At 43.0% G+C, this 282,974-nt stretch overlaps 4 protein-coding genes across 4 annotated transcripts; 3 read left to right on the top strand and 1 right to left on the bottom strand.

The window, feature by feature from the left end:
• Nucleotides 1-23,546: 23,546 nt before the first annotated feature.
• opn4xa (opsin 4xa) lies at nucleotides 23,547-37,234 on the top strand (the record flags this gene model as incomplete). The annotated part of the gene is made up of 9 exons (XM_084572946.1): nucleotides 23,547-23,680; nucleotides 31,650-31,783; nucleotides 34,157-34,360; nucleotides 34,462-34,633; nucleotides 35,309-35,470; nucleotides 35,713-35,820; nucleotides 35,898-36,072; nucleotides 36,497-36,640; nucleotides 36,787-37,234. 9 exons carry the CDS (start codon nucleotides 23,547-23,549, stop codon nucleotides 37,213-37,215), a joined length of 1,662 nt encoding a protein of 553 aa, XP_084429072.1. The 3' UTR covers nucleotides 37,216-37,234.
• Nucleotides 37,235-41,862: 4,628 nt separating this feature from the next.
• Nucleotides 41,863-77,500, top strand: pdlim5b (PDZ and LIM domain 5b). Its single transcript, XM_084571653.1, has 13 exons — nucleotides 41,863-41,934; nucleotides 46,631-46,736; nucleotides 57,317-57,468; nucleotides 66,828-66,861; nucleotides 67,102-67,622; nucleotides 69,999-70,153; nucleotides 70,912-70,939; nucleotides 73,422-73,585; nucleotides 74,840-75,014; nucleotides 75,118-75,298; nucleotides 75,876-75,996; nucleotides 76,091-76,206; nucleotides 76,325-77,500. The coding sequence occupies exons 2-13, from the start codon at nucleotides 46,638-46,640 to the stop codon at nucleotides 76,412-76,414; spliced, it is 1,836 nt and encodes a 611-aa protein (XP_084427779.1). The 5' UTR covers nucleotides 41,863-41,934; nucleotides 46,631-46,637; the 3' UTR covers nucleotides 76,415-77,500.
• A 112-nt stretch (nucleotides 77,501-77,612) lies between these two features.
• Nucleotides 77,613-137,313, top strand: bmpr1bb (bone morphogenetic protein receptor, type IBb). Its single transcript, XM_084571654.1, has 13 exons — nucleotides 77,613-78,043; nucleotides 80,869-80,938; nucleotides 116,188-116,512; nucleotides 131,535-131,694; nucleotides 132,183-132,285; nucleotides 132,459-132,561; nucleotides 133,921-134,017; nucleotides 134,102-134,246; nucleotides 134,569-134,761; nucleotides 135,379-135,676; nucleotides 135,760-135,932; nucleotides 136,028-136,158; nucleotides 136,468-137,313. Exons 3-13 carry the CDS (start codon nucleotides 116,422-116,424, stop codon nucleotides 136,591-136,593), a joined length of 1,620 nt encoding a protein of 539 aa, XP_084427780.1. The 5' UTR covers nucleotides 77,613-78,043; nucleotides 80,869-80,938; nucleotides 116,188-116,421; the 3' UTR covers nucleotides 136,594-137,313.
• A 2-nt stretch (nucleotides 137,314-137,315) lies between these two features.
• Nucleotides 137,316-246,689, bottom strand: unc5cb (unc-5 netrin receptor Cb). The gene is made up of 17 exons (XM_084571652.1): nucleotides 245,872-246,689; nucleotides 188,777-189,007; nucleotides 182,407-182,550; nucleotides 177,096-177,199; nucleotides 164,677-164,857; nucleotides 162,084-162,251; nucleotides 161,625-161,789; nucleotides 156,551-156,607; nucleotides 153,570-153,761; nucleotides 149,955-150,317; nucleotides 147,288-147,375; nucleotides 146,960-147,131; nucleotides 143,035-143,268; nucleotides 142,237-142,386; nucleotides 141,967-142,131; nucleotides 141,057-141,235; nucleotides 137,316-139,342 (listed from the first exon to the last, which is right to left on the bottom strand). The coding sequence occupies exons 1-17, from the start codon at nucleotides 245,981-245,983 to the stop codon at nucleotides 139,183-139,185; spliced, it is 2,865 nt and encodes a 954-aa protein (XP_084427778.1). The 5' UTR covers nucleotides 245,984-246,689; the 3' UTR covers nucleotides 137,316-139,182.
• Nucleotides 246,690-282,974: the final 36,285 nt, after the last annotated feature.

The raw sequence follows: 282,974 nt of genomic DNA, 5'->3' as shown, positions 1-282,974 counted from the left end.
GTCCCCTGTGCCAAAAGAGAGCAGCTCCACTTACAACAAAACACTTGCTTTTCCAGGAAGCGTTCATGGTTCTAATTTAAGATGTGAAACGCTGCTCGAGACAGCTCTTCAATAAAAGCGTGGAAATCCTAGCAGTGACACGTCAAATCCTCTCTGACTTATCTGTTGCTCGGTGGTATTCACTCTCAGATTTGTTTGCTCATGATCTCGAACGTCTTGTCAATACACGTTTTCTTTCAGGCATATCTGAGAGCCCTGCCCATTCCTAAAGCATCTGCACGGTGCCGAGCCAAGTCCTCATTGTATGGATTCCTCCTCTCTGTCATGTTCTCACATGGCTTCATTGTGTTCCCTGACAGCAACTAATGATTCATTTGTCCTTGATGCAACCCTCCGAGTGCAAAACATTTGTTTTTGTTTGTAACTTCGTGTTGCCCCTGCACGGACTTGCACCTCATTTGCTAATTGTTTTTAGTGAGTGGCAGTAACTGGTAGTGTAAATTCACTGGTGCCATTCTCACCTTTAATGATTTGATGTTATCATCTTGTCATAAATGTGTCACTGAGCGTTCTCCAGCAAGGTGTGATCACAAATAACTTCAGCATAAACCGTTTCCCTGACAGCGCATGCCGGAAAAGCCTGAAGGGCTAACAGGAATAAGCAGAAAAAGAGAACGAATGAATGAATGGAGGAGGATCTAAAATAAACAAGCGCCAATGGATGTGAACTGTTATTGAGCAGATTCTTATAAAAGGCTGAGTCATCTGAATGCCAAGCCAGTGATGTCTTTGAGGTGATTTTAAGTTCACCAGGAGCGTTCAGGGAAACGTGCATCACGTTTATTCACCCATACCAATACATATTACATATCCGATTAGGAAACCCTAGATTTATTATACGCTTTGCTTTTTATTATTTATCTGTATCTGTCCACCACACCCTTAGAGCGTAGGTCATCGTTGTGCGTGCACCATATCCACCTGGACCTTGTAAAGGTAGCGGTCAGTCTGTTTTTAATAATATTTTTTGGACAATTTATGGGCAATTTCAGTAGTTTGACGAGCGACAGAAGACAGACGACAGGAAATGAGGAAGAGGGAGATGGGTAAAGTTCACAAGACGGTCACAAATGGCCTTCAGCCCGGTTGGCGCCAGCAAGGTGCCAATGTTTAACTAAAAGTCTAGTTCCAGCCTTAATTAGTTATAGTTGAGAAAAATCCATCTGAACATAGAGTTATGTTGCATATAATAATAATAATAATAATAATAATAGGTGGATTGGAAAACCTGGAAATCTGTTCAAAAAAATCGTCGAATAATCAGATAAACTGATGCGTCACTCCTGCGGCTTCGTACTTCTGAATCACTGCGACGATTAGTTTGGCGCAGTGAAACACGTTTGATTAATGGCCGCGGCAGATTTCACATATCTTTACACGTCACCGACGTCTCAGGCTAGTGTGGGACACAGCCTGCTCAGAGATACGACACAGAGGCCGTATTGTTTATTGATATCTGCAGCCGTGTCACCAAAGGAGTCCTCTGTGACCCTCTGTCTCATACGGGCAGGGTTGTGAAGATAATGGTCACCGAAAATAGAACCGTCTTAGAGAGCGTCTTTATGCACAAGCGTCTGGGGTGTCATGAAGTCGCCCTGAGCTGAATGCTTGAGTGACAATAATAAATATTAATTTGCTCGGAGGAGAAACGTGAGTAAGCTGAGGGAATCATCGCCACATGGGGTGTGAGGCAGAGACTCGTCACTCACGGTGGAAAAAAAATAAGCCTTCTTTCATTATTTTATTTGTGGGTGCAAATATTTGATGGGAGCAAGCACCTCGATTTTTTGATGTCAGGCCTCTCCAGAGCGCCGACAGGCCGTCCCACGGGAAACACCGCGCGTTTAAAAGAACACATGACAATACTCGCGCAAACAATCCAGATCACAGCATCTGGTTCAATTTAGCATTGAATTGTAAAAAATGAATCAGAAACAAATGCCACGTTGGAACATCATTGTTCTTTCTTTGCGGTTATTTAGGTATACAGCCTCTTCGCATTACATCCATTGATAATCTCTTGTTCTGTTTAAATCACCGCGTTTGATGATTTGACAAATGACCGGGGAACCTGTTCATGATTATGTTAATGTGTTTTCCGCCTCTCGTTTTTTTACGATTCATCATTTCTTCCATTGTGCCACAGAAGAGGGACATATGTACGTCTGGTCCTGATGACTTAATGTCTTCTTTGATGAGTTAACAATCGCGGCACACAATGCACCAGGGCGGCGCAGTAAACTTGACTCGATGAACAAATCAAATCGGCTAGAGAGAAAAAACAATAATTCATTTCGAGCAATATGTGATCCAAGTCCACTTAAGCGAATAAAAGTAGATTTTCTTTCAGCTATATAATATTAAATTTGTAGGAAAAATAATGTTTTGTGACGTGCTCATGGTCCATCAAATTAAATCTGATGATTATGAGGACACACAAGGCATCTTTTACTTTCAAATGTTAGGCTAATTATTACCATGTGAGCATATTTTTAATGGACCCTTTTTTCACAGCTTGTCACAACAGGAAGAGGACACGTGTGTTGATACTGGCTTGGTCCCGTTAAGTGTCTCGGTAAGTTCTGACAGTGAACGAGGATGCACGCAAGCAAGACAACCTTTAAAGCACTTGAAAAGCGCATGAAAAAGCTCTATTGTCGCAAAACAGCTGCACACACGGATCGGGCGTAACATTACGACCACCTTCCTAATATTGAGTTGGTCTCCAAAACAGTTGTAACTCATCAGAGAATGGTTCTGAGGGTGTCCTGTGGACAACAGGATGTTGTTAGTGGGGGCCTTCGGGTCCTATGGGTTGAGGGGAGGGGACTTTGTGGATCATCCCACAGATACTTGATCAGTTTGGGATCTAGTGAATGTGCCTGTGTCAGGCTGCATCTTGCTGGGAATGGCTGCTGCCATCAAGGAGTGTCATTGCTATGAGGTGGGGGTGCCTGGTCTGGTCTAGGTGGGTGGTACATGTCTAAGTAACATCCACATGAATGCCAGGTCCAAGTTTCCCAGCAGAACACTGTATTGTCACAAGATGGTCATAATTTTATTTACTTCTCCTGTTGTGGATGATCGGTGTACATTCATGACTACAGTGTGCTGAGTTTGTGAAAAAACGTTATTCCAGGAACGTGACTTTGGTTCATAAAAGCGCTGTGCTGTTTCCTTTGGAAATAAAACAGCAGGAACTCAGTGTGGTTATTGTAGCTACTGAGTAAAATTAGACCCAGAGCCACTTGAAACATGTCTGAAAAGGAGCAAAAAAGGCAAACCAGACGCGCTGTGTTGAATTGGTACATGTGTGTATATATGTGGTGGAAAAGAATACGTACGACAAAATGCATTGGGACACATGTAGTTTAGATTATGTCTATGTTGTCAGGGGAGGAATGAAACTAAAAACATTTCCTCAGTTATAGTTACAGTTTGATGTACTTGCTATTTACTTTTTCATTTTACACACTCTGTACTTTTACTTCAACACATTTGAGAAGGAAGCACTTATTCCTCTGAGTAAGACATACAAGCCCCGTGATGACCTTAGCAACCATGCTGCAACTGCTTAACAGAACATAAAGTGTAAAAAATTTGCTTGTTTTTGACCTTCTGCCACATGCTAATTTCTTCAGTATTACCAATAATCCACAAGAGCGAATCTTCTGCATAAGAAGTACTTTTACTTTGATTAAGAGAAAGAGTAAAGCCTGGTTTATACTCTCACATCGGGTCTATGCAGAAACTACACAGTAGCTACACCTGTATTTACACCACTAAACCACTAAAGATACTCAGCATCTAGTCAACAGTGTTTAGATTCTGTGTGTGCTTCAAACGGTGTGCATTTGGAACTAAGCGCCACATGTTGGAGATGGAGCTTTGGAAGAATAGATTTAGCTAATATCATGTTGTATTTTTATGTAACAGTTGGAATGTTGAATTTTCACATTATCGCTGGCATTGCCATCTACTTGTAGATTATGTGGTGCTGTAAAACGAGGCTTAAAGGGGAACTACCATTTTTTACAACCTGGACCTTATTTCTGGCATAAAATGATAATTTACTCACCCATATAACTTTGGTGTCATTTGGAGTCATTTGGACAATATTTAGATCAGCGTATATCCATATACTGGGAGTGAATGGGGCACCGAAACGCAGCCTCTAAATAACACATTATCTGCCGCGAAACGTGTTCATTTCACCAATATTTTGTTATGATACGCTAGTGCTATTCCCAGCTGAGTCCAGAGTTACCTGTTGTCATCATCCGAGTTTCGTGGCAGATAATGCGTTATTTAGAGGCTGTGTTTCGGTGCCCCAGTCACTCCCATTATATGGATATACATGGATCTAAATATCTTCCGAACAAAAGTTATATGGGTGAGTAAACGATCGTATTTTATGGCAGAAAGCTAAAAGATTTTAGATGGAAAGACGAAGCAAGTTTCTGATGGGCTATGCCCAGAGTTTCCTATTTAAACCTCAAGCTTCGCACCAGTCCCTTGGAACTGAAGAAGCTACTCAGATGAGTGGCGCAACATCGTCTCAAAACTCTACAAGTCCAGTTGCCTTTTTTAAACGCTTTTTGGATATACCACGACCTGGATGACTGATGACACTGGATCCAAAATGGTGCAGGTGAACCTACTGAAATATTTAGTGGTGGAGACTCACAAACCTACTGAACTTTATCACAGCAAAAGTACAAATAACGGTCTTGTGTTTTCCTTCCATTGTGTCCACACTATTCACAGTAGCGCAGACTACATGTCGCAGTGTGTTTGGCTTCAATGTTGATCAGGTCAGTGACTTCTCTTATGTATTCTGCGTGTAGCTGTGTGCAGAAGTGCCAGCTGTCTGTCAGAGTAAGCTCAGTTGTCAGCGGGCACTGAAATCACGGCTCACCCTTGGCACAAGAGGTTTGAGAGACAGAGAGCAGGTAGTCGGAGCAGATACTGAAGGATTCGCATAGCTTTCAGCTGATCCATTAGGACATGCTGCAATTCAGATACGGCCCCCCTGCCAAATGCCCGTCTATTGTGGCACTCACCCCGGGAGTATTTCCATCTGTTTCACTCATTGTTCAAACATTTTTTAGGGAGTATTTGTTGGCATCGGCCGTCGTGTGTGTGTGTGTGTGTGCAAGAATGTGTGCTGGCGTAAGTGTGTGTGTGTGTGTGTGTAAATGAGATCACTTGGTACTATCAAAGTGCAGGCAGGACTATGACACTGTTATAAATAGAAGGGAGGAAGTAAGGAAGGTTAAACCTCTCAGACACAGATACTAAATGAGAACAGGGGAGCCATTTAAAGACCCACATGTCCTTTAAGGCCTATTTGACTATGCAACATTTGCACTATGTATTTCTGTGGCATGCTCCAGCTATACATTGTGAATGATGAAATGAGTAATTCAGCTTTATATGTAACCATGTGATTGGAATTAAAGGTACAAACTCTTAGCTTCAATGCTACATGTAGATCTAGTCTAGTAATTGTCATAGCTGCTATAGCTGCACGGTAAAAGGTTTAATAGTGTTTGTGGGTTAATTATCACCCCATGAGTGTATAAGAGTCCATGAAAACAATGAGTTTATTGGGCCTTGATGCAAAAGAAATGAATTCAGGGTCCTTAAAATGCAGCAAAAAGCAGAGTATTGACGTATACGCGTTCACACCAATGGCACATTTCCTGACAGAAGGCTACAGATGGAATACATAGATGGACTCAGAGATTCGCTTCTTGGCTACTACCCAAACTATGAAATCTTCCAGGAGAGCTGTCAGCGTGACAAATGATGGACCGAAGAATGGAGTTCTTCAGGAAATGTATGCATGTGTATTCGGTATTGTACGGTGGGCCATATGTCCAAACATACGACCGACACTACGCCTATTTGGACAGCGAGGAGGGTGTCTCTACTTAGGCCGATGGGGTTGCTCAACCCTTTTTTATTTCGGCCCTTTGTCATCCTTCACTGCCTGTAATCCCGGCCGCTGATATTTACCTGGCATGACTTTGACCCCTGGCTTTCGGGCAGCTGTCAGTGGCGCCCCTCTTCGAAGAGAGGACATGTGGGATACTAGCACTCCTCTTCGAGGTGGCACAGTGTCAGACTCTGAGCTGGCTTTACGGTTTTTAGCATTCAAAGAGCGTCCGCCGGGGCCTCCTCTTACTATATTACTAAATAAACAGGGTAGGCTAAGTGCTGATCACAGCCACTGAGCAGAGACGAAAAGCTCCCCAGGGAAGGGACACTATTACGGTGCTTGTTGTCCACTTGTTTAAAGTATCTGTATCAGTTTACAGATATGAACTAGGCTATTTTGTTTATAACCTCAAGCCTTCCTGAAGGCTGTGCTAAAAGCGCAATGCAAGACGCTGACTTTCACAAGACCCAGGGATCCTACCTCAACGCAACAAGGTCACACTAATTGGAGAAGGAAGTGTCGAGGATGTCTTTGGGAAGGAGCGGCGGGGTTAAGAGAGTGATTGCAGCAGAGAGGGTCAGATCCTGTTTCTGCTCCGGTTCCCTGTTCTAATCCAGCCTGGTATGTGTTGAGATCAGACCAGGTCCCTTTCACTGCAGCCTTCCGGTGGCCATGCAGCGGGACCCGCTAAGTCTGTATTTCCTCTACTGGCGTGCATTGACCGCAGAAAGCACTAGGCGACAGTCTGGCACTGCGCCTGCCGTGGGAACCAGGTTTGCTGGAAGAAACCTAAAACGAAGTGACCCAACAGAAGCAGTCCCACCGTCCATTTCAGGTACTAACCCCTAAGAAACATGGCACTAGACAGCTGTGTGTTCCCCTTGATGTATTTATGTCAGCCGCTTACATAAATACACTGTCACACTCATACACATCAGCCTGTGTGTAAGTGTGCACGCTCAGAGTGACACACACACACATATCATGCTCCCTGTCAGTAATACCCCAAGGATATTATGTCTCTCTCAGCAGACTGGACAGTTGATCACAGCAGCATGACCACATGGTCACTTTGATGTAAATCACGTAGTGCAGTCACCTTGAAAACCGCTTGAATTATAAATATGAGGGAGGAATCTTGTAGATTTGTTGATGCACTCATTCACATGTGATGGATTTATTCATACACTGATCAGCCACAACATTATGATCACTGACAGGAGAAGTAAATAACATTGATCATCTTGTGACAGTTCAATGTTCTACTGGGAAATGTTTGGCCCTGGCATTCGTGTGGATGTTACTTAGATATGTACCACCCACCTAGACCAGACCAGAGCATCAATGATAATCCTTGATGGCAGCAGCCGTCCCCAGCAGGATGCACACACACACACACAAAAACAGTTAGGAACAACTAAAAAAAAAAAAAACGTAAAAAAACGGCCTCCAAATTCACTAGATCCCAAACTGATCAAGTATCTGTGGGATGATCCACAGAGGCCCCTCCCCTCAACCCATAGGACCCAAAGGTCCCCCACTAACAACATTCTCTTGCCAGACACCACAGGACACCCTCAGAAGGCCCATGTCCGGTCTCTGAGGAGTCACAACTGTTTGGGAGGCACAAGGGAGACCTACACAATATTAGGAAGGTGGTCATAATGTTATGCCTGATCTGTATATTTTTTCTTCGTTGTTCCTCAATGATAATTAATGGATTACAGCATTCCGATTATGTCTTAGTTTTTACTACATGGTTAAGGTCTTGTGCACACTGGTTTGAAGAGCACAAAACTAAACTAAAATCAGGTGTGAAACTGAAATAAAAATTAAATCTAGACTATACAAAAAATAAATAAATAAATAAAATAAAAAGTAAGTAATTATAAAAATAAAAAAATAACTATCTACTAGTTTTTGTAGTTGGTAGCTAGGTAGTTTGTCTACGGTGGGTAAATTGGCTTCATAAAGTTTTAAATCTTGCACATAGCGTATACATATACATATATAATAATATTAATAATGCTGAACCTAATAAAATCTAAACTAAAACTAAATATATTTTAACATTAAAATTGAAATGAACAAATCCAATCTGGAAACTTAAACTGAAACTAAGTTAAAAAAGAAACCAAAAGAAAAATACTAAACTTTATCAATTCTGGACCTTATTATAGATTACACAAATTCTCGATGAATGAAATTCTTTACACTTATTGAGTTATTGGAGTTTGAGCCACTTTTGAGTCTGAAATCAACTGCGGCTGTCACTGAGACTGGTCATTTTTTTCCTACATCATATTCTCCGAACCATCCTCATATCCAGGTTTAGAATGATATAATTACACAAAGCACATAATTAAAAAAAATCCAGTGAGTTTGGGATTCTTACATTTGCGGTCTGTAAACACGTTCCGAGTCACTATTCGACTCTAAAAGTTACAATCCCACATTGTCCCATAACTTACAGTAGACTAACACATTCTTATACCGCGAGCTGACAACTACACACACGTGCACACCTCCGCGATACAAGTCTCTCACACCGCAAGGGTTAGAAGTTCAGATTTTAACTGGGGCCACCCATGGTAAAATGTATAAACTCCAGTGCCAGGCGGTCCAAATCCATTAAGGACGCATGTGGACGAAAGGCAGGTGAACTTTTCCAGCCCCGACAAATACATGACTCGCGACGGCGCTGAGCAGGACGTGGCATTTCCCCGTGTGTCGTTCTCCGCTGCTATTAAATTACTGCTTTAACACTTTACAGACTCCGGCGTGAACGCATATTGTTCCTCAGACATGCCGCCACATTTACTCTGCTCGGTTATTCTTGTAATGAAAAGAAAAGGTGGGTCAAGAGTGGAAGCAACCTTGAACTTTGTTTCATGAATAGCCCATAACAAGTGGCTTACACTAACAGACAGAATGGAGCTTACGATGAGACAATTGGATATAACGCTATGATAATCTAATCAGTTCGCCTGGGAGTAGAGGTTATGGGAAAGTAGACACGCAGTCTTAATTTACGTCCAAGGTCGAAGAAATTAGTGATTGCTGCTCGTTTCATAGGTGGATCCTTGATTAAATCAGCTGTAAGGTAATATTATATTGCATGTTTTTATAATGGACAAACAAATCTCCTAGATAAAACTCCTTTAATACCTAGATTTAGAAAAGTCTTTTTAACGCACTTCAAACTAATCAGTATGTAGGATTTTGGCTGGATCAGTGCAGGTTTGCCCGGTCTTACACGGATTATTGGCAACACCGTCGATAGTGAGCAGCCCATAAAAAAAACAAACAAGATGCTGCGGGTAAACGTGCATGTTATCGCCATTATCAGAATACGGAGGTCAGGTTTTATTTGGCGGTCACTAAGCTCTCTCGCTCCAAGGCCAAGAATGAGACATACCCATGCGAAGCAGTGAGTCACGTCGGGCCGAAGGGAAACTCTTGTCCCTAGTTGTTTTGAGTCTTACGTGATAGTAGCTGAGGTAGCCGCAGACACATGCTTGGATTCACGGGTCAAGGTTCAGGTGTCAGATGGTGTCTGCTAATATATGGCCGTGGGCGTACTTTTGTCTGACAAAAAAAAAAAAAAAAAGAAAAATCATTAAGTTTATAAAAACGCAGAAGTGTCTAATTTTATAGCATTGTGAACGGTCTCTAACTGAGGGGACAGATAAGACATGGGTCTCCTTGGAGACTTGGCTTGTGTGACACACGACAACATATGAACTTTATCACGTCTGTAACAAGATAATCTGGCCCGGTATCGCGCGTCGCTCCCATTCCAAGACGCTTTATCAGTTTGAGCCAGAGTCTGAAAGCAGTACAGCTGTCTGTTTGACCTGTGACAGGCGATCTCGCTGCAGGTTAGGATGCTGACCCGGTTCGTGTTACTAACAATTGGCATGCGAGAGTTTGTGTGTAGAAATCGCGAGCAGCGCCCGGTGACACACGGAGACAGCTGAGAACACTATAGACGAACGACAGCTTCGTGAATGGATGTGTCGGAGAGATAAACATATGAAGACAGACAGCCAGACGTGAGACGTGAAACATTGAAACATACTCACAGTTCCCAAAGCAGGCTGTATTAGAAAGGTTTGCAGTCTTTTGTGGTGAGTTATAGGTCATCCTGAGGGTCAATTATCCGACTCTTAGTGAGGATCAACACACTCATGCATTCCTTTAGAGCTGTTTTTCTGCTCCTTTAAAAATACTGTTTTCACCAAGGGCGCGAGGGCGCAAAGGGCAACGCTTTGGAAAGAGACGACTATCGCATTTCCAATACATTTCTTCTGAGAACAGAAGAACTTTGGTACCTGTCACATGTGTAAAACAGAGAGGTGTCAAAACTGAAACGTGATCGGCGTCGCTGACAAAGGGGAAACTGCTGCGAGGGATCAGTTCAGAGGGAGAACGACGCCGGTCCCCGCAGCAGATGGGCGCTTTATCGTCGCGGCCGCAGGGGGAGAGAGCCCGAGAAGAGAGACGGGAGACCACAAAAAAGGCTGGAGACGCGGCTGGACTGTGACACATGTCCCCGCCGCGGAGGGGGATTTTACTCACCTGGCCTTTGGTGTGTCATCGTGTTACCAGTCCTGTCATGAGCCTCCACCCTGTCCGCCTGCGCCGCATTGTTCGGCATTGCATGCGGACGAGGGAATAAAAGGAAATAGATAATGAAGAAGAGCGTAGGCTAGGCAGTGGGAGTGAGACACATTTCGGCCTATTGTTGGTGCTGTATTTTTTATGAACAGGACTAAAGTGAGGGATAAAGCTGATCAAAGGGCTGTGTATGAATGCTCCGGTGAGGAGAGAGTGAATACAGTCAGGAGAAGAAGAATGCTGATGCAGAAGCTTACAAACAGCAATATCATACTTCACCGTGTAGCTCTTGAAAAGGCACGCCTGAGGACCGCTTGCTGAATACCGCACCTGGGGTGTGTTTTTAATATCGGCCGTCGTCTGTCACCATCTGCCCCGAAATCTCCCGCTTCTTTGACTCGTAGAACATTCTGTATCTTCAGCGATGGCCTTTGATAAGCGAACGAGGAAAAAAAAAAAAAAGAGACAGAAAACGAGAGAGAGGGAGAGAGAGTCTGTGTGATGATCTGAAGAGAAGAGAGGGCTTTAGTCATAACACACACCAGATGTGCCTAAGCCCAAAATAAGCAATAGCTAAGGCCAGTTTTACTGTGTTGAGTCCTATTTACACTGTGGAAAAGACAAGCCTTCACTCGCGCTGTTGAAAGTGTTCATCCCCGCCGAATTAAACAGATAAGACAATGGAGGTGAAACGCGAGACAGCTGATCAGATAAAAATGACACAGAGCTGCTTATGCTTCAACTCTGACCCTGACCCCGTTGTGACTGAGGTATTATATGAAGTATTACAATCTAAACAAACCATGTAACAAATGAAAGATATTAACACTTAGACACATGATCTATGTCCCGCAGACCTCCATGTCAAATACCCGTGTAATTGAGCCGATTTCCTAAAGAGGACCGCGCACACACACAGGTATTTGTAAGCATGTGCATGATAAAGTGGACCTTGAGGTTCTTTAGAGGGAGAGAGCTGTGTGCCAGCTTGCTTAAGGTGCTATGAGATCAAGAACAGTCTACCCCCAGGTGGTAAAGCTAAGCTTTCAGGGGTGAGGGGTCACAGACATCGGAGTGGTCACACACGTGTCAGAGCACTATTTACAACTGGAGAGGCCCACCTCAGACCACCTACAAGTGCTCCCCCGCTGCAATACTGTACATCTGCAGGAGGGTCCGTGCCTCGGGATCCACTAGGTGGCAGTAAATGCCCATAAACGGCATCTCTTTGTCATGACATCCAGGAATGTTGAGTGTATCTGTACGAACTCGGATCCTTTACTTTAAAATCAGAAATCCATCCGGGGCTACGCGGACATTGATATGCTTTCAAAATAAAACCATTAAAGCGGGTGCGGCTTCAAATTCATGAGTTGCCATGCATGTGTGTACATAACTATGCCATCAATTTGAAATAGGGTCCATGACCTTTGGGCTCCAGTTCAAGGTCGCAAAGCAGCTCAGGTCGGAGAGTGGCTAAGGGCGTTGGAATGCACGCTGGTTGTCTCGAGCAATGAGGCACACTTACTAAATTTATTATTCAAATATTTAAAATAGAACTAAACTCTACGTATGCAACATGAGAGCATCATCTCTCATTGCAGCGCCACAAATATCTGTCGATCCTCGATCTGTGACCCGTCAACATACACAATTACAGCGCTCCGAGTCCTCCAGTTCCAAGTTTGGTAAAAAGAAAAGCGCACACGCTACAAGCCGAATGCAAAGCGGATGACATGAACTTATTTACACTCACTTGCCATTTCATTAGGAACACGAATGAAATATATTGGTAGTGTTGTACCACTATGTGTTTGACAACCCCATAAGCCCACCAATGGTCATTGGCTAGGCTAAATAACACTTTTAAGTGTAATTCAATCCAATTTCCAACAGCACCACAATCCACATCCTCTAAAGCCTCAAAACTGTCAACTATCACCTTTCTGATACAGTTTCAACATAAAGTGAACATTATAACAGTCATTAAGATAATATTTAGGGCAGGAATACTATATTAGAATGAATTTATTATCACTAGTGTCCCTAACGACTTGGTACATATGGGTATGTGGCAAAAATGACATTTATCACTTCAAAATATACCATACCATTAAGTCAAAGTTAAATACAGTATGCTGTATATTTGTGATATTTATCATAATTAAAAATAACTTAATAACTTTAAAAAAGTGCTTGGTTTTCAGTAGAAAGACAGTCTGAGGAGCAGACCAAAGGCCATTATAAAATGCTGTTAATGTATTCATACATTCATAAAGTTGCCAGTAATTAGTCTATCGTCCACTTGCTTTTAAATATAAATGCGATCAACTACTGAATAATTACAAAATGAGCTGTGCAAGTGGTGTTTTGAAAATGCACAGAAATAAAATACAGGAGGCAATCTATACCTCCTAATACAGTAGCTCTTTTTCTCTCACAAGGATCTAAATGTCGCCCTCTGGTGGCTGCAAAACAAATGTCAGAAGAAACTTGTTTAACCTTAGATGAAATTTAAGATTGCTACTTAAAGCAGTGGATTTCCTTTACAGTGTATGTCATACCCACCAAAGAAAGGGCTTCCTCAATTTGGTGAAGTTGTGAGAAATCAAACTAAAATTCTACATGTTTTTATACACTGGGACAGAAAGGAGGTCATTGTTAGTTTGTCTGTCTGTGAAGTTGGACAAAGTAACAGGCAGATAGCCTCACTGTTGTTGCTGGGTACATGGATGAGGCTCTACTTACCCACAGTGTTTGTGGACTGACATAGTAAAGGGCAGCTTAAAGGGGAACTACTGTTTTTTTGCAACCTGGACCTTATTTCTGGCATAAAATACGGTCATTTACTCACCCATATAACTTTTGTGTAATTTGTATTCATTTGGGAGATAATTAGATCAGCGTATATCCATGTAGTGGGAGTGACTGGGGCACCGAAACGCAGCCTCTAAATAACGCATTATCTGCCGCGAAACCCGTTCATTTTACCAATATTTTGTAATGATACGCTAGTGCTATTCCTGTTGAGTCCGGAGTTAGCTGTTATCATTATCCGGGGTCTGTAGATTGACCTACATGGTTTGCCAACAACCTCAGAATCGGAAAAATATTCAGCCATGTTGCAAAAAAACTGGCAGTAGCAAATTACAGGTAAACAAGCCGACCGTCGCGGGTGTGCGCGGCGCTCAGAGATGACATCATCCAGGCCCCATATGATGACAACAGCTAACTCCGGACTCAACGGGGAATAGCACTATTGTACGATAACAAAATATTGGTGAAATAAACGAGTTTCGCGGCAGATAATGTGTTATTTAGAGGCTGAGTTTCGGTGCCCCATTCACTCCCACTACATGGATACACGCTGATCTAAATATCTCCCGAAGGAATACAAATTACACAGAAGATATATGGGTAAGTAAATTTTATTTTAGTTTATTTGGATCCTGACTCGTGCCACTCAGACATAAATTTGTTACAGAGAAAGTGCAGCAGGTCTGCGGGGACCTCGCTCTTGTTACAAACAAATCTGCGTGAAACAATGGCACGGCAATAGAGAACAGGAAGAGGAAGAGGAAGAGGACATGGAGCAAATACATCACTAAAGGGGAAACAGCGAGGTGTGCAAAAACGCTCACAAACTATGAAGGGATAAAGCATGACCTGCAGATGTGCGAGGTGAGGGAAGCTTAGCATTTTATGTCTTGATTCATTACCCGGACAACGTCTGATGTGCCGTCATCACCTCAGTTTCACCTCACATGTCCGCAGGGTTTGTTGACTTCAAGTCTTTTAGACGACAAATTTAACCCTGCCACTGGTTGATGCGGATATAGTTTTCAAAATATTTTTCTGCAAGATCTGTACACCTGCTAATATATTACAATTCAATGCAACCTCGAAAAGCCCCAACGGTTACTATGGAGCTCAGTGGAGTCCACAGTGTAACTATTGTTCTTTATATTGTATGAGACGATCATGTTTTCATGTCTGCACAATAAAGCCATGGTCAATTATACTCTCTTGTGCAGAAAAGAATAGATGTATGCTGTCAGTCATCGCTGTAATGAAGTGTCTTGCGCAGCTGTGTTATTAAAATATTTATAAAAGCCTTAGGGTATTCTCATGGGCTATACGATCGTCAATGTAAATGCCATTGAGTAATAGAACCAATAGCTATTATTCATTAATGTCTCGGCAAAGCTCTTGTCACAGCCTCTGACAGAGTTCACTATGTCACAGAGGTTAGCTTTATTCATAATCTCTCATTCCTGTGAGTTGCTAACCAAATCTGTAGTAATCCATACAGACAGGTCTGCAGAGGCCCTTAATATAAATGAGTAGTTGATCCGCCGTGCCATTAGATAATACTTTTCTCCTAATGACGGCCGTGGATTCGGAACAGGCCTCTAGCCATCCACTGTCTCACTGCTGCTGATGCTGAGAGTTAAGTAATAATAATGACAAAAAAAATAGATTAAATCATCAATTTAAGAACAGTGGAACAGACTTCATCAGTCTGTGAAGTCGACTAGTCATTCATTTACCATTAATCATGTGGTGAGACACTAATCTATTTTTAAGATGCATGTGCTTTGAGTTAACTTCCTACAGAAGGCCATATGGAGTAAGCAAATGAGGCAGAAAAAAAAATCCCACTTGAACAGATGAGGCCATGACAACAGTCAGGTGATTTGCAAGCGGTGCAGCTACACTTCAGATTCCTACCAAGCTTTCCATGTTCACGCATGTGTTAGAAGTAGGGATGTCTCGATTGGCATCTTGCCGATCCAGGGATTTTTTTTGTAGGTTTGCCATGAACCAAAACAGAGGGTTTTGTTCATGGCAGCCCATTCCTAAAGCTTGGAGCTTCTGGAGTCAAGGTACGAGCTACCCTCCTGACACTACATGTCAGCTACAGCTCTACCGAAACTTTACAACAGGTGTTTGGATTAAGCCCTATTTATTGTACTTAATGTGGTAGCAAACTGTGTTTATTTAAGATTGGATTGGGACTCGGATCGGTTGATACTCAATATTAAAGGATTGGGGACGGATCAGAGGGCAAACAAACTTTACAAGGACATCTCTATTTGCAAGTATTGCATTTGTTTAGTAAAGGTTAAAATCTATCTGATATCCTCCAGTGTGATGGTTTGGCTGTTTACACCAATAATTTGTGATGCAGAAGCGCCAGGATGGTTGCCAAACACTGCTCGCTGGAATTAATGACTGTGAAAAGCCAACCCTATAATATGGCCATTATTAACAGTTTATGTACCTTTGAGTGCTAATTTGAAGGGGACTCTAGGGCACACCATTAGGACAAGCAAACCAAGCAATTTTTTGGTGCCCCATAAAAAAATATAAATAAAAAAAGAGTACTGCAGATGGGTACTGTATGGTGTATTTTGCAACGACAACCATAACTCCCCTTAAACCTGAAAGCCACACAGTGCAATACACCACAACCCTCTTCTGTCTACCCTTTTCTATGGTTCAGACTTGGTGAATAGCACATATGACTAGGCTTCCGCAGAACTTAGGACTGCACCAGCGAGTAAAAGACGGGACACCATCATAAAGTCTTTATTGTTGCAGTAGCTCAACAAGACAAATCCCAAAATGGCTTTGCAAAATTTGACCAACATGTGAACTTTGCTACTGTGGAAAAATCAAATGAGCTGCACCCATTCCTCACATAAGCAGCTCCGATCACTGAACCACTGTGCCCATGCCTGCATACCAACGAGTAAAAACAGTCCTCAAAGAAGTCAGAAAAAGCAAGCCTAGCACTGCAGGACAGTTTGGAGTACACACAGTGGGACGTTTTCAAGGAGGTAGTGACACGTGACAGCTGTACTGACTTGGGGGAATAGACAGAGACATGAGTCATCATAAGCAAGTGCACAGAGTGCGTGAGCGTATACAGGGGTTGACTGGAGAAGTACACATGCTGTTAATGATCAAGGGTAGTGCCTTCACATTCGGTGTCTAAGCAGCAGACAGAGTGGCCAAAAACAGCCTGTCCTAGGGCACCGGGAAGGCAAAGAGGCTCAATAGTCACTTCAGCAACAAGGACACACTGCCCTTGTGACATGGCTTATGGAGACATCATCTGTATTTTGCTCAACTAAGTAGTGAGGCCCATCTGCCTGATGAGTGCCATCATTATAGCCATCCTCTACATGAACAACTTCTGTCCTGTAGCCCTATCAATTTCGATCCCTTAGAATTCACAAATCTTCCCAACCAGTCCACACTTCACCTCACTATGCATTGAACCTCATTAGATCGCAGCCTAGTGGAGAAGAAGGAGAAGGAGATCCAGAACATGATGGACACTGCAACTCTGCAAGCATAGCGTGATCAAGCGGTGCTGATCTGGATTTACTACTTTACTACTTGGGTCATTGAGTCAACCATGGAAATGACAGGCAGCATTAGCACAGAAGATTCAAAGTGGATATAATTCTGAAACTAACCAAACAGATTTTACAAGCTTTTGCGAGTATTGTTGACTGACGCCATCAGGCACAAAATGCTGTGAATACTCGACCAATAAGTAATGTTCAACTTAATGTTCAAGTAAAGTAGGCACTCGTGGTGGACCTTAAAAGGGTGCCTAGTTCATGGTTAAGTTCTTGCAATGGAAACACAGAGTTTAGACACTCCACTTCCTCACAAGGACAAGTGGCATTTTACATAGCCAGTGGACATTCGCGGGATTTCTGCCATCCTTGAGTGTGGGATTGTTATGGACATCTCGTCTTACTAGATTCCTCGGGCATTGCTTTGTTTAACTGTTAACCTAAAATAAAAACTATAATGCTGTCCAGTCGAGCTAGTACATGAGCAGTAAAAGATTTACCAAAGTGGACTGAACTTGGTTAAAATTTTACAACAAATCTGCATGGCCACTACGCAGAGGATCTTTGTCAGTAACAATAGCTCCAGAAATCAGTTGTAAATATAACGATATCATCCATAAAATCAACGTGCGAGGATTCTGAACAAAAATCAGGGTACAACATTTATGTGTTGGAAAAAGTGTGCTAGTGCAAAATGAAAAGAAAGATTCTTCCTAGATTTAATCCATTTCTGTATTTTGGCTTTGAACAGTGACAAAAAACAGGGCAACTGTCAGTGTATCAAAACAGCACTGCAGGGATTAGAAAACTGTACTGCTAGACACAACATGTTTATCTGTTTCGACTTTCCACCCAGATCGCCGCCTGTCTCTCAAACCTCAGGCAGACAAATACTCCAAGTCCAAGCTCTTTTATGAAACGTATTCTGCAGGATGCATTTGCCCATTTCACACCTCAAACGGAGTGACAGAGGTGACAGACCATTTTGACAGTAATTGGACAGTTGATTGTTGTGATGGGCTCACCCCAAGCAAAAGAAACCAACAAAGAGCAGTCTGAACAACTCACACTGGTATGTGCTGGTCTATGACTGAGAACCTTCACAGACATGCTGGTCTGTGGACCATATATCACCAGTATTCCTATTTTAATACCATCTGGGTTGATAACGTCTTACTGGTCCATACCACAGACTGTATGAAGATGGACGACAGAATTGCTCCTCAAAAGTGAAGCCAAAGCAAGTAGAGCTCCCCCTGGTGACTGGATGCAGTATAGGTCATAAGCTCCACCTCCTCCATGTTAGTGGATGGGACTTGGGTCGAACTAAAACGCTAAAATACATGTCAAATAATGAATTTTTCAAGGTAGAAGTGCGGTCCAATCATTAATATCACTCTCGGACCGTACTGGGCAGACTCTGGCTTCAAACTCACAAGGTGCCACCGCCCGTATCCCCTGGAAAATAGCGTCAGTTTGTCCAATGTAAGGAAGTGGGGACATATTGTCCATATTTATACAGTCTGTGATCCACACAGGGTTAGTGTGAGTGATTCTCACATCCTCCACTATTTAACCGCACCATCCTTCCCCCATACTATGGAGGCCAGACAAAAACTGTGAAAAGGGCTTACTATGGTCAGTTAGGACATGGCTAAGGACGCTTCAAGAACCTTCAGTGATTGTTTTCTTTCTCTCTACCAGACTGTATCGAACTAAAAAACTCAGAGTTGACCTTCTGTATATTTTCCTCTTGGAAATATTTCAGGTTTCATTCATTTCGTGACAAAGCATACAGCCTTGCTGAAAGCTCTCTTTGTCTGAGCTATATACAGATAACAGTTAAGCCTTGTACACATGATGCTAAATACCCTCCAAGTGAATCAGCTGGTCATCACAACTTCATCCTTTTGACCCCGCAAATCACTGAACAAAAGCAATAAAAATGGGAAACATGGAAAAACAAATCAACACAAATGTATGAAATAACCCACATACTACATCAGGATTTGTTACAGTGAAGCTAACTGGTTGGAAACTAGCACATATTGATAGGTCTCTTTCCCTTGGAAGTGCAGTGACCCAGAAGTGTAAGGGCTTATCCTCCTCCTGCTGCAAGGTATCCAGACTGAATCTTCACAAAGAATCATTGTAGAAAAGGGAAATATTAAGGGCAAAGGGATGTGCTGCAGCTGCCTGCTCACTTGTGCATGAGATGATAAACATTGGGAGGCTTTTATCTGAGTGCTTTTCTCGCGATTCTCCTCACACAAGGATGAGCAGCAAACAAGTATGATACTTTGTGAAAGGTTTTGGTGCTTCTCAAAACCACAAGACTTTCCGCAATTCTCAATGCGCCCTGTGGCATGCAGCAGCAGCAGCAGCAGCAGCAGCTGGGCTGTGTCACTTTCTCACCTCCCATGTAAACAGCTTTGCATCTAGTGTTGTCATACAGCCACTGGCAATAGTTATTAAACACACAGAAATCAATGAGAACAACAACACGGAATTTAATTAAGTGTGCAACATGCAACAGGTGTTAAAAAAATGTTTAGCTAATCAAGCCCATTCTCTTTCTACAAGTATATCAGAAGTGTACAGGAGTTTAGATTTTACAGTTGTTACTTGAAACGTCTTTAATGTGATCAGACAAGCCTCCCCACATAACAATAGCAAATGCACGTCCTCATGCGCACACCACACACTGGCTTGATCGATGCATTGTGCCGTAAGAGGACTGTGTGTGTGATGAGTAGCTAGCAGGGGGATGGGTCAGTGTGCTGCCGCCTGCTTTCTGTCTTTCTGTGCGCGCTCGTCTTCATTCAAGCACTGACAGCAGCGGCAGCCTACTATTCCTGCACTGTGTCAGAGCATTTGCATCTGACATCTGAGAGATTAGAGGTCTTCAACTGTATCCATTTAAACCGGGTGGCTTTTTCACCATTACATGCTGACCACCGTCTCTGATCCTCTTCCAGAGCTCATCAGCAAAGAGTTGACGTGAAAAGGAAAGGGGGTGTGCACTTTCTGGACAAGGTACAGTAATTCTTTGTGAATATAATAACTTTATTCATGTGCGACAAGTTAACTCCCTTCTGTATTTTTTTTTTTTCTGTTGCATGCAAGTAAATAAAGCATACAATGTTTTAGAGTAAATACATTGAGCAAATGTCATAAGAAAACTGTTTTGAACTATGTGTTTATATTAATAAGTGTATATTAGGTTGTTTTAGCTCAGCAATTGTATATATCTATATATATTTATTACAGCTTTCCTGTTATATCAGTTTAATAGTATAATTAATGGTATAACTTAAGGTGGTAAGAAATACTAAGGTCTTATTTGTCTTTATATCATAATTATACATATACTGTAAATAATTCTTAATTGGCTATTAATTTATATGACCTCAAGCTGAGCATGTGCAGTATACAGTATATTAGCTACTCTCAGAAGGGAGTTTGATCCCCTGATGCTGGAACCATGAATGTATATTTAATGATCATCAACTTTAGAGGGTAGGCTTAATTAAAAACTGATCGTCCTCACATATGATCTTTGGTCTGTGGGCAACAGAATTTATTTGACTTATCTCAAACTATGCTTTTTTTTAATGATTTGATTGTATCTTAATATCCACTTAACAGGACAAGAATTTAAACGATTTACTCTAAACAATGCGGCCAATGATCCATTTGCTTTCCATGAACTTCGCATTAGCAATTTCTGATTGAACACGCACAAGCACCTGTCTGAAACCTTCATGAGAGAAGGTATGAGGTACATTTCACCTTTAGCGTCAACCCCGTCGCATTGATCGGACGACGCATTTGACTCACGTGACTCTATCCTTCCGTATGAAAAAATGCTCTGAGGCCTATCTAAAGTGGGGAAGTAAGAGGTGATTGAGAGTTCCTATGACGCACACGGCTTCACTGAGCACAGCAAGAGCTCACTGTGTGAACCTGACATACCGCATGTCCACGTGTAGCGCGCACACTGAGCTGCGATATAGGTGTCTTTGCTGGTGTATTAACGTTTCTTAAGCCAAAATACAACATTTTGCTTAATCAAACACAAAGACATACATGCTAACATTTCTGTGCATGTGTTATGAGTCATGACCGGCAATGCCCTCATGGATTATGCAAACCGCCACCGCCATCAATCAACAGCAGATGAGAGTCTTAACATATTAGTAGTGAAATTCATGTTTAACAGCATTTCCATAAACTCGTGTAGCGGAGAGCAACTGTGTTGCAAGGGCACCTAACACATGCCAAGGAAGTGGGTTAATGTAGGATAAATGCAGTTAATATTGTGTGTGCACATTTTATTCCATCACATTAAAAAAGACCTCTTAGAATCACTTGCCGCATCGGAACAGCAAAGTCCATGTCGTCATTTGCATCATCAAACATTCCTCGACATATTCCACGTGATAAATATTCATTATCGACAGCACGGCAATCATGAGTCATTTCGGACAGATTGAAAGATATTATTGTACATCTCTTTACATCTTGCTTCCCAGGCTGACATTCTTTTTTTTCGTAAATCAAGCTTCATTATTATTGTTTACAACAAAATCTCCTCTGGCACTTGCTGGCTGTTCTAAAAATGATCTCTGAAAAACTGTCAGAGCACATCAGTTCAATAATACTGAGTGAGGACCTGCTCTCTAACCAGAATGACCGTAGCAGCTTCACAGCTCTTCAACTCTTATCGTGATTAATACTAACTGATGTCACAGTCTGCAAGCGTTAATAGTTGATTTAAAATGCCCTGACTGCCGTAATCCTTCTGATTCTATAAGCTATAACACATGTACTTCATCAACAAAAAAAAAAAAGAAAATGCTGAAAACTGTACACTCTCTCATAATCTGTCATGGGGAGCGTTTGAGGTGAACTGGAAAACTTTTGGGAGGCATTTTAGTCCAAAAAAGTGTAGCATGGATTTGAATTTGGAGAAAAGATGGAAGTATTATATAAATCAGACTTTATAAAGGAGTTACACTGCCCAGGAATTCTCTTGTCACTGAAGCATAGGTCGAAGACTTTACAGCTGAAAATGTTAAACAAGGTTAAAAAGTCCTGGTACTAGATGGCTGATTGGCAAAAGAAACAAATAAATAAATAATAAAATAAGATTGGATGGATTTTTTTATTGCCTTCTCTTTCATCTTTTATGTTTGAGGAGCACACATTCTCACTGCAAATATTTTTAGCACCACAATCAGTTGTTCACCTGGCTCCTGACAGCAGCTCTGTAAAGCTGTAAATTGCTTGGTCCTTAGGGGGGTCTGAGCTAAAAGCTGACTCTACCATGTAATGTGCTCACAAAGTCAGTGCTAATGTTCATCAGATGTTCAGCAGATATATTTAGGACTAAAAATAGACCTGAGGTTGACGAGCGTCTCTTCTTGATTAAGCAGCTATTTGGACTATTGTAATTTTGACTTGGCCACAATCCTGAACCTCATGGTGGTTCAGAGGGAATGTCAATATTCAACTGGAACTGCCAAAATCAAATCTAATTACACTCGACAGGCATTGATTAATTTATATATTAAAACATAAACTAGTATTTCTCTTAGCATTTACTGTTACATTTAATCGTAAAGGTATATAAATAAAGAAGCAGATTAAAAGAGAAACATCAGTTTTCGTATGTCACATTTTATAATTTTATTTTTATTTATAATATTATTTTGGTGCATTCATTAATTCATCATATTTTTTTTTTATTATTTCAATTTTAATTTATATATTTTTGGCAGTCTCGATTCTCCGTACTTCTCCGTATTCTGACAAGAACATCTCTTAGCATTTACTGTCACATTTAATTGTAAATGTATATAAAGAAGCAGATTAAAAGAGAAACATCAATTAACATATGTCACATTTTATAATTTTTATTTTTAATATTATTTTGGTGCATTCATTAATTTATCATATATATATTTTTTTAATATTTTAATTTATATATTTTTGGCAGTCTCGATCCTCCGTACTTCTCCGTATTCAGACAAGAAAGTTTCTACTCTCCAACCAACCAAACAGACATAGTGTTCAATAATGGAGGCAATACAATACTGGCAAGAACAGACTTGACCTTTCCTTAGAATTCACATGTACAACGCCCAATTTTGATAAACTTCAAGTTTCAAAAGATCTACTGAGAAGAAATGTGGGGTCAGGTCTAAATAGTGTTTATGTTTAAAATGTGAGCCCCGATCTACGATTTTTCCACAACCTGAGGAACTTAAGGAAATAAATTCACGTGATTTAAAAGACTCAACTAAATAATATGTTGACATGAAGAAATACGAACTATATGTGCAGTGTTGCAGACGCATGCCATGTGCTATCATGTCATCGTATATATTCTTTGCCTCCAGATACTTTAGTTGCTGATCATGTAAGTACTTTTACACAAGGAGAGGTTAGCAGGTCAGCGAGGCAGGGAAGAAGAATGACATATTACCGCTGTTCACAAAGGCTGACTCTCGAATGCTGACCTCTGTGTGGTTGTTTGCACAGAAATGGACGTGGACCGCGGATTCTACCGTCAAGTGGATGTCCAGGACCACGCTCACTACATCGTTGCCTTTTTTGTCTTCGTGATTGGAGCAGTGGGAGTAACTGGGAACGCATTAGTCATGTACGCCTTCTTCTGGTAAGTAATGGCAAAGAATGTGAATCTGAATTTGACGTCTATCTGAAGCTTTGTTAACCCCTTAACGCCTGAATTGATTTTTCAATTATATAAAGAAATTAATTATTTGTGTTTTTGCTTACCACTCCTACCGGTCCTACGAGAAACTAGTGCTTGCAAAAGGTTCCGAGGAATTTTTTGAATGTGCACAAACCGACATTGGAGTATTACATGCATTATTTCGGCTGCAGTCTGAGCGGAAACAGTGCGTTGCGAATTCGCGACACCAGGTGTGAAGGGGTTAAGGTGATTTTTTATTACAATCCGAAACTTATTTCATCTTATTGCTTGGTTTGATTACCGTAGCTTTTGATTATTATCTGAAGTCTGGATGTAGGCGGTTCCAGATGACTATTACCTATTATTAGGTAGTAGTTTAATGGCAGTTTAATGGCATTGTTTTAGCCTTTTTACAGTTTCAGCTGCCTTATTCTCATGTTTATCAGAGAAGAGGGGATATGAGTTCACAGTGACTACTCCTCAATGTGCATCAATCAATCAAAAAATATTAAAATAAAACATGTATTCTGTGAAATCAAATTTTGTTTTGTTCGGGGGGAGAGCTTATTTGAATTACCTCCTCATATTCTGGATCATCACGCATGCAGAGTATGTTTGTCCATGCTCAAAGTAAAACACATTTTATTCCCTTTCTTTCAAAATTGGCAGCACTGCTTTTTATGCTTTGTTGGCCGTCGTGACGTATTGCCTTTGTACACTTTTGAGATGTGCCTTCTTGATCCGTGAATTGCTTGTTTTTTCATTGATGCTGCTGTTTAAATTGCCTCGCTGTGGGTATAATTACACCACTTCAGCTGTTACCACTTCAGCCATAATTATTTTGTAATTGCTGCACATTTTAGATTTTATGCTTATTTTGACCATATCCCCTTCAACATGAATCACTCTTAGTAGGCCGAGTGTTTTTTTCTGAGACAGATGGGCAAATGTCAGTGAATTCCAGGAAGATTACATATATATATATATATATATATATATATATACTTTTTTTTTTTTTTTGCTACTACTGTAAATCATAATGAAGCACAGTGTGTGTCACTGAAAATTTAGCAGAGAAGATTTTAGTGGACTTTTCTTCACTAACTGGTTGAACACTAACACATTACTATGTTAGGTATGGATAAATATTTGCATTATACTCTTATTTTAATTTCTTGACTGAATAGATTTGGATCCAAACGAACATTTTATGAATGCATTATCAATAATATTACATGTAATGCTTATATTCAGTTAAAAATATTCAGTGCACCTTTGTATATTTGACACAGCAACATGCCTCAATCACATTTCTGCATGTGAACTGGTCCTGAGAACAGATTCTTGGAAGCCGGGAGCGAGCACACAGTTGGACTGTGAGAGCACAGTTTCCTAGTGTTTAGTGTTCTGCTAGAACAAAACAAGTCAATTCATAGAAGCTGTTGGAATGAGGACTGTTTTGTGAATCAGAACACACATGAAACAGCTCCTTTGGTGAAACATTACATTTATCAAAATAGCCCATCTGGAATATATCTATCTGCTTTAGTGAATAAAACAGTTACTAGCTTTACACTAAATGAATGGTGGTAAGTGTGGCTCTTTTGAGAGACTATTAAAAAGTCAAGCACTTCACGTGATTCAGTTTTGACCTAGTAAAGTGCAACGTTTCAAGTTGCAGATATTTAAAACACTGTTTACTCTTGCATGAGGAAGTGCCGATGCCACAAGCACATAAGGGTCTTGAGAGCTGCCTGCAGGCATTCAATACCAGGACACAGCTCAGTGATTTTCTAACATTACCGGATAAATCAATGCACAAATTCAATATTTTAGTCAGCTACCCCCTTATTTACATACAGTCAATGCTTTGCTGCCACCTAGTCCACATATAGAAGGTAAGGAGGCTTCAATAACAGTAGACTGAGTAATCCAATCAACTACTATGTGGCCCATTATAGAGTATATCCACTATATTGACATGACACCTTCACCACCTCATTAGTTTAAAGCCTAGGAGGAACCAAAGATCAGTTGGTGTTAATATCTGAGGAAGAGAGCTGCCTGGCTGTTGAATGACAATGTCTGACTTAGATCTGACATTGCTGGGAGCAACAATTGTCTGGGTGGTTGTGACCGCGAGCGTGTGCATGCACGTTCCAACACAGCTGATAAAACTCCTGGAGTTTGCAAAGTATTTAGGCACATGTATGAGAACTTGATTAATAATTGATTAATAACGGAATGGACAAAGGTCTATAAATAGACACTGATTGCAGTTCCCAAGTCAGAGAATTCATAAATTGTCTTGTTTCATCAATTTATAAGTTGTTAATATACTTGTTTTTTCCTTCTGGCAAGCAAATGTGATTTGGGCAAAATCCTCTGTACATTAAACACAGCTTTAGAATTAATAAACAACTCAGATGTTCATTTGATATTTTCCCCATCATTCAGTCCTTTAAACCATATGACAAAAACACATTTGACTCTCAAGTGAATGCTTCATACAGTATATTGTATACTAGTGAATACAGTATAGACACTATGGCTACTCCTGGGTATATAGTATACAGTATACATCTGAATGCAGACAAGAACCAAGCGTCAGATCGAACTATTGGCCTGACATGTTTTTTGCATTAAGGTCTGTGAATGTACAACTATACAAAGCTATCTCAAACGTGGCGCCACTCAATCTCTACTCCAGTCACACTTGTTTAGTACACGCAAATACACTCTACCTTGTCCGCCTGTGGAGCATTTGTGCTTTTTAATCTTTTTACAGTGAATGGCCAAAACAGGAGGACAATGCCCATAGGCCCCTCAAGATATTGGAGCTGATGTCAAGCAAATATATATATATATATATACACACACACACACACACACAATTACCAGTCCTAAAAGTAGGTGTGCAAGGCAAGGAAGCATTTAACATTGTTGCTGTCGATTCAGCGGGAATATTCATCCTGTGTCTGCCCATACATTTACGTGACAGTAAAAATAGAATGTAATAAATGTGAGAGTAAAATGCTCACTGACATATATTACAGTGACGCCTTACAGAGGAAAGACATCAAAGGCTGTTAGAGTTTTTAATATTTTGAAGCCTGCATTGCCTGCCATTATATGGGCTGCCAGTATCCAAGCTCATTACTGTTGAGTACCACTGGTTTTCATGAAAAGGCATTGGATGGCTAGTAATATATAACCTTATAAAATAATCTTCTTGTTAACTAATAGCTGCAGTGTAAGATAATTTCATAGGAAGAAAAAAGCTATAGTAAATGAAGTAATGATAATGTTAGTAATGTTGCCTTCCTAACAATGCATTATCAATTTTTATAAATGGATTTCTGACCTTTTGAGTTGACTTGCAGGCTCTTAACTGACCCGTATTCGGTACCACTTCTAACACTGCTGTCATCGCTGTCATTGTCTCTTTTCAATTGTTGACTAAAAGGTTTTGCTTGCCACAATGAGCCAACAGGGGAGTTGGAAAATCCATTGGCATTGAAGCAGTGCTTGTACTCCATTTGAACAGAACGGGATAATAGAACAGTGTTCAGTGAGCTTGCGATTCCCCTGCTAAGAGCTGCAAGGTCGCAGTTCTAATCAGTCTTTGATATGACCTTGATTTAAAAGAGCAACATCACAACTGTATTTTTAAAACTAACACGGATTTCAGAAGGATGACAGCGTTTCCGGTGATTCACTGCTCTGTGTTGGTGTCTGTTTGTATTATAGGATTATGGGCATTCAACATACAGGCTACATTTCCTATGTGTAGGTCTAAGGCTAATTGAAAGACTGAAAAAAGAAGCGGCACAAACAAGAGAGGCACATACAATGGCTACATATTAACATCTGGCTTTCACTTTGCTATGACACTCAGTTTCACCAATAAGTATGGAATTAGAACGCTGCCATAAATCGTGCGCGGCGCAATGAGACTCGCGCGAGCGGAAATCAAACATCCGCGCGCGCAATGAGACTCGCGCGAGCGCAAATCAAACATCCGCGCGCGCATTTTTGCCCCCCGAGCGCTTTTCCAAGCACTCGCGAGCTATTTTGTAGCTCGCGCGCGCGCAGAGTCCGCTCGCAAAACTTTCCCCTGCTCGCTCGCGAAACTCTCCTCTCCTCGCGCGGAAAACTGTCCCCTGCTCGCGCGCGAGTTATTTCTTTTAGTGGGCGTTTTTGTCAGTGAGGGGGACGGGCCTGGGGGCATGCCAATCACCATTGTATCCCCGAATATAATTGGTTGAGCGTATTGGCCAGTTGAACAGCAGGGTACGGCAACGCTACTAGGACAAACGGGACAAACCACACAGCCCCGAATGCCTGAATGACATGTATTGTGATTTGGTGTCTTGACTTGAAAGTTTGCAAAATGTCACACAGAGCAATGAACTTCAGTATGTTTGACTGAGTGCTGTCTTTCCTTCCCTCCATCGTCGACATTAATCTGATAAAATGCTGATCATTTTTTGTAACTTGGATTCTGTTGCACAACGACATTTTTTATTTTGGTAAAACTGTTTTGTTCATATTCTCGATTTAGACTACTTCTTTCTCCCTGAAAATTATAAACGTAATGTTAAAAAATCCTAAAAATAAATAAAAAAGATAGAAGGCCTGTAGTTTATATAGGCGTCAGCAACTCTCGATATGAGAGCAGTATATAGACGTATGGTCCAGATGCAGATGTGTGTCAAAATATAGTAGGCTATTTCTTATTAAAATCTTATTAAGGCAAAGATGCCCATGGACACTCTTTTTAAGAGACACAACCCTGCAAACATTTCGACGTCTAATAAACGCTGAAACAACGTCTAAACGTACACGTCGCCAGGAGGTCTAAAAGTAATGCTGAAAGGCAAATTGAAACGACGTCGCGTTGCAACCTCGACGTCTTTTTAACGGTCATAAACAACGTCCCGTTGTAACACAGATGTCTTCTAAGCGCGCATTATTCACCTTCTAAAAACGATCCAGTAAATATTCTGATATATATTTACAGCTGTATGTGTCGAGTTTTAGATGTTGTTTCTGCAGTGAAGTTAAAAAGAGGTTGACAAATGCAGGTAGAGAAGATGTTGACGTTGCGATCTGACGTCTTTTCAACCTGCATTTCAGCATTACTTTTAAAGCCCCTGGCTGCGTCTAGGTCTCGACGTCGTTTTAACGTTTGTTCAACGTCGAAATGTTATCTGTTCAAACTGACTGATTAACTGTAACAATTAGTGTTTACATATAGATAATACATTTAATGAATAATAAATGATATTAAAAATATTTTTTGCTATAAATAAACACATTTATATAAATACAATGTATTAACAGAACCTACCTTTGGGGGGAAATTATAAGTTTGACAACACAAAAGTGCAATTTCTTTAAAGTTTTATTACACAAACAATCAGAACACTTGAAAAACTAAAAACTAATCAGACCAACATGATTCTTACACATACAGCTCTGGAAAAAGTTAAGACACCACTTCAAAATGATCAGTTCCTCTGGTTTTACTATTCATAGCTATGTGTTTGAGTAAAATGAACAGTTTTGTTTCATTCTATAACCTACTGACAAAATTTCTCCCAAATTGGAAAAAAAAATATTATCATTTAGAACATGTATTTGCAGAAAATGGCAACAGGTCAAAATGACAAAACAATTCTGGTGTTTTCAGACGTTGTATAATGCAAAGAAAACAGGTTCATATTCATTTTAGAACACAACACTACTTTTCAAACTTAGGAGGAGTTTAGAAATCAACATTAGTGGAATAATCCCAATTTAATCGCAGCAGTGGTCTCTTTATTTTTAGCTGTATGTGCAATAAACATAAAAACACCCACACAGTTGAAAAACACTTTGTAGGCGATCACGATCTCCTCTGGACCCCTCTCCCTCCTATCAATGGCTCCTTCACCTGGAGTGGAGATCCTCACTCTGTCATGTGAAGCTGGAAAAACATTTGAAGTATATTACTTAACAATTCTTAAACACATCTTGGAAAATTATACACCGTTTTACCATCTAATTCACCTACGTACATACTACATACATCACATGAATGTTAAGTCATGAAACAGACATAAATTGCTTTTTGGTTATATTTACATAGGCCAAAAAGTCCCAGATAATGATAAAATAAAAACATTACATGATCTTAAACAGAAGAAACATTGTTGATTAACAAAGCAGACAATTAGGCATTGCATTGGGAGTCAAATTTTTATGTTCACAATCCACTGAATATTAACATTTTAACAGCTAATCAATAGATTAGGCTACTATTGTTTTTTTTGTTTGTTTGTTTTTTAATGAAGATAAATTAACATTTTCAAATTATCTTGGGGAAAAAAATGCATTTTCTGGACACCTCCATGTCAGCTCGTCTGTATAAGTGCTTCACTGATTTATGTCTGGATTTCTAAACTCCAATAGTCCAAAAATATCAGAATATTAGACAGAAAGCACACTGAAGAGCCCTGTTTCATGTTAGCCGAGTGAGCAGCTAGCTTGAAATCCACTCGACAGTTAAACACATAACGCACGGTCGGTCAATGACACTTTTTAAAACACAGAAAGTTGCATATGAACCTACAGTCTATGATATGAACACATATAAACCGTCTCTAATGTTTTATGTCAACGAACTTACCGAAAAAACTGTTCGGTACGTGCCGTACTTGCTTCTCTGCAGTCGTTCCGCTGCCAGGTTTGGAGTAGAAGGTCCCGCCCTTTCCGCCTCTGATTGGCTAGAAGGGCTCTCACCCGATTGGTTGTATAATTTAATTTTTTCTTCTAGTTGGTTTGTGGTCGAGGTGCAACCTAGACCTACATTTATTTTTTTCATCAAGTTGGTTTGTGGTCGAAGCGCGACCTAGACCTATTTTAAACTCGTTTCACGCTAGAGGTCGCCCCTTAGACCTACCGTCAAGGTTGATGAAATGTTTGCAGGGTACTGTCTTTGACGTTACCTGAATGGCGGTTCGGCAACCAGCTTTTTGGTGCATTACCGCCACCTTCTGTTCTGGAGTGTGAATAAGTGTGGTTTGTCCCGTTTGTCCTAGTAGCGTTGCCGTACCCTGCTGTTCAACTGGCCAATACGCTCAACCAATTATATTCGGGGATACAATGGTGATTGGCATGCCCCCAGGCCCGTCCCCCTCACTGACAAAAACGCCCACTAAAAGAAATAACTCGCGCGCGAGCAGGGGACAGTTTTCCGCGCGAGGAGAGGAGAGTTTCGCGAGCGAGCAGGGGAAAGTTTTGCGAGCGGACTCTGCGCGCGCGCGAGCTACAAAATAGCTCGCGAGTGCTTGGAAAAGCGCTCGGGGGGCAAAAATGCGCGCGCGGATGTTTGATTTGCGCTCGCGCGAGTCTCATTGCGCGCGCGGATGTTTGATTTGCGCTCGCGCGAGTCTCATTGCGCGCGCACGATTTATGGCAGCGTTCTAATTCCATAAATAAAAAGGTTCCAACTAAAGGACCAACAACAACAAACGTGAAGCGTAGCCTACACGTCCACACATTTCTATAATGTCACCAAGTGGCAGTGGGCAGCTACAGCCAGTAGACAATGCATCTGCAAAACTGTGTGTACCGCCAACGTAGTTAGTACAATACTGACAGCTTTATTGGACATATAGCCTATTGGATTGGCCATGGTATGAATCCCTGCCCTAAAGCTAAACACCAATCTGGGGCAAACAAAATCTTTCATAATAGATTTTTAACTTGACACAAAATGACTGTGCTTGTGTTTTTGGCATAGTCTGTACAGTAGATCTCTAGGAGTTTCTGTTACTTGATAATAAGATCTGTAAGCTGATTTTGTGTAATGTATGTTCATGATATTGTTTTGATTCATGCTGAGTACTTTTTTCTGAGATTTTTCAATTGTTGTTTGTTTCAGTAACAAGAAACTACGGACACCTCCCAACTTTTTCATCATGAACCTGGCAGTCAGTGACTTCCTCATGGCAATCACACAGTCACCCATCTTCTTCATTAATTCCCTTTACAAGGGTTGGATTTTTGGTGAAACAGGTATTTCGTTTTACACTGTATTGTATGCACTCTAATAAATGTGTTGAATACATTTTTATTAATACTAAAAATTTAAGGGTGGAGTAAGCCTAATAGAGCGGAGTTTTGATCAGATTTAGCAATGGTCCACTAGATGTCCCTCCTATGTGAGGAAAAAAAAACTGGTGTTCAAAGGCAGCCCTGTCTCTCTAAATAGGAAAAAAAAACAAACACAGAGAGCGGTCCAACACTATTCCTACCAACCAGCAGCAGGAGAATTGAGAGTAGCGATGTCTGGCCCAGAATGGCTTAGTCTACCTTTAATGCCAACCCAACATATACACTGCTCAAAAAAAAGAACAGTTTTTAATCTAGCATCAAGTCAGTTACACTTCTGGAATATCGATCTGGTCAGTTAAGTAGCAGAGTTGCAGGTTGTTATTCAGTTTCAGCTGCTTTGGTGTTAATGAGGTGCACTAGAGGGGCAACAATGAGACAGCCCCTATAACAGGAATGATTTTACAGGTGGAGGCCACTTTTTCCCCTCATCTTTTCTGTTTTTCACTAGTTTTTACATTTGGCTAGGGTCAGTGTCATTACGGGAAGGATGAGGTGATACCTGGACCCAACTGAGGTTCCACAGGCAGTCCAACTCTTCCAGGATGGCACATTACGTGCCATTGCCAGAGGGTTTGCTGCGTCTCCCAGCACGATCTCAAGAGCGCAAAGGAGATTCCAGGAGACAGGCAGTTACTCTAGGAGAGCTGGACAAGGCTGTAGAAGGTCTTCAACCCATCAGCACAGGAACAGGATGAGCACTGCCCAAAATGACCTCCAGCAAGCCACTGGTCTCAATGTCTCTGATTAAACAATGTCCTCTAGCGGGACCTGTGCTCACTGCCTGGCATTTGGAGTTCGATTGGCATTTGCAATTGAACACCAGAACTGGCAGGTCCGCCACTAGCGCCCTGTGTTTTACAGATGAGAGTAGATTCAAGCTGAGCACGTTAGAGATGTGGAAGAATCTGGAGAAGCCATGGAGAAAAATGATGCTGCCTGTAACATTGTTCAGTATGACCCGTTTGGTGATGTGTCAGTGATTGGCTGGGGAGGCATATCCATGCAAAGACACCTCTAAAGGTTAGACAACGGTACCCTGACGGCAATTAGGTACCGGATGAAATCTTTGGACCCATTGTTAGACCCTAGCCTGGCGTAGCCATACTCAATTCTAGTCAGAATGTGAGTCTGGTACCGCTCCATAGGGCTGTGATTATGGGGCGTGTTTCAACCGAACCAGGAAAGAAAATGCCTCTGCACTCAATTGGATAGACCTATAACCAATCAAAGCAACGGAGTGTGCGACGCATGTTGTGTCCCATCTTCTTAGCGACCATCAGAGCCAGCTTGTTTGACTGTCCGTTAAAGTTTGAAAAAAAAAAAAAAAAAAACATCGGAACCAGCAGATAAATTAAACTTTTGCCGAATCCCGTACGAAGGACGGCAAAAACATCTTTCCGATTAACAAATGCCTTGATCGCATTTATCTGTTCCTCTTTTAAAATTAATGCGCTGTCGATATCTTCTAGAACAGACTCGATGGCAGAATCTACACATCTCAGTTCTCCAGCGGCAGCCATCTTTGTTGTAAACAAATTCAACCCAAGCGCTCTTTGGTGACGTGGTTACGTTACTGTTGATCATCTGTCCATCATCGTATAAAGCCCGCCCTGAGAATCTGATTGGTCCGAACAGTTTCTGTTCAAGCATAATTGCACCTTAACGGAGCGACACCAGACCGAACTTCCAGACCAAAAAATGTTGTGGGCGGGACTAAGTTCGGCTGGCACCCAGGCTAGTTAGACCCTACGCTAGTGCATTGAGTCCTGGGTTCCTCCTGGTGCACGACAATGCCCAGCCTCATATAGCGAGAGTGTACAGACAGTTCATTGGAGGATGAAGGAATTGATACCATTGACTGGCCTCCACACTCTCCTGACCTAAATCCAATAGAACACCTCTGGGACATTATCTTTCGGTCCATCCGATGCCGGAGATACCCCAGGACACCCTCTGTCATGCATGCCCCGACATTGTGAGGCATGCATGCAAGCAGGTGAGCGCCATACAAACAACGGAGTACCATTTTTTTTTTCACTGCGATTTTCAGGGTGTTTTTGAATTCAGCCCTCTGTATGTTGACCATTTTCATTTCTATCAACCAATGTGGCCTCCTATTCCGATCTGATGCGTCTTAAAAGTGTTCCTTTAAGTTTTTTGAGCAGTGTATTAGGTGAGGAATTTTTGTGTCGTAGAAATTATGCAAGTTTAAAACTTGTTACTGCCGCTGATGTGTTTAGAAATATATTAATAAAATGCTTTCTTCCCCCACAGGCTGTAAAATATATGCCTTCTGTGGCGCTTTATTTGGAATAACCTCCATGATAAACCTTCTGGCCATCTCTATAGACCGCTACATTGTTATCACTAAGCCTCTGCAAGCCATACAGTGGACCTCCACGAGACGCACTTGCATCATTATCACTGTGGTGTGGCTCTATTCTCTAGCCTGGAGCCTTGCACCGCTTTTGGGATGGAGTAAGTATCTTAACTTTGCCAACTCATTCTTTTTAAGCAGCCATCAATAATCATTTTCAATCTTTTGTACAATGTTTTATTTGACGGTGTTTTCTGTAAAGGTTCATATATACCAGAGGGCCTGATGACCTCCTGCACATGGGACTATGTGACATCTACTCCTGCGAATAAAAGCTACACGTTGATGCTGTGCTGCTTTGTTTTCTTCATCCCTCTGGGCATTATATCCTACTGTTATCTGTGCATGTTCCTGGCAATTCGCGAAACAGGCAGGTAAATAAATGAACATTCAAGGGTGACCATAACACAAAATCATGCAATTATGCATGCAGACAATTTTATATAGTAGTGTGATATGTTGAAATAAATAATCTACGATACAGATCCATTTCCAAAATATCCATTTGTGAAATGCAAATCAAAAGAATACAATGTTTTTCAAATGATTTAAACCATATATTTAATGATATAAAATGATACAAATACAACATATCAGATGTTGAAACTGAGAAATTGTACTGATGATTATTTTGAATTTGATGCCAGAACCAAATTCACCCCTCAGCATATGACTGCAGCTGTTTCAGGGACAGCCTCCAAGATGGAATTAGACCCTTACAGTGGTCTGATATAGCAATGTTATTCTATAGGGTCAAACAATTTAGGTCAGGTAAGCTCTTCTGTTAATGTACTCTGAAGGACACAACGGAATTACCATAAAATTAACCCTTAGTATTGACATTGAGGTCAACTTAATCAGCTTTGGTGGCTGACTTAACATAATGCCAGAAGGCAGCATAACTGTAGTCTGTGTGAGGTTAGCTTTGACAGTTTGTTGCTTCATTTCTACGTCTTAAATACTATAAATACTGCTTTGACTTTGTTCCAAAGGTTTATAGTAAGAAATGAATACAGAAATTTCTTTATTCCTCCTCTCTGTCCCAACAGAGATGTGGAGAAGTTGGGGTCTCAGGTGAGGAAGTCAACCCTGATCCAGCAGCAGTCCATCAAGACAGAATGGAAGCTGGCCAAGATTGCCTTTGTGGTCATTATAGTGTTTGTGCTTTCCTGGTCGCCCTATGCATGTGTCACCCTCATCGCCTGGGCTGGGTAAATATACAGCATGATAAGCTGGGCTCTATAATCCAATAGTACTTTTCACACTCTGACAGCATCAATAGATTAACAGCCTCTTGATTTCATTTTCTAATCCATTTCTGTCATTAATCATGAATCATATTTCACCTCATATAGAATATCTGTACCTACAGTATAGCGTGATGAAATGCTATGCAGTAGGTGCTACCAGTAACATCGGAGGTACACTGAACTCTTGTCAACACATTCCTCAGATATGGAAGCGTCCTCAACCCTTATTCCAAAGCTGTCCCAGCTGTCATAGCCAAGGCTTCGGCCATCTACAACCCATTTATCTACGCCATCATTCACTCCAAATACAGGTCAGTAGCCATCCAATGAAAGGTTGAAAAAGGAATATAAACATTTTGCTGGAAGATCTATATTTTTTCTCCAACAGGGATACCCTAGCAGAAAAAGTCCCCTGTCTACATTTCCTAGCCCAGCCCCCCAGGAAGGACTGCATATCAGGGTCACATAGTGAGTCCTCCTTCAGGGACTCAATGCTGAGCAGGCAGTCATCGGTTTCCAAAACCAAATTTCACAGAGTTTCTTCCATGTCAACAACCGACACAGTGAGTTTGGCTGCTGCAAGCTTTGAGGGGTTCTTCACTGCTTTCTTATGCATTATTCAATGTAGATTTTTATACAGTGTGGATTGCATAGGAACTATTTAAATAAATGGACACTTTGTAGTCATGATTTATTTTTTAATGAAAATTAGAAATCGAAAAAGCCCTTGTGGAAGCCATTTGTAATTCAAATAGGAGAACTATTTAGCAATGACAGATGTAATTCTCCGCACCTGAATAAATACGCTCTGATTTGCCAAATGTGTCTGAAGCTTGGACACGGTAAATTAAAGTTTAGATAAACAGCAGTCTCAGTAGTTTTTAAACCAAAGGTTACGTGGATTCATGGTACAGCCATTTAGGTAATGTTCTTACCTTGAAATACAGGACATAAGTACTTATTCATTTGTGTATATATCCCTTGCAGCAGGTTTGGAGTGATGTGGAGCTGGATCCTGTTGGCCAGAGCCACGGTTTAAGGTCCAGCTATTCACTTGGAGCTCTAAAGGAAAAAGAATACCAGTTGCTGACTAAACAAATCAAGAAAAAGGGAAGCCAAAGCCAAGAACAGGTAAGGTAGGTGCTCACCGTCATTAGCTGCTTATTACAGATTCAAAAGGTTGCAAAGTTAACAGCTTGGAAGCCCTAATATGTCCTCTTTTTAAAAGGCTGATGTCATGTTGATTGTATTTATATTTTATTTGAATTCTGTTGTAGACTCCCATTCCAGAGCAAGGTTTACTGAATAGATATAATCACAACCTACTCCCTGAGTCCATTAACAGAGTAATGCCAGCAGCCCGGGAAAGGGGAAGGGAGGAGAATCTTGAAAGCTGGAATAACGAGAAGAAACAGGAAGATGAGGAAGAGAAAGAGCATGAGAAAAGTGAGGCACAGCAAAAACAGAAGGAAGACGACAAGAATGAGTCACAGATCCTCATCCACACAGATTCTATGGACAATGCTGTGTGTGTGAATTCCAGCATCAGACCCAGCTCAAAGGAAGGCCTACTTGACCACGGCTACTGTGAGGAAAAGCAAGGTACACAAAGCATTGAACTGTTGTTCGACTTTGAGTCCTTGGACTGTTCTACTCACCTTTTAGAGTCTGTGCAAAGATTTCTCTCGCCAACACCAGGGAGCTAAATACTGAATATGTTTACTTATCTATTGTATGTGGCTAGGTTTTACTGAGACAAGTTGTCTGACCAAGGAAGTCAAGTAATTTTTTTTTACACTGCTACTAAAACTTTTGTTTAAGCTGCTCAGCCATGCAGGAAATCAAAACCATTTTGTTTCTGCAGTCTTATACATAATTAATGACAAAGTATACAAACAGTCGTGAGACACAATTCTTCCATCCAGGCTAGCTGTTAGAACACAAAACGATGTTCATCTTGTTCTATTTAAGGGTCCTTTCAGTGCCATCGACAACTGTCACAATGAAAAGATGTATAAATGGGATCCAAAATTCTGAATGGAGAATCGAGTCACAAACATTACAGCCAAGAATCAACTGTATATCACAAACAATTAATTATTGAAACCAAACTGACTCATCATCAACTTCTTGTAAAGAGGCCAAATAGGACATTTTGGAACGTTTCTTATTTTATTTTTTTATTTTTTAGTGAGGACGCTAACATACATGTGTTTACTTTAAACTAAGGCTAGCTATTAACCTTGCTTAAAAACGAAAAATCCTGTCACTTCTGTATTTTATGTAAATGTCCCGTCAATAATGCACTATTAACATGTCACTTCTGTTTATAGTGAAAATTGCTTTATAATGTATTGATGACACAGTTTTTTTTTTTATTATTATAAAAAATAATATGCGCTGTAAGATTACTTCAGGCACTTTAGTACTTTTGTGTTAAGACAAGTCACGATTGGAAAGACCGTCTGTATACTTAATCCAAAGAACCATTCAAATGTAATGTCAAATAGACACTTCTGACCCAACTTGAATCTTCGCCAAATGGTTTTGTACAACCTAGGACTTCCATTCATTCGCTATTTTGGGATCTGTGTTTACATTTTTGACATAAAGCCTTTTGCTAATCAAACTGTGTGAACACAACACATTTCAGCAACCAAGCTTTGCAGTTCATAAAGACGCTCAACCCTTTATATTATCATCTGTCATGATACATATTACATACCATTATCAGAATGATCAATATTACATTTTAATGGTGCACGCTCTCAGGAACAAAACTGCCGCTAAAACAATCTCTGGCATTTTGCTTAATTTCCTTCTTTAAATATGTATGTGTGTATTTGTTATGGGAAATAAAGTTTTCAAACAGTTCTTAGCAATCTCACTGCAAATAATTCTGAATTATTTAATTTCAGAAGAACTGTTCTTTACTACACTGTTTTACATTTGCAAGTGGTGTCAGGAAGTACTGTGATCAACGGCCGACACATAATACATTGTGAAATACGGTGTCAGGCAAATTAAAAATGTAATGGAGTCTATGCATTTTATATGTGCATTATGGCACCTGCAATGTCAGCATGCTTTCCAGAGCAACCGTACTACGAGACATTATTCATCATGCATGAAAGCCTGCAGAACAAATATAGCATGTTGGTATAATTACGTGTAAATCCATTTAGGGGTGCAGATGGATATATTTCACGTTATGTCATTCTTTTTTTATCCCACAGACCACTTTTATTTTTCATATGGCCGTCAGCATTTCTGTATATTTTAGCAGCTAGAGGAGACAAAGATTGAGAGTGGTTAGAAAGAGATGGAAAAGACAAGACATTCAATAGATATCCCATGTTGTTTTTCAAACCAGGATACCACCTGAGACACCAACATGACTATAAGTCCATTAGTATTTGATGTATGATTTAATTACCAGTGTGCCGCTGTGCTAAAATATGCCTCTTACAACATCTAAAATAAGTTCTTCCTTTGAGTTCAAAGACACAAGAAAAAGCTCCTTTGTTGAATTGTCTTTGAACGTTAATTCTATGATGTCCATAGAGGCATGCTTAGCCAGTCATGTACAAATGATCTGAAGGTATGTAATGCAACCTTACATAAAGGGTTCGTACATACTTCACTGGTTCAATAGCATTGCACAGGGGGAGATTTTGCTGCTGGGCTTCCGATGAGTTTGTGACCATATATTGACATGGCACACATGTAGCTCACAGAAATTGACAGCTGACCTATGCAGCAGACAGCAAACATCTAATATCATGCAGCTACACTGGCAGCGAGCAGTTAAGGATTGTCTTCAGGACAGGTTGTGCCTTTTAGCGGCAATATAGGTCAGTTAATGCAAATACGATTCATCTCAGATAGACTGTAGTGTCATTTTGATCATGATAAACTCAAATATTTCCTTGGTTAACGGATGCTATCTGCTCAGATATCCAGATTATGCTAACATAGTATTCTAAAAAAAAAAACAAAAAAAAAAAAAACACTTTGTCCACCATTAGTGTTGTTGTGTGAACGGTGGCTTACTCTGGGTGGAGTTAATCATGGATTGTGGACCAAAGTTTTGTGAGGCTGCACAACCTGTACCCTACAGATCTCTAAGAGGGAGCTCGTATTTTTCATTTGTTTATTTATTTATTTTTTTAACCAAACTGCCTTGAGTTTACTTTATGACAACGTCGCTGACAAAAATAACTAAAGAAAGACAAGATGAGAGACAAACGTTTAGGTAGGAACCTGTCGAATTGCTGCCCTGAGGCTATGAACTGTGAAACGTGTACTTTCTTTTCTGACCACAAGAGGGCAGAACAACACTTTCCCACTTGAACCTGAATAACCACTGAAGCGTCAAAGCCATGTCACACTAACATGCAAAACTCTAATTACAGTAATAAAATTAAAATATGCAGCATTCAAAGTTACAGAAAGGTGAACAAACATAAAGGGAAAGACTGCGTGAAATCCAAAGGCCGCACTGTAAACTTCCGGAAACCCTCTTGACGGTTTAAAATACAGTACAGTAGGATGGCATGTCACATGTCCGACCTTAACACCGGAGGCATTTAGTGGAAAGCATGACGTCAACGTCGAGTGAAGCAAGGAGGGAAGCTGCTGCCCCGTCAGATGTTTAAACAGTTGTTTCATAACATCATGCGAAAGTATCGCCCTCATACATTCCAATCACCACTGACAATTTGCGACTTCACTTGAACGACTTTCCTTGACTCAGAAGTGCCAATGAGGACATTTCCAATGACCGATTTAGGCCTCAGTCTATTACAAGGCAGATGCCACATTTGTATGTTTCATTTCCATTATGATCCATTTAAGATATACAGCATATTAATGAAGATGTTTGAAAGAGACTTAATTAATGAAGGTTTTAATAGAGTCAATAGTATGTGATTCTGAAGGGTTCCAGAAAGACTTTCATTGGGGAACAAATACTTTTTTAAGATCTTTGGCACACAGTGGTACATTCACGCCGAGGTATATTCACCTGTTATATTAGTGACACAAAGAACTTGCATGGGAGTGTAGAAATGTAAAATGGCTTAACTTTATTTGAATACAGATTTGAAAAAAATAAATAAAATAATCCCAGAAGCATGACTCCTCACCCATATATATCAATATCGGCCAAGGCTATCAGTACTGATTTTGTTGTGACTCTATCACATTACGGCATTTGAGTTAATCTAATTTTCCCTACTTTTTTATTTCTGTCTATCAGAGATGTAAATGAACTAGTAAATAACTCAAGTACTCTGCTGAAGTACAAAGCTGTGGTACTCATACATTCCTTTCCAAGTATGTTAATTGTATACTACTTTCAAAATCACTATATTTCAGAAGGAAACACTGGTATTTAACGGTTACTTTACAGCAGGTTAGGACTTTAAACCCCTGTCATGATGTGATAATTTAAAGACAATGAATTCTGACGTAGTAAATCAAGCAACCTGACAATACAGAAGTTAACTTTAGGTCACTTTTAGTCAGATACAATATTTTAAGGCTGCGTGCACGTTGATGCATCAGTAATAATACGCCAATAAGTAGTGTAACATGGAACACTGATAGATTATGTTGATGTGTAATCAATATTTGCATATTTTAAATCCATTTTTATAAGACTTTTATGATTTAAAATTAAGGTTTGGGAGGTAAGACTCGTACTAGTGTCTGAGTATATTTAAATTATGTAGATACAATATGTTCATCCACTACTGCTATTTTATATTAATATAATATTATACGGCTGCCAACTTTGTCAAAATTGCAAAAGTAAACAATTATTTGTGGGGATGTCATGTTTAAATAAGAAGCTGTTAAGATTGATAACATTGAAGAAAATAAAATGGGCTTTTTGTCAGGTTTTTAAAAAGTAAAAAACAAACAAACAAAAAACCGTTAACCACTTCAGGTATGCTAGTTTATTAGCAACTAAGCTAATTGAACGTAAGCTAACTATTAGCATAGGGTCTATGAAGCTAACACTAGCTAGCAGTCACTGTGTTAAGTCTCCAATTTAATTTGAGATACTAAACAGTTAAGCTAAATATTTATGTTTTAACATTTTGAGCTTAAGCAATTTGCTAGCTCTGCTGTGTGTTTCAGTCTCAGCTACAACTCACCTGCAGCGTTGTAGCTCAGATGGGCAAGCCCATGCCTGCAGCAGCCGCTCTGCCCCCAGTGAACCTCTGCCTCCACCACCTCCACCCCCCACACACACACAGAGACGAAGCTGTAAACCCTCCTACCGGCGGCGGCATGGGTTGGCTTATATGCGGAAGTTTCAGTTCCGCTCACTTCAGTTCTTCAAAACTGAGAGCAGACGGACTAAAGTCACGCTTCCCTCCTCTCTCCAAACACCAAACCCGTCGTCTCAAGGCAAGGTGAGTAGCGCACAGTACATCCTAGAGCAAACATTTAACATATAAAAATATAAATATATACATATGTATAGGAAAAGACACCGCTCCTCTTTATTTTATTGGATCGCGTTCCTATAATAAAGTTGCATTTAAGGACATATCGAAAATATGCTTAAACTTTTTTTTTTTTTTTTTTTTTTAAGAATTTGTTATACCGGTTCTTAAACAGTTACTCGCTTGTGTTTTTACTTGTAAGCGGTTATAACTAAGCTAAAAGTAAATCTATAAAATGTAATTATACTGTCAGACATGTGTTTTATGTCACACCCACTACGACAGATCAGTCGCTGCTTCGTTACTACTGTTCTCTCTCTCTCTGTAATGAACACATGGACGAGGAAGTCCAAGGCTGTAGCCAGTACCGGTGACTACAAGCTAAAACGTTATGCCACAGTTTAACCTGTGGTATCTGCACTGAGTTCAATCATCTAGACGTATGTTCTCTGACAAAAAGAGCTGAAGTTAGGCTTTTAAATGTGTGTGGCTTTATATCAAACGAGAGTTGGAACAGCAAAGTATCATATAAAGTCTAGCTGGAACAAGTTGTCCTTTTGACAGATGGGACCATGAAGGTTACTTTTAACTTTTTTAATGAAGGTTTAATCAAGCAATCTTTGGTCTTTTATTTATCCAAAATGAACTTTATTTTAGTTTTAACACACTTTACGCAACACCCACTCTCCTTCTCTCTCTTCATGGACAGCACCCTAAGTACGGCACAGTGCACTGTAAACATGTTCTCAGCTCTGTGAGTCAACAGGTCTCGCAATAAACATCACCAGGCAACAGAGTCTCCCGAAGCGTTGTGAAAGAAGGAGGTGGACTTCTGAAAAGGGAAATCATCGTGCTATCATCTCGCAAAATCTGCCCAATAGAAGGAGATCACATGTCTTCGAGTAGCTTGACACATGCAAGGTCGCGGTGCATTCAATGCAGCTGACGTGTGTCTCATTCCTAATCTAGAAAGACTTTCCAATTTTTAGGGGGGGGGGGTGAAACCTAGCTATTGAGCAAACTATTATGTAACAAAGTATGATAAGATTAATCATTATCATGGCATTTGTTTTAGCCTGCTAACACCTGTATTATTGTGCCTGTATGTTAATCATTTGGAGTTTTATCTGTTTTAGATTCTGCCGTGTTGAACGCTTGTTGTGATTTAAGGTTTGTTAGGCCGCATAGGAGATTACAAACAGCAGAAATCCCCCATGTTCCCACTTATAGAAGGTCTAGTTCGCTGTTAATTCAGTGAAGTAACTCCACTATCAGACAGTTTGTCCAGTCTGCCCGATGTTCACGTTAAGCCTGTTACAATAACATCTACTACAGGAACATTTGAACGTCTGAGCAAGTTGTTTTTGGTGTGAAAGTGCTGAAATATGACTGCCCGTTACGATAAGAACTTGACAGATGCGACCCAAATGGAAAATAACCTCGATTCTGCGCTAACTGGCTCAGAGGAGTGCTAACGTGACCGTTGCCGATAAATCCTTAAGAAGCATAGCTCAGCTGTTCTCCTCTGTTTGAGAACACTGAGAGGTGTGTCTGCTCATGTCTATGCATGATATCATTGGGGATTGCAAAGCAAGCGGGGACATGAGATGAGCTTATAATGTTTGCTTTCTCCATATTAGGAAATGTTGCCGGCATGAGGGTGCTGGCATATTTTGAGTGGGTGAGATCCGCATTTCAACAGTTTTGCTATTTATGTGTACTCTTTGTGCCTTTAGTCAGATGTCCCCATTGATACTGAAACTTAATACGAAAGGAGTGCGTTTTCCCACAGAGCCGCTAAGTACGACGTGTTCCCCAAGGATTGTTTCTGAGACGGTGTGAACATGTAATCGGCGGTAGTTGTTTTGGCTGAAAGATATTTGCAGATTGTTGTGTTCTGTGACACTCCTGGAAAGTAGGCCCTTGTCAACATTGACAAATGAAAGGGTAAACAAAGCTTGCAACAGCGTGAAAGATGCGGTTCCTTATCTCGAGGACGCCAGTCGCTTTCATGCCCGTACCTTTAGAAAGGCATCTGAAAAAGAGTTTAGCTATAAATCGGTTTAACCACTGGTCATTATCAGTTCATACTTTTTCTAATATTAAACCTATTGGCTGACCTCAGCAGTAGGTCACCTTGAGCAGGGAAACCCCTGTCTTCAGTTGGTAGCTGTCTTTATATAGACTTCTGCACTTGTGCGGTTTGATCGTGTGTGCTACACATATGAGAAACTGATTGTGTTTGTTGAAAATAATAACCAAACCAAATAGTATTTATTTTAAAGTAAGATAGCATGAGCATACTTACTCTTTTACCATTAGTGAATTCCATGTGAATTTTACTCACAGCCGTGCTGTCCCATCCTCACGTACCTCAAGAAGGATAGCCGATCGTTTACCTGTCCTACATACTTACAGAGCCACGTGCTTTGTGCTTTCCAGGTGTCCCTATCACTTTCACACATGGCTTTAACGTCATCTCCCCCACCTCCACATTCCCTTTGTGGCTCCTTTTCTTTAAAGAGCTCGGTACCCTCCGGGCGTGATGGTGAGGTTTGCGCGTAGGCCCCCCGCTCAGATTCGTCCCGTACAGCTAACCAGGTGACGGGCTACAGCAGGTGGTGCTGTGCCCCTGAGGGTATTTGTCACGGCAGCATGACGTAAAACCTCAAAAAAAAAATGCCTCGGGGATGACAAAGCACAGTTATTCATGAAATACTCATCAGAACTTTTTTTTTCATGCCCGTTGCACAAATCCGTGACTGTTTTTTTTAAATTATTCGTCATGCCCTTTTCAGTGCAGGTGTCGAAATGTTTGAATGCTTTCAGTCACAGTGTTGCGTCCTTGGCAAAAGTGAATTCCCTTTCAACAAAGGCAGTAATAAAATATTATGTTAGCTGAGCAGCTTGTTAAAATCCTTCTTTTCCAGATCTTAAGTTGATTAAATCAGAACTTTAAGTCTTTCCTTTTTTTAAAAAAAAAAGAACTGACAACCACCAACAACCGATCCTGCTGAAAGTCACGTCCAGATTTACTTCCACATCTCCCCTTCCCCGTGTAATTTAAACATACGGTACGTGACAGAATATGCTTGCGGGTTAGCCTTTGATGTCATGTTTTCATGTCAACATCCACCCTTCCTGTCGGGTGGCGCAGAGGTGATATATTTCCACATGCTCTGTGGTCTTTCTTAGCTCGGCGCGCAGGGGCTGACAGGCGCAAAGATAGACTCCCTGCAGCTGAAAACAAACCAGAAAAATGCATTCTCCAAATGTGTTGCCGGGAAATCCTTCATTTGTCACTGTAATGCATTTTGTAATGCACTAAATAGTAACGCGTCACTGCACTTAACCTCAGTGTCTCTTCCAGTAAACAGCGTGCAGCTTCAATCTTTCAGGGGGAAAAGGAATGCATGACAACCAGGCCTTAAAGCAGTGAAACTTAATCGGGCATGAAAAATTTCAGTGCGCCACTTTCTCACCGCCCATTTAATTTCCATGCACATAATGAGAATACTGTGTATACGCCCACAAGGTAGTGCAGGTGGCGAGTCGCCGAGATGTTTAATGGCAGGAGAGACAATAAAGAAGCCCTGAGTTGGCAGTAAATTGAAGCCGAAACTCTGATGAGTCTCCGGCCATTCAGGGTGTGTCTTGTCTTTCCTTAGTTTCCCCTGCAGGCCCGGCAGCGCCGCATGTAGTGCTCGCTCTGTTTGGGATTAACCGGGGGCTTTTTAGCAAGATGGGGAATGCATGCAAGACATTTCATCTCTCAATTACCAGTTCTAAACCCCAGGAATGAGCTGCTCTGTCGACCATATCCATGTCTTACTGGAAAGTTAAATAACAAAACAAAATGGTCCAATCTTTAGAGGACTAATGATCCGTTTGCTTTGTGTTACCTAATTCTCAAAATGCTTTCTTTGCTTTACTTGTTTAGCCTGATGTGAAATGAAAATATACAGCTATGTGTCTGCATTAAGGAGTTTTGTTGTAGTTGTTTTTTTTTCATAAGAACACACTGTGCCTCTTTAGTGAAACAACACTGAAATGATTAGTCCAAAGTGCAGCTTCAGATTGCTGATCTGAGATGTTTTAAGGTAAACAAATCATTAGGAGTGATGCAGATATTTCCGACTTTTCCTCCTCCTTCCTTGTTTTTTTTTTTAAACTCCTGCCACTTATTTCAAGCCCCGTTTTCCGATTTGCTTGAGGATGTGCACCACCACCGTTTAATCCTTTCCGAGAAGCATTAATCTCTCGCTTCCTTGTGTGCTAGTGCTGCGTATTTATCCACCGGCGCTCCGGAAGACGTCCCGGGAACAACTGTCGCCTCCATTGTAAAGGGCATTACTTTATGCAGGAGCTGAGACTTGCTCCACAGCCGATACCAGAGAGCTAGCAGCTTCAGAAGAGGGCTATTAATAGACTGCAGTACTTTAATTTAAATAGCCTTATTGCGATAAAGCAGCAACTGGTTAGACGTTATTAATTCTTTACAGTTTCAGAAGATATAACTACTTTAATGGTTTATACAGTCGCAGCCTCCCTTTCTGTTCGATCTTTATGCGAGATATTTGTTCTGCCAGTGTGCCGTCTCTCCTCCTGTTGCATTCATGTGTGCTCACTCACAATAAAGTCATAAAATCTGTTCTGTTTCCAGGTGCATCATGAACAACAGCTACAGCGTCTCCCTGGCTGGTCCTGCCCCCTGGGGCTTCAGGCTGCAAGGAGGGAAAGACTTCTGTCTGCCCCTCACCGTCTCACGGGTGAGTGGAACACACACACACACACACACAAACACAGCGCTTACGTGCCCTTCACTTCACGACAGTCACCTCGGAGGAATGCTGTTCATGCTCATTATGCCATTTGCCCACTCGGTGATGAAAGTGTGCGCGCCGTCCTCCCCGTGTGTCATTGGTCGTTTGATTTAGACGCCTCCTCTAGCAATTCATGGCCCCGTCACTCAGCCCTCCAGCGGCCTTAACCAGGGGCGATTCTAGACCTAGAGCTTTGCTGGGGCACAGGCCCCCAACTCCCAATACATTAAAAAAAAAATAAAAAAAAAATAAATTAAATGTGTGCGCAATATGAAATAAATGGCTAGCCTACGGGTACAAGCTTCAAAATCATTATTGTCACTGCCATACTGTAGGCCAGGGATTCCCAAAGTGTGGTGCGCGCACCCCTGGGGGTGCGTGAACTGCCTCTAGGGGGTGCGCGAGATGAAAAATGCAATGGCGGAGAAGAAGTTATCTTCTTCTACGCACTAACAGAGCCAGCTGCGCTGCACTTGAAAATCGTCAGATGGATCCTCATTTTTATATCTGTTCCTGAGCCTATGCTCTTTGTTATTTATGTTGTGGGTCTTGTGTAACTTTATTACAATTTAGTTAAAATTACTGGCGTTCTAATTCTGAGCGGCTAACGGCCGGTGATGCTAAAAACAACTAGCGACATACATTAAACAGTAAAGTAAGTAAAGTTGTAACAATTAAATTCACATGGAAATAGCGACACAGGGGTGAAACCAAACGACAATGATGGGCAGTTTATCCGGAACTCACCTGTAAGACAGGTGGAAAGAAATAGCGCTCAGACACGTAGACGTCACGTCCCGAAGTTGTTTCTGAAGTGAGTGCGGGACCCCAATCACAGCCAAAGTCGCGTGAATAAATTACCATATTAAGTAGCCATGTGTTCATTGTGTATGGAGTGAATAAAGCAGCAATGAGTTGCCACATTAGGTACATACCGGTATGTGTAAATTCTGTAAATTATGCCATGTAGACATAAAACCCTAAAGTGATTTTTTTTTTACTAGTGAAATTTATACTGGGGCACTACAGACCAATACTGGGGCACGTGCCCCAGTGAAATCTGTCTGATGACGCCACTGGCCTTAACCCACCTCCTGTCAAGGCTATACTAAACCTATTGTCAAAATACCGTTACGTAACAGTGTTTTGACCACAACAATTTGCCCCTTGAATCTCCCTAATGGACCTCCAGGATATATTTGGAGGATGAAGCTGTTACTGGCGGTTAACAGCTCTTGTCATTTTTAGTGATTCAGCGCTAAGTGTTCTGGCCCTTCCCCTGGTATTTGTCCTGGTCTGAGGCATGAGAATATGGTCTGCAGCGGAAGCATCGGTCCCTGTCATGAGCGGCCCAACTGACTGAAACTCTAGAAACCCACAGTGGCTCTGTAAAAACTATTTGGGACTCTGGGCTACATAAATTCAGCACAGCGGGCTGATTCTAGTTCGTTCTTGACCTGAGATGTCTCCTGGTTTGAAGAAAAAAAAAAAAAAAGCGGCCCTGTTTATGAGTCCAGGGCCTCAGCATATACACACTCACTCTGTTTATGTACATAGAGTAAGATCATCCTCCGCAAAACACTGTGGTTGTTGCACAGATTAAAGAGGGCCACAAGTGCACCTCACTGTTTAGTGAGTAGTCTATTTCCAACGCAGGGTTTATGATGTGTCTCAATTATAACGGCAATTCTCATTGTCAAACAGGATTAAACGCACGCAGCTTGTCTTCCACCAGCGCCGTGTATAGTCTGTGCTTGGAGTCCGGCTTCTCAGTGGCGCTCTGTTCCCGCCGCTTCCTGTTATGAAAGTGTAATCTCAAAGTCACGACCAAGGTCAACGGGTCTGTTTATTTGTTGCTGGCAGGATCAGTAACAGAATCTTGGATGTCACGTGTAGCGAGAAAGAAGTGTCTTTTCTTGTGTGGAAATGTTGCCATCCGTGTGACTCCGGCTTGAAAAGGGCAGCATATCTTCCCAGACTATTTTTATGTCTTGCGTCTGTGATAACAGCGGCACGCAGAACATAGACTTCTATATAAGACAGATACAAGACATGGAAAAGCACAGACATCAAAATCTGCTATATACACCGATCAGCCATAATATTATGAGTAGGTCTACCTTGTGCCTCCAAAACGGTTCTGACTCATCAGAGAATGGACGTGGGCCTTCTGAGGGTGTCCTGTGGTGTCTGGCAACAGAATGTTGGTAGTGGGGGCCTTTGGGTCCTATGGATTGAGGGGAGGGGCCTTTGTTCCAGTGCATCCCACAGATACTTGATCAGTTTAGGATCTAGTGAATTTGGAGGCCAGGTCAACACCTTGTGCTGTTTTCCATGTTTTTTGAGTTTTTCCTAAACCGTGCCTGTGTCAGGCTGCATCCTATTGGGGATGGCCGCTGTTATTGCTATGGGGTGTGCGTGCCTGGTCTGGTCTAGGTGGGTGGTACATGTTTAGTAACATCCACACCAATGAATGCCAGGTCCAAAAGTTTCCCAGCAGAACATTGAATTGTCACAAGATGGTCCATGTTATTTACTTCACCTGTCAGTGGTCAAAATGTTATGCCTGATCGGTGTACATCATAATATACCATTCATCTTCTTATGTTTTTGAAACTATGTGCACTATATCCGCAGTGCATGACAATAAGTTAATAATTTGAATAGGTTAGTTGACCCCATTACTTTGCATCAATCTTATACTCGGGACAACATCTGTTCTTAACGGTTTGACTTCAACTTCCTGAGTGGATGCACATCCTGATCACAATTTGTCATGGCAGATTTACTATTAGACAGGAATTTGTGCTTTTTTTCATTACAGATAAAGTTGATATGTGCGTATAGTGCCGTATGCACCGTCCACAGCATAAAACTCCAAGGAACTTTGAACTGGTAGTTGGAGGTACGTGCCATTAGTGCAAAATAAAATGAGACACTGTTTGTTGAGGAAGATGTAAAAAAAAAAAAAAAAGCCTCAAACTAGAAACATTACAAGTGGATTTAAAGCAGTAGTCTCGGTGAGTCAGATTCTGTGGGCTGTCACGGTGGGTAGATACTCCCAGCTACACAGGCCATAAAAGTGTTTAATACCTCCCGTGTCCAACAGCAGTCCTGCATTGAGTCATTTGTGGTGCGGAGCATGCCGTAGTACTGCTGAGCCAGGCAACGAGACAACGGCGTTTCATTCCATCGCATAACGCCATTCCCGTGACATAGTCTTGTCCCAGCACATGACAAGGGAATGGCTCATATTTCTTGTTATTGTCGGGGCGCCAGGAATAAGCCTAACCCCCTTTGTCTGTTTATCTAGATCCCTGGGTCACACATGGCACAGGCAGTGTAGTGCATGCTGGGTGTGTGCTACAGGAAAACTAATACGTAGATTTGACTAAATGTGATGGATTATATAGTTAGATCTATCAGTACTTCATTGATTGCCGGATTTTTATTCAAAGGAAGGAGTTAGTTAATAGACGGTATATGTGGAAACATCTGCCAGCAGTTTAACCATTACTACAGTCCCTTCGTTAGATGAGTGACGAGAAAATTGCGTTGCCCTCAGGGCTATTTTAAGGTTCATTAGAAACCCACAACGTTAAATGGACCTACTTTGCAGCAAAGACCGTGCATCTGTTGATATCGCGTTAAAGCTGCTATTTATTTTTTGCGTAGATGGATGGGATTGCCATGGAATAATGATGTAATGACTTTACATATGCTTACCACATGTAACTGATCCGAGGCGCTGAATGTATAGCGGGATACTCGCAGGACGACCACGGCCTGTTATCCTGATGCCTTTTTAGGAATTTCTGTCCGGCTTTGGCTGTTACGTTAAATCAAAATATGAGGAGGGGTACATACCATGAGTGCGAGACGGTGTTGGGTGTCACGGCGTGAATAGAAATATTCCCGGGAACATGTGAAAGCCATCATAACCACAGCACCAATTAAATAAACACCACCCTGAAACAGTGTGAAAATGTCCTTGAATAATCTGTTTAATGGATGGTGACTGTGATAACAGCATATTTGTAAATTGTAGGTCTTTATGAGTTCAAATTTATGGGTTTAAGTTGTGTGTTGAAAATTAAACTTTTAGCAGTAGATCTGAATGTTAACAACCGGGACCACCCAATAATGCACGGAGGAGTTATGGAGGAAGTGCCCAATTATGTACATCATTTACGCGGGTGTTTCTGTTTCTGTCCTCCCCCCAGACTCTTTGCATCCATGTGTTTTTTCCAGCTCCTTTTAGGCATTTCTTGACATACAGAAAACCTCGCTTATTTTTCGTGCTAATATAGCATTAAAACGTGTAAAAACTCCGTCAACAAGAAGCTATAACTCTGCTATGTGCGCCCCTGTCTATCAGTGTTTGCTTACGGCGGGTCAGACGGGGGTCGGCCGGGTGAAATTTTCCCTTTTCTGCCTCCACTGACCCCTCACTTCCTGCTCTAGTCTCTTCTGTTGTTTCAGTGGCTTGCGAGTGAACATAAAACAAGCTTATTTTAGCCCTGTGTTTGCAGTTGGCTCGTTACCACCACATGTGTTCTTTTACAAGCATCATTATTACATTGCTTTTTTTATTTTTTTTAATACAGCGAAGCTCCTTTTGACTCTGAAAGAACAGGAATTTGATTGCGCGGGCAGCCCCATGACAACACGTGGGCTAAGTCTTTGTGAAGTTTTGTTGGGCCGAACCTCTCCTGAGCTTACAGAGAGAAACTGGGACAGCTGTTGCTCTTTTCTTTTTCTTTTTTTTAACAAGAATTGTGACTTTAATATGCATCTCCCTTTACTGTCCTCTTTGATCTAACTTTAAAACATATCCTTTACTCACCAGCTTTTCCTCTTCGTAGGCACTTTTCCCCCCCTGATCTTCTTTAAATCCACGACTTTAAAGGTTGCAGTTTAATTTCCTCTCTGCATTCTTTGCATGCTTCTAAAAAGAAATGCAGTCAAGTGGCATGGATAACCTCTAGTAACATTTAGCTTCTGAATAAATAAACTGAAAAAATGCAGTTCCACAGCTGAGAAACAAGCAATTCAGAGGAGGCACTTAACAGCTGGATGTTTTAATGGAGAATTAAGGCCAATCATTATCAAGGTATCGTTGAACGCCTCACAAACTCGTCATGCGTCATTTAGAACTTACTTGCTTCACTGGACATCTGAATGGGCTGCACAGTTTAACGCCAAATATCACTCCATCGCATGACAGCAATATTTCTCAAGTGCAAGTGATAGAATCTCTTTAGATCAAATCATCTTGTACATTTGTAAGTCATTTACATCAGCGCGCAGAGACAATTGTATCTTGTTAATCTCCACGGATAAAGGATATTTAGGCTGTCGGACATTAGGTAATAAGTTCTGGTTCAGCTCATGTCTTAAAAAAAAAACCTTCAAAACTCCCCCTGGCATTTCAGGAAACCACAGAGACAGATAGCTCATGGTCTGTGCTGTGTAGCTGCCAAACAGCTTGTATATTTTATCTCACTCTCGTATTAAAAACTAAAATGTAATAGAAACCAGTGAAATGTCTATTCAGTATCTCTTTACATCATGTATGCGTAGGTATATATACAATAACGTACACTACGCAAGGTATTTTTTCATTAATCTGTGAGTTGGTGTAGGCTCCTTGAGGATGTCTTCGTGTTACATATGGGTCTCGTAGAAACTGTTATCTGCAGTATGTGTTTGATCCCTGTATGATCTCCTCGGTGTCTGCTGTGTGTGCTGAGGGCATCTGCTTCCCGTCTCCCTAACGCTGTATGGCAGAGCTATAAAGAATAACTAAGCCGTCACTTGATTTGGATTCAGATCACTCACGCTTTTTTGGATGACATACGTTTAAGGGAAAACTTCACTTCTTATTCCGTTTTGATTTGCTCCACGTTATAAAACGACACGTGCCGCATGATCTGCAGTCATGGTTTGCAGCTTGGACTGCAACCCGCACAAGCATTTCGTGTTTAAGGCAATGTCTGCGCGCCTGTCCAGATTAAAGGTCTACTCTGTCTCATGCATACAAAATAAGTTTTTCAATGCCTCTATAAGTTGTGCCACGTACCATTTTGTCTCCTGTCATTAACGCGATATACAACAGAAAAGGCACTAAGTCAAACCTAACAATTATCCTGTCATTTAGCTGAACACAAATCCAAAAAGGCTTGGTCAGGAAAGCTGCATGAAACACGGACGGTGGTAGAAACCGGCACTGAAACCGGCACTGAAACTTGGCTCGAGACTCGCCGTGTCTAAAAGCCTTTTCATATCATCTGGCTTAGCAGCGTCACCCAGCCGGGTTTGTTTCTGACCTGACTGAAGAGCATTCAGTATTCAGCGCAGGGTTGGTACGGCTTTGTGTGTTTTTGTTTGTGTTGTCATGGCGATTTGACTGAGCGCTCCTTGTAGGTCTTGCCTGGCATCTCGTGTTTTCTGGCTGGCAGAGCGACGCATTAAAAGACTGGGGTCAAACCATGACAACCATTTGTCCACCCCTCTTCGAGTACCCTTAATTGGGGATGTTTGGCTTGGAAGAAAAGCGCACCTTCGCTATTTGGTCCCTTCCCGACTGCTGGACGCTGCTCCTCCATTAATGTGTACTTCTTGTCTTGCTTCCTCATTGCCGCTTGAACAGTTTGCGCAAGGTGTTGCAACTGTGTTGATGACTGTCCAAGAGATTCTTTAGATTTTCCTGAGCGGATTGATTGAACGCACGAGAATATTGTTTAACAAGCTTCACAATTGAGACATTTTGAGTCATCAATCATTTTTTCAGACACTCTGCTATTCATTGGATCAAAAAAGTGGTATCATAAAACTTACACTATTACCAGCAACTGGGAAGCTTGTGAGAAAGTTAGTCTAAGGCAGCTTCATAATTACACAGTAAGGCAAGCTTCTTCAGGCTGGTGATGGTATAATGTTAGGCCCAAGCCTTTTCCATATAAGGTCCTCCATCTAACTCCATACTACGCAGACATGACATGCATCTCTCAGACCTTCCAGCTCCCGCCGCAAGACGCTTCCTGTAACATGACTTCTCAGATGTGAAATGACCACAGCCCTCTTCCTTACTCCATAATTTCACAGAAGGCAGGAAGTTGCACACTGACAAACCCGGGAGATGATTACTAACCCCGTAATGCTGAAGTGTGAGCTTAAATATGTTACGCTACCGTGAATATGTCCGCTTATTTGGACGTGCGCGCGTTTGAAATAAGTCTTCTCCTTAAAATACTTGTACCACTGCAACTATAAATCAAAAGTTTAGCACCGCAGCGTTAATTTGTTAGTGCAGCTTTAGAGCTCATTTGGCAGCGGCCTGTTTCCAGCATTCGTGTGCCAAAAACTTAGCCATACCGGCTACTTAAAAAAAAAAAACTTGCTTTCTCTTCAAACAGAACCTTCATGTCTTGTTTTCACGGCTAATGAATCTTGTAAAAATCGCTCTCTTGTCTTTGTTCATTCACTGCCTCATTACAGTTACACTGATTATTGAGAAAGCATTTCAATCTGCCGCAGTCTTCAGAGTGAACCGCGTCTTTTGCGTTTTTGTTTTTTACTTTGATGCCTATATTTGGTTATGGCAACAGATTGATTGAAGACATATGGATGCGATAGTTAATTAAACTCCTAGGCTTCTGTTCAGTCTCTTGTGCTTTTTATAGTTTTCTAAGTGTGTCTTCACATACAGATAGACATTGAGACATTTTGGACCAAAACATTTTTATTTTCTAATTTTTTTTTGCTGTATAAGGATCCACCAAAACGTTGTGCAATACACTACATTTACTGGAGCACATGACTTACTACAAGTGTAGTACTAGCGTGGAACAACCAGTCATTATCAGAAACCCCACAGCAGTAAAATCACCAGTGTGGAGAGGACCACTGCAGCACAGCAGCCACACCATTATGTGGTTGGAATCCCATTCATGTAAACACAGTTGGAAAAGACACCTCTTTCATTTGGAAAGCCTTATTCTCTTCTGGTATATGAAGACAAAGCCATTTCTTTTTTTTTACTCCATAAATAACCCCCCTCGCCTCTTGGGTGACCTTCTCTCTTTGACATAGCAACGGTTTTAAAATAGTCACACATTTCGATTGCATAATATGATCTGGCTAATCGGATTTGGTAAAACACTCGGCTGAAATGTCCTGCTCTCTTGAGAGAGGGAGAGAGAGAGAGAGCTGGGGTAGCACAGCCAAAAGCTTCTGTCCGTTACTTATCTGCTCTCCGTCACGAGTGCCTCGGACCTCTCTTGATTTATATTTAAAAACCGCGCATGCCAGAGATTCCTGCTGTAACATCTATTTGTTTTGCGTCCACATGAGAAAGACGGCGTTTGAGTGAAAGAAGTTGGCGTTTCTGAAGTGCTCTTTGTCCACCGCAGACTAAAGCATTTAACATCGTTAACCGCACATAAAAACACAGATTTTGCTGAGAATGCTTGTAGGGCCGTCTGATATACCAAATGTTTGAAGAATCGCCATATATAGAGCTATGCATTGTCCTTTTCACATCCCTACAAGGAGAGAACTGCACATCTCCTTTTCACTCTCTCTCTCTCCCTCTCTCTCTCTCACTATCACACAAAAGGCATGTAGAGATGGAAAGACGTGCATGTTTAACAACCGTTCCGCGGCTTTTCTCCGCTATTGGAAGCCGCGTAGTGAGGAAGTGGCAGCAGATGCCAGGCAATCTCCGAGGACTGCTCACGCTCGCTTTATTGAGCTAATGAGTTGCTTTATTGAAAGTCAATGAGTCAGGGCAGACTCGGTAAATGCTGGCAGGTGTGTGTGACGCCGCGTCGTACATTGATTGAGCAAGTGAGTCAGTTGAAGCCATGTCCATGCCTGCATAGTGAGTACCCTGCCCTTTGTTAGTAATCCTTTGTGAGTGAGTGCTCTGCAGGCTTCTTAGGCATTGGCATGCATACGTCAGTGTCAGCAGCACATCCGACACTTGTAGTTGTAAATGACACAAGGAAAGCTCCAAAGAAAAATGTGTTAGTCATCGTTTCTCTCTCCCTTTCCCACTCTTTTCCCCTGCATTGTTGTAACAAGGGTTAACACAATGTTCAATAGTGCTTTTAGAGTTAATGCAGTCAACCAGAATACATTTTTTTATCAGCGTTACTGTTTTTATCTGTCTAGATGTTGTCTGGTTTTGTCTCAATAACTTCAATAAAGTATGTATAGTTAAGCTGGCACATTGTTGGTTCTGCATCGTCTAAATGGCATTTTTTTTCTGTCCAACACTCTCCACCCGTTGGACGTCAAGCCCTCTTTATTCACGTGTGCCGCCGCTCCCGACTTCTGTTCTTCCACCCTCTCGAGAAGAGATGACGTAAAGTTATGATCGTAACAAAGCCATCACGAGATAAAGAGTACACAGCGTCCCTTTCTTTTTTTTTTTTTGTTCCGACACGATTGCAGACAGCGTGGCTGTACAGGTTTTAAGAGGGCTAAGACTTTGGTGAGTGGTTGATGAGGTGTGCGGTGTGTGCAGCCGCCCCGCGTAAGTCTATGATGAGGCGCCACACCTGCTTGCGACTCATCCCAACGTCACGGGTCTGTTACGTTACTTCTTCTGTGTAAAAATGCAAGTCTCAGCAGGAAGGGAAGAGGTTGATGGTTGATGGTCTGATAAACCCTAGCCCTTTATAGCTATAGGGCTTTAATCTTAGAGGGCCGCGTTATCACGTTTGCAATCAAAACTATCAGGTAGTATAAGGTTCCTCCTTTAAAAAACAGGTGGCTTTTTAAATATTTCCTAAGGATGACCAAGTACAGGTCAAAGTACTCACATTAGAGTCACTGTAGCCGTAAAGTGGTTATCATAGAGCTGTTTTACTAATACGGGTACATAAGTACAATATCAAGATAGGAAGTAGTGCCAAATACATGGAGCTTCAAATGTAAAAACTTTCCCAGAGCTCGCAGTCTGAGCACCAGCACCTTTAAACACCACTGTAACAGACAGGCCTCAGGGCAAAGAAAAATTTCTCAATGTCCTCCACAGACCAGCCATGATTAAGATTCAACCCATGTGTTTTTAATTTGTGGTCAGTTGTCATTTGTTAGCGTGAGTCATCTTTGTAGGAATGTTTTTTTGAATTTTTTTTGAATTTTATGGGAAGATTGTTATGTTGGAGTCAGAGCAATGGATGTTGTTGATGTTGTGCGGGGAATGAGATACCCATCTCATCTGACAAGGGTTGCATAAGACAGGAAACGGAAAGGAGATCACAATGCATGGTGATTACAAGAAAGAAACCAACACAACATGCGCACACTGCATTTTTCTTATTGTATAGCATGGAGTACTGGAACGAAATAAACCATTGCATTTGAAATGTAAACCCATAACAAAAAAATAAGGCAGATTTAAATGCTTCTGCAGGCTTCCACGAAACACGGGTCAAGCAGTCCAACATGTCTGGTGCAAACACGTGCATAATGAGCGTTCTTGTCTCATTCAACTCTGTTTTTCCTCTTTGCAGCTGACCGATGGAGGGAAGGCAGTCAAAGCCAACATCAGTGTTGGAGACATCATTCTGTCTATTAACGGCGTTTCCACAGACAGCATGACTCACCTAGAGGCTCAGAACAAGATTAAGGCCTGCACAGGCAATCTCAGCCTCACTCTACAGAGGTAACATGCACATACAGCACACTTTAAACAACATAATCTAGGGAATGCAGTTAAATCCATGCATCGATCATCCTCTCATCCTCCTGGCTGCACTGTTGGAGTAAATTTTCATGTTTTTCTTTATAGTTAATGCAAAGGTGGTGTAAAAAAACTGAACCCGTTGTATTCTCTATTACATTTTTTCAACTTCTGTGTATTGAAACTAGTTTGAAGGAGGTGCACAGCCTGACATACTGCACAAATCACGTTTAAGCAGCGACAAGGATCTTAATTTTCATATTTGTTCCGTTTGGGTTATATTATTCAATTTGGATTTTCATAATTAGAAACAGATGATGCTAATTTGTAACGGTTCAATGTTTCTGACACAGCAGATGTCCCTGAAGTCTTTAAGGATGTTTTGAAAATGCTAAAAATACTTGATCAAGACTGTTGTTCCTTCCACAGTAGCACTGATTTACTTATCTTGTCATCTACATTACATTAAAAACAAATAAAACAGGCCACAGAGGCCGAATATCATATTTATAACAATACATGTTCTGTAAAGTCTCACACAGAGCAATGGTTTGTAGTTTATAGTCAAGGGGTCACACTTTAGACTTAAAGTAAACATGTTTCATTCTAATAAATAGACATGACAGTTTCCACAGATGAAATGAAGCGCTCTCTCCATTTTTGGTTATTACAGAGATGCACGCTGTTCCTAGCTGATGCAGTGTGCAGAACCAGAGCTGTAGAAGACATTCAGCTTTATATCTGACGTTGAGTTCATCGTTAACTCCCTGCTCCTTCCATTAGTTCAAGCGTATAATATTCTGAGGCTTGTTAGCTTATTAAACCCTAAGCGCAGCATTAGGGACCCTTTGAATGAAGGCTCTTAAAGCCCTCAGTTCTGAAATACACGCTTCAAAGGAAAGGAAACGCGGATGCAACTGCACATGTCATTATATGTGTTCACTTAAGATGGTTTCAGCAGGCGAGTGAAACAGCTTTTATAGCTCATGTACAAAAAAAAAAAGGGGCTAAGCGTACATGGTCACACTGAGTTGCTTTCGTGATATAAAGAAGTAGTTTATGCATTACTCTTCAGCACCTTATTTATATAATAAGAAAAATCGGAAAGGAGGTGGAGCATGAGAGGAGCATGAGTGGACAGATTACATCCAGGCAGGCAGTTAGCAACCTGTGAGGGCTCCCACCTGTCACTCAAAGCAGCCACACCTTGATTTACTCATTGATATAATTTAAATTGGTGAATTATATAATTCACTGCCGTACATTTTTGAGAAATTGGGAAATTAACCATGAAGACTTTTATTCTAGTACCAGACTGTAAACGCGTTTATTTCTTCTGTAAAGTTCGGCGTTTTTACGAGGAAGTCTCACGTTTGTAGCCAGCCTCAAGTGGCCATTTGAGGAACTGCAGTCTTTAGCACTCGAGCGTTGTCTTACTGTTTTTCACCTTGACACCATCGACGGGCAGCTTTAGTGTCAGACACGAAACAAATGGAAGCGAAGCACGCACACTTCCCAAGCTGTAAAACATGTTGACAGACAAAACTCAAAGCCTGGTTTGCTTGTCCTGTCATTCCGGCACCACATCAAAGCAGAAAAGGAGCCTCTGCGCTTTAATCGTGGGAAAACCATCTGAAAATAGCCCTGTCCCACAGCTGTATGCAATCTAGCGTGGGCAATGGATGCACAATGAAACATCAAACGCTCTGGTCTCAGAAAACATGTAAACTACAACTAAAATCAACAACTAAGCAATGGTGGTCTCCTTGTTACTAGTAATACGCAAGACCAGGTTTTAAAATGCGATATTTTGAGGAGCCCACCAGGGTGACTGGGTGACCCCTAAACTGAGGCCATCATCCTTATTGCAGTACCATGCAGCATGCACCCTTTGCTCCATGGTACCCACTCTCTCTCACCCCTTTAATTCATGTCACTCTCCACTATTAACTAATCAAATAAAGGCATAAAATACCGAAACATAAAAATTCAGAGGAAGCTGCATAAAAAATGATGTCAGCAGCTCATTCAAAAAGAGACATTTGATATCAGTCAAAAGGAACATGGCCAATTTGAAAATCGTGGTGAAAATCTGTCAAAAATTATAGCGTTAACTAGCAAATTTCTTAGATTTATATGCTATTTGGGTTCTGACACCGAAACCTCAGTATAAATAATGTCGTCCTGCAAGTACGAACCTGAAAGAATTCCCTCTGTCAAGCACAGAGTTTCTCCTTCCGTGCCCACGGATTTGATTTACGATTTTGGCATAATCATGTTACGAGAGCACTGAGAGTTGATTCATGTGACTGCAGTTTTCTCCCATTATGTCACTCTGTCATAGCTGACATTCTTCGAGCCGTTCCATAAAAAGAGGGTTGAACATTCAAACCGTCCTAGTGTAAAAATGTCTGACGTCTGACTGAGAAGAAACACAACCTACATTTTACCCACACGAACATAATGGAGAATATAGTTTATGTGAACAACACCATTCAAGGCTGAAAAAGGTATCATGTACAGTGTAATTGCACTTTTAACTATTGGACATGAGTGATAACTGATCGCACATTGATTTACTCACCTTTATTATGAATAAATAATGCTCAAACAGGAGCTTTATTATGAATAAAGATGAGCCAGTAGATATGGGATGTTATTGCCTTTGCTCCTAGGACTTATTACTACTACCTTTTTCTAAAGTGAGTGCTTAATTGAGGAAAAAAGGCTGTTTGAGTATGTTTCCCCATCTGTCTTTAATGAATACTAGGGAGCATTTAAATGATTTAAAGGACTTGGAGACCCCTACATTTGTCTGTAATGGCTTTTGTTGCGGTTCTTGTTTAATGCTCCTGAGTATCTGCAACTTTCACGTGGATTGTGTTGTGTCTTTATGAGCAACATTTGCATTTGTACTGTTGCCTTTCTTAGTCAGGACTTTCTTGCAAAAGAGATTTTAATCACAAACAGACTTTTATTGCTGATTAAACGACAGTTAAAACACTTAGATGTATGTTATTTTGGAAACTTTGCTCACTCAAAAGCGTCCAGTGGAAACCACTTACGCGTTGCGTACAATGCAGTGCAGTCTCTCTGTATATTGTGCAGCCAGAAAGGAAGTGCCAATACATTTAAGTTGTTTTTCCCCGTTGCTAGGTGAGGGCAAACATGTTTTCATCGGAGAGGAAATGGACTTTGGAAGTAACCTCTTTGTCCATGTCGCTCCTCTGTACAATAAATCAGAACAGATGATGAGTGTGAAGAGCCGTTTTGTGGCTTGTCACATAGAGAAAGAAACCAGGTCTTCCTTCCCAAGGTTGCACTTCCAGAATAAGACGTGGAAATGGTGTCTGTTTGCTCTTTGGCAGAATGTCATTATCAGAGAGAAAAACTAGAAGAAGTAGAATTGTGTTTGTGGAGAGATGACAGCAAGAAGTATGCAAACAATTATGTGTGGCTGTTTGTTTATGCGCTTTATATTTAGTGACGCTTTACAGTAGTTTTCAAAAGCAAAACAGACTGATTGTCCGTTTGTTGATGCGTCGTACGCTGCTCACATGCAATTTTCAGTAAATGTCAATACTGCGGAAATCTTGCTTCTGAACAGTCACCAGGCGGCTGTGGGAAACGGCCTCAAGAAAAAGTACCGTAAGCGATGTTTATTTATTGTCACTGAAATATGCGCCGTCGTGCAACGAGACGCCGCTCCCTAGAAGTTGCGGCTGAGTGCACCTGGTTAGAAGATAACATGGCAAACCGTATGATCTCGCAATATTTGGATTTCTTTGCACACGGATTCAGCTCCCACAGCACATGAGTGGCATTTTCCAATTGTGTGCATGTGTGTGTTTGTATTTTTTGTGCCCACGCTGTTTGCGTGGGAAGAGGATAGCGTGAAGCTTTGGTAGGCGGGACGTTACACTCCCAGCTCCTCACCTATTGGACTGTCCCAGCTAAATATGTATTTAGCTGGGACAGTCCAATCTGCAGACGTGTTCTTACATAGTCAGCAGCTCTTATTCTATGGTTATAACAAGGTGAACTAGAGGGCAGTCCCCCTTGACTCCTGGCTGCCTTGAGCCAGATGTGGTCTGGTGGTCGGAATAAAAGTAAAAAAAGGATGGGGGCTTATTACATTGTTTGGACCTACATTTCAGTGATCCAGTAACACGAGGACAGTATATACGCTTGTGGGCGCAGTGATTCAACCTCAAGGAAAACTTTCTCATACCTCAACTTTCTCCGTTTACTAATAAATTCAAATATGAATGTATTTTTCACTGTTTAAAGTTTTTATTCCACCATTTTTCTTGCCAAGACAAGCACGCACGGCCGCTGAGGAGCCGTACTATTCGGAGAGAGGCACATGAACGCCATTTATTATCATCTAATGTAATGCATGTGACTGATGCTGATATGGGCAAGTGCAGCGGGTCCCTACTTGACACGTGTAGGCTCACACCGGACATGAAGTATCCAGGCAACTGACTGCAGCAACAGGCCGTCTGGTAACATCCCGATAAGCGCTCGCCCTGGAAATAGCATGTTTCTGTCATTGTTAGCGCTGTCATCGCCGTAAATCGCTGTCCTCCCCTTTGAAACCTCCTGTTTTGAATTATTTCCAATTAAATGTCCTCGTGAGCTCTGCCCGCTCCCACAATTCCCTCTTCTGAGATGCTGATTCTTGGTAAAAAATGTGAGGCGGCGGCATAGAGGCAAGAGAGGGAACAGGAGAGGCATTGTGCCAGGCGCAAGCTGTGAGTTTTGCCACTGACCGGATAGGCTGGCTACATTGGAAAAAAATACAAAAACATAGAAGAAAATGCCGCTACTGGACTTTTTATTTTGCTTTCCTATGTCTTTTCTCCTATTTTTCTTTCTTGTCCGTGTTTTTTCATGCAGTTAAATCTGAGAAAACACACTGTGTTTGCCAGGTCTCCCACCGAGTTTGAACATTTATCACACAAGTTAAAATACAAGAAGGGCTGAGCTCGTTCGACACAATTTTGGAGTAATGTAACCTCTGCATGACATTAAAAGCACATGTGAATTGGACTCATGCAGCGGTGACTCCTAGAGAATTGAGCAAAAGGCGACGGCAGATGCTGAGAGACACAAATCATTAAAGGATGTTTCTATAGAACTTTTCCAAAATCTTCTGAGTCTGAGTGTGACCGGGTGCAGGGAAAAATTGAAGGATACACTTGCAGTATGCAAGGCGTTTTTTTCCTCTATGTTAAAAAATGGAAATGTGAGTCTGTAAGTTGGTAAAGCATGTGTCAGTGTTGAGAAAGCCGTGTCTGTTAGCCTCTCCATCATTCAGTCAGATGCCATATGCCAGACTGTTTCTCTTGGCCCTGAAAGAGACACGGGCAGGGTGGAAATGCGTCAGTCTGCGTTGCCCTCAGGCTCATGACTTCTCATTCTCTTACTCTGGACTGTGTGCGACACAAAGTGGGTACACAGAGAAGTCTGTGATGATGAAAACCACACTTTTTTTTATTTTTATTCTTGTGTCAAACAAATCTGATGTTTATTTAAATCTTGCACATATGCACCGTTTTTATTAGGTCTGTACATTTGATTCAGACATAAACCTTGGGGATATCTGCGTGTGTGATCTAATAAAACGACCAAAAACCAAATACACAAGGAATTTCGGTTAGACTTGGAGGCGTGATCTGAACAAGCTGCAACCTCCGGGGCTGAAAAATGAAGCAGAACTTAAAGGGGAAATACTGTTTTTTACAACCTGGACCTTATTTCTCGCATAAAATACGATTGTTTATTCACCCATATAACTTTTGTGTAATTTGTAGTTGTTGGGGAGATATTTAGATCTGCGTATATCCATATAGTGGGAGTGAATGGGGCACCGAAACGCAGCCTCTAAATAACGCATTATCTGCCACGAAACTCGTTCATTCCACCAATATTTTGTTATCGTACGCTAGTGCTATTCCCCGCTGAGTCCGGAGTTACCTGTTATCAGCATCCAGGGTCTGCTGACCTGGATGATGTCATCTCTGAGCGCCGCGCACACCTGCAATTTGCTGTAAACGATCTTATGTTATGCCAGAAATAAGGTCCAGGTTGTAAAAAACAGTAGTTGCCCTTTAAGGCTCATTTAAGGTACTGCGGCACATAGACGCTGTAACTTACACACATTGCCATTTATACTTGTGCGCTCTGGCTCACTCTGTAACAACGCCACCCACCCGTGTCTTTATTGCCATTCGGGTTAATTTTTGTATCTACTTCCTGCTTCACTTTCCACTTCCTGCTTCACTTTCAACAATGGCGACGGAAACTTTCGGCAAGTCATACAACTTGTATCTCCGAACTCCTCAGTTACCCTTTCCTCAATGTGTTCCATCTTTATTGATCCAAAACAATCAATTCGAAAATTGCAGCGATGGAGATGCAGCCGGAAATACTAAAGCAGAAACACCAATCACAGCCCTAGATGCCTAAAGTGCCTAAAACTGACGTTCCTCAAATGTCCAGTAGAGGCTGGACAAATAAGGTTTTGGTTTCCCCATTCAACTGCATCGAGGTGAACCTTTATATAACTCACCCGTTTCAATCATATCAAGGCTTAAAGTCGTGCAGAATTAAGGGCATAGCTGCTTTGAGTGAGATGTGGCTGTCATCACATGCCACTGGCCATCTGCCTAGATGTCATTTGCCCTGCCTCGGCTGCACTCACGCTCCACCTCGATTTTTGAATTAGCCAGGGGTCAGGCATTGCTAAAAGGGCAGCCAGAGCCACCACACTTAACTTGGAAACCACTCGTCAGTGTTGTTACGGAGGCTTTGTCCCAGTAGCTCTGAAAATAACTGTATCCCTGTGTCTTAATTAGTGACAGGATTCCTCTGTGTAATAATGAAACTCTCTTATTTATTTATTTTTTTGTCATTCCTGGTCCAAGAGCAACTAACGTAATATGAAAACTAAATGCAGAAGCTACTTGGATGAGCGGCAAAATGTCTCCAAGAAACTCTACAGGTCCTTTTGTTTTATATTTGTTCGGCTATACTATGACCTGGATGACTGAGAACATTCGCAGCCGTGTAAAAATCAAATCAAGTAACCACAGTGCAAAGTATAAATCAGACCGACATTACAACTAAATAAGAATAGATGACAAAATAAGACTAGATACAGTAATCGCGGTACAACGGAGTTCCAGTCAGGAGAGGGCCAGCTGATATTATGACAACGACACCTACACTTGGACACCCAATATTAAAATATGTCACCCGATCTCTTTATCGTCACAGTACAAAAGCTAGGCAGGGCGCATGACAGCAGAGGGGACCCGGCATAGCAGATGTTCCTGGACCACCCTATTGAGTGTTTGTTCAGTTTGCTCTGGGAAAAGACAGAGTGAATCCGCCCAGCTGCCCCTCTCTGGGACGCTGATAGCAGAAACACACTACCTCATTATAGACGGAGTTTTGTTTGTAGTGGACTGTGCTGTTTGACCTTTAGATCTTTCCCTGTTTTCCTTGGCGCTGCGTGGTGTTTCTCCATAGGCACGCACACAATAACACATTGGAGTAGCGCATTGGAAAATAGGCATACTGTATATTAACTGTGAAGTGGAAAACTGTAAATGCAAGCACAGGCACAGATGACATCAACATCTGGTCGGAGGGTGAGGCTCTTTAATAACCTGGTTCGGTTATTGCGCCTCAGCTCATTCGGAAAGGAAATGCGTGAGTTTGTTGACTGTTGTCCTTAAATGGCAGAGAAGGGCAGAGAAAGGAAAGGGAGCCAGGGGACATACCGGAGCTCCTGGACCGGAACAAGCCTTGCTGACTCATTGTCTGTTTTTTTGTTATTGTTCTATCTTGTTTTTATGAGGAATAAGGGACTCATTGTCTGCATGTTCAGGCCAAATATAGACACAATGAAAGCGTCAGCAGTTGAGTTTTAATGGTTCGCTAACTAGCACTGTATTTTAAGTAAGTTACCTGACTTGATTGGCAAAAAGGGTGACTGTGGAGCGCATTCATCCATAATAAAGCTTAAGAAACGGTGTTACGGTACACAGAAAGGGGGAATAAATGTTGAACGTCTCCAGAAAACCGACCAGCCTACTCCCCCCTTAAGAGGTTAAACTGTGACATCTGCTTCTGTCATAAGTGTAAATCAGACACATCCCACTCTTCAGCTCCTCTTTGCATGTGGACACATGCCTTATAGTTCATCCATACTCCCGGATTTACGTGTTTTTAGCACCTTAATCACAAATAGCATTTAAATATTGTTAACCATTCTCCCAAGAATAAAGTTTCTGCTCTCCTCATCTGTTTCCAGTTGTTTGGGTGGACAATAAAAGTCAGTTCTCCTAGCTCGGCTACACCTTGAAATAAGTCAGAAGTCAAAAATTGACATTAAAATGACTGTTTCAATCAAAGTTATGGTATTATCACGCAATCATACAGTTTTATTTTGAATATCATAATATGAGTCTTCAGGCTTAACCTTACATTAAAAAAAAATAAAGTGTTCTGACAATCAAACAAATGTGAATAGTCACTTAGATTCAATGTTAAAACACAAACTGTTCTAAATTGAATTTTGTACTAGGGAGAGGGCGTCTACATTTCTCTAATACACAAACTAGATCTGCCTTTGAAACCAGGAAAACTAGTGTTTGTCTCATAGACTGTATAAATATGGACCATGTGACGTTATTTTCCCGGGGATGCTTGCGGCGCCATCTTGCAACTTTGGAGCCAAAGTCTGCGCATTACAGTTCGAGAGTGGAGCCCACGATTATAATAAATACTACGCTCTGCTCTACCTCCACCAGTTGCAAGGAAATGTCTCTTTTTTTTTTTACAACTCTCATGCTCCCACTGGACTCGCTGTACGAGTGGTTAGCATAGCAACTGGTGGTCGCTATTATGTTACATCCTGTTTCTATAGAGTCAAATAACTAACTAAAACAAAACTTCTGAAAAAATTGACACTTGAACATGCATCAACATTATATTAACTACGTAAAATGACTGAAACCATCTTAGAAAAACATTTATTTGACGTGTAGTTTAGTGTTTTAGTTCGACCCATGTCCCATCCACTAACATGGAGGGGGTGGAGCTTATGACCTATACTGCAGCCAGACACCAGGGGGAGCTCTACTTGCTTTGGCTTCACTTTTAAAGAGTGGTTCTGTCCGTCCATCTTTATACAGTCTGTGGTTTGTCTGGAAGCTAACCCTTATTTGGACCATAAACTGAAGAAACTAACGTATTTGCAAAATATTAAACTCATTCAATAAAGATGTATGAGCAGTGATTTTATAATCCTCTTTCTGTCTTCACAGACCCTCTGCTGCCCCAAAAAATGGCGAGCCCAAGGTAAGAAGTGAATTATATAGGTTTATTTAAAGCATTCTGCCCTTCTGAGATTATGTTAAAACACAATTTGGCTTGGCATGCATACCTGAGCTGAGAATTGCATTCATAGCAGCAGTGTAAAACACAGTTCATTTTGATGTGATTGGCGTGTGTGAATGCCGTTTTTACATGCATGAGGTTTTTATTTTTCTTGTGTGAATTTGCAGTTTGTGCATGTTGTTTGTCTTCACCCTCATCCAGGACGAACCTCAAGAAATCATTAAGCCTGTCCCGATCACTCACCCCACCCCGAGCACCGCATACACCAAGCCACTGAGTCAGCCCACCCCTGCCTACAACAAGACAGCTCGGCCGTTTGGGGCAGGCGGCAGCGGGGTCACGGGTTCTTCCTCCCCGGGTGCTCCCAAAGTAGCGACCATTCCCTCCGAGTCGTCTGCTTTTACCCCGGCTGCCCCGTCTCAACCGCTGCAGCCTCCGTTTCCGCTTAAGTCGACCTCTCATTCCCCTAACTCATCTCCAGCCAGTTCAGTTCCAAAACCCAGCCTTGGTGCCTTCCCCACCTCTAGTTCTGCCTCTTCCTCCACATCTAAATCCTCCTCACCAGCCAGAGTGACTGCCCCCCCATCCAATCCTAATGTCCCGCACTCCTCCGTCTATAACACACCTATCAACCTATACTCCAATGCCAATGCTTGTGAGGTGGCTATGGGACAGAGGCGAGGTCTTTTGGAGGCACAAGGGCTGACGGAGCATGTCAACGGGTAAGTACCATTCATCAACCACAGTTTGTTTTTCCCTTACACGATCCCTTTCTCATAAAGGGGAGTATAAGGCTAATTCACCATCTTATGTGTGCTTTAGTGAGCAGGCCCAGAAGAAATTATAGTTCGCAGAGGCCACAGACCAGTGTTCATATTTGCTTTGCAGTCTACCTGAAAGAATGCGTCAAAGTAAATACAATTCTGATCTTCCCTCGCTACCGCATGCCCTATTTCACCTCAAAATATGTGTCCCATTTGAAAAGCTAACATGTTTTCACACAGCTGCGTACGAGGATAATCCGATTCAGGCTGTGCATCTTGTTTAAATCGCGCACATGGCAATTGGAAAGGGACCAGAATCTACACAACCCGCTCGCTGATACCACTCCCTGCCTATCTGTAATTGGCGGTGGTTGAACAAACCGTCTCGCTGTCTGCTCAAAAGGCTCTGCTGGTGTAGCGTTTGTTTCTAATTGGCCAAAATCCTGGCAGCTCCTGCTTTTGGAGACCGGCGACAGAGCACACAGTTTGGCTGGCCCGGGCTTCATCAGCAGGATTTTGATCCTCTGGTTGGGTTACAGCAGACTGAGCCAGGTTTAAGTGCTTTGCCACTCATTCTTTTTTTCTGTCACCTGGAAAATGGGTCACATAGATCTGTATTCGTTGGCTTCCAGTCACCCATTTGAGCTTTTTTGGACTCCTTAAAGCTTGGTCAACATCTTTTCGGCTTTTAACCTTGAAGAAATGTTAGGAAGTAAGAAGCAGACGGTAAAATTAAAGTAGAAAATTGTGTCCTATTCAAGTGCTGCATTTCCTTGCCATCCCCTCAGTCTTTCTTTTCCATGAAACTCTGGACTGTCAGCTCCTGGAGGTATTTGTTGCAGCATGTGTGTGTGTGTGTGTGTTTGTGTCCTGACCTGCATGCTTTCTTTTTGTGGTTCCCGTGGTTGTCTTTATGCACATTCTCTCAGAAGGGTGTTTTGGACAATACTGTTCTTGTTTTCTCCAACTCGTCTGTTTACGCTCCTTCTCGGCTTCAAATCTTTTTCCATATACTCTTTCTTTGCCCACAGGAGGAAGGAGAGACAGATACCAAGTTAGTGCAGTAGCTTTCTAACCACGTGGAATGTGATTATAGCCTTTACATCTGTCTGGTTTATGATTACCGAAGGCATGCTTGCACCTCTTTGAGCTAACCCCCGAATTCCTGCTCATCAACTTATAGTACTCGCTTGTGTCAAGGCCCAAGCCAGCTACGAGACCCTGTGAATAATCATTGTCTGGCTTGGGGAGAGGTGGGGGGGGGTCAGCTCACACTCTTCATTTTGTTGCCGGCATTAGGAGCACTAATACCGTGTTTACACCCAGTGCAGCCGGGCCTGTCAGCACGCTGGGCTTCTTAAGTCACCCAGCTCTGCATCTGCCTGGCTCCATCTGCTGCCAGTGTCAGTATGTTTATTCAAGGCCGGTCAAATCACTACCAGCATATTGTGCTTTGCCTAAAAATAGCCTTTGACGTGCGCTTTCTTTGATCGCACTTCGCCTCGTCTCACTTGACCCCCACGCATAAACACGAGTACACAGTGAAACAAATTGCACGCGCCCGGGTTTTCGACACTGAATCGACTCACAGTTTGGGACGGCACTTAGTCTCTGAACTTTGCATGTAAACACTCGGCGTAAATGTTATTGCGTTCACGAGTGCCATCAAATTATTTTTTTGGAAAAGACAAACCCTTTGAAATTAAAGCTCTATACTCCCATCTTGTGGTGAGATGAGGTCACTGTTACTTTAATCTCATACACCTTATGCTGGTGTTTTATTTCACCATTTTTAGTGTAGGCCATCTAATATTTCCTCACTTGCTTATTAATCAGTCCCCTTTAGACATTAATATAATGTTTCCCATATTTTATAATAACTGGGTGACTTTCCTTTGTAGTTTCCCTTATAAAAGTGAGCCACCAAGTACTCTTAAGTAAGTATAGTTATAAAGCAGTTCACCAACCTTTGTCATAATTTATACTTAGCACATCATGTGGCTTTACGCTTTGGCATTGTTTCTGTCTTTGTGCATTTTTCTTTTTCTCTCTACGGCCTCACCTGCAGAACTCCTCCTCCGGCTAGGCCTAGGAGGTAATTGTGAATTCTAGTCGCTGTTAGGCTGGGAGAAACACGTATCTACAAACTGCACCTTTTTATTGATTTTGGCTGAATGTGGAGCACTCATTGTGTGTCATGTGCACCGTGTGTATTTCTACCAGTGAGACTTGCAGGTGATCTGTTAACCTGAACAGTTAACTTAATAACTGCTCCGTGCACGGTCGTCACCTCCTCCGTGCACGTTTCAAACACGGCATAATCTCTTTGCGCAGGAAACCTTTCGTGGAGCCTGAGAATAACGTGTCCCCGCTCTTCGACGCCAGCAAGAAACGCCTGATAGAGGACACCGAGGACTGGCATCCGCGAACGGGAACATCCCAGTCCCGCTCCTTCCGCATCCTGGCCCAGCTCACTGGCACTGAGAAAGGTGTGTGCCGAGCCCAGTGTGTTCACATTGCACATTTATTCAATTTTAACACACAGGATTTAGGAGGTGTTGTAAAGTTTAGCTTGGTATTGCGGTCAGTTTCATTTCAGCTCTTTTAAATCACACTAGGTTAAACTAGTTGACAGATTTAGCCAAAAATCTTTCACAATTTATGGATTTTTTTAAAACCAATTTGTGTTATCCCTGTCTTTTATTATCATATTCAAAACTCAACTGCCTCTAGATGTGAGTGCTTCTGTAGTTTGTTTAAATAACAGGGAAAAAAAAGCTTTCATCACTGTATAATTGATTTTTTATAATACCGTTTTGACTGTACAGTAAGTGACATTTAATGGTTACATGAGCAGCCTGTGGTTTTGGGGCCTGCATCCATCCCTAAGCGCTTTCTAAGAGTGTGTGGATCTATTCAGATGTATAATGACATTTACAGTAACGCGCCTGAACGAAGCGGGATGAGAAATTTCTCTGTCCTCAGTCTGATGTTGCCAGACTGGTGTGAAATATGTGATGTGCTTTGAACGCTGGACGCATGCTCGGCCCCGTCTTGTGTTTCTGCAGCTGTGAACGATCGGGAGAACAATCCAGGAAGTCCTAGTTTGCAGGGATTACAGCTGCTCCGTCAGTTCTTGGATTGGTTTAGAGCAGAGATGCAGCTGCAGCCAGTAGCGGCATTGTATTTAACAGTTGGTCTGCACACATATTCTAACTTTTACTCTTTTTTTTGTTCACTGTTGCAGAGCAAAGTCCAGAGAACAGTGGAAAGAAGTAAGTGGTTGGCGGTTTTTTAATATAATCCAATTCGGTATGCGTCTGTGAGCGCTTCTTCTGCATCTGTCTTCATCTCCCTCACTGCCTGGATATGTGTCTTTTGAGTGCTTTTACAGGAAGTAATGTGTTTTATCAATCGCTCTGTTGTAGTAATTGCTCCATCACAGAGGTCTCGAATTCAGAATTGGCTCCCTCAAAAACACCGCCGTAAGCATATCTCAGAGTCTGCGATTTGGAGTTAAACCTCGATTTCCTGAGCTAGCGCCCCGACAGGATCGCGTTTAATTTAAGGCCCGATTTGTTTGGAGAAGCCGTATTTGAGAGCGTTCAGTGAAGGACGGCTGAGCAGACAAAGCCATAGGCTCGGCTCAGGCTGTGATTGCCACTGCAGTTCTCGGTTTAAAAGTCGATTTAATCTGCAGTAAACACAGTCTGCCCTCCGACCAATCAGTGTGTCACTCACTGGAAGCTGTGAGTAATTAGGTGGTATTGTGGGTAATAGCAGCCCTGCCAAGAGGGAAGTCTCACTCTCCTTCTGTTTGTGAGATTTTATTCAATTTCCTAAGGAGAAACAAATTTGGATTATGAATCAAAGTTTGCAAAGAAAGTGCATTTACTGAGATGTTTCATTTTTCCTTCATTTCCTCCTCTGCTTCCTTCCTTCTGTGTTGTCGTGTCCCTCTTCGCCTTCCGACTTCTAACCTTCCAACTTTTCCTTCCCCTCTTGTTTTCTTTAATCCTGTCTCACGGGTCAAATCAAGAGTGAACAAGCTGGACCCCGAGGTCATAGGACACAAGTACAACAAGCTGAGAGACTGGCACCATGACGTTTCAGCACGGGTGCTGAACGTGTAGCAGAAGAGGCTTCGTTTCATTTTCTCGTCGTGTTTTATTTCACTTTGACCTTTTGTTAAACTCACAAACGCCATCATTTGGCAAACCATATGAAAAGTTAAACCTTTCAGTTACAAAACGACCAGAGAACAAACCCTGCTGATGTTGAGTATGTAATTATATTTATAAATGAAATGCCTGCATGAGGGTAATAGTGTAAATGTGCACCTCTCTGCAGTAGCTTGTTCATGTCTGAGCCTCCACTTTCCTCTGTAATCTTATTCTTTGTCTTCCTCTACGTGTCTGTATCTTTTTCCTTATTTTTCTACACTAACCGAAGTAGCTGCATTTGTGACGACTTGACCTTAATAAACTATTTTCTTTATCGCCTTTGCCTATTTTCCAATCTTTTCTTCTGTCTTTTCTTCTTGTATGGTTGGGTATACGTATAATGTGAAATGATTAGTCTTCTGTCTGTGGTCTTCTGAGGTAATTGAGGTAATGGGACACGAATTACCAAAGCGAATCAGTTATTTGCACTAGTTTTCCATGCACTGTTCACCTATTCAGGGAATTATTGGTGTATTTCTTACTATTATGATGCTATTATTGAACATTACTGACCATTCAAACAGAACAAGATCTAATAAGAGGAATAAAACGTGCATCAAAAGCATAATAAAGCCACAACTCTGCTTTAGGATCAGGTTATTGGCTGATGGTTGCTAGGTGCTGGCTCTGAGAAATCCTTCGGACTCCCATAAAACATACAACTATCATATAAAATACATATTTTATACAAGCCATTTTGTCATTATCAAAAAGACACTTCTTCTGATGAGAGCGGTTCTTTTGAAAAGAATAAAGTAGATGTTTGACCTCAATGCATGTGTATGTGTGTACCTAGCCCAAATATGGTCACCTCTGTCTCCAAGAGGCTTCAAAACGGTAGTCCAGAAACCATCGACTGACATCAATGTGGCCATCTTTTATATATAGTCTTTAGCTGAAAGCTTGGTCCCATTAACATATATCATACTCTTAAATGCGGAGGGAATTACATATAATATTGAGAACCACATATGGTCCCAACTTTAAAGTATTTTACAAGACAAAGTCTAGAAAGACCCGTGCTTCTCATTTCCTCCTGAAATACCTTGTGGCTCTTTTAAATCTCGCAGTGCCACGGGAAAACACACCACCGCCACTTTAAAGTATCCCTGTGTCTCCTCTTTCAGGAGGATAGCGGCAATAACCACCTAATAAACCTACTAAAATTATAGGATTGGTTTTGTGCTGCTGGTGAATGTTGAAGATGTGGGAGCTGATTGGAGCGGGAGTGCAGCAGATGCTATGACAGCACCACCTGTAATTGTTGCCTGATGTCAGTAATCGCGAAGCCATCTGGACAGCGGGGAGCAGTGTATATCCTCATTCAGAAGTTTGCCATAATTGGCCCCCTTTTTCCATATGTCCCTAAAATCCTGCAGATTTTAGTGCCTGCGGTGGAAGAACCTGCAGTCAGGAATAGCGCAAGAGCATTTCCACCGTAGAGGGAGATCAGCTTACACCATTTAATGCGCAAACATGTGTTGTAGTGAGTTATGGTTATATGAAAGTGTGTGTGTGTGTGTGTGTTTTCTAGTGAAACGGTTGACATAGCCACTCCCGCTATGCACACGGTGCCTGCTGCGAAAACATATTCCAAATCTGCAGCAGCACCCAGGAACGGCAACGTTGGCGCCCCTTCTACATTTAAGAGCCCTGCAGCCCAGAACAAGGCCTCCTTCCCGCCTGGAGGTCCATCAGGTAGAGTAACATATACTGTTTTGGAAATCCTCACCCCTCTTGTTGCGTTCCCTGCCACTGAGATGGTTCTGCACAGTTAATGTGCATGGCTGCAGTCGCGGCGTTTAGCCTGCAGAGGGCTGCCCCGTTCTTCTAACCAACTCACCACCGCTGCACAGCCATAAGCTTTATGGCAGGTTTAATTCCTAACCCATTTAAGATTATGAGCTCTATAAAAACCCAAGGTATTCGGTTAATGAGCTCAGATTATTGGCTTTTTACCGAGATCCCCCTGAGCCAAATAGATTATGAAATTGGAGAATTATGTATTTAATTTTGTGCGAAAGCTGCTCTCTAGGTGCAGCAATCCCTGCCATGAGACCTCGAGCCGGTCGGGGGTAAATATTTGCTGAAATGCATCACTCGGCGGTCATTATTAGCAGTATGCCCTCGCACATGAGCAGACGCACTGTCAGCCTTTAAAGAAGCGGCCGCTTGAAAGAGCAGGAGAGGACACAGTTAGTTCTCTGTTGGCTGCTGTTTATCAGATTAACACATATTTGAGTTCAAGTAAACAAGCACGTATCTCATAGTGGACATGGGGAAGGGGGCTGAGTTTGTGGAATGCTACTCACAATCTTCAGATTTATTTGCTTAAAGTGACACTTACTCTTTCTCGCTCCCCAAATATGCTAGGATTGGTGATTTAAAACATAAACTACTGAAGCACAAGATGCTCCCGCAGCCTTTCTCTCATCGTCTGATCGTGTCCTCTCACGTTTAGTTCCTTTGCTCTCCCCTTTGGGGTGAAATTTAGAGAGCACTTGCCCCTTGACCCCCCCCCCCCCCAGTCTCCGATAATGGGGCTCTCTTTGAATAGTACCTCTGTTCTCATACCCTCAAATAACCCCTCCCTCTGCAGGTGGCGACCCCTATATTGGCACTGAAGAGAAGTAGGGAAAACGTGTCCATCCCCTCCAAATATTTTGAGACGAGAGGAGGGAGATAATATTTTTCCAGGTGTCTTGGAATTTGTTGTTTCCTTCAGTGGGGAAAAAAATAAACCCTTGTCCTCTCTAACCAAGATCTCCTGCCGCAAGCACGGAGGTTATCATATCATTCCCCGATCTCCTCTTTTGTAGTAATTCCATGAAATTACTAAATCACTGCCTCGATTGTTCAGTCATTTCCAGTTAGTGAGCGTTATCTAGTCCACCCTTGCGTGTCCAGCTATTTTCCCATTTGCAAAATGACTCATAATTTTGCTCTTTTTAGGTCTTCCTAAGGTGGGTCCCTCATTTGGCAAAGTGTCAAACCCTGCTACCAAAGGTCCTGACCGCCCCAACCCGCAGCCACATCCTCAGGACCTCAACTCTCTGGTGCAGCGGGCCGAGCACATCCCGGCGGGCACGCGCACCCCGATGTGCAACAAGTGCAACAATGTCATCAGGTACATTGGGGGGAAAAAACGAGAACTTACAACTATTAAACACAGACTCCTTTATGCGGAGCTTTATGTGACTTTCCTTGAATCCCTTGCCTGTTCCCACCAGGGGCCCGTTCCTCGTGGCCATGGGCATGTCGTGGCACCCCGAGGAATTCAACTGCGCTCACTGCCGCTCCTCCCTGGCAGAGGCGGGATTCGTAGAGGAGAAGGACCAGGTGTACTGCGTGCGCTGCTACGAGCAGTTCTTCGCTCCCAGCTGCGCCCGCTGCAACCAGAAGATTCTCGGGGTGGGTTACAAAGCTGGAAGCTTTTTGTTTTTCTGCCTTTTGTTTACGTACCGAAAACTCGTTCCTTACCAAGTAAAGGCACACAGCAGAGGTTGGATGTTTAAGCCAGTTCATATACAAGCAAGATGTTCAAACAAAAGCTGGAATGTAGATATAAAATAGATAATATCATTAATCTATTGTCATTATAGCATCATTTTCTGTACGTCAAAGCTTTACTAACTTTACCTACCGCTGTCATCTCTTCCAAACTTCCTAAAGTGTAAATGTATTCATGCTATCATTTGTTTATAACTGTTCTCTGAGTCACAGCAGAACAAATTAGGAATGCTTGTGACGGACCAGCAGCTGTCAACACTAAAGTATTGCTGTCACTGTGAAATGTAGATTATTACATTTAGCACATAGAGAGAGATCAAGATTGTTTATGACTCAAGCTACTAACCTATGAGGAATGGTTAAAATAAAACTACATGACCTCCAGAGACCCAGATTTTTAGTCTTTTTGTCTTATTTCTTCGAATTGTTTGAATAAAAGATGGATGAAAACCTGTTTTTTGTTCCATTTCCTCTATAGGAAGTCATGAACGCCCTGAAGCAGACCTGGCATGTGTCCTGTTTCGTCTGCTCAGCCTGCCAACAGCCAATCAGAGGCAACATGTTTCACATGGAGGACGGACAGCCATACTGTGAACAAGGTACTGTACAAGGAGGCCGCCAATGCTACATAAGATGTTGTAAAGAAAACCATTTCAAACGGACTGACGTTTTGTAAATGTGCCGCTCACTCAGACTACTACAGCATGTTTGGGACCAACTGCCACGGCTGCGACTTCCCCATCGAGGCCGGGGACAAGTTCCTGGAGGCTCTGGGCTTCACCTGGCATGACACCTGTTTTGTTTGCACGGTAGGTCCTGGAGGTATTTTCAGCCAGCAACACATGTTGGACCTAAAAATAGGCGCAGGCTACAAATATTAAGCGAGTAACAAAACAATGCTGCGTGCTTGTTTGGCTCTCCCCGCAGGTCTGCTCTGCTAGCCTGGAAGGTCAGGCGTTCTTCTCCAAAAAGGACAAGCCTTTGTGCAAGAAGCATGCCCACACTGTCAACATCTGACCTGACTCCGTGACTCCAGATAAGATCGGGAAATAGCGTCCATTTCCTGCGATTTATATTCCGAGCAGATGTTAAATATTTCCAGAGTGATCTGCTTTACTAGTTTGTATTTTCCGACAGAATAACATTCGGTCACAGATTCCACTGAAAGCTTTGTTTTAGCTGTAGCACTACGTTCATTTGCCAATTAGTTGTTTCACATAGTTTTATTAGCTGGATTTGCAGGCGGTGCGTTTCACGGCACTGTTAATCCCCTTTGCGAGTTAAATATCTGCGTAAGCGGATTTTTTTAAATCCGCTGGACTTTTTAAAGGTGCAAGAGGTGTTTTCGAGCTTTTGGTGGGCATTGTTGTGTTAACACAGAAAACTAGAGTTTACTTGCTATGATCTACTGAGTTCCTCTGGCGTCACATATTAGAGAGAAGCTGTGCCGTGTAACAATAAAAGAAAGTGCACGGTTTATAAATTAGGATTATTTAATTTAAAGGAGCAAAAAAATATTTATTTGTAAGCAGGGATCACTCAGTCAAAATGGGAAATACTGTAAGTATTACTTTTTTCATTTTTTTTTTTAAAAGATATTTAATCATTCCTAAAAAATAAATAAATAAATAAAAGCTCCACTTATTAATGTATATAGAAATGTGCAAATGATGCAGGCTTTGTTTTATTGTAAATGCATCCTGGTGTATTTTAAAAGGGCTCCAGACAGTACTGACCAGACAGATCAATTAGACGAGACGTTCTGTTGTTTATGTTCATTTTTTTTTAATGTCTATAGTTCGGGAGCGAAATGTTTAAAGATCAATATTACAGAAAATTGCTTTTTTCTTTTCCTTTTCTTGGAAATATTTGTCACTTTTAAGGACCTGAACCCTCCAGTTTAAGAAGTGTTTGTGCCATCAGAGCTGTTGTATTTTCTCTCACTGACTGGGATTATTATTTTTTGGTGGAACCTGCTCAAATAACATAAAACTGTTTTAATGTGTCCTTCTAGATTTTGAATTCTGCTGTCAGTCTTTTTTTCCCCATTTGTTTTGCACAGTCACTCTGTTTGCATTCAAATAAAATCTACCTTGAGTACCAGTAATCTCCAACTCCTTAATGAAGAGAAACCCTTTGTGTCTGCTGAACTTTTTATGAGTTTGTTGATGCACAGAAAGCACTGCCGTGATGCATCCTGTTGTTTCCACGTGCATTATAAATCTGTAGTTTTGACAGTAATTATTCAGTGAGGTTTAAAAAGGCAGACAGGGAGGCACCGGCGTGAGCTCAACCTGCATCAAGATGGAAAGACGAAAACAATTGGTTAGTTGTCACACATTGAAGCATGGCGGGTGATATATTGAGTGTGGAGTGAGTTATAATGCTGCTAGTAGTACAAAAAAGAAAAAGAAAAAATCTGCACTGATCTGAGTTGCACTGATGTGCACTTCTCCAAGACGTCGGAGGTGGGAGCTGTGCGCAGGACCAGCCTCTAATAATAACCCGTGGAAGCCCACACTTGGAAAACTCCACCACAAGACGGAGGGACACATATTAATTATATAAAAAAGAAGAGAGACCTCAAGAGTCTGCAAATCGAGACAAACTTCTTGGATCGTTGCTTTTGACGCGTAAAAGCGCACGGTAAGGATTCACGTTTGAGCTGAAGCGTAATACTCCCCGCGGTTGATGATCAGGCTTCCGTCACTGAAACCGAAGGGGTCCGTGATTTTTTTTTCTTTTTCTTGCTGCTGCTGCTGCTGTAGTTAATTAGATTTCGAGTGAAGTTGTTGTTGCTGAGTTTTGTGGCCGGCAGCGGCTGCGGACTCCTCCGGGCGATGTTGTCGGTGGAGCATGATGATGCTTATCGGTAATTGGTGTCTCGGTCGCCTCTCGGTACATCTTAAAAGTCTGATCTGAGGGAAAGTAGCCTCCTAGTTCTGTTTAGATTAATAATGATAGCATAAAAACAAAAAAAAAAAACAAGTTTTAATTAATCGGCAGTGATTTGATCACTGAGCTGCTTGAACTAATGAAACTCTGTTCAGGTATATTTTTGGGGATTGTGTTTAACTTTTTATAGAGTTATGTTTATAATGATTCAGTTTATTTTCATATATGAAAGATTTATTTCATGGATGACAAAACAAGCTCAAACCAGTGCCCACTGGAGCAATCACACCATCTTCCCCACTTGATACAATTACCTCACTCATCATGGAGTTTAAGGACCTCAAGCACAAGTTGTCTTGAGAGTTAAGTTATTAAGAGTCTAGGCCAGCTCTGTCTGCTCACAAAGATATGGATCTGTATATAACAAATGATATGATCGAAAGCTTCTAAATGGGTTTTTGTTGTGGTCGGCTTCTGCTGTGCTCATCTGTCAGTGAGCACTCAGATAATGCTCATCGCCGCAGAGGGGAATGTGCAACAGTGAGGTGCACCACCTGTCCTGACAGTGAGCTAAAGGTGCATTTGCCGTGCAGTGTAAAAATGTCAATATCTGACTGGTGCACGACAGCAGAACCTCTCTGTGCACCGCTGTTGATCACAGGGCATGACATGACATTACATGTGCTTCTCAGATCCCGGAGGTGGCAACCTGCTGCACCCCGGTCGTGTCTTGTGGTCTTGGAATGCAACAGCTCTCACACTCTCTCCAGGACACAGAGGCTCATTGAGGCACAGCTGAGCGAGTTTTTTTTTTTTTTTCTTTGGTAATATTAAACAGAGAGAACCATCAAACCGCCACCCACCACTCAGCTCTTGCCTTGGCCCTGCCGCCGGCAAGAGTAACGCCCGTCCTCAGGCTTACACGATGAGGATGGCATGTCAAGTGAGGGTGCCTGGCAAGGCAGCTACTTGTGGTCTACCGCAGACTCAGGCTTCAAGTGTTTCAGTGTGTTGGACTCTCTGGTGATGATGGCTAACTCACAGTGTGTGTGGGTTCTTCTTGTTAGGCCAAATTATGGTAGCGGCATGAAGTCAGCCCTGTCTGGTAAAATACCTGCAAGACTGAGCCCTCACAGAGCTCTGTCTGTAGTGGGATGTTTTCTAACACTAATCCAGAAAAGTTAGAATTTGATATGCGCTCGGCACTCAGTGTCTCGGCCAAGTGCATGTGCACTTGTGGACTGGTTAATGGATTTCTATCAATGGTTGATTGGAACCACCACAAATGGAAAAGTGAGAGTTGAAAAACAACTCATATTCCAAGAATCTAAACCTGATGAAATGCGGCTGCAGGAAAATCTGAATGAATTTTTTTGTACATTTGGTACCCTGCCCATGATCTTGGTAGATACCGGCCTTAAGTATGGATTTGTCCGCAGGGCTAAACTTAGCAGACTGAGACCCCTCACCCCTGTTTCCTCCCTTATAATTACAGGAAGCAAGTGCAGCCAATCCAGGCAGACAGATTTTGCTGCATATTAAGAAGCTCAATAGGAGCAGTATTTGAGGACTCCACAGGTAATGACCAAATATGCGCGAGTGTGGGAGAGGCTGGGAGCAGAAAGGCCCGAAAGACATCAGAGACCGCGGCTGGCTCGGCCTTGCGAAGTAACACCAAAGATTTGAGTTTATCACCTCACAGTCATGTAATACGAGCACAGTGGCTGCAGTGTGTCGAGACAGAGACTGTCAGAGATTCGGTCCCGCGCGGATTCTGCTCGATGTCTTTCCCAGCTGCTCGACATTATACCTTTAGTTTCTTCTCTTCCGTGTGCGCACACTGATAGACACGCATCTCATATCAAGCCTTTCCACAGGTATGTCTTTTCCATCTGTCATTCGCTCACTATTCCACCCCATATCATCACGTTGTGCTAAATCTCTCCGTCATAAAGTTTTTTTTTTTCTTTGAAAGAACAACACAGTTGCCGCCTGGGATGCCTGTCTGTGCTTGCATTTCATTCAAACCACCTTATCCAACTGGAGAATAGATACCCCCAAAAATTCTTCAAGTTTGACTGCTCCTCTGGTTCCCATCAACCTAGAAGTAAAGGCATAATGCAGCCGATCTTGTTCCACTCAGGAATAATAACCTCTTACCTGCTTCCCTGGCTCTTTGACAGTAAATGCTGCTTCAGCAAACAAACGAAAGCACAGATGCCCCCGCTCTCCGTTTCATCTATGAACGATGAGAGACAAATGCAGGCAACGGGAATTTCTTGCTGCTCTGCACTTTCTCTGGAAGGTCAGTCATCATTTGAGGGGGAAAAAGAAAAAAAAACCCGACATCCTGTTATTAGAGAAAGAGAGAGGCATAAAAAAAAGGAGAATTAGGTACAGGATGAGTGGAGGATGATTGAAGATCGAAGAGCAGAAGAGGATACTTGGTACTTTGCATGATTGGGTTAAAGTCAAAGTGGGGAAATGATCTGAGTTTGAAATTTAGTCTCAGTCCTTTCAGTTATAAATGGCAGACATATGAGCTCCTTCTAATAACTTTTTTTTTTTTCTTCCAGAGGAAGACAAGTGCTGGAGCTCTGGTCGGGTTCAGTGTCAGGATGCTTTCTGATGTCCCGCGTTCGGATGGTGAGTCAAACTTCCAGGCGCCCTCTACCAGTCCGAGTGAGAGCATTTCTTGAAAAGATATTTGTTTATTTGTGCCATATTGATAGACGTGGACTCCCAAATGTAATGTCGAGTGGTTTCACTTGATGCCCCGGGCCGATAATATTGTGAAGAAGCCGTAATCCTAAGCTAAAAGCTGCATCGATCAGCATAGACCCTGAGTGTTGATTCTCCTGCAGAAGAGGTAGTATTTGGCCCAGCTCACGAGACTGAAACGCCTGCAATTTGCCTCCAAAGTGGCATGCTAATTGACTTTCTGCTGAGCACGTTGATAGGCCATGTAAAATAAACCGCACGGGCTATAATAGAAGCCTGTTTTCTCCACTAAAGTTTCGGGCCAGACGCAGGGCTCCATCTGCTGACTGGAGTGCCGGAAATGAATAAGATCAACATCTGATAGAGTGTAGTAAATCTCAGAAAGTCTCAGAAGCTTTAATTTCACCTGAGTAAGTTGCTATAGCAGCAGGTCTTATGAATGTTTGTTTACAGTATGTATAAAAGGCCTATGCACCACTGTTTTTGTGATATGAAAAAAAGATCTTTTGTACATTTATTTAAAAAAATGACAACCTGTGCAATGATGCTAAAAAGCAAGTTAACTATACCATAGATTAGAAGTGTCTGCACGAGTGAACTAATACTTCCTCCTTTGATATTATTACGGCACCCAGTCTGTCTCTGTCTCTGGTTAAGAGTCAGTCAGCTTGGCTCTTCAGTTCCTCCCACAGGTTTTCACTAGGATTCAGGTGTGTGCGCCTGCCGGGTCAAAAACATCACCTCTCGCTCATTTGTCACGCTTAAAGAGGAAAGTTCTCCTCGTTTTCATCTTTCTAGCAGACGCCAGAAGGTTTCTTGGCGTAAAACTGACTAGGAGGTGTTCGTGATTTCCTCCACCTTTACTGAAGCCCCACGTCTGGCGGAAGAAAGGGAAAGCACGATGCTGTGACCATCGTGCTTCACGGTGCAGTTCTGACGAAGAATAAACAGATGGTTGCTACATGTGGGGAGCTACTAGTGCTATGGAAATGTTGTGGCCGGCCTCTTGTCAGACTCCCTGACCGGTTTTCTCTTTGTCTTCTAATCAGTTTTGGAGGGATGTGCCATTCTTATCGATAGATTTTTAATTTTTTTTTTGCTTTTAAGTAGCTTTCAAGGTTGTAATCTTTAAAATAAATGTACAAAAGTTGCACGAAAGACGTGATTTATCTTTCACGTCACAAAAAACTGCTTATTTAACAGAGGAATTTCGATTTTTTTTTATTCTCACTGTATTTATTTTAAAGATGAAGCCTAGGTTTTATCTTTTATGTATTTAACTACGTCCAACACGTTATTTATTTTTGATGTAATATTGATAACTCAACTTTGAGGGCAGGACAGCGGCGTGGTGAGACATTCAAACATTTCTCTGCATGGAAATATTGTTTCAGCCTTTACTTTCCCTTTATTGTTTTATTCCTTGGAAGCATTTTAAGCAGCAAACTGGCGGGCCGCATCATTTAATTAGCATTCCTTTTACGTTACGCATTAAACGTGTCACTACAAGACCCATCATATACAGCCAAATATGCTGACACAGCTCCAACGCTGGGCTTGCGCCTTGCATGCCGCACGGTTGGCGCGCTCCAACCGCGCAGGGCTGTGAAAAACTAGAGTCACTGCGCTCGGAGAGGACAATAGCAGACTACTGCATATGAGGGAGAGGCTCGCTCAGGCTCCTCCTGGTGACAGTGACCTGCTGGCCGAAAAGGTAAAGAGCATCGGGGGCCGAGCGCCGGTTTTAGTCGGAGAGTAACTCACACCGGTGAAGAATGCCAGGAATCTGCGTGTTAAAGTTCACACTGTATCACCATCTGTGGCTGCATCCTGGCAAATAAAAGACAGCTGTGTGTGTGTGTGTGTGTGTGTGTGTGTGTGTGTGTGTGTGTGTGTGTGTGTGTGCGCATGAACGAGTGAAATAAAAAGAAAATAAAAAAGAAAGAGAGAAAATGCAGGTTTGCAAATATTATTTCATTTATTTTGTGCATATATTTCGGGCGACCTGTCCAGGGTGTACCCCACCTCTCGCCCGATGACAGCTGGGACAGGCTCCAGCCTCCCTCCCGCGACCCTTCACAGGACAAGCGGTTACAGAAGATGAATGAGTGAATGAATATGTTTTAGGCTAAAATAAACTATGCCAGCGTGCACAGTTGCACACCGTCTCCCTCACTCACTCATATGCATCACCTGACAAGCAGGTCGCGGGCAGAATGTCAACCTATAATTGTGCTCAAACTTAGCGGTTTATTAGGAAAAGGTAGATCAGGAGGACCACCCACCATCGCAGTACGCGTCACTTGCCAAAAGGGAAAGTCCAATATTCAACAGTCTTCAGTTTTATTTTATTTCAGCCAAATACCCTGCTGTGACTCAGGGTTGATATAATATTGCCTCAAGTTTAGCGAAACATGTTTCATGGCTTTCTAGTCTGAGATTTCTGAGAAGCTCACAGTTCCTTATATGTGTATGAAAGAGTTCTCTGTTTCGCCTCCTTCAAAACACATCGCCGTGATCTCCCGTGACAGTTTGATCTTTCAACAGACCAATCTGAAAGGCTTTGTTCTGAACTCTCCAGCGTCCCTCTCTTCTGCTGCGGGACCTCATTCCCCGACCGTATCTGATTCTGCGATTGAGCCTCGCGCTCGTCCGCTAAATAGCAAGTGACGGCGAGTGCTACTCGGGCTGTGAGAGGGAGATGGAGAAACAGATGAAATCAATTTCTGCCTTGTTCGTGTTATTCCTGTTTCCCGGCCCTTGATGACAGATTGTGAAACTGGTTTCGTATGTGTCTGATTGTATTTTTTTATTTATTTTCCCCTCGTAGATTCAGGAGAGGGCAGAGGGCATTTGGAGTCGTACCTGTGAGGCAGTCTGTAGGGAAATGCGCTGACATCAGAGCTTTGTATTTTAAGCCCCTGCGATGGAGGAGGCCGCAGTGGCGGTACATAAAAAAGCTGGTTTTGCATAGATCGTATCGGGTGAGCCCGCCATCATAATACCGTTTTATCAGTCTGTTAATTAAAGGCACATCCTGGAGCAAGTCTGGCAGAAAGGAGTGCACCGTGCAGAGTATTAAAAACAGCACTACCTTGAACCACATAAACAGAACTTGCCGAGATACTGCGCGGCGCATTTGTCAGCTGCCTATTTGAGCGTATTTTCAGCTCCTCTTGTGATGTTTGGCTCACTGTTTCGTCTGGAAACACGCCGCGCGATCCCTGACAGGTCCTGGCATTGGTTGCAGGATTAGGGAGCCAGCCAAAGCAGGTGACAGGTGACAAACTCGTGTCAGCACTTCATGAAAAGGGACTACAACATTGGATTAACCCAACTTCTATCACAAACAACAGGTGAGTCATGTTACTGGATGTTGCATGTCAGTTCGCAGGAGTGGTTAACCCCTGTTTGGTGAATATGTCTGCTATATATCCCTGGTGGGTGGTTTCAGCTCGTGACAGCTGTTCGTCTCTGTTGAAACAGTTTGCCGCAAGTTGTTGTGATTTTCCAGACTTTCCCCTGGTGACATATTGAATTTTCTTTTTCCCAAACCAGTTTTCCAGCAGAGCAGAGAGAACTTGCCCTCTTTTGAGCTCTATTAAGTCTCTCATGATACTTTGCAAATATCTTAATGCTGACAGTTAAACCTCTTATTGCTGTAAACACTGCTTAGTGGCATTCAGCCTAATGTGACCCACCCTAGTAGCGGTGTTTGTATTTGTGATTAAGCTCTTGTTTTGCTTTGTTAGTGGCCCAGAGGACGGATGAAATCACTAAAAGAAAGGTTAGAGGCTGCCTTAAATAAATGAGCTCTGGCCATGTTCGGTCTGGCCCCAACGGACCATGTGGGAAACAAATCAACAGTCATGTTTTTCGTGGATTTGCATCAGTTTTTTTAAAACATTTTGATGAAAATCATCGTAATGATTTTAGCCGCACAGCCTTAAAAATAGGCGTGTGACATTACCGCTCAAACTGCTGCTGTGTGAAGTCTCGATGAAGACATTCCGAGTATCTTTTCTGCTTTTCAGATTAACTTCCAAACGGAAAAAAACGAGTTGGCCGCACCAATCATTCGTTCGTCCTTCATCTGTCCAGTCCGGCCTCTCTTCTTGTCTCTCCAAGAGAGAATTTTACGTGGAGGAGAGGCCGGATCAGATTACAGCGAAAAGAAAGAAAGAAAGAGAGAGAGTAGCTGCTTGGTAACCTGCTACACCCTGGATTGTTATTGCAGGTGTTCAAGAGCAGTTACAGCTGTTAATTTCCTCCGCATAGCCACACTTGGGCTGCGAGTCCCGTGCAGGATGTTGTGCATGTTGGTATGTCAGAAAGCACAGACCAAAATTTGCCAGATCAGAGGATAGTTTTCAGGGGGTGAAATATATCTTATTTTTACATGCATGTTTGAGGAAACACCTGCAGCCTTATTCTGCCGTGCATCTTTTCACAGAGCGACTGTATCTGGAAAATGTTTCTTTATCTGAGGCAATTTGAAAGCCAGTTTGAATGCGTGGGCACAGTTAAAGTGAGATCATGCATTGAAAACAGGGTCAAACTGATGCATTTTCCTGTGATAATTGTGCTGCATACTTTTGCCAGGAAGCTTTAAAGTAGTTCAACACAATAATATCGGATTTTTTTTTTTAAATATACACTGCCTTGCATAAAGTCCGTGCTGTAGCTGCGGGAAATTGGACTGCAGATAGATGGGCATATTGAGCTCTGTGGACGTATTTGCATTTTCATAACTTATTTAGTACTTGACAAGGACTAAAATAAGAGACAAAGGCTTGAGCATTCATCCATTTGATGGACTGAGTGCTCCTGCAGCTCCACCCGCCGCCTGTCAACACACATCAGTTGCACCATCATGCGTTGAAGCGGGTTGTCGAGCGTACGCTGTCATTCGTCTCAGGTTGAGGAAAAACGCTAAACGTGCAGCTCTTAGTTTTGAGTGACTGGCCTGCAGATAACTTAACGCCCGTGCTGAAGGATTCTAATGTTGAAATCTGCTTCGCGAGTCAAGTGCAGTTTTAAGCAGCCGTTTATCACAGGCACGTCTCTGTTTTAGAGTTCGTGCTCACTCCCTTAAGTTTTTACGAGGTGTGTGGGTTTGCGTGCCCGCATTTGTGGTGGCGAACAGGTGCTCGTTCTTTTCTCCACCTGTGCACTGGGGCCAGGAACAAAGCGACAGTAGTTCTCTTGTGCTTTTCCTTAGAGTTAAATTAATGACCGTGCACGTGTTGAGCACAAAACCTTTACTGGAAAGAAATCGGAAGATAAGTGACTTTTGTCTCCAGTGCCAACATCCTGTGGCTTTATTGGTGAACGTTGATTAAAAAGTGCGTGGTTCAAGCGCATACAGACACACGCACACGCACAAATTAAGAACAGTCAGTCTACTGCTTCTGTGCATAAAGAGGTCAAGGTGCTGGGTGTTCCCCCCGCCTTTTAAAACGCTTCTGTTTATTTTGCTTTCTCGAAAGTGCTGCAAATTAACCAGGGGTGGATAGTTCCATGGGAGCACAAGTGGGTAAGATGGAGAAGCGGGGAGCTGAGAGGGGAAAAACCTCAAATGTGAAAATGAGTGGAACTCCCAGGGTTTTCAAAACAGAACTCGAGATTTCATTACACATACCTGGACAACTGAGGGCATGGAAAAACCCCTCCCATACGTGCACTCTACAGCTGGGTTGGTCAGAGAAATAATAAGAATAATGTAAACTAAATAGAACAGAGACGACTCCCAGCCAACAGAGTCAGCACGTGTCGGCTTCAGAAGTATGCAGATCCCCGGTCATCAATCACAGGCGGGAGGGCCTCAGTCACGCTGACAGCTTCGGACAGAGAGGAGTGTTTTGGCTGCTCTTTGACGGCTTCTTGAGTCAGGTTTGATTGAGTCCCAACTGAACTACTGATGGGGGCATCACATCAAACAAACATCCACAGCAGAGTACAGCTAATGGTCTTCACTTGTCAATAAGACATGCAGGCAGCGTAGATCATCTCCCTTTTTGTTTTATTAGGTTTCAGTGTCGATACAAGCAGCGGATCATGAGTAGCATCTATGTGAGCGCATTGTGGGAATATTCTCACGGTGGCTTGACGGTCTACTAAGAGTAGAACTCTAAATTGATCTAAACCAAGCAAAACAGAGCAAAGGGAAACAGGCTGTCTTGAGGGGCCAAGCCGCCGGTTTAGTCCCTAAAATTGAACCTTCCCCAGGGTTCAGTCAGAAGGACAAAAGGGGATGGAGGGATGGGAGGAGGGGGTTGGGGGATCCACTAGCAAAGACAAAGCCCCCAGGGTTTCTACTCGGAGATCTAACTTTGTCTGTGTAAACATGTCTGGAATGACACACTCGCTGTGTGCGTGTGTGTGCGCGCATGTGTGTGTGTGTCAAGTGTACTACAGTAAATGTGAAGCATTCCAAACATATGTATTAGAGAAAGAGAGCAACCAAGATACGAGAATGTTGTTAGACTAATGGTATTCAGTCTGGTGGTCGTGTCTTCTCAAGAGGTTATTTAGGTATTTGAGGTGTTTTCCAGATTTTTTTCCGCCTCGTTTTCAACCATTTGTCGACATACCAAATATTTTTAGCCTTCTTTGACGTTTCAGTGATAGAAACAACTTTGATTCATTCAAAGGTAGCATGCATGACAATTTTATTGGCACCTGGAAAAGACAGCCAATGAAAAAATAACAACAAATTAATATTATCAGCACAATATAGACCCAAAAATGTAATTAAAAACCTAAATAGAAAGCAAAAGGTTCTAATAAAAACTACATCCAACTCTTACCATAATATTTGCCTCATGTTGCCTGTGTCTAGATAAAAAAATTGCACTTTTGGACACAGCACAACGGCTAGCTGGCACATGCTTCCTGTGCTTGCGTGAAAGGAAATAACACCTCCTACCAGCAGGTGGCAGTACTTGTCATTCAAAAGGTGAAATCGGAACAGTTACCGTTAGCTGGGAGGCTAGGAAGCTAGCAAATGATGCAAAGGCTTATTGCGTATTGGTTGCCTGACGCAACTATCGGCTTGGCGTGGCACTTTTAGGAAACCCGCTTACTGCTTGAATTATTAATATATAACTTAGCTACAAAACCAAAAATTTAGTTACACTGGTTAAAACATTGTGTCTCACATTAAGAGACTCTGTTAGTCTGACAGTTGCCTGGACAGAACCGGGCTAGCTTTTCCTACTGCTTCCTGTTGTAGTTAAACTAATCATCTCATGACTCCAGCTTCATACCTTCATACCAGCATCATTTAACCTGCTGAAGTATTTATTAAATCATGTCATAATTTAATTTATTGATGTGACTGGAAATGCAACCATGGCACGTCTCTAAAATCATAAATTAGACTTATGGAAAGACTTTGAACATACAGCTCCGGATCTCTTGTTTCACTTGATATGTTACTGCAGAAACCCAAGCAGGCTGTATTTCTCCAGTCTGCAGACACACGATTTTGCGCTGTGGACCGAGTACAAACGAAGTTCATCATCATCCCGATGTTCCCAATCCCCTGTGAGTTGGATGGATGGCTCACTGCGTCCAATCGTTTCTTCACCCACTGTCTGTCTATATTAGACACAGGGTGACGGGACAGCTGTTTCTGGGCCTTGTCTTGATCAATTTGTGCGTGCACTTGTGCGCCTTTGCAATAGATCTGGCAAGGCAAATTAATGTTATGTGGCTTGTTTAACTGAGCATGCTGTCTCCCTGACCCTGTCTCTGATTCTGACATTGGACCCTAAAAGGGGAATCACCACAGAGGAATTTGGCCGACTTTGATCCCAGGCCAGTCCAGTGAAGATAGGGGGTTCATGCATCGAGGAGGAAAGTATGAGGCACTCACTTAAGACTGGGCCGTGTGTGACACCATTGCACAAAACCTATGGTCTAGACAGTGGACTGTGATTGTGCTTTGTCCGTCAAGCAACTTTAAAATAGCCCCCAGTGGTGAATAGTCAATCAACTGCAAGGACACAGTTTCCTGCTGCGAAACACGGAAAACAAATTAACAGTTATGACTTCATCTTGAAGGCCAAGACCCACAGATGACTGTAATAAACAAACAGAAGCCATAATGAGACCGTAAATTGCTCACCAGGCCTGTTTACATTCTTTTGCGCAGAGCCGTCGGATAGAAGCTGCGCAGATCATAAGAAAGCCACAACTGCTGATTAGCATCCACCAAGCGGTGATAAACACGCTGCAGAAGGCCGTTCTGACATTTCGGTGACACTTTACCCAGTTCTCATTAAATCTGTCAGGAAGTGTCCTCGTTGCATCCTCGCCTCAGTGGTGAATGTTTAGAGAGAATGCAGGGTCACGTTTCATCGCTCATTTTAGGTTGTCTTGTCGGGATTGTTGTGCTTTGGCTCTTGTTATGCTTCACTGATGTTTCTTTCAGTGTCAGTATATAAGAGTGAGATGCCAGAGACTTGAATAAGTCAAACATCTGGATAGTCACTAGCTACAGCGCAGTTAATTGTGGCACTGCGAGTTAAAGTAGATATTGATGGGGTAACATGGAACTGGAACTTGGAACTAATAGTGGTATAAAGTCTTTATGCTTTAAGATTTCTGGGTGACTAGTGGTCTATCAGCCTCGAACAGCGCCTGGAATCCTCTATAACAGTCAAACTCAAGGCCGGTGGGCCTAATCCAGCCAATGGGACAATTGTATCTGGCCCACAAGATAATATTTTATATCTATCAGCATTGGCCCGCAGGTATTTTGCGTGTTTCCGTTTGGAATCAGGCAGGTACGTCAATCAGATCATCTCCCAACTTAATTGACAAACTCATCAGAGTCTCATGGTTGCCTCGGCAACTGTTCTGCTATTGGTAGGGTACGGCAACGTGGCACTCTATAGCAACATCAGTCCCTATGGTTGACCCATAAAAGCCCAAGCCACGGGTTAAATCAGTTAGCCTACTGTTCCATGGTAGCACACATGGCAAACATAAAACTTACTAAATTATGAATGATGAAACAACACCGCAGCTAAACACCAGTCGGTTAATATACATACTAACATACAGACACACTGAAAGTGTCTGTTAGCCTTAGCATGCTAGGTTAGCCCCGTGGTTAGCGCCGCTCTCCACCCTATAGTAACCACCATGTTAGCTCATGTTAGCTTGTTAGTCTCGTTTTATTCTGGCGCCAATTCAAAGTGTCGATAACAGCAAATACGTACAGCTTACAGATAACGTTAGGAAACCATACTGTGGACTGTTAATCTCACAATGTCTTATGAAAAATAGCGTCACATTAGCCCCAGTTCGCAAAAAAAGTCCGGGGGAAAAGTGTTTGGAACACAACCGCAAGTTTTACTCTAAGTTCTTTATTATGGCTTGGAAATTCGTATTTCTGTATGAATGATTTCTGATAATACATCTGAAAAGACAAATTGTGTCTCCTTTTAAATAACTATCCATTCTGGTTGGCCCGCGATTTGGAGTCGGTTCTTAATTTTGGCCCCCTCTCTGATTGAGTTTGACACCGCTGCTCTATAAGAACCTGTGGAGAGGGAGGAAACGGTCATCCATCACGGGCGGCATGTGATGACATTTTTGACCTTGTGTCCTCTCCCTCTCAACAGACACACAGTCGGTGCTTTGCCTCCGCTTGCCCTGTTTTCCTCATTTAGCGACATTTATCACTGGATTTCTTAGTAGAAAGCGAAACGTTTTAAAACAATTTTTTTGTTTTAAACTGTATTTAACTTTTCTACTTTGAGAAAATTGACAGTTGTACTAAATATACTGTATATGTTAGGGACATGCTACTATAAAAGATACTATTAAATAAGGATAAAGACTCTCCTTTTTTGTGAATGCAAACAATACAAATGTGATTATTGCTGTGTTTTAGAAAGTGTATGCAAATTTAAATATTTCTGCAATCATTTCTCCAAGGCTATTTTTTTGTTTTTGCATTGGCTCTGTTCAGACCTAAGTTATATATAAAAAATACGGTCATTGTGCCCTTGAGAGGAACAGTAAATCTCCAGTTCTCTGGAGCCTAGCAAAACTGTTTATCTCCCCTTAAAACAAGCAGTTTACAGCAACCAGTAATGTAATACAGAAACATAAAATATGTGCACTCCTGACAACGAGTATTTAACAGCCACAAATATTTAGTTCTTCAGGCTCTGCTGTTTAAAATTCGGTTTGAAATAACAAAAAAGTGGATACTACACAATAGGGCCAAGGCTCAAATGTAATATGAGTAGGTTTACGTCAATATTGACAGAACTGTGTGGAAGATATAACCCTTCAACACGTAGCGACCAAATTGCGAGGGTTCAAAAGTAACCGGACACTCGGCTACTTTCTTCAGCAGCTCTGTGTTGATTTAACCCTCTCGTGCTAAATAGCTCCAGAATTGACTGACAGTCAGCGTTTAATCTGAGGTGAAGTCAACAGGATGAGTAAAGAGGCAGGCACGCAAGAGCAAACATCTATGAGACAATTAGAAAAAAACAACCCGGTAGCCTGAGGAGGAGTGTGGATGACGAGGAAATCGTTTGCATAGCGAAGGGAAAATCCGTTGTGACTGCGGAGCAAGTCAAGAGGTCTCTCCAGGATGTAGGTGTGCGCGTTTCCTTGTCGTGAATCAGGAGATGGTTTCCGATTATTTACAAATGCTTCACCACAAATGTAAATCTTCAGTGAGGCTGAAAAAACAGGAGGCCAGGTTGCAGTTCTGGAACAAATGTCAAAGTGATGGGAAGATGAAAGTATGAAGGGATGAAAAAAATGACCCAAAGCGTCATCTGTCAAAGTTGACATGGTGGAATTATGGTACATATATGGTAAAATGCAGAGAGAACTGTCTCATTGTGTGCTCACATTCAGTCAAACTCATCAAACTCTCATCGAGCCGGACAACAATCCTAAACATACGGACACAAAAACCAAAAAGGGCCGTCATTTTTTTTTTTTTTTTGCATGTCTCTACTCATGTACCATACTTTATTGGTGAGCTTCTTAATCCACCACAGCTGCTCAACTGTAAATACAATTAACCCCACCGATGCGATGTTGACTTTGGGTTTTGTACATTTTCTCACTGAGTCCTGGTAGCCCGTGCTCTCCGCGGATGACATCATGGGTTTCAGGTTGCCCGCCGCTGCTTCGGTTCCCAGGAGGTTGGAGGGCCTGAGTGTAGACCTGCAGAGCGGATCCATGCTGTGAATAGACACTCATTCTCTCCCCTCTCAGACATACACAGTCGACTGACCTCCCCGCCACCTCGCTCTGAGCCCAGAGTTTGTTATTGGCTCGGTGAGGATGTGTTGACTGATGAGGCAGATGTGTGTTCCCCTCTTGTAGATAGTTTGTCAGTGTTATTTTCGACGTTGAAAAGCTCTCGGAATTAACTGAGTAATTACAATAATTTGGCTGCGTGGCATTCTGGTTCAGTATGTTTAAAATATCTGTGTTGTCAATGAGAAACCCTGTTTTGTCTATCATTTGTCATGTTTTATTTGGGTATGTGCAGTGTGTGTGGGTCTGCTCATATTTTTACTTCTCCTCATTTGCACGAGCTGGAGCGAGCAGCTCCGTCTAAAGACAGATGATGTGCTGTCAGTATTATTGCATGTAAGGTTTGTATTTTGTGAAGGAAAAAAAATAATAAATCAGAGAGCAAAGCCACATTGAAAACTCTGTAGCCAGGAAGTCACTTTATCTTTGCAGAACAAAGAGATTTAGAACAAAAGTCAGCAGCCAAGGACAATGCACGTGTTTGTTTTGTGAACCCTTATAAAACACAGAGGCAGTCAGGCATGAAGTGTTTGCTCAGGTTCAGTTGCCTCTAAAGGTGCCTCCAGACGGAGGACGGTCGCGTCATGGGCGGCGCCTGGCAACATCTGTCTTCTGTATTTTGAATCCTTGGCAGCAGGGTGCAATGCTGCCGTGTGGCTCCTGTCTACATCCGATCCTACGTCCCCTGCAGGTACACCACAGGCTGCTGGTATCCGCTATAAGCAAAATCATGCATCTGAGCAGAGTAGGTTGTAGATTGTGAAACTTATTGCTCCTGTGTATATTTCCCATTAGTGTCTATCTTGAGAAGTCAGTCAATTCATCAGTGTCACAAAGCGAGCTGAAAAAGTTAAATAATCCTGAACTCTAACATGAGTTGCAGCCGCCCTCCTGTTTCTCTGCTATTGGGTTTACACTGAAAGCAATGGAGGTGGTTACATAGTCCACAATTATTCCAAAACTGCTCCTTAGCATGCTTGTTTATTTCATTAACTAACATTTTTGTGTACAATATTGTTAACAGGCCGTGTCGTTTATTGATTGGTCGTTCTCGTGGGTTTTTCCCAAGCTGCACAGAACACATTCTCCGTCTTCACCTCTGTGTCGCTCTGCCAATCATCTGTTGTAGTTATTCAGAGAATCCTGTCAAATCAAACTCATCCACTGTCGTGAGCCATCTTTCCTCTCTTCCTCTGTTTTTCTTTTCCACTCCCTGCTTTGACGCACCTGGTGATGGCAGTCTCTAGATGGACTCAGAACACAGACAGACACACAATGAGGGAAGTTCAAGGAAGTTCAAACTTTGAAGACTTTTTTATTTTAGTTTTATGTTAAAATATGACGGATAGAAGTAGAAGTTTTGTGTGCATCGATCAGGCATGTGCCTCCAAAACAGTTGTGACTCATCAGAGAATAGACATAGGCCTTCTGAGGGTGTCCTGTGGTGTCTGGCAACAGGATGTTGTTAGTATGGACCTTTGGGTCCTATGGGTTGAGGGGAGGGGCCTCTGTGGATCATCCCACAGATACTTGATCAGTTTGGGATCTAGTGAATTTGGAGGCCAGGTCAACACCTTGGCTGCTGACATCAAGGAGTGTCATTGCTATGAGGTGGGGGTGCCTGGTCTGGTCTAGGTGGATGCTACATGTCTAAGTAACATCCACACGAATGCCAAAAGTTTCCCAGCAGAACATTGTATTGTCACAAGGTGGTCGATGTTATTTACTTCTCCTGTCAGTGGTTTTCAGGTCGTGGCTGATCAGTGTATTTGCCTGTCTGGAAAGTTCTTGAACCACCTGGCTTCATGACGGAAAACTTTTAACACTTGAGGATTGTACACTCTTAAAAACAAGGTCTGGTGGGAGGGATTTGTCCATAATCCCGTATTGATCCTTGCTAGACAGGCTGTCTGGTGGACTGACACTCCGCCGTATACCTACAGGCACACAGCCACACTGGCTGCATGCCTCACCACATCTAACTATAGAAGCAAATACAGGCCAAGGCCAATTTGTGGCAGATTTAATGGCTCATAGCGGAGTCATTATGTTGGGCCGAGAAAGGCAGAATTGCCCATTTCGTTTTCCAGTGTAAAAGTCAACTCCAGAGGTCTCATGAGCTATTAGATTGTTGTATGTAAAACCAGCGTGTTGAGGATACTTCACACTGCATCCATCTGTCGTGATCATTTAAATTACACTAGAGGGAGTCTGCTGCATTAGTAAAAGTGGCCAGCGAATGCTTACAATTAGGAAGGGTTTCTGTGATAAACCTGTGTCTAGTTGTTGCCAGGATTAGGTCTATACTTTTTGTTTCCTAATAACTATTAATTGAGCTTTCTCACAATCTAACTTGCTTACATACATTATCATATCATTTCCACGTGCAACATTTAACCGGGCTGTCTCCTGAGGCAGCTTTGTCTATTTTCATTAATGGAGCAGAACAGTGCATGCTGGTGTGCATTTAGATTGGCTAAAGGGACTGTAGAATTGAACACTTGATTTATACACGTAAACAACTTGCCAGTGCCAGTGCTATGGTTAAATATTGAATTGCAATACCCTGCTAACCCTGTTTTCTGATAAGCATTCACTCGCACTGATTTTAAAAAACGTTGTTTTTACTGCATGAGGGTGTTGAAAAAGTGGTGCTTCTTCTCTGGGATGCACACATTCAGATGCTTGACAGACCACTGAATGGTCTCCCAAATACCTTCCGCTCTCTTGCGGAATAAAGAGACGCGGCGATGAAGGGAACTGTGTTCAGGTGTGCCGTCAAAAGCAGCCGTCAGCACCTCATTGAGAAAGTGTCAAAGAGCAGTGAAGGATCTGTGAATGGGAATTAGGGCGAGCACCGTAGAAATATTTGGTTGTTACTTCCCAGAGAAGCTCGGCGTATAAGCTTTGACTAAGAGTAAGAATGAAAGGAATTTATCGGAAATTGGCAGCGGATCCGCTGTAAAGACACAAATGCTGCCAATGATCAGTGCATGTATTACTGTGAATGTAGACTGTAAACCATGTTGTTGGTCTCCTATGATTTGTCTTTGTTTATCTCACTTTCATATCATGCCATTGCCACCCACTTTGTAGGTTTAGCAGGTGGTCCCTCATTTGGCCCAGGACACATTTGTGTTCTCACCTCTAAAACAATGTGCTCATGCAGTATGTGGCCACATTATTAACTGTGAACCTAAGCAATCCGATCTCAATGCATCTTGGGTGCATTCATACCCGGGCTTAGCGTGTGCTTAGAGGGGTCCACTTATAATGAGATCACACAAAATGCATTTTAATGCCAGGTGTGAACAGGGCCAATGCTCACACCAGGCTTTGTGTCCGCCGGATGCATTTACGATATTGATGTTGCTGCACGTTGCCTCCCTCTTATTTGGAAAAGCTCTCAAAAAAGAGTACATTTGTTTGATTCAGTCTTAATGGCTTACTAATAAAAAACCAATGCAGCACAGTATTTTCCCCTGTTGCATTATGGGAATTTTTATGGAAATTGTGAAAATGTGTCCATGATTATTGCCCGAACCTTAAATATATGAATGTGCATTGTTAAATAGTATTTAATAATCATCAATAAGTGTAGTACAATTCAAACTATAACTGATAATTGTTTTATATATACATTTATAGATGCATTCTGCTTGTTACATGCATTGGTTTGTGGGACAGCAGTTGCCCTAAAATCCCCATCAGTCAGTTGGAAAAGCTCAGTGAGTGGCCTTGGCTACCAACTGCATGCACAACTTGTTTTACCGGATTAATGTATGAAGCAGGGGTGTCATCATTACATTGAAATTAAACATATAAAGTGACGCTTTTAGGCATATGACTAAAGCAGAGCAATGACTGACAGTAAAATATTTAATAAACATCCATGTTTCTGTGACAGAAGAAGCAGAAAGTAGAGAGAGCTTGAGGGAGAGAGACTGGGGACAAAGGCTGGAGTGTGACCGAACAGACAGTCGAAACGTGTGGCTGCATTCTCGCTTTGTTCCATGAAATCACAGTTGTGGCAGATGCAAGACGGACCGGGAGCAGCTGTTTTGCTCGCTGTTCTCCAGTTACAGACGCTGGCACTGCCTGCACTCTGGGGATGGGCAGAGGGGCACGTTGTCGAGTCTTAATAGTGTTTGTTCTCTGAGGGTGGGCACAAAGAGTCCTCAGACCAGCGCTCCACTAGTATTCTTGGCATCAGAAGAGAGGGACGTGGCCGAAGGTGTCAAGCAAAGTGGGACTGGTGACAAGACATAACACGCAGCTGGTCCTACTCTCACAGGACCCATGGCGCCATTAATTACTCTGCCTGTAGAGGACAGTGAACTCAAAATATTATTGGAAAATGCACTTTAATTGTGCCAGTCAGTGCATGCTAGGCCAGATAAGATTTGGGTCTAACTTGCTTGACAAATTTGTCAGAATTAACAACAAACTAAGTCATACAGAGAGGCATTTTATTCTTGTGCAAGATGGAAAATTTGGTATAACTTTTATTTTGAAAGGCCTTCTGATAATTAACAGTGTATTCAGTTCAGTAGTAGAAGCAGGAATTAACAGTGGTGATGGAACATACAAATAACACTTTCATTTGTCTTTATGTGTACGAGCATGTATCGCTGTGGTGTAGCTGGTAGGGGCTGCAACCAAAGTTCCAAGACGGAAAGAAAATATGGCACTACAGTGACATTATCAAGCAGGAGTGTCCTCCAAAACTGATGAGAAGGCAGAGAAAAGTGGACAGGGAGGCCGAGAAGAGGCAGACGACAACATTAGAAGAGCTGCAGCTCTTTCCGACCTGATGTGAATCCTAGAAAATCTGTGGAGGGGGCCTGAAGAGCACAGGGGATTCCCTCACAATTTGGCAGATCTGGAACATATTCCCAAGTTCATACACCGTTCAGGCATAACATTATGTTCTCTGTGGATCAGGTTTGTTCTATTGCATCTCACAGATACTTGATCAGTTTGGGGATCTAGTGAATCTGGAGGCCAGGTTGTTCCTGAACGTTTTTTGTGTGTGTGCCTGTGTCAGGCTGCATCCTGCTGGGGATGGCTGCTGCCATCAAGGGGCTGTGCCTGATCTGGTCTAAGTGGGTGGTACACGTCTTAGTAAGATACACCCAAACGCCAGTTCCAAAAGTTTCCCAGCAGAACATCGTACTGTCACAAGAAGGTCAAAGTTATTCACTTCTCCCGTCAGTGGTTTTAATGTTGTGGCTGATCGGTGTATGTATGAAGCTCATAGACTCTTACCAAACAGACTTGGGGCTGTAGTTCAGGGATGTGCACACTTAAGCACACAGTTAGGTTATTCTGTGTTATTTATGCTTTTTTATATGATTAGTCAATGGGTATGGGTCCAATGTAAAAGTCTGGTGAGTGATAAAGAGCAGTGGTTGTACAAACATCATGATGTATTTATTTTTGTGCAGTAAATAGCAGGTAAAAATTGGAGTCTGTTTGCTTTTTTCCGATCCTGCACCTGCACTTGTTCAGTTTGGATGTGCAGAGCATATATTTGTCACTTTGAATGAGGTCTTCTTGGTCATATATCATATTTCAGGCATTAAATGTGCAGTAGAGGCTCAGTTTAGACAGACGCTGGTCATACTTTAGTTGATTGGATTAAAATACAGTGGGTGTAGTTTTATTATTTTTACCCTAAATCTAAAGGGAACCAAATTCAGACATACCATAATACCTTCTCTGTTACTGCTCCTGTATGGGTGATTTTTACGGGTGAGTTTTCTTCACACTCCCGACATCTTAGTTCTGCCATATGGGTTAGTGCACACTTCTATGTACATAATAGTTTCCTGAAGTATAACTCGCGTCTCATGCATCTTAAATCATACGGCTGTGATCTCTAGACAAGGTGTATGGACGCCTTGTGGAAAGCGCAGAGAGCAGAAGGTCTGAAGCTGGAAACGGTCTAACGAGGCGCTTCTGCCAACAAGTTTCCAGTGTTCGCAGCCAATGGCCAGAGTCGAGAGAGCAGAAAACAACCAAATACAATTATATGCAGAAAATCAACACTTTTCCATGAAGTCAGAGTGGATTTTACTAGTCTGTGCTGACTGCCGGCATTCTCTTGTTGTGAGAGAAGTGGTAGGTCTTGGTTTACGATGGTGGTGGTCGTAGATAAAAGGAAGGAGATTTTTGACAAAGGGTTTTAAGCATTAGATACGATAAAGTTTGTTCAAATATTTGGCATTGCTGTGTGTCACCTTTCATGTACATCAATCAGGCATAACATTATGACCGCCTTCCTGATATTGTGTTGGTCTCCCTCGTGTCTGCAAAACAGTTGGGGCTCTAAGGAATTTTGTTAATGGGGGACTTTGGGTCCCATGGGTTGAGGGGAGGGGCCACAGTGGATCAGGCTTGTTCCAGCACATCCCACAGATACTTGATCAGTTTGGGATCTAGTGAATTTGGAGGCCAGGTCAACACCTTTTGCTGTTTTTCATGTTTTTTTTTTTTAGTTGTTCCTGAACTGTTTTATTGTGTGCACCGTTTGTGTGTCAGGCTGCATCCTGCTGATCAGTGTACACAATTAGTGCATATTGTGCTAATTAAATTTAGACGTTTCAAATAAATTCACCTTGCCAGCGTACAGCTCTCAGAGGTAAGTCCATCGTCCAGACATTAGAAGAAACAACACTAAAGCCACGAGATGTCAGAGGACTCAAGAGGAGCAGTGCATATTATTATACTCCATCTGTAAGGTCTGGTTTTTGTGGGGTATTCCTTACTCCTGGAATGATGTGAAACATTGGCTCATGTTTTACAAACCAGAGCCAAATTCAGACACACAGTCTGTACTCTGCAATTTTAGTCGTGATAACTGTGTCTGTGGTTGCATCTGATGGTGCGCGGCCGTAGCCGGGACCGCCTGGTGTTGTCTTCCTCCCTGTCAGCAGCGCGGGGATGGTGCCCTCGCTGATGTGCACTTACAGTAAGTGAAGGAGTGATGTTTCAGAGATGGGTAGCATTTCCAGTATTTATCGACTGCCGACCGTGAGGCGGGCCAGGATGACACTGCATTCAGATACATTAGCGGGAGAGTGAGACTTGACGGGCTATCGGACGGAAAGAGAGTCCTGAGAAGTGAGGAGGGCAGATGTCAAGACATCACCTAGCTCATAGTTGGACACGGAGGCATCGATCGCTGCCCGGCCGCTCTCCGAGCTGCTTCCTGTGTTTTCATTGTGCTATCATTGGAAGAGAGCAAACAACAACGTCAGGGGGAAAGGCTACTGATAGCTCCGTATCTAATGTGCTCGCATCCCCAGGGAGGGAGATTTACACGGACTAGAATGCCTAATAATGCATGTCAGGATGCCACTGAATGAGCTATTGCAGATGGAAAGAGAGCCGTAATGCTTCGCAATAAACTTTCTCACAACACAATTACGGCATATTTTCCACACAAATACACTCCGCTGCCCAGCTGATAGCGGGAGAGCTGCAGTGAATGTCGTTTGGAGAGAATCTTTAATGTGAAATCTGTGCTTTTTCACCACATGGGTTGACTGGAGACTGACTTTTAGATGGAAAGTAAGGATTTTGCATTGACTATATGAAGCAGGGGGTTGGATCTCTTTTTTTGTGTAAAACCAGGAATAAAACTAAGCTTCACTTACCTAACTTAAAGGGGAACTACTGTTTTTTACAACCTGAACCTTATCCACGTATATCCATATAGTGGGAGTTACTGGGGCACCGCAACGCCCTCTAAATAACGCATTATCTGCGTTTCATTTCACCAATATACAGCTGCACGTCCACGAATAGATAACAGGTAACTCTGGACTCAACGGGGAATAGCACTAGCGTATCATAACAAAATATTGATGAAATGAACAAGTTTCGTGGCAGATAAAGCGTTATTTAGAGGCTGCGTTTCGGTGCCCCAGTCACTGCCACTATATGGATATACGTGAATCTAAATATCGTCCGAATGACTCGAAATTACACAAAAGTTATATGGATGAGTAAACGATCGTATTTTATGCCAGAAATAAGGTCCAGGTTGTAAAAAACGGTAGTTCCCCTTTAAGTAATAATATCATTGTACTTCTTAATTCCATGGTGTCCCAATAACTTCGGAGTAATTGCAGATTCTTGTATTCCCCTAGTAAACATTCTTGAGGGGTGAGTGTCTTTATGTAACATATTTTTCCTTTACTTCCCCAAACAAAGCTTGATTTCTATGTTTGTGTGGGAAGGATGAGAGTGTGCATGGGCCTGACACGTTCAAAGTGCGGCAACAGTAATCAAATTCAGGATAAATCAAATAGGCTTGCATGTAGTAAGCATCTATTGTAGCTATTTTTTAAATATTTTTTTTTATTTTTCAGTGGAAAGCCAAGCTTTTGTTGCTGAGGATGTGAATATTTCACAGCACGTTAGTCACATACTCAAGGATATTTTTACAGCTCTGCATTCTTTCACCTCCAAAACAAATGTGCTGCCTAAAATAATAAATTTTCCGCCACAGACAAATGTATTTTCGCATGCGGAACACGACTTGTTAAGTGCAGCAGCATTTCGTCATTTCGTGCGGTTTAAATTTGTAACATCAAACGGTACGCTGTAAGTTTTGTTAACATTTGTTTCAAAGCCGCTGAGGCCGATTCGTCATAAAGCCAAGAAACAGGTGTCCGTTTTTTTTCCCCAACATGTGTGTGCCTGTGTGTGTTTGTGCGACATGTACTGTAAGAGGCGGGTAAATTGGAGGGAAGGCCGACAAAGAGAACTGTAAACCGACTCACTTTCCCCGCTGAATTAAATGTTTCTGTGGAGGCTCAAGCCCGAGCTGTGGGACTGTTTCTTCTAATTATGGGAAAAGGTGCCTGATTGACAAATGAGCTCTGGGTCAACCAGCCAACCAGAGGCAGGACTTCCCTGCCAAGACTGCACGGGCCCCTGGGTTTCCCATCAGCCACATTAGCAGATGGTTTAACACTCACTCAAACCTTCCTGGAGGAAAGTGGGGACATCTCATCTGCTTTTGTTAGCGTTTGAGTATAAAGAAGCAAAGCAACAAGTGAAATTATAAGGAATTAATGGAAGTGGTTGTTTGGTCATCGTTTTATCGATCGGTTGCCTCGTGCACTTGCTCACACTATCGTTTCTGTTTATTTCTGTTGTACACTGAGTGCTTGGAATAAGGATGTGATATTGCTCTTGAGTTACACTACAGACTTGACCTTCACTTGACCTCAAATGTCTCCATTCACGTGTAACTAAACAGCACTGTTGCATCGTAGACGCAGACTACTCACATTTGCTCTGTTCAACAATAACACATCGGAAAAACAGCAGTGAAATTGTGTCAGCCGCAGCCCGCTATATATTTTAGTTCACTGAAGCCAATAAAAACAGTCTACTGGATCCTGATATGTGTTTATTGCGAATATTTAAGAAAAACAACAATAGTAGCTGAATGCCTATGCCGACATCTGCAAATCCCGCTCCCAGTGGACGGGATTTACTCCGGCGAGCGAAGCGTTTGTGGGTGGAAATCCTGAAAAAGTAGAGACATACTTATTACATTCTGTTGACAGCAGCAACAGAAATGTGGGTTCTGATTTAAGCCGTTCTGAATTTATCACCGAATGGATTTAGAGACAGAGCGGCTTAAGGGATACGGAAGGTCGAGGAAGACGAAATGCGGAGCAAAATTGACAGGAGTGATGAGGCGATTGTGGGATTTTCCGTCAGTAAGTCTCTGAAGGATGATGACTGTGTTTTCGTTCATTTCTCATGTTTTCCTTTAATTTTATTTTAGCAGCACAATGGAATATGATTTGTTTCTTTCCCTTTGCCTCCATATACAGCTTCAAGGGAAGCCACTTTTGAAGCAGTTGTTCAATACAAGGTCCACAGTGCGTAATGAATGCAAGAATACCATTTTTAATCACAGCAGTGTTTTAAAATTTCAGTTCAGTTAGTCATACCTAAGGCAGTATACACATTTACGCCCAACTCTAAAAACTACGAGCTGAAGTACATGTTCTGCATATGTTTTCACTTGTTTTGACTGATTATCTTGTACTTTCTTGTCAACCGGTGGCCTGGTATATCGTATCTGTGCATCTACAATAACACACTCACATGTCCTGTGTAGTTATAGCTAGAGAGCTAACCGCTAATATGCAGTTCTGCTTCGACGTGCTCCAGTCAAAACATCATCCTGAACTTCGTCTGGTTGTCTGCACTGGCATTTGCTCTCAAGATTTAAATTAAAATTAGGTTCATGCAGCTCGTGTTGTAAGATCTATTCCTTCCTCACATGCACACCAGATTTAGGAGAGGGTAAACTGCACTGTCACACTAAATCGTGTGATCTAGAGCTACAGGTACGGGCATCTGCTAATAAATATGCAGAATCGCCAAAAAAAAATAAGGGACAAGATTTTATTAAAGGAAGGCCATTTGTTGTCCGAGTAGTGTCGGCCAATCATATCTGAGCGAGCTATGTCTGAATTCAGGCCAGCAGTACATATGGTGAGCATATGGAGAGGCGGAATGCCCAGCCATACAATGATGTCAAGCGAGCAAATATGTTGTGTTTGTCATGCAAATACTTTAAACGAATATGTAGTAACGGTGTTGATGGAGTGTAAACTGTTTGGCCGTAGGTAAAGTCTCTGTACTCCAAGCTGATAATCACACTGTAAACAATGAGGTGCGTACAACAGAAAGGCTTGTCCAGGATACTGTATGTGTTGGATATCATGTCACATTTCACAACTGAACTCTGCGTTTAAAAGTTTTGCAAGACTAAAAGAATAGTGTTTGAAGGCCTGCATGACTGAATGAAAATAAAATTATTTCATCAAATTTTATATTTAAGTTTTGACGCTTCACAACCGTAGTATTATTTTTACAATGTTTCTCCAACCAATTCCTTCTCCGATCTGAAAACTGCATGTGTTTGGAAAAAATTTATCTGAAATGTTGAAGGTCTGATCTTTATTTTGAAATGTTGGCGGCTGTATTCTTGCACTCTTATTGCACTGTTGTTTCAAACATGACATCACAACACTCATGGGGATTTGGGGATTTTTGTCAAGAAACACTGTAAAGATCATTGAGTGTAAAGTTAATCCAAGTTTAGTTTCAGTCTTGAAAAACCCTGTTATTATGTTGAGCTTGAATCACATGGAGCCTTTTAAACAAAAATGTCCAATGTGACATGTATCTTACATACACCAATCAGGAGCAACATTATGACCACCTTCCTAATATTGTGTAGGTCTCTCTTGAACCTCCAAAACAGAATGTTGTTAGTGGGGGCCTTTGGGTCCTATGGGTTGAGGGGAGGGGCAGCTGTGGATCATGCCTGGTCCAGTGCATCCCACAGATACTTGATCAGTTTGAGATCTAGTGAATTTGGAGGCCAGGTCAACACCTTGTGCTGTTCTTCATGTTTCTGCTCTGGTCTGGTCTAGGTGGGTGATACATGTCTAAGTAACATCCACATGAATGCCAGGTCCTAACGTTTCCCAGCCGATCATTGTACTATCACAAGATGGTCAGTGTTATTTACTTCACCTGTCAGTGGTTTTAATACTGTGGCTGGTCTGTGTATTTTGGACAATGTGTCATCATGCATTATAATTTATACTGTATAACCATTTAATCTGTGCAATGTTTGACCTTGTGCATTAACTGCCCAGGATAGATGGACAGATATCACAGAGGCTTTCCTATTTCAGCGCCGCTTACTAAATAGCATTTGGTGGTATGTCATCTAGATGAAATGAAATTAGAGTTATGAAAGTAGCACAAAATCATTATTATTATTATTATTATCTGGTTTGCACTTTATTTTTTTTCCTCCGAGACCTTTTTTTGACATTTTAAAACTGCAGTGTGGGCCCCCACAATTTTCTGCCTTTATTGCGCTTTCAGCTCAGTATGTCATTGCTGAACCGTTGCAGATGGAAAATGCTGCTTTTTGCGAAAGGTCACTGTACTTGATTTGCTACAGCATGGAAATAGGACTTCGCTGAGAAGCCACAGCCGTGAAATTCACACATTTCAGCTGCCGTGTGTCCTTGCCTATCCAGATAAACACCTCATTTCGTTTACTCATTTAGTCGTTGACTTAATTTAATAAGTGGCAGTCGTGTGCTGAGGGGGCTATTATGGTAATTGTATCTTTTCATCTCCTTCTCTCCATTCCGTTGTCTTTAATTGCTGTGTGAATGAGTACTTAGCCTCTCAAGGCATTTTCACGATAAATGAGGTTGATCATCGAGTGCTTTTTAAACAAGGCTGAAAGGTTTGGATTGTTGGAGAAGCCAGTCATTTACATCCCCCGGTTTCATTTTTACAAGATCTACTGTACGTGGATCGATGCTAGAAGCTGAACCTGCAGGTGAATGCAGATTCTTTTCTGAAATGAAAATAATCTCTCATCAGTGCGCAATATCCTCTCTTTACAAAAACCCTCCTTTAGGTGGAGAAAGACGCCACTAAGTTAAGCCCAGATTTGCCTTTTAAATGTCGCTGGTGACCACACCGTTATACTGCGGTGTATTCTGTATCACTGTAGCCTTCACACCACTCACAAACACACAAAAGAGCTTTCAGCACCACGGCCATGGGAGGGGTTTGGGCGCACATGGAAAATATGCACAGAGGACTCCCTCCCTCTCTCCCTCTCGCTCTCGGCCCGCGATCCCTCTCAATCACACTCCAGCGACACAGAGCAGGTAGCTTGACCAAAAGCGGTGGGCTGGCACCCTCTATTAATTCCCTCCAAATTATAAAGCACTAAAAGTAAAATTTGTCCAAACATCATTAATCACAATGGCTGGGAGCGCCTAGCTTAATGAACAGATTCTTTCCGGGGGCATCTATGGGCAGTTAATTTGCCATTTAAACCCCACCTGTCTGTGTCAACTAGTCCGTAGAGAGGTGCACAAATGCAGCCCAGTAGCTGTTCCAAGGGCTGGGCTGTGCACATTCTTTGGTGCGCTGCTACAGCCAGAGGCAGGGACCATGTTAAAAATGATCCAGTGTGCAAACATCTTAATAAATAGCATGCAGGACTTTTATTTGTACAGATATATAGTCAATACTGTACAGTGCGGTCTTTATATTGCGAGGGTGGTGTCTTTCTCTGGTGTGACTGAAAGCTCTGTTATATTAGGGCTTTACTGTGAAAAACATCCCTGCAGCATGTTGTACTTTCTCCTAATTTTATCTTTATGCAATCAGAAACATTCTGTTGTCTTGACAGCCTTATTTACTTGAGGTCGCGCTGAATTGCGAATTTGACTCTTATGGAAACACAACGTCTGATAGTAAATCATTTATCAGATGAAGTCGTTTTAGAAGTATTTAGATGTTATGTCATTAAAAAAAGCACGTCTGTTTAGCGACCATGTTATTTGCCTACAGTCGTTCTTAGCGAGTGTAACCTCCGGTTCACACTTTCCTGTTTATATTGTTCCAGACAGATTTGGCACATACTTTGTTGTCCAAACTGATCTCTTCATTTAACATCCCCTGCAGCTTTGGTATGACATTCCTACTCAGGCTCAATGCACACACAATTAGTGCTTGTTAAAGAGCATGTGATATGGGAAATAAACCATTTGCCCGTAATTACAGCCCCCTGTGAACCTTAAAGGAAGCAAGCGCTAATGGGTGACTAGCTTCATGTTTGTGCGAAATTTCCAAACTAAACCTTTGGTATCTTATCTTCTCCTAATGCTTGCTCCTTTGTCCTCCTTCTCCAATGGCCACGCACTTCCACAGTTTTCTTGAGTTTTTCTAAATGTCTTTGACCCCGTTGAGTCCTCCTCTGCTGGTTATTTAGCACTTCAGCGGCTCGCACGACTAATTGGGGCGAGAGACAGGTGGAGCCGGCCTGTAGCGATCGGTCTTGTTTGTGGCGGACCATAGCTCACGCTAAGCAATCTTTTTGTTTTTGCAGAGGGGGAACAGCGGAACAAGGGCATGAACTTTTGACACACTCACTTATGGGGGCCCCTAGCAGCCCGCCAGGCTTCACTTAATGTCAAGGTTCTCTGTGTTGTACCAGTCAAAACACCTCTTTCCCCTGAATATGCTCCGGAAAGAAATTTACGCCGCTTTCGCTACACCGAAAGTCTGCCTGTCGTCAAAACACATGTGGTGCTTCGCTTCATCTTTTATTTCTCTGCATTCGTATAGATTTTAAGATACTGTCGACGCATGACCTAGAGTTTCTCTTTCTGCATTTATGTAAATATGCGTCCTCAATACGCGCAGCATGATTGCTTGCCCATGGGTCCAGTTGCCTCTCTCTTGCATGTGCTAGTGTTTCCGACTGACGTGTCAGTGCGAGCGTGTCCACTGTGCCAGACACGTTGCGCCGTAATTCAACCAGGCAGGTGTGAGGGTCACAGCCAGTTTGTGGGCCAGCGTCTCGACCCCTGCTGTCTGCTTTGTCTGACCGTCAGAGGAACTCCTTAATTAGACCCTTTGGTTTGCAGCATCCGCCCGACGCAGCCCGGCAGACACACAGCAACAATCCCTTCATTAAATGCTCCTGGATGACTTGGCAAGGAGAGCCTCGGTTTCCCAGTTCCTGCCGCACAAAGGCCATGTTTGGAAAAATCTCCTCTAATTTTTCACTTTGAATTGAGAGCACCTGTTGTAGAATATTGTGATTCATCAAAGTTGCTGTGAATGGTTGGAGAACAGCCTGTCTACATCGTGTTGCTGATTCTTTGCAATGTCTTTGCGTCCTTTGTGCATATGCAAAGATACAGAAACATTGGTATCACAGAATTTATGTAGGCTTACTTCTTATTAGTATGTCGAAGCTGTGAAAAAGTTGCCTATTTTTAAGTCATTGCAAGAAAGAATGATTAATTACAGGGTTAGGCACCTCTACACAGTGTTATTTCAACTAAATGTTGCTTTTGGTTGGTGTACATCTGCAATGTTAGTACATACTCCGAGATGCCAAGGTAAAGCGATCAAGTGGCCAGAAAATGATTTGTGAAAGAGCTGTGAGAAAATTAAGTGAGGTATGGTTTACTGGCAGCCAGGTCTGCTGACAAAAGCAAAAGAAGGCGTATTCCGTAGAGATCCCGGCCCGGTGACCTTCAGTTGTAGAGAGACGGAGAGAAATGGAGGGAGAGGGGAAGGATTTTACTCTGCTGTTCTTGGAAAGTCTGTGTTGTTGCCTCCGCCATGGAAAAACATTTTCTTAAAGGCACCTTCAGAGCCAGATGGACACCTCTTTACAAGGAATCCATCTGTGGAAGCTGTGTAGCTGTTTTGTAACCGCTGCGTCCGCGGTTGAAATCCGAGCCACAGGTGTGTTTCAGGTGCGGGTCCCTGGTTGGTCCACAGAAAGGGCCTTGTGCATTGTTGTAATCACACCCTTTCAGTTGGCTTCAGTGTTAGTCGCCAGATATAAAGAGATTACAACATTTTTGTACCAAGTGATTTGATAAGGTTATCGTGGAGGGAGCCACATCAGTGGGCACAAAGAAAAGGAGATATTTTTATATGGAAATCTGATCTTTCAGCTAACCTGAAATTACAGCTTACTTGTTGCTATGATGAACCACAATCGACTACAATTGTTCAGCAGCATAAAGAAATAAAGGGTATTTCATTGAATGTGAAACAGCAGCTTGGGAGGATGTGGAAAATGCCTTTTCGGTAACAGAAAACTAAAACTGATAACAGAGAGGCACAATGTTGTCTCAGTGATTTGCAAGGCAATGTCTGTTCTGCTGAAAACAGTAATTGTTGCAAACATCAAACATGAAATCAGATGCAGTAAAATTCAGTCCAAAATTATAAAATACAAGATTTGCCAACTTGTGGTATTGCCATTTACACTGTGGGCTGTAATAAGCTAATGACAGGTTAACCAAGCTGCGGCCACTAAGCCAGTGCAGAAGTACATTAAGTGCAGTACTACTGGAGCACCCCTCGCCTGGTTGAGTGGGTGCCCCCATAAACTGAAACTGAACTCCTCATTGCAGTGGCACAGGTTTGATTCCATCTTGCGCCCTTTGCTGTATCCCCTCTTCTTCCTGTCTCTCTAAACCGGTGACTATACAATAAAGGCACAAAAGGCAGAAGAACAATGTGCAGAACTGCACTCAAAAGCATCAACTTCTCTCATATAATACCAATTCAGTTAGTTTTTTATCATGCCTTTATAATGTAATTAGCCATTTCCACACCTTATGATCAGCAGCAGTTCCTTTGAAATTAATTCTATAATTATAGAAGTATGTTTGGGAGTGTTACCGGTTTGATTGACATGCCTACTCTTTAGTGACTCACACACTGTTTGGACAATGTAGGCATGCTGATCATTGAACTGTGAGTTGCGTACACATAGTTTCATTGCCATAATTTTGTCATCATTTGTGGACAGAGTAGGTAATACATTTCCACTTACACCAGTCAGGCATAACATTATGACCACTGACAGGAGAAGTGAAGAACATTGACTATCTTGTGACAATTTAATGTTCTGTTGGGAAACTTTTGGATCTGACATTTGTGTGGATGTTACTTAGACATGTAGCACCCACCTAGACCAGACCAGGCACCCGCACCTCATAGCAATGACACTCCTTGATGGCAGCGGCCATCCCCAGCAGGATGCAGCCTGAACAAGCCTGATCCACAGAGGTCCCTCCCCTCAACCAGGAGGACCCAAAGGCCCCAACAATATTGTGTTGCCAGACACCTCAAGACACCCTCAGAGGGTCCATGTTAATTCTCTGATGATAACAATATTAGGAAAGTAGTCATACTGTCGCCTGATCGGTGTAGATTGGCTGTTTAGTTTGTTTTTACCAGATGTGGGGAATTATGGCTTGTCCTTTTGTTGGACTAACAGATCCTCTACAGTTCTGCAGTTTTCGGATAAATGGAGTGTCTTTCTCGTCTTGATAGTTTTCAGTTTTATTGCCCTTTATTGGTCGTTTTATAGGTCTGAAGAATGTGTACAATGCAGTGAGCTCCAGTTAGGGTCCAAGTGTCGCTCCCAAATTTGGAGATTTCATGCCTTCAGTCAGAAAAGATGGTGTCGACCGTAAAGCCATTCTCTGGGCTTCAATTCAAGTATGTTCTTTTGACAACGTCAGAAATATGTCATATTGCATGCATGCGCTCCATATAAAATGCAGTGTGTGAAGTTTCCGCTGCATATCCAAAAAAACTGAAGAACTGAAGAAGCTACTCGGATGAGTGATGAAACGCTTTTTGTAAACGCTTTTTGGATATACCATGGCATTTCCCTTGCATAATGTAAGCTCTGGATTTCTTTTACTAGACTGCCTTGAGGCAGTATGAAGTGAAATGTTTATGTGTATCACAAAGGTTTTGACATTTACAGTCTGACTCAGATAATTACCTAACAACATCTGTGTGGTTGCAACAGACTTAATTACCACCTTTACACTGTGCATCTTTATGCACGTTTGAATGTGGAATTTAATTGCGTGGATACGTCGTGTTCTTTTCTTGTCAGGTGGAATGGAGAGAACTGATTTTACGAGCTGTTTTCCGTCAGACAGGTCGTATCCAGAATGAAACATAGATACACAAGACTGTGTATTCTTGAAGGGGCTCTAAATATTCACATTGAAACTTTAGATGATCTTCAAAACCCTTCCAACATAAATATTGTCAGAGAAAGCGATTCAACAGGCGCGATCGTGTTTCGGCTCTTTCCCAATATCGCACTGTAGCATCACGACGAGGCGGTGAGACGCACCGAGTGAGAGAAAGAGCAAGCGTGACAGACAGAAGGAGGGGAAGGAGGCAGAATCTTGCTGTGACAGCCTTTTCAATCTCCATGAATGGCGTTCTTCTTCCCCCTCAGCATTCTTTGAGGACTTCAAAGCGTCAATCTCAGCAGAGTGATTTGGCCCTACTGTCGTGGGAATCTTGAATATTCATCAGAACCTTTCTTTCGCTGGAGAGCAGAGTCTCTACAGGGGATCTGCCTGGATCTCACTATATCATTATACACTGTTAAACATTAAGTTAAGCACCATTAAGTTATGACAACGTTTGTCTTCTCTTTAAGTCCAGTAGTCATGAAAGGGTTTTGATACTGAACTCAATTTAATACGTTTTCTAAACTTCAGCTTAAAGTAATCCATTGTCTTGACTTCTTGTGAGTTTTGTCTGTGTGGTCAATGTTCATTTAACTCATGTCTTTAAGTTTTAAGTTGACAAAAATGGTGAAGGGGGAGGGGTGATATGATTTGAATACTGGCAAATAAAGAAGCTGCCGCCATTTTCACATCTTTTTATTAGACAGAACTATTACTATAAAATAGTAATACCTTTGAAACAAGTCTCTGCAAAAGTGGATTAATTAATTATACCGCGGTATTACAACATCAGCAAAGATATTGGCGCCATAAGCGCAATGGATGGGTGGATTTTAGAACCTGTTTCCCTGCCAGGAATGATTTTCAAAGTGGCTGTTTTGGTGGTTTAAATTTTAATTTGCTCCTCTAAAATAGCCTAAATAGAATAAATGTTAAATTTCTGAATGAACAAGATGTGAGCTGAATCTGTCTGAAGTGTAGGTAAACTTTACATTAGTCGTCAAGATGAGAAAATAGAAAGTAGAAACAAAAACATTAGCAATTGGACATGTGGGTTGAAATGTTTTACAGTGTACAGTGTTGTACTGTCTGTGGTGTCTGTATAGACGTGGTCTGATGGCTTCATCTGAATGCCAAAGCAAAACAAATCTCCTGTTTTCAAATGATAAATCAAAGTCACTGAACCTCCAATCTATCACCGCTTTACCAGAGTCTGTATCTGAGTACAAATAAGGAGTTGTAATTGATGAATCCCTCTCTTTTACGCCCCACATTCAGCAGATGGTGAAATATCTGGAATCTGGGAGCAGAAACTCTCTGACACTTTTTATTTTAGCACAAAACCTCAACTTTAAAGGGGAACTACTGTTTTTTACAACCTGGACCTTATCTCTAGCATAAAATATGGTCGTTTACTCACCCAAATAACTTTTGTGTCATTTGCACTCATTTAGGAAATAATTAGATCAACGTATATCCATATATATCCAATATGGTTTGTCCACAACCTCAGAATCGGAATAATATTCAGCCATGTTGCGGAGATGACACTCAGAGATGACATCGTCCAGGTCAGAAGACATCATCTGGGGATTGTAGGTCAATCTGCAGTTACAGGTAACTCCTGACTCAATGGGGAATAGCACCAGCGTACGATAACAAAATATTGGCGAAATGAACGAGTTTCGTGGCAGATAATGTGTTATTTAGAGGCTGCGTCTCGGTGCCCCAGTCACTCCCGCTATATGGATATACGTTGATCTAATTATTTCCTAAACAAGTGCAAATGACACAAAAGTTATATGGGTGAGTAAACGACCGTATTTTATGCAAGAAATAATGTCCAGGTTGTAAAAAACAGTAGTTCCCCTTTAAGGCCGGGACACTTGTTGATGCCACATTTATGTGTGTTTTGGATTATGGAGAGAGTATATACAGCATGGATGCTGCTCCCCATAGAGTGCTGAGGTTGTTATTAATTTTAAAATGTCCAATGGTTTGTCCACTTATAGATTCAACCACTGGTATATATTTTATTTATGAGGCTATTGTTGATCTACTTCAATCTTACCTACAGTTGTACATATAAAAAGAAGAAGGTAATATTAGTGACTGTTGGTTGCAATTCATTTTATTTTTTATTTTTTATTTTAATTCATTTTAAATGACTTGGAGGGAAGCACATTTGGCTTCAGATGTTTTGATTCATTCATATTGTCAGTTTCTTTCTTGGTGAATGTTTTTGTAGTTCTGTTTTCACATAGATCATCCTATGTCTAGATTTAACCTTGTATCTGGCCGCGGTATTTTTGCTGCTGCCTGTTTAACTAATTGAGTTTTGTTTTTTTTAATCTCAACAAGACTTCCTGGTTAAACACACATAGGCGTCCACATTTCGATGGATACATGCCCTGCAGTAAATCGCTGAAGTCCATACCTTTGTTCTCCTACTGAGTTTCTAGTAAAGGAAAAAAAAAGAACCACAACATATTAATTCACCTTTTTGGTTTGCTAGTTGCGGGTTTCTGACCTCTGATGAAATAATATCTTTGTTTCTTTAGTCTAATGGATTGATAATGAGAGTAATCAAATAAAATTCAGTGCTTGTTTTCCAGTGGATAGTGCAAAACTTTTTTTTGTAACTCGCCAAAGAAAGGAAGCTAATCTCAGTCTTACTGGATGATGAAGATGGCGTCACGCTTTCCTGTCTTTTGCACCCCAACTGCACCATTTGGGGAAGACAGCTGTGTTGCCACGGTAATAAACTGCTTTCCAGGATTCTATGACAGCAGTTTTACCGCTGAGCTCCTGAAAATCCTGCTAATTTCACAGAGCTGAGGGTCAGTCCGGCCGCGGCCCGAAAAACGCCGTTCACGATACGCATTCCATCTGTGCCCGGAGTAATTTCATCATCTGTGTTCTGCCATGGCTTTTTGTTTCACAGGTTAGCGGTGATTTTTCACAGTCATCCATCCCGGCCCTCTCGCCGTGTGATGTTCTCTCCTTTAAAGTCCTTTTCTGAAATAAAAAACGTGACTTGTTTTCATGGTGCATTGTCGTGCTGGTGCCAGTATTAACGCAAGGTCTCTGTTTCATAAGAGAAATGTTTGCTTTATGAAATGGAGACAGATTATTACAAACAACCAAGCTGCATTAATTGATCTCCTGCTGCTGGAGGGCAGAACGTGGAGCGTACAGAATCTGCAGAGCAAACTGAAAATAATCTTGTATCTCGCTGAACTACTCCACACACATCCCTCCTACTGTCCTTATCAAAGTAGGATGCCCAATGTACTATGAAATCATAGCCTGAATGAAGGTAAAGAGAGTTCCTGGAGTATAGTGATTGGGAAATTTGTGCTGAAAAGTGCAGAAAAAATATATATTTTACACTTATTTTATGCAGGCAGTGTGTTCTCTCTAAGGTGCATGATGTTTGAGGTGCAGAACTTATGCCTGTTACGCACATAGACTGTATAAAGTATTATATGCAGCCAATGCTTGCACACTGCAGCTTCTTGTCAGGAAAGGGGCATTGAGTTTTAGTGTCCATGAGAGAGAAGAGTAGATGAGATTGAGACGAAAGTTAGAGAGCTGGAACAACGTACGTATTAAGAGAACCCGATAACGTGTTTCATAATTGCTCCCCATTCCTTCTAATACAGGTTTCTGTCTGGTGAAATGCACTGGAAAAAAAGTATTTTTTTGCGGTTTTGTGATTCCTGATATCTGCACGTGAACAGCTGGTAAACTATTTACACAACCGCTACTTAAAGACGTTATAATTTCTTGTTTTTCATTGGACCTAGCAACCTAAATCAGCGTGAGACTAACTCTGCATTGTGATGCATGTGTGTTGAATCATCACCCGAGTATTTTTGGACCAGCAGATGCCATTCGACCTGCAGCTCACACTGTGTCCTCTGCACCAAAATGGCCTCAGAGTGTAGCTTTGCTAAAAAAAACAACAACAACAAGCTCGCAAGCAGAACTTTTGTTCCTAATTATTAAATACTGCAATGTCACAAAGGTGGGAGGCATGCAAGAGGCACAGTGGTTATCTTAAGGCACCTCCAGGTAAATAAGGTTTTAAAGTGTCTTCTGATGTTTGCATGTCTAATGCGACTAGTTCTCATTGCAGTCGCAACCCGCATTGTGGTTTTGCAGAATGATTGATGCGCTGACAGAACGATTCCAGCAGTATTAATCATCCTGTAACTATGTACGTGATGACAGATGTGCTCTGCAGTTTAAATTCTAACTAAGAGAGGGAGGGGAAAGAAAGGGGAAGGGAAGAGTTCATTTGACTGAAAATGTGTCTTGCAACCAGTCTGCCCCACTTTCAACCCTTTTGTGTGGTGGAGTGACCCCCACCTACAGAGCTCCTCACTCCCTTGGACCCCCCCCCCCCCACCCCCACCCCCGTCCCCCCCACATCCCTGGCCTTTGGGCTGAGTGGGCTGTCTGAGAGTCCGGAGAGGCTCCACGCTGGGCGTTTGATGGAGCGCAGAAGGGTGTGTGAGGTGCACTGACCCATTCACATTGCTCCCCATGCACTCGTGCTCCAGAATAGGCTGACTTATCGCATGTAATACACAGTGCTGCGCAAATCAGGAGTGGCAGCTATAGGCCTACTAGAGAGGGGAGACGTGGCTCGTGGGGGCTGCTCTTCCCACCCAGTATGACTTTAAGAGGGGACAGGTGTGGGGTGGAGAAGCCCATTTGGCTCTTGTTGTTGTTGTTGTTTTGGCCTTCTCCAACCCTGCTTTAGCACCGCCGTGTTTTTGCTCTTGTTTACGTCCTCTTCAACCATTTGGAGCGAAACCTCTCGTGCTCCGAGGGCTTTGTGCGAGGCTCGTACATACGCGCTTGTAAATATTTCTATCACAATGGAGATGTTTATGATCTGTGTAGGTGCCGGGGTAGACTGGTAATCCGTCTAACAGCTTAGTAAAGCCTCTTAACTTGTTGCACGCATAAATCTTTTCACCAGTGGAATGTGTCCCTATTGTCGTTTTCTTCTGTACGTTTGCGTGTGTGTGTGTGTGAGCGCGCTGGATTAGTGTGAAGTTGCAAAGTTGTGGCGGTGCCTGGAGGTGTGAGCTCTAATCACCTCTAATCACCTGACGTGTGATGGCCTGATCCCCGTTGTAGCCCGGCAAGCGGCTGCGTTTTCACCCCTTTCACACACACACACACACACACACACACACACCGGCTCACATGAGCAACTGAATGGGATTCGGCCCACATCTCAACTTTAATACCCGACTCTTGGTTACAGATTAATGCCTGGCCCTTGCCATTCATACAGCACCTGTGCCTGCAGCTTCGCTTACACACACGTTATGTCGAGACGCGGTTGCCGGGAGGTTGGTCCCTTTTGCTGTGTTGATTACTGTGGGAGACTTTTATTTTGAAAGGGCTGTTGTGTAGTTGTTAAGGAGGCCGATGGCTTATTGCAAAGACACTACTACAGTAAATGTCTGCACCAAAACTCTAGAGTAACATGACAGGGAGTTCTTGGAATATGAATACAACAGCTTAGCATTTGCAGCACCTTCTCTTTTAATTGTCTTTGTTGTCAAGAGTTTAACAGGATTAATGTCTGTACTTCTTCTGCATGGACACAGACTCGCATGAAACTCAAGAGCAGCATTGCTGAGCCGGGCTGGATAGCCTGCAATGGCCCGTTCACACTAACAACAAACACAAGTCTGGGTTCTTGCTTCGGTTCATCAAACACCTCTGAGCTCCTATTTTCTTCTGCCTTGCAGGATTTGACACCGGCTGGTTTTTACCCTTGTATATGTACGTGTCCTCTGTGAGTTTATAGTGCTCGGGTTCTTATTGTAGTTTCCGTGTCCCTCTTGGCATGCTGTGTGATTGCATGCCTGTGGCAGCAGTTCATAATGCTTTCACCGCTGCCTTTCACACCTCATTCATGTACACATCCGCGGCCCCGGTTCACCCCCTCGTCTCCTTCTCCGCTCTCCTTTCCGTGCATGAGTGATGTGAGAATTTCCAGCGCTGGTGTGCGCGGCCGAGGCGGAGGGCATGTGTGGATATACTCAGCTGTTCTCCTCTGCGGTGGAGCGGCCGTAGAAAGGGCTGGACAAATAGCACAGTGTGAGAGAGCAACCAAGTAACACCCTCCTCCTCCTTCTCCTCCTCCTCCTCCTCCTCCTCCTCCTCCTCCCCCCTTCTTTTGTCCCCCTCTTCTTTCTCCATGTCTGTCTCTCCCAGGCTGTCAGTGTGGAGTAGTGCTGGAGGCTGCGAGGCGACTGTGAGCTGTGGGAAGTTCCTGAGAGTGCACAGAGGCAGAGTGGCAGCCGCTCACAGAGAAACACTTGTGCGCAGAGAGAGGACTGACCCTCTTTCACGGAAGGATACAGGACGCACTCTCGCACCTCCGGCTTGTTGCGCGGGGTGCGATCGTTGTGGCAGCGCCTCGGGGATTAGAAGGAAGTTGGTGCTGGCATGATGGTGGCGGCGTGCCTGCCCCAGGAGTGGGCCTGGCAGGCTGTTCTTCTGGTGACTGGACTAGCATCTCTGAGCTGCGGGTCTGACGGTGAGTACTGCGTTTCTTTTGATGCTTCCTCTGTCCTGTTATCGCCGTGTCGCCGCAAGAGTCACATTAAAGCCGTGTTTTCTTTTTATATTTCTGCTTTGAGATGGGAGGCCGGCCCTGGTTGAATCAGAAACTTGTTTTCACACGTTTTTATTGACAGTATCACGAGCTGACAGGTCGATGGAGCTCGCTCGTGAGGTTATCCGTCTATTTTTTACCCCGTGGTATTTATGATGAGCGCAAGCTATTATGATCTCCACGGGGGCCTACCATGAGAACGGGTGCGCATTTATCTGTCCCTTCCCACCCCCCTCCTTCTCTCCCTCCCTCCCTTCGTCCAGAACCCCCGTTCATGTTTTGAATTGTTTGAAGATGGACAGCCAGTTGTCTTTTGCGAAGAATGCCAACAGTGTCACGGTGCCCCGTAAGGTTGTGACAAGCTGGCAGGGTCGACGAGCTCCCACCCTTTAAGAAGATGACACTTGTGCATTTGTTCTGGTCTGATGAAAGAAAGGAGAGAAAGATAGTCAGTCGATAGAACTATGTTTTGGGGACTTCCTGTTTTTGATGTAGACATTTTAAAACATTAATTAATCTGTGAGAAACTCTAATTGTGCATAAATTCAATGCTTTTGTGATCTCAAAATTTCTCAAATTAGTCACTTGGCTTGAAATTTATCTGCAACTATTTTTATAATTGATTGATTTCTTTGGTTTTCATGATACTGAACTGAACTCATTTGGCAATGGGACATTATTCTCTATGTGAGGATATAATCTTGGCCTTTTCTAAAAATTGCATTTCCAGTTTTCTGACATTTTATACGTCCAATAATCAATGAAAACTTTACACCACACATGAACCTGTTGTGGAAACGATATTTAGCTGCAGTTATTCTTTTAATGGCTCACACTCAGTAAAAACACATCGGTGTCAAGCTGTTAAACCAGATACCGCGTGCACACACACACTCACACTAACACAGTGTTTATAAATGCTGCGATAAAGGGGTGGTCTGGAAATGTTCAGCGTGTGGCTCTTAGCCGTGACTAGGTTTTCCTTAAATGTCACTTCTGGTGTCTTGCTAAACATTAGAGTTAATTTGTCATATGTGGCGGTGTGTTTCTTATTTTCCCAACACATCACAAACCTTTCAACCTATAAGACTGAACTTTTAACAGCATATTCACAGAATTGTGATTGATGTATTTGAGGATTTTAGAAATTCGGCTGCAGGGAGATTAGTCGTCAATGTGAATTTTAATAACTAATGTGCGTACAGTTAACTTAACATTAAGGCACACTTTAAATTAAATCATGCTACAAAGCCATTCTGTGCTGAAAATGTGTCAAAACTGAAGACCAGCTGTAAAATCCCATGCTGACTGCAGAACTGAATGTAACTTTCACGGTTGGTCATGAAATACCTCAGCTGCTGATGAATGCTCCTTTAGAGAGTTTCCTTTGCTTTTCTCTGCACAGACTGAGCTAAGAGAAACTCGGTGAGTTTGAAACGAGCCACACAAGATATCAAGCATGTGGGAAGATGGAGTGGAATTCAGATTAAAAAAACCAAAAAAAAAACCTCTGGAGTGTAACATCTTAGCGCAGCTGCATTATTAGACAATAGAAGACAAAGGTTCTGCTTATTCCTGGCAGTGCAGTCTGACAAATATTAAATAAAAGTGAAGCCCTGAGCTGACATATTTCATGCTTTTTCTGCAGTGTTGGCCTTCCTCTCTTTCAGTCTTTTGCACCGATACGTCAGCCGCCGGCTACCTTCTCTCCTTCCTCTGTGATCTGATCTTTTAAAGGTCACCCAAATGAGTTCAACACGTGGGAGGTTGTCCGTAAATCTGAGCGGCACGGCCAATTTGCCACCTGTTTCTGTAAGCTGGAGAGGTTCACGGAAAATAGATGAGTCCTAGCCCCGTTTGGCCGGTGGCACTGCCGTGGAAATATGAAGAATCTGGTGCTGGTGTGGGATAATGATGTTACAGTCATTATATTGTTTTATATGATATTGTTTTTGACTTATTTCTTCTAGTTTAATGCTGGATCTTTCGTGTTCTTTTGTAACTGAGTAACTATCAAACCATAACAACTTTGGATTCCACTGCTACAAGGACAAACCCACTGTGGTCCATCACTTACAGCACTGATATACACTTCAAATCGACAAAACTAGACCATTAAACTAGACCACCACACAGTTGTGCTAGCCTGATCAATAAACAGGACTCAGTGAGGAGTTGCTTTACAAGTAGAATTTGTAGTTTTCATTCATTAGTTTTTATTATTATTATTATTATTGTTCACAGCAATCTTCAAATACCTGAAAATGTCAGCGTGTCTCTGTAGGAGCACTCAAAGGGGTATTGGTTTTGTCGTTATCAACAAGTGTTTCTTTTCCGTGGCTCCACTTTATGAGAAAAAAGAATAATCATGAAGTTCAGAAGGAGCTGTTCTGCTCTATTTGTGCTGCAAATGAACTGCACGTGATTGAATTCATAAAATATATTCACAAAATCTGTTGGTTTGAAAGGGAAAAACATTTCCTCTACATGTTGCAAGATGGCACTGAACATTTTATGCAGCACTGATGCGCCCTTTGGAAGGCATGTTTGGAGTGTTGTGGAGGAAGGTCAGAGTGTAGTGTGGCGTGGCGGTCCAGAGGTACAAAACAGCAGCAGTTGGTCCTCAGCAGGACCGGGCTCCTTCAGCCTTCTGTGCGCCGCTTCCTGTCAGGATGTGGATACGGTTCCCCCACACAGAATTTGATCCCCAGGCAGATGTGCTGCTCCAGTGGTCAGGCCTGGGAGGAAAAGCTGTATGCGAATGTTTATGTTAGCATTATATCTGCTCATGTGTGCCATGTTAATATACACCGATCAGGCATAACGTTATGACCACCGTCTTAATATAGTGTAGGTCTCCCTTGTGTCTAAAAAGCAGTTGTGACTCATCAGAGAATGGACATGGGGCTTCTGAGGGTGTCCTGTGATGTCTGGCACCAGAATGTTGTTAGTGGGGGCCTTTGGGTCCTATGGGTTGAGGGGATGGGCCTCTGTGGATAATCCCACAAATACTTGATCAGTTCGGGATCTAGTGAATTTGATGGCCAGGTCAACACCTTGTGCTGTTCTTCGTGTTTTTGTTTTTTTTGTTGTTCCTAAACCATTTTTGTGTGTGTGCATGTGTCAGGCTGCATCCTGCTGGGGATGGCTGCTGCCATCAAGGGGTGTCATTGCTATGGGCTGGGGGTGCCTGGTCAGGTCTAGGTGGGTGGCACTTGTCTAAGTAACATCCACATGAATGCCAGGTCCAAAGGTTTCCCAGCAGAACATTGAATTGTCACAAAAAAGTCAATGTTATTCACTTCTCCTGTTGGGAGTTTTAATGTTTTGGCTGATATTGATAATGATCGGTGTATCAACCTTGTGAGATTTGGAAACTTGGGACTATTTTCTGGCAGGGACTACTAATCATCCTTGCGTTCTGAACCAATAAAATGGAAGCTTTTGAATAATAACATTTCCTAGTGCATTATTTAAAAGTTAACAAATTTGGAAAATGTGCTCACCCAATTTCTTGCAGGTGGTTAGATGGATATAAAACCTCATAACAGTTTGCTTACAGGCACCTAGTGTGTTAATTAATGAGCTGTAGAGGTGGTAGCAGGTGGATACTGTGACCTTTGGACACATTCCAGCTGTATTATTTCCCCATGTTTCCAATCTCAGTGTTAATCTAAGTTAGCTGGCCGTGCCTTCATATTTAGCAGACAGGCATGAGAGTGACATTTATCTCCTCCTAACCTTAACTCTTGGCACAAAAGCAAATTAGTTTTACAATCCAGGCCTTTCATCCGTTAAAGTTACAGCAAATATATTTCTAAGTCGTGAGGAACCTTGAACAACTTTGAGCCGAAAAACAGAACCCTGCTGGTTTTTTGGCAGAGGTGATACTGTGGGGTAAAGTGACATATTGTGGTGGCGCTATGGTCGTAGCCTCTCAGCATGGCTGTAATGAAGCCTGGCGTTTCTCAGTGGCTTGTGGCTTTTTCCAGTAAGTCCAGACCACATGGACGGATAGACGAGCAGCGAGATGCGTCGATGGGAATTGCGGGTGGACAATATTAAAAAATATGAGATGGGATCGAGGTGGTGTGTTGAGACGAGTGCGACATGTGGTGTCTGCAACTCCTGTGTTGCCAGCATCTCCACCTGTTTTCTGTCTGTCCATCTAGTGTGTGAGTTAGTGTGAATGCTAGTGTGTTCTTTGTGGCCGTGTTGCAGTCAAACACTTTTTTTAAACCAGTTTTTTTTTAAACCAGTTTTTCACTTGTATTATACTGAAGTACAGATTAAGGAAGAAGGGGTGACTTGAAAGTGTAGATATGTAAATTGTCCTGCAGTTTTGTACATAGCTGACCCTTTGTTATCACAGGAAATTTATATTTTAAATAAAATAATGTGCGTCTTACCCATAATGGTTAAGATCTTTTTTAAATTTATTAGTAAGTCCCTGTTATTCCACGTGAGTCTGTCTCTGTTGCTGGCATCCACTGTGTTTAAGTCCGTCAGTTTGTCTGTGTACACGCCTGTCTGTGTTTGAGTATTTTGTTGTGGACATAGCATCTCTTTGCCGTAGTCACACCCTCGTGCAACATTTTTTCTGTGCAACCAGTGCGAACCTCCGACGGTGAAACTATTTTTTTTTTTTACCGAGGTTTGCATGCGGGGAAGGTATCCCTCCATAAATTTGTTGTGGCATTTTCTGCTCGGGGCCATGGGAGCCTCATAGTGATCATGTCACTTCTACTTCACAGAGGCAGCCTGGTCACGGGCGGTAAACAGAAAACAGGTTGCTAGAAGCTCCGCGTTTGAAACAGATGACTTGACGTGGGCGTAGCGGCAGGGTGGGAGGAGATGGCGTGGAATGCGCTCCTCGGACACGTTCTCGTGCGTGCGCGTACAATATGTGCACATGTGTGAGTGTCTCATGTGGCAGAGGCCTTTGAAGCCTGCAGGAGGCTAAGAGGAATGAGGGTGCAACGGTCGAGTGGAGGAGGATGTATGGCCCCTTTGCAGGTTGGTTGTGACCTCCTGGGGGTCAGAGTGCACACTGGAGACACTGGGGAAGATGTCTCCTTTGAGGAGGTGATTTATTATGACCACCTGGAGTAACTTATCTACTCCTTCTCTCATGTCTTCCTCTCTGCCTATGACTAACAGGGAACAGTCTGTGTGAGCGTCACAGCTCAACGCTTAAATGCCTGTAGTGTTGTGATGTCTGCTCTTGTTAATTGTTCATACAAAGATTTATTCTGGACATAAAACCCCCTGATTACATTTCTATCTAATCTCATCCCAGGCAACAAGAGTATTTTCTTCCTGGATTGATTTCCAGTTATTTTATTTTGAGTGACCGCCATTGTCTGTCTGATGTCGGAACGTATTTCAATCTATCGTGTAATAAGGCAGCTATTGAGTCGGTGACAGTATGTCAAGCCGGTTCCGACTCAGTGAAATCAATTTTTTTTTTTTCAAATTATCACAGCAATAATAGACCCAACATTTATGAGACATAATTTTTTTTTGCTCCAAGTCTTTTTATTAATATTTACACATGAAGAGATATACAAAGTACATGAATTCCAGAAGTGAATGATAAGAGATTGTACATGGCATGGATAAGACAACAATCACCCCCCCACCCCCCATCCCTGCAACAAGAGTACTGTACCTTAGTAAAACAATGTAGTAAACAGATCTTTAGAGAAAAATAAATAGGTAAATAAAATTATATTAAAAAGGGGGAAAGTAAATAAATTTAAAGAGAGAGAGAGAAGCAGGGGAAAAAAAAAAAAAAAAAAAAAAAAAAAAAAAAAAAAATTAAGGGCTTACTTGTCTAATTTCTCTATATAGACTAAAAATGGTTTCCAGATAGCGTAGAATTTTTGAATACATCCTTTGGTAGAATAACGGATCTTCTCCAGTGACAGATGGTGCAGAAGATCATTGATCCACATTTTAAAGGTTGGGGGAAATTTCTCCTTCCACCTGATTAGTATTAGTCGCCTAGCAATTAAAGATGCAAAGGCTATCATATTCTGTGCCTGGCGGTTCAGATGAATGCCTTGAGGCATTATTCCAAATATGGCTATAATGGCAGACGGTTCAAGAGAGATTTGTAAAACATCCGAAAAAGTTTTAAAAATTGACTGCCAGAAATTATCTAGTTTCGAACAGAACCAAAACATGTGTGAAAGGGAGGCTGGCGCCTGTATACACCGGTCACAAGTGGGGTCAACAGTAGGTATGATATTTGATAGTTTTACTTTTGACCAATGAAGGCGATGTATTACTTTGAACTGAATAACTGTATGACGTAGGCAAATTGAAGAGGAGTGTATCCTATCCAAGGCTTTTTCGAAAGTTTCCTCTGAAAGTTCAAGCCCCAAATCAGCCTCCCATTTTGTTTTTAATAATGTCAGAGGCTCCAAATTATATGAATTTAGTAAGGAGTATATATTTCCAATGTTTCTTCTGGCATTTGGATCAAGCATCAGAATGTAATTTAGAAGAGTACTAGGAGGCTGTGATGGGAACCGAGGGAATGATGCTGCTACGAAACTACGTAATTGTAAAAATCTGAAAAAATTTGAGTTTGGGATGTCAAATTTAAACTTTAATTGGTCAAAAGATGCAAAAGTATTATTAATAAATAGATCTTCTATTGTAGCAACTCCTCTATTAGTCCATTCATGGAATGCACCGTCTGTGGTTGACGGTATGAACTGGTGATTTCTAGTTATAGGAGCGCAAGTTGGCAGGTCTCTGAGCGAGAAACTTCGTCTAAATTGTGTTAATATTCTAAAAGAGTGTTTCACGATCGGATTTAAGGTGAATTTAGATATGGGATCTGAAGGAGGAAGTTTCGAGCATAGAAGCGAATGTAAGGAAGTATGGGAGCAGGAGGAGTTTTCCATTTGCAACCAATCGGGAATGGTGTCAACGGATGGAGAATCTTTCCAGAATAGCATAGATCTGATATTAGCGGCCCAGTAGTAATATTGGAAATTAGGGAGAGATAGTCCTCCTTGTTTACGATGCCGTTGTAAAATCTGTTTCCTTATTCGGGGGTTTTTCTTGTTCCATATAAATCCAGACACTAATTTATCCACTGAGATGAAAAAGGATTTAGATAGATATATGGGAATACACTGAAAGATATACAGGAACTTAGGTAAAATGTTCATTTTTATTATATTAATTCTCCCCCCCAATGACAGGGGAAGTAAACTCCAACGTTCCAGATCATGTTTAAGATTAGTCAGTAGGGATGAAAAATTAAATTTGAACATGTCTTTAAAGGCATGTGTAACCCAGATTCCTAGATATTTGAATTTTTGTTGACTGACTGTAAGTGGGAATGAACTGAAGTTAATTTGCTTAGCTGCTGTGTTCACTGGGATAATTTCTGATTTCTGTAAGTTAATCTTGTATCCTGATATTTTGCTGAATTCTTCAAGCAGAGAAAGTGTAATTGGCAGACTGGTTAAAGGATGAGACAAGTATAGAAGCATATCATCGGCATACAATGAGACTTTATTCTCTAAGTCATATCTCCGTATTCCTTTTATGTTGTCTTCACCACGTAGCGCCAAAGCCAGAGGTTCGATTGCGATCGCAAATAGAAGTGGTGACAGGGGGCACCCCTGTCGGGTACCACGATGGAGAGGGAAGTAAGAGGAGAGGTTGTTATTTGTTCGGACAGCTGCTAGTGGAGAAGAATATAAAATCCTGATCCATGAAACGAATTTTTCACCAAATCCGAATTGTTCAAGGGTGTAAAAAAGATAATCCCACTCCACCCGATCAAATGCCTTTTCAGCGTCAAGTGATATTAAGATTTCTGGAACGTTGGGTGGAGTGGGACCATAAAGAACATTAAGTAGGCGTCTAATGTTAAAAAAGGAGTGACGTCCTTTAATAAAGCCAGTTTGGTCATCGGCTATGATTGAGGGCAATAATGTTTCCAGGCGGCAGGCCAACATTTTGGAGAGAATCTTACTGTCTACATTTAAAAGGGAGATAGGACGATATGAGCCACAATCTAAGGGATTTTTATCTTTTTTAGGAATGAGAGAGATGGTCGCTTGACGCATAGTTGGAGGGAGAGAACCAGCGGTGTATGATTCTTCAAATACAGACAATAGGATAGGAGACAGTTCGTTACAGAATTTTTTGAAGAATTCGCTTGGGAATCCGTCGGGTCCAGGAGATTTTCCAGTTTGCATGGAGTTAATCGCATTTATAAGCTCCTCTACAGAAAAAGGCTTGTCTAGATCTGATGCAGTTTCATTGTTAATTGTGGGGATATTTATTTTCCTGAAGAATGAGTTAAAGAGGGCATGGTCACCGAGAGATTCACTATCATACAGCTTAGAATAGAATTTATGAAAACATGAATTAATCTCAGAATGATCTAAGTGTTTAATGCCAGAATCATCATTTATTTCGGCTATAGTCCTATCTACAGTCTTCTGGTGTAGTTGATGTGCGAGAATTTTCCCCATCTTTTCACCGCATTCGTATGTTTTACTTTGTAATTTGTTCATTAAATTTTCAATATGTCTCGTGGATAGCAGATTGAATTCTGTTTGAAGAGTCAATCGCGTTTTGAATAGATCGTCAGAGGGCGTGGTAGCAAGTATTGTATCTAATTTGAGAATATCGTTTGTTAACTGTTCAAGTCTCATATTATGATGTTTCCTTTGTTGTGCGCTATAAGATATTATTTGCCCCCTCAGGTAGGCTTTCATGGACTCCCACACTGTTGAGGAAGACATTCCTGGCGTCTGATTATGTTCGAGAAAGAGGGTTATTTCAGAAGAGATGAATTTGATGAAGTCTTCATTTGAAAGTAATAGAGTGTTGAAGCGCCAGGGATGATAGTTAGCTTGGGAGATTGGTAGACATAACGTCATCAGCAAGGGGGCATGATCTGAAATAATTATTGCTTGATAATCACACTTTTTAACTAGCGAAAGCATGCTTTTGTCTAAAAAAAAATAATCTATACGTGAGTATGTTTTGTGAACTGGGGAAAAGAAGGAGTAACTTCTAGCTGTAGGATTTTGAAAGCGCCACGCATCCACTATGCCGTTTGTATCAAGAAAAAGTTGCAGTTGAGTTGCTGTATTGGATTTAGGCACTGTCCTAGCTGAGCTGCGATCCAGAGTAGGTGATAATGTGCAGTTCATATCTCCTCCAATGATAAGACGGTGTGTATTCATGTTGGGGATATGGGTGAAAAAATTTGTTAAAAAAGAGCTGTCATCCCAATGTGGTGCATATACGTTAGCCAAAATAACTGGTGTATTGTACAATCTGCCCACCACAATTATGTAGCGCCCTGAGGAGTCTGATTCAACTTTTGACATAACAAATGGGATGTTTTTATTAATCAGGATGGCCACGCCTCTGGATTTGGAATGAAAGTTAGAATGATACGATTGCCCGATCCATCCTCCTCTGAGTCGGGAATGATCAAAGGTTCGGAGGTGTGTCTCCTGGAGAAAAGCAATTCCCACATTTAGTTTTTTCAAATGGGTCAATACTTTCCTGCGTTTAGTGGGGTGGTTCAGAGATTTCACATTCCAGCTTATAAAGGTTACGTCACAATTGGTTATCTTGTTAATTATAGACATATTTGAAAATGGAAAAGTGGTAATGGAGTATAAAGTCTGCCTGTATTTATACTTCGAGAATCGTGTGAAGGATCCCTAAAGAGACAAGTAACAATAAAAATGAGCCGAAGGAGAAAGAAAAAAGAGGAAAAGAGATTAATTATAAACCCAGGTACAGTTACTTCCCAACCCTCACCTGAAAGAACAAGGTGGCTCCCAAACCCCTCGCAGTAATAACAACACATTGAAGTGTTTGTGGGAGGATATACTAGCTCTGAAGGAACAGGCTCTGCTTTACTGTAAAGCTTAGTTTCGTATGAGGTAAGCAGAAAATGCTTCAAATACAACCACAACATATATTGCTTTGTCAAACTGTTGCATAGAAATGAAAATAGAAAAATGAAAACAGCTCAGTTTTCATATCTTATGTGCTCACTTCTTCATGCAAAACAGACTGGAACTATTTGGTTACGTAAACTGCCAATTTGTATTTACACAACAAAATGGATAACACCAACCTTATTCGTATTAAACAGTCGCATTCATTCTGAATCATGGTCAGTTTTTGGAGGGTCCCAACAGGATCTTGGTTCTCACATAAGCCATAGCTTCCCCGGCGTCTTGAAACTGCTTCTCGATTCCGTCGTGTGTAACCCGGAGTCGCGCTGGGTAGAGGAGGCCGTATTTAACCCCCTCTCGTCCACGAAGTAGTCGTCTCACCTCGGTGAAGGTAGATCTGGCCTGGACGACACTTGGAGGGTAGTCCGGGAAGATGGAGATGTCGGTCCCATTGAGACGGAGCGGTCCGGACTCCCTGGCACGACGGAGGATGTCAGCACAGTCCTGGTAGTAGTGGACTTTTGCTATGATAACCCGGGGTTTGTCTTGGTTTCTCGACTGTAGACCTCTGTGGGACCGGTCGATCAGGACATCTTTATCCATTTTCAGCACTTGTTTTAGCAGCTTGGAGACGGCTGTAGGTGTGCTGGAGCCTGAGGTTTCTGGGACATTTAATATTCGGATATTGGACCGCCTCATCCGTCCCTCCATGTCCAGACATTTCTCCCGTAGTGTCCCGACTTCCGTCTCGAGTTTCCCCACTTTTGCCAACAGAGTAGTCACATCATCGGAGCATGAGGAGAGTCCCTGTTCCATGTGCGCCACGGTTGTTTTCATCGTCTCCACGTCGGAGCGGATAGCCGCGGTGTTGGTGGCTAGCTCCGCTTTTACTGCCTGTAGTTCAGATTTAATGTTCTCAAAATCTTCGGCCAGAGCGGTCTTGAGTTCCGACCTGAGCAACAGTACTAAGTCCGTTTTCAGGTCCGAGAGGATTTGTGCTTTCAGGTCCGCGGCATCCATCCGGTCGTCGGTTACCGGCGTGTTAGCAACAGATGGTAAATCACTCGAGCCCGAGGCTTTATGCTCAGTTGTGCTAGCTCTTCTGGCGAACTCGAATTTACGCAGATTGTAGGCCATACGCACTATGGCGTCGTATCGGAGGTAATATATTGAGGTAGAAATAGTTTAGGACTTGGTCTAGTGGTTTTATTTTGGAGTGGGGTGCCTCAAAAATAAGTTTTTAATCGAAATTCAGCAGAGCATGTTGCCTGTGCGTCCTACTCCATCGCCTGCTCGCTAGCGCCCCCCCTATGAGACATAATTTGAAAAAAAAAAGGCTTTTATATGGCACAGCTGCACACTTTATAGATTTGCCAATGTGGTGTACTGCAAGGCATTCACTTGGATCCTCTATGAGATGTTTTAACAAACTTTGAAGACTCAATTTAAAAGCATCTTGTTACATTGTACCTTGTACATTACTGATCCAACAGCTGTTAGAACACTAATAAAATCACTAAAGGAAATACTTTTTGTTGCTATAGTGTGTTGCGTCCTTGTCCATTGACGGTTCATGATACCTTGTGACATACACTAAAAATGAAGCTCTTGAAAACCAATTTTTGAACTTCATCTACGGGAGTCCCAATGAAAAATACCCTCACAGAGAAAAATACTTCCAGTAGTCACTGAGAATAAACCATTTGCATCAATGAAAATGTACAGAATAACAGAGTAAGAGCTGAACAAAAAAAAAAAAAACAAAGGACATGTTATTTCCCATGTGTCATTAATACCATCACGGGAATGATACACAGCTCACAAGCATGCTTCTTCTATCACCATGAAAAACACGAGGGAGGACGAGTCACAAAACAAACTGATAGTGTTCAGCTGCAGCCTTGGAAAATGAGAGGAGAGGAGAGACGCGGTCATAGGGGCAGCAGATGAACTGCCGTCCCTAATTCAGACATATTTGGAAAAGGCAGGAATCCGGCGGGGAAGCGCCCCGAGCTGCAGTGCCACTGATGATGGCGATGAGCTGTGACTGAAGGCTCTCCAGCTGGAACGCTCGCTTCACCGTGCTCGCGCTCCAGTTTGCTCAGAGGATGTTTGTGTGTAGCAGTGTGTCGGTGTTGAGGAGCAGCCTGTGGAATGTGTGGGGGTGCGGATCGGGTTTCGGGGTGACCTTGAGTGGGCCACGTCGCTGACACAGCAAGTTTGTGTGTGTGCACAGTATGTGTGTATACATGTATGAAAGACAATGGGCACATATAGTGTATTTCCATTTTATATAACCATATTATTGGTTTTAAACTAATTTAGTTTGACAATTTCATATTTTAACATTTTTTCTTTCCGATGTTCTCTTTTTTGTAATAAAGATGTCCTCAGCCTTGGGACCCCTGCTGTGTTTGCATCTTTTAACCTCTTTAATAGTCTGTTGAACGTACGGTGACTCCGTAGTAAACCACACATGACTCACAGGACAAAGACCTTCGTGTTAAACATGGCGATACATGAGAATCAAACAGGTTCATTATTCCCAGAGCTTGTTGTAGAGATAACATACTTCTCACATGGCTGTGATAACTTGCTTAGAGAGTAAATAAAGCGCCGCTGTACTGGATGCATCTCCTTTTGTACTTCCTGTTGCGGTGGGTGGGGTGTCAAGGTACAAAGTGCACCTTATAAAGAGAGAATGATCAAATGAAGTGCGTCTTTGCATGCATTTGTTTTGTAAGCATTTAAGCATCCTTCAAAGCTAGAAGAAGATGGTATCTTGGAGGTTAAACGCTGCTTTTTGATGTAAACTAAGCCGGTACACTGTGTAGCTTGGAAGTTCAGCTCTTGATCATACGCACTGCCTCATTTCCCGACAGTATAAACGTTTAAATAAAACCCCTGATTTGGAATGAATGTACCAAATTCGTGGAACGTTCCCGTCTTGTGTTTTTGCACACTTGCAGAACGGAACGAGCCAAACTAACGCTACTGGCGAGGGAGGATCTCAACACCTCCGCAAACTTCCCCTCCGACAGAAACAACAACACAGATTAGGTTGAAAGGACGCCGAGTACCACTTAAAGAGCAGTCACTGTGTTTGTACTGCGCTCTGATTTAGCCTTTTCATCACATAGCCCTCTGGAGGATTACTCATGTCCTATTTCAATGGCTGGTTGGCTTTCGGGCTGTTGCACTGCTTAGATCTGCTTACACCTATTAAAATAAAACTCGCAGAGGGGGAGCGTTCCTTGGATTTGATCGACACATGCGACAAAGGCGTAGACGCGCATCCTTGATGTCTTCAGAGACTTGGCTTTGAAAAGCTGCTGTCTGCTGAACAAGACAGAATTTTTTAAGCAAATACATAACTTAGTAACTTTAAGACCTGCAGTCGGTGCCATATTGACAAAAGCAGAAGAAGGGGAGGGAGTGGGAATCAGACAGAGAGTGAGAGGAAGACATCCATCAAGTGTGGCACAACACTGTTCAGCTTTCTGACCACAGAGGTCTTCAGGGATGAGCTGCTGTCAGAACTGGTTTTATTATACACCAATAGACTATATGGATCGCCAGTTACTTTGCAGTAAGGATAAAAGAGAAGATTATATATCTATTTAACATACATAAAATAATATATTTTTTATTTTTGTTATTAAGTACTGGTGATATAAAAATCAATAGTGGGTTAGCAAAAAACAATGACGCAGCTGAAAATAATATTATTTGTGTTCTTATATCTCAGTATTACAAGGAGCCTCTCATATCTAGATAGGGAGCAGGTCCTCTTTAATGGGACATTTATTAATACTTAATAGGCAAACATCGGAAATGAGTACAGGAGGACGGAGCATGGTCTTTCTGTAATTTGGAACTGCAGCGTAGTTTATGACGCCTGCAAAATACATCCATCCACGTCCACACGTGTTACATCCCAATGCGTGCTCGATAAAACGGTCAGGGTAAGAATTTGGGCCGTAGTTTGTCAGATGCGTACTATGAATTGGAACAATACTACAGTGATGAGGTTTTTTTAAGTCCACAAGAACACATGCACAGTCAGTAATGCACAGACAGAAATGCATATTGATGAACGCCACATAGCGTCTGCCATGTTGGACCTACAGTAGCCCAGAACGGACAAACAAAACAGAAACTCCGGGGAGGGCATTTTGCATTTTTAGCTGCCACGGTAGGCTCTCTCGGAAGGTGAGGATGAAACAGCTGGTTGCAGTCTGAAACCTCACCGCACGATGTCACTAAATATTCCACGCTAGACCTTTAATGCTTATTTATTTCTGGATATTAGCTCACAGAACAGTGGCCTTTTAAATTTGTACTGCGCTTGGTTTGACTCAGCTGCGCATGTTTTAACATTTTGCAATGGTTATTCCTCCTAAATCCTTGCACACATTTGATCACATACAGTATACTCATATACTGAGCTACTCATATACATTAGGTGATATTTGTTAATATTTTTTCCCTTTGAAGATACATTCTTGAATGGATGCGACGGCTCATGTGCTGTCGGTACATATAGTATGTTCCTATATGTATATTCACAAATATTTGCAACCTGCATCTAATCATAGGCTTCTTCAACAACTTTAATTAAATATTTTAAGTGGATCGTGAGTGCTTGGAGAATAAATTATGCATACTTACAGAAATATAAAGGTACTTGTAGGTCTTTCTAGTGAATAGCGTAATTCAGGGTTCTGACTTAATGCAGGTGCAGTGACTCCATCTCAGTACAGCAGGGATGCTTTCAAAAGTACATATTCACACTTTTTGCGGATTGCATTGCCATGGTAACGGTGCTGGGTCTGGCCGAGTTCTGATATTTTTTTTAAATGGGCGTTTATTCAATCATTGATTTTCCTGAACTTTACTCTTACGGCTTTGCTGCTGCCAGGTGATTCGGTCTGCCACGTCACTAAACCCATTCTCTCCCTGTCTCTGTCTTCTTCACCGTACAGCCAACATGTTGGACACCATGCTACTGAAGAACGGGTGGAAGGGAGGATCGGAGCGGAGGACGGAGGAGAGAAGCAGCGCAGCCACGGTTTTAGCTCAGAACATGCTTTGGTGCCACTGCTACCACCACTGCCCCGAAGACTCCGTCAACAACACTTGCATGTACGGCGGAGTACACACACTCGCGCGCTCACACACAGAAATAGCAAGGCCGGCGCAAAGTAATTAGCAAAAGACTCTCCAGTTACCTGATCAGAAGTACACAAATGAGCTGCATTCTTAAATAAAATCCCACAAGCCTCTTAAGATACAGCCTATTAATGCTTGCTTCTAAATTTTGTGTGTATTCACATTAGCACAAATTTCTGCCCGTGTGCATTTAAATTCATTATGTCGGTTGCAAAAGCTTGATAACTAACCTAACAGTTTATCCCTTCAAAAATGGTTACCAATTTCCCTTTTTTTGCAGTTTTAGTACTTTCAAGAAAGCTAATTTTAAATATATAATCTGGGTTTTATGGGCTAAATAGCTCTGATAAGGGTTTAGTCTCTTAATAAGGATATACTGGAATCGGATATTATAAAATAGTGCCGACTGCCAAACCCAACACCCGTGATGATGTATGTGTGGTTTGTGTGTACTTTGCTAGGACCGACGGTTACTGCTTCACTATGGTGGAGGAGGAAGAGGGGGGTCTCGCTGTGCTCACTGCAGGTTGTTTGGGACTGGCCGGTTCTGAGTTCCAGTGCAGGGTAAGTCTGCTGCACACGTCTCTGTGTGTCCTTCCTTGACTCACTGCAGCTCTTTATGAGGCCTGTTTATATCAGCCTTTCTTTCTGCGCAGTGGAAAAACACATATTATTCCTTTGCCTTCACAAGTGTCATGTAGAAACGCACGCTTACATTTCTGTATATGTGTTAAAAGGACACGTGGAATGCCCGTTCGAGGAGAGCTCTCGAGTGTTGCACTGACCAGGACTACTGCAACAGAGACTTACATCCCACCCTTCCTCCGTTAATGACTCCAGGTGAGACACGCACGTGCATTTCTTCCCACGGGTTTTCTCGCACGACGAAATCCCGCCCCGGGTTTAGAGCGCGATTGGCTTTTAGCACGAGCTCATTCAGGCCACGCTGGGCTGCTGATGGGTAGTGACAGTTTAAACTGTTACAAACCACAGTGTGGTGCTGGAGTGAAGTGGCACATGCTGCTCTGGGACGCGGGGAGAGAGAGAGAGAGAAAGGGAGAGAGAGAGGCAGGTGAAACAGAGCCTGCAGACTTGGCTTGTTCTCTCACCCTCTAATGAAAAGGACAGCCTCTCCCCAGGGCCTGCTTGAGTTTCTTGCCTCAGGACGGATGTGAGATATCTGTCCATCTGTCACTCCGCAAAACACCAATACGCACACTCTCACTCTCTCTCTCTCTCTCTCTGTCTCTCACACACACACACACATATTCTTTCTTCATATATCTCGCTCAGAGCCTCTGTCACATGCACTCGGCATCACACTTTTACAGACTTCATTTTGACCCTCCGTGTAAACACTGATTTGCCGAGCCAGTTGGAAAGAAAGAAATAAAGTATGATTCCATTGTCCTACGACTGTTTTTCACTCGTTTGGCCGCATTTCTTCAGACTGTAAATGTTCCCTGTGATCGGAGGACGTGGCAGCATCCTCTGTAGGCTCAGATAAGTTGTAAAAAAATGATTTATCATTAAAACAGCCTAAAAACATTTCAACATTGGTCCCTTGTGGCACAAGACAACTGTACAACTAGAGCGAGGGCTGTTGCAGTCTAAATTTGAAACAGGAAATCAGCTTTTAAACCATCACAACAGGAGTGTTAGGATTATAATTCTCATCCAAATAAGTTAATTTGGAAAAAATACCTAAAATTGGATTTTAACGTCAACTCACTTAACTTGAAAAGACTTTGTTGGAACGTTTTCTCTCCACACGGCTTTTTCGTATTCTGCGTGTGTGTGTGTTATTCTCTAGCTCACCACGGAAGCATCTCCAGAGTTCAGGCGCCTGCGTTTTGTGTGTGCGTCTGATTGACAGGACCGTCGCGGAAAGGCTAGAGCCCCAAAGCTGCTTTAGGCCTCTGGGGTTTCTGTAGCGATGTCAGTGTGACACCTGATACGTGGAATTCAGGAAGGGGGGATGTGATCGATAACGCGCTGCGAAAGAGGGGGAGACAGGGGGGAGGGTATGGTGCGGACGGAAAATTAGAAAGATGCTGGAGTTGATAGCGTTGAACAAATGACTCTCAACACCTATTTACCCGGTCTGGTTTTACTGACTCGCCTGCAGCATTCATGTTTATTAATGTTTAAGAATAATAAAAGTAACACCTAATTTATATTTAACATTTCTTTTTTTAGATTATGTGGACCGCAGTATCCAGTACATGGCTCTCTTCATTTCAGTCACGGTCTGCAGCATCATTCTCGGCATCATCCTCGTCTTCTGCTACTTCAGGTGAGAATCATATCTCAAACGCACGCAGTCGACAAATTCACACTCCCCAATATTCATCCAACGGATGTTACTTTTCTGCGCTAGATATAAGCGGCAGGAGTCGCGACCGCACTACAGTATCGATCTGGAGCAGGATGAGGCCTGCATTCCCCCTGGGGAGTCTCTGAAGGACTTGATAGAGCACTCCCACAGCATCGGGTCTGGCTCTGGGTCAGGACTCCCTCTAATGGTAAGAGGAACTCTGCACACATCTGCATCAACAGCACAAGTCCACTGGCCCATACTTTGCACCTGAGCCTGGATAAATGGAGCAAACTCACATTAAAAACTACATTACATTAGAACTGTTTAAACATAGAGCTTTACTACCTTAAGGTTAAGCTAGAAAATGTTACGAATCATTATTTGAGCGTACGTTTCTCTTGAAATCAACAAACTTAATGAGCCAAATAATTTCTTCTGTGCCAAGAGAAAATAACTTCTTTAAAGAGGGAATGCTTTGGTAAAGCAGCGTTCTTTTTACACAAATTTTTTATTTTTATTTTTGCCAGGTTCAGCGCACCATCGCCAAGCAGATTCAGATGGTGAAGCAGATCGGAAAAGGGCGATACGGAGAAGTCTGGATGGGGAAATGGAGAGGGGAGAGAGTGGCCGTAAAAGTCTTCTTCACTACGGAGGAAGAGAGCTGGTTCAGAGAGACTGAAATCTATCAGACCTTCCTGATGAGGCACGACAATATACTGGGTAAGATTATATAAATGGAGAGTGGTAAATTCATAAAGAGGACTGGTGGACTGTAGCCACTGAATTGTTCACACAGTATGCACACGTAGCACATAGTTTGCATTCAGCAAAAGCCAAAAGTTATTTTGGAAACAGCTGATGGTCTGTCCCAGGTCATCGAGGCGCTTAACTCAAGCACCGTTCATTCATTCCACCTGCTCTGTGCTCAGGTTGCGCCTTTATTGCCCGACCGCAGACCTGCAACTCATCGTTTCAACATCTCCGGCCTCCTCCGGCATTAGCAAAAATAGTTTTCTTTGTTCGTAATGTGAAGTAATTCCATGCTGGGGGATTTGTGGTCTCAGTGACTGCTTGCTCAGATTGTTCCAGAGCGTTACTCAAACAGAGTCGCTGCCAGGCTGTCATAAGCACTTAAGTCTTAAGTGTCCTGCTTGAAAAAGTTGTGCAAAGTACAAAGCCCAGCTCCTTTCTGGCCACCAAAGCAGACCATATAATAGTAGTATGACTGTCAGTTTTGGAAAGTTACAGATAAACCGGCCAATGAGCATTAAACTATGCATGTTACTTCCTATATTTTTTATTTCTCAATCCTCTCATCCCCGCTCTCTAATCTCCAGGTTTCATAGCGGCCGACATTAAAGGAACCGGCTCGTGGACTCAGCTCTACCTAATCACGGACTACCACGAGAACGGCTCTTTATACGACTACCTCAAGTCCAACACCTTAGACGTCAAGGCCCTGCTGAAGCTGGCCTACTCCTCCATATCGGGCCTCTGCCACCTGCACACTGAGATCTACGGCACGCAGGGCAAACCGGCTATCGCACACAGGGACCTGAAGAGCAAAAACATCCTCGTGAAGAAGAACGGATCCTGCTGCATCGCAGATCTGGGGCTAGCTGTCAAGTTCAACAGGTACATTTTAGACTCTTGAACACTCATTCAGAGAATCTTGAATTATTTCTTTGACGCTTCTCTGTTTTTCTGCCCTGCCTCAGTAACACCAATGAAGTCGATATCCCGTCTAACCTACGAGTCGGCACGAAGCGCTACATGCCGCCGGAAGTGCTGGATGAGACCCTGAAGAGGTGCAAGGAGTCGTTTATATTGGCTGACATGTACAGCTTTGGCCTCATCGTTTGGGAGATGACCCGACGCTGCATCTCTGGAGGTCAGAAAAATTAGATTTTTTATTTTAACTTCAGAAACTCTTAGTACTTCCAGAGGTTATTCATGCACTTATCTCATTTTTATTTTCCCTTACAGGCATTGTGGAAGAGTATCAGCTGCCCTACCATGACCTCGTGCCCACTGATCCTTCTTATGAGGACATGAGAGAAGTCGTCTGTATTAAGAAACAAAGGCCTTCATTTGCCAATCGCTGGAGCAGTGATGAGGTATTCTCTCATGTCTTTCTACCAATGGATAACTTAATACATTATGCACAATCTAATGTTTACTAATGTTTAATTAATGAAGGACGTATCAGGGTTGCCAACCCACTAGTGTATTTGATTAGTATTCCTTTATATCTACAGAGCTTGTTTCTCACATATTCTCACGTAACAAAAAGCTTTCAGGTTAAGTCCTATACATATTTCTTTGTAGCCACAAACCTATTTTTAACTTATTATTAATCACTAATAAGCCACTTGTCACATAGTGAAACTTTTCTAATGGTTATTGACGTGTTTGCGTTTCTTCAGTGTCTACGACAAATGGGAAAGTTGATGTCGGAGTGCTGGGCCCACAACCCGACCTGCCGCCTCACAGCCCTGAGGGTGAAGAAGACCCTGGTGAAGATGTTAGAGTCTCAAGATATCAAGCTGTGACAAAGAGTCACGAGAGACTCGCTCATCACCCAGAGACTTGTCATCGCCACTGGCACGGGCTACTTTACACTGGCCAATAGAAGAAAGGGGGAAAAAAAAAAAAAAGAGACCTACTGATAGAACAAAGGAAAGTGACGGCGAGGATGAGTGATGGAGACGGCGGTCACAGCGGAGCCGGAGAGATGAGAAGATTTATTATGTGAGGGGGGAGAGATGCCCTCCCATTGTCTGAGCCGCCTCAGCCTCAGACAAAAGTGCTCAGGTCGTGCTTTCTGTGAAAGCTGAGTGGTTGTCGGGTCCAGGCCGTGCAGGAGAGGACTAAAATCCCTCTGATCAGTTGTAAACAGAGGAAGCCCCTGCTCTGCTCTTCTAAAGCCATACAGCAGTATTATATGAGCAGACTTTTGCACTGCTACAGCTGCCTTTGTGTGTTCGTGTGTGTTTTCTTGTCAAGCGCTCGACTTGTCGGAGTTCATGCTCAGTGATCTCATTGTCAAAGATATTATTATTATATTATATTATTATTACTGAGTTGATTGAGACTACATTAATAAAACTATTTCCTGCTGAAACAGGATTGTTTCTATATAGTATCTCTCAGCATATTTTCTTTCAGTAATAAACTGGTTAAAACTTTTCACACATCCCGAGTCGAGGCTTAGTCCTCCCTCACCGTCTCCTCCTTCCAGTCACAGTTTATTTGTTAATGTTAATGTGTTTTCAATCTGTGTACAGAAAAACAAGCCGTCTCGAAGGCCTGTGTATTGTCGCACACCACCGTAAGACCGGCGCCACGCAATCAAACACAATCCGTGCCCCCGTTGTCAATGTTGCATATAAATATAATTTATTATTAGTCTTAAAAATTCTTTCTTACACTTTGTACATGAACTTGACAGATGAAATGCAAGCCGTTGCGAGGAACATCATCATGAGTGCCAGAAACAGACGGGCTACATTCTCACTATACACAGTAATAATAATAATAATAGTCGTGAGGCTGAAGAACAACTAGGGAATGCGAAGGCTAGCCCACTAAGAATGTGAAGATTGTTTCAAAAGGATGCAAAGTTTGCATAGACGACTTTACAAAAACTGGGACGACCGCCATTTAAAAAAACAAAACAATAAAAACAACCACTTGAACTGTAGCAAGTGCTGTTGTTTCTAAAGAACGCTGCATTAACAGCTATCACAATTAATTTTATTTATTTTTTTATGCACATAATTGGTGTCGATGTAATATTGATGGCTTCGGTCATTAATGTATAAACGCCAAAGTTTAAAAGTTAAAAACTCCTTTATCGTCCAAAAGCACAGATGAATATTGATCCGTTCAGAGCTTGCGAAATGACACGTAACTGAAATGAGGCAATATTTAGATGGCCGCTTGTGTGTTAAATTGAATCTCAAACACTGTATGTCAATTATTTGGTAAAAAGCAGTTGTTTTCAGTTGCATTGGTCCTACAAAAATATACTTGTTCCATTCCCCTTCGCGTAGTTTCCTCCCCTCCTCCCTGCCTGGCGTCTTTCATGTAGATGATATCATCTTAAACAGCATACAATTCATCGAGATTAAGTCATACATTTTACTCAGTGTGGGAAAAATTGTCTTGATCACTCTCTGTTACAGCGGAGAAAGACTGGTGTAATTAGTCAAATGATCAGGTAAAAACAAAACATACAAGTTAAAGAAAAATCATTTTAAAAATCAAGTAAAAAAAAAAATGCACACTTAATTGAAATTAACAATTACACATAACATAATTAAAAAAAAGGTATTAATAATTGTTACAACAGCAACACTGAAAGTGTGAAATGGTTACATCATTGGTTTCCTTCTGCACATTTAAATGACAGGATAAGTTGTTACTGCACCAGGTGTCCACCAGGTGGTGCTATGATACAGTCAAAACATCATGGAGACAAAATGAGAGGACACTGCAAAGGATTCACTACCAGGCAGCATTAAAAATAAAAAATAAAATGAAATAAAAAATAAAAAGACAGATATGTATAAATAGGCATATTATTAAATACTATGTTATCACAGAACACATACTTGTCCATGGGGTTGCTATGGAGACTGATTTTGGAGCGTGAGAGATACGTCCTCTGGTCCAAGTCTTCCTCCTTTGATCCTTTGACCTCCGATATTGTGTCATTAACTCTTGTACGTTGTGAGCGTATCAGCCACGTCCAAGCAGTCCGTCCAAATAACCGGACAGCTGTTTCCAAGGAAACCGGAGCCAAGAATATCAAGTCGTTGTACCAGAGAGAGAAAGAGCGGGGAGCAGCCAGAGAAATGACTGGCAGAGAGAGATTCTTGTTTACTCTCCAAGTTTTTACACCCTTTGTTGCCAATGTTTAACTGGGTCATGGCTGAGTAGACCTCGCTGTTTCCGTCTTTTCTTTGAGGGTGCACATCTGAGAGCGCGTACGTGGATTTGTCATCGGGATGCCAAATGACTCTTCCTGCTTTTGGGGGTCTCCCTGTCTTGTTTTCTTTTCGTGTCTTCTTCCTCCTCCTCCTCCTCCTCGTCCTCCTCCTCGTCCCTGGAATGTCACGCTCCCTCGTGGGCAGATGTCAGTGCTCAGTCACAAAGGGAACAAGGCTGTCGTGGCGTCCCATCTCCTCCAGTACCTGGGCAAGGCGGCTGAGGTTGCCGTCGGGGAAATGCTGGGCCTCCCACAAGTCCAGGATCACTCCCGTAGGACTGGACTTGGTGGCAAAGTAGTTAAGATACCTAAATGGAAAGATTGTGACAAAAAGCAAAAAGGTGCAGGTTAGGAAAAAAGCAGTTAACAAAGACAAATTAGTGTACTTCAAACAGAATTGAATGTCCAAAAAGTACATTATGGTTCTCATAATGTACATTGCTGCACAGTGGTGATCCTAGGTTCTGGGGGGCCCAAGCCAAAGGCTATGTCTGCTATTCCCCCAGTTCAAAATAGAGAAATCTAGAAGTATTGTCAATATACTGCATGCCCTTCATAGGTTTAAGAGGTCGCCATTGCAAAATATGCCAAAAGATAGCCATCTGGGTGCCTTCTTACTATTACTAGATAATCGATGTCTTGGTTTGCCTGTCCTGATCGTGCCCCCCTTGTTGTTGGATCACCTCTTTCCGCCCTCTGCTGAAACCCAGCTCCTGTTTCTTTAAGGCCCCCACCGCTCAAAATTAGCTGCCAGGCTGGCATTATGCAGGGTATTACATAGTCATATAGATAAGCAGCGGAAGAAATGGCTGGAGAGCAGTGTTTTCTGTGGGAAAGAATAAATCCCTTTAGCACGGTCTTTGGGCTTTGTAACTTTGCAGACCTTTTACAAGCACGAAAGGGAAAAATAAAAAGTTAAAATTAGACGGAAAACCTCAAAAAGCATAATACGGTATCTTTAAAACACCAGGCTAGTGGGCTGCAATGCTCTTTTCAGCTCCACCATCTGCACATGTATCTGCCAGCTCAGTTCTTTTCCATCTTTTATTCTCTCTAAAGATTTTAATAATGTGTATTTGCAATGTGGGAATGGATAAACAGCCTGCGATGGGCTGGCGACCTGTCCAGGGTGTACCCTGCCTCTCGCCCAAAGACAGCTGGGATAGGCTCCAGCCTCCCCGCAACCCTCCAGAGGACAAGCGAAAATTAAGATAAAGAAAATGTTTGAAAAAGTGAGAGAAAATGGAGAGAATTGCTGATTCATATTTCAAAAATGCCATTTTAAAATGCCCTTATCACCCACCCATTTATGTTTCTAGTCAAAATAAACCTCCTGATGTATTTGAAATAAATAAATAAATAAATAAACCTGACTATTGACACTATGTAGAATACACTATTGTGCCGCATGTATCATCAGTGCACGCTGTGAACGAAAGGTCGGTTCAAGTCTCTCGCCGCCGCTCTCCTTCCCTTTTTACGCTGCACTCTGTCAGTGGTCCCTTCAATCTCCAGCTGCTGCCTGTGATAAGACCGCCCCGCTGAGCTGGGACCTTATAAATGAACACGCACGGTACCTCCATCACACACACACACATCAGAGACTATCAGAGACACATGGGTGACGTTTTCAAAAGAGGAGCCTCGTTCTATCTTCGTCTCTCACTCTCCCCTCGTCTGTCTCAGTTCACTCCGGCTCAATTAATCTCAATTCGGTTGATGCTTATCAAAATGAGTCACAGAACAATCGCAATCTAATTAAAAATAGATTCGTTATCCACTGTTTCGTTGTAACTGTGCAATCTCGATGTCTCCCTCTAATGGGAAAAGCAGTTTAATATGCACATCATCAGCTTTTTGTGTCTTTATGTTGACTTCATTTACGCCGTTAAAAAAAAGAAACGTAAACGCCTTTTTAAGACAGTCTGTTCCTGTGGCCAGACTGCGATCGCCAAGGGCCTGAATGTGAGTCACTGTCTCGCTGCTTTGCTCTCTCGTGGGCCACCACGTTAGTCTACCCACCTGTCAAGGTTAAGTTTGTGGGCCAACATCCTCCAGTCATTGCCTCTGGTCTGTGGTGCATCCAGGCTGCCACACAACTTCTGTCGAATGGAGACGGGGATGCGAAAGGCGTTCGGCCCCACCAGAGTTGTGATGTTGCTGGCGGGGTCCAGCAGAGATGTGTCAATGCTCTGGGAATCCTGCAAAGAGAGAACGGCGGGGATTGAAGCAGAGGCGCAGACTACAGTCGGAGGCTGACATGATTAAAGATCTCACGTAATAAAACATAGTTGTAGGACAAATGCATTTGTGGTACAGGGAATTTCTTTTTCTATATATTTATTTCATCACCATGTATTTATGATGCAAGCTGAGTGATTTTCAAATGTACTCGCATCTGGAGGATAAAATGCCCGAGGTCTGCGTACAAATACCAGATCAAGACCCTGAGACAAATGAACCAAGGCCAGGCTGGGACACAGCTCTGCACTGCATGTACTGTAATTCATCTCATTACTGAGCACAAAGCCGAGTGTTCCTCCATCCCTCAAGCTCTATTCTCCTGGCCAGATGGTCTTTGTAAAGCAAGTACAGCATGACTGGAGGGTGATTATCCCCCCCATGCCCTTCTCTTGTCTGCAATGGCCTGTCAAAACCAAGACTGTATGAAGGCAGCAGCGTTGAGACTTCCTGTCTTTCACCTTGCTGTTTTTTTTTTTTTGTGAACACTGTAAAAAGAGGGCAGAGGAACTGGAAGAGAATTCTTTCAAGTGTCTGACTACGTGGAATGACATGAAGAACAAAGTGGAGCAGAAACATTCTGCTCTGTATGCAAAATTCAGGTGACAAGTCACTGATGTTTAATGATTTCAATAAAAAATTGAAGCATTCATGTCCAACCAGGACATCCCACTTTAAAGCCAAACCTTACCTCTGACAGTGTAGTGTCCAGCTGAAAGATCTGTCCTTCTCCCTCTACTTGGCGCACACATATTTTACAGGCCAGGTCCATGGTGCTGGCAGAGAAGCGCTCAAGGGTAAAGCAGCAGTGGAGGTTCCTCTGTGAACCGCTCCACACTTGCTGAAAGGAAAGCTCCTGCAGAGACGTGGGGAGGTTAGAGGAGTCAGACAGACGGCATAAGAAAAATCATATGCGACTGTTTTGCAGCCCTTTTTCCGAAAGGGTATACGAGCAGTTTACCTGGTACTTGGCTAGTAGTTTGCTCTTCCACAGCGTGTGGGGGACATCGTGGATGGAAAGCCTCAGGTTGTGGGTGCTGTCTTTAAAGTTGAGAGTCTTTGGTTCATCCAACAACTTCCCACCCATCTGCTTTTCCATCTGAAGGACTTCCTGAAATCGCAGAGAAGCATTTTATTAGTAAAAACAAAACGCACACAGACGTCAAAATAAACTGTTGATGTATTTGCAATAGATATTTCAGGCAAATCATACGGGTAATCTGTTAATGAGTGTTTTCATTACATTCATCCTTAGGGCTTTATTCACTTGAACCTAGACCTGCCAATCTGAAACCAACTTCAATGTCCTTGCAGCAGGATCACTATCACTTCTCATTACTCATTTCCAGACCTAATAACTGTGCGCAATATCTCCCCTCAGTACAATAATCCTTCCTTATCTTCCCTCCGTGTAGGTTCATGCAGGTATTAAACAGACTTTGAGGTGAGGAGACAACAGTAGAGTAGGGGGATAAAATGTGGCTTATTTCTGCATCGACGCAGCCACTGCGTCTTTCTAGGAGCCATTCAAATGCAAGCGCTCGTCTCCCCTTGTTGTGACACGCCAACACGATGATTTCTCATTCTGCTTCCCACGCCTCATCTGCTGGCTGCGCCCACGCACAAACAATTGAGTCAAAATGAAAAACTCAAAACTTACAAACAAAAGTAATTTCTACTATATAACCTTTTTTTTTTTTTTTTTTTTGCAAACACAAGGAGACAAAGAAAAACCAAATGAAATCCGGCGCATATTTACCTTGAGTGCATCTTGTGTGTCGTCCAGGCAGTAGACTCTGATATGATACTCCATGGCGGGGCAGGTGACGGGGCCAAAGATGGCCAGTTTGAGGCGCTTGATGGTGGAAGCACTGAGAGATTGGCCCACGAGGCAGTAGGTACCCAGCGTCTCCGTCAGGATGTGGCAGGCCTCGTCATCCATTTGGATATAGCATGGCGTGGTGAAGTTTTCTTCGCCTACCACCACCACGTCCTACAGATTGAAAAGGAAGAAAGTGGTAGAGAGTGCAATATAAAGCAGGAAAGATGAAATCAAAGGTTGACATGGTGAATAGCGTTTCCATTAAGACCAAAATGTGCCCAATCTAAGTCTCTCTGTATTTTTATTTGCTGGCAAGTAAGCACAGTTATTATAATAATGGAGAGACAAATTCAAACAGTTCCCTTCCATTATCATGTTCTTTCCATCTAATTTCATGCTTTTTCATTCCTAGAAATGGATCTGTTCAATATAAAGTGATACAAAAATGTTGCTTGTATTCAGCATTCACTGAAGCTAATCACACCCAGCAAATGGGGTTTGATTCATAACTTTAATTTGTACGAAAACCATTTATTTGCACATAATAATGTTGCAAAATATCTAGCATTTTTCTCCCAGTTAGTTCCCCATTTGACATGTTTTAAAACCAAGCAGGGAGTAGGTTTATGCAATATTTTCTTGGTGTAAAAACAATCATTAAGTGCGTTTGTTCATGTAAAAACTACATTTAATCGCATTTAAAATTAGTAGGCTGTAGTATCCAGGTCGTTTGGTTGGTTAATATGTTCTCATATGACTACATTCTCATCGGCCAGACAATCAGCAATGTCATTTTCAAAAGGAGCAATTCTCTACAAATAGCCTTTCGTGTTTAATCCAGAGTTTTCAGCAGCGGGAAAGCGTTGAAAACTGGGATGCATTGCATCCCACAATCATTTCGAACTAGCCCAACTTAACAAAGACGGCTAAGTCTAATGTGGTGACAGCCCAGACCCTACAGAGACCCTACGCAGACCCTAACGCTGTAGTCTGACGTGCGCCACCCCAGAAATGTATCTATGTGACGCAGACCGCAAGAGCTGCGATTGGTCCGCTTGGTAGTAGCGTATTTCCGCTTTAGTATTCCTGGCAGCTTCTCCGTCTCTGCAATTTTAAAATTGATAGTTTTGTATCAATAAAGACGGAGCACATCGAGGAAAGATTAAATGAGGAGGTTCGTACATACAAACATTTGTATGACTCGTCTTTGGCGAAATTTCGGCGAAAGTTTCAGTCGCCATTGTTGAAAATGAAGCAGGAAGTAGAAACAAAAATTAACCTGGACTGACAAAAAAGACAGCGAGCCAGAGTGACAAGTAATTGGCTCGCACCGACGTAGGCTACGTACGTAGGTTAAGCCGTCTATGGCATAAACCACACTTAATTTATTTACTGGATGTTCCCTCCGAGCTGGCTCCAAATTAACGGACGCCACGTCAAACGTACAACCAAAAAAACTCAACAGTCAGTTGGTTGTGGGTCTGCTGTCGTCAGTTCAGTATCAACAGTTAAATTAATTTAATATGCTGCAACTACTATGTATTTATGTTCATTTTCAATTTATTTCGATTGATAACACTACCTGGTAGAGTACACTCAGTCTGCTGCGGTAAATTAACTGATCTAGAGATAACATGCAGATATTTTTTTGCCTCGACAAACGGTTTAGTCGAAACATCTGTAAAATTTCAAATGTCAACTGAGATTTTCTTTGGTTGACTACGACCCTATCAGTTTGTTACTCTCTGTGCTTCGTGCTTTAGTTGAACTGAAACTGAATAAAATGAAATTGCATTTTAATGGGGGGGAAGTACCGTTAAGTTCACGGCCTTTTCATTTAAGCTGTGTCCTTTAAAAATTACACTTAATGTGCGTATTACTAATGTTTGACGCGGTCTGACACTATGCCGTGGTGTGTGAGGAAATGGAAAAGCGAGCAGCCAGACCATTTGTGGCTGACCCCTGTAATAGCTCTAATGTCAGGACATATTTCTCTTTCATTAAGGCTGTCTGGACTCAGGGGACTTATGCAACGCTCTCTCTTTCTATTCTTCACCCTCTCTGCATCGCTCCTGATCCTGCCTTCTCCTCCTCTCTGTCATTCCCTCTGTAATCCAGACACTCCTGTGAGCAGCACACTGGTATTAATTCAGCCTATTATGAGAGACAGAAGAGGAATTATAGCATTTTATTGTGAGCTAGGTCGTTTAACAGCATTATTATGGCTGATCATTAGACTCTTTAACTGCTCCTGTGGGATGCCACTGGGGCGCCTTATTGGGGGATAATTGGAACACACAGTGGAAAAGTGGGATTCCGCTTCGGACATATGTGCGCCAGCAAAAACAATCAAACATACAAACACACAAACTAATTTATTCACAAACTGCATTCATCCGCTTCTCTTTTTTTTTTTTTTGGAGGCGTGGGAGGATCTTTGGAGGAGAATTACCGAAGCAGAAAGCCCCACATGTTCCTCATTACATGACCCGTTGTCTTCATCATCACCACAACACCGTGTGTCCTCCGTGCCACTGTGTGCATCTGCGTATGTCTGCCTCAGCGGGGGGAGGGCTGTGGCATCCCGAATGCCAAACGAACTGATTATTCTCAATATAAATATCCGTGAATTACTTCTTTAGAGGAGCTCATCTCTGCTGTCTCTGCCGCAGTGATGAATACACTCCTTGACAGAGCATGTCATAGAAAGCAATATTTCACTCATGCGGCGTGGAGGCGGGCCTCGGCGGGAAAAGAAACTCATATAAAGGAAGCCGCCGTCACCTTGCATATTGCCATCTGCATTTCTGACAGGTCAGAGATGTAATCAATTTCTTATTTCAGAGTATACTGAGCTTTATTGGATGCCCCCAAGTAATTCATCAATGTCACAAAGGCAATGTGGGGCCAGTTGGGCAGTTTTTTCGGCTCCATAAGTCATGTCATCGCATCAGCAGGAGAGATTGTGCAAAGACTTCCTGAAAATGAAGTTATTCATGCCAACATTTAATGATGAACTGACAGAAGGCGTTATATTAGATATAGGCTGACGCAATTGGATTTATCTTGCCTGAGTATATTACTCCTTTTGATTCGTATCTTATCGATTTAAGCAACTCTGCATAGACTAAAGTCCTCTTCCGTCCATTTCATTATCTGCTTGCTGTTCGGGGCCCTGCTGCTGCTGCTCTGCTGCTGCTACACAGATGCCTTATTAAATGTTATAATGCTGTCAACTAAGTTGTGCAACTCTCGGGAGAAAAGATGACAAGTGAACCATATCTAACACACCTTCGTGACAAGGATGGAGTCACAGTTTTTCCACAAATTATCTCTTAGCAATTGGTTTGTGTGAGTAAGAGAAGAATATAGGGTATAAACAATCACACTGAAATTGCAGAGCCTCCTGGAAGCACAAGGCTTCCAAAAACACGGCACACATGCACACCGACACACTTAATGACAAATAAAAATAGACCTCCGTAAAAGGTGCAAGAAAGCAGTCTGGGTAAAAATAAAAAGATCTAGTTTGCTGTCTGCTATCAGGGGTTTACGATTTCAGCCTCTGGTTGCAGCAGGGGTTTCCTCTGAGTGCTGAGCTGCACAAACAAAGCAGGGAAAGCTGATCCCTTTCACCACCTCCATATTTTTTCTTTGTCCCGTGCAATATCATCACGTTGTTTTTCACAGTATATTACCCTTGCTCATTGCTCAACACAAATGCATTATGTTTTTTTAAATGGATTGAACGTGATTTTAATGCTTCATCTGGTTGTCAACAGCACATTTTTAAAACTTGACCGTGGCGATAGAAATTAAAAGCGGCTGCAGCACAGTTTGCACCGCGAATCCCACATCTCACCTCCCACTGGTTCTGCTGTGACTGGCTCTTGAGCTGGATCAGCCAGTCCTGTTGGCCGTCACACACGGCGCAGTGGTGCATGGTAATGATGACGGGCCGAGTCAACAGGGCCCCGGGGGGCCCACAACTCACCACAGGGCTCAGGACTGTTTGGCCATCTTCCACCAAGGGCCTGGAGGTGCACCGGGTAAAATAAAAAACAAAACAGAAACACACACACGCTGGTTAGGGACAATGTGACAGCAGTCTCGGTGTACGTGCGACACGACGGAGCTGACAGGGGTAAACACAGCTCTGGGGTGTTGATGTGGCAGGCAGCGCTGCATACCTCATGTTGTCCTTCCTCTGAACCGTCACATACATCTCATACACTCTGCCCTGAGGAATGGCCCCCGCTGGAATTAGCAGACTCACTCCTGGGAAGCACAAAAACAGACACACAAATAAACAGGCGTATATAAGTGTTGTCACTTGTCAGGTACAAGTCTTTATTGCTATTTTATGGCTTTCGTGAGAGGTTTTCTTGGTAAGTGCTTCAGCCAGTGACACCAAGGCAATATAAGGAAGTAAACCTCAGCTACAAACTCATTGCATTAATGGACAAAGCTCTTCTTTTAGATTTTTTTTTAACATATAACCAGCATGTCTTAAACGCACAGTATGTACCTCCTGCCTTGAGAGACCTTGAGAGAACCAGGAGTATATACATTCGCTTTAGTCACGTATATTCATTCATTCATTCATCTTCTGTAACTGCTTGTTCCTGTGAAGGGTCGTGGGGTCTGCTGGAGCCTATCCCAGCTGTCATCGGGCGAGAGGCGGGGTACACCCTGGACAGGTCACCAGTCTATCGCAGGGCGTCACGTATATTCATTCTAACGAAACAGCCACAAGTAACTCCAACTAATGTAATGTTATTGACTGCAGGTTATGTGGGGAATTCTAGCACTGCTATCCTTGGTCCAAGCGATCAGACTAAAAATAACTTTATGACTGTTGTTGTGATGGTTTAAAGCTGCTGTGCGCTTTCGTTTCCATGGAATTTATAACAAAAATTGAACGCACCATTAAATGTACCTAAATGATCAGCGATTTCTCCTCCTTAACATCGCTGGAAACATAATTTAGGTACGCAAAACATATTAAATACTGATCAAATTGGAAATGTTACACATTACACCTTTAATGTGGCGCTCAGTCAGGAAAGAGAAGTTGAGGGCCAAGTGAAAAGTGAAAGTTTCTCTTACAGAAATAAAGTAATAATTGCAATGCCCTTCAGCCCCACACATAAAAACTATGGCACTTTACAGCCTGCTCCTATAGCGTCAGGAAATGATGTGGCATTTCATTCCTAAAATCAATGATCTCTCTCCTCTTCATAGCATTCCCATATTGCTGCAGCCAGCGAGATTTACATTTTTCCATTTCAGATTGATTTGATATGATGTCCCGTCCGATGTATTTTTTTAGGAACCTATCCTCCGTACTCCCTCATGCATGCATGCGCGCGCGCCAACACACACTTTCCGAAGGGGGTTTCTCAGATAGCTCATTGATTTCCCATGTCCTTGTACTGAACTTCTCAAAAGGTGACAGACAGCTTCTCCAGCTAGCTAGCAAGGCAATCACAACTCCGCCACGGGGCCGTCTCGCGCGGCGCTACTGTGCCTCGCAGCAAAAGCTTCAAAGAGATGGGAAATGCTTTTTAGGATGCAAAATACCAAACAGCCACACTGACAGCGCCACACACACACACAAAAAAATATTTCATTACCCAGACACACAAACAGATCAAATATCAAATGCCTCTGCCTATGTAACATGATGAGGTGGCTGAGCACAACCAGCAGCTGAGAACATTTTACAGGTATCAAACTGGAAAAAATAAAAGGAAAACTTAAGAAATCTGAGAGGTCTGTGTATCCTTTAATGTCACTGCTAGTTTGTCTGCGCCTGTCAACATGCATCTGTTGGCGTGTTACAAGCAAGCCCGCGTGTGTTTGAAGTGAGGACAGCGCGGCTAATGTAAGCTGCCTGAAACATTACACCTCCACTTCGGTACTTCGAGTTCACACACCTTTGGCATCCATCAACTCTTGTGTGCAGTCACTGCGCTGATAGGTTGCATATGGCTGGTAGAGATGGTGGGGGGTAACAGCGGCGGCTAAGGTCTGCGTGTAGAACACTGTATTTTTGTGACTTTCTTAACTGCATCACAGTTTTAGCCACCTGTCTTGATCCTTGAAACAGGTCAGTTAAGGATCAATCTTTACTAAAGAGTGAGATGAAGGTGAGATTGATAGCACTCTCACATCTGAATTTACAGTCAGCAGACAGCTAGCGTAGTTTTGCATAAAAACGAGGGGGGGCAGAACGCTAGCCTGGCTCTGCCTCAAGGGAACAATGTCTGCCAAATAGCAGCTCTAATGCTTACAAATCAACATGTGATACCTTCATTGTTCAATGCATAAAAAAAAAAAAACGAACATGCAAAAGCAACGTTTTTTTATGTGCCAGATAATTTCCTGTCGAGACACAGTGGCTTCCTGGAGCCTCTGTCGTCGCTCTGATGTTGCCAGACACCCACTTCCAGGAAGAAGGAAAGTGCATTTGATCTTAAAAGGGAAAAAAAATCATCCGGAGCTGGGTTTATCAGCGCCAGCAGATTATGAGCGAAACAAGAGTAAGAGCACAGAGACGAAAGCTGATGATAGATCTCATCTCCTATCAGGCTAAACTGTGGTGAAAAGTGCACACACTCCTTTCAAAGTGCACACACACATTCTCACATGCACGTAGGCACAGATGGAGATATACGATTACTAAATGCTGATGTCCCACTGAGTGGATGAAAACAATCAAAACAAGACAAAAGACAAGAGGAACATAGAAGAGGAACACTGATCAGATTGATTTCCTGGAACTAGCAGATGCCAGTTTCCTAATAGGCTGTAAATGAATGTGAAATGAAAACATCTATTGTCTAGTAGAGTACCTGAGTTGGGCACAATGAGGTGCCCCCCCTGGGAGCTGAAGGAGCCAAGAGCGGTGCAGGATGGATCCCTGGTTCGGAGCAGCGTCTGGGTCTGTGTCCGACGGCCCATCGTGCTGTCGCTGTTGTCCAGCAGGCAGTGCGGCAGCTTAGGGGACAGCTTAGAGGAAAACTCTCCTCCCAGGTCGTCTTGTGGAGTCACCAAGCCTGAAGAGTTGTACACCTTGATCTTCAAGTTCGGGAGAGGGTCCAGCAGAGGGGAATTGGTCATGGGAATTTTGTCAGCCACATCGTGTAGGGCATACACCGGGCCGCGGTACATGGCGGCCGCTGAGGTCAAGTCGGGGGGCGCTGTTAAGAGATCAGCTGAGAAATAAAAGAAACTGACATTAGTAAATGTCTTAAGGGCTGTCCTGGAGGAGAAACTAACTCGGAACCAAAATAAACACGGGGAAATGAACTGTTGGCAGCAATCAGCGTGGCTTGTTTTTCACTCATTAAAGAAAGTCCACTTCACCACCAAGAAACATTACTCACTCAGAGAAGCCATAGCTGTGATTCATGAGGAACAGATGGCATCAACTAACGTTCAGTTTACCCGGTAGGTAAAGGATGAATGTTCATTAGTTGGGCTGGAGTGGGTGTAGAGAGAGGGCAGTGGGAGCTCCTCCACCTCCTCCACTCCCTTTCCATTTTCCATAAGTTTGTAACTGATATAGATGTGAACAAAAGTAACAATAACAGTAGTAGCAATGTCTGCGTTGTTATTGCTGTGTAGCCACAGTACTGCAGGTATGTTAAAAAGCTGCATTACTGTTGCGCACTGAGGGCTGCGGTGCATCAAACCTGTGAAAGCACAGTCCTTGAAACCCTTTTAGTAACTTTAGAAAGCCAGTCTGTGCCCATGTGAGTTAAAATGACAGTGGCTCAAAAATAGACGAATAGGACTGAGCTGATAGAGTAGTTCCAAATATGCAAACAGGCTTTGATTGTGATCAGATTCTATCTTTAGTCATTTATTATTACATATATTCATAAAAGAGAAGATTAATTATTGTATTAAAGGTTTATTTTTATGCAATCATAAAAGTATACAGTGATCAAACAAATAATCTTAAGATCTTAAAGGGGAACTGCCGTTTTTTTACAACCTGGACCTTATTTCTGGCATAAAATATGATCACCCATATAACTTTTGGGTTGGCTTGTTTACCTGTAATTTGCTACTGCTAGTTTTTTGCAACATGGCTGAATATTTTTCCGATTCTGAAGTTGTGGACGAACCATAGCAGTAGCAAATTACAGGTAAACAAGCCGACCCTGTGCGTTACTTAGAGGCTGCGTTTCAGTGCCCCAGTCAGTCCCACTATATGGATATACGCAGATCTAAATATCTCCCGAAGGAATACAAATGACACAAGTTATATGGGTGAGTAAACGACCATATTTTATGCCAGAAATGAGGTGCAGGTTGTAAAAAAACAGTAGTTCCCATTGAATGTAATTGTTAAGCTTCAACTAAACTGACTTAATAACATAAATTTACAGAGAAGTTTATTTTTGCCAACTAAAAACCTGAGGGTTTGTTTCTTGTGAGAATTTTTTCCCTGGCTTGGTGCTGGGTTAGCAGATATAACGACACCTTTAAGCAAGTATTTTAGCTCCAAAAAAGCATTTTCTACTCAAGCAATTATTTGCAGAGTCAATTTTTCTGAATTGCACTGCATTTAAAATCTGTCTTTCCCAGCTCTGCTGCCTGTCTTGGTTATTTTCCAGTTTTTTTACCTCCCCGTTTCCTTTTACCAAAACATCAAACTACCAATTTACAACACAATTACTCTGATCTGTCGGTTTCCCCGCTGTCTCTTTGTCCAACTCTCCGCCACCTGTCCTCATCCCTGCGGCCGCACTTTTCAGGCCTGCGTCACCAGCCCAAATCTAATTACAGTTTAATATGCGACATAGAGAATGGCCTTATTATGCCGTAATGATGGGGCATAGTTTGGCCTCCCATCACGACGACAAGCATTTTAATAGTTTCGCCGCCTCTCCCGCATAAACGCGCTGTTTGCCGCCTGATATTCTCTCACAAGCTCCAGTCATTACATTTACATTCACACCATCACGAGCCCACGTGCTGCCGGAGCAACTGAGTCAAACACATCTCAATAGGTCAATGTTATGCGTTGCTAATGCAAGCGATTCCTAGCGCCTGACAGCACTGATGTATCCAGGGCTCGGTATTGAACCTCAGTACTTTACTTTTCAGCTGAAATGTGTCTGCGCCACTAACTATCAACAACTGTCAAGTGCCAAAACCCAGGACTGAATTAGATTCATAGTCTTGTTTACTTGTGCTTCAGGAAGATATTTACTGATCATAATTTTGAATTAATAATACTCAAACATGGTGACCTCACAAGTATTCATTAGAACTCAACAAACAACGCATACGATTGACATTTTGTCAGTCGTATGCGTTGTATCAGTCACATGGAAGTACACCCCTACATTTATCTGGAGTTTCAGATTAGGTGCCAAAAATCAGAACCTTTCCTCGGGAATGACAGGTGAAAACTTGTCTTACTGAAACCTCATAGACCACCTAAAGTATGCCGTTGTCTTTGCTACTGAAATGTGTGCTGTCATTATGCCAGGATTTGAAGGGCTCTCCAAGGCTTTCAGATAAATGGGGGTGGGTGCCAATGAATCTGGCAAGCGAAGTGAAAGGTCTCCAAATGACGTGAAAGAACTTATTCAACCATGAGGAAAATCATCTGCAAGTAGATTTTAAGTGACTTGCTGCTTTCAGGGCGAACAAAGACCGTGTAACTCGAGAGGAAGCCTGCAAGAACCCCAAAATGCAACTGTTGGTGTCAAAGCGCATGCACAAATTTGAATGCTACTGGATGTGTGCAATACAAAAAAGCGTTTGCATAACGAACATAAACTCAGAAAAACATTTCTTCAATAAGCATATTGGCAAAGACCAATGCTCTCTGGACGGGTGAATCACGACAGAGTTGCTTAGCCGTAGTAACGGTGGACACGTTAGATGTAGGCCGAAGACAGCTTTTCAGGAGAAGAATGTCAAATCAATGTGAGTAATGGTGTAAAAATGTTGTAGTTTGAGGCCACTTCGCCGCCTTAGGGACTGGCCTCCTTGCCATCCTCGATTCAACTATGGGTGTGAATGTTGAATCAGAAGTGGACCTTTCGACATGATAACAGCTCACAGCGCAAAAAGCAAATCCAAATGAGGAATGACTCAAAATGAAGAAATGGGGGGTTATGGAACGGCCTAGTGAACGCCCAGATTTGAGTCCCGCTGAAAAGTTGCGGGAGGGTTGGAAAAAGGAAGTAAATGGAAGAAAATCTTCTTGCGATTGAAGGAATTTTGATGGACGACTATGTAAATCCACTGCAATCTAAAGGGGGTAGTCCTAGCTTCCGAGGCCATACTTTTTACATATTTAATCAATTTTCTTTGTGGTGTTGTTCTTGTAGGCTACATCACCTTTAATGCTTTCAAATATGTGAAGAAAGCTACAATTTCTATGAATGCAAAACGCAGAGAAACAGCAAAAACAAGCAGACGCATGTCTAGTGTTAACCCACCTTTGCGGGCGGTCTTGATGCTGACAGGCTGGAACCCCCCGTTGAGGGCGGAGGAATCGATGATGTCGGAGCTGAAGTCCCGGTGGTTCTTCCTGTAGATGAAGAGCGCCACGACGACGGAGATAACCAGGCACATGATCACCGCTATGACAATACCCACATAGAGCGCCACGTCATCTGTACTGGGGGCCACTGGAAGAGGAGGAGGAGGAGGAGTGGGCGAAGAGAGACAGAACAGAGATAGAAAATTATTCCTTTAAAATCTCATAAGTTTACATCAATAGCATTAAGCTTTCTGTCTCGGCGTGCAGGAGCTTTGATGAAGCCATTATCAGCAGACTCATATCCTGGTTTTACGATTGAGCCGGATATTAATAACCATCTACTGGGAAATAAATGCACACACAGTATATCTCCTAGCTTTTTTTTCCCATTGTAGTTAATGACGACCTGCTGTGGGAAATAGTCTCGTGTGTACAGTAAAAGGCACAGACACTTCTTGGTCACAGAGAAACACATTCAAGATTGTCATTGTACATAAATATTAACAATGACCAGTCATGTTACAAACCCTAAGAAGTCATCCTAGGTTGTGTGTAGAGAGGTAACTGTATGCAAGGCATAAGGCATCATTGAGATATTCATAAACAAGGGGGAGATATAAAGCAAACACACTCCGCAGAAACAGCACAATTACCGAAGACTGGCTGCTCCAGAGCAACCCAGTGACACACTGATCTCAGCTCAGAAGCAAGATCAAAAGTTCTGAACACGGAGATATACATGTTTTCATCTTCAAATTGCCGTGCTCCGCGCTGGAGTTCAGAGTCTGTCTCCGTCTTTGTTCTTACACACTGCAGATAAGATCGAGACATAGCTTGCATTGCTCGAACCGTCTTTCATCTCCGTCTCCCTCCCAGAGTCTATCCGTCCACCTTCCAGCTGGAGAAAACCTCTGTGATTAGCGGGCCTGGTATGGATATATGCGGCTGTTGGAAACCCCGGACTCAGACAGGCACTCATTACAGATCAGACCTTCTAATGGATGCCTACTGACAGTCTGAACTCTCTGTGGTGCTTGAGAAGGAATGTCCTTCACTGTCACCAAGTTGACAAATGGAGAGAAAACTCTTCTTTAGAGGCAGGGGGCATGTGGGAGCCTGCGCCCGTGCATTGCTCAGCATATGAATGTGCACTGTACCTGTCAGGGGGCTGTCCAAAAACTCAAACACCAAAGCACATAAATGCATACTTATTAATAGGAGAACAAATGCATGATGATAAGGGAGATGCTCCATGTGTTTGGAATGAGTATGTAAATGGCACCAGAATCTGCACCAGTAGATGGCAGTATCACCCATAAATCCATACAGGGCGCTGAGAGCACGCGCATGATGGCTGAGCGTTTGTGTAAATTAGCCTTATGTGTCTCGGGGATACAGATGGCACTCAGTCTGTGTGTCTTGTGTTCTCTTTCACGAAGGAGGATAAGGGAGTTGAGGGAGATGGAAGCAAGAGCAGGGGGCTTGTGAAAGTCATACATTTCGTGTCATTTTCATCACGTACTCGCTCTATTTGAGAACTGTTTTTCTCTAGTTATGACTTGATGTTCTTTGCTATGTATAAATAGGATTTAGATTTAATTATGCAATTGAACATAGTAAGACATCCATGCCCTTTCACCTGCAGTATAAACAGGAAATAAACAAGTAGATATTTTTAGCTTAACTCTTACTGCATAAGGGGGCAACGGAGTTCCTTCCAAAGACTTTACTTCTCTCAGTTCCTGGCATACTGTACGTGTCCCGGCCATCAATATTCAGCCTGAGACACTACATTAAAGATACGCCCTGCTATATGTTAGGTCTTTAATCCTTCCTCTTGCACAGATAGAAAACAGAGCAGGGAGCCAATGATGAAAGTCTGAAAATGTAATTTCACTGTGTTCCCTTCTGCCAAGCTTCCCCGCAGTTATTTAACATATATCCCCTCACTCGAACAATCTCCCAACCCCGGCTTTGATGATAAAGGCAGCAACCTGCTAAGTGTACGCATTAAAATGTATCACTTAGATTAATACATCCCTTTGAACACGAGCCATTGTTGGAAAAGGGAGAAGTACAAGAAATGAAAATGAAAGGGATTATTGAACACTCCATCCCGCGCCCGTGTGAGGAAGCGGAAGATTTGCAGAGGGAGGGCGAGATGCAGAGTCAGAGAATAATTGAGAAATATACAGCACGGCGCAAAAATATTCTGGGTGCTTTCAATGTTTGGAGTCTCGTCTTGTCTGTTACACCGCGAGGAGAGGCGCCGGATCAGTCCCGAATTCAATCTGCATCGTGATAACCAGCACAAAACATACAGCTGGAGTCGCAAAGAACCATCTTCAGCGACAAGGAGAACAAGGAGTCCTGCAGGAAAGGTTTCAAGAGTCCTTCTGGGATTACAAGGAAGACGGAAACATTAAAGCTGCTGAAATTTCGATTTAGGGTTTTTCTGTTTACTGCGCTATGCACAAGACTTCATTTACTTTTAGTGCCTTTTTTTTTGCGAGAAATAGCAAGTTAAATAAAACACAATGCCTGAGCTGTTGCAAAACGGGTGAAGTTCATGAAGCGTAATGGTGCAAGTGGTTACCAGCAGCATGGTTATGAACGGGTAGGCGACTAACACACGGACACATGAGAAAGGACACATCAGCGATTAAAAAAATTGGAAGGTTGGGGGACCTGTCAGCGAAAAATCTGAATAGCAATGATAACAAACATGTTTTCATTTTGTTTTGTTTTGTGCTTTCAGTGCAACAAAATCACCAATTGTAAAAGGTTGCTGTTCATATGAATTATCTGACTGCAAATTCAGATTGTGCAAAACCCAACAAAATAAATAAAGAATGAATTGAATGACAAAAACAGACATGAGAATGAAGATAGAAATAATGCAAAAATAAATTAAATATAAAAATAATAATAACTCACATGTGTTCCCCAAATCACTCCTGCCTTTTGCATCAGAGGACTTCTGATATAAGGAACCTTGAAGAGAGGAGGGATTGTGGATGGGTGGGAGAACAGGGGAGGTAAGGGGTGCGGGTGAGGGTGGGAGGGGAGGGGAGGGCGAGGGGAGAGGGATGATGAAAATCAAATTTCCCAACAGAAAAACAAACTCAACAAATGAGACAGCAACAAACTCATGAGCGCGAGTGATGACACACGGGAGAGATCTTTCTTGATTTGGCCCCTCCCCTCCATATCTCTGTATAGAGTATGGAGATGGATGAGGGGAGCAGGCGGAACATGGAGGTTCTGTAAGGGAGTGGCGTGATCCATCAACGGGGCTTAGTGCCTCAGCGGCAGCAGCAGGACTGATGCTGGCAGGTGAGGGGAGTGGAGGGGCTGATAAAGTGTGAGCTCCAGCAGAGTCAATAGAACCTACAGCCTTGCATCTGTCACTGGAAGCTGGATGGAGAGGGTAGTGCACGAGATAAAAGAAACGATTATGTCTGGAAAGGAGGAAATGGAAGAAGGCTGAAGGAAGGACAGTGATTTGGAGAGTTAAAAATAAATAAATATATATATATATATATATATATATATATATATAAAATCTTCAGCACAGATTGTTTTTGGCCCCAGCTGGGTCTTTGCTTGTCTTTGTTGTGGCTGGATTATAAGCTGAAATGAAGTGGAAAGCAGACTAGAATGGCAGCCAGGGGTAGTGCACAAGAGCACATAATATTCGGTCTCCCTGGGACATCCATAAACAACTATACAAACAATGAAGTCCTTATTGGAAAGGGAGAGAGCCACAGGCAGACAAGTGGACTGACAGGAAAATCAATGGCTTGATAGATGGGGCTGGTGTGTATATGTAATCAGGCAACCGGGATGCCGGGTTGGAGGAGGGGGAAGGTGGCTGTTTGGGTCACTCTAACTGATGGCCCATTTGAACCCATCCTGTAGAGTTTCTATTCTTCCCGACTGAGTCTACGATATAGCCAGAGTAAAAGCATGCTTCAGTGCGTGGGATACAAAGGAAACCTCAGACCCCCAGACAGACAAAGATTAGTCTTCTCTGACAACACAGAGTTGGGAAGGAAGAGGGGATGATGGTACAGGAAATCATCTTCTGTGTTTTAACCATTACTCCCCTGAATATGACAAATTTCCAACTTACAAGGGAGAAAACACTGTAATTTGTCAAAACTCATCATATTTGAAGAGCTAAAGATGAACTTTTGGTTTCCTTTTACTTCTTTGTGAGAAACCTATTTCGAATAAAAGTCGAATGCCTTTATTTAGATTTGATCAAGACTTTCAAACCTCACATAAACATTATGTTTCTGGAAGGAGGAAGTGAAGCGAGGAGTCACGATTGCTCAGTCTCTGGTGTTTGATAGCAATAAAGCATGTGCCCTCGCTGGAGTCTGCGTTCCCCTTTCTCTCGATCAATATGTCAAGAAAATGTCATGTCTGAGAGCAGGGTTACCAAAGGCTCGGAAAACAACATCAGAATCAAGGAGGACACACCGCAAAGGGAGCGCACAACAGAGATCTAGACAGCAGCCGCTGAAAACTATACGTGTGTTACGAGTTGGGAAGTTCCCTCTAAACACACAGAGTGCAACCTTTCTAGATCAATTTGAAGATATTTAACTTTGTTAAATCCAACCCACCCAAATGCCTTGACACTCCAAATGTGATAAACAAGCCTCAAAGTAAATTATAACCCAACTCATACCTTTTTGACTCGGGTCAGTTGTGTTTTTACAATGTGCAGCAACGGATGCAGAGCATCAGAAGTTCTATTTCAAGCTCTGCTTGTATCAAATTCCTTTGGTGGATTTCTGTGATGGACTGCAATTGAAACGATTTAAATAAATTCAAACAACGGAAAATAAGATCAAGCTGCAACGGAATCCACAGACACATGTTTGCTCAGATCCCAGCCCTGCACTGGAGGGAGCGGATCAGCGGCGCGAGGTGAGTTCAGATTGCACACAACTCCCATTCCCAATCATATTTGCCATAACGTGAGCTTTTAGATAATGGGCCGTTCTCCTAAATGCTTGTGGAAATGGTCATTAGCATTGACATAAGTGGCTTCACCCTCTTAGCTTCCAAAAAAATCAATCCTGAAATGATCCTAAATCCATATCATTATGGCTTTATATTCTCTGCAAACTGGCCATCAATCCACCAAGAACTAATGCTTTCGGGATAGGCTGAGCTGCAAAGGGCATGCAGAAGGGCAGGGAAGTGTGGGGTGGACATATGTTGTTGCCGCAGAGAGAAATAAAATAAGACAAATAAGAGTAAGTCGTTTTTTTTTTTTTCTTGATGTTCCTCTATGCGGTCACACAACAGCACAATCAACATACCCAAAGCAACACCATCAGAGTTAAGTGTCTATATGGGTCCACACCACAGAGTGTCAACACTAATCAGTGTTAGTTTCTCCCAACACTAGTGGATAGTGTTAGATATCAACGTTCTCATAGTGCCAGTTTCACATATTACATGTAAAATAAACTGATGAAATAAAGAGGCCATGATATGCTTAAAATGTTTATTTAAAAATGCACGGAACAACACATTAAACACCACTTTCCAGATACTTTGTTCCCAAACATCAGGGAAAATGAGAGAGAATTAGTCCTGGAGCTCCTAGGGCAGGTGTCGTGTTGAACTGTCTCCAGTCTCCATGCAAGATTGGCCTCTGGGTCATCAGCCTCAGGGCAGACTTCCAGCTTAAAGAAACACATACAAACACAAACAAACACACAAAAATAGGTTGAATTAAAAGAGAAATGCGGTCAAATGACTAATACGGAGTCACTTCATGTGAACCACCAAACAGACAGCGAGTGGTTCCACAGCAGTACCAGGATACAGCAGCCTGCAGCGGTGCAGTAATGTTGTACCCAGTTAACTTTACCACCGCTCGCTGTCTTGTTGGTCTCCATCAACTTTACCAATATTTTACTGGGGAAGTCAGAAAGTTCTCAAATAATGCGTCTACAGTTCCCCGTAGGATATTTGGAACTCTTGCTTTTTTCTAGTGTATAACGGCACTGATTGTGCTGGGCCCGCCGACCTCACAGGGTTTAGGTAGGGTCAAACAGAAAGCTATGCTAACACCACCGCACTTATACAGACTTTGTCTACTTGGTCGCCGTCTCTAACTGTTAGATTAACTACTGTTTCTGCTATCAGCTGTAACAATTGAAATAGCCTACTTATGTCAACTGTGTAATTGTACATGAATTAACATTTACTGACTTTAGCATAGGTGTAAACTCGAATGTTAGCGTTAGCTTGTTGTCTGGACACAGCGCTATACGGGTCAATATTTACATCAAACATAACATTATACGCAAAGTAATTCATATTTACTCACCACACAGTGTTTTCTCATCAGTGAAAATCAGTCGCTAGTTCTCGGGATGACTGTCCAGGTTTTCGTATAATAAATGGGCGGGGCAATAAATGAACACCTGAGGTATCACACCCAGGTTCGGAGGTCGTCGCAGAAATTGAGAGAGTTAAATGTGTTGCCCTGACACTTGCATTGTTAATCCACAAACACTCAATTTTAACACCAACTTATTGTCCTAAGAGAGTTGTATATAACACATTTAACTCTACAAAGAGTAGAATTAACTCTACTCTTGCCAAACTTTCGCCAACACTATGATTTTAACTCCACAGCATTTGCTGTACACTAATCACTGAGCATTGAAGCCATAGTTTTCTGTCCTCAGTATGGTATGTATTTGCTTTGGACAGAGGAATGCAGATCCATTAGCCAGCTGCATCTAAAGATGCATATTGATTGCCACTGTGAGGTCAATTGAAACCTTAACCAAATCACATCAGCGTCATGCAGCAGGTAGCAGTTTACAGTGCTATGGCGCAGGAAGAGCTCAGATGGGCCGCACACAGCAGTTGCCAGCTGTATCAAATTCAAAACGTCTAGCAGCCGAGCCTCCGTTATATCATTAGTGTCACAATCGCCATCTGCAATAGGTTATACGAACGATGGAGGCATTTGTGACAGTGAGTGGGTCTAACACCTTCCAGGATGTTTATTGGAGAGGAGTTTTATTAAACCGGACGCAGAGTTTAATTCGGTTACCGCGCGGCGTTCGCAGTGCTCTCTCGTCGTCTTTCTCGTGTGGTCGTCGTCACAGAAAGGAAAGCAAAGATAGCATAGCAGATAAAGATTGCGGTATTGAATACTTTACCATGTGACAACCTAACACCATGGTAAACACATGCAACAGAGCAGCTGCAACATGGTTCCAATCCGTGTGGTTCTTTTTCGAAACTTACTGGAAGAAAGAGGAGCAGAAAACAATTCACTGCCTGCAGGAAAATATCTGGCTGCACCACAAACTGGCTTTGGATGTTTGTTTTTTTACGTTAGCAACAAAACAGCAAAGCCAATGAAATAAAAAAGCTGGTGCATCCTGGTTCCGTGTACTTTGAAGTTACTGTAACACTAAATAATTCTGTACAACACTTGCCCACTTCCCAGTGCGTGTTGCCAAGGATTTACACTTGTGACACTTAGTGGTCTTATGTGTCCTCTCATTGGACTTAAAGGATCCAGACTGTTTAAATCAAGGTAGTAATCAAAGCAGCTTAGTAGCTGTGTTCTCCCGAATGCTTAGCCTGTGACAAGGATAATTATAATTAGGAGTGCTTCCTTGTGTGGTATTCTTTTTAACATGAATTGCAGCAGAGTTGAAGCAAGAAAAGCGAAGATTCAGATTTTAAATCACTTTCATCTGAAATATTTTGATAGTCATGTAAAAATAAAGAAAAACAGATCAAGCACAGAAAGACAGAAAGGTGTCTTCTTACTTTTTTTTCCCTGTATGAGTGAAGTGAAACAGACTGAGTGAGAGACAGGGCGAGAGTGTCATGTGAGGATGTGAAACACAGCGTGGCGATGAAAGAGCACAGTGAGTCTTCCTGGTCAAAGGGTGAAGAGATTTCTTTGGTCGGCAGGTCAGAGAGAGTAGCAGAGGATTAGTCGGGTACTCACTCTGCATGCACAGCCCATCGGTGCAGTTCTTGGACTGGAGCACCATGCCCTCACAGTCCTTTCCACCGTTTTTGGGTGCCGGGGCGCTGCATTCTCTCCTCCTCCAGTGGGTGCACTCTGTCCCACAGGTGGACCACTTACTCCACTCTGTCCACACGCCATCCACTATCACGACACAACAGACAGGACAAGACGAGGGTCGAGTGAATGACATGGCAAATGAGAAGACGGGGACAAATGAGCGCGCGAGGAGTGGGTGAGCGGAGACGTGATCGAGACAGCGGGAATATGTGGGAGAGAGACACACACGTGTAAGCGCGGAGGCACAAACAGAGTGAAATATGCAAGCACAGAGTTGCATCATATTTTATACATTTACTTTTTGTGCACCCAAACCCTTTCCACCTACTAATAAGTGGGTGTACTGTAATTTCTTTTTTCTTGTTTTTCCCCCCATACCTGGGCAGAGAGGATTACACGGCAACTTCTGGATGGCTAGCCCTTCGCACACGGCGCCGCCGTTGAGTGGTGCCGGGTTGGTGCAGCTGCGCGTGCGTTTCTGGTAACCACGGCCACAGCGGCTATTACACACCGACCACTCCGTCCAAGTCGACCATCCGCCATTCACTGCAATCCATCCATAACAAAACATGTTAATACACCATTTAGACCGATTCCTGTCTTTATTTCTCAAACCTTTCATAAATAGGATCATATAGGACTAAACTTACAATAAGACGGTATAAAAGGTTAGAACACCCATGAAATGTACAGATTAAGTAAAATATATAGCATCTATGCCACAAAATTTTAAATACAAATGCAGTAGCAGTATCAGGAGACACAATAATAACATCTGAATTCCGCTGGGTTTGTCCTCAGCGATCAATACATCATTAACATCTCCAGTTACAGTCACGTGCCCCGTTGTGAAACGTGTACATGCTGTGCATTTGTTTTGGGGTTTTTTTTGCATCCTGACCCTGACATCTCAGGTCGTTACTTTGCGGCGCAGCCAGACAGTAAATTCTGGTCAGATTGCTGCATTTTCCATTCACTGATTCCTCCTAATGCCTCTCTTCCCTCTCTCATCCATCTCTGTCAGCGACTAAATCCAGTGCAGAGTGACACCAGAGCTTGTGGCTGAGAACAAGTCTGTGGCATTTGAGATGGTGGAGCGGGGGGGAGGGGCGGGGGACCCCTCCGGAGCCTCCGACTTTCGAATGTGACGTGCCTGTGAGTGAAGTCCAAAATATTGGACTCTGGGGGAAGAGCGCCAAAGCCCCACATTTCTTCACTGTCTGCCTTCTTTCCTCTGTAGATTAAGGCTCTATCTTCTCTCTCCCCCCTTTTTCCCCCTCTCAGTCTTCTGTTCCAACCCCCTTTTTGTTGTTATCAACTTATGCTCCTGTTTTCAGCGTCCTTGATGTGGGTTGAAAAACACACTGCCTAGTCTTCTGAATTTTTTTCGTTGCCGCTACGAGACGCACTGCCTCCCTTATCCTCTGGGTTTTCTCACAGTGCTGTCTTTGTGGGGGAGTATGTACGCATTCCCATACAGCAAACAGTACATGAATGCGGGAGAATCTCATTTTGAAATAGGAAACTATGAGCTGACCCTTTTTTTTGTGTTGTTGTTGTTGTCACTTAGTTCTGATCGAGTGCTTCAGTGAAAGCTTTGCAAAGAGTCTCGTTCTTGGAATCTCCTCTCTTGCGTTTCGCCCTTACATTGATCCCCCAGCTGGTTACATTATTCCCATTATTAGGGATGAGGAAATTATAGATTTGAAACTTAACCCTGGTGACAGGATCGGTTTCAAGAAACTGCTCACTTTTGTATCGTGCGCGAGTGTGCATCCGCACTTGTGCACTTTTGTCTTTTTATTCAGCACTCTGAGGCGCACTGTACAGGATGTACAAAACAAGTGTACATAAATTCGGTATGCATTGTCTGAAACTGAGATTTTGATGTTCCCCAATTCCCAGAGGTAAATCTGCTGTATCGTGATGAGCTCTATCAAGCAAAAGATGAACTCGGCTGGCCTCGGTTAAATGAGCTATCAAGCCGGTAGTCATTTCACACAGACAAAAAAAAACTAAAAGTGTCTCAAGTTCAAATGAGCATCTGCTTCATGTGTCATTTGTTCTGTCTTGAGCAGCCTCCAGCAGGCGTTGAAGTTTAGCTTCACAGCCGCGCTGTGCAATAACCGTCACGTTAGCTGATGTTAGGGAGACAGTGGGTAAGTCTGTGTGAAACCACGGCGGGGGTCTCTTTAAGTAGGGCTCAGCCACATCAGCACCTCTGTCTCAGTTCAGAAATTCACAAATCTTCCATTCCTTGCACACCTTCTGGCGGAAACAACCTGAGTGAATGTTACACGCTGCGGGATAGAGAGGGATTTGCTTTATTCGGAGTCGCTTTTATTTTGAGTTCGGATGACCTCTTAAAGGAATTCAACACTTTTCCTCTTCACCAGCGCCGTGACTCAACGAAAAAATGCTACGCGACTAGAAAGCAGGGGGGGATATTGGATGGTTTAAACTGACTTATTATGAGCTTGTCAGTCACCTTTACAAAAATGCCCACTCATTATATACAGTCAGATTTTGCACATTATCCTGTACAGTTGTGAGTATGTCAGTAGAATCAGAAGTATTCACAATTTGCAGAGGATGGTTACATTAAATCGTAGCTGAGTTTGAAGTGTGGAGAGTGTTAAGAGTGACTAACGCTGAGCTGGAGGAGTTATAAAGTTTGATGGCCACAGGCAGGAATGATCTCCTGTGGCGTTCTGTGGTGCATTTTGGTTGGATAAATCTACTTCTCTACAATATCAGAACACATTCTCTGTACAGTTAAAGTTCACCGGATTTCACTTGTATATCTTCTGTCTGGGACTGGGAAAGCATTTCACATCTCTGTATGTTCATTAACATAATGCGGAAGTGGCGTTAAACTCGCCTTGAATCAGTGAATCTTCCAAACAAGCCTGATTGGCTGATTATAGTGAGAGTCGTTTACTGTGTTGTTAAGGATAAGGCGATACATTACCATAGACAATAACAGTGGCAGTGGTGCTGCGTCTCTTGGCCACAATGTTCTTCGCCACACACGTGTAGTTGGCGGAGTCGGAGAGGCGGGCCTGCTTAATGATCAGGTTGTGATCGATGGTGATGTAGAAGTTCCTGTCGTCCGCGGGATCAATAACCTCCTCGTTCTTTAACCACTCCACCTGAGAAGAAAACAAAGAGAAGAAAACATCAAAAAAAATGCCCGCTTGGAGACAAAGAAAATAAAAAAGGGCTTTAAAAGGAAGAGGCGATTCAAGACAGGCTGACCTCATTACTGTAAAGTGTCGAAAAAAATCAGAGAGAAGTGTTTAAACAGCCGTTTTCTGGTGTCTGTCGAACCTCTCTTACAGCACAGCTGTTTACGTCTCTGAGGTCCTGCTACAAAAACTCAATAGCTATCGTGCTCTTTTTATTCTCCCCCTAGAACAAAGCACTATAGCAACAGCGGCACTGTCAAACAGCAGGGAAAAGAAAACCCTCCACAATTCCTAAAGATGAGAGTCTGCCTGACCTTTTTCTTATGAGTTTCATTTCTCCAAATGATACCGATATTGAACTCCTGGCGCAGTTGCAGAACAAGGGATCATTTGGAGCCGTTATTTGGCTGCAGTTCACCGAGATCCCCTTCCCTCTTCAAGAGGAGTAAAGGTTTAGCGTTTTGAAAAGAATAACATGTGCTGCCTCGCACTCCGCGGCCACTTTGATTCAAAAGTATTTCCTGGTTCTCTGGTTTTCTTCAAAGAAACTGTCCACTGATGAGGAGGCCTGGCAAACAGCTAACTTCCTGTGTATTGTGATAGCCCACGAGGAGCAGGGGCCTGATAAGAGATAAGACACCAAGGAGCAGCACAGGCAAAGATAAGCGGGATGTTTATAAAGGCTCTTTCTCTTGAGAGATAAAGTATCTCAAAAAGTGGGGCAATAACCCGATATGAGTCCTGCCAAGACAAAACAGTCACTGTTGTTGCTGGATTTCTAAGGAAACAACACAGAAACCGCATGTAGTGCTGCAGATACGTAAGACACATCAGCCATTGTTATAACACCAGCGCTGTTAGAACTTTCTCAAAAGGAAAGATGGACCGATTGTGACATGCACTGGGTTATATGCATCAACAGCTTCACTCCGTGTTAGCTGGAGACGACAGATATCAAAGATGCCATCAGCATCACACCTCTGCAAAGCTGCCAGCTCCCCTATCCAGTGGGAGCACACTGGAGAGGCTGAGAAGAAAATATTTTCAATACTTCACCGCACAATTATTTCACTCTCTTTCAAATCAGCGCATACAACACTTACATCATACAGCTCATAAGGCGCCTGGCGCTGCGTGCATTTGAACAAACGCCGCATGCAAACTTAATATCAGCAGGGCTTTACTGTGGATCTCTATAAGCTTCATGTATATTATCTGCTGATTTGGTGCTTATGAGAGATTTCCTTCATAAACATGTATCAGCTGAATCAATTTCATGCAGCCAGGAGGCATATGACTCCATCGCTAGTTGTCTGCTAAGCGAAACGAAAGCTTTCTCTCAGTGCAACGAAGTGTAGCATGACGTACATCGCAATGTATAGAAGATAAACTGCATCTGGCTGTATGTTTTTATATTAATGCACCGATGATTTCATTTGATTCATGTCTAGACGCTTAATGAAAGCAGCATTACCGTCGCACAGTTCAGCTGCAGAATGAGGATGCAAGAAATCAAATCTGTGTTAGCAGCAGGTGTGGATGAATTACTGGAAGTACTGACTGTGTTATGAACGGTGATTCTTTGGTGTCAGAAAGACAAAAGCAAATAACACTTTAACAGCTTCAGTTTTTAAAAAAAAAAAAAACATACCCACACATGATACGTGAACATATACTGCATAATTAGTTGTTTCGGTGTTGTGCTACTGGCGTCCGCTTTAATTTTATAGCCACTGCTCTGTTTTGACACCCTGCTGCGGTGGCAGTTAGACATCTGTCACGACTTTCAGATTTAGAGCGACACACGAAAGGATTCGACAATAAAGCGACTTGCAGCTATAATTTACAAAGTGCCGTTTTTTACACGCACATAAAAATGGGGTAAATAAGCCCACGTTTTCCTTGATCCCACTGTAATGAAAGCAATAGATAATAGATGTAATAGATGGCAGGAGGCTACAGCAATTTAACTGCGGGCGTCATTGTATTAATTTTTGTGCCACAACTGTGTCGCCATCAATCTTTAATAATAAATAAAACTGAAACATTCGACGAAAACTATCATAGAGAAGGAGCCCCACGTTCAGGGAACAAAGATTTGACAGTGATCTGATTGCCATTTTGTGCGTCTTTTGTTCGCATGCTGAAGAGTGAGGGAACACAAGTCTGGAATAAATTAAAATGAGATGATGCAAACTAGGGAAACAGAGGGTTTTGTTGACACGGAAAATGTTTTCGGTTTTAGCCCGTGCATCAGTGTGTGCGTAGCGCAGGTCATTAGGAAGTGAAAGGTCTCTTCTTAGAATGCCAGATTGACAGGTGATACAAAGAGGTGGTTATCCAATTTTGCACCAATCACAGAGGCAGCCTCTCCAAAACGTGCAGCGTTCAGATGTCAAGAGCACTTTTATATGAGAAGGTAATTAAAAATTGAACAAAAGAGCTTTTCAGTGCAGATGGAGGGGTGGGAGGGAGACAGAGTGACAAGGAATAGAAAGTAGAAACGTTTGTCAGAAGTGGGAACGTGTGCGAGCGAGCAAACGCGAGCAACAGTTTATTCTATAACGACTATAATTAGGACTCATTACAAAAAAAAAAAAAAAAAGAAAACTGGGATGAAAAGGTAAGCCAACGTCTTCACCAAACTTTTGGAGCGATCTCAGATGATTAAAATTCGGCAAAAGACTTCAGCTCGTGTCGCACTTGTCCAACTCCCTCTCATGCCAGCAGACTCAACACACGCACACACCAACCTCCACACGCGTGCAAACACACACGCGCGCGCACACACACTTGCAGCTCGTTAGCGCCTGATTGGCAGTGAAACATCCGGAGAGGTAATTGGCACATTTCTTGTCATTAACGAAAGGAAATTGCCACATGTCAGCTGTCATAAAGAGAAGCCTGTCTGGTCCGAGACAGCCAAGTGACAGAGAGAGGCAGCAGAGAGACGGCAAGATGGAAACTTAGACCTGGAGAGGGAGAGATGGAGACACAAGATGGATGAGTGAGACGGAGAGCAGGTGCACATGCGGGAGGGCAGTCACAAGTGTGCCAAAATATATATAATACATCATCGCTGAGAGGCAAGGACGGACAAGAAAGAATAAAGACGGGGGAATGGAGGGGGGGATGTTACAAACAGGTGACTTTGTTTTGAAGAGGTGAGGATTCTGAAGGAATGAGAAGGAAGAGATTTGACCAAGGAGAGAAAACCCAAATCAGGATATATTCAGTGGTGCTTTGAAAAAAGAATAAAGGCAGATTAAGAAGAGCAAATATAGCAAATATTCCAAAGTGGAAGAAATCCACAAAGATAACAATGATGAATCACAAGAGTTACAATATACACACTGAGTAAGACACAGGGCCTTAAGCAACGATGGACTACTTTTCCCATTTAAGGGAGTGGATCATCTTAAATTTCTTGACCAAATATATAAGTGGCAATTGTTTGAGGCTCAAGGCAAAATTTAGTTTTCAACAAGTCCCGCCCTATATTTGCACAGGAAGTCCAGGGGTCGTTAAGAATACGCATCCATTCTTCATAGAAATCGGGGTAGCAACAACGTTATCATCGCTGGCAACCACCAAGCTCCTTCTTCTTGAATTTAACTTAGCAGCCCAACTCTTCAATACGTTGTGAGAAGGGACACCCTACCCTGTCTGTGCTACTACCATATTTCCCATGCACCTCCTCTGGTGAGAAGATCTTGAAGATGAGGTTCTCATGTTGTCCACTTTCTCAGATCGTGCAGACTTTCGATTACCCAGTACAAGAAACCACCACAAAAGCCGTTCAATTTAAACTTTATGCACATTTACTCAAAGGGTTGAACACTTCTGTAACAACAGTTGTATCACTCATCCCCTTCTAGCTTAGGCCACATCTCTTATTTTATACAATTTGTGTAAAACAAAAATGTGCATTCTAGGTCTAATGCATATTCAAATTGCTATGGTCAGGTTCTAAAGACAGGAAATATCACTTAGGCAGTCTTAGCAGTCATTCACATAAACTAAATCAAACTAAAGCCGCATGGGGTCACCACTGATGATCTACTGTTTTCCAGAAAGAAGAATATTTAAATTTCCTATTTTTTACAGTCCAAATAACAGATTTTTGTGCAAGCAGTAAACACAAGGTGTACATATCATCATCACCTTGCAAAGACGATATGGTAAAGTCTGCATGTAGTTAATCGTGCAAACGTCCAGCAGACTTGGAGTCACTAATGCACAATGCTATTAGCTATTCAGTTTTAGCTTTGTATTTAGCCTCCACCAACAACTCCTGGGAGTTAACTTACCTCGAGCTGCTAAATGCTCCATTATGTTCATGCTGACGAAGGGGAGTGGCAAAGTTGCCCCCAAAATAATGAGTTTAAAGACGCTATTAGGTTCTGTGAGGTTGAAGCTTACTGCAATTTTCTTTTGGTTATCACTACAATCAACGCCTTTTCATACATACATATGAACCACTGTTGATATTAAAAAATAGAAATCTGAGCTGCCTTGACCCATATTTCTATCCTCAAACTAACTTTGCATATGGACAAGCACAACAAAAATATACCACTTGATTTGGCTCCAGGGAGGCTCTAACGTCTCTCAACTGCGTTTTGAATGAACCACCAACAGGGTTTGTGTCCTTTAAAGAATCCTTCTCTTGAGTTAGGGCCCAGGCTCAGTGGGCTCAGTGTCCTTCCACTGTAGCTCCTTCTCCCACTTGCAAAAACATAACTGGCTGCAGTCCCGACTGCGGCAGCGCCGTAGGAGTAGCCGTCGTGTGGGATGTTTCTGTGCTCTGCCAGGGTGTGCCAGCACAGCGCTAATTAGCCCAATACACAGAACACACTGTATACAATCCACTCACTTGTTAAGAACCAATGCAAAGCAAAACCATTCATTACTCATCGCTGTTGTGTCAGAAATAGAGTGTACAGCAGAGAGTGGGGGTGGAAAGGGGTGTGAAAGGAACGGTGAGAAAAAAAAATAAATGTTCCACAGCAACGTGTGAGACTCCTCAACAGAGAAGTCATTATGAGCTCTCCTGCTTCTCCACATGAAGTTTAACTATCTAGCCAGTGTAATGTATTCATCTCCCCTTTTATTCACAGCGTACAAACCGATTATTCAATCATTCACCAGCAGACAACAAGCCATATGCTCTGCATCTGCCTGCATGACAACTATGGAAATGTGCACTGTATAAATATTAACAAGGTAAAAAGGCACAAAGGTGCGATATCTTGAGATGTGATGCGAAGATGTGTGCGTGCGCTCCTGTGTTACCTGCTTGTGTCTATATCTGTATGGGCGCTGGAGACCGGAATGGGAGGAGGAGAAGGAGGTTAGGTAACAGAGGTGGAGCTGGAGTGGTTTACTACTGTAGGTGTCCGCACAAAAGACGGATCACTGAGACTCGAGCCAGGAGTAATGATCTCCTCCAGCTCAGTCCTGCCTTCAGCTCTCCACAGTCTGCTGAAGGAGAATATGCATTTCCTAAACTAGCTCCAGGGCTCGCCAGACACGGCTTTTTCTGTTTTCTTTTGCACAGCTCATTTGCCTCCTAAAATATGAAAATATGACACTCACTGCTTGGATTGCAAATGCAATAAAACTGGGGGGAGGGTGCATCTTTGACACACTTTTTTTATCTTTCACTTCCCGTGTTAGGGGGTTAAAAAATTATCGGTGCACACATCATCCCCAGTTCCGTGGAGTTGATCATTTTGTTGGCGGCGATGCGACCGCGTGGGATTTGTGCCATTATACTGTATATTTAGTTTTGCAGCCAAATTCCTTTTTTGATACATTCACTCGGATGTGGGTGGACAAGCACAAGCCGTCTGTTGGGAGGCACGGCACACCCATGCTGTTTTTATTTGAAATACGAAATAATAAACTAGCACAAGCCATTACTAAATCCCGAGCTTTACAAGTTTGATACACTCTCTGCGCGCGGTCGTTGGCCTCCCCGAGTCTCCGCTGGCCTTTAGAGAAGCTTAAATGATAACTCCAGCCGGGAAGAGGGTTTTTGTGCCTCAGTCGAGGTCAGAACTTGCCTGGTATACTGTTCAACCTTCAGGACAAACTGTCAAGTACAAACTGGAACAGATTCACAGTGCAAAGACCTCAAAGAAGATCATATTAAGTTGATAAAGAACACCCCAAAATGAGAACTGCCTCATTTTATTTTATGTTTTTTTTCTTGTGTCAATGGAAACAACCTGGTACCAAGCAATTCACCTTTCCTATATGATTCGTGTTTGCTTAGAGAAATGTGGTTTTATGCTGTTTTTGATATCCGTAAACAAATATTTACCTCAAGCGCCTGGGAAAAGCTGCGATGGAGGACGAGCCGTTTACTTGAAACACAATAAAATCGCATGGGAGTTTTCAGCACATAGAGCTGCTTGTCTCCCAGTAAACCTACGTAGATCGCTGGATGTGTTCCATTTGTTCCTATCACATATTAAATAATATTTCATTCTCTTTTCATATGTAAGAGGCCTTGTGGAGTGTATGCAAGGGGAACCTACTTGGGCATAAAGTTTTCCGTGTCAGCTCGACCCTTCTGAGGTAACGTTAGAAAGGGCAGTGACTCACACAGGAAAGCTGAGCTCACAAATGTGGGCCATTAAAGTAAATCACAGGCTTTTCACAGGACAGCTGCAATGATTGACAGGTGAGTGCCTGAAGGGCAATTTTTGGTTGGTTGCCACAGGGATTTGGCCTCCTGACACCTTCTCTCCCATGGGTAACCTTAATGAAAATGCACTTCCTGTTTCACTGGGCACCGGAGGGTTGTTACTCTTGACATTCCTGGCACCCCTCATAACTCGACTATGCGCAACTTTTACTGGGAAGAAGCACTCAGCTATTTTTTATTTTTTTTTTTTTTTGACAAGGTGACCTGATGAGCTGCCAGTCGCGGTATGCCTTCAAATGACCTATTAAGTGAGACTGGGCCTAAAATGAACTCTAATCAGTGACATTTACATGGATAATGGATCTTCATAAAGTGGCGCAGTCGAGGTATTTGAGGTAGGTACGTAGGGACATTTAGCAAGGAAATACAATTTATCTAGCATTCTAACAAAATCCGCTCTTCCGACTGGAGCCAAAGAACTGTGCATGAAATCTCGAATTTGGCTCCGGCTGCTGCCTGAGCTGTTTAAATTCATCTGGCTTAGTTTTCTCACTCCTCTGGATGAGTAAGTGCGAAGTAAAGATCTTTGTGTTTCTTGGCTTTCTTCTCAGTAAAGCCAACGGACTTAATCACGGCAGCGGGGCCCCTTCCCTGCAGAGCATCAATGACTCGTTACCCCTGATAACACGGCAGGACCCCGGCTGACTGAGGAGATGCCTGAATTAAAATCGCGCTTCCATGGAAACGGGCTCGGCGGCTCGCGGTGCCACGTCACCTCTGAACTCGCGTCTTTGTCTCCCGGCCGTGACAAGTGCCCCGAAAACGGAGACGGAGGGCATGGCAGAAGAAAGGGGACAATAAAGCCGCATTCTATTTTATGTGCCGGCCACATATTCTCAAGTATGAAAAGAGACCACTGTTGCTTGTGTAGAGGCCCTTCAGATGTTTAATGGAGGCATTCAAAGGGAAGGACCTGCACTGAGCTGATGGAAAGACCTCCATCCCCACCGTCACCTTTATTACTATGACTAGGTGCAGCACACGGCCAATAAGCCCATATAACAGTGAAACAGTGTGCAGCGCCTTTTCTGCCCCTTGTCTCTTCTTCCTAGAATAGCCACAGCAGTTCCATTTTCCTTCTGCTCTTGGTTAAGTATATATCAAAAATGCGTGGCTATGGAAACGTGTAACAGTGATTTCTAGGGAGCCTGTCGAGTGTCTAATTTATTCAGACCATGCAAGACTTTCAGATGACTGAATCCTTACGCTATTTCAGAAACCTCACTCGCTGTATTTCAGTCCTCCGTGGCCAAAGTTCCACTGGTAATGGTCGCAAGGAGAGCCAAAATAAACGCCTGCTGCTTGTTTTCTTTGCGTGTGTGTGAGTGTGTGTGTGTGTACTCTGCAAGTCAAGGACTAGCTGTACTTCAGGAATATTATGCATCAACTGTGAATAACGGGTCAAAAATGAGGGCCCGGGTACCTCAGATTGAATTTGGGAGTATCAAAACCACAAGTTGTTTGATGGGAACAGCTTCATATGATATTTATTTTTTTTTTTTGAGAACTTGCTGCATCATCATAGAAACAATCCAGACTATTCAGCATTATGTTTAGTTTTCGGGGCAACAGCCCCCGCAGAAAGCCAAGAAAAACTCAAACCCACTTAACCCGAATCAGAGGATGTCATTACCACGGTAAACCATCATGACAACTTATAATATAAATTATGTGAAAAGAGGGAAGACAGAACTCAAGACTGACACCGGCTCACATCAAACAGCACGCAGCTACTTTGTAACCGGAGATCAAAATGAATTATGACTGACTTTACTTTGATTCTGCAGAACGTGGGCTCCGCACCGCTGTGGATGTCTTCTACGCGTGTGGGGGTGCACTCAGGTAACTCACACTCTCAAACGGCTGAAACATTGTTTTTTGCATTACAGCTGATCTCAACAAAATGCCTATATGAAAACCCAAGGAAAAATAAACAGAATTGAACGTGGAGGCAGTGGACGGAAGATAGAGCATTGTGACGGTTCCCTGCACGCTTGGATAGCTTTGATCACCTCGTTACTCTACACACACGCCGGATGAAATGCCCAGTTCATGAAACTCTAATTCTGCTTTCAAAAGAGGAAGCAAAAAATTTCAGATTCCTCCTTTCTGCCATCTGGTCAGCCGGAATCACACTATTCCCTCTATAGGATGCATGAATAGTCTCTCAATGCTCAGCTGAGCTTTCTGGCGATGTGTTGCACATGTCCTTGCTCTGAAATGTGAAAAATGCAAATGAAACCGCGTGACAACGCAGCACATGTCTATGCCATGCCTTGTCCTTTTTATGAAAGAATAGCTTTTCCACACAGAGCAACGTCCATCACAAAGAGTCCATATGATTACACAAAAGTGCTCTAAGAGTATGGGTTTTACGGCTCAGCCACAGCCTGCCATCTTGCCAGCCTCTGGCTCACTGGGCAAAGGCCTGTAAAGGAACCACAGAGCGAACTGACAGCTCACTGGAGGCCTGACAACAACCCACTGAATCCAGCCCTGACAAACCATAACAGCCCTTCTCCTTCTGCCTTCAGCCTCTCTCATCCTCTCTATGCTTTTCTGTGTCTTGAGCGGGTGAAATATGACAGATCTTTCCTCCACAGCGGCTGCTACATATTTCTGCAGATTCATATGTAACCACAGACTTAGCCCATCTGCTTTTTTCCGAGGCTCTTTCTCTGGCGAGCTCGTGTGAGAAAGGGCCTGACAAACACAGATGAGAAAGCAGCATTCGGTTTTGTCCCTTTTTCCCCACTCAGGCAACTCATTTCAAGTTCAGAAAAAATGTAAAAATATCACGTGAAAAGGAACTGTTCTTTTTTTATTTAGCAGCCATGAGGTAAGTGTAAGTAACCAAGGGAGCTGGAAGTGTGCCTCTGAACAAACACAAGACTCAATTAGATCACAGAAGGAAAAGTAAGCAATTACAGTTTTTTTATCAGGATACAGATGGAATACCTTCAGCTGCAGCTGCATTTTGTGCAAAATACACAAAATCACAATTCCTCCTGCCACACCAATGAGAATCCTTTGAGGAAATACTGGCAGCTACAGCATTACACGTTGACTGCAGCGTGAAGAATCGGCTGAAGTTAACTCCTGAACAACAAACGGTTCATCCAAGTAGACAGAGTAACAGTTTCCAGATGGTTCAGTGCAACAAAAGTTGGGACAAAAGTTAATTACTGCTATTGCTTTACTATATCATATAAAGAATTCTGATATGTTTTATCTTCATTGTAGAACAGAACAGTTCAACTTAAAGGGGAACTACTGTTTTTTTACAACCTGGACCTTATTTCTGGCATAAAATACGATCGTTTACTCACCCATATAACTTTTGTGTCATTTGTGGTCAATCGGGAGATATTTACATCCGCGTATATCTATACAGTGGGAGAGAATGGGGCACCGAAATGCAGCCTCTAAAGCCTCGTCACGGGTGTGCACGGCACTCAAAAACGGCATCGTCCAGGTCAGAAGACATCATCCGGGTAAGAGGTAACTCCGGATTCAACGGGGAATAGCACTAGCATACGGTAACAAAATGTTGGTGAAATGAACGAGTTTCGCGGCAGATTATGCGTTATTTAGAGGCTGCGTTTTGGTGCCCCAGTCACTCCCACTATATGGATATACGCAGATCTAAATATCTCCCGATTGACTATAAATGACACAAAAGTTATATGGGTGAGTAAACGATCGTATTTTATGCCAGAAATAAGGTCCAGATTGTAAAAAACAGTAGTTCCCCTTTAATTTTGTTAGATAGATATCTGACTTGGTGTCGGGTGACCACACAAAAACACTGATTCCTTTACTACAAGCTGAAGATGCTAATGACGCTGACAAAATATCTCCTATTTACTCTCGGCGTACATCTGGATTGCCATGGCAACTCCTTATCTCAGAAAGCCTAGATGTGTCGTGATTGGCACCCAGCTGAGTCTTTAATCACCGCATGGAGCCAATCCAGCAATGAAAGAGACCTCAGACGGGCAGATTCGCCAATATTATATGGCTGTTAGAGAGACACTATCAGACTGAAGCCTGGCTTGTATGAAAAGAGTCTGCCAGTCCTAAACTTTCGTCCACTTAGCTTGTCAGCACTTTCAGCGGGGGATAAATGCTGTGCAGTTCCACTCACTTAACTCAGCTTTTCCAGGTCAATCACAAGCCTTTACAGACTTCAGCCCCTACCCCCTAACTCAGAAAAAAAAAAAAAAAAAGCACACCACAACCCATCAAACCCCGCTTTCAAACTCTATTTATGTTCCTGCAATCTCAACTGAGCCTTTGCTAATGCCGTTCTAACCGTGTTCTACTGTAGAGCAGGGAGGAAGTAAAGCAGGGAGGAGATACAGGCCGAGCTTTGGCAGCACGGGGACACAACTGGTTTTGTTCTTTTTTTCCCCTCAGCAGATAATTACAATTTCTTCTCCTCTAAATTGCAGTGACTGGATGATGCTCAGGAAGTATCCAGCGGACCTTAATAGCTCAGGCAGTGGTGAGAAATGTCCTCATCTGTGCGCTGAACTGTGTCAGATTTATTCACTGTTATTTTATTTCAACCTTTGAAATAGATAAAAAAATTTAAAAAACTGCAGCAAACTCTGCAATCAGCACACGGCTTTGACGTTTCTTTGAAGAACAGAAAAACAGAACCTTGCATTACCAAGTACATATGCTGTATACACCGATCAGGCATAACATTATGACCACCTTTCTAATATTGTGAAGGTCTACCTTGTGCCTCCAATACAGTTGTGACTCATCAGAGAATGGACATGGGCCTTCTGGTGGTGCCCTGTGGTGTCTGGCAACAGAATGTTGTTAGTGGGGGGCCTTTGGGTCCTATGGGTTGAGGAGAGGGACCTCTGTGGATCAGGCTTGTTCCAGTGCATCTCACAGATACGTGATCAGTTTGGGATCCAGTGAATTTGGAGGCCAGGTCAACAACTTGTGCTGTTCTTCATGTTTTTTGAGTTGTTCCTAAATCGTTTTTTGTGTGTGTGCCTGTGTCAGGCTGCATCCTGCTGGGGATGGCAGCTGCCATTAAGGAGTGCCTGGTCTAGTCTAGGTGGGTGGTACATGTCTAAGTAACATCCACATGAATGCCAGGTCCAAAAGTTTCCCAGCAGAACACTGAATAGTCACAAGATGGTCAATGTTATTCACTTCTCCTGTCAGTGGTTTTAATGTTTTGGCGGTATACAGTAGCATTGCGGGTGTTGGATATTTTTCAATCCATTACATATTTTAAAAACTGATGGTGACATTTCAGCTGAAACTGATACCAAAAAGTCAGTGAAAATCACATAAACCTCTTTTCAGAGAAGTCAGTTTATTGGATTTGAGGTGAGAGCTTTTGGCTGAGCTTATATGGGGTCACATTCTACGGGTAACACATCCATATTATCTTCAAATAATGCGGTTGTCCTAAGAACTGGAGAGCACCGGCTCAGTGAAATGTCTTTCCAGCCTTACCTCAGCAGCTGGGATGCCTTCGGGTGGTCGACATTGCAGCAACACTTCCTGTTCGAGCAACACTTCCTTCCCAAGGGGTTCCTGGTCAAATGTCTTCCTCAGATCTATAGACAACAGACAAAAGCACATTGTATTAATGAGCAGATATGAGAACATATATAGACCAGTCTATACTTAAACACTAAAAGAAAGTAAAAAAAAACTATGGTTTCTTCTACCTTTCCTCGTCTTCAGCACATAGATACATTGCTTGAAACAGACGGGAGGAAAGTAGTGAGAAGGGATCGCTTGCCCTCCAAAGAAAAAAAACAACATTTTTGTGGCGCGAGAGTCCTGATGGAGTATTGGAGGGCAGGTATAGTGGAGCTGACAGGCGAGGATTACTGAAGGTGTCATGCTACACTGGGGCCCGAAGCCCATTAGACATATATCATGCTGCACAGGTGGAGACAGGAGCAGTCTGCATCATACACAACAGGAGAGAGTTGAGGAGAGGGTTGAGGAGAGGAGGGTTGAGGAGAGGAGAGGAGGAGAGGAATTAATGGGGAGTTACAGTACTACTTTGAAACTTTAGAGTCACCGAAGCGTCAAATCTGCAATCAATCCTCCAAACTCCAGTGATACCATTTCCACAACCTTTGCAAAATTCCTGTCATGCACACACTTAAGCCCATTTACTGACGCACTCACTGTGGTGGCGAATAGCTCCATTCACCACAGCACACAAATAAAGTACATTTCTTTTTCTACCTACATCTGACTGTCTCCACAAAAAACAAACCCCAAACTGACCTCGTCGAGTGGATCTATCTGTGGAAAACACAGTCTTCTACTTAAAATGCTATTAATACAGTAATGGGCCGCTATTGACATTGTGTGCTAACATAGTATAGAGGTTTATTCCAGTAGATAATGCCACACTATGACATTTATTTTGAATTTGACTTGTAGATGCGAGCGTACCATTGACTGCAGCAGCAGATGTGCAGTGACACGGGCTGTACGGCAGAGTTTGCACTTCAGAAGTTGAAGCAAACTGCACATAAATCTCTTAAGACGCTAAAGACTCCTGGGAACAGTGTGTTATAGGATACAGTATCCGTATCTATCATGGTAAAGAATTGCTCTTCAGTGTCTGGGGAGACGGTGTGTGAGAGGATATAGAAAGAGCATGATCACCTGCTATCCAAACAGACATCCCTACAAACTGATCAAGAACGATTTTCAGTCACATCTTTTGCTTTCTTTGTGTTTGGAAGATATTAGATTAGAAGACGCCGCATTGACATTGAGACATTTCGCTGTTCAGTCTTCTTGCCTGTTCCCTAAGGGAGAAACTAGATCATGTTCTTATTACAGAAAACACAATCGTGCTGGATCCAGAAGCACTTGAGGACACCTACAGTCATTTTAGGGTTCATTTGTTATTTGGAAAAATGAACCTTAAAATAACAAATTCAACAAGAGCCCGTGTCCCGGCACAACCCGAGAGTACGCATGTCTTCGGGGCAATATGCTGTAATTCCGCAAATTTCAATGCATTATGAGAGCTGAAAGGGTGAGTGTTGAATTGGAAGCAATTTCCGTAAAAGTCTGGTATGAAATTAAAAGAAGGAATGACTGGAGGGGCATTTTCTTTGACAGAGGTTTATAGAATTTGAGCCAAGGACACATAAACTGTTTGGGGTTTTTTCAATGAAGAGGAAAGAAACGGAAAGGAAAGGAAAGGAAAGGAAAGGAAAGGAAAGGAAAGGAAAATAAACAGCAGAAATAAGTTGTTGTTTTGAATCTGTCATACTGCTGTTGGTAAGATATCAAAACCGCCATCGAAACATAAAAGAATACGCAGTCACACTGTGACAGGTGAGGAGGCAGTTCAGGCACACATTCTCCTGCTGTGCGGCACACTTTCTGATTTACTGCTTATGCACTACAGTCAAATCTAATAAATTTAATTTGATTTCTCCATATAAAGGTATTACAGCGTATGCTAGTCCTCACTGGGCACTGGCCTGTCTGCTCGGTGTGCGGTATTTCAGTGTGCCGTTTGGTGGTTTAGACAGAACCACAAAGCTTAGCAGTCTCTTACGGGCAATAAGGGCTACAGCGTGCTCGACCTTGGACCGAATGTGCCTCACGATGGAAGATATGTTTAGTTTTATCATCTAAATCCCACAGTCCTCTTCTTTCTTTCCTTCTGTAATGATAAACCAGAGCTTGTTAGATCTATCAAGGGGGATGCATTATTGCACAGAACGTAAGATTAGCTTAATTTGTGAGTTTAAATAATAAAGGCCAGTGCTTGTGAGTTTATGTTAATGCTCTTATTGCTCATACTCCTTGCCGCAGATTCTCTATATATCTTGTTAAACTAAAATTAAACACCCATTGCATAACTTACAGACCTTTGGCATTACTCTTGATGAAGCAGCAAGTAGCATGCAAGCGATTATTTTGCACTATATATTTTTATTGGATGTGGGTTTAAATTATGCTTCCCCCACTCCAGAGTCTCCCCTCACTTCTCGCAACCCTCGACGGTGCTGCGGCGGGCTGAAGGGTGTGGGACCAGCTGAGTCGACATTCCTGTGGGAGTCGCACCATTCTCTCCCGAGAGCACAAACTCTTCCAAACTGGCAGGGCCCCCAGAGAGATACACACATGACAACCATTACCTTAAGTGTGCTTGGCTTCTTGTAATGCTAAATTACACCAGCCTCACGCTTCCTTGCTGAGTAAACCATTAGCTACTGGTGCAAACCTTGACTGGGAAAGACAGTGAAGGCTTATTAAGTGTGAGCTTTAATCATTAGTCAAACAACTTGTATTACAGCAATGAGGGATTATCAATGCTGTAAAATTGCAGGGTCACAAACAGACAAGAAAATCTATTTGCAGCGTTTGCCGTTGCAATTTTCCTTCTTGTTCCGCCTTTGGAAACAAGGCTTTCTTTTCATTTCACTTCAGCCAATAGCTGCAGAATAGCTGCCTCATCCGGCAGAGGAGACTCACAGGAGGTAGAGCCGGGGTATACCCTGGACAGGTCGCCAGCACATCACAGGTCGAACACAGAAAGACCGTGCACTGTATATGAAGATGGACAAATCCCTGTGTGCCATGAGCTTGTAGGATTACTGAGCTCCCAGCTAATTCAAAAATGGGAATAGAAGGCTGGTAGGTGGCAACTCTTCTGTCATCCAGTATCTTGATTATGTACAACTTTAATCCTTAATACAATTAAAAGAATGAGTTATCATGAATGGGGGGAAAATAGCTATGGAGCAACCATTTTTGCAGCAGGCTGAAAAATGTCACGTACAGCAGTTTCTGGCACTGCCTTATCGGCTTTACTGGCACTTGTTTTTCATCCTTCTATTAGTTATACCGGCTATCACAGCTGCCATCCGCGGAGACTCTGTGTTCACCCCAGACAAGTCCATCATAGGACTAACAAACAGACGTACTGTAGACTAACAATCCTTCATTCCCACATTCACATCTATAGGATTGAAGAAAGAAAGTGGAGGACCTGGAGAAAATCCACTCAGGAATAAAAGTGCAAACTGCGAACAGGTTTGAATCCAGAATTTTATCACGCTGTGGTGCCCATTTTTGTTGATTTGATGACTCAGTTATTTAATTTGCCTCATATTTTATTGTCTCTCTTTGGCGAGCAATCAATGCACCACCAACGTGAAGGTTAATTAAAACAGTTCGATTGAGGTCCCATAAACGAACGGCAATCACAAGGAATTTACACAATCTCTCTTCCTCCAAACCGGCTCCTACAACATTTTCAGCTGGACCAAAAGCTGCTCCTTCAACAGAGCGACCTCTTAACTCGCCAGCCAGCGCTGGCTGTGACTCACCGTCTGATTAAACTGTATATGTTTAGATGATGGGAGAGGAGAGGGAAAACAACCCCAGTTTCCATTAGCCTAACGGGATAGAGTCTGGCTCTGACAAGAAGCCTGCCTGGAGAGAAAGCCCAGTAGAGGAGCTAATCCATTCAGCAGAAGCTAATGGGAGGGGAAGAGGGGTCCATTGTGATTTGAGGGATAGGTTAGTGCTGGCAGGCTGCTCATCACTGGTGATTATAGGAGGTGGAGCAGCGGGAGTGGGCTCGGTGGGAGACTGAGAGCCATGATTCTGATTCACCAGGCTAGTATAATAGCACGAGCAGTATGAAGAGCTACTGGTGTTTGAAATGAAGAGGAATACACTGAATTCAGAGGGAAACTGTGCAGTAAATGGGGGGAAACAGTATAAGAGAGAGTCAGTTAATAGTGATATGAAGGCAAAAATATGCAGAAAAGAATTCGATGGGATAAAATTGGAGAGAAAGAGCAGCAGCATCGCTAAGTGCTTCTATATTGACGTGGCAATGTGCTGCACCGTACAGGAGAGATGCAATTTTTCTGACAGAGGAACGGAGTTTCAAACTAAGTGTTCTGCTCAAGTCAAGTCATAACAATACATTTGACACAAACTGCACTTCGCATTGCAAGTGGGTATTGCCTTTTTTCCCCCCGTGTTTACGACAAGTCAAAACAGCAAAGTTGTGCAGGACATGTCAATCACAGCGCCATGACATGATTTGACAGGAGTCGGAAGTGCAGTGATCTAGCCGATACTATAAAAGGAGTCCCTTCAGGTGGAATTTTGACAAGATCGCATAAGCAGTCGTGTTACGTAATAAGCGTTTTGCAGCAAGAAATGTTGCCTTGATGTCACAACTAGCTACTTGAACTGATTTCGACATCGTGTCCTCTGGGGATTTTGTTACATTTAGGGTTTTAACTGGTACATTGTTTTTGGGGAAAAGTAAAAAATGAGCCCGAGCTTTGGAGTCGGCACAGAATGTTTCTCGTCGCTCTGGGACTAACGCATTGTGCTTTTTCAGTAGGAGGACAAACACACATGTGGAGAACAAATGAGGACCATACAGGAAAAAACAGACTGAAAGCTGGAATAAACATGCACCATAGCCACTCTACTATGTATACACTCCTTCAACTCTGCTTTTTCTCAAGGTTTATGCGCAAGAAAAGCAATTCAGATTCCACAGGCCTTTTACCAACTCAAGTTCAAAGGGACACTTGAGCGCTACGTTAGTAAAAAACCCCTTTTTCGCTGCCACTATCTCCAGAATCTGTGATGATACACAAGTCGGCCTCAGAGACGCATTTTCTTGGCAGTCAAGAGGTTTTGTTTGGAGAGGAATACAAAGATGAGACAGGAAGATAACGACTGAATAATGGCCTGAAGAGAGAGAGAGGGGATAAAAGGAGAGGGGGAGGTGGATACTCACAGGCGATGCGGACATGGGCTTTGCGGCTCTTGGTGGTCCCAGCGGAGCTCCAGGCCACACACTGACACCAGAAGTCCTCCGGCCCAAACAACTCCTCAACCTGCTGCCGAGTGATCTCTATGCTGGCCTCTCTCACCACCAGGCCTGCGAAGAAGGACAGGGAAGATTGAAAGGGAAGGAGGCAGGGGAAACGTTCAAGGGGAGGCAAAGATAGGCAGAAGAGATACGGGAAAAGAGAGGAAAAAAGGGATTTTAGATAGAAACATCCATTGATATCACATGTGCAGAACTCACACAATATCTTATTTGTGTCAGTCTGGCCTGATTCAAGAACCAGAGCACTGAGCTGTTTGGGTCCGGGCCCTGTGGGGGAGGATTCTCAGCGTCATGGCATAACACAATCCTGTTTGCTAACTCCTCTGATTACTGCTCATCTGGGTGCCAGGACCCAAACAAACAAATCATCCCAAAACAAATGCCTCTACCCACAGCTGCCCCTCTAGAACAGATTATACTGCTGCCCCAGTGTGTGTGTGCGCATAGATGTGCATTGCCTGTACGCGTTAATGTGCGAGTGCATATAAATTGTGTACATATGCGCATGTTACGCAGTGGAACAACATCCACTGATGCTTCCCATTCGATATCATGCTTGTTAAACCTCTCAATCCATCATCTTTTTTTTTGACTGAAAGGGTTGTTTGTCAGGACAATGGCGGTGTCATGGAAGCTGAGCTCAAGAACGACCTGAATTTTGAATGGATTCATGTTAGAAAAACATATTCAGTAGTTTTTTTTTTTTAAAGAAGCCTTCACGATCTGTTTATCCCATGCCACCTCATTCCCACGTGATGCTCTATTAGATTTAGATTTAGCTGTGCGACCGACTGGAAAAAAAAAATCAAAAATTATGTAATTTTCCTGGAACTGTCATGCTTATGTACCTGGTCAGCAATGATGTGAAAGTGGACTGGGGCATCATTAAAATCATGCCCACTTGCCACTGAAAGGCCTTTTTGTCAGCCTAGGGAATATTCCCCACGGCTTTATGCCTCCATCACCAGAATGTGCCATTACCACCATGTTGTTTGTAAACCAAATTCAGACTTGTCATCAGTTTTACAAACCACTAGTTGTCATACCAAGCGGGCGTTAGTCATCCAGCTTGGCGACGACTTGCTCTGTGGAGAGTTTTGTTGTTAACAGGATGACAGACACTGGGAGGTTTGTTGCACTTGCGGCGACGTTTACCGAGTTGTGGGTCATTGGCATGTGGCTCGTTTACATGAAAAGCGATCTATTCATGTTTATTTGACGCTGTAAGGTTTAACAAAGTTTAAAAAAACTTTAATAAAGTTTTCTTCAATATGCCCGACCCTCTCCCTTCACTATATTGTACATCATCGCCTGCTAATTCTGAAACAATAGTGAAGCTGGTGCCTCTTGACGAGACACAAATTAAAAAGGCTGCACAGAGTGCATGGTAATTTAAACTGGAGACCGTTGTGGAATTAATGATTAATGGCCGTGTTGTCAAAAAGGACAAAACTGCAAGTTTTCATGAAACTTGCCCAAAGATAGGTGTTCTGTTTTAACTACGGAGCTATAATAAGACTCTGTTACATTTCGTACTCATGATTAGCCTAGTTAGTCTCAGTTTCTTTGCTGTTGTTGAAGGCCGTCCTATTAATCCAGCTTTATCAATTATTGTTACAAGATAAGGGGGAGATAATAATTGATACCACAAAAACAAACAACGCTTCCAGTGTTTGAGCAAAGCAGACGATGCAGCAAATCGAATTAACTCTGATTTTGGTGCCTTTTAGCAAGTATTGACAGTAATACTGACTATTGTCAGACTTGTCCATTTTTAATTAGGTGCAGCTCTTTTTTTTTTTTTTACTGACTCTCAAAAATTGCTGCTTGACATGTGAATCAAGCTTCTACCAGTGCTGCAGAACTGTATGGTATCTCTATTTATCTATTTTTTAACCGAGCTCACCTTAGAGATGCCACTCATGTGTCATCATGACCATATGCCATGCCTTGAAACCATGTCATACATCATTGACTCATCTGTGTCCCAATGAGGATTCAATCGTTAAGCCCAATCTTTTCCCAAAACGTAATTTATTACAGAGTGATTCACTGCCAGACGAACTAGACAAGATAAGCAGAGGATAAAAAAGTGAATCAAGGTAGTTTAAATTGAAACACAGGTTCCCAGGAAGATTCACAGACGTTGCTGTTACTACGTAACGCATGCTGTAACATTTGGGTTCCGTGTTCCTTTAGCAGTATGTTTAGCTTTGCATGGATCTTGAGCTCTTTGACGTTTATATTACTGAGGCAAAGGATACAAATGATTGTGGCTGCTGCTTATGACTGAATATTACCACAACGGAAACAATGATCTTAATTAATCATTTCAGTCACAGATAAAACGATTTCTGCATGATATTGTCAATATCAGAAGAGTGATTATTTGTCTTTCTTTGCTAATGTGTATCGCTATTATCTTTGACCCCACTTAGTTGAAAGGTTTGAGATTTATTATGCAGCACAAGCAGATTTATATTGTAGGTGATACACTCGTCGAATGAAAAATGCAAAGGGAAAGCATGGTTAAAAAATGAACATGCCATTTTATTTCAGGTTCAGTGCATTCACACAGCCTCCCTTTTCTGGCACACACACACACCAAGCACAGTGGCATCCCACACACCAGCTTAGCCCTCATGTAAAATTTACACAGTGTGCCGACAGGCAGAGGAACAGCCACGTCTGTTCTGTCACCATTTGCTTCTTGCATGTATGTGTGCGCTTCCACATGCATGCGTGAGTGCAAGGGAGTGAGCCCATGGTTCTCTGCACTGTATGCCAATGTGTTTGCCTGGGAGGATTTCTTTTTTTTTTGATAGTTTGAGAATGTCAAGGATGGATGCGATAGTGAGGGAACATCACATAAAGAGTGGCAGAGGGAAAATCAATATTGGAAACAATAAGTAGATCCAAATAATCCTCCTAAGGTCTAAAATGTGCACCAGCATCATTATTTCCTGACAGTGCTGCACAGAGAAAAGGGATTCTATGGTGACGAATTGTCTGTCTGATGCTGTTAGTCCTCTGCGCCGTAAGAGAACCTGAAGTGATGATGACGAGCCATCGGTCTACTTTAAGAGTCATTCATGACTTCATTGCCGCTGCTAAACCTGGATTAAACTCTTTCTGATGTACTGCACTTCAACCATATCAGACGGATCACACGGCCAGAGGAGCAGAGCTTTGAAGTGAGCCTGCTGACCTCATCCTGTGACTTCATGTGTTTGCTCAGCTAGCAGCTCTCAGTATGCTACACAGCATTACAGAGATGACACCAAAACAAAACCGCCCATTCAATTTGTAATCAAAGGGGCAAAGCGAGTGCGAACCGCGTCAGGACCAGTGATAAGGAGCTACTTCACACCTGTCAGTGGGGCTATTAGCCACAGAAATTATTCTACAGTACGTGCCATTAATAGCTGACTGAAGCAGGGTTGCTTCATCTGAGATAATTCATTATTAATGTGGTTATTAACGTGAGCTAGCCTAGCTCTTTAGCGTTGGCACTGGCCAACGTTATTGATCGGAGCAGTCAGGCAGAGGAGTCGGCATTGGTCACTGAATGAGAGCAGGAGGTGGAAGGAGGGGTAAGTGCTCTTATATTCTGGCCAGACGAAGAGTACTCCTGTTTGATCTTCTAACTCATATCTCAGGGAAAGTGACAAGCAGTCTCTGGTGTATATTCCTCTACCTGCACCTACTTATAATTAATTTGCCACTCATTTGCTCAGATCAATGCTCTTTTGCTCACAAAAGAATATTCCCTGGCCTCAACACTGGGAGGTAAATGCTACAGCGATCAGGTGACAGCAGGGTGATTTTATAAAGGTAAATCATAACTGTGAAGAAGAGTAAAAATGGCCTTTCACTACTGTTTAATTCTTACATCCATCAGTGACAACTGGTGCATGTGCGGTTTCTTTTCATGTGTATCCTCATTATTCCACACCAAAAACAGTCCTAAATTCATTGTCATGTTCACACAAAAAACCTTACCCACTGAAATATTTAATCTGAAGGTTTATTGTGTTAACTGGTGGCTGCTCAAAGGGAAATCACACGCAATCAAACGGTCTGTTATTTTCTACGTGTAATCACCTGTTCTGTGGAAAATTATAATGTCCAATCAATGTATTCCGTTTCAAACACCCGTGTGCCACGTTATGCTCCGCGTGGCTCGCCGAGTGGCTCGCCGCATGTTGCATCCACTGGATTTAAAAGCCTTCTGACAGCACGCGTACCTGCATGAGGTCTCTTGAACACCCACAATGGAGAGCTGCAGGTGAGTCGATCCATGCTGTTAGGAACACTGTGCAGTGAATCAAGTCCTGTGATGCTGATTGCGCCGCGACTGCTCGATGACGCACGCATTCTGCTACTGGGTGATTTGTTGATCTCATGGCGCAAATATCTCATTTCTTCACACTGTTATTATTTACACCATAAAATACCTCTTAAAAGGTATCCGCAACAGTTGGAGGCTTGAATGTTTTATTGTGTTACACCGTTAAATTAAAGCAGATTAAATCTAGCTTGAGGAAGTGTAAGTGAAACCAAACTGTTTGTACGCTCATTGACTTGAAAACTGTATCCATCACTTATTTCCAAAGATGCCACTTTAGCTCGTCTGTTGGGCAATGTCAGATTTAATTGTTCTGCTCAACATATTGTACAAGATGTCGGTTGGTTGAAGATGGATTAGATACAACACGAGGGCTTAATGAACACCTGCAGTTTTTGTCCGCAGTATCTTGGATTCTATCGTATTTTTTTACAAGATCATAAAGTCTCACCAACATGACGGCAAGATCCGGAGAGAAGACAAGAAAAGAAAAGAGAGAAACCAAGAGTGAGAGAGAGAGAGAGGGAGCGATCCAATTTCTTCTTGCTACCCCTATCAGGGCTATTGACCAGGCCGGCCATCTTCTACCGGTGTTCCTTTTCTGTCAATCTGGGGAAATCAGAGAGCAATGGAGTGGGTTGAGAGAGGCTACCCACATCCACTGGGCTCCACCGGTGTTGTGGGTGTGTTTGTGTGGGGTGCGAGAGCATAACTGAATGAATATCCGCGCAGTAAATAGCCTGTGGATATGGCTACGTAGAGTGGGTCCGTATCCGATGCGTGGGCTGTTTTCCATGTTTGATGCTTTTAGCACAGAACCTTCTGACACAAAGGCCGAGAGGCACTGCTACCATCGCCCTCTTCTTTGTCATAATCATAAGTATGAAGCACATGTTCAGATCTGCGTATTCTTCCTAAAGTACACTAGGTCAAAATGAAAGCGTTCTCAGATTGGAACTTGTTTTTTTTCCCGGATACTGCTTTTATATTTGTGTCTGCTGCAAGATTCTTTTTCAATCTGTGTTTCTGCTTTTGTGCTTTGTACCATGCTGCAACACGTCCTTTATGTATGTGCCGGTTGTCATCTTTGATGCCAAATTTGTTTGTATAGTTGAGTGAAACAGCACTTGAGAGGCATTTAGAATAAAATGCCTGAGATAAAACGCGCTTTCTGATCCTTGAAAGGTATGTATGTGCGCACTTACGAAGCTAAACTGTTGCGTTTACGTAAAGGAGCAGCTGTCAGCGTGTCTCTGTGCGAGCCTGCACACATGTGTGTGGCAAAACAGTGGAATGAAAAGGGTAAAAGCGATGTGATTGGTACCTGTGGGTGACAGAAAGAACTCAATTTCCAATACAGCGGCTGAATGCAGCCAATCAGTGCCAGGCTGTTGTGTGTAATGGCTCCGGTGCCTTCGGGGGCTGAATTCTGTAGAAAACAACCCTGCTGGAGCTTCACTAGCCTCACTTCCTCTAGACACCCACAAACATGTACATAAACACACACCTACACACTGAAAGGCGCTCAGACCAAAGAAACGGTGGGGCTAGTGTGCTACATGAAAGGAAAAATGTTCTCATTGAAACCCTGCTAGTCGAGATTTCTTTTCTACAGATAAGGTAATTCCACTAGCTGATCAAATAAACTCTCCTTTTAATAAAGTTGAGGAAGAATGGGGTGAGTAACCGTGCATGTAGGCCTACTTTGCTATCTTACGGGAAACATTTTCCCAATTTAGGAAACATTGCCCTTTTGGTTTTGGTTAAGCATTAAAAAATATAACAGCATCACATCGCAGGCTTCATGTGAAAGTACCTTTTTCAGTATTTACCCAATACAGTGAGCCAAATGCTTTGAGATTTTGGATGAATTAGTATTCTTTTGCTGGATATATTGTGTGGAAATAAACATATCTCTTTACTGACCCGAGTTCTCGTCAACCCTCTCCTCCACCGTGTGCTCCTTCTGGTGAACCCACTCGCTGTTGCACTTGAAGTAGATCTGGGTGGCGGGCGTGGCCTTGCAGTACAGGTTGACTGGCTTGTTTTTGACGATGTAGGCCTCTTCTGGTTCCATCAGAAACACGGGCAGCGGCTCCGGGGGATCTGAAGGGAAGGTTTCTGGCAGCTCCCCCAGACCAATGAAGTCATCGTCAACTGTGAAGAGAAAAACAGCGATGGGATGGTGGGAAGAAGAAAGCGGAGGAAAGAGGCAAGAGGCCCAAGAAAGAAAGAAAGAGAAAGGATGGGTAGGGAGAGAGAGAGGAGGAGAGGAAAGCAGACAAGAGACAGTGGGACAGCATTATAACCACGGCCGTTTGCATGGGATTATCCACTCGCAGAGCACACAGTGAAATCCCTATCATTTGATATTTTGGAATGTTTACACAAGTGTATTTTAGAGCGCAGGAAATTCTGGGATTCCTCTCAGGCAATAAGGCTGCATGGATTTACTGAAACCGGCCCTTGCTTGGTCTAACCACAATCAGCTACTGCTGAGAAACGAGAGAGGCAGAGCCAATAACGAGAAGCAGAGTTCAGAGGTTGACTCTGAGGAGCTGAAGTTATAAGCTGATCTAGCCTGTTTTCTCCGGCGCGTTCTCTCTTTCTCTTTGTCACTCTCCCCCTCTCTCTCTCTCTCTCACACACACACACACACACACACACATCACGCAAACATGCATGCATGCGCACACACATGCAGCAGATCTAATGACCTCAGGCTTTTGGCCCAGTTTGTGCCATTCCTCGGATACTTCTGCAGTAGACAGATACGCTTCCCTGTAATTACAACTCCCTTTCATCTCCCTGTCTTAAATCACATACACACAACTGCGTGTGTACGCGCACGCACGCAAACATGAACATGGCACAAATACATGGGCATGCACACTCCACGAGCGAGCGCGGCTAACTTTCTAACTCTTTGAAGAAAGGAGGATGAAGCCTATTCGCCACCCCATTTGTCACCTCCAGAACTGTTCTATTCTTACCATCGAACCGGTAGACATCAATTATTCAAAAGTGTGAAAGAAAGAAGGCAGAGTAATAGAGACAGAGATACAGTGGGAAACAGAAGGTGAAAGAGAGAGAGACAGAGAGAGAGAGAGAGACGGTGAAAGTATCTAAGCCAGACAGACATACTGTAGATTGAGACGTTGGAATAGAGTTGGGCAGACGGACAGAAACATAACGCAGGAGGACAGAAACAGGAAAGCAGGTCGTAACAAAAGAGTTTATCGGCCCATCAGTAATTCCTCCATGTCCTTCCATCTATCCGCTGCTCCGTCCTGCGTGGACATGCTGGAGCCTTGTTGTCTGACAGAGGTTGCCTGCTGGATGCTCGGCGAGCACTAAATAATGTCTCGGCTGAGCAGATACCTCCTCGTGATGTCTCTCTAATGTTATCTCTCCCTTCATACCTGCCAGAGATTGAAGCTGATTGCTAGGAAATGAAAGGGCAGGAGGAGCCAATCAGAGAGTGACCAAAGACATCCTCGCCAAGGTGCAGGAGGGGTACGGCTGTGAATGCTTTTGCAGGATGTTTGCGAGTGTGTGCGAGTGCTTTTCATTCAAAAAAAGTTTGTTTCTCGTTATTTGTTGGTTCTTAATGTGCTTCTAGTTGACTAGAGGCAGTTACGTCTCAGGTAACTTCTGACTTTTTAGAGTAACTGCCTTCTTTACTGTTTGTGTGGGTGCAATGAGGAGCTGGAACAAGACTGTTAGCTGTTTTGATCAACTTTCATCTTGTGCTGTCTAAACAAGACTCAACTTTAAAAGACTGTCCAGCCTTTCCTCCCTTACATCGTCATGTAGGTGATGACTCTATAATGTAGAAGTCTATTTCAGCAGACCTTGGCTTACTCTCTTCTTTTCTGCTCAGTCCACCCACATCCTCAGCCAGGGGACCCTGACCCAGAAACAGGCAAAGAGAGCCAAGGAAACTCATTAAAGATTGTGTTAGCCTTCTTTCACCCTCCATTCCCATTATCTCTCCATCTCTCCCTCTCCCTCCTGGCTCCGTCTCTCTGTCGAACTGTGAGGCAGAGAGATCTGAAACAGCCATGAAAGCGTGGCTCCCTTACACACAGGGAGACGCGTGTCTCATCTGCTCACACACATACACCCGCACAAGCATTAATGTGCACAGAGGCACACACAAACTCCCTCACAGATATTCGAATTCATCAACTTCCTCGGCGCGAGAAATAATAAATTCAAGTGAATGGAACTAGCCCTCCAGTGAAAAATCAGCCCAGAAATGAAAAAAGAAACCACATGACAAAATGAAAGACCCTGACTCTTACCAATCATGCTGCTGCCCCCCAACGCTCAACATCTCAGCACCTCCCTCCTCACTCCCTGGTGAACAGAATACTGAGAGCAACAAGAAGCTCAAAGAGAAACTTTTCTTCTTCTTTTTTTTTTTCCTATGGCTCCCCCCCGCTCCCACTGCCACCATTCATATGCAATGTGAAGACAGTTCGTGGTAAAAGAGTTTAGAGGTTCAGGCATCGCCACGTTCAAAATGATGCAATCTCTGTGGATGCACGCAGCTGTGGTGTGTGTATAATCACAAACTTAATACTCAACAAGTGCTCCACTTGCCACCATTTCTCCACAGATCAAATTATGAAACACTTATCCTCTAATTTTTAATGTCATATCCCTTTTAGGAACATTAATATGGCATGCTCCCACTGTTTGATATGCAACATGGATTTTTCCAAGCATTTGTAATTCTGTAGCTTGATTTTAATCAGTAAAATTCTAAATTGCCTCCATATTGGGTGTTTAAAATTTAATGAAATACGTCCTTGCAGCGCTTTTATTCAAATTGTAGTTTGTTCTGTAATTGGGGTGAGTTTTCCTAATTCACACCGTAAGTCATGTTAGTGCATATTTCAAGAATCAAATAGAATATTATCAGATTTTTATCAGTTCCACCTCCCATATACAAAAATAAATGTTAAAGATAATGTTGAAGATAAACGAGCGGCGGAATAAGAGCTCAAAATAAGATTATTGAAAGAACGAATCGTCAATGAATTTATCTGGTGGACGGCATAATGGTGTGGGCAAAAAAAAAAAAAAGCAATTTAAAGAAGGATCAGAATTAATCAAATTAATCCAGGCTTAGCGAGAGAGAGGGGGAGCGAAGCGAGGTAAGAGAGGGTCTTGGCAATCAGCTCCTCTTTGGCTTGAGTCGACTCCAATAGCCGTGGGAGTGGAGCAATATTAAGAGGATGATTACATTTTGGACATGAGCAAATCAAAGTCTAACCAGACTCATAACACTGGCACGGCGGCATATTAAAGCACAGTCTGTGAGATAAGACACACACCGGGTTCTGAAAGAAAAGAGGCACAGTGTGAGATGAAAAAAAAGAACGGTGTAAATATGTAAACTACATATATATAACCTCCAGTCACACAACACACGTGGTAACTGACCTCAAATACAGCTCGGCAAGATCCACAATGACCCGCCCAATTAACCAAAGCTACCTTTGCTCCTTGTCTCTTCTGCAAGTTTGTATTGACAGCTTCTTTGCTTTAACGTTGTCTGGGTGACCGTCGTCTCGCTGAATCCTTGACACAAAAGAAGCATGATGCCTAGCTTAGATCAATAGCTTCCATTAGCGATAAGCAGCGGCTAGTTGTAGGAGGAATCATCGCGGAACGCCGTGCAAGTGTATCTTGAGATGAGCCACCGTGAAACATCTAAAAACATCGTTAGCGTGCAATCAGAATCCTACTATTGCTCATTATCATATCATCAATACCTTATTCACATTGATGAGGGCTATTGTGCCGAGATTAGTCACAACTGATTACAGGGAAGTGAGACAGTGTCGAGGCTGTGACGAGCGCATCCTTGACTTCCCCTGGAACTCTTTTCTGTGTATACGGTATATAAAATACAGTATTCCTGCACGTTGCAGCCATGTATTCCAGTTTTTCCTACTGTATGTCGTATATTGTATGTGAGCACCTGAGATAACAGCTTCTGAACGCCGGGCTCTGACATCACTGCGCAAGATAAGCTGTGTCTACTTTATCTGTCCTCAAGCAGATTTATTGTCCCGAGGAAAGCACTGCATCAGTGGCACCAGTGTTTCCCTTCTATCCGGGCCTGAGTCAAGCTTGAGCGAGGATGAACGCTGGTATAAATCGCCTCCGCCTTCACTGCTGTTTTATTTCTCCCGTTTTTCCTCTTTGCTGTCCGCTCATTCCCGTTCGCCCTCTCCCGTTCACTTCCTCCTTCCTCTATTTCTTGTGTATTGTACGTTCTCACCGTAGAGAAAAGGATTGTTAATTGTGGTTAGGTGGATGGCTAGACAACAGGGAGTTTTACAAGGCAATGTTTTGCTATGCCACTGCGGGGAAGGACAAGAGGTGGTTTGCATCCGAGTGGTCGAGCAGAATAATAAACCACTCAGCTGTCAAGTCAATTGAAGCGGGATAAATAGACTGCCAATCAGATCTACCTATAAATGTGCTTTAAGCACACCTACCCATTATATTGAGTGAACATAAATCTATGGTAACGACTGTCTCTAGTCAATACTTGTTAGTATTGGATTAAGTAAAGACCCATACATCCCAGTGGCTTAAATCAATATGTATGGCTGCTGTTTTAAAAGCAAGATCCTTTGGAAGCTCCATGAGAATCAGGCAAAATGAGTGCAGGCTTCCTTCCACTCTAATGTCTCTTTCCAGCTCAGTGCTTTATATACACTTATGTGTCTGTGCACATTGTCTGCAGGGCCCCGTCTAACGCTTGGCTGAAGCAGGTATTTATTGATTACTATTAGGGGCCAGTGACCTCTCCCTCGCCCTGTCCTATCTGAGCTTCTCTGCTGGGGCGTGCTAAGCACACTCATATTTCATCTCTAGGGATTCCTACCATCACACAACCCAGCAGGGCAGGAGCAGTCAATGAAAACAACCAGACTTTCTCTAAAAGTCGGGCGGCTCCGACATTAACCTCAATCAGTTCACAGCACATAGTCATTTCATTACAGTCCGACAACACAGGGGCTGCTCATTTAAAGCTCGCTAAAGACGGCAATTGAGCTAAATGAATAATTAAATCTGGGCCTTATGGAGAGGTCCAATTCATGGGGTTTATCTTTACCAGAGTATGTGATGTGACTGGAAAAAACTAATCTGCACAAACTGATTTTGGGTAAAGTGCAAAAAGGCAGCTGCGTAGGTCTGGAGATAAGCATTTAAAACATACCTGCTACCAAATGTGCCTTTATGTGATAAACTGTAGCCTACATTTTCCCTTCAGCCTTTCATCCGTCTCCATCTTTTGACCTTGGCCACAAGGGAGGAGAGTCCCATAAAAGAAAAACAACATGCAAGTAAAAACAGTGATTAAGTCGTGCAATCAATTTCTGGGAACAGTCCCACTCCTCTTTTCCTGTCTTTGCACAGCCAGCCATGTCTTTCTCATTGGGGGTGTTTACATGTTCTCTCTGATCCTTATCTCTGACCTTCACTCGGGTCTATCCGGCTGCCTCCCTGGCAGGAGGCAGCTGGTGGTTGCCAGGGTCACGCTAGGCCTTGGTCACTGTCTGTCCAGTCGCATCACAGCGCCAGAAGAGACAAGGTCAAAGCGTCATAACAGTAAAGTTCCATCATTTTACACTGTCCAAATACATCCAATGTATATAATAAAGTGTAAATTGGTTTTAATGCAGAGTTTATGTCGCCGCATATTTAAAAAAACATGCCCTTGTACAGAATAGGTCAATAACCCCCACTGGTATATATGATTGTATACATGAGATGCTGTGGTGGATGATGCGATAAGTCAAATGCAGGACTTTCACCTTGGAGAATCTGACACTAGCCAATTTTCTTGCCACAAAGTGGACCCATATTTGAATTATTATTTTCGTTTTCACTCATTACTCGGTTAGCTTTTGTTGAGCACGTCACATTTGAGGCTATGAACTAGCGGTTAGAGACGCACCTTTGAGAGCGTAATGTTACTGGTTCAATTTCCTTCTTTTTACGTGGCTTCCTGTGGTACAAATCTGCTTGAGAATGCAGAGAACTAATCCCCTGTATGTGTACATACATACATGGCAAATAGAAGTGTTTTGATTTTACATTACAATGCAATGCAAAAGGCTTCTCCACCATTTTCATGGTTACTATGAAAACGTGGCCCATCCCCGCAGGGATATTTTACATGGATTTAATTCACGCGGCAGAAAGGGGTTTAACAACAAATAAATAAATAAATTGGCCACAACTATTGTTTTCTGAGGATGTCAGCTCTTCTTGTAATAGGAATTGTAAGTAAACGGAAGAATAAAAATCCAATTTGCATGCTGTTAATTAAAAGAAAACGGTGAGTCATATGACAATGAGGTGATAAGGAAGTGAGCAGACACCTTCAATCCATCGCTAATAAAGAATTGGCACAATGATGCCACAGATAGTTTGAGATGATGATGGGAAACTGAGATGTGGAGCACTGTAGGTCTTTCATCTCAGTCAACCAATGGTCAATTTACTCTGACCAGAAAGTATTGTCAAAAGTGTTGACAATTCAAAAGTGATTTACTATTTCAGAGGCTACAAAATCTATTTAAAAAACATTTTATGAATTTATTCTCAAGTCAGTATCTCACCTCCGTTATTCATGTGCCTTACAATCTCACTTTCTATGTTTTCCTGATGCTTTCCTAAGTGATTTTCTGCTCACTCTCCAGCAGTTATGGTTTCCCCGACATTCTCATTGGACAGTATATCCCCATTCTCCCCCTCCCCTCTCCGTTTGCTCATGGATGAAAAGTCATTTTGGTGCTTGATTGGAGAATGATGCTGCTACTTAGAGAGTCAGTCCATCAGCGCTGAGGGAGGAGAGCGCAAGGAGACAGAGAAAAGCTCAGGAGGAGAAGTGGCTCCCTGGGGCGTTGTAGCTGTGATGGGTGAGCTGTCAAACGCCCCATTGTCCAAATTACCCAGCAAGCACCATGTCACCACACAGGACTAATTTACGGTGCAGTGCAGTACGGCACATACATTGCTCTCTGAGCAGAGTCCACATGAAAGGAAAGAGACGAAGGGAGTGTCCAACCTGATTACCTCAAAAGGGGTACAACAGGGGTGCAAACACAGCACAATACAAACTCCAATTAACTTCCTGCAGGTTTGGCATTTGCTGTCTTTATGCTTCAAGTCTTCAGTGACAGGTGTCAATGGGAATATGTGTCATGCTCCCATGTTGCCATGCCCACCCACAAGCCAAACGCATGCATTCACTGATGCACAAACACTTAAATACTTTTTTAAAGCAGCCATTGCATATATAAGCCCCTTGCCTGACTTCACTTGCTGTCATAATGACTGGTCCTTTTAGCCCAAACTGGCATGCCCACTCACTTGTCACATGTCACACCCTTGGGTTCCGAAAAGCCAGACAGGGCCATCACCCTACCCCATACTGACCAGTGGGCCGTGGAGTGGAGCTTGTCAGAGGAGACGTGTTGCACTCTGTGACCCCTCACTGTGCCCAATAGCTTGATGCGATGCCTCTACTTTGGCTAATTGGCCCATAGCAGCGGGCAGCCCCTTCTGCCACCGGCGAAAGGCCAAAAGATCAGAATGCAAAAAAAATACAAACAGAAAGATGACAATAGAAGCAGAGTCCCATCTCATTAAAGAAACTATGATCACAATAAGCTAGATGACTGTTATGAACAAAAAAAAGCTAAAAAATGTGCTAAAATATATGAATATAAAGAAGTGTCTGCAGAATACCTCAATTTCATTTTATTTTTATGTTTTAAATTTCCTATCATACAGTAGCACACTAGTCCCAAAAAAGGACAGTGCCTCTGAAAAGTTATCTCGAATACCGCACAAAATCAGGAAAAATAGCTCCAAGAATCAAGGGGGAATTGGGTTTACCAGTGCAAATATGATGTTTTATCTGACTTGAATTTAGGCTAAAAAAGACAAAGAAATACATTCAAAGAGGCAACAAGAACAATCAATGCTTTTCACCATCACGGTCGGCACTGTGCAAACTGGAGGAGGGCTTTATATCAAAGACTATTCACAATAACTAATTCATTTTCTGTGTTAAAGGGGAACTACTGATTTTTTTACAACCTGGACCTTATTTCTGGCATAAAATACAATCGTTTACTCACCCATATAACTTTTGTATAATTTGTAGTCAATAGGGAGACATTTAGATCAGCGTATATCCATATAGTGCGAGTGACTGGGGCACCGAAACGCAGCCTCTAAATAACGCATTATCTGCCGTGAAACTCGTTCATTTCACCAATATTTTGTTATCGTACGCTAGTGCTATTCCTCGTTGAGTCTGTAGATAGACCTACTGTAATTTGCTACTGCTATGGTTCGTCCACAACCTCAGTATCGGAAAAATATTCAGCCATGTTGCAAAAAACTAGCAGTAGCAAATTACAGGTAAACAAGCCGACCGTTGCGGGTGCACAAGCCGCTCAGAGATGACATCATCCAGGTCAGAAGACTGTGCATCCGGGGTTCGTAGGTCAATCTACAGACCCCGGATGATGATTACAGGTAACTTTGGACTCAACGGGGAATAGCACTAGCGTACGAATGAATTTCGCAGCAGACAATGCGTTATTTAGAGGCTGCGTTTTGGTGCCCCAGTCACTCCCACTATATGGATATACACGGATCTAAGTATCTCCAGAACGACTCCAAATAGGTGTGTAAACGATCGTATTTTATGCCAGAAATAAGGTCCAGGTTGTAAAAAAAACGGTAGTTCCCCTTTAAGTTACAATCCTGAGAAGACATGAAAGTTGAAAACTGGCAATCTGCAGCCATACTTGCTGAGTAGGTCCAATGAAATACTTGGAAATTCAACATTTTAACCCTAGAGTGTTAATAAAGGGCTTAAAAAGACTTTTTTTAATATACTGTTTTCATTACTTTTTTAATTTTTCATTTTCATGTAGAAAATCAAGGTCAGTGAAGTCCCCATATACGGTTCCTTGCTCCATAAAGGGTTAACATATATGTTAAAAGCTATTCGTCTCCTCTTGCCCTTTCATTTTTGATTACGACATGTTCAGAAGTCAGATGATCTGAACTCCGCTGCACCTACACTACAGTTCTACTAAGTACAGTACTAAACTCATCATGGCCTAATAGTGCAATTCTTCAATACAAGTTTCACAGAAAGCAAATTTACTTCTGTTCCCGAATGCAGGCCTTTTAAATTTACTGGACCAGCATTTTATTAAGAGACAAATACATTATTTAAGTTAATGATCTGAGTTTGTTTCTCTTGATTCACAAAGCAGTGGTGCCATAAGGGATGGAAATACACTGGCTTCACACACCAAATTAAGCTTAGGGATGACACGAACACATCAGCGTGAATGTATAGCCGGTGATAGATGATGATCCATGCATGGGGATGATAATTTATGACAAAATGAAGCCCATCCCATCATCCTTCTTGGTGCATTCTCAAAAAAATGACATTATGCACAAGAGAATGTGCCACCCCCGCACATGTGCACCCACTTCACACATGCCCACCTCGCACATACTGTATATCCCGAAGCACTCAAATCCCCAACACTGACAGCACTTTATCTGAAGGACATTACAGACTGGAAGTGTGTCAGAAAGTGTGAGACACGGTCCCAAGAGCACGGTCTCTCCTGTCACTGAATCTGGCTGCCTGCTTGTTCCCCGGAGAAACACACACACATACACGTATACATACAGAGCCTCCATATCTGCCCCCTAAATCTCATTCTCACAGTCTCGTCAATCAAATTGCGAGGCGAGAAACCATAAAAGAAACTGGGTTTTCTTTTTTTTCACCGCGTTCCCGATCGTTCTGCTGAGCTGAATAAAGGGACCTGCAGCCATCTACTAAAGTCCTCAGATACGATGGGAAATGAGAAGATCAGGATTTAGTGTGTGCTGTAATACACCAAAACACGGTTGTATGCCCTAATGCAGGCTTTGATGGTCTAAACCTGGGTGAGTGTGCGTGCGTGGGGGTGAGGCATGCGTTTGTATGTGTGCACATGTGTCTATGTGTGATGGCAGAATTAATGTGACAAGGCACATGTAATGCAGAATCATAAATCTTAGCCCCGGGATCACTAGAGGGGGAGCAGGAGGTGATATATTAAAGGACACACACACACACACATATATATATATACACACCACCGCCGTTATGATGCTGATAATAAAAACAAGACCCCGGCCGCAATGGCCAGCTAATAGACATGACTCTATATCTGGCCCAGAGGGTCTGTGACATACACGCACACACACACACGTGGCCCCAGACACACAAAAACCCACAAAACACAAACTCTATCCGCTTTTCCAGTAATTTATTATGCTGCTTTGAGCCCAACAGCTCAAGTGTTAGATATGGGTGTAATGCTGTTACACAAGCTCGCCGTTGTACAACATGCTAATTCTTTACTTACTGCGCAGAGAGCGTTAGACGGGACTAAACATGACAGTATTTCTGTGGAGAGGGGTGGAACAACTCGCTGCAGCAAATACACAGATGAAGCGTCAAGGCTCGCTGTCAGAAGAAGCCTGACCAGCTGACCAGTAATCAGACTGTTTCTCAGCAGACTGCTCGGTCGTCACTATCAAATCTGATGCTCTTTTGCTGTAAATGCAACCACTCAGGCGTTTTTATTGTACCCCCACAGACTTTACTACCGGTTCCAATCATTTAAAACTGATCCACTTACGTTTGTGCTCATTTAACATCCAAGCAATAAACATTACACTTGGAAAAACTTGGAGTAGGCCGAGCCGGCTCAGCCGCACACATGCTTTGCGCACCCGAATTAAAACAATAATTAATGCAGCTCCTCGTCGTATCTGCATCTCCGACAGCATTTGATATTCAGCTCACATTCACAACCGTAAACATGCATTTCATTGAGCTTGCGTGCTGGCAACTGCGACATACTCGCTCTTTCGCATAAGCTTATTGCAACAAATATTCATGGACTCGTTTTGTATACGCTGAACTCCCTCAGACAAGAAGGTTGCACAGGAACACAGTGGAAACGGCAACTTGTTTGGCTCCCTGACAATGGTTTTGTGGTGTTTTTTTCCCCATGTATTTTCATAGCCATGCTGTCTCTTCTTATATTCTTATTCGAGGGTAGCCAAGATACTTGCTGGGCTTATGCCTAAAATGAAAAAGGGCTTTGTAAGCATTCAAGGAAACTTGCAAGACAATGTATTCTGTGCATAGGCTACATTATATAAAGCGCATGTACAATTACAGTAGGGAGGTGGCTTTGTTGTTCGGGTTGTCCCAGACTCTACACACCTGCCAATTCTGGACTCTGGTGGTTCATTTGGCAGCCTTTCTAAGATGCAGAGCCCTCTTTCATTTCTTCAGATCGGTGCAGATGAACGGTATTACAGTACCTGTAAATAATACCGTGCAAAATTTGGCAAATCAACATGTCACCCTTGTTATATTGGCTTAAAGAGAGGCAACGAAAAAGCTGTTGTCTCTGCTCATTTCTAACCACTTTCTCTCGTCATATCAGCTTGCTGCCGAATGACAACATAACTGCAATTACACATCAGATCTGGCATCAGATTCGCATTGTCTGCTACACGGAACACTATATCCAGCTTGGATGATCAATTGCATCCTCGCTGATGCGCCGATATCACCGCAATCCCTGCCTTCTGCTCCCATGAATGGTTGCGCCGTGCAGATGGACGGGCAGCTTCAAGAACGGAGGGATAACTGCTAAATGAGCAGTAGATGTGATGGTGCTCCTTTATGGCAAAATGAACACTGACAAAAAAGTGGACAAATGAAGCCGTGGCTACACAACCATAAACCAGGGGAATCGTCGCTGTGACCTTTCTCAAACCTGTCATCGGCGCATTAGACTGTTTCTGTATCCGGCTGAGAAGGATTGCGGTTCGCTTCTGGAAACAAGGGTGCATCTCAAATATATCTCGAGTGTCTGCTTGAGATCAGATTCTGCTGCCCTGGTCACTTTTTTTTTTTTTTTATTTTGTGGGGAGAGAAACTGTATACTGATTTAAACTACCACTACCACAGACATTCGCAAAAACGGAGAAGAAAAGTTGGAAAGGAAAGCTCAGAGTCAAAGCAAAAAGAAAGACAAACGAAGTGGGAGCTGTTCCTTACCACGCAAATACAGCCGAGATGTACAGCAAGTGACACAACAGTAGAACAAGGACAGAGTGACTGTATCCTGAAAATTTAGTTACTTACTTTTGACTCGTGCCACAGACACACGAATACGTACAGACAAAATGAAATGCTTAGAAAGACATAAAATAAATCAAACACAGGTCACAGGGTTGCGCTGAAGTTCTTGTGGAAATTATTGTGAATCATTCGCTGCGTCCTTCAGTTTTCAGTTTTGCACTGATTGGTTTGCTGTGTCCTCCAGCACCCTTAAAAAACACCAATAGAGGAAATATAACTCGGAATACTGTGTTCTTCTCTCCAGTAGAGCCACAGAGAGTGAAAGTAAAGAACCAGAAATAGTCACCCATCGCCAGCTACACCGAGACAGAGCATAAATCACGTTACAATGCACTAAAATCTGGGGAATATACAAAATATGATTGCGCGCACACAACATTTTGATATCGATTAAGTGTCCGAAATCTATACCTGGCACGCACAAACGCACAAACAATCACGCACAGACCTCACACCTGTTAATGGATGTGTTAAGAGGAAGAAACACTTGGTAGGAAGGAGGGTGGATGCTAGCTGTTTGTTTTGTGTGAGTGTAGGCGGGGGGGGGGGTTGACTCCATTAGGCAATCCCACACCCAGCTCCACTCACCAGGGGACTTCTGTCAGCCTGTGATTTTGCCCTGTACCCCTCCCAGCTCTCTGCTGAAATAGGTCAACCACATATAATGGAGGGGCAACGAGGAGCAAGTGTGCACCCCGCCCATCCTGGTCCCTCTGCACCCACACCCCCAACCACCACCCGTTTACCTTTTGCCGTTCAGCAATGGAAAGCAAGCTATGGCCCCCCCCACGGACACACAGAGGGCTGTCTGAAGAGAGAAAGCCAAAGACAGCCACAACATGCCGACCTCCCAGCCACAACAGCCATTTACACAGTCACGCTTGAGCGGAGCGGATTCCAGCATCTCACATGGAATGCGCTCGCTCACAAGACAAATTCGTACCACCGGCTTAAAAAGCTCATCTCTGCAAAAGTTAAATGAGAAGGAGGGCGGTGGGGATTGGAAAAATTTAATAATGGGCATTGTGTGTATTGTGCGGAAATGTTTGCAATCACGGACCGGTCCATCACTGTCACTCTCCGAGGGAGGACGGGGTGGAGGGGGAGAGGTGGAGGCTATCAAATTAATATTCACGCGGAGTCTGTGGAAACGCTTGTCTTCCGTGGCTCTGGACAGTCTCTCAAGTGTCATCTTGCAGAGCAGCATGGAGCTTTACAGGTAAGGAGGGTGAAACAAAAGAAGCTGCTGAATTGCATCATGTGTTGGATTAAGTGTTCTGGAGCAAAGACGGGACATTTTGGCCTCTGGTGCATCCTTTTCTTAAACTTTATTTTAAAAGCAGCAAAGCAAAAACAGTATTTAAACAGTATTTTATAAGAACAAGCACTGTCTGATCTCACTGTTATTGATTGGGTAAGTCAGGTAAGCTGCTCCCTCCTGTATTTACATCATGTCAAAGTCTATTAGGCTGAAACATGCACACACATGAATGCATTTAGGGCAAATACACTCCAACAGCACACTCCTTTTCTTCTACTTATCTTACTTTCTACACTTTGTATCCCCCTGCACTCATGTTGTCTTTCCTCTGCAGTCTCCACTGGCTGTGACCTTTTCTCCAGTGGAACAGGATACTACCCATCTCCATCTCCCTCATGCATTAATGATCTGTGGTAAGCTGAGGGCATCAGTCTGACTCCCAGCCTGTCCGCTGCACGCCCCAACTTCCAAGGACGGAGCCCAGCCAGAGCCGAGCTCAGCCACATTCCCTGTCACCCGCAGGGATATGCAGATAAATAGCCACAGATAGCGATAGCGCCACAGTCTAAAAAGTGGAGGCTGCCTCTTCTCATCTCCGCCGCATACATCTCTTTGACACTCCCCAGTGGCAGATATCTAAAATACTAAAGCGGGGAGATGACAGTAGGTAACAGACATAAAGAAACAGCCAATTATCCTGGCTTCCTACCAAACCTTGCTGCAAATGCAAGCAGCAGAAATTAGGCTCCTCCAAGGACGTGGGCTTGGGTGGGACGCGTTTCTACCAATATCCCCAACATTCATTTTGATAAAAAACATTAAATATAACCACTGCAGGTCTCTTTCTCGACAATGACCCAACAACACTAATACGATTTATTAACATGTGAGAAGCGGCAGCTACATCTTATTGTAAGGAGCACCTAATTTCTCTCAGCTATTTAAAACGGGGTCTGTAACTAGTCAGATTCACAGACAATGAATGCAGTCCAGGTGTTGACAAAATGTCTCATGTCATACGTATCTGCACCTTCATGCAGCAGCAGGATCCAAAGAGAGAGATAGCTGCACCCATTCACACATGTTGCATTGTAACCCTTTAATTTGTCAGCATTTAACATATGCCACGATAATGAGTGCAAGTCTCGTCCCCTGCATCTCTCTGCAGCTTTTTGTTTTTTTTCTTTTTTCTAAGAGATCCCCAAAGTGCTTTTTTGGCAGAAGCTCGGTCTTGTCAAGTATAGGAAGGTCTACATAAACTGAGATAAAGTGATTATGTAAATCATGATGTAGTCCATTTAACTGGCTGTACATTTGGAAACGCTGCCGGTGATTAATTCTCAACTTCGTCCTAATGTAATTTCATTGGTCACAAATGCCCTCTGCGCTCGGGACTAGCACAGAGCGTCTTGGCTCGTTGAGGCAAAGCAACAGGGGTTTTTTGGCACCACCTAAAGCTTTTGAGCATTATGTAAAGTTTAACACAACAATCTTACATAGTTGCTTCCTTGTTGTTGTCAATACTCTAACCTCAGGTCGGCGAATACGATCACTGAACTACAGACTCCCGCGCTTGGGGTTGAGTGCATTTAAAAGCGGCGCCTTTAACCGAAGATCCTCGTGTTATCCCTCTGCACTGTGACATTCGGTTATTGTATCGTCCACCTGCACTGCTTCCAAATTGCCTGCGCTAAAGGCGCTTGCACTCCAGCGTCATAATGAAAACTGGAGTGCTCCTGCTCTTCCCTCTCGACATTTTAGAGACAAAATCAGCCGCCGTGCCCTCAGGTGGACATTTCAGAAACTCTCCTATCCTCTTTCTTGTCAAGAATCTGGAGCGCTAGCAAGCCCAAATTACATAACGGAGCAATAATACCTCACATCTAATCTTCTGAAACACTTGAAAGTGGATATAGGCTCAAAATGCACTCGTGTTACCGTAAAATAGATGCCAACATAATGTACAGTAAGTGTTATTCCTATACATTTGTAGTTTGTTCTGTTTTTTTAGAAGTATTCTGTCTTTTCTCATCTCTCTGGCACCAACATAATGGACAAAGACGTGTTTGCTGTACAGTAGGATATAGAGGAGGATAATCATCCCGTGGAAGGAAACAATGCTGAGCTGCTTGACCTAACAGAGGCACTGTGCAATCACTAATCAGTGTCTCTGGTGTATGTATCTCACCCCGTCACCTGCCAGGACTCATTCCCCAAAACCCTAAGATGCATTCTGACAGCTGCAGAAATCCTCATCTTGGGAGGGGGTGGGATGAAAAGATTTCTCCTGCACACCTCCCCGACGCTCCATACCCAAATATTTGACTTTGCCTGTGATCCGCAGCCCTTGAAGGCTTCTGTTGGGCTTTTCCACGCGACTGATCTCTGTTTTCAAAGCAGGTGTTTAAAAAGCGACTGACACAGAAGCCTCACTAGCAAACCAGAATAAGAAAAGGGGAATATGAGGGGAATAAACAAAGAAAAAATAAAAGCAGTGTTTTGAAATGCAATTAATTACTCAGATATCACTTCTAAGGACGTTTCAGATCTTATATGAATCGGGTTAAGCTCGGAGGTTAAATTAGACGTGACAATCCTATCAGATCGCTGTGTGTCTGGCTGCTGTGCTGATGCAACTCCCTGGGGTTCCTGTCTACGGCGAGCCCTTGATGTCACTGCTGCACACTCCTACACACACGGCCTTCAGACATGAAATAACACACATGCATGCCGCAAATGCATGTCCACCCAGGAGCGCGTATTCATACTAATGCAGACGCACAATATACAGGAAGAAACCTCTCGGGGAAATCAAGCCGACAGATCAAAGAATGCACACACAGGGACGAACCTTTAAGAATGTTTGAAAATCTACCAAAGGATGTTTTCCTAAAAAAAAATTTACCAATTACCCCTGCAGTTGTGTTAAAGGAATGACCACTGCTGTTTCCAGTTCATATCAGGATTGCACAGATCAGAGGGTCTTTTTCTTCCAGGGCTCACATGAGCTACATGCGGTGCCCTTGACATTCAAAATCAGCTTAGAAATACAGAATTCAAAAATACTTCCTCTTTTTTTTTTTTATTGTTTTCAGCTGTCGGCAGGTCTAAAATGACAACCCATCACGCAAGCCGTACACGCAGTCCCGTTTATAGTCATTTTTAGCTTGATGACCATGTGTTTTTGACTTTATCTAATTGGATTTGAAATGGTTTCGTGAATCATGGGTGTGTACATGTTCCTCATCCTATTAAAGAGCATGTAATCCTTGAACCGAATTTAAAACATGAAAGGCTTCCACCGGATGGAGATGACGAAGAGCGGCTACAGTGACATTTACTGTCAAAACATATTAACCAGTAATCGCAAAAAAAAACTATAAAGACCGACTACACAGTGAACTCACTGTCATTGAGTGGCACGCACACAAAGAGAAAGAAACGTACGGATGTACAAACATCTGGATGATAGCCATCTGATGTCACATTTACTCAAGAATTACAGATGTAACCTTATAGATGATTTCCTTCAAGTCTGAATTCATGGTTCCCAGAGGAATGAATCCTAAACACAATCTTATGAATTTCCTTTAACTAGTGTAAGTGAAATTTCACTTTCAATCAGTTTCACTTATCCAGTAAAATGATGAAAATCTACTAAATGAATTGCCATGAAATTTCAATATACAAATTCATGGCCCCCAGAGGAATGAATCCTAATAATAGTCCCATGTCTTTCCCTTAAAAGGTCATACATTTCTCAAAATGTAGTGGATGGATTGCCTGAATTCATTTTTTTTACAGATGTTCACAGACAATGTGAGCAAAATTATTCTTTCAGATGATCCCGGTAGTTTGGCAAATTTAGGTTACTGTCCTCCCCACGTACAGAATATTTTTATGTGTAAATACTGTACCCGCGCGGCAGTTGTCACAGACACTACACTTCAAAAGTCAATATTTCCATGTGATATGTGAGGCCTAACACTCAGAAGTGTGAGTGACAGTCAGGCCCGGGAGATACACGCCGGGGGGTAAACACAGCGCCTTAATGGAGGGGATGAAAACATGGCTGGTAAAGATAGAAGAAGGTGACAGAGAGAAAGAGAGAGCTATGGCGTGATTTCGGGAGGGGGGTGCTGGGGACGAGGGCGGGATATCTCCACAGGCTAGTAGTTCAGCTCCCATCACCTTGCCAAACTGTCACCGCGCCCCGCGACGACCCCCTACCAAATTACCCCCCCTCTCGCTCGTCTACCCCTGCAGCCATACCTCCCTCCGTCCTCGACAGAATGATTAATGGTGTACCTGGCCATGCGAGCACTACTGTCCCTGACTACACGAAACATTATCATAACTTTTTCTTTTTTTCTTTCGCTATAATCACACAGACTATGTAAAGTCCAGTGTTCGTAATGAAATACAGAAATAATAACCTCACCAGAGGCATTATATTTAGTCTATTTACTGTATGAGCCATTGCGTTGATACTCTTGTACCAGCAAGGAATAAAGAATGAGCACCCACATTAATGGCACGGTTCTGGGGTGGGGGTTATACAACCGACACCATTTCCCATCCTATCTCCTACACAGTGTATAATCTAAAACTATTAAAATCTAGAAATTATCTTGCACATACAGACAAAGAGGCTGCAGCTCAGTGCTGAGCCTCTCCCCGCGCCCGTGTCATATCCTCCTAATGTCTTTTTAATATAGTCGTGTCATAATCCTGCTGTTCCGCTAAACATTCCTGCCCATCGTGTGGCATGCACTGCGTCGACAGCACCATATTAAAGGCAATATAGCACGAGAGCGGCCTACAAGTTTCATATCAGCTCTGTATCCCCGCAGGATCCATTACTGTTTATAGGACTGAACATTAGCCTCTGCCTGCTGCCATTATCTCCTACTGCCGGGGACACTCTCGACATATCGCTCTCCGCAAAGTGAGATTTTTGCACTTTCCAGACATGCAAACAAAAACATGCACACAGCCTATCGTCTAGCGTCGTTTGAATATACACGGGTGAAAAATGCACGGTACGCACATACACATAAAAATGTCACCGCCCATAGCAGAGATTCTTCGGAACATGGAAGTGGTGTGAAGTGTGTTCGGCTTCAATGTGTTGTTGCTGTAAAAATGCAATTTTTGCCCGTGTGGCCGTTCCAGACAGCCTCCAGAGATTCATGTTTTTTGTTGGAGGAATATTCATTTGGTCTCCGATGAGGTTTGGGTTTCCATTATCCTAATCAATTAAACCTGAGTCATACCTTGGTACTTGAGCTGTCACCGGGCTTTAAAGCGCCAAAGGAGAAGCGAATGATTCATAGTCCTGGGTCGCCTCCATTCTTTAACTTTTACAATTCCGACTTATATTCAAATGAAAGTGCATTCATTTCTTCAGAACAGCCCAAGGTAATAACGTTGATACTGTGTCATGTGCGCTTTGTGATGCAAAGTAGTAAGAGGAGCTGTTTCACAATGGGAAAGGATAACATTTTGCTAAAGATCCTGTAAATGAGTCTCGTCCCTGTTGAGCAGAAAATACACCAAAGACCAGGTTGAACAATCAAGTACGCTTTTCCATATACAATGAAAGGGTCATATCTCTATTTTATTTGTAGCAGACACCTACGGTAAGGTATGCATTAGTGTAAAGGCATTAAGGAAAGAAAGACCTACATCTCATGTCATACAATGCCAAAGAAATCTACATTTATTTCCCTTTTTTTCTTACATTTGTAAGGAGAGGCAACACTCTCTCTGTGTTAGCCCTAAGATAGACAAGCGACCTGTCCAGGGCGTACCCCGCCTCTCGCCCCACCGACAGCTGGGTCAGGCTCCGGCCCCTCCTCAGCCGCAACCCTCTAAGGACAAGCGGTAGCAGATAATGGATGGATGGATGAGCAAACCGGACAATGAGCTGCTCCTCATAATAAAGCAGCTCCACCCAAACGACCAAAGGCAATAACAGCTTCGGGGAGGTTTTTGACAAACATTATAGATTGTCTTAATCTCGGTGATACGAAGGCTGATATGCCTCCTTTGACATATCGCGCAGTTTAACATTTTTACAGGCCGCAGCAGTGACAAAGGAGGCTGTGTCCTCTGCTGCCAGGCCGCGTGCCGCTCCAAAACAAACTCAGAACGCTGCACATTTCCGTGGCCATCCAGGGCCCGGTGCCACACCGCAGAGAGCAAAAAGATGCATACTTTAATTAAAAAAAAACAACAACACACAAATGGGTTCCTGCTCTCATCACATCTGTTGCGAACAGGAAAAACATATTTTCTCAAGGAGACTTCATTTATTTATGCCATCTTAATTACAAAAGTTCAAAAGTTAATGTAATAGCATTGCAATTATGTGTGGTGACACAAGAAACAAAATGAAAGTGAAATATTATTGTGCAGATAATGTGAAGAGTTGGAGCATGAAATCTGTGTTTGCTACCTAACTTATTCGACTGCGAAATCCACACTACCTGCTTTAAAAGCTTTTTCATATAAGTGACTAAAGTTGAATCCGATTTTGTGTAGAGTACATCTACAAAAATATATATATTCTGAATATTAACAGCTAAGCCCTGTGATGAGAACATATTCAACATTACCTTATGTGTTCAAACACCGTCCTGGTGAAGCCTGAGGCTTCTATCCTGCTGAGTTCTGAGGTTGTTGCCTTCACAGAAGTCTTCAGGCATCACCACAAAGGTCAGGTAAGAGGTCAGGGAGCACGTCACCTCCCTTCATCCCACCACAACAGATCTGTCCAAATCTCAATTCCACATCTCGCTACACACCTCTTCTTCTTTCCTCTCCTGTCAGTTTTTATAGAGGCTGGTCCGGTTACAGGCCAGATGTTGTGCAACTCGCCTGTATCAGTTATTCCTAATGCTTCCCCCGCTGAACCAGGCACACACATCTCCTCTTTGTTTTTTTTTCCTCTCAAAAGCTTGGCACATCTCTAACTGTGAACGGGGCGTGCTCAAGAAGCAGCGTGTACGGCAGACGAAAAAACAACAAGGAATTCATTTTCCTCCTCGGCACACGCAGATGATGTACTCCGCAACTTATAATTGTGCTACTGATTAGGCTCGTCCCACTGCATATCTCCGGCACTTCACAAAGCTCATCAGGCACATCTGTTCCCAACAGCACCAAACAAGAGGCACATTAACAAACAAATAGATAACAATTAGTCACGTTTGAAGTCCTCCGTTCCATTAGAGAGAAAGATGGGACTGCTGGCTCCAAGGAAGCACAAATGCCACTCTATAGTCGGGGGCTTCCTGGAAATAAACTTTCAGCGTTTTGCATCATGGTGACAATGCATTTTAAATGTACAAAGGCACAAGTAAAAATAGAAAGCGGTTAGGTTATGCAGCCATTCACGGTGTTGCTGTAATCAAGAGTTTAGATCTGCATAAATCTGAGAGCTTTTCTTCTGTCTGCTAGAGATATGAACTCAAGAATGTAAAAGGCTTCCAAGCTGTCAGTCACGCCGCATTAGGAGACGACTCATGACAAGGCTAGGAGTCAAAGGTTAAAGTCATTACGAGCTGGGTGGCTCCACTTCCTGACCTTTGACCCTCTTTTCACAACACCCTATCTGTCTTTTCCTCTCAGTGCTTCAGGTTGAAAGTGACCTGGCATGGCGGCAGGTGTTGCAAAGTCCGCGCCTCTGCGGCTAAAACTCAAAAACACATACCGAGACCTGAAGCACAAATCCCAATTTTCATAATTTGTCGACAATGCTTTCAGCTAAATAATTACTTTAATCTTTTATTTTAATAATTAACTTTCCTGCTGTGTTTAGCTTGCGCGCGCACACGTCCCCTAGCTATTGTAAAACCCTCTCATCTCCCCACGTCTTATTCTATCTTCAGAATACTTTGCTGTCCTTTTATTTTTGATGAGAGAGGGGAACGGGAGGTCTACCCCAGTGCACTCCCAGCTTCATGCTTTAATATTTAATGGGGATGTGCAGTAATACCAGCAAAACACACGTATACACAGGCGCGCATGCACGCACACACTGGAAGCGCGAGTGGCTGGTGCGAGCAGGTGTCGTTGGCGGATGCTAATTGAACTGGTCCATGGGTCAATGAGCCTTTCCTGTTTTCCCTGTGCAGCAGTGTACAGATACGTTTTGGCGGAGCAGAAATCATTGTTTCTGGAGGGCACTTCTGCCTCCCACCGTACGTCAACTGAGACACTCCCTGGGCTTTGCAGTCAACTAGAGAGGAACTTCTGAGCCCTGTGATGAGAGGGATTATGGAGAGCGGCAACTTGATATATTCTCTCAGCTAACCAGTGGGCCACAGATAAGCGTGTGCTGGCGAACAGACGCCTGTCTATCTTTTCTGAGGAACATTAATCTACCGTCCCGTTCTCATACCACGAGATCCATATGGGGTCATTTATGTCTCATTCACCCTGGATGAATGCGGAAATCGAAAAAAAAATAAAATAAAAAAAATCCTTGATCTATTCCACCTCCAAATCTAGCGTTTGATTTGTGATGAAGCGCGCATACACTCTCTCTCTCACGCACACACACACATAAACAAGTCACAGCTAACATCCCCATCTCCCCGAATAGACCCATTACAAATGAAATTGTGCCTGACACAGACATTATAATATAAATGAGAAAGCGCGGGTGATGCAGAGTGACGCACGCCGCGCAGGGGCAGGTTCATGTAGGCCGATACCTTCAGCCCATTAACTTAGTAGCCAGCCGGCGCTCATTAGTCTGGGTCTCCAGTTATGCAAGCGACGGCTTTTAGTGCAAGTATAATTCACACTAGTGAACTCTGTCGACGGCTCCAGATGATTCTGACTGTGGAGAAAACGACTGTTGTAGAAATGCATCTTTTAAAACGTGCTTACCTTTATGCAGCGGGATCAACGGACACCGGAAGGAGTGTGGGGGGGCAGAAAAAAAGAGAAACAGAAATTAGTGCAAGAAAACATTATAAAGTTGTGTATATAATCTCAGACGAGTCCAAGATAATAATGCAATCACTTTTGGGGTTGTAATCGGCATCTCGACTGAAAACGAGTGAGAATGAGTCTACAGTGCTGAACATGAAATGAACACAATATTTGAAGACAGAAAAAGAACAGAGCGTCTGCCCCTGAAACCCACACCCTACCCCCCGTGCAGCCACACATGGCTCTGCTTCAGAGATGGAGGAATTCAGGAGGAACACATGTTTCCGGGAGCACTGTCAAGTATGTAGAACACAGCAGAGTTTACAGAGCAGGGGAACCGGCTTTAATTAGAGTTAAGCAGACCTGGCTCTATTTGTTTTCATTTGTGTGATTTATCCCCTTTCATTTGGCAGCTGGCTAACATGTCCCAGACCATCAGACCAACTTCTCCTGAGGTAAAAGGATACGGCTGGCCTTTGGAACGGAGGGCAGGCTTCGAAGCGGGGGGAAAAAAATATAGAGAGGTAGCCTTATGGAGTTTATTGGGCCACGGCTGAGGCCACCTTTCGCGTAGATATACTTGCAAGAGCACTGGAGGAGGTGGTACAGCTGTGATATTGCATGTGACCCAGCATATTTTCCAACGGGGAACCTACATTTCCCCCGCATTTAAGGCCTCAAGGGGAAAACAGATATGAGTAGGATGAGGGTGGGATGTAGCCTAAAGACCAAAGATGGGTTATTAGATATTTGGACAAGCACTCCAGACTACATAAAGCTTCTCGTGCCTTGAGGAAGATCAGCTGATGGTTTTAAGGATTTAGCGTGTCTCTGCATTACAAACAGTGGAGCGAGGCGGCATCTGTGAGCATGTGCGAGATGCTCCACGGCAAAGAAGAAATCAATCAAAAGCTAACATCTGCCTCAGAAAATACATTCTTTACTGCAGTAGAATCTACAAACCATAAACTCCAATATGGAAGGTGAAATGATCCGAGACGCATGATCTAGATGGCTGTCATTGTTCCCTCACAGCCAGTGCTCTTACGCACATTTCTCCCTCTTTTCTCATTTTTTCCCCATTTAACTCTCACTTATATCGCACCGAATGGGCCTCATAAGATTACGGCTAATGTGTATACATCTCAGCTTTGTGATCAGATTACCCGTTGCCACTGAGGCTGATCCAGTTGATGCAGAGACACAAGGGTTGGATTCGACTCATCATACGCAGCTTGTCACTGAAAGCATGTTCGATCAAAACAAACAGAGGACGCCTCGGGCTAAAGACAAATCAGATGCAGAAATGGAAGCATTGTTCCTCGTTTTAACTTCCATGTCATTATTGTAAACTGGCAAACCACAATATGTACAATATGTCCCGTCTAAAGTGCTAGCAGACAGCAGGAGGAAACAAAGGCCTTGCGGAGAAAAATGGTTGCAGTAACATTTTTGTCTTTTTGTCTAATGACCAAGCCTGCCTTCACTCAAAGCTTCCCTGCGAGCAGGTGATCAAGCCAAGGTAGTAGATTTACAGTCTGGGCAGCCTGCAGGCAGCTGAGGGGTCTAGGAACATCAATAAAGGGTTAACCAGCACCGTTAAGATTTAAAGGGGCAGTAAGTGGCTCCATTAGCCCGGCCGACTACAGCAGCCGTAGGGGTAGAGGTGAAGGTATGGTGGATGAAGGAGTGAGAGAGACAGGAGATGAGGTGCCCCTGAGACATCAGTTCAGGGTAGAGGAGAGGAAAAAAAAAAAAGGAGCTGGAGGGCAAAGTTAAAGACTGCTGCTCAGCCATCAAATCAAAGCTACTCCTTTACCTTCCAGGCCCAAACACAGAGGGAGTACAGTCACTGGCAAAAGAGCAGGAAACACCACAGGAAATGAGAGAGAGAGACCAAGAAGGGGGTTCATGCCACTGGGCCTACACAGCTTCATAGTCTGCACATCTGAGTCTGATCAAAAATCAGTGTATCCACTGCTGGCGAGTCTGCTTTCTGACTTTACGGGCCAATCGAGTCATTAATCAGGAGTAATTCCTAACCTGCACCCTCCCTGCACTTTGACTGATGTTGACACTTGTTTGGTGGGGAACTGAGTGAGGGATCCTCCGTTAACGAATGAATGTTTATAAAGGTGACTGTAGCCGCTTACCTAATACTCGGTCAGGGTGTTCTTAATTAGCCGCCTGTGTGAGAAGAGGGATTGCGATTGGCCGGGGCGCCCGAGGATTTCAACCTGCCCTTTTTTGTGTTCAGCTGTGTTCACCGCTCCCTCCCGCACAAAAGCTAGAACCATTAACTCCCCTCTAACCTGCCAAGAGATTATCTAACACACAGAATCAACACGCTCAAACTGGATGGATTTGTAATCTGCTATTCTGTCCGCGTGCCAAATTCTGCTAAAATTTGCACTTTCAAACGGGGCTTGACTTAACCATCATGTCGCTCAGAAAAGACAGAAAATGGCACAAAACACCCCATGCATGCACAATGCTGTGAGTTAAGACCTCTGCTTTCCCCTCCAGCATGCGTCTTTTAGTGGAATTTTATTTGAAGTGACAAATTTTGACTGCAGCTGCTTCTTTTGTGACTTTGCAGTGACACCTAAATATATATATACACGGAGAAATGGTAAACTGTCCTCCGAATAACTCGGGAAGGAAAAAATAAAAGGTGATCCTATTTGGATATCATACCACATACGCAAATCGGCACACCATTTTCCGCTGCCGCTTGTCTTCCGATCGTCTTTCTCTTGTATAAACACACAGACGATGCATGTGACGATAGCCTGCTTTTCATTTTCCAACCTTTTAATTCATTAATCTACGGCGATCATTTCAATTTGCGCTTTTAGAAGACACATGCCGCGCAATCCGTGCTCAGCAGTTCTGGCCTTTAATAAGTGCAGGTCTCAACCCAGCACTTTAATAAATGTGTTAATTCTGAGCTCACCAGGCAGAAACAATGGCGGCACGGGAGATAAATTCCCCAGCGTTCATTTCCTCTGCCTGTCTTATGGCTGAAGCTGAGCTGGAGATGGCCCGTGGGGGGGAAATGAAGATCATACATCACGCCGAGGCATCCCTGCAACATGGCTTTGTCTCCCGTCTGTGTCTGTGCATCTGCTTGTGTGTTTTCCGCGCTGTGTTTAACCCCAGAAAGCCGCTCGCAGTGCACAATCTAATTTCGTGCCACAAAAATCTTGAAGGTGAGTGTTGATTTTAGGTGCAGATGTGGATGTCAGAGCCCCAGACGTAACTCTGTACCATTTTCCAACAGGGTCTGCAGCCCTTTGTGTGTGTGCCAGTACTTGTGAGTGTGACTGTCCACCGCATACTGACAGGGGGCTTTTTATTACTAAACGAAGCCCTGTGGAAATCCTGCTTCTACTCAGCCTGAACGCTTCTATTATTAACTCTCAGTGCTGCAAAATCCCTAAGGCGAGTGTTCCGCTGGTCTGTGAGGGAAAACATCTTTACTGGATAATAGCCCTTCGTCTAATTACGATGCCGGCAATCACAGACACACTCAGCACAGAGAGGAAGGAGGGAAGAACAAGGTGTCAGTGAGGGCCAGCGTTTGTCGCGGCGGAGATAAGTTGAGCTCGTTAGTTCCGACCGTGACAATATGGATGGCGCCTTATAAAGAAGCTTCAATCAGGTACCACGGAACTAATCAGCATTGCAAAATCAGCGAGTGCATCAAAACAGCTCGAGGAGGGGGAATTATATTAGATCACTTGGATGCATTGCCTTGAGAAATAAACCCATTCAGTGGTCTGGGAGAAGAAACAAAACGGCTAATTCACTGGCAATGAATGGAGGTGAATCAACAGGCTTAATGGAGTTAATAATGAAGCGGTGCACTAGGATTGTCCCTTAGGCATGTTTAGTTGTGTATTTGACACACCCTGCATTCTCTGTATCCATTCAGAGTCAGTGTTTGCAACCTCTAATTGGCGTCAGCGCACGCAGGTCAACGGTTAAGTTGCTCAAGTCTGGGATTCCTCAGAAAGCTCCAGACTCCCGACTGGCCTTAGCTGTAAACACGGCGCTCCATAATCTCCCCTCCCCGCCACATAAACACACACGCATACACAAAAGACTCAGGTTCCAGGCCATCGATAAAACTGCACACCACCCCTCTTCTTGTGTCACTTCCACCCCCTCCCTGTTTCCCTTTTAATGGCCTTTTGAAGGGGGCTGAAAGCTTTTCTCCCGACTCTCGCTCCCAGTTTGTTTAAACAAGTTAATTAGTGCGGCTGATCTGATGGGACTCCGGAGCCTCTCAGGTCTGTCACAGACTCTGAGCTGCCAGTCAGTGGGACAAAAAGACACTAATCCCCGCTCGACTCGCCGGCTGGAGGTAGCGGGGACAGCGAGCGGGGACAGCGAGCGAACACCCGACGAATCACACAGCCGAGTGAAAAGACGATCTAGACGTCGACAACTTCGAATCAAAGTTGAGGGAAGTTTACTCTCCTGCTGTGTCCAATTAACACTTTAAGGATAACATCAACAGAGGTAAATAAATAAAATTGTGATTCGGCCTTCTTGCGAGAACATGAATAAGCCTCAAAATCCATTTTTGTGTCATTCCTCGTGTGCTCCTCGGGTTGCCCAGATATCGGTATTGACATCTTTATTGTAAAACTCAGACTTTAAAGCTCTCCTTTTATGGATCAGAAGGCTCATTAGCATGCGGGAACTATTACTTCCAATCAATGCATATCCAGTGGCAACTATTTTTGCTGGGTGAGAGCACTAATTATTGATCAGAGCAGCAGTAAATATGGATCTGTAAGTCGGGTCCTCAGCGCAGCAGAAAACAGCTTTTTTTTTGAAGCTGTGAGAACTTCAGAAGCAGATAAAACGAGCATGTTCCTCAAGCTTTTATTCGCATTCTTAGGCTCAAAGGTGGACAGATGCTGCGCGCTGTATGATCCGCACCGGGCCGCAATGTAAAATTCATAACCTTTCCAGTTAAAAGGTGTCACGGTAATCAAAGCCTTCAAACACGAGAGAAGAGGATCGCATGGCCGCACAATTTCTTTTGTTATTAGGCTTGTAAGGAGACGAAGTGACTCAGCTGAGGATTGGGGGTACAAAAGCAATGAAGAGATAAGGTGGAGGTGGGCTGAGCGAGGTGGGGGTGGGGGTGGGGGTATAAGGAGGGGTCACGTCTCCAGAGTGATGGAGCCGAATGAAAATGGCTGCATATGAGGAAAGACTGTCTGACATCCTCTTCAAAGGAGAAGTGAGACACGGGGTGCGGGAGGAAATGCAAAATGCTGAGAAGCCGCTGGGGGGTGGCGGGGGTGGGGGGAGTTATTGATTAAGAGAGCCAGAATGTGTGAGAGGAGACAACCCAGGAAGGTTGAAAAAGGTAGAGGTGAGAAGGTGGAATAAAAGGATATCTAAAACAGTAAAAGGAAGAGCAGCGAGGGGAGTTGAAAGCAGGTTCAGGCTCAATCACCAGGTAAAAGTGAGAGAGAGAGGGGAGACAGAGAGAAAAAAAAAGTGGATATTGTGAGTAAGACACAATTATGCCCCTGCATCTCCAAAGAAAGCCTCTTGGGGCTGATGAGCGGATGAAAGTGGAGTAGAGGAGCAACCAAGAGAGAGAGTGATAGGGAGGTAGTTAACATGTTCCCAGCTATCCCCAGCACCCCTGCTGTCCCTGCCAGTCAGGAAGCATCCTGCTCTCTTCCTAATGAGTTGTTTACATCCACAGCGGAAGATCAAAACCTCACCTCCAAGTCATGGTTGGCAGCATCAATACTTCCAGATACATTAAGAATTTTTTGGTATTTTTGCAGCGAGTCCCTATTTGAAAAATGGGGGCAAACACATTATTACTGTTATAAGCACTTCTCTTCCCGCAGTTCATCCCTAATTCCTATGACTCAGATGCCTGGGGATTGTGTATGAGTCTTCTTTAATGACCAAGATTAATGTTAAGTAGCATTATGGTAATGGAGGTACCAGGCCTATTCCACTTTATTAAATAAAGCTGCTTGAAAATGAATACGATTATGGATTCTGCTGTTGTTAATGGAGCGTGGCAGAGAACAATGTTGACTTTTCTTCTCATTAATGTTTTGATATGATGATCAGGGTGCGGCGCTCCTTTTTTTTTTTCCTGCTCGGTGGGCACACGCTCATAAACAGAAGGAGAAGCAGAGCCGGGCTTCAGTCGATATCCCGTAACATATAATCTAGCATCACAGCGGGGACTTTTGCTGCGTCTTATGTGTGTGTGTGTGTGTGTGTGTGTGTTTGTGGGAGCTCAGAGGTGCAGAGCGAGACGCAAAGTAAGAGACAACAAGAGTTACAGTATGCTCCGCCGCGTCCCCAGCCTTCCTTTCAAATTTTTGCAACAATAGATTCATACAGGCCCTTTGAAAACGCTCCAGCGCCGTAGCAGCACCCCATGAAGAACCGCAGTAGCCCAGAAATCAAAACCTCTGCAGAGGGAATTTTAAAAATGTTCAAACTTCACTTGGATTACAATAACCAGAATATTATGCCTGTACCCCCTTCGGAGAGGAGCCTGTGGATTATCTGAGGCGGAAATATGAGAGTGGCCCGGATTAAGCAAGCCTTTGTTTCGAGCTCACCACCTGTACGTGTGCGTGTCTGTTTAAGCATGCACACGTGTGGCACTAAGGCCAAACTCATAAAACCTCACGGCAGCTTCGAGGTCTCCCCTCATGGGAGGATCTTTTAGCTGTCCTCTGCCTTCTCTTCTATCACCCTCGATTTCCCTCACAATAAAGCCCTCCCTCTTTCTTCTCCTCACGTCCCCTGAGTCGCAGACACCCAAGCACTTAACCTCAGCAGGCCTCCCCCCTCGTACTCAGTCTGCCCCCGACACAGACGCAGCGTCACATCAACTCGGCTCATATTTAGCCCCAGATATAAAAGATTAATGGGAAGAGAGGGGGGAAATGAGAGTTTGGGTCTGCCAAAGGCTCTCTGCTCCTCCAGTCAGGGAGCTCTCGCTTGTGTTACCGTGGAACTGTAGTTTTAGCTGAAGTGCTGAAAGGAAGACGGCATCACGCCGAGCTTTCCACCCTGGTGTCACTTTCAGTTTACCTTCCCCTGCTGAGAGTCTTCCACCAATTATTTGGGCTACAGCACACACTGCTCTCCTTCCTGCAACAAACAATGACATCAAATACTGCGTCTTCTGGGATTCTCTGAAGGGGGGGGGGGGGGGGGGCTTTTTGACAACTTTCCATGAAAAGGGGGAGCTCCAGCAGCAAATTCAAACATGGCAAGCAGCAAAATCCATTGTGATACCTGTCCTACAATACCTACTGACGGTTAATTGAATATGCAGGGGCTATGTCGATAAACATTTAAGAGTATGCAGCTTCTTTCTATGAAGAGATATAGCCTGGAGTAAGGTTACAAAAGGAAAAAGCAATTGGATAAGAAGATAAATCAATGGTATAAGCAGATTACACTGCACCATCTATTTCTTTAAGCAATCTAATGTCTCTTTACAATCTCTGACTCGAGACACAGCAAGGGAGGCAGGGCAGGGGAGACAGTGAGGAACATCCTGATGAAAAACACACACTAAGCACCTCTCAGAACATCAAATATTAAGAGCCAATATTAGCCCTGCCTTTGCCCCAGTGCCGGCCGCTGCGGGTCCAGGAAACATCCTCACGAGAGGTTACCATGTGTGTGCATGCATGTGTTTTTGAGTGTAAAGTAATTGTGACAGAAACATATGTGTGTGTACAGTAGCTGTGAAAAGGGAGAGGTCAGTCACAGGGCACTGCTTAAAAAATATACACCTTTATTTGTGTGTTTTGTTCTGAGTTGAGGTTGAAAGGGGGTCTTTAAGTGGTGGAAAGATGCTATGAGCAGCACCAAGCTTAAGGAGTTGACATCATGCAGTACAGTGGCATGGCCGACGCTGGTGACCCCACCCATTTGAAAGTCTTCCCATTCACACTCCAGAGTGTCAGAAGTTCAAATCTGTTAAATTTCACTCGCACAACTGAATGTGCTAAAAATTTTTCAACTTACATGTCAATAAAACATCTAAGCAAAACACCCCTTAAAAGCAAACCAAGGGTAATGGTGAATGCTTTCAGCAACCATGGTTAAGGATGCAGAGCATTGCAGTTGTTTTGAGCTCCCCGTCCCCAAAGACCTCTTTTCTCTTGTCTAGCACTTCCCCTTTCCAACGCAGCAACTTCCATCAACCCCAGAGATTCCTCAAACATGCTTTTTCACAGAATAAAACAGAATATAAAATTACTGGGAGCACAGACAGTTACTGGGGCAGCTGAATTGGGGGGTTGGAGAACAGAGAAAGCTCATCCATCGGGCAGTTTGTGGCCACTTTGTCAGACATCAACAGCAGTGTGGGACTCTTGCTCGGTCTGTGCAGGGTAGGATGAGCTTAACGTTGGGGGTTGGCATTAGGCTAAGAGATGTGGCCCACTCTCGCAGATGTACTGTGTTATGCTACTCCCTGAAGTAGTGTGCTAGGGAGGTCATGTAGTTCAGATTTTAGTGTTGTATCCACAACTGTGCAGGTCAAGTTTTACACAAATATTATTACCGGCTGTTTTTAAACTGTGCATTTATCAAGGTTCTGGGAAATGGCAATGATATTTACCAGCAATGATTGGATTCTACCTCTAGTGCATAGACTGTATATAAATATGGACAATGCGTCCCCATTTCCTTGCAATGACCAAACTGACGTTATTTTCCTGGGGATATTGGCGGCGCCAGGTTGTGACTTTGGAGCCAGAGTCTCTGCAGTGCGGAGTGGAGCCATGAGGTGCCGCAATATCAATGACCCGACCACTTGTAGGGACAATGATGTCACATCCTGTTTCTACAGCGCCAAATAACGAAAACTAAAACGAAACTTATCAGAAAAATGGACACTTGAGTATGCATCGGTATTATATTAACTACCTAAAATGACAGAAACCATCCTTGAAAAGTGTTTTAGTCCGGCCCAAGTCCCATCCACTACTGTGGAGGAGGTGGAGCTTATGACCTATACTACAGCCAATCACCAGGGGGAGCTCTACTCGCTTTGGCTTCACTTTCAAGGAGCAGTTCCGCCATCCATTTTTATACTGTCTATGCTTTAGTGCCACAATTTGCTAAATAGCTAACTTTTAAACTAATGCTATTGTCAGCGATGCCTGGATTTAGTTAGAAGCACAGCTGTGACAAAGTATACCCCGACAAAGCTGCTCTTACCTTTTGAAAATGCACATAAATATGATGATATGATAAAACCCCATGCTTCATTTTATTACTTTTAACATAAAAACATGCAAAACATGAAACAATTCAGACCCCATGCACAGATATATCCCTCCACTGTGCTTGCTATAGCCCACCAACCTCTGGACACAGCGCCTTATTCATTATTCAGGTAACACGGGACTAAATCGATTTCCTGCCCTCCCCACTCACCTCTCACCTGCCTCCTCTTCCCCTCAGATCAACATTCCACACAGAGTGCAAAGGCCCCAGCCACACGAGCGAGTATTCAGGGGCATTTGGCGGAATAGCCTGCATTTGAGCCGGTTTAGGGTTTCACATAAACACACCTTGATCCCTAAATCTCTGCTAAGCCTGTTTCAGTTTCAAACAGCAAGAAAAAGCGCCTGCTCAAACACTTGGGCAGGCAGGCTGAAGAACAGATCATGTACAGTACAGAGGCTACATGTGACTGAAAAGGCCATCTGAATGTAAATGGACGGGGTGTTCAGGCTCAACGTGTACAATATCTGTGCGCGCGCATGCATCCGTGTGTGTGTTCATAACCCTGTGCATGTATGCAGCTGCCCTCCCTACAGGGATCCACTCCTTCAGACACATTTTCACCTCATCTGCGTTTAAGGGCATTAATATTGCACCAGCCGCGGTGGCAGGGTTAAATGGATGACTGGCGGGAAAGAGGGGGGCTGAATGTCAAATGCAATCCCTCCACTCCTCCTCGGCTTCCTCTCCCTTTCTGCTGTGATCTGGTATGACATGAAGAGTTCATGGGGATGCTGTAGCCGGTTCTCCACAGAGACTTGATCCAGTGGCCACGGCACTTGCATGTGTTCTCTGTTTGGAGTAATATATGATCCTTTTCATCTGCACTCATGTTAGCAGCACCTTTTTTTTTTGCACTTTCCTTCATTGTCGCTCTCCATCTCTCTGTGCATTTAAAAATCCAACATAATGGGTCTAGAAAGAAGAAGGAATATTGATGGTATGTGCTGCAGAACTTTAAATCTAACCACTATAACTTCGACATCGCTAATATTGCTTTTGATTTAAGGGAAACTTGCCAAAATTAAAAATATTTTTTAGCTTGTTAACATCCAAAAAGGTGCACCTACAGACTAGGAGAGCACACAGCATAATACATTATCTAAACCACCCCTATCACATAAATCTGTACTGCTGGGACTACTGCGCTCTGCAACCACCAAAGCCTTTCATGTCTTTTCTGTAATTAAGTCCCCATTCCTATCACTGAATTCATCGCAATTTAGAGGGCTGGTTGAGAAAAAAAAATGAGGGGCGGGGCACGGCAGCCCAAGGAGACTGACATCAGCGAGGTCACTCGGAGGTTAAGTTAACAGGCAACCGAGCTCCTGAAAAATTAAAAGCATGAGCTCACGAAAGCCTCACTCCAAGCGCAAGTGCCATGACCTGGAGGAGTTGTGAAAAGAGTACAGTGTACCGGGGCGTGCAGGCGCACATCTCGCCACTCCACGCGCACCCACAACTCAGTGCTGGTGTTAATGCACTCACTGTGTTGATCAGCTTCCACTTGGGCAGCCCTGCATCACACGGACTGACACGCACCCGTTCCTTGCGCTCAAAGTCAGACACAAAAAATTCACACAAACCATTTCCAGTGATTGAGTGCTCAGTGGAGTGAGCAGCTGCAGATACACACCAACAGGAGAGAGATGCACTGGCAACGCTGCTGATGGATAGATCATATCTCTTTTACTCTGTTTTTATTTTTATTTTTTATTTTTCCTGTCTTCGTCCACGCGTGCACACGCTTCAGGCAGCGGTTGTGCTTGGCGAAGTGTGAGGTATAAGCGTTGTTATGCAGGGTCAGGGGGGCAAGGTGTCGGTACTTCATCTCTGGAGTGTTAGAATGCCAATTACCAAGTGTTAGAATGCCAATTACTAGGAGACTTAGTGTGCAGCAGAGCCGAGTCAAGCCCGAAGGTTGGTTTCAGAAGGAGGAAAATGTGCAATGAGGTCAGCAGTTCTTAAAAAATAAAAAAACCTTTATATGATATGCTACATCCTGCATTATATACATCTAATAGTAAAATTCAAAATCACCTTTATTGACAATTTAGATGCCTGCAGCTTCTTGTTTCCCTTTTTAAAACTGGTGACCCTCTGAGCGGCGTTTATACCCTTAGCCAGCGCTACGATAATTTTTCTTTGTGGCGTACAAAAACTACAATCAACCGCTAACTAATACACGTTAAGGTAAACATTTTCTTACGTTTCTTGCTTTGTCCTTGCTGGAAAAATAACGTGACTGCTAGATTGCTTATTAAATGCGACTCACATCTGTCAGCGGTGGCTTGTCTGTAAACAAACATGTTTTGACAGCCGAGATTCAATGAGTTGATACAGAATAATGAGTCAGTTAGTCAGTAAGGAGGATAAAAAAAAGAAAAAGCAAGCTGCCAAGCCCATATTCCCTTATTGACAATCTGCCTTCATAAACCATACAAGCCCTTTGTCCATCTCAATTGGAAGACTCCTGTCAGAAACAGTAAGTCAACATCAAATTATCCCTACAGAATGTAAAATCATGTGTAGGTGAACTGAAGAAGAAATTCATCCACATTTGAATCCTTCACGTGTTCAAGTTTTAGGTATTCATAATGTCCTTGGGGTACCCGTGCAAGATCTAAAAATCCGGATTGTCTTGACGTGCCGAGCACAAGTGGATAAAAAGTGGCATTCATCATTCAAAACTATCCGAGCTTCTTTATTGTCCCCCCCCCCCCCCCTCCCCCAAACCATATGCCGTTTCTCTCCACGCCGTTAAAACGAATCAGACGGTTCCGATATTCATCTCCCGTCACGCTATTTTTGGATTTTCGTCGAAGCCCTTGTCATTCCAGCCGGAGTTTGAAATTCTGCAGAGTAAAACTGCAGCGAGAGTCGAAATCCGGCAGGGGATCGACAATCATCGTGGTTTGCTTGCTCAGATGTGACTGCATGCTGTCCACCTCTTCCACGGAACACACTGAAGCACAGGCAGACTCATTTACTCGGTCTACACTGTTGAGCCCGTGAAGACGTGGCATGGACTGCTGCAGATCTTGCACAAAAGCATACATAACGTACAGTAAATGAGGGTGAAAAGGCCATGTTCATTTGCTTGACTCACTGAACTGGACAAAACAAGCAGTTCGGTGCTTGCTTTCATCAAGGTGTAAAACATGAGATGAAGACAGAGTGGACTAGGAATGGGGAAATATAATGTGGAGCAGGAAACTAAATTTTATTTTTGATAGAGAAAGCTAGTTTATAATAAATAAGAGCTTGTTATTTCAAAGCAGAAGGATTTAACTGAAAAAGAGACTTTTAAGGAAAATGCCGCTTTAATTTTCGCACCAAGCTGTGCAATTGAAATCAAGAAAGTGTATTGGGTATTTTTTTTTTTTTGGCATGGCAAAGTGTGCCAGTCTACACATCACGAAGGAATCAAAGAAAAGGCAGACAGCTCAGTGGGGAAGAGCAACCTTGAAATTATCAGCAAAGTCAAATTTAAATACCTCCTGATTTTCAAAACCTACATCAGTCTCTCTCTCTCTGCGCCGTACGTCCGTTTGAAAGCTGAGGAAAACAGGAGTCGTGAGGAGACGAGAGGGTGTCATTTATCCTTCCACCTCCAGGTTAATTGACAAGATAATTACGAGACTGAGGCGAAGGATGAAAACCGACAGAGGCGCACGCTCGCCCGTTAAGTGCTTTTTTAAGATAGAAGGGTATGGGCTCTCGAGCATGTGCACATGTTCTGAAGAGCAATTCATTACGCTGGCAGCTGTATTTGTTTATTTGTAATGAGCAACTACATGGGTCATTTTTTTTTTTTCTTTTCATGGGAAACTTGGCTCCGGCCTAGCTGCTCGTTGTTATTTTTTACTCGCAAACATGGCAGCGTTCTCCTAACACGGTAGTCGGGCTAGCAAAATAGTTTTTTGCAAAAACATTCGGAGGACTTAATCGGGTGACGCGAGCAGAAAAGTTAAATTGCGAGCTTGAAAATAAATGTGAGGCTGTTCGTCTGTGTGAAAGAAACCATTGTATTAGATTTCATGTCATGACGCTCGTGGTCCGGGAGCTTTGCTTGGAGCTTTTTTGAAGAAGAAATGACAAAATATGATTACGTAAAGTTTAGTGCACGGCCGTCACTTCAGCAAATTGTTGTTTGATTGCTGCGAACTGATTATGATGAGTGGTAGCAATGTGCCCAGCGATTGGCCATTTTTTATGGTTTAACACAAATGAATATTTGTTTTTTGTTTTTTTTCAAGGCAACATTTAAGATTCACTCTACTTGTCAAGATTATTCCACAAATTCTAACATGATTTTTCTGGTTGATGCAGTCTTTAAAAGAAAAAAAAAGTCTCTGGCCCTGTTTTGCATTTCAACCATAAATGGTGTTTATCTTCCGCACAAACACACACCCGGTGGTCCCCTAAAAATACCCCGAGACCGTATTGTAAAGCCCAGGTAATGTCAGAAACAAGAAGGTGTTGACAGTATTAGCATAAAAGTCTAGTACAAACAACTGAGTGATAAACAGGACAATAAATGTAGTGGAATTAAACTTGTTTTCAAGCATTGTTCAGAACCACCAGACATCTGAGTCTAGCCAAGAGGTTGTCACTGAGTCATTCATTCTGCCCCCGGGGACTACATTCAAGCTTTCTCATCTCTGGCGTCCATTCTCTCCGTTTCCCTTTCTTTCTTCATTCTGGTGCTGTAGCTTTCTTCCTCCCTTGCTCAACAGCTGTGGAGCAGGGTCTAGGGTCAAGGGAATCTCACACACATGCACGCACACACACGAGGATGTGCTACTGTTAAGCTTGAATGCAAACCGAAGGCGTGGAAGCGCGGGGCTGGATTTTCCCATGCCAGCACTTAAGTGTTGGCTGTATTTGAAACCGTGGGGAGACCTTCACTGACCTCTGGATCCCCCCATTGGCCCCTGGCCCCTGGCCCAGAGGCTGTGTCTTCTTCCCTGCTGGGACACTCAATAGACTATGTGTGCGTGTGTGTGTGTGTTGCCGGCCAATCTCAGGAGGGGTTCTGTCATTCAGTCATCAGCCATTCAACCACCAGCCAGCCTCAACATTACAGACTGCCAGCCCTCGCCCAAGGCAAGTCATCTGTCTTGAAAAGACAACAAACTGCGATCTTTCCCTTCACCCTCAAAACTCTGCTTATTTCCCTAATGCTCCATTTTTTTCAAGTTCCCAATTCATTTTCTGAAAGTCACTGTCTCTGTAAATATATCTTCCTCTGTTTTTCTTCTCCCTTCTGTGTTTTGGGCTCACAAAATTACTGTTTGCCTTTGTCCCTCCCTCATTCGTCATCCATCCAGTCCCAGGGTTTGTATAGGACATCTCCTGCAGAGGAGGTTGAAAGCATTCCTCTGCCTCCCCTGTCATCATGGCTTATTTAATAACTATCCCAATAAAGTCAACGACAAGTGGCCCCCCTTACCCCCCTATTTTTTATGCGGGCCCCCAACCCTCTTCCTCAGGTCTGATGAATGGAGCCATCGGGCATGCCAGCTGCCCCGGAGGTGAGCAGGCTGCCCCTGCCGGGCAGCCAGGCCACCGAGCCAGGGGGAGGAAGTGGAGCAGTGTAGAAGAGGGGCAGGGCAGGGCCGGCATGCCAGAACTCACACCAGGCAAAGCTTGGACAGAAAGAACTAGTGGAAATATGGAGAAACGTAGGGAGGGCCAGTAAAGCAGAGGGGTACAGGATGCACATGCAAACAGGGGGCCAGCCCGGGCGCCAGCAACACCGTGGGCAGTATGGATACACTCGCAACATGATTTTGCTCACAGCTTACTCAGGACTTTCCGCTTGACAACGGTCGTTTCACATTCAGCTGGGAAATAAATTCACTTTTGAAAAACTGAAAACGTTTTGTAAAACATTTAAATTTGCATTTTGCATTAGACTAAATGTAAATCTTTAAAATCATGGTGGTAACTCAAAAATTCATGTAAAACCCTCATATGATTGAGTAGGTGCAAAAATGAGATCATGTGTGGTACATTTTCTGCACATCAAAGGTTTGCTTGCATATGTGTGTGAGACAAAAACAAGGGGGGGGGGAGGGGTAAAAACCTCATAATGGATGGTAAACTGTGTAAACACTGGGCATGCACGGACATACATTCATCTGCAAAGTCGTTCCCATGAATTAAGATTAGCTTAATAATTAGAGCAGGCTACGCACGGTCATACAGCACAAACACACATGACTGACAACCGCTTCAAGGCCGACTGTTTAACACTAATCCAGAACCGTTCAGAAAACATGACCAGCGTCGACTATTGGCAAGCCGGAGCCGTTTCCATACTACCTGCCATATTTCTTGACTCTGTCCACTTTAACAGCATATGTGACCCCCTCCCCTCCACTCCTGCCAAATAGCCAGCCATGCCCTCTATTCATTACACTGCAGTCTCTCTGTGCCACTCGTAAAGCCGCTGCCAGCCTTGGGTCTGTTCTGCAGACACACGGAGATGGTAAATTGGACAAAGCAACAAAGCTGGCAAAGAGAAATCTTGACAGAGTGAGGAAAGAGCGCGGGCTAAATGCGCATTCCCCGATGCGCATGAATCTTGAAGCGAGAGGGAGGAAGATGTCCAGGATGAGAGATTGTTATTGAACTGGGGATGTACATCAAGCCTGCATAAGACATAAGGCTGAGGCCAAAAAAAAGAAAAATACAGTAAATGGCATTCACAACACCATTTTTTTTTAATCTAAGCTTCTAGAAAGATACTGCCTAGATTTACTCAAGGATAGTTTGCCCACTTGAATCTCCAGACTGCCGCTACCTTTGATTTGCTGAAGAGTTGCTGCTTTATTCCCCAGCAGCCACCGGGTTAGCTGCTTTGCTACCTGTTAAAAATATCTTTTATCTCCATCCATCCCACTTTCTCTCTTTAAGTTCCCATCCCTTGCCATTGGGGAAATCTTTATTTTCATACCCAAGCAAACATTTTTATAAATGCAAACAGGCTTCAGAGGCGAGACCTGCCCGGTACCTGAAAGCATAGCAGCAGGTCTCCCCTGGCCCCAGCCCTCAGAGTAAGCACAGCTGTGTTGAATATTTCCCTCACTCCTCAGTTCATTTGAGGGTGATCTGAGCTCAGTTAGCCCCCAGGACATGGAGCGGTAAACAGGCCTGACTATCAAAGCAAACCACCCCTGTCAGAAAGACTGGAATATGAGCCTCTGTCCACTGAAGCCGTGGATGCATGCAGGCAGACAGGCAGCAGAGGGGCAGAGCTCAAAGGATTCTTGACAGCAGCTGGCTTAACCTAGTGCTTAGAGGCTGAAAAAACAAGGTTTCCTAAATCATCAGTGGGCAGCGGGATTGTTTGTCTACTCTAGCCATTACTGTAATTACTGCAGTCGAAGTCGGAAGTGGCTTTAACCGACTTAATAATCGCAAGCGGACACTATTTATACAAACAATAGTTTTTTTCCACAAATTCAGAAACATGAAAGTCATTCATACAATCTGTGACCCATTCTTTTTACATCTGGTGTATGCATGTAGACAAATTCAAGGCAAACTGTAAAAAGTAGGTATTACAAACAGCAGGTAGGGTGGGTTTTTTTCCAGGCACCTAAACTTGAAAGACCTGGGGATCGTCAAAGGTAACATGAAAGGACCTCCACCTCTTCATCTAGCCGCTTTCAGGCCTGACCACGCGAGCGATCGGCTCAAGAAAATAAAATAAACAACAGATTTAACGGGCAACGTCCACGTGGCAGAGATGCCGGCAGAGAGGCACCAAAGCGGCCATACTTCCACTGCCCACATCCTTCGTCCCATCACCTAAACACAGATTCGCGTGCTCCAGGGGAAATGACTGGATGCATTTAGCTCTGCTCATCACAGAGTAGCATTCATCTTCAGGAAATAGCATGCTCTGCGAGATGTGTTTAACTTGAGAGCGTCAGTGGAGACTGAGCTAATGCCCTGACCACTGGCCTGCTGTTGGTTTTGAAGAGAGGTCAGTTTAAAAAAAAAAAAAGAAAGAAAAAGAAAGGATTCCTTTCTTTTTCTTTCTTTTTTTTTTTAATTTCAGGAGTACATCTACTTCCTGAGACGTATTTCCATTTAGTGAACTGGTGTATGATTGAGATGTGCAAACCGCAGGTCAGTGTCATTACTGCACTCTCACATTATCTCATTATAGCGCGCAAAAGGCCGCAGCCCTGGGGACGGATCCTCACCCCTGTCAAGTTGTGTCAACCTCTATAAATTTCTCACTGCCCACAGCACCATAATGTGGCTCGACTGCGAGAGAACTAATGCTAATTAATGCTAACAAGTCCATCACAGCTGGTCCACAGTAAACAGAGATTAAGTTCGGAGAATTTATGTTCCACCAGGCCTGACGCACATCTGAATACGTCATTTGTCAAAGCAATCACGGTCAGTTCTCTTCACACGTTGAGCATTAAAGGGAACACGTGTTAAGTATAAACGCCTGCTTCTGTACGCTGTTGAAAAGTATGGAACGAGAGAGAGAGAGAGAGAGAGAGAGAGAGAGAGAGAGAGAGAGAGAGAGAGAGAGAAAAAAATCACATGGAAACACTGAGTTCATGTGTTTCTTTCATACACAGCTGGGCATGTTTGGCTGAGTATGTCACCAGAATTAGCAGTGATGTCAATGATGGATGTCCCTCGGCAGGCCGTGCTCCACAACCTCCCTTCAGAGGACTTTCAACAAATGAAATCCCTTTAATGTCAAAGGAAAGGAAGGAACCATATAAAAAGGGATGAAAAAAAAAAGAATAAAAGGGGCACTTAAGAAATCTACTGTATGTCCCTCTGGCCCTGACCAATCCCATTCTTCACCATACTCGCCTCAATATCCTTTCATTTCTCTTGTGTTTACAATGTAATTTCTGCTGGGGACTTAACAAGATCTTTGAGCCTCGTTGGTTCTTCTGATGAATCTGATTTCCTATATTTTCGAAGCCCACCCATGTGACATCTTCCTCCTCTTCTTCCTACGGTTTACTTCCCAGCAGCAGAGCCGTTTCCCTGTGAACGGCGCCGGAAAGCTCCTAAAAATAAACAATGAAAACTAACGGGAGAGTGGCAGAGAAGGAAAGACTGTGTACGTGTGTGTTCTCGGTGAGCTCCTCAGAGGTGGGTGAGCGCTGTGAAAGGCCACATTGTTGATGTCAGGGCCAGTCAGCATCAAAGGGCTGATTCAGGTTGTGAGAGGAGTCTCTCGTTCTCTCTTTCTCCACCCCGCCTCTCACGCACACACACACTCACACACTGTTCCACCCAGTCCCCCGAAGACCCCAAAAAACATCACGCTTTACTGTTCCCTCTCGCAGCGAAAGAACAATATTTGGAGTTGACGTGTAAATTTAGAGCCGAGGTCAAGGGGCGCGCGGCAACATGGCTGAGAGTGTGTGAGTGAAAAGTGAAGTGAGGCGTTCCTCACTCCCCCACCTACGGATGTAGCGACTGAAATGTCTCTCATTCCTCAAACGTGTCGTTCATAAATTAAACGCTACTACTTCCAAATTCCCACTCTCGGTAACCTCACAGCAGCTCGCCATGAGCACAAATGGTTGGGTTTGGATATGTAAATGATACTGTTCACAAAATCTCTACGTGTCACTTTTCTGTTCCGTTCAAACCAAGGAGTGGGGAAAGCCGCGGGGCTTATTGAGAGGTTTAATTACACCCAACAAAGCGCATTAGATCGGTGACTTCTGTGTGTGCGAGTGTGTGTTTGTAACTCTACACGTGTGTGAGCGGCGGGGTTGCGCGTGTGTGTGTGTTAGCGGGGCGGTGTTACTGTATAAATTAGGTAAGTTAGACACCAGTGGCTGCGCTAGCATGTCAGGATGAGATTTAACGAGCTTTAATAACGAGGTTTAATGAGCTTAATTAGGAATCCATGCGATCCCCATGGAAACGCCTCAACCCCGCAGAACCCCGGCTCAGGGTTTGAGTGGCTTCCAACTGGATTACCGTGGCTAGTGTCACCGAGACACAACAGTGAAAACAAACAGAGCGCCACGGGGGCATCGGGTTGGGGAGGGGGTGGCAGGTGAGATGAATGGGAAAAACAGGGGACGGATGTCTGAGAGGGACCTTTGGCAGTGGAGAAATACCTGCTGAGGGACGACGGGAGGAGGAGGGAGGAGAGGGAACCAGCAGAACCAGTAGGATTAGTGTTGCTCGGAGATTTGGCTAGTGCACAGTGCGAACAGGAGGATGAATCCCTTCCTCCGCACCTTTTTCACTCCAATGATAATTGGACTTCTAAAACTAATTAACCCCTTCATGCGCCCACGTTTATATGTCCATTTGTTTTATGAATTGCTCTTCAAGTTATTTTTTTTACAATGTTCACTCAATAGGCTGAAAAAAAAAACTAAAGATTACATCGGCCCCTGTCTTGCAGAGGAGTGGCGCATATGCAAGTTCTAAATCTCATCTGGTATTTCAAGGTCTGTAATCCTAGGTGTTAACTTGTATAAAGAGAAAGGGGACTTAAAGAGATGATGAGACTTTACAAAAGATCTTAACAGGGCAAACAACATGATTAAAGCTGCAGATTGGTAAGTAAGTAAAAACATGCTTTGGAGGATGACAATAACTGTTGTAAGTGTTTGAAGTCTAAAAAGAAAAACTGATGGAAGCGTATTTTTAAGACAACTGACAGTTGTTGGAACGGCTCCTTTTTGTTGTTTTTGCACATTTGCACATCTGAAACAGCAGCACGCCGACTAAAAGTTAAGAAAGCGGAGACAACAGGATCATTTGATAACATAATATCGTTGCCCTCAAGGAGCTGATGGAAATGCAAATCCGTCCGCGCGCATTCCATCTGGTGCAACGTTTCAAGGAATGAGCCGTATCTTTCATCTCCCTCCGTCTCCTTCGGTTTCCCCGAGATCATTTCGCTTCGCGGTGACCGCAGGAAGGTTCCGTAAAGTGCAGTCCGACAATGACGGAGTGACCTTTCAGATAAGCGTGATAAAGCTGCCCATCCTGGCTCTTCCCTGTCCCCCCCGCTTCGCGTGTGCACACAAACACACACCCACAAAGAAATGTGAACATGCACAGACATGGAGGTGAATACACACAGGCATATCTGATGACCTAGATGAAAAGTCCTCCCCAAGGGACTTTTACAAAGGCGCACACACATGCACGCAAACTAGACCTCTTCCCAGGCGTAAGATCACCGGGGTGTCATCTGGCAAGTAGGGTATCACTGGGGACCTGGGAGCTGTAGAGGTCACAGAGGTCTCCCGGACAACAACGGGCGTCTATACATTGTCAGCCTTGAGCTGGACTATGCAGCTCATCTTTCACCATTTATCTGCTGGATTCTCTCATGCCTTGTAGCATGACGCCTCACGGTACTGCTATATAGTCCCCTTGCTTCCTGGGATTCTTTGTGATGTCCTGCTGCGGTGGAAAGAGTCTGGGGCTCATCATTATAAATCAGCCTGTTAGGAGGAATAAAATTTTAAAGAGCCTCTCCTTGGATTCAAGCTGAAGTCTCCATTAGTGAGGCCAGAGCAAATGGTTGCTTGCATGGCAACACACAGCAAATCAACACAACAGCGCCTTTAATCATCCTCTCAGTCCTTTTGTTGTCCTCCCTATCCTCCCTCTGATCTCAGTGGTCTCAGTGATAAAGTTCAGTAACCTCTTTAGTATCACGGATACTATATCAGAGTGATTTAATACATTTATTTGTGACATCTGCATCTCCTGAGTCTCCTTATCTGAGGTATAATGTTAAATTACATCACACGGATATATTTTTCTGACCTTGCATATGTCTTCATAAGTCAGGGGAGATTAGTGGGGAGGGACGGGGGGGGTGTAAGCTCATCTTATCACGCTGTTTTCTCTGGCAAGGGGCAGGACTGCTGACAGTACACAGATAGGAGACGTTGGGGACGTGGGAAAGGCAGAAACAGAAACAGGGCCACACAGCAGGAGAACCCAAAAAGGCACTGATTAGAAGGCAAAGCATCAGATACAAAGCGTTCGACAAAAGAGCCACAAAAACAAAAGAAGCGCTCGGCGCAATATACCAATTTCGGAGCGCACATGCACCAACACAAGCACAGACTATGATTTCATTTCATGCCAGCCTTGAGGGAGGGCTGAACTACTCGCCTCATCATCCTCCTTCTCGATCGCTCTGTTCTTGGCCTGCTCCACGCCTCCAGGGCCAGCGAAGGCAGCGATTAACAACAACAGCGAGAGTGTGTATGAGTGTGTAAGTGTGTGTAAGGCCCGATCGTTAGAGCGGCCAACTTGTGTAATACAATTACAAAGGCTGCAGAGAAACTGCTAATGTGCACGCAGGCAGCTCTGTCAGATGGATCAGGTATTGAGTTTTCTATGCTTAATTCAGTTTCCAGCACACACATGGGTGCATTAGTTAGATTAGAGTAGCGGGAGGGGACGGGAGGTGGGGTTGGTCTACCGCCGAGCCGGGCAGATTTGTTTAGTGGTGGCTGTCAATTACAACCCTGACCCTTGCACTAAATGGCTGCTCATCCAGCGGGGGAAAAAAAAGAAAAAGGAAAGTAGACAAAAGCCAGACAAGATTGGTAAAGACATGGCCATTTGCTGCAGAAGATAACAAGTGGCATGTTGTGCAGTAAACAATGTTCAAAACAGTGTGTATAACGCTGCACCAATAAAACAGAGTGCTGCGGCCTGAAAAGGTAATGTGACCATCAGTAAGATTAGTGAGGCAATGTTATCACTAGAATGGTGCAGCAATGGGACGACACAAGGCCAGTGGTGGATGGGTACTTAAAAATATGAAAAGGAAAACAAATTAGTCAATTTGCTCTTTTTAGAAGTCTCATGCAATTTAAGAGACTGATTGCAGAAGCAATTACTCAGAGACCACTTCCTTTTACAGACTGCATTGTGTTATATCAAAAAGGAAGACCATATTAAATCATTCATTTATACTCAATAATACAGCACGTATTCTTAGAAGTACTTTCCTTTTAAACGTATGAGTTACTTTGTTGTATTTTTCTTTATATCTCAGCTTTTATATTTATTTCCGGTACTGAACTTTACTTTAGAACTCGTAGATAAATTATTAACGACGAAAGCAAAGTTTCGCCACTTTCTTTACCAAGTTTTTAATTTTCAAAATACTGTGGATGCTATGCTAATCTTTATACGAACTGCATTTCTAAGCACCACTTTTAAACAGCGCGATAAAAAAAAAACAAAAAAACGAGCAAATGTATGCGCAGGCTGCGCGAGTGGATGCCGCGATTCTTCACAAACACATTTCATCCGTGTCCTTGCGTCTGTGGAGGGCCACTTTCCACAGTAAACACCTCCCTCCCATGTAAACATATATAATCACAACAAGATGGCCGGGGCAGATCCGCTCGTAATTGTATCACTAAAGTGAGATGAGTGAGTTTTAGGAGGAGGGAGCATTGCCGCTGATTGAATTAAAATGTCTGCTTCACTCCCAAGAGACCACCCCGGTACAAAGGACGCAGATTGTCTGCGTGTAACTGGGGCCACGCAGTTACACATAATCCTGTAAGCCTTTACAAAAACTCCCCTTTGTAGGCACTGACATTGTTTTTTTTTTTTCCATCTGACACCCAGATTCTTCTTACAGGGCGAGAGAAGAGGGCCAAACGTAAAGAAGAATAGAAATGAAGAGTTAAGTTGAACGTGACAGGCGGTGCGGGGAAAGCCTTTATGCGCTGATAGATGCTAGACAGCTACATCCCCTCGTTGTGACACATCCATCACGGCGCTGATCACTTTTGTCCTCCCACATGTCCGACCCTCGCGTGTCGGGCCTACTTTGACCAATCCGTCTGACTCCGTGACGCCAGACAGGGCAGCGTGTTAAAAGGAGTGACCACTGACACTCCTTGGATTTGACATGCCCGATCGAAATGCCTCAGACAGCACACTGCATTCTGTCAAGTTCTTATTAAAGCAAACTACGGCGGGAGAAACGAAAATGGAAGCTGCAGAGTAAATACTCCAGCTCGGGGTTTGTCATGCTCTTAAATTCAATCAATGTGGAAGCAACTGCCAACGAGAGAAACAGCAGTTCAAACCAAAACCAGGTTGTGCTGGTATCTGGTGTTCCACAGAGGAGAAACACAATAAGGTTCACATTACCCAGCCAAATTTCCCAAGAAATTGCAGGGGAATGGAAATATGCATGTGAGATGGAAATGCTCAAAGCTGCCCAATCCTTACAAAACATCGGTTTGTTCGACATTGTTTGTTTACCAGATTGTTGCCTCTCTTCCGTGAACAAAAAGTCACACAAAGGAGCCCAGAATAGCCGCGGGTTGATGTGCCTGAATCCTGGATGCTCTCAGTCTGTTCATTCTGCCATGCAAGCTTAGGAGTGCCTCTTCTATCTCTGGCTCATTTCACTCTCTGTCTTCACCCCTACCCCCATCCCCCCAACTTTTCCCTGCTCTTCCTCAGGACATATTAGTGCTTGTGTTGGTGGGATCTCAGAATGGGGCATGGGGCTGCTTTATAAAATATTTGGCAGCGATAATGAAAAAATGTGGCTAGCAGAAAGGTCGTAAGTCTTTGTAGACCTGTAAAAACAAAATTACAATGATTTAGTAATGCAGAGTGGTCTAAATGCAAAAAGGAATGCGTGCAGTTGGAGTTAAACAAGCAGCTACTGAGGGAAACTCATCAGGAGGTATAATTTACCAGTGTAACGCTCCTTCCTTTACACAGCAGAGGTTACCCTGATGCCTTCCTCCTCCTCCTCCACACATCTCCACTGTGCCCCCTTTTGCTTTTACCTGACAGATCGGCTTACCTCACGTCAGCCTTAAAAAACCATGGGAACCCCTATGCATGGTGTGTCACCACTGAATTATCGGTTTCCGTTGCACATGCTCCAGCATATCTGCAGCAAGCCATTATGGTGTATCGGTTTACAGTTAGTGTGCTGACTCCAGTGCAGCTGGTGCACTGTATGGAGTCATACTTTATAGATGTCTGGAATTAGAGAAACAAGCCTGTCATCTCGCTAAGCTCGGTCATTTTGTATTTTTTTTTTTAACCAAGATCTCGTTTCTCCGTCAGCTTGACTTGAGGGAGAGCGTTTCTAGAAAGCCTTCCACTGTGTTTCGAGCCACCTCTACCAAACTGATGGGTAGGTTGGAAAACTCCTGATACCAGAGGCCACTCCTGTGGCTTAGTGGTTAAGATGCTGACTGTAAACCACAGCATTCCCTCCTCAAGGCCAGATTCTCTCTCCGCTATATAATGAAAGCTTGAAATGTAGAAAACACAGGACAAAAACTTGTAAAATATGACACTGTATGGACAAATCCCCGCGTTAACAATAAAGCTGTAGAGTCTACAGTTACAGCTGCTGGGGATTCTTGCTAAATGTTAAAAGCTGCTTGCTAATGTTTGCTTAAAAGCACTATACACAAATTATAACAGACAGGAATACCAAACAACTGGACAATTTAATTTAGACCTGATGGTGAAGCTAGATGAAAAATCAAGTAGTCACCAGTAATGATCAATTATCCACATGGCTGAAAAAAAAAAAAAGGCTGTGAAGCTAATCTCAAGGAAACATCAATCAACAAAGTCATTGGAATTCATTCTGGGGCCAATTAGGGTTTTTCAAAATAAAAAAGCCACTGTCATGGCTAAAAAAAACATATATTTTTGTTTTTTAAGAAGGAGACTGATCCGTCTTGCTGTAATAGTATTATGGACTTGACTTAATCTGTAGGTACGTGTAGCTCAGCAGGATCTGATGATAGCATATACATGACATGGTTAATGTCAGTGCCAATATTTTGGGTTTCATGCCTGAAAGGTTTGGGAACCCATGAAGGTTAAACCACAAACAAGATTTGTGTTGAGCAAGAAGGCTCGTCTGTATACAAAATAGGGCCAATTTGGACATTTGACCTGGTTTATGAAAAACTACCTTTTTTCCCCCCTCTCTCTCTCTCTCTCTCTGCGTTTCCCAGCGATCATCACAACAACATCCATTATTCACCTCCTGCCTACTGTTTGGTTAAGTCTTTGAAAAGGGCAAACGCAAAGCCTGAAGTGCTCCCCTACTGCCGGTCCCTTACACAACTTGCCAATTTTCAGTTATTGTACTCTGCATCATTCATAATGCAATGAAGCATGCACATTGTGAACCGATGAGTGTGCGCGTACGCCGTGATGCGGGAATACCGCGCCGCTGGCTGTGCAAGGGCAGCGACACTTGACTTTTTCTCAATCACTTTCTGTTAGAACATCAAGCAATCCTGACATTTACGGCTGTGAACTTTTAGATCTCTGCGACGGCTCGCTGTTATTATCAACCTCATCTCCACCTCATTCATTAAATGAAGAATGCATACAAATCCAAGACAACAGAGCCACCTAGTCTCTGCCTAATTTGGTGGATTTTAAATGTTAGCAGTGTTTTTATTTCTTCCCTGATAGATTCCCGAAGAAGAACAACACACAGTACAGCTTGCCTTCTCTGGCAAGCACACAAATTATAGCAGCTTCGACAGCGCGCTTTACATGTTAGGAGTCATAAAATAACCTTTCACCGTGGGGCTTCTGTCTGGGCCCCATTTAAATGAGACCCATTGAGCTTGCCCCAGTTAAACCCTGTCTGCCAGTACTTAAGTCACTAGGGACTGATCATGGAGATATGGCACACACACACACACACAAACACATGCTGTACAAACACAGGGAAAGTGCTGACACCCAAAAGCAATCTCAAGTTGCAAACTATTACTGAACTCGCAGTAACAAAGCCCAAGAAGAAGAAAAGAGGTCACACAGTAGGGTGTTCGGGATGGTGGGTGTTCGGTGGTTGGCCAGTTAAGCCCTTTTTTTTTTATTTGCATTCGGGGCCGACTCTGGAAACAAAATGTTTTCCTCAGTGCTGGAGATGAATTCCACAGTGTTTGCTCAGACTTGTTGAGAGAGTAATTGCACACACACACACACACACACCCACACACACACACACACACACACACACATTAAAAAGGCAACAGTCAAGCGTGATTTCAGTAGAATCGTTTTTTTTTTTTTTTAAAGATAATTTTGACTCTTCTCTGCTCTCGTCAGCCACGGCACAAGGTGGGTTGAGGGGGATTAATCATACAACAGCACATAACAATTTTGAAGCTTTAATTTAGCAGCTCATTTAACTCGGTAAAAACAACAACTTTACAGGCTGGCATTCTGACACACATCTAATTCTGCCCTCTGGTAACGGTCTGCTCTGTTTAAAAAAGTCTGTTTGGCAGCTCTGCAGATAACAGATGGAAGAAAAATGAGGGGAATTATGAGAAAGATTGATTTCCTGGGGACAAATGGTCTGGTATTCACACGGATTTCTCCCAAGCAGACTTTCTCGGACTCTGTTATTATTGAATAAACACACACGGGCGCATACGCACACACAGCCACCCACCCACCCTTCCACCATATGCAGACAAACAAGAACATGTGCGTACAAAGACACACAATGCTTTACATACAGAAAGGTAGCAACACACTGAATTATTATACGAGTCGGATTGATGATACTGTACAAGGTGATGGGAGATGAAAGGCTTTCAAAAGAGTATCACATCTTATTCTCCTGATCTGACTGAATTAATCTAAAGGTGGATTTTGTACAAAGTAAGCACAAAACTTGAATAATCCCCCTTTTTTTTTTCTCTTCAAGCCCTTCCTCTGATGTCTTGTAAAAATGTATTCCTTCAGAAGAACAAGTACGAGCATTGTCCTTTTAAGCGTCCCAAGCCCATCTTTAAGCAACCATAATATAAACCAGAGACTGTAACTTCTCTTGTGGCATCTCAAAAGCAGACACAGGAATGAAGGAGAAAAAAAAATGAAAAGAGAATGAAGGAGGGGGCGGGCGGGTAAAGTACCTCATTTGAGCCCCATAAAAAAAACAAGGAGGCACAAACATTTATCTGTGGCAAGGCTTTCGTCAGATGCTTTAAGAGCGCAGAAAAAAAGAAAAAAAAAACAGAGAGCAAGATGCTGATAAAGGAGAGGCAGGAAATGGGAAGCGTGGGTCCCCTGCTCTCATGTTTCAGTCGGGACAAGGGGTCCCACACACCCAGCACCCCCCTCCCCTCTTCACCCTTCCCTGTGTTCTGCTGACATATATAGACCAAAACCTTCCCCAACTAGACATTAGTGCCGCAACTGGAAACCACCTTCCCTCCTCACAATGCGGAGACGAGACGCACTCAGCACAAATGAGGCAAACGTTTCAAGCCAGCCAGGTAAATAAATAAAATAAAAACGTGTGGATTTTTCCGCTTGACGGTTCGACTAAATACCCATCAGCTCCTCAAACGACTTATCACAGATGAATATTGTTCCCATTCTTCAAGACGGCTCTCGTGTGTTTGCTTTAGTCTCATTCCACTAGTGAGGCTCCGGCTCTGAGCACAAGACAGGGCAAAGCCAGGATTAAGGGTTTAGCTTTGTCAATCAGAGTGAGTGCCGAGGGAAAGATAGCAGCTGCATCTCCGCTCCGAGGAGCAGGCTGGATTTCCATAGAAACGCCAAAAAATTCAGGTGATGCCATGCTGAGTGTGTGACTCAGGTGTTATGAGTCACCACTGATATCATCGCAATCATTACTGGCCGAGTGGTACGTTGGTCTTTCTCATCAGACCGGGCTTTGAGATCAACGGTGGATTGACGGTAACAGAGTAGGGGATTGGAAGAACATGATGAGAGGACGATGTGTTCAAGCTCCTGTCTGTCTGTGTGATATCTAGACAATATCCATTTTTTTGGTTTGGTTGGCTGTTATATGTACTTATGTATGTAGAAAGGCAAAAAGATTAGTGACTAGAACATGTCACACAACTCATGTTAAAGGGGAACTACCGTTTTTTACAATCTAGACCTTATTTCTGGCATAAAATACGATCGTTTACTCACCCATATAACTTTTGTGTAATTTGTAGTCCTTCGGGAGATATTTAGATCTGCGTATATCCATATAGTGGGAGTGAATGGGGCACCGAAACGCAGCCTCCAAATAATCTGCCGCGAAACTCGTTCACTTCACCAATATTTTGTTATTGTACGCTAGTGCTATTCCCCACTGCTAGTTTTTTGCAACATGGCTGAATATTTTATATTTATATTTATATTATATTTTATATTTTGTGGACGAACCATAGCAGTAGCAAATTATAGGTAAACAAGCTGACAGTCGCGGGTGCGTGCAGCGCTCAGAGAGGACATCATCCAGGTCAGAAGACATCGTCCTGATGATAACAGGTAACTCCGGACTCAACAGGGACTAGCACTAGTGTACGATAACAAAATATTGGTGAAATGAACGAGTTTCGCGGCAGATAATGCGTTATTTAGAGGCTGCGCTTCGGTGCCCCAGTCACTCCCACCATACGGACTTATGCAGATCTAAATATCCCCCGAAGGACTACAAATTACACAAAAGTTATATGTGTGCGTAAACGATCGTATTTTATGCCAGAAATAAGGTCCAGGTTGTAAAAAAACAGTAGTTCCCCTTTAAGCAACGTGACTGGACAGCTGGTCTTTTTTTTTTTTTTTTTTTAGAGGAATTTAAACGTGCATTTCCCCAAATTCAACCACATTTACTATTTCCCACTGAAATCCAATACCTAAATTATCCAACTATCATCTTCTAACTGCATAAAAAGCATGTTTAGCATGCCTAAAGTTCTTTTGCCCGCTGTTGGCACTTCCCTCATCTTTCTGTGCCAAGCTGGGCCCGTGTTTTGCTATGTAGTCGTTACCGAGGTTGTTCCGTGCTCCGTGCTGGGCCGGGGAACCGAGACTGCAGGGGAAGGCGTTAAAGGACATCGGGGAAATAACAGCATTCTGTTGACCTTTTCATGCTCGTCAGCACATTGAGCTTTTTATAGTGAAGAGCACCAGCATTCGAGGAGCATCTCCAGTCCCCCTTAACTCTCATTATTTTGCCTCCTAATCAAATTTGCTAGGGTGGAATAGAGTGTGTGGTAACAACAAAAGCTTAATTATGGTAAAATGCGGATGAGTATCACACAATTACTTAATAAGCGTGAAGAAAGGGAGATGGGAGATACGCTGTATTTCTAACAGATCAGGATGAGTGACAGAAAAAAAATACTATAATAAGTATGAAGAGTAAAGTTCCTTTCAGCTATTATCTTTTAGTTACTCCTAGTTACCTGATTCTGTAATGACATGTCCTTGACTGATTTCCTGTTAGGAACACAAAAATGCAAGAGGACATTAGTGGTTGAACACCAGGGGGAGGCCATGATGCCAAATTAGAGGGCAGGAGTGGAGAGTGTACTTATACTCACTCATGATGTGCTCTGTCAGCCCTGCTGCTTATAATGGCATGAGAAGGGCCACTTAACTCGTAATCACTTCTCTCTCCCCCTTTGGCACTGTCCTGCTCTCTACCCCCCCTCCCTCAACCCCCGATTTTCTGACTGTCGGCTCTGATCTCTCATCATAAATGAACTGTAGATCAAGAGCAGGGACAGTGGTCCACACCTCCTTCCACCCCCCTTTGGCTAGGATCCTGTAATCACAGGGCTCTTGGTTAGTAAGAGGCCAACAAGCCTTTGAATGAGAAATGACTGCACCTCTAATGCATCAGACAACTTTGAAGAGCCATTTTCCGGCAAAGGGTACATCACAGGTAGGAAATCAGGTCACCACCACCACCACCATCATCATCATCTCCGCAGTCATTATCCCCTATCTCATCCCGTAGCATAATTGAACGTGGGACCTTTTATACAATTATTTTCATTTGCCGTCCACAGCCTAAAAAGCCAAACTTGCCACAATATGTCAGAGTAATTTCTACCCTATGGTGCACTTTGACTTACCCTTCTTCCCCTCACAAATACTCTTAGCAAACACACACAATCTAGGCGGTGCAATATGCATTGTGCAGAGACACAGGTCAGCCATTCTGGCACAGGCCTACCTGTCAAGTGCTACTACTTGTGCCGAGCTCTGCTAATGGACTGCTAATAGAAGTGAATGTTGCACTGTGAAGCTCCCCTGTAGTTGAGAGTGTCACACAGGGTGATTAATGACACACTCTCCTCTCCTCCCTTGTCCGTCCCTGTCCTCGCTCCATATCTCTCTCTCACCCTTCTCTCTCTCTACTTCTATCTCCAGCTCCCTCTCCACTCTTCCCTCGAATTTTTTTTTCTAGCCCTCTCTTGCGTCCTTTCAATCTCCTTCACTCTTACTCCTCCTCTCGTCGTGTGCCTCTGCAGAAGGAAAAAGATTTTCGCGCACGGGGATCCGAAATCATTACATTATACTCCCCACTAGTCAGGTTTACTTGCAAGGCAGAACTCCAGTTGCTTCAAAGGCTCGCTCACGGTATGAGAGGCACAAATAAAAAATAAAAAACAGCGAGGGAACATCCAACAGAAACCTCATTATGAAAAGAAAATGTGGGGAAAAAATGTTTAGATTTACTTTACTGGAAGAGTCATTCCTTCAAACAGGCTGGTCAGAGAGCATAAATGAGCAGGATAAACAATAAAATTGCTTGGGAAAAACAATAAAGGCAACAAAACATCTGGAGCTACCACTGACAGGTAATGGTCTCTGTAATATTTCTTGCAATTTGGGGGTTTAATAATAACCCGATGATGAATTTACATTCTGTTATTAAATGCAAACTAAACACGGTGGGCTTTGAGGGATGGTTAACTTTTTAAACATAATTTGTAAAATGATGCATTTATAAAGACTCTCTCCATTACAGTTACATCTGGACGTTGTGGTGAAGGCTCTGAAGCAACGAAATGTAAGCAAAAGTAAAACAAAAGCAAAATTCTAAAATGATCCACCAACATTTCACATGCTTTTTTTTGGTGGTGTGGGATTGGACTACAGTGGCATATGTATTTCTGACTTGAGTGTCTCAAACTTCTACCCTAAGTTTATCAAAAACCCTGACTCACAGGCCACAGAATTTGCCTCCACCAGCACAGCATGAGATATCCTTGTCCACCACGAGTGCAGAAATGTTCCCAGCCCCAAAATAGCAACCGAGTATATTTTTTTCTTCTTTCATAACAATAGTATGTGACATCAAGTGGAGCAGGGAAGCAAACTCAGCAGCCACTTTTCACAGTAATTATCGCTCGCGACCACGCTCCGTCTGGGGCTCGGCTAGCGACCAGCATGCAGCTCTGACTCCGCTCATCCACATTCTACACGTACTTTTTTTTACTTTGCCCTCTCCCTGCTGTAAAGTTGTGCGACCCAGTCTTACTTCCCTTTATGCAAAGTCCTTCAGTTGCATAAAATTGCTCGACTTTAAATGTGTCATATTTCCAGATCTGGGGCGCTGGCAAAAGGGGTATCATAGGAGGTAATTTATAAGTACCGCTCCTAACACACAATGCGCTCATTGTGCAATGTAGGCCCTGTTTATATAACGACCGCAATGGCTGTAATGCTAGCAGCCCCAAGAAGCCCCGTTTCCAGGCTCAAGGGAAGCCTGTTAGAATAATAATGATAAAAAAAAAAAAGCCATTAACCCCTATTCTTCAGAAAGCACGCAGATCAGTTAGAAAGGGAGTGTCCTAAGCGGAATCAAGTCTTACTGTGCGCTGAGTCACGATACATTAGAATCTATATATATTAGATATACTTTAACTTCTCCCCACATAAACAATCCTCTGAGGACACATCATCAGAAAGTGGAGAGGCAGCAGAGACATGAAAATGGTGCGAGAGGAAGAGTGGAAGACAGAGACATGAGAGCTGTGGAAAAACTGAACCAACCCCAGGAAGGCCCCCACCCATGCGATCCGCCGCACAACACCAGAGACTCACCGCACAAATGACAATGTTAAGGTCAGCCATGAAAATAACAAGAAATCAAAGGAGGCACATTTAGGAGGTTTAACCGGTCTATGATTTACTACTCATAGATCCCAATAGTTCAACATGCACATATAAAAATATATATATTCTATATGTTCTTATGACAAATTGATATCCTCCATTGACTTCTAAAATAAGCACATGGACTGCGCTGTACAGGCTGCCCTTGAAATACCACGAGCACATCTGCTCTCTCACCAAAGGGTTTCCAATCAAGCTACTGTCACAGAGCTCTCAGCTACCTTTCTGGAGGCTCATTGCTTATATCTGTCTCAACCTGTCTCCTTTGTCAAGAGTTCAGCAGGTTAATGAGCGCTCTCGTTTCCCAGCACTCGCTTGTTTCCAGGCGGGGTGAAAAAGTCCTCTCAAAGGCGAAGCCGAAAGTGAGAACTGATGAAATCGTATCCGACTACAGAAAATATGTTTGAATAACTCCGAAACAAAATATGCAGCAAAAGGGATATAGTTACAAGGCGGAGGGCATGGGTAAGTGAGCTACTTTAATCACCAGTAGTTTTACACTGAAGAAGTGACTCTCCAGCGATTTGGAAATGTGTAGAGCTCATCAGTGCTCCAAAATAGCGAGGCCCATTAATTAGGCTCAAACAATGTTCTGCTGGTGTATCGACTTCTTAATGGAGAGAGGGGAACCTTGTTCGTATTCCCATCCAGTCAATGACACAGAGATCTCTGGGGTTTCGGAATGGGTATTATGTCATCTCAACCCTGCCCCTCAGAAACTGGACCTGTGCTGTGTTTTTCCCTTCTTCCTCCTTCGCTCATTAACTATGTAGGAGCGAGATGAAGGTCTGGAGCAGCTAGATAAGGTTGCTCGCGGACCCTCGTCCCTGTCTGGGATGCGTCTGCCTAAACCTCCAATTTAAGCTTGTGCTGCTATTGCATGGCCACTCAAGCCTTAGATTAAAAAACAGAAGGATCTACAGTTCATGACGTTGCTGTGGCTAGAAATGTCTCCCCTGCGACCTAAAATCCATTTTTTTCTTCCCCCATCTCATCGTGGTTTTTAAGCTATAGCCCATTCTGGGGAGAAAAGACAGACCACCTACCCTAATTCCAGAGACATACTGTACAGAGTCTCAAACCCATGCTCAAACACATACTGAACACTCAGCCCTCACACGGATGGGATCCTCTTAGTTCCCTTTGTTTGACAGTAAATCTCACTCAGTAGAGAGAAGATTAAGTAAATGGCTTCAGGTGTTGTGGCATTATCTCAATGCTTTCGGAAACTGACAGCCACTACGGTTTACTGAAAACATCTTTCAGCCCCCTAAAGGAAGAGGTTAAAGTTTAAAATGCGCCCACTGATTGAGGTTAAGTACGGCGAGAGGGGGAAAAAAAAAAAGGTGATCTGACCTGTGAAACTACCCAGTATTTTAGGAATAAATACATATATAAATAAATGCGCTTGTTTCCGAATAGTGGAAAACTCATTTTTCTTGATTTTTGGAATCAAGAATGCCTTTTGTAAATTTTAATTTATAGCAGTCTGGACTTGGCAAGAATGGGACTTTAAATCACATTTAATTCTTAATAATACACCAAAATGTTTGTCTACAGTTTAGATTTTCATCTCTAATGTCTTTCCATTAATCATGAACTGCCTAATGTTTTGTTTTTTTGTTTTTTTAATTTAATTTTCCCCCTTTGGCCATGTTTAAATCTGTAGACCATTTTGTACACGACAGTCTTTAAGGATTTGGGGAAATGTAAAAGAGCAGCCACAACAAATGGCTGCTTTTCATTTTCGTGGCATCTCGGAAGATGTGGATTTCTTTCCTTGGAGAAATAGATGTAATAATAATAACAATAATAATAACAGCGGCTGTTTCTGCTTCCAAATGCAAATTGTGGTTTACACAACTGACACCAGGAATTTGTAATGCCTTCCATTAAACAGTGACGACTTTATCAGGCTGATTTCATTATAATTTCTCTAGATAAGCCTCCATTAGAACTTCCTCGTATCTGCAACCCACATTACTTGTAATACAGTTGGCCTTCATTAATGGCTTCAATAAAGAAGTGATTGTATGCCTTACATGCCCAATAAAACTCAGTGCCAAAAAGGAACTGTGCTTTTCCTTTTCTACTGTGAGTGTGATTAAACACAATCAAGGTTTTTTTTTTCCTGTCCACTACACCCCCGCTGGAGCTTATAGGAGTTTGGAAAACTTTCACCGAGAGATAAGCCAAGTTTATAGGTCAAGTACGCGCTTTAAAGTTTACCTTGAGCCACTCCAAAATCCACCAGGAGAAAAAAGAAAAGCCAGGATACGGTCGGCATCTCGGAAGACGATCTCGGCACTCTTCCTCTGTCAGTTTGTGCACCGTACCCCATGATGAGGAGTCAAACTACGCTCTGAGGCAAGTCCGAGTCACTGACAAATTGCTATCAAACGCGCACTGCCGTCCCTCGTAGTGGTGCGCAGCGGTCCAAATATCAGCCCTCACGCCCCCAAGCGCAAAACAAAAATAAAAAATAAAAAATAATGGCTTTGCACAAAATATATCCAGCGCAGTGTTTCTGCAAACATGTGCCAGTTTATGGAATCAGAGGTGAGTGCATCGCCCTGCGTTCAGCCAGGATGTTGCATTAAAATCTGCCTCCGCTTGCTTTCCCCTTTAAAGGTTCACTTGGTTTGTCTAGAGGTGTGGATCGATGTCTTGATGGCAAATTCATGCTCCCGCAAAAAAATAAAAAATAACCCAAAGTCCTCCGGCACGGCAGAGTCCCTCTCTGTCCAACCTCTCCCCGCGTGTAAGCGAGTGTATGAGCCGCGTGTGTGTGTGAATGAGTGAGTGCACCGCTCCTGGCGCTCCACTGACGGGACTGAACCGGGGGAAGGAGCCGTCTCTGCGGGCTGCTACCTTTCTCCTTCAGCCAATCCAAGAGCTCCGGCAAGTGGCGGCGCTGTATCAAAACCTGGCCCGGACAGCAGCGAGGAATGGATGCTGTTTATCAGTTGGATGAATTATAGATGGCTTGGACTGAGCGTAAATGACAACCACTGACGTAAATGATGCATTTAAAGTCTGCTCCTGCAGTAAAGTGAAAAAATAAAATAAAATAAAATAAATAATCGTTGTTTTTCAATTCTACATTTATTAAAAGAATTTATGATGTAGCAAAATACAAGTCAAGTCAAAATTAAAATAAAATAAAATAATTAAATGGTTGTGGAAGAAGTAAGATTCATTATGAAAATGTGCAAATAGTACAAAGAAGAAGTATTTCATTGCAAGTCAATTCTGCACCTAAAACCCATGTTAAAGGGGAACTACTGTTTTTTACAACCTGAACCTTATTTCTAGCATAAAATACATAAAATACCATCGTTTACTCATCAATATCACTTTTGTTTCAGCAAATTGCAGGCAAACAAACCGACCGTCACATAGTCCAGGTCAGAAGACATCATCCGGGGTCTGTAGGTCAATCTACTGACCCCGGATGATGATAACAGGTAACTCCGGACTCAACGGGGAATAGCATTAGCGTACCATGACAAAATATTGGCGAAATGAACGAGTTTCGCGGCAGCATTATTTAGAGGCTGCGTTTCGGTGCCCTGATCACTCTCACTAAATGGATATACGTTGATCTAATTATCACCTGAACGAGTGCAGATGAAACAAAAGTGATATTGGTGAGTAAACGATGGTATTTTATGCAAGAAATAAGGTCCAGGTTGTAAAAAACAGTAGTTCCCCTTCAAGTAAGGCACCCTAAGTGCTCAGTCTGTAGTATATTTATTAGTGATTTGTCTTTGTTTTTATTATTTTCCACATTGTAGACATTAAAACCATCAAGGAACACATATGGAAACCAAGTGTTAAACCAACCGCAATATGTTTTATATTTCAGCTTCTTCAAAGTAGCCACCTTTAGCTTTGATGACAGCTTAGCACCCTATTGCCACTCTCTCCATCAGGTCCATGCATTAGGCAGCCACCTGGAGAGGTTTTCAATTAGCAGGCGTGCCCTGTCAAGAGTGAATTTGCGGAATTTCTTGCCTTCCTTCGTGTGTTTGGCACCATCGGTTGTGTTGTGCGGGTCGGTACACAGTTCTCTTCAGTGAATGGCCCTATTCTAATCCACATTATGCCAAGCACCACTCCGTTTAGTGAAGAGAAATGAGAGCCTCTCATTACTTTAAGGCGCAAAGGTCAGTCAATGTGGTAAAAGCTCAAGAACTGAACCCTCAACTGCAGTTGCGATAATAATCAAACGCTGTCACGAAACTGGCTCTCGTAGTGGGCAAGTGATAGCCACATCAGGGAGAAGGAACACGAGAAGCTCGAGAAATACCAAGGGCTAGAGAAAAAGGTGGAAGGTGAAGGCAGCAGCGGTCCCTGTGGTGACTGGAACACGTGTGGCAGTAACACAAGTGGCTTCAGCCGGTTCCAGGAACAACACCCGAGATCTTTGTCCAAAAGAGCAGGAAACGCTAAAATACTGCACAGCTTTGTACTATTGTAGCTGGAGTAACTACCATAGAAGAAGGGTCAGGTTTCTGGGTTGTGAGATGATTAATTTGGGAGAAAAGAAGACATAAACAAAGTAAAGTTTTGATATACGTCTGTATGATATATATCTGTCTGATTTTATTTTGTAACCTCTTAGAAGTTTGGGGTGGGGGCATCAGAAACATGTCAAGGAATCATTAATAGATCCTTCTTTTTAGACATAAAATACAGCAACTGTTCCAGCATCTGCACAGTATTCCCCATTTAAAATGTTGCACAATAGAAGAATAAAGAATAGCTGAAACTGGAAATGCATTTTGTTCAGCACAGCAGCCTGCTGAATGAAATATGTGCCATATTCCACCCCAGTGAGTTGCAAACAGGTTCTTCCTTCTTCTGGTCACTCCATGTGCTGAGAACATAAATCGTCATTAATTTAGCACAGGCACCGCAAAAGGAGGGCATAATTTATCTGACTGGGCCCTGCACTTGCCCTTGTTCTAGCCACTCTAATTGTTGTTTAGAAGTTGTAATGGCTATGTCACAAAACCCCTGATCAATAATGTGCTCAGCCTAACAGACACACTTTCAAACACGCACGCTGGCGAAGAATTTCCCCTCCGCTTGGGAGAAATTTGTTTCATGGATTCAGATAGAGGGCTGATGAGTGATTACATATGCTTGGCAGATGTCTAGGCAATGCCCCTGACACATTGATTAATGTGAAATATGAACTTGACACTTTATCTGCACCAAAATGAAAGTTTTGAAATATTAATCTAATTTAAGAAGGATAGTATTCTTCTCCCTTTCATCACCATTTTAATGGTAGGTTGACAATAAGAAGCTGTCATCTTGCAGGAATTTCAATTTCAGGTTGCATATGCAGAAAAATTGCTTTTCTTCTGAACTCAAATTCTTCTAAGATGAGGAGCAGTAGTTGTAAGAGTCCATTTTTCAGGAGCCCCCTTTTGCTACGCCATGAATCACCACCTTCGCGTCGTAGAGGCATTTCTGTGTCCGTGTGATCTATCCCGAGAGCTGTGTTGACCCGAGATAGGGTCTCCCGAGGCGTGCTGGTCCCAGAAGAATGGCCAGAGCAAGAGCAATTTGAAAAACCCTGATGGAAAAGAATTCCCTGAAACAATTAGGGAGACCGGGACATCGACTGGTGATAGAGTAGAATGGAGCTGTCAGATGGATCAGATGTCAGTGAGGGTTAACTAGGACGATCTGGATGAGGCCTCTGTTCCCGACATCTTTAGCTCCCACCTCCAAGCAAAGCCTTAGGTAAGAATGCAATTTGTACTATTATGGCTTTCATTCTTCATTGTTGTCTCAATTGACAGGCTTGTTTGATTTTGCATAGAGGTTGGGGACAGCGACTGCGGACCAGCACACCAGGGTGGTCGTTGCCATTTTTAAAAAGGGGGTGTTCTCCAGTTATTGGATATCAAAGTGTTCAACGTCCCACAAAAAAGGAATCCCACGTAGCTGAAAAGTAAACAAAACCTTGACTTGACTGCTGAACATCAGATCCAGGAGGAGCAGTCTTGTCTTAGAACATAGGACCAGCTCACGGGAGTCCATGCAGCCGACATGTATTTTTTTTGCGAAGAGGGTGTATGGCTGTGTCTCTTGGGGAGGCTTGTGGGTGGTACTGGGGTGTTGTAGCTGTGTCTGCATTCTCAGCATGAAGTCAAACACATTCCCAGTTGGTGTCAGTCTCCACTGAGAGTGCCTCTCGTCACCAATTCTGTTTGGGATTGTCATTGACAAGATTTCAAGGCACAGTCAGGGGGAGTAGAGTGTCTGGTTTCAAGATCTCAGAAATGCCTGTATTTTTTTTATATATACTATTATTTATTTATTTCAGACCATGTGTGTTTTGCAGGCTTCATCAAACCAACAGCTTAGACTGGGGAACTTTGCAGCCAAGTGTGAAACAACTGGGATGAAAGTCAGCACCTTCGAGTCTGAGTCCGTGGCTTTCTGCCGCACAGTGAAGGATTGGGGTTTTGTTTAGAAGTAAGGCAAAAACAGAGTGAGAGACTGACAGCACATTGGTAATGCAGCCTCTGCATTGGACCATTAGGAAGAAAAGAAAGCTGGACTTGGCAAAGCTTTGAGTGTACCGCTTGAACCATCTTCCAACCTTCAAACAGGCAAAATTACTGTGGTTGGGTTTGCCCTCAGAGACAGGATAAAGATGCTGCTCCTTAGAAAAGAGCCACTTTAGTTGGTATCCCGGTGGCATCTAATCAGTGTGCTTGGGCACCTTGTATTGGTTTTCCACTTGGTATGAAATCTGGGGGAAGACCCAGAGATAGTATATCTTATCTTCCCCGGCAGTCCCTTGGAAACACTCCCTACAAAAGTCCATTGTTAATGTGACCCAACTCTGGATAAGCAGCAGAAAAAGGATGGGTGGAGCAGCAGGTTTTGCCACTGCACAGATGCATGGCTTCAACACGGTGTTATAACCCTTCCTCTGGGAAGGCTGGTCGATGCTGACTTTATAGTAATGCATCCATTCTGCTATGACCCTCTGCATGGTTGAGACATGAAGTGCAAATGAGAAATGAGAGAAAAAACATGAACGCCACATCTCAACCCAGCCACCACTACAGTATGTCACCAGACAAGGGCTTTCAGATTTTCGTTTTATGTTTCTGCTCCTCAGCCATCCTGCTCTTGCCATGGTTCGCAAAACCTCGCTTTCCTTTTCTTTGCAGGCTGGCGTGTCACGGCTCCGTGCCGCCGCAGCCCATCCAACTCAAGGTTAAATGATGATGTGCACTTTCTGAAATGTCCTTCCGCGCACTGCTGTTGTACCGAGCTGTCATTTGTTTGCGGCCTGTTAACTTGAATAAGTTCTGACATTCTCCTCTGACTTCTCCCATGAGCCTCTGAGGTGCAAATTCTGAAAGCAGCAAGTGACATCCTGTGAGTCAGTCGGATTAAATTATCATATTCCCTCCGATGTTTTCCATGTCGGCTGTTTAGTAAGGCAGAAATTGGAACAAATTAAAGGGTATTCAGCTGAACACATGTTAGGTCAGTTGTGTGCCTTGAGAGGTACGGCTTCAATTAATTGCACCTTTTACTGACAATAAACAGAATAAACAAGTCAAATCGCAATGCAAAATTTAAAAAGCTAAAAATATACAACCAGCAAAACAATTTAGACTTTCTTTTTTTACTAGAGGCTTGCAATAAATCTGAAATATTTATTTGATGACTCTGAACCGTAACTGCATCTCAGTGCAGTTGGGTAGCCTGATATTTGGCTATGCGGTCTAAAGGAGTGATAGATGTCTTTGCTGTACATAATGCATAAGAGAAAGATGAAAGACATCTCCAGTTTTTATGAAGAACCATGTAACTTTAAACATTCACTGCTGACATGTGTAAGCCTTTGACAAGGGATATGTTATGCAAAGCCTTGGTATCACAGAAGTACTGACGTGTAAAAGCTTCCAAAATGATTAACATCATATTTCCAGCGAATGCGCGCCTTTGTCAGGAATGGAGCATTTTTGCCCACGGAACCACTGCTAGGTGGATGTTTCAGTCTTGCAGGAAACTTGACACCGTTGTCCGTAACAACCCCAAGAGGACGGCCGCGTCTTAGATGCTGGGAGTAGAGTGTCTAGAGCAAACAACTACATCAAGCCACAAGTCAGAATGTCTTTCCCATTTTAGCTTTCCATTTAAGAGAAGCTGAACTCCTGAACCTTATCTGCAAGCTTCATAACCATGCTTTATTTACATGTGAGTCACTGTCTGAATCACTTGTTTGTTACGCTGCTTTATGCATCTGAGAAGGCTGATTTTGACCATGTGTGCTTTGTCCTTATTTCTCCAAAAGGGACCTGAAAAACCCAAGTTTACTCCTTATAAATGATATATTAAAAAAACAACAATTCAATATTCTTTGTCACGTTTGTGCAGGGCGAGAACAGGCAAAATCGTGTGTTTGTGTTGTCAGTGGCCGTCGATCGGTTTAGGAAGTCATTAGTAGATGCACAAAAATGTAAATTGACTCTGTCCTACTCAGAAGCTGGGGGAGAACACAGATGGCTCAAGAGCCAGCTGAAATTTACTGACATTCATACGAATAAATGGCAGACATTTGTGTAAAAGCTCTATTGAGTGAACCTCTTCTGTAGATTTTACTTTAGCCATACTAGTGGACTGGTGATATAGTGGCTGGTCAAAACTGAAAAATGTCAGCAGCTACTGGACGATTTAACGTTACATTTTGTACGAATGTTTGTGTTGCCAAGAGGATAAATTCTACTACCTTTGGTGATGCAGTTATTTTTATTCTTGGCCGAACGGCAGGTCTATTTGAGACTGATCACAAATTCCACTTGATGGACCGGTTTTAAAAGATGCACAGAAACTATTATTTCCCAGAGGTTGAATCGTCCTCATTTTGACCTTCTGAGCTTTTTTTCCTAATGCCCCCTTTGGCAAAATGTCTCAGTAGCTGCAAGGTTGAAATTTGATACAGGCATTTATACCGGTCTCAAGATCCAAATAATGTGTCCAAATAATATTGTGTAAAACCAAGTCTCAGAGTTCTTGTAAGCCTTCGCTACTTTGTGTTTTGTGCTGATGTTAGCATGCTAACTCCTGTAAGAGAAAATCGAGCGACCATGGTTGATATGCAACGCATTCACCTGCCAAAAATTTGTGATCATGTTAGCATGACGGTGTTAGCATTCAGCTCAAAGCCCCGTATACACTATCTACAGTCTCACAGAAATGCTAGCATAGCTGCAGACTCCAGTTACACATACTCTGCATCCCTTGCTGAGGTGCATGTTTCTCAGCACTGTACATGTCAGACATCTCATACCGCTGCTGAGTCTCTGTCTGCTCCTCTGTCTCTCCCATCAGGCTGCGGATCAATTAGACGGCGTGACAGACAGACAGACAAACTGATGTGCGGACAAACAAACGGGGAGATATGCAGGCTGACTGATGATAATGCAGAGGCTATGTAATGCCATTTCTGCCCGGGACCCACTCTCCGGCTCAAACCCATCGCTCCCTCCCGTTGCCACGCGCACACACACAAATAGGCCTCGGCTTCTTTCTAATTTTAAAGATAAACATCACTGAGTGAAAATGGAATTGGAAATTAATCACAGCTATAAATTAAGTCACCTTTAGGGGTATCCTTCTTTCCGCATCCGCAGAGTTACAGGTGGACGGCTAAAGTTACTCTGTGTGCAGAGCTGCAGGATAGAGGGGAATTTGAATGATGACAAATGGCATAATGTGATTTCCGCACAACGCAGTGGTTTGGGGCGGATTTTAATTTTTTTTTTTTCCACAACTGTGAGCCACAGAGAGACAGTGAAAGGTGGTGACGACAGTTATGTGCCACACAATAAAGCTGCTTTCCGTCGCTTTGGGCACACTTTACTGCTGCTCTTGATATCAGTATTAAAAGTGATTTGCAGCTCCGTATGTGGCAAGGAATCAAAACTTAATTTAGGCAGATAAAGATGCCATTTGGGAGGGAGATAAAGTGCTGCATCATGGGAGATGTGTTCCCTAGCTTGCTCTCAGCTCCTCACCCTTACAGCGCCCTCAGATTTACTAGCTCTTTTTTCCTGCTCCATAAAACAGCAAATCTGCTCGCCAGGCGACACAGGCAAATGTTAATGGATTCATTTGTCAAGAACCCTCCACTTATTTACAGTCCTCTTCCATTACCGTCGCTCCTCCTGTAAGAGAAAATCCAGTGGCCAAAGTCAAAATATCGATTTGCCTGTCCATCAGGCTGTGAGTCATCCTGTAAAACACACCAAGGCAAAGACACTGCTGCCACGAGGAGTGTGCTTCTACATGACAGTTACACAATCAGTGTACGAGAGTTGTTGTTTTTTTTTTCCATTTAAATTATGCATGCAGTACAACAAGGACATGAACTAAATCACATTGGCAACAGTTTTAAACGATACCATCGCAGAATGAGTTTAATCATAATCTCGAGTGATCTGATGAAATGAACTGTTTATTATCAACAATTAAATCTGCTCAATTATGTATTTATTAACACAGATCAGCCACAACATTAAAACCGCCGATGGGAGAAGTGAATGGCATCTTGTGACAATGCAGCGTTCTGCAGGGAAACCTTTGGACCTGGCATTTGGGTGGATGTTACTTAGACATGAACCCCCCATCTAGACCAGACACCCCAATCCCCACCCCATAACGATGATACTCCTTGATAGCAGCAACCATCCCCAGCAGGATGCAGCCGGACACGGTTTAGGAACAACTCAAAAAACTTGAAAAACAGCACAAGGTGTTGACCTGGCCTCCAAATTCACTAGACCCCAAAATGATCAAGTATCTGTGGGATGATCCCCAGAGGCCGCTCCCCTCAACCCATAGGACCCAAAGGCCCTCCACAAACAACATCCTGTTGCCAGACACCACAGGACACCTTCAGAAGTCCCATGTCTATTCTCTGATGAGACATAACTGTTTTGGAGGCACAAGGGAGACCTACACAATATTAGAAAGGTGGTCATAATCTTATGCCTGATCGGTGTATGTCTGTGTCAAGAAGAAAACTTCATTAGTTTCAAGGACTTACATCCATCTAATGAATTCCTGGCCTTTTAAAATTGATGAACCTCACAAACAGCTGGACACTTCAACATAGGGGAATTCATTCATTAATTCAGTAGTTTGTTTGATATGGTCCAGAGTGGGCTTTTAAATATTTTACACGGGACATAGGCTACTGAGCGAATAGTTCGCCAATACTCCTGAATGTTGAAGAGTTTTACTTGAATCCATTAGAGAAGCCTGAAGAATATTGGGGCTGCTGTTTGGATTTACCACACGTACTGTACGGTGCTGGACATCTCGGGGTTGATTATGTTGGTGTGCCACAGCTTCTTAGACCACCAGGGTTGCTTGAGTGTGACTGCTGATGCAAGCCAGGCCTTGACCCCGTTCCCCAGCCACTGACTTCTCATATGAACACTCGTGTAGACACTTGGTGGAAGGTGAAAACCTGCCGTGCCACGTACCAGATATCCCACCTTATAAGACATAAGTGATCAAAGTCTGCAGCTTCACTCTGCTTACTACCTGTCCTAACCTTCCTAGGTCCAATATCAACCAAGGTGATCGCATTCTGATCGGAAATACAGCCATAAAAATTCATAGCTGCCGATGTGGTAGCTGCAACACAAAATCGCAGAAATATCAAACATAAGCAGGTCACACACAAGCCAACAGCTCATAAATATGCACAACTAATCAACTGCTCTAGATAGTATCCCGTGTATCGTGGGAAAAAACAATACTCCAGATCCAAAGTTCACTCCTTGAGATGAATCAGTTCCCCAAGTTAATGTGCAGAAGGACCCGTTCATTTTTCTTCACGTTTGTTTGGTATTTCGTATCCTTTTGTTGGGTTTTACTCAGAAACCAAAGCTCATTAAGCCTCTCCAGACTGCAGCCCCTCAAAGAAAGACATCATTTAAGTTGCAGCCTGGAATGGTGGCATTTCAATTGGAGAGCAGCACGACAATATCCACAAGGCAGTGGCGAGATGTCTGTGATTCATTGTTTCATAAAAACCGAGTACATCCTTGAAGAAAAGTATTTACTCTCTTTTCAGTGCACGCCGTGACTCAGATCCACAGAGGTTCCTGTAGTGCTTTGGCTAACTGTATAAAAGCCTCTGATTATCTCCCGCTCACCTCGGTACAGAGGCCAAACTCACATGGCGTATTCAGAGCGGAAGCGTCTCGCGGTCTGCCATTCATAGGTCTGCTTCATCCCCTGCTTTTCCTCTTTTCTACTCATTCTTTCCCTTTTCCCCACCTCCCAAGCAGGGAAATGGTTTGGCCTTTCCGAAGTAAACAGCATTAATCACTTCTTGAGAGGGAATTGTCTGAGGGACAGCCCAAGGCATTTGAAGGGGGCCACACAGAGGCACATGGGACCAGGAGATAGATGCTGGCGGGGTGTGGGGTGTTATTGCCCCCTATGGGACGTGTACAGCACCAGCTGATGGGGTCAGCGTGTCCACCTTGGGTAAGTGTGTCAAGGACAGTGAGGGGAGGAGGTGAGTCTTTGGCTCTGGGTGAAAAATGCTGCTGTAAACTGGAGCAGTGGGCTACAAAAGGATTCTTTGTTTCATCTTTGTTTTTTTCCCCCCTTCCTACAAGCGCTCACTCAAGGAGTCCACATATGTGGACGAGCCTAAATGACTGATCCGTCGTGAAAATGAAAGAAAAAAAACATCACACATCTTCACTAGTGCCAGGAAAGGATCCACTTCTTCCTACAGAGTTAAGATGCGGAGGCTGCATCATTTTTTTTATTCTTTGACATTTCAAATCCCTTATTTACCACAACGTCAACTTCTAAAAGTGGCATGCGTGGATAAAGTTTCAAAATAATGCAAATTCACACGGCGCAAATGATGACAAGTATTTAGGATTGTCTCTGTTTTTGATGTACTGTTTTCATCATTAGTTCCAAGGCTGAGGAATAATGCAATCTAACAGAGTTTATGAACCGTGAATGGCAAGTGTTCATTTGTTATTTGAATCATAATTACTTGTTCTTCTTGAGTGACCATTTTAAAGTGTCTTTTCACAGGCCCTATATAAATCATGTGAAATCCGATCAGTCAAATCCCGCTTTATATTGCAAAATCTACAGATACCGTCGAATGCTAATTGGGATGGTCGTTTGTGTTTGTGTGCATTCCAAAAAACAATCTTAATCTTTTTATCCATGTAAAATGCACAACTGTATTATACGTCCAACACTCGTCAAAACCGTTGCGTCTTACACAAGTCACTCTATTGAAATGCAAAAATATGTGCTAGGGTTAATGAAGTCAAGTATATTCTGAAACGTAACAGTTGAAATCTCAGCTAATTAGTTTAAGTATAGTCATGACATGCTTTATGACACGCCGTGGCATAAACATGCCGCTCAGTGACCACAGACCATTGTCATTCATTTTAATCATCTACCATTTAATAAGCATCGCCAGTGACTGCCGACTAAAATGTACTGTATTCTGCTCAGGATTATCCAGTCTAATAATAGGTCAGTTAGTCGTGAAGGCATAAAGCGACATTTCTTGTGGAAAGGAATATTCATCGACTTACGTTCGGCCTTAATTAAAAGAAGAACACATCACGTTACAGGTTAATTTTTTCTGTGATCCTTGTGAGGTACCGCGGCGCAAAAAACATACCACAGCTATTCTTTTTCATCATTTTAATTATGATTGATGCTCCCGGGATGACAGGATGTTTCTGCACTTCAATTCCGATATCCCACAGCTCGAGTGGCTCTCGGCAAACTCTTTTTTTTTTTTTTCTGCTCTCTAATTCAACAAATGATCTCATCTCCCGAGCCTTGTAAACATATGAAAGAGGGGGGCCATCGTTTAATTCCACGTTTTCCAAACAAAGATTTCGTCGTGTCATTGTTGAGTTTTTACCAAATTTTTGCTTAATGGATGCACGAGTCTGCTTGCTGGTCAGTTCGTCAGACGCTGAAGATGAATTCTCTGAAGACAAACAGAGATTTTTCTTTAGTGTCTCCTTAAGGTTGTTGTTTTTTTTCCCCTTTCTTTTGTCTCAATTACGATTTGAATGGATTGTCGTTGTTTCCTCTGGGGGTAAAGCTTGTCATGTGAATATGTTTAGTGGGAAGAATAGGGGGCCATAACACTCGCGCAGCCCTCCAGCATCTATCTCCCTTTGGATGACCTGGTTTTCTGCATAAATTGTTCATAAAAAGTGACCTGACCGCCACATATGTTACCGCTTGCTCCAAAAGGGACATTTTTCTTAGTCTGAAGCCATTCTGTAGTGCACTCAGTTTGATGTAGAGCCACTGTCTTGCTGTTTCACCAAACTTTCGCCGAGCTTCAGCTGGTGGATTGCCACCCTGACATTATCCTTGGGAATTCATTTTCCCTTCAATGTTGGCAAGCTGTCCAGGCCCAGAAGCATGCGGATGCTCCCTCCACGGAATAGTATTTTCTCCTGTCCATAGTGGTTATAAAGAAATCTTTTTTTCTAATGAGATTCCACTGGAGGAGGACAAAATCCACAGTCCCCATTTTGTGCAAACACTAATTTAAAAGTTCAGCTGAGGCTGAGATGCAGATCAAGTGAATATCTTCCACAATCGCAGGCTTGCTATTATGAAATTCTGCCTTTATGCCTCTTTACAGAGCAGCAGCGGCATCACAGCTACACAGAGAAGCTGCAATAATGAGTCGAATAATGACCAATTTCCATCACCCTCGCTGGAATGGCATTTGGAAGGGGTCTCTTCGTATAATTCGAATAATGTTAATGTGCATAACGTGGAAATGCGAGTCTCCTATTAAGACGGGCTTCTTGTTTACCTTCTGCATTGTTCGTGCTTGGTTAAGTTTTGTGAATTCTCCTCAGAGTCTTGCATGTCCTCAAAGCCATTACGGCGTCTGCTCGCCTTCGGCTTGTTACAACAGTAGCACTCAGGGAGACAGCAGGGAGACATATGTTCCTCATCTTAAGTGGTGCTTTAAAGGGTATTGATGGTTTAAAAGCAGCTAGTAAGTGATCAATGAGGAGACTTCCTTGTCTGTTCCGTCGTGATGGCAGTACGGCAAACAATGACCAACCAGGAAAGGAAACTGTGTCACATTACTCTCAGTAAAGGACATTTCAAACTGATTCAAATTAGCCTCAGTATTGCTTCTACTTCGTGTTGGCCATTTATTTTATTATAAATAAGTGTGTGTCATTAGACCATATCACATTAATATTTTTTATTTTTTTTGCGAAATCGCTGTGGGAGTAAGCAGCATTGAAGGTCTTTTCGCTTTATGCGAAGTGACAGTTGGACAACAACTGGAGTCTTGGCAAAAGCAGGAGAGCAGCACTCTGATTGCCAGATGGCTGCCAAGCAATGTTTGGATGTAACCGGGAAGGCGGAGAAAACCTGATTCCATGCTTTAAGTTTATCTTTCAAAACCTAAGCCCATGAAGTTTTGAACTCTTTACGTTTCCGGCTATGCAAAAGCCTCGGATGATTTTTGCAGCACAAAAAGCCACACTGTTTCTAAAAGGGCTGTACGTAATTACAGCCTCCGATATTAAATGGATAATATTAAATAACAATTTTTTTTCCGATCCCTCTTCCTGTCCTGCAATGACTAATTAGCGGTTTCGTAATGAACCTCATTTGACTGTCTTTATTTGGCAGGATCGTGAAAGAAATTTTTTAGTAGATGAGAGCCAAAAAGAGCAGCATCGTGTTCTGAGGCTTCAGATCTCTTCACTTTCTCTAAGACGCTTTCATCTCGCTCGTCTGAAAAGTCGGGGCCTGTTGTCCTTTGTTAGGGTGTGAGTTTCAGCTATGTTCTGAACTGACACGACACAGCCCGGCTTGTTTGTACATCCAGCGTTTGAATTACAGAGGAGTTAGGGCCTGCGTGGTGATGTATGAGCAGCATGTCATATCTGTCTGTTAACAATGATTTATGAACGCTCGAGGGGGAGGAGAGCAACGCGAGGTTGCGGTAATGCAGTCGGACTGAGAAAGCTACTGTAAACACAGTGTGCGACATCTAACGAAGGCTCGCACAGGAATCCATTACACCCTTTCGCATTCCAGTCTCATGATATTGCATGAGAAACCGTCTTGTGTCAGGGCAACAAAGGGCCAAAGCAGTTCATCTAAACAACTTAGGAGAGAAACGCTGCCTTACTGATGAATTACTTCCTGACTGCGTAAGTGAACTGTATTTTAGTACAAAGAGAAATGCAACAAAAGAAAGATCTGAATGATGGAGGAAATTTAGCTAGAACGATCTTTCATCCCCTCTCTTGCGCTGCTCAGACGGACATGACATGAGTCTTCTCCAGGCTGGTGGAAAGCACGGATTGTGTTCTGCTGTAACTCGAAACTCGGGCTCATCAAAGAAATTCCAATAAGCAGTAGAGACATTTCCCAGAGAGCATCCTGTGGGGTTCCTGGTGGCAAGCTGCACTGATGGGTGGGGTCACTGTGTCAAACTACAATCCTGCCCCATTACTCAGCACAGGTTCCATTAATGCATCAGCCATCTGAGCTGCACAGCTGCGGAGGAAGGGGGGACATGTAAACAAAGGCCGAGGAACAGAGAGAAGGAGGTTGATGTGGCGAGCGGGGCTTTGCATGCTTGTTGCATAAAGTACAAGCTATTGCTGCTACTTGCTGCCGCAACACCGGCAAAGATGCACATCGTCAGTGCAAGGTCAAATCAAGCAAAGACCAGCTGACTGACTCTGGGCTCTCTGGAGGTCGTGAATGTAGAGAGGCGTTGTTGAATTGTGTCTCTGCATGTGCACGCGGGGAAAGCATGTGCCTTTGTACCTTGGATGTCTGGGCATGTGTGTGTGCGTGCTCCGAACACAAAAGAGGGCAAAAAGCATGTGCTTGTTCATGTGTAGTCGCATGGTAAGCATCCTTTTCTGGGAATGACCTGCTTGTCTCATTAATAGGTTGTTGCCGCAGGGAAGCAATATGCAAACCAAGCAGGAAAAAATGGAAATCAAAATACTTTCTCCCACCACTTACGGTCACACACACACTCACACACTCGCCGACACAACAGACGCAAGCACACACAGTCACAATGCATTAAATTATTCAGCTCATAAAGCACTTGCAAAGCCTGATAGGTAAGGATTTTAATTTGTAAATAAACATCTTCTTCCAGCAGAGAGAGACGGGACTCACTTAATCAAATTTTGTTGGCATACTGTACGAGCGGTTTGTGCCATTCCATTCATGTAAAAGTAAGTAATCGTAAATGGAAAATCTAGAGTATTAGGCCGGGATTTATTTTTCTACATTGTAAACATAACATATTGTTCCACAAATCAGTTTTAGTAGCTTTAATGCACCGCAAGGAACGCTGTGAATGCTGTGCTTACCCACCGGGGCCGCGATCAAATAGAAAAAAGCAAGAAACAAACGTTTAATAAATCCCATTTTTGAAAACAATTAAGCAGAACATATCAGAAGTGTACTTTATTAAAATGCTGCAGCTAACTGCACCTGGAAAAGCCTTCTTGTGCATATTTTGAAGAAGTGGGACACATCAGCCGACAGCGGTAAACCATGAAAAAATAAAATTAACAGCTTATACAAAAGACGATGTTCTAGATCGAACAGCCGTAGGAGTGGAAACCAGACATGTGAGGGGGTGCTGATGATAAAACAAAAGACGGCCCTAATTCCAGTTTTGTTGCTCCTCCGCACCAGATTGGAGCCCCGGAGAGCTTTCCACCTCACCCCTGCTGAGATGGGCTGTGGCAGGAGAGCAGGGGGCTTTCAGTCGGGCTTCACTCCGGGCTTAGAAACAGGGGTGAGGGTATCTGGCTGGGGTCCCTCCTGGGCAGGGGGCGGGAGCGATATCCCAGGACCCCTGCTCTGTTTCTGCTCCGGGTTACACCGGCCACAGTAGGGGGTCCTCCCCTTCCAATCCCCGAAGGGTGTCCTTACCCTCTGGTTGAACCTCAATTAAAAAGAGGTTGATATCAAACGCAGAACACTTCACCTTCTTCAGCCGGTCCTCAGAAGGACAAAGGAGATGAACTGCGAGAGATGGGTTGAAAACTTGGCCTGCAGCCAAATTGTGTATTATCTGAATCCTGCACTACTGATATGAGATTTCTATCTATTTATTCATCATTTATTGGAGGGAAGTAGATGGTATCTGCCTTAATTGTATTATTGTTATACAACAGAAATACTGTTGCAGCCTATCGTTCGTGGTTCCATTTTCTCTGTCATATCCCAATTCTTCCGTCCTTTAATGGCAGTTGTGAGACTATCATAGTCTCACAGCCATTTTTCATATCCTAAAAAGTCCTTACTTTTTTTGCAAAGTATAATAGCTTGGTATTTAATGTTATATTTAGTTGCAAGAATCCCAGATTATGAACTTGCATTCTGACAGTCTGTGAGAAAATAACCATAGGGCAGGCTTCTCTTTCTTCACACAACTTTTTTTCTGCTGTTGGGGTAGCTGTCTTGTAGGTACAATGCAAACACTCCCGGTCTCAATTTCATCAACATTGTTGCTACACTTAAGTGCAGTAACCTAATCCCCTCTGAAACAGAAGGGTTTCAACCTTAGCCAGCGGGCTGGGAGGGGAGGAGAGCTGAGTGGAAGTGGAGGAGGGTGTTGTCACCGCACTTTACAGCATTATGGCACACTGTAGAAGTGGCAGGGGCCTCAGGGTCATTTAGATAGGGTTCCTCCACCCGAGGTGTTAAATTCAAAACCACATTTATTATCGCCAAAAAAAAATGCTTTTCTTTCAGCATCTGCTCACTTAACTTTAATTATAGCTTCCTTTCAGGGAAGGAAGGCCATTAAGCTGGGCTGGGTCCTTAACTCTATCTCCGCTCAGTGTACTGCTGAGCACCGTGTCATGGCTGGATACGACTCTGATATACAGAAAGGTGAAATTTATTCTTCCTTTTCACTGTGTCAGTAAACACTCCGCAAGAGTTAGTCTCAGATCTATGATCTCAAAGGACTGAGACAAGCATTTTGAAGTAGAAAATTTCAAAAGAAAAAGTAAGCAGCTGGTATGAAAGGCTTGGTCGTAGTCACTATAAACACAATTTATTTATGACTATACTGCATGTAGCTCTCTGCGTGTGACTGAAGAGTGTGTGTGCACTTTTGTTTGTGCACACATGTGTCTATCCATCTATAGGCCTTACACTTGGCCCATTTTTTCTCATTGTGCTACGAGTACCCCACTGGGGAGGAAGACGAAGGAGATTAACTATGTTTCCTGTTGGTGAGGCTTTGATGTTAAGTCCTGGGGGAAACGCTGTTCAGTCACATTTTCCCTTCATCTGCTGTATGTCATTCAACATGTACAACCACCTCCAAAGTCACCAAGCCCTTCATGCTGTTAGCTGCCTTAGACGAATTCAGAGACATCAGTCATGTTATAAGAGCAGCTCATAAGTTTGACCTGAACAGGGTGAGAAAGCTTTTCTCCTGCTCTGTTTTCGGTAAGAAACACAAGGAGCTTAACTGAAGAGGAAACACAGGAATTGTGGGTCTGCACACATGTCTGTGCATGTTGCTATAGCTGTGCCACCGAATACAGAATGCAAATCTTATGACTTTGCCAGGGAGTACATTTATCCTCTCACAAAACAGACATGCAAAACAGCACATAAACACAATAACATTCAACAGCACCAGAGTCCACCAATTTAACATCGCACAAACACTGCTGGACTGAAAAAGGAGACTATAAAGGCCAACACTGAAACCTTCTGTGCATTCTTCTTGTCAATACCTCACATTCCCCACAACATGAAAACAGAAAAACAACAGAAACACAGTTCAGTTAGAAATTCTGGCGTGTTATGGTAGTAATAGCTAATGGAGCCTTGAGCTGCTAGCCTAGTGTCAAGATGAGGAATGGGCCTGGTAACTGTTTGTACTAACACTCTTGACATATATACAGTAATACTCCCAAAGACTTGTAAACATTATTTGATGTGTGTGTGAAATTGGTGGTTCCCCTTTAATCCATTTTGAGTTTTGTGGGTAAGGAGTTCTAAAAATTGGTTCCCGGAACAAAAAAAAAAAAAAAAAAAACATTTTTCCAACAGGGGCATAACATTATGACCGCCTTCCTAATATTGTGTAGGTCTCCCTTGTGCCTCCAAAACAGTTGTGACTCATCAAATAATGGACATGGGCCTTCTGAGGGTGTCCTGTGGTGTCTGGCAACAGAATATTTTATTAGGGGGGTCATTGAGGGCTCTCTGTGGATCAGGCTCGTTCCAGTACATCCCACAGATACTTGATCAGTTTGGGATCAAGTGAATTTGGAGACCAGGGTTAGGGTTAGGGTTAGTGATACTGAAGTGTATGTGATACTGAAGCGGTCTACCATGCTGAAAAAGCATGTCAAACCCGCGGGGCCATTGCTTTTATTCTAAGCTCTGAATAGTTTGTTTGTCATGACACAATGGAGACCATAGTGGAAATTTAAGATGAACATGGGAACAACAGAAGGGCATGAGAAGACAGTGTACAATACAGAAGATGTATGTAAGAATATTTTTATCTGCTTTGTGTGTCCTCTTATCTAGCATCTTGATGCTGTAAATCAAGCTGACATGATATTGCAGGGAGGGCGTTTACATAAAAAATAGTCTTCTGTTTATTTACTTACTAACTTTTGTCACAGGCTTATCTTTATTGGTTTACCACTAATTATAACTGGAGCAATATTTAGTGTTAGAACTATTAAGCTTTCCGTTTCCATGGCAGCTGGAGCCCTCTTCCGAGCTGTCAGAATGATTGACGATTGAGACAGTACATGAATTTCAAATCCTAGAGGAACATACGGGGCTGGAAACATAAACAGGTACAAAACTCCCGTAATAGGACTCAGAAGTAGGCAATTAAAACCCCTAAATGTAAATCAGCTGCATGCACCATACTCCCACTTTTTTCCGGTCTGTGGACGCCGGTACACTGAAGAGACCCCCCCACCCCCCACATTCACCCCACCCCCGACATCGTTTGTCCAGCCCTCCTGCTCAGACACCAGGGATTGGCTTGAGAAAGAACAGGGATCCCGGGCCCTTTGCATTCAATTATGGGTCATGTTTAAATCTTCCAACCCTAAAATAAGAACAGAGGAATCCAGGATGGTGGCGAGGTATCGCAGACAGATAGACAGACACAGCCACACACTGTTTGGATATCTGAGCATTGGCGTGAAGCCAAGCATAGCTGTGATCTCCCCTTTTCACACATCAGCAAACGCCATTTCTCCTGCATGAATATTGGCATCATGTTCTGGACATTTTTTTTTAAAAAAAGAATAGTATTTAAATGAGTGTTTTCCTTGTATTTTACAAAAGAATGACAAATCAATAAGACAACAAGGAATTAGATGTTCTTTTTTTTTTTTTTTTAAAAAACTCATTGTACTTCTTCTTGTATTATTTATTCATTTATTTTACAGTCTGTTCAATATCACTTTAAGAACTTACCCTCTGGTCAAACTGGCGTATTGATGTAATTTCTTTTGCCCTTTTTTTTTGAAAGACTCCAGATTGGACAGGGTTGATGAGAGGACTATGATTTACCAGATGGCACATTGTGTGTTCTTGTTTCTTGGCAGTCTGACCCTACTGAATATTGAGATGAGAGAGCAGCTTGGATTTTCTGGAAAAAAGTGTGAAATTTCTTGGAGTGACTGTATTGATCTGTCACCTTCTGCACCGGAGTGGATGTGCAGTCATTGACGGCAGATACTGTACTGCTATTGTGGAAAAAATGATCAGGAAGAAAATAGAGGGAAATGTTTATGAAATCCTTGCGATACTGAAGTCGGCAGTTTAAGGAAGTGCTTTATGTCATTCTAAGTATTATTTCCTGAGCTGCAGGTCTAAAGAGATCTGGGTCATGCATTCTTTGTTCGGCCTGCACAAACACATTAATCAAGGACTTGATTTATTACGGAGCACTGTGTTTAAAGGAACAATTTCCAGTTCCTCAGCTGGAACAGATATATCTCTCAGACATTTCCTCATTACTCAGACAAACGTATCTGGCTTGCAGGCCTGCTCAAGGTTTTTTTTACATAAGGTAACTTAAATTGGCCTCAGCACAGGTTGTGTCTTTTCATCAAGGGACCTGGACCCTTTCATTAACCTCTTACAACAGTGCAGGAGACAACAGGCAGCTGGAGTGCATTTGGGCACAGATTGGGACCAGCCATGTGTTTGGCCGGGAGTGTGCCGTTAGAGGAGAACTCGGATGTAGGATAGGAAGTTTCCTAAAATAAAACACTTGCCACTTAACTCTCCAAATCCCAGTGTAAATCAATGGATACTAACTTATACAACGGCTGATCCTGTGGATGCTTGACGATGCAATGTTGTTCCAAACCAGGAAACAAAACAGATTTGCTCATAAGGTAGATGTGGAGCAAACTGCGCTCTTAAGAGCAGCGATTCAGAGTGCATTGGCAGATGGAGATACAGTGTGAGTGTTTTTGAGACGTCCTCAGTGGGAAGTAAGGCAGTGGCGGGGCTGCCACCTTGAGGTTTACAAATGTACTTTAATTTGTGGCGCCTTGTCTGACAAAGTGTGGTTCATCAGAGAATGCTGACATAAGTGGAAAATCTTCCATTTAAACTGAGGTTCACTCTGCTTCCCAAATATATGTCTCTTTATGAATTGCAGTAGAATTAATTAGAACACATTTGCAGAATATAGTTTGATGGTAAAAGCTGTAATTAGCTAGACAAAAATGAGAGTCATCGCTTTATCAAACTCTGTGCAGAGTCCTCGTGTGTTCACCCTCTTCATTAACTCAGTGACTTTGCTTATTGTGGTGCTGGCCATAGGAAGACAGAGCGAACCTACTATAGATGTACTGTAGATATACTGCACTCTCCTCTGCACCACACAAAGGAAGGGACGATGGGAGAGGGCTGGTTGTAAGTCACGGTTAGAGACAGTAGAAATGCATCGCAGGTTCAGCCTCCAACTGAACAGGACACACACACACGGGCAAATTTATAGAAGCATTAAACATTAAATGCTCTGATGCAATTGCGATTTCATGACGGGGAAATGGGATAGTTAATAACTGTCTCAGTGAGCAGCTTTCAAGCTCGAGATGAGCCACAATTAGGTCAAACTGGCTGGCGCATTAGCAGAAGGACATGAGGTAGTTTCAGGACTTTTCTTCTTTGGGACGGGTGAGGCGCGGCATTAATCACAGTAATGTTGCTGCAGTGGTGATAGAGACAGCCCATGACGCCTTCTCTGCATAATATCCCAAAGTGAGCACCGCGTTCTGCTACTAATTTATGTACTGCTAGCAGGGCTGTACAGTACCACTTCTTCTGAAGATGCTTAGAGTTTGCAGAAAGGACGAGAATACATTTGGCTCAATGCGGAAACTTTATCATGGTGTCTGATGTAGTTCTACGACTGCAGACTTTGAACTCTGCAGTGCATCAGCAGCAGTTTGAAAGCTTCTTAATGAACAGACAAGGAGGAGTTCATTCTGTCCTAAATTTGCTGCAGTTTACCTACAAAAAAGTATAAAATCATATGAAATGAATTGTGAGAATGAGGCACTCGACTGTGTTTCTGTTTGGAACCTCCCTTCCAGATCATTAATCACTGTGCAATTCCTGTTTATTTACTGCTTCGCCACTTATCCCCTCATTTAATTTTGTTTATTTTAAATAATAAAACTGACTGTCACAGCAAATTCTTGTGGCTCATGATTTAGAAGGGAACAGTATTCAATTTCAGTATTAAGGCAGTTGTTTTCCCATGTTTCCATGTTTTAATTGAATGGCCTAAATCAGCTGCACTGTTGCACAAACAAAAGTTAATAAAATTACCAGTTTAACAAAATTTGTAGTGCCCATAAGCGCACCTCGTCCAATTTAACAGATTATGCATAATGTGATGATGCTATTCATAGTTCTAATTAAAAATAAATCCGTTGTAATTTGAGTTTCACATCAAATCAAGGCTGAAAATAGCGAGTTGTTTGATGGACTTTTAATTAAAACAATTAGAAAAGTCACATATCCAACTTCGAGCACATCTTAAGAAGGGTGTGATAAACAATGGATCTGTGTTAGCATAGCAAGATAGCATCAGTTGTACATAGCAGATGGAAAGGCATGAAAACGAGACAATGCAGATTGAAATTCCAGATCCAATAAGCCGTCCTGTGGGTAACACAGTTTAAGAAAAAGTACAACGACAAAGATGCTCTCCTCCCCTGTGTATCTGGCATGGTAGAGTGCCGTTTGTGCTATCCATGGGATCTGCTGAAACAGCAGTGTACCTCTCAATGCTTCCCATCTACCGGGCTGACAGTCGGCCTGATACGGGAGACAGCAAGCAAGAGGGAATCAATTAGCGGCCCGTACGTTTGAATGGCAGCAGGGATGGAGTAGATTTGGAGAGCAGGAATTGGAATATTCACTGGAAATTGTCAATGAAGCAAAAATAATGGCGGTCAGATGTATTCTCCCCCACACTGCACAGACATACACACACTCACACACATACACACACACACCATTGTTTCCATCTCTGAAAGGACTTTCCATTGACATAATGTGTTCCCTAGCCACTAACCCTAACCCTAACCACAACCTCACTGTAACCTTTGCCCTAGAACCAAGTCTTTACAAGTTTTAACCCACAAAAAGTTGTGGAGCCCAGCCAAATGGGCCCCATTATGACATAATGTCCCCACAGTGTTAGTACACCATAAAAGATTGGTACATGCGCATGTTTGTATGGCCATCTTTGTGAGGACATTCATTGGAATAATGCATTCCCTAGCCCCTTACACCAACTCTCTCAGCTAAGTGCAAAACACTAACCATAACCTCATTGTAACCTTTACCCTAAAACCAAGTCGTAACCCTCAAACAGCCTTGTAAAGAAGTGCGGACCGGCCAAAATGTCCTCACTTTGCACAAACGTCCTCACTCCGAAGGTGTAAAAGTTACACTCAGTCCTCAGAAAGATAGCTGTACAAGGGCGCGCACACATACACATTGTCTTTCTCTCTCTGCCACAGTTTTCTGAGGAATATGTTAATGAAAAACTTTTTCTGTGTTTCTGATTTGATGTAGGTGACATGGCAGTCACTGGCAGCAATGTGACAATGGACTATAAAAAAATACTGTAGTAGCTGATTACTGATTGCTTCATATAGACAAAAGAAGCTCAAGTTCAGCCAATGAAGGACTTACAGTATCTCAGCATATCAAACTGTAAAAGAAAAAGAGACAGGAAATTAGGAAAAGTTGTTAATTCGACACAAAACCACCGGAAATGGATGGAAAACAAGATAAAACTGTTCGTGTTAAGAAACTTCTTGTATTGAAATCTTTTCTTGTTCGGCTAAATTAAATAGATGTCATAAAAAGGAAACAAAAAAATGGTGCATGGGGATGTTGAACTGTATGAGGGAATGGCAAAAAATTTCCCACTGATCTGCTGGAAGGACACAGAATGCTCTAAATGTAAATGAGGACAGCGACAATGAACAATTTGCAATGGCAAAACTTACAGTCAGAACTAGGCCATAAGACACATGATCTGGAAAACCTCAACAGGTTTAATTGTGGCACTGAAAGTGGGAGAAATGTACAGCAAACCGCCACGCTCCGCACAACTTCAAGGACACAAGAGAGAGAGCTCTGTCTGCATTAATGTTTGGAATAATTCACTCCGAGCCTGTATAGAAATTCAAAGGGGGAAACTTTTTTATTTACTTCCATTCGATGACAAAAGGCAAAATGTCCACATGATGCATTTAATGTGCCGCCAACCAATGCACTGTAAAAGCATTTATTGCTCGGTAAATCTCTTTAATAGATGAAAAAGTAGGATAAAATCAATACTAAAAACAAATACGAATTAGCAAGCACTTCCCAACAAACACACCCTATACACATCGTCCATCTCTTTTTATTTACCGAAGAGAAGTGTAATTCATTACCAGATAAAAGCTTTAAAGGTACAGGGCTGTACCTTTGTGACCTAATGGAAGATAAATTCATTATAAAATGCTCTCTGTAATTCTTCACCTAAAAAAAAATCAATGTTCCGCCACCTTTGACTCCAAACCCTCATGCAGCACCCAGACACATGGCACGATATGACATGCAGATGAGTGAAGCGAAACCACGACTGATGCTCACAAGATTCTCTTAAAGATTTACTAATTGGCAGAAAGACTGGTGGGCAGCAAAGCTCTGTCAGCGCGGCTGACGTATTGAGGATCCGCGTTCGTCTCGACTGCGCTGATGTTCTCTGAAGCCGAGGGAACGACATGCAAATGCGCTTATGAATTATGCCCGAAAAACAGCAGTCTGCGTAAGATCGCGGCGATGAAAGCGGCACTTTAATCCAGGAGACAGGACAGGGGAGAAAATTAGATCAATAAAATGAAAATTATACAAAAAAAATAAATATATGAATAATGGTTGCTGGAAAATATGTTTGACAGAAAGCTGAATAATCTGCAGGGGAAAAAAAATTATAATTACAAGCAACAAAACAATCTCAAGACCAAAACGTATCTATTACCGAAAAATAATATAATGGAGATTGTATTCAGACGAGCTGGGCCATTGCTGTCTGAATAGCTAATGTGTGTGTGTTTTTAATTTATCAACTGGAGCTCCTTCTTGAGGAGGCCAAACAGATGGCTATACAGCTGTGTAAAGTCAGGAAATAATCTTTTTTAATTATAATTATAATCTTGGGGCCATAGGCAGGTCACACAACACGTAAGACCACCCGAAATAATGTCTATTTTCGTGTAAGGCGTTATCTACATTGTTTCGTGGATTAGGCACAGTATGGATTTCAGAACTTTGTGAAGATTCGCGTGTCGTGTTCATGCAAACATACACATGTCACGCACCAAATACGACTGCTGTGTCACATTCACCTCAGCCCTTCTTTGATTTCTGCGTTGGTAAAATGAACATGATGTGCAAAAGTTTAGATCGAGAAAAGGCACATTTGAGTACACTGAGAAAAATAATGAATAAACAACCCCACTGTTTCATTATGAGGCGAAATTACAACCAATGAGGAGGAAGTGCATGCAACCACGGTACAATTAAACAGCTAGAGATCGCTTTTAAGCCAGGGTGCAGCCATCAGGCCTAGCATATTTGGAGACGGCGGGTTAAAAATAGGCAGAACATATTATCATACCGCTAAGATGCAAATCAATACGGATTTTATTACAGCGTTTTATGATTTATATTTCACAAGGTTTACTAATGAATAATATCGCTTCCCGTCCCATTAAGTGGGGTTGTAAGCAAGTGCCGGGGCGCCAGTGAGCTGTATGTGCGTCTGAGCGTCATTGAGCACTATGCCAGTGTTTTGTACACTCACTACAAAGAGGTGATCGTTTTCCTTTCTTTACTGAGGAATAATATAATTTAACAAGCAGATATTTACCGGCATATACAGCCATAAAAAGTTATACTCTCGGGTGGGATGGCCTGCTCTGGCTACCGGAAGGATCAGTCATTGGTATACTTTTATATATACAGAAGGCAATACTTGGACAACATTTGTACCTTAATTGCCCAGAGAAGTGCTGGTCCTTACTCTCTCCTCTCACAAGGTAATTTGTTACTTTCTGTTCAGTTTGCCTGTACTGAACTGGGTAAAGGGTGTTTTGTCCACTCTGCACCTTTTTGCATGGAACATGGTACAGAACGACTGGAGTTCATTTCACTTCAGCGCTTTTAAATCCAAACTGAGAGTACTTGAGGCTGACTCTGCAATATGCACTTGTTTTTTGTAACCTGCTTGTAAATTTAATCTTTTTCTTGTGTTTGTGTTTCAACTGTGTAATTTTGTGACTGCGTTTTGTATTTGCTGCTGCCTATCTTGGCCAGGACTCCCTTGAAAAAGAGGATCCTAATCTCAATGGATCTTCATACTTATATAAAGGTTAAATAAAAATAAAAGAGAAGGAATCATTCAAAATGTGCTGTAGTATCTATGTATTATTGTTGTGCTAAGGTATGATGATGTTCACCGTGAGGAATATCAGTTCATTCAGTGAATGACTGACTTTCATGCATTTGAGTGAAATGATTCATTTCCCTCACTCGTCTCTCTCTCTCAGATACTACCCACATTCCTGCACTGAGTGCCTGGTCTTTGGATTGCTGTAGAAAGTTCTTTGGGGAGCAAGGCTAAGGCAGCCACGCTCTCCCTGCTCTACCAGACTGGGGTGAAATCCACTAATCGGCTTTTGTGGTTAAACGTGATAAAGCTGCAGCCAGGATAAGGCCAATTTACAGCGTGCCAGTTCTGTCTGTCTTGTGTGAGCAGCGCATCCACAGAGCAGCAGCTCAGCATCGTCCTCTTAAAAAAGATTCCATTACTATCAGGCCCGGATTGGCAGAATCTTGTGGAATAACCCCATTGTGAAGAGACTGCTTCGCTCATTTCTACAGCTGGTGGCTCAGTGGAAGTGGAGAGCTAAGATGGGGCTTCTCAGTGTGGGGTCTCTCCAGCAGCTCGCACATAAGTAGAGCTAACTATGTGAATCGCAACACATCTGTGCAGATGGGGATTGGTTTTCGCAAACACAACTGAGGACTGGATAAGCAGCATTATGTCTAATAAAGATGGCTATAAAACTGTTCAACTGGCACTGGCACTGAAATATGTGACTTGGGCTTATTACAGTTTAACCCTGATCCATCCGGGATGCTGCACTGCCAATAATGATCCTGCAAGGATATCTCTTTTATTGAGAAAAGATGAAAATAGAAAGTGGATGGCAGGAAATCTTCTGGTGAACCTATAGACTGGGGAAAATGTCAGGCAGCTATACAGTAATAAAAGAGAGAGAGAGAGACAGAAGGTATGTATTCTTCATGGGGGAATTTTTGACATGTCACAGCAGGGAAAGCACAGAATGATACATTGAAATGAATGATGGTAGAATTAGATTTCCTGCAGCTGCTTCGGTTTCAATTTCAGTTTTGTGTCGTTTTTTCTGGTTGTCCAGTTTAAAATGGACACATTGTTATGAGCTAAACTTTCTTACTTATTTATTGGGCTTAATGCAAGAGATCAATAGAAATACATCATATTTTTACAGCCTCTCATCTGCCAGATATATAGCTTACAAGGTTTGTTAACCACTGAGTTTGCATGTCCAACATCCTTCCCATAGCAAATGTTTAAGAGTTGTGACGTTAGCGAACGAACCGAATCTGTTGACTGGCTCTTTAAACCAACATTGGGAACCGAGTCGCAGTTGTGAGACGTTCTTTGTGAGACTTTATTTGTTTGTCTGTTTGTTTGCTTTGCTGTGTTTCACATGTGAGCGTATCTGTACTCAGCGGTCTCAACATCAGAGAGGACACGCTTCGTTTGAAGTGTGTGGCATGGCGACTCAAAAAGCGCAGGATTTGGCAGAATGTGTTAGGGTTGTTGGTAAAGTGGTGCCTATAGCTGCTTTTAAAGTACCCAAGGTTTGAACTCAGTCAGCGCTAAGGTTTCTACCGAATTTCCCACGGGAAATTATCTGTCTAGAATCAATATTTCAGAATGATTAAAACTCAGATATCAAACCAGTAGAATATATATTTATCGGATGTCTAAGTTTCAATGACTCTCATCCAAATCTTACCCAATCATTCCTCCCAGTTATTATTTCCCAGATAAAATTAGTTACCCCCAGGCCGGCATCTGAAAAATAAATATCAAAATCTTTTGAACGGCTCTTTGAAAGGAACCGATCCACAAGACCCTGCTCTCTTCAAAGAGCCATAAATCCCATCTCTGCTAATGTTATGTGTGGGTCTGATTGAAATGGTTGGACTCTGTCGTAGTCCAGTGAGGCTTTACTTACCTGAAACTTGTATCCTTGAAGAGTTTATGTGACTTGGCCCATGGAAGCAAAAAATAACTCTTTCAAATTTAGGCTTGATGTGGGAAATCTATTAACTACAATAGGTGCAGGCCTCTCGCAGCCACACATCTCGAATATTTTCGTATTAACCTGCTGCATATTTGATCTCAACTACACAGACGGTATTGACACTGACAATTGTTTCATTAAACCTGAAATCCTTTCTTGACTTTCATGTTTCTTAAAACAGCTCTGTTGAAGGAAACGCAGCTATTCCTTGACATCAAGATTAGTAGCATGGTCTCCCTCCGAGGCGCAGCAGCATTGCTCTAATGTCACTTCATTATCATGTCCTACACCTGGCTTCTTTTAATACTTTTTCGACAAGACGAATATCTTATCAAAGGCAATTATGTACCTGGGATGTTTCAGTTACCTGGAGCAGTGTGTTATGTAACACTCTGAGAGAATGAGCCAGAGCACAGAGATACGTTGTATTTTAATCAAGAGAGAACGAGTGATAACTAGAAGAAAATCAAAATCCTCAAATAACATCTTACCAAAGAGGCAAAGGATTTAAACCCAGATTACGGCAAATTAGTTCGTAACACCTCTGGGAACAGCAGCAGCAGCAGAAGGTGTACATCAACACGGAAGAGGAGCTCTTTATTTGGCTCTTAGACTGATTAATAGTCGCAGAACTCTAGATGGGTTCGTAGTGCAATTAATCACAGGTTTTATTGCGGGTCTTAAATCAAGAGGGGCAATTCTGGGCTCAAGTAATTTTTAGAATATTGCTATCATTATTTTTGAACAGGTCCTATTCGTCCCCAAAGCCCTTTTGTGGGGAGCAGTTATCCACTTAGAGTAGCAGGAGTGCACAGCGAGGCATCCCAGGTGTTAAATTGAGGAAAAGGGCAGAAGGTGCCTGCTCTGAGTTAGATAAGAAGATGCTTTGACAAACATCCCCGAAGACAATAAACCTCTGTCTCCAAACAGTGTAAAGTATTGGAAAATGTGGTGTTGTTGTTTCAGCTGGCTTTCTAATGGTCCTGGCTTCTGCAAAGTCAAATCATGGAGCGTGTTGCATGCAGAGGTGGATAATTTAAATGTTCTGTCAGCTGTTTAACTTGACCTAGTTAATTATACCCACATTTAGCCTTCTGGGATATTGTGACATTGAATTTATATATTTATATTTTTATTATTACTGAAGCAGCTTTGCACAGTCGAAACAGGTGCGATTTAGATTGCAAAAGGCACGTTTTATTGTCAAGATGATAGGATGCCGTCAAACCCTAAAGTTATTATGTTTACGTTTTCAAGCAGCCGTTGTTGGTGCTTTAAAAGGGTGGGCTGGAGAGACTCTGAGTAAAAGACGACTTGAAGGAACTCGTGCACAAAAAAGCAGAAAACGAGGAGTTATTCGGCGGCAGCAGAGCCAGACCGAGGAGCCAGCCTGCAGGAGCAGGACAAAGATCTGAAACATAATCAGCTTTGGCTGTGTGTTATCCTCGGCCAATTTATCGCTCGTTGCTTACAGTGCAATTATTTAGGATGAGGATATTTCTGAGGGAGTGCTGATGTTCAGTAAAAGGAGAAAGAAATGCAGCTCAAAAGAAACCGAGCACTGACATTAGTAGTTATCCGTTGCTCTATAACACCTTTGGGATACAGCTGCATTAGTTACAATAGTTTTTACTTCTCTAACGTGCCCAGATTTATCTTTATAGCTGAAAACCTTCTTCGGGAGACTTTTATTGTCAGAAAGAAAGACTAAGCATATGAATGGACGAGGAAAAAAAGAGAAGGTATGGCTGTATTGTACGTGAACAGAAGGGCAGCACCATGGCTCCGACATCATTTTCAGATGGTGTGCCAGCTCTGCTGCCATGCACAGATTTCTGCCTGGCCCCGGAGCTCAAACACAACATGTGTAGATGCAAGGATCCCGTGCCTTGTGGGTAAATACACCGCGAGACCAGGCTGCACGTTAATATCCACAACACATCGAGTAATATCCACTCCCAGCTCCACTGGGAAAATACCATCGGCGCTCCATTTTTGAATTGGAACTTTTCTTTTCATCTCACGTTATTGTGTGAGTTAGGGTTAGCGGGGTTTGTAGCCTCGTATTCTGCTTACTGCTTGTTTAGTAAACATGCCAACACGAAATGCCAATAAGATTTCGTGATGTTTGCCGACTAAAAGCGAATGGCTGAACTGATTTTTCTTACCATAAATATAACATTCACTTTGCTGTATAATCAGAATAAATAAGCTAGATGATGGACGGAGGTTTATGTTTGTTTTTTTCACTGCTGCTTGGCAAGTGACTCTGCCTTCTGTCTTTATACATGCAGGCATCACAAATTTAATTACCCAAAATAAACACAAATTTAACATGTCTGACACTTCGGCTGACTGTAATACCTCATAAATTAAAAACCACGGCGGCTTTAATAACTTGCAAGAAAGCTTCTTTCCTCCTATGAAGTCTGTCCACTCCCTTCCTGTTTTCCAGTAACTACCACTCTTCCTTTCTACTCTACCTCTCTTGCCCCCTCCTCCTGACTAACTTCCAGTCTCATTGCCCCGTTGCCCTCTTGCGTCCGTCTCCCCTTCACAAAGACATTGCGGCCCGGGCTCAGAGGCGTCCTCTTTGTCATTGGCTGCGATGACCTCCACGTTCCCCCCTGGCATAAGGTCAATTATTCACCGCACAGGAACTACACCTGTGTCCCTCGTGAATCTCCCCGACAACCAGCCGCCAGAAAAAAATGAGTCTATTACCATGGTGGTGCCAGGTGATGGATTTCATGTTCACCAGTGGAGTGCAGGTAAAAAACCTGGGGAAGCCAGTGAAGGTGACCTTCACAGCTAAGGCATCCTTACCAGTCGCGCGTGTGAACGTACAGACTCCCAGGAGGGAATATGAAAGGACCGGAGCGGAGCATTGGATTCCATGTCAGACTTGTTTGTTTGTTGAGGGTTATTGTTGCGTACGCTGTAAACCTGAACGACCTTGAGCTGTGAATTCCTCCATAAGACGTTCCCTGGTGGACTATAACGCCTGTGTAATAGCTATTAAACCAATAAAATCATAGTCCACTGGCCTTTTAGCATGGAACATACTTCGCTGTATTTGAACTGTGGCATAATGAACCCTCATTGAATCTTTGAACTGTCCAGTGAAATATTTCTGCTCCTTTTTTTTTTACTGTAAACTATCATTCAGACCAATATGATAAAACTTTACGATCACCATAAAACACTATTGCAAAGTGTTAAAGCTGATTTTAAAGCCGGGTTCTCCAAGCAGTGAAGTATCTCCTTTCGCAGCGCATCCACATTACCCACTAGCGAGGTGGCATCTGCAGCGCTCAAGGCGGGATGGCAGCCGTGCAGGATAGCACCAAACCAAGCTGTTAGGCCTGCTGTCTGCTAATCCATTCCAGTGTGGCGGCACAGTCCGCGAACCCCATGCAAGCAGCACTTCAGGTCAGCAGATATGGTCAATACATGTGGTCAGAACATGTGGTCAGGACAACAGTTCTACTGGACTGTGACTAACAGCCTTGGTGATAGGGGGGTTTGGTGTGTCTTTTGTTGTGTGTTTGTCTGCCTTCCTTCCATACTTCAGTTATAAGCCTCCATGTTTACGCTTAAAGCCGCATGTGCTTTTATCTTTGTGAACTTGCGCATGTTCATATGGACCGTGTAGCTTGAGGACTTGGCTGCACGCACGGGAGACAGGTGAGACACGTCGAGGGGACGGGCAGGTTTTTGGAACGGCCTCTCCTTTCTGTAACTCTGGACCGTATACGTGTCTGTCTTAATACCAGCGTGCGTCAGCTGTCCTCAGCAGGCAGAGGCACTGGAGTGTACAGCTCCAGTCTGCCGCTCCTCGGCCTCACTTGTTTCCCAGTCGCTCCCGGGCCCGCCGACCAGGCCAGACATGGGCACGGGCAGACGACAAACGCCACACGGCTCAGGCTTGGTCACCCAGACTTTGCCTTTGTTCAAAAACTAAACCCGTTCCAGTTTTTGCTCAAAAATTAACCTAATTACTATATATGGTATCATATTTTTCACTCAGACGGCTGAAGTAATTTGATATTTCACTGGTAGAGCGTGTGCAAAGTCTTTATGAAGCCACAAATGACAGAGAAACTTGGTTTTCGCAAATTATTCCATCAAGTGGTTTGAAAGTTGGTCCAGAAATGAGACCGCCAAGTTGTGAACTACACATAGTGAGGGTTAAAACACACAGCTGTGAAACATTTATAGTATGCTTAGTATTTTATGGGAAGTTTTATTACCCATCTGCTACAGGCACAGCTGCAAGTGCTTGAATATACTGTATAAAACTCCTATAGAAATATGATTAATTTCTTGGTTTATGTAATGGAGTACTTGCCTCTTCCTCTTTAGCATTTAATCATCGTGAAGATCAGATTCGGGAATGTTAAAGTAGCTGCAATCGATGGCCATTTTCTAATATCCCCTCCACACGGGCTGACAAAAGCTCATGTACAGTCACCATTTAATAAATACTCGTACATGCTAACCCCAAAAAAACCTCTTTATCCTCTAATCTTGTCACAGCTAATGATGCCTAATTTGAGCGTGTGACATGTGACTAATGGGTGTGTCAATTAATGAGACAATATGCATGTGTAACACGCCTCACGGTCTGTCATCAATCACAAAGACCAAGGTCATGTGGTTTGGTTTTACCCTGGAAAAACGGAACAGAACGGATGAAACAGAGCAAATGGTCAGACATAAATACAAACCAGTGCAGCTGATTAAACTGTATGCTGGATTATGTTGTATTCCACGGTCGCAGGGTTTGTACACGTATAAACTGCATGGGAATCCGCGTTTGTGGTGGACGATGAGCATGCAAAGTGAACCCCTCCATAGGTTTTTTTTTAAATCATTCTATGTGTCTGTGCTAGTACGTGGAGGTAGCAGTGGTAAAGCAACATTTTAAAGGTTTATGGTCTGCTGGTGGGTTAAATAGCACTCCCTGAAGGCGCAGATATGAATAAATATGAATCTAAATTAAAAACACAAAGCATGTCGCCGCTCAAAGACACAGTGCGCCCATCTCAATTGAGTCGTGTGATGTGAAACAGCCATGTGCCAGTTTATCCCGTGCCAGAATTACTGGGGTGTCGTGTGAACATTTGTTTTCTTTTTTTGCTTTGTTTTAATGAACTGATCCTTAATGAAAGCTGACTCCCATCCTGATGTTTTGAGTGTTCGTACAGTTGGGGCTCCCCTTTTGTTTACGCTCGGATCGCAGGTGGAGCCTTTAAGACTCGCCCGGGGAGCTCTGGTGATGAACCTATGTGTTACGACATTTAAACAGGCCGGTCTGGACAGCTTCTCATAACTCAGAAAGGTTATTCTCTGGCACCAGATATAGATAAATGTCAGCAATGTTGGTGAGGCTTTACCGAAATAGAGCAGACATGATGCCGGCTGCTGATATTTACAGAGTCAAGTCTGAAGGATGGGGGATGATGAGGTCTGGTTCGCACAGTAATTCTTGTCCGGCGATGGAGCCGATACCAGAAACAAACAGACTGAGCCTGTCGAATGTCAGTCTAGATGAGCTAAAGTGCTTTTACAACATGTTTAAATACGCACTACGGTTTAATTTGAATTGTATAATGCCCTAACGGTTAATGATGCAAAACTGATAAACAGAAACAGGTTGGGTGCACCTTTTCTCCTCCAGTGACATGAGTTTTACACCAGAACCCATCTCAGACTACTGTCATTAATCCAGGGGGGTACCTGAGGCATGTCTCTGAGAGAGGCTGACCCCAGAACTCAAATGAGGGATTGCAGGAACGGAGGGAACAGAAGAAGGCCAATTTGTGTGTTAGCCCAGCAGCGGGACAGGCAGGCACTTAATTCTGTGGAAGCGCATCATTATATGCACCATTTACCAGATGCCTATTTAACATGCAATAATTAGATCACTCAGTTTGGAGAGGAAAAAAGAGAAGACGTGGGCTACTTAAATAGGGTCCCTTGCCATAACATTAGCAACCCCCTACAGGGTCACTTGTCAAACTGCTTGAGAGATTAATTCTTTGGAGTGTCGAGGAGAAAAATGTAAAGGCCGTCTCGCTTTTTTTTGTTGTTTCTCTCCTTTGTTCTTTGTTCTACGGTTAAATGAGACACGTTGTGACATGTACCATTTTCAGAGCACAAGCGTCGCCTATTATTACGAAATGAACATTTAACCACTGGTGCATACGAAACATGTTGCGGTTATGATTGACGGAATAATGAATCCATTCATATGATGATCAAAGACACAGGCAGAGGACTTATTATTATTTTTTTTTCTTATTTCAAATGATTTCTTGGGGAATGTTTATGTTTTTTCCTCAAAATTTGTGAGTCACACTCATCTCATAATTAAATTTTTGCACTCTGAAACCCCTCTCAACTCACCACATGACATTTCTTCACACTTCCAAACCTCTTTCATCTCTCTGTGAAGCTGTATCTTGGTAAGTTATTAATACCTATCAACAATGTGTGACTGCAAACCGGACAAAAATCCTTCCCTGTTCAACCCTGTGTCTTAATGCCCATTCATTTCAGATTCAAAATCCCTTCATTTCTCTCAGCAGCTACTCGGTTTGTTCTCTCAACCGGGGATAGGATAATAAACTGAACACTTTGTAGCCAGGGTGGACCCGGTCGCCCTTGTGTGATGGGCCAAAACCTGTGCTGCTCCGTCAGCCCTGAGAAGAAGCAGATGCTGAACCCTCTCCCTTTCACCGGCGCGTTAATGGAGTAATTTATGGAAGAAATAAAGTGAAATAGGTCGTCATCGCCGGGTGTGTGTGGTCCGCGCTTCTTTGAGCCCAGGGCAGCAATGGAGCGCTGGCGCGTCCCCCGGGCCGAGGAGAGCGAGTGGTACCCGAGGAGTTAAATGGCTTGAGAAGGACACGGTCCGCCATGCCTGTGGAACAGCCTAATACAGTGGCAGAGGAGTGGGTGTGCTTCATTTATGACCTGAATGTGTGTGTAGTGAGGCTGAAGACACTGAAGCCTGAGATGCACCACAGTACAGTACGCACATGCAATAGTAGATGTTCAGGTGAAACAGTTTTACCCCATAAAGCTTTGAGATGATCTAAATGAGATGTTGAAAAAAAATCCGCAAGGCTTAACTTTAATCCCTTAAATCCTTTTTTCTCTTATTTCACACTCTCTAAGCGTTCTTGGCACCATGCCGTAACATCAGGTAGATGCTGGAGTGGTTTGATTATTTACCTATTAATAATTAATAATTGATTCTCAGACTAAAATAACTTAAAACAAGGTTAGGTTGCTTTCTGAATCCAACCAAAATCCATTCTAAAAAACATCACAAAGCTCTGTCACCGAGAGCGACGGTGCAGAAGCTCATCTTCACTTAGAAATTAAAGGTGTTTTCTGAGTAATGCAGCCATTGTCGTATGAACCGTCACTGTCATCCGGATATGATATACTCATTTAATAACAGAAAGAGCTTTTATATGACCACGTCCCTGGGATTGGGGGACTTTGATTGGCTAGCGGGACCGTTTCGCTTTGCAGATAAAAATGAAACCACCTCCGACGTAATTTATTGATGCAATTTTGTTGCGGCCAGTCCTTTAGCTCATATTTGATTTGACAGCTTGGAGGTGTGTGCGTGGGCGCGTGCGTGCACGACGTGTAAAAGTGTGATAAATACAGACATTAAATTTTAAGCTAGTTGTAATTTGTACTGTTCCCTGAAAGACTTTAATAAGTGGTTTCAAACTGAGGAGGCTGAAACTCGTGTGACAATTTCACAGTTACTTCCTTGTTGAGTTGCTGCGGTCGGTTGCTCCCATGAGGCTCCTACTTTGTCAGTGAACAAGGACCAGTCCTCCCTCCAATGAGACTACTAAAAACAGACATTAGAAAATATAAATGCATCCATTTCTAACACTATTTGAGGCTGTAAACAAGACATTTTTACAGAAATTATCTCTCTAATATTACCAGTAACGAAGAGGAAGGTCAAAACAGTGCTATAACTTGTGCTCTTCACCTACAGTCTTTCAATAATAGTGTTAAATGTCATAGACCTCCAAAAAAAACCACAGTGTACAGCTATAAACCTGTAATGAGAACATAAGATCATGCAGCTCGTTCTGCAGGTGGCAGGGAAGAGGAGGCTCCTCCAGGCAACAACTGACACTTCTTATGTGATCCATTAAAGTTCAGGGGAGCCTCCTTGGGTCTCAAATCAAAGAGGAGGAAATTGACCAAAATATCTGTGAGGCAGGGGCATTCATCATCCCGAAGATAAAATGTGTTCTTTCCATATGGCCGTAATATTTTATGGGCACATGCGGAGCGGGCTTTGGCGTCGACAAAGCCTGGCTCATGCAACAACCGGTTGCCAGGACACTGGATTGATTAACATGTGACCTCTCCGTAAATCCATCCGTTTTTCGTCCTGTTGCAGTATTCTTCGAGAGGCGCCACATAACGCAGAGTCCTCGCAAACCATTTTCAGTCTAGTCTGTAAAGGACTATTATGTGGGCATTAAATGGCAAATAACATGAATTTCTTACCAACACGCTGGTCCTGAACGCAACATGATAACATGGTTTGGGCGTTTTTCTCTTTAGAGACCAAGGGGTCCTATTACTTAAATGAGCTCTATTAGCGACTCCGTGGGACCCACCGCATCGACGCAAACCTGCTCGCCGACTCAAAAACAGCTTTTGTTATGCCACCCCTCCATTGCCCTCCAGTTTCTTACTGATTTACATACAAATTGATCTTGAGGTAAATCAGATGTCACTTTTCTCCGGGTCACAGAGAACACGCTGAGATAATGAAATCAGGGTCCGCTGAGTGCTACACTTGCACTAGCTACCAGATGGGTCTCTCGTTTAATGCAATGCCTCAGATTCTGTGTGTGTGCGTGTGTGCATGTGTGTGTGTGTGTGCACTCACAAGTTGGTGTGAACGCACAAACACGCGTGTGTGTTTGCTTATGTAAAAATGATTTAACATCTCCTATTTATTTTGCCAATAAGGAAAGTAAATGTGTGTGCTCATGTGTGATCATTTCTTTGACAGCTCCGTATAGAACACGGGCTTCCCCTGTGACTCTGAAGATTGCTCTGACTGGCTTGGTGAATAAATTTCCGTGCTTGCGAACTTAGTCTACTTCTACTTAATAGAAAAAAAATAAAGGAACAAAATCTATCAACACCGTCCTGCAGTATTTTTGCTCTTTATTGGTTTCTTTTCTTTATTATATTGAAGATGAACAGCGTATGAGTTTCTTT

This window comes from Chelon labrosus (assembly GCF_963514085.1).
Source record: "Chelon labrosus genome assembly, chromosome: 22".
Classification (NCBI taxonomy): Eukaryota; Metazoa; Chordata; class Actinopteri; order Mugiliformes; family Mugilidae; genus Chelon; species Chelon labrosus.
Note: the sequence above shows the minus strand (reverse complement) of the source record. Positions and strands in the feature narration are given on the sequence as shown.

What these genes read in the sequence shown, in the direction of transcription:
- pdlim5b (XM_084571653.1), top strand. Translation starts at nt 46,638, where the DNA reads ATGAACAACAGCTACAGCGTCTCCCTGGCTGGTCCTGCCCCCTGGGGC. An exon ending in TGCCCCTCACCGTCTCACGG is followed by an intron (nt 46,737 to 57,316) that starts GTGAGTGGAACA and finishes TCCTCTTTGCAG; the next exon opens with CTGACCGATGGAGGGAAGGC. An exon ending in ACAGCCATACTGTGAACAAG is followed by an intron (nt 75,997 to 76,090) that starts GTACTGTACAAG and finishes CCGCTCACTCAG; the next exon opens with ACTACTACAGCATGTTTGGG.
- bmpr1bb (XM_084571654.1), top strand. Translation starts at nt 116,422, where the DNA reads ATGATGGTGGCGGCGTGCCTGCCCCAGGAGTGGGCCTGGCAGGCTGTT. An exon ending in CTCGTCTTCTGCTACTTCAG is followed by an intron (nt 134,018 to 134,101) that starts GTGAGAATCATA and finishes TTTCTGCGCTAG; the next exon opens with ATATAAGCGGCAGGAGTCGC. An exon ending in GAGGCACGACAATATACTGG is followed by an intron (nt 134,762 to 135,378) that starts GTAAGATTATAT and finishes TCTAATCTCCAG; the next exon opens with GTTTCATAGCGGCCGACATT.
- unc5cb (XM_084571652.1), bottom strand. Translation starts at nt 245,983, where the DNA reads ATGGGGTACGGTGCACAAACTGACAGAGGAAGAGTGCCGAGATCGTCT. An exon ending in TGCCACTGTTATTGTCTATG is followed by an intron (nt 162,252 to 164,676) that starts GTAATGTATCGC and finishes GATGGATTGCAG; the next exon opens with TGAATGGCGGATGGTCGACT. An exon ending in CAGAGGAAGGACAACATGAG is followed by an intron (nt 147,132 to 147,287) that starts GTATGCAGCGCT and finishes GTGCACCTCCAG; the next exon opens with GCCCTTGGTGGAAGATGGCC.